At 42.9% G+C, this 288,358-nt stretch overlaps 1 protein-coding gene, 1 non-coding gene and 2 pseudogenes across 5 annotated transcripts; all 4 read left to right on the top strand.

The window, feature by feature from the left end:
• Window positions 1-48,564: 48,564 nt before the first annotated feature.
• On the top strand, window positions 48,565-50,136 carry LOC132437428 (large ribosomal subunit protein eL33-like; annotated as a pseudogene).
• Window positions 50,137-94,003: 43,867 nt separating this feature from the next.
• TRNAE-UUC (transfer RNA glutamic acid (anticodon UUC)) lies at window positions 94,004-94,076 on the top strand. Its single transcript has one exon. It is a non-coding gene; the product is annotated as a tRNA-Glu (tRNA).
• Window positions 94,077-102,107: 8,031 nt separating this feature from the next.
• On the top strand, window positions 102,108-288,074 carry SASH1 (SAM and SH3 domain containing 1). 4 transcript variants are annotated; one of them, XM_060029820.1, is made up of 20 exons: window positions 102,108-102,824; window positions 142,458-142,586; window positions 189,341-189,391; window positions 189,523-189,572; window positions 214,909-214,949; window positions 216,690-216,776; window positions 219,564-219,676; window positions 226,822-226,923; window positions 251,997-252,129; window positions 257,371-257,717; window positions 263,223-263,297; window positions 265,259-265,402; window positions 268,644-268,779; window positions 270,406-270,575; window positions 271,352-271,561; window positions 272,259-272,409; window positions 276,344-276,457; window positions 280,698-281,827; window positions 283,143-283,274; window positions 284,729-288,074. In XM_060029820.1, the coding sequence occupies exons 1-20, from the start codon at window positions 102,696-102,698 to the stop codon at window positions 284,990-284,992; spliced, it is 3,708 nt and encodes a 1,235-aa protein (XP_059885803.1). In that variant the 5' UTR covers window positions 102,108-102,695; the 3' UTR covers window positions 284,993-288,074. The 4 variants fall into 4 exon arrangements, with proteins under 4 accessions (XP_059885803.1, XP_059885802.1, XP_059885804.1 ...); XM_060029819.1 differs by having other exon boundaries at window positions 219,564-219,688; XM_060029821.1 differs by lacking the exons at window positions 102,108-102,824; window positions 142,458-142,586; window positions 189,341-189,391; ... (3 more) ...; window positions 219,564-219,676; window positions 226,822-226,923 and adding an exon at window positions 247,211-247,262.
• LOC132436862 (lanosterol 14-alpha demethylase-like) lies at window positions 220,842-223,211 on the top strand (annotated as a pseudogene).
• Window positions 288,075-288,358: the final 284 nt, after the last annotated feature.

Here is a 288,358-nt window from a genome sequence, read left to right as displayed (position 1 = left end):
CAGTTAGCCAAGCATTGGACCAAGACTGACAGAAACAAAACAAAGAAAATACAAGTGCAAGAAAAATTAAATTTCAAGCTAGTATGGACCAGTTTGAAAACTCTAAGATGATGCATTCTTTAAACTTTAAACATAATGTGTGATGCCTTTGCAAATTATGTCATGAATAATTGAAGAAGACTGGGGAGAGGTACCTACTCTAGCAAGGTTTTTGATATGGACTATTTCAATTATTTTAAATATTTGACATAGTTTTTCAGATATCTAACCCCTGAAGGTATGGACATTTAATAGTAGTTCTAACAGCACTGAATATTTTATTTATCTGTTACTTATAAAACTTATTAAGCACACAAATTCTAAGAGGCAAAAGTATCAAAGATATCACCAATCCTCTTTTTAAGTTTCTTATGGTCTAGAACAGCTACTGAGACACGAGACACGTACATGAACAATTATAATTCAAGGTAGTATGAGGTCAGTCTCTCAACAGGAGTACAAACAAAATATTATAACAAATTAAATAGAAGGAGAGAGATATTCTGGCTGCAATGATCAGGGAATGGTCCATGAAAGAGACGGCACTGGATCTGAGCTTGTCAGATGGATTTAGGAAGGTGGGTGGAAAAACACTCGCAAGGAAGTTCTAGCCACTGGACTAGATTATAGTCAAGTTAGCTAGAGCCATTCACTAATCTATCTTCAGGTAGTTTTTGATGTTCCACCAGTCTTTGGCCTCAGCTCTCTGCTCTTCAATGTTTTCATCAACATCTTGGAGAAAGCCTTATAAGTCTTTAATAATAAACTTGTAAGTCTTTAATAATAAGTGTTTCAAATTTGTTTGCAATGCAGAGCAGGTAGAAATAGAGACTATACGAGAAACAGAGAAGTGATCCAAGAAAGTCTTAACTGGCTAGAATGACTGATGTTATCTAAGAAGAGAAAATTTACCAAATAAGTGTAAAGCTCTTCAGTTTGATTAAAAAATAATGTATTGCCCAAGCACAAGATGGAATTGCCCTGGCTTAACAGCAATCCACATGAAAAGAGACTAGAGCAGGATTAGTTGATTACCTGCAAGGTATTTACCCTAAAGCAAATGCAAACTACATTCATTTAGCCTAAAATTTATCCATTCAATAAACATGTTTTAATTAAACACTCTGCACAAAATATTATCCAAGGATATGGAACTATAACAATGAATAAAAATGATTCCTGTCCTTAGGGACATATAGCTTGTGACAATACAATTAAAATATAGTGCTGTAAATGTAAAAATAAAGTATAGGCCTCAAAAATAACAAAGAATCCCAGCGAAGAAATATTGGTCAGATCAAAGCAGAGTATAATGCTAAATTTGTACACACATTTTTTTAAAACAGCTTTATAATTCACTCATTTAAAGTGTATAATTCAGTGGTTATATACATATATTTTTTCACAAAGTTGTGCAACCGTCACCATAATCAATTTTAGGACATTTTTATCAGCCCTAAAAGAGACCCTCTAACCATTAGCAGTCATTCTCTGTTCCCCCTCAGCCACCAACACCATCCCCAGAGTCCTCAGCAAACACTAATCTACTTTCCATCGCTAGAGATTTCCCTATTCTGAACGTTTCATAAAAATGGAATTATAGACTATGTGGTCTTCTGTGACTAGATTCTTTCATTTAGAACAATGTTTGCAAGTTCATCCATTTTATACCACACATCAATATTTCATTCCTTTTACTGTTGAGTAATATCCTGTTGTATGGATGTGCCGTACGTATTTATCCATTTATCAGTTGATGGACATTTGGGTTGTTTTCAGCTTTTGGCTCTTCTGCATAATGAGCCATGTTCAAGTTTTTGTGCCAACATATGTTTCATTTCTTTTGGGTATATACCTAGGGAGTTGAATAGTTAGGTCATGTGGTAACTCTATGTTCAACATTTCGAGGAACTGTCAAACAGTTTTCCAAATTTGCTGCACCATTTTACATTCCCACCAGCAATGTATGAGGTTTTTGGTTTTCCCACATCCCGTTATTGTTGTCTTTTTGATTATAGCAATCCTAGTGGGTGGGAAGTAGTATCTCTCTTACTTGCATTTCCCTAAAGTAGTATCTCTCTTACTTGCATTTCCCTAATGACAAATGATGTTGTGCATCTTTCCATGTGCTCATTGTCTACTTGTATGTCTTCTTTATGTTTTAATATTTATTTATTCATTTGGTCGCGCCGGGTCTTAGTTGCGGCACATGGGCTCCATAGTTGTGCCATGCGAATTCTTAGTTGCAGCATGCATGTGGGATCTAGTTCCCTGACCGGGGATCGCACCCAGGCCCCCTGCATTGGGAGTGAGGAGTCTTAACCACTGCACCATCAAGGAAGTCCCCACTTGTATGTCTTCTTTAGAATAAGGTCCACTTGGATCCTTTACCCATTTTTAATTGGGTTATTTATCTTCTTCTTATTAAGTTTTGAGTCTTTTATATAATCTGAACACAAGTCATATCAGATATATGATTTGAAAATATTTTCTTCTATTCTGTGGGTTGTCTTCTCACTTTCTTGTTGGCATTGTTTGCAATACAAAAGTTTTTAATTTTGTAAAGTCTAACTTATTTTTGGTTGTTGTAGTTGTTGCTTTTGCTTTTGGTGTCCTATCTAAGAAACCATTGCCTAACCCAGGATCATAAAGATTCACTTTAATGTTTTCTTCTAGGAGTTTTATGATTTTGTTTATTGTGGCTTTGTCCTAAGTTTCAAAATTGGGAAGTGTGACTTCTCCAACTTTGTTCGTCTTTTTAGAGACTGTTTTGCCTATTCTGGGTCCATTGCATTTACACGATCAGCTTAGGACAAAATATTTTAAGAAAGATATTGATAAAGTCGAGTGGACCAGAGGACATTCAAGAAAAAACTTCCAACAATTTGTGGTGTTTAAATCTGCAAGGTGAAATAGAAAAGTGGAGCATAAGAGATTATTTCATAGACTCACAAGGCTGTTGTAATGTGGAAAATGATTCCATGAATACTTTATTACTCCAGAAGGTGAAAATGATGCAAGGGGAACCTCAGTTCAATATAAGGATGGACCTTATAACAACTAAGCTTAGTCATAAAGAGATCTCACACGCTGATCCACCCATCCCTGAAAAGATTCAAGCCAAAGCCAGATGACCTATCCATCAGTAATGTTGTAGACAGAGTTGCAGCATTGGATAGAGGATAATATAACTCTATGATATGTGGGTATGGATAGCAGTGAGAAACTAGGCATTGTCATTGGACGTTATCTCAATTAATCCCCCCAACCATATGAGGTGGCTACTATTATTATCCCTTTTGCTGGATGAAGAAAGAGGTTTAGGGGGGTTTAGTAAATGGTCCAGCAGCACACAGTTAAAAAGTGACAGAGTACGGGGAGTTCCTTGGTGGTCTAGTGTTTAGGATTCGGAGCTTTCACTGCTGTGGGCCGGGTTCAATCCCTGGTCCAGGAACTGAGATCCTGCAAGGCGTGCCATGCGGCCAGAAAATAAATAAATAAATAATTTAAAATATGAATAAGGGATTCAAAAAAGAAAAAACAAGTGACAGAGTGTTCACTCAGACCCAGTTCTGTTGGACACCAAAGTCCATGCTCTTAACCTGTATGACCTGGATTTGAGTTGTGGTGGCAGATGTAGGAAGATAAATGAGTATGAGAGATCATATGAAGGAAGAAGAATAGGAGCTATTGAATTTGTATGTTGCCAAGGATGAGTTTAAGGTTTCAAGCTTTAATAATTGGTGGGGAGAAGAGGCACTTATTAATAGGAAAGGAGAAATCAATAGGAAAAGCGAGTTTTGATGGATGTAAACCGCCAGCTCATCCATCCAACGGCACGTAAGTGTCCAGGTTCAGATTTCGGCTCAAGCCTGCTGACCCAAGAGGCCGTGGTTCGACCACTCTTCTAGACGTGTCAAGGATCGCTGACTCTGAGGCTTTGAGCCTGGAGTTTGAGAGAATGAAAGTAAAATTAACAGAGAGGAGACCGGAGAGGAGACACTAGTTTGAGATTCTTCACTTGGTGTTGTCGAATATGTTACACTTGAGCATAAAATAGTATTTTAAAAAGTATAAAGTAGAGCATCCAACTGTACAGAAGATAATTAAAATGTGGTGTTGAACCTTGATCAGTAGATAGGATTGTCCTTCAAGAGGTGGCTGAAGACAAGAAAATATTAAATCTCTGAGCCAGACTGTAGACAAGGAAAATTGGAGAACTTGGCATTTAGCTTCTCATCCTTCAGTCCTACTGCACATCATCCAGACCTTACAGGCTTGTGTGCCTCAAATTCCCTGAAGTCAGTGCCCCTTGGAAAACGAGCGTTTAGTTAGGGTCTCATTATTCAGGACTCTGAGCCTGGCACCAAGCTGAGAGCTTTTATGGAGAGTCTGTGATTTGGTATTTACAACAAAGCTCTGATGCAGGTGGTATTCTCTCCAGTTTATAGATGAGGAAACTGAGAGTCTGAGATGTTAAGTAATTAGCCACAGGCAGGGGCAGAGCAAAGATTGAAACCCAGTCTGTCTGACACCAAAGTCCAAGCTCTTCTAGGTGCTATAAGTCACCACGCTGCAGAGTCAACCTGCTGTTCTCTCTGGTCTGCCAGAGAAAGAGAGAGGAAGCTTTCATGCAGGCTCCCGCCCACCCTACTCCCACCTCTGTTCCTTCTCTTTCCTTCCTTTTATTCTTCCATCCGTCCAAATATCCATCCACATCTTTTACAAATATGTATCATGTGTGTACTGTGTACCAGCCATTGATGATACGAGGAGGAACAAGAATCAGTTCTTACCCACTTGGTGCTTACAGACAAGAGAGGGAGAATGAAATTAAGCAACTAATTACACACTGATTTAAATTATCTAAACGCCCCTCCATTTATCAGAGTCATACAAAAAGAAGAAAGAGTTGCTTAGTCATGTTTGCTGTAAAATGAGAACCACTTAAGGTAATTAAAAGGTCCTAAATTTAGTTTTAAAACAAAAGCAAATTCAGTAAGAATTACTTCCTTCTATGTGCATTCTGCATTGTAGTCCTTCTGAAACATCTTAACCAAAAAAAACTAGCAAACTTAGCAGAATTTTTAATTGATTCAAGAGGTTTGTAAGTTTGAATTTAATGGTGTGTCTGTGTGTGTATTTATACTGGAATATCCATATTTGACTTCTGCCAGTGAAGTTTCTGCACGGCAGGTAGGGTCTGGCATGACCCTTGACCTCACTCTGGGAATGTCTGGTGCTTGGCTGAGCTAAGTGGGGGCGGGGAGGTAAGGACAAGAAGAAAATGAGAGGTAGAGTCAGAGCTAAGGCCAAGTAAAAAAAATCCTTGCAGGACCTGAAAATCCTGGTTCTCAACAGTTTTGAAAATATCTGAAATATGCTCTAAAATTCACTCTTGATGGGGCCATGGGCTATTTTTTCCCCAAGATATAGTAGAATAGAATTAATTTTGGATTAACCGTCTCCTTTAACCGTCTCCTCCTTTAACCATCTCCTGACAATGCATGAACTCTCTATCTCACTCAGTCATCACCTCTACCATAAAATTTAGACTCAGATTTCTAATGAAAACAAAGGTCCACACCTCAGGGCCACTTGTGTCATAATGATATGTCAATTTTAATCACAGAACTAAACTCAATTCTGCACAGAACAAAAATTTTAAGAGGCAGTTGGCATGTTCTTGGATTGGAAAAATCAATATTGTGAAAATGACTATACTACCCAGAGCAATCTACAGATTCAGTGCAATCCCTATCAAATTACCAATGGCATTTTTTACGGAACTAGAACAAAAAAAGCTTAAAATTTGTATGGAGACACAAAAGACCCCGAATAGCCAAAGCAGTCTTAAGGGAAAAAAACAGAGCTGGAGGAATCAGACTCCCTGACTTCGGACTATACTACAGAGCTACAGTAATCAAGACAATGTGGTACTGGCACAAAAACAGAAACATAGATCAATGGAACAAGATAGAAAGCCCAGAGGTAAACCCACGCACCTGTGGTCAACTAATCTATGACAAAGGAGGCAAGGATATACAATGGAGAAAAGACAGTCTCTTCAACAAGTGGTTCTGGGAAAACTGGACAGCTACATGTAAAAGAATGAAATCAGAACAATCCCTAACACCATACACACAGATAAACTCCAAATGGATTAGAGACCTAAATGTAAGACCGGACACTATAAAACTCTTAGAGGAAAACATAGGAAGAACACTCTTTGACATAAATCACAGCAAGATCTTTTTTGATCCACCTCCTAGAGTAATGGAAATAAAAACAAAAATAAACAAATGGGACCTAATGAAACTTAGAAGCTTTTGCACAGCAAAGGAAACCATAAACAAGACGAAAAGACAACCCTCAGAATGGGAGAAAATATTTGCAAACGAATCAATGGACAAAGGATTAATCTCCAAAATATATAAACAGCTCATGGAGCTCAATATTAAAAAAACAAACAACCCAATCCAAAAATGGGCAGAAGACCTAAATAGACTTTTCTCTAAAGAAGACATACAGATGGCCAAGAAGCACATGAAAAGCTGCTCAACATCACTAATTATTAGAGAAATGCAAATCAAAAGTACAATGAGGTATCGCCTCACACCAGTTAGAATGGGCATCATCCGAAAATCTACAAACAACAAATGCTGGAGAGGGTGTGGAGAAAAGGGAACCCTCTTGCACTGTTGGTGGGAATGTAAACTGATACAGCCAGTATGGAGAACAGTATGGAGGTGCCTTAAAAAACTAAACATAGAATTACCATATGATCCAGCAATCCCACTACTGGGCATATACCCAGAGAAAACCACAATTCAAAAAGACACATGCACCCCAATGTTCATTGCAGCACTGTTTACAATAGCCAGGTCATGGAAGCAACCTAAATGCCCATCGACAGACGAATGGATAAAGAAGGTGTGGTACATATATACAATGGAATATTACTCAGCCATAGAAAGGGATGAAGCTGGTCATTTGTAGAGACGTGGATGGACCTAGAGTGTGCCATGCAGAGTGAAGTAAGTCAGAAAGAGAAAAACAAGTATCATATATTAACGCATATATGTGGAACCTAGAAAAATGGTACAGATGAACCGGTTTGCATGGCAGAAATTGAGACACAGATGTAGAGAACAAACGTACGGACCCCAAGGGGGGAAAGTGATGGGGGGGTGGGGATGGTGGTGTGCTGAATTGGGCGATTGGGATTGACATATATACACTGATGTGTATACAGTGGATGGCTAATAAGAACATGCCATATAAAAAATAAATTAAATAAATTTCAAAAATAAAAAGAACAGATGAAAAGCCAAAACTGATTATTTTATTCCTAGTGACATTTTATATGTTAACTAATTATTTTGTAAATTTTTCAGTTGATTATATTGGATTTGATAGGAATACAATAATATAAGCAGCAATTAATAATAATGTTTTTCTCATCCTTACCAATATTTACCCCTTAAATTATCATTTCTCATGTCAAATTTCATGGGCTATTTCTAGAACAATATTAATTGTGGAGATGGTAGGCATTACTATCGAATTCTTATTCTGGATATGAAAATAAAACTTTTAATGTTTTACCATTAAACTTGTTGCTAGATATTTGTTTGAGAAATATATATTCTTGGTAAATGGTATAATATTCTTTTAATGTACCACTATTCTATTTGCTAACGTTTAGAATTTCTGCCCCAACAATAATAAGACTGTATTGAGATTGTAGTAAGTAAGAATATTGTATTTTGGGCTTCCCTGGTGGCGCAGTGGTTGAGAGTCCGCCTGCCGATGCAGGGGACGCGGGTTCATGCCCCGGTCTGGGAAGATCCCACATGCTGCAGAGCGGCTGGGCCCGTGAGCCATGGCCGCTGAGCCTGCGCGTCCGGAGCCTGTGCTCCGGGACGGGGGAGGCCACAGCAGTGAGAGGCCTGCGTACCGCAAAAAAAAAAAAAAAAAAAAAAAAAAAAAATGGATATTGTATTTTGTCATCTGAATCGGATTTCTATTTAAATGCTGTGATGTCGTTGCACAAAGATTTTGAAAGCCGGCATTCTTCATGTTTGGAAGGCTTAAATAATTTTTAAATTTTCCAAAAAGAGCTGATTTACAAGAACTACTCTTTGAAGACCGTTTGACTCTGGAAATGTCTTTTTGCCCTAACTTTTTAATAATTTTCTAAATAATTTTAATAGTTACTCATCAACTAGAAGTTTCATCTCTTCTCTGGGGACATATTTGTTAATTTTTAGGTTCCTAAAACTTTGGGAATTTTTTTTTTTTTTTTTTTTTTTTGCTGTACGCGGGCCTCTCACTGCTGTGGCCTCTCCCGCTGCAGAGCACAGGCTCTGGACGCGCAGGCTCAGTGGCCATGGCTCACGGGCCCAGCCGCTCCGCAGCATGTGGGATCTTCCCGGACCGGGGCACGAACCCGCATCCCCTGCATCGGCAGGCGGACTCTCAACCACTGCGCCACCAGGGAAGCCCGAAATTTGGGAATTTTTAAAAGTACTTTATAGAGATTTCCAATGTAACATTTCCTTGATGTCATTTTTAAAAAAAAAAGGCAATTGGCAGGTGGTAAGGGGAAAGGCGAGGGGTTGTAAGTAAATGAACAGACCCTGATTGCTGACCTTATATAATCATATGCTTAATCTGGTCAGGTGTAATCACCTCATGGAAAGAAGAGACAAAATCAGAAAAATAAAATCTCTCTAATCAAAAAGATATTTTTTGTTACTATAACCTCTTATTGTCCTTTTTGACTTACTCAATTATGGAGAGATAGCTAATACTCTTGTTTCTTTGGAATGATTATTTGCCACAGAACATGTTAAACTGATTAGAAACTGCATAATTTTAAAAAGAGGTATTTGTGTCTCAGTTTTAGATGTCTAAGTTGTACACTAACTCAGCAGTTTCCGGGCTTTAATAACATGTCCAGGGGCCTTAGGGTTGACTCTTATACATTATGATGAGTCAAACCCACACTCCTTATTTCAGCCCACTTCGTCAAAGGGACCAGTACAAACATGTTTCTAGCAATTATAATCAGTAGATAATAGTACATGCAAATAGTAGGAGAAATCTCATGAGCCAAGACCTTGACTCTTAGAAGAGCTCTTTCTGGTTCCAAAATGGCCTTGAATTTTCCCCCTTGGCTAGTTACATGGTATTTCTAGACCCTCCAAGCTAATAGGTGGAGAAAGTTAGTCAAGCTTTGAAAAGTCTATACCACTAATGAAAATATAAAAGATACTTGCAGAAACACAGTAGGCTTATTTTTTTCTCTCTTTATATATATTTTTCTTTTCTTTTTTTTTTTTTTTTTTTTTGCGGTACGCGGGCCTCTCACTGTTGTGGCCTCTCCCATTGCAGAGCACAGGCTCCGGACGCGCAGGCTCAGCGGCCATGGCTCACGGGCCCAGCCGCTCCGCGGCATCTTCCCAGACCGGGGCACGAACCCGTGTCCCCTGCATCGTCAGGTGGACTCTCAACCACTGTGCCACCAGGGAAGCCCCTCTCTTTGTATTTTAAAATTGCTTCCTTCTGTACAAGGACTCTGAAGGACCTTGTTCACTCACTATGAATGTCAGGATTCAGGGAATAATAACCTAATACAGGGACTGTTAAGAACTTCATAGCACCTGGGCTTCACGCTTCAGTAGTAAGGGTGTGGGAAGAAAACGGTGAGGTGGTATGTGGGAAATTATCCCAAAGGTCACAGAACGGGAAGGTACAAGACTGAACTAAGATGCTGGAAGCACATAGCTTATGCAACTGCTTGAAAACACAGAGAGAAAAGCAAGGGGAAAGAGAAGGGGTGAGTTCGCCAGGACGAGGTGCAAGCAGGTGGCAGCACCCCCTATCCGAATCCTGGATTTTGAAGGTCCATATGTCCTGTCTCTTTCTCCACAGTGATGAGGTGGTATGGGACCAGAGGCGAGGTTTGAGCAAGGGAGCCCATAGCGGGATGGCCCCTGGACCAATGAGGCACATTTGCTCTACTGGAGAGATGCAAGGATGAGGACCCCTGGCCACAATCTGTAGCTTACCAATGATCATGTTTAACATGGTAGATGTTATCTGCATCTTTTGATCACAGCTCTTGTGGGGCCAGAATGGGACCGTATTGAGGGTCACTGATAAATGGCTAATAATATAGGGGTGATGTAGCTGTCAGCCCAGAGGTAGTATGATCAAGACTTACGGAAAAAAAAAAAAAAGAAAAGGGCTTCCCTGGTGGCGCAATGGTTGAGAGTCCGCCTGCCGATGCAGGGGACATGGGTTCATGCCTCCGTCCAGGAGGATCCCACATGCCACGGAGCGGCTGGGCCCGTGAGCCATGGCCACTGAGCCTGCGCGTCCGGAGCCTGTGCTCCGAAACGGGAGAGGCCACAACAGTGAGAGGCCCGTGTACCACAAAAAAAAAAAAAAAAAAAAAAAGACTTACGACCTGATATTTCCATCCATTTCTATCTATAGGTGACATTCTTTGTTGCATCACATAATTCTTTACTCTGTTTATCTTCAGTATGTCTTAGCATATTCTAAATTACTTTCTACCTATACTTAATACATGCTATGAGGTTTGCCTGTATTGCATAAGGAACGAGCTTACTTACTATCTTTGCCTAAGATTTCTTGTGGATTTCATCATCCCACTTGTTTTCCTGGCCTCTAGAGCAGAGCTGAATATTCCAAATGACACAGCAAGCACGTTATAACGGGTATCTGTTCTGATGGCAACTTTTATTCCCAAGTTCAGCAGGGGCTGGAGAATTGAAAAGCTACCATGCAAATAAAGGCATGCCCACTTTTATAGTTCCCTCATGGAACTCACTTATGAGCTACTAAACCCAAGTAGCCGAGGAACAGCCCGACTATTTTTAGAATTTGTGGTCTTGGTAGCCGCGAGCAATGAGGCTGTTTAAAAATTCCCTGTATAGTCATCTAGACTTCCCACATAGTTAGTCAAAAAGAGCCTGAAAATACCTGGCCTCCATTTTCCCTCTGACTGTCCCTCTCTCCCTGACCCCCTTGCTCTTTGCAGAATGCTCCCACCTCATGACAGGTCTGCCACATTTCCCACTGCCCCCTGTTCGTGATACAATTCCAGTGGACACCGTTGATCTAGAATACCAGGAGGATGCCACACCCCAAAAATGGGCATCATGGTGGCCCTACTCAGAGCCTCTACACTCAGAGCCAGAAATGCTCTTCCCCAGGTGGATTTAGGGATTGCTACTTTGTCTTGCAAATTTTTGCACAAAAGTTTCCTTCTCACCAGGCTTTCTTTTGTCACTTTATTTAAATTACATCTATCACTTCTCACCTCAAAACTTCCTATCCTCTTTTCCTAGTTTCACTTGATAACACTCATGACCTTCTAACATACAATATAAAATTTTCCACTTATGTTGGCCATTATGTCTTACCCACCCCCATCTCAATTACACACACATATACCCACATCAAATTATAAATTTAAAAAAATTTTTTTAATTATAAATTAAATGAGAGGAGGGAGTTTTATGAGTTTTACTCACTGCTGTATTTCCAGGACTAGAAAAATACCTGGCATATACTGACTTCTCAATCAATGTTTGTTGAATACATATACTTCACCCTTATCACCACTGTATACACTCCTCTCCTACTGGCTCAACTTGCATATCAGGTTAGTTGGGGAAAAATCAATGTGGGTCAGCTCAAAAATACCTCCAAAAAATTACTCTGGGAATTGTTGTCATTCACTAACCAAGTTAGCAGGCAGATTAGAGGAAGCTGGGCAGGGTCAAGGTCAGATGGAAGCAGAGACACAAACTGTGACCCTGCAAAGTACCAGGCGCTCTACTGGCCTGTGAGTTTGTCGAGCCAGATGTTTGGGTCAACCGGGGATATTAGAATTATTTAACTTCTATCACCGCATCCTACTTTGAGGGACTTCACAATTTACGTGAGAGAAGACATTTTTGCTCACTGATTCCAAGCATATTTGTTTGACTGAGAGAGATATTTCCTTAGTCTTAGGTGAAGGCTGTTATTCTGTAGGGGCTCATGGTGGCTAAATAATTTGGGGGTGTTGACATTTCCTGAAGGAAATGATACTATAACGTCATGTGGTCCTTCTGATAGGGAGATAATATTGACCCGTTCTCTTTGTGACCTGGCCTTGGGATGTTTCCCTGGAGGGAGTGCTGGCTTAGCAGTGACCCTCCCACACGCTCTCCCATGACCCAGGGCGTGGATCTGAAAGAAGTCTGACCAGCTGGACCACAGTGGAAGGGAAGCTGGCTTAGCATCCTCTTCCTTTCCAAATTTTGAACTTCATTTCATTGTCGGAGCTCAGGAGCAGGTATTGGCCAATTTGAGTGATTCTCCAGGTCCTGCTCTGATTTGCTAATTCATCTCAAGCAAGTCATTATGTCACTGTCTCTGTCCTTCTCCATTTTAGTTCTTTCTTCTGTAAAAGTGGCACCTTGCTAATCAATCTCCCGGGAATGACATAGAAATCAGCTCAAAAATGGTTAATAAACACGATGTTAGGACACGTTGTCATTCTGTCACAGTGCTTCTTTATTCTCTCTTCTCCTTTATTCAGTCTTCTGCCTCCCTCCTAAAATGGAATGCCTAGCTGTCCAGAAGACATCACGCAACCTCTCAGGTACGTGGGAGGCGACCGACGTCAGGGCATAATCAACCCTCAAGCTGCCTCTACGTAACCTGCATCAGTTCAGCCTCCCAGGATGTTGACATGTGACCGTGAGAGAGTAGGCTTGTCCCATGTGTCATTCTCTCCCATAGAAAACTGCAGAGTTAAATCAGAGAAATAACAGTCAAAGGTGCTAAACTAAGTAATTTAGAGGAGGAGCATTCTGGTGTCTTGTTTTCTTTTTCTCACCTGAATCAGCATCTCACTGAGGAAGAGGCACACTCATTTGCTTATAGCCTGGGACAAATATTCTCCTAACACAGCATCGATCACTTGACCCGAGGTTTGCACAGCAGTGTTAGTTGTCTGGGTTAAGTATAGGGTAAATTCAAATCCTCACTGTTTTCATGGAATTATCACTAATGAATATAATCATGTTCCGATATAATTTGTTTCATTTGCAAGTTGGCAGAAATGAAAAAGGCAGCTTTCTTTAGAAATGATTAGACCGTGGTTATTAGGGTGAGGTCACCGTTTTACAATTAAGTCATTTTTTTTCCCCCTACAGTTATAATAATAGTGATGGATACCAGAATCTTGTAGCTGGCTCTTTGGCAAAAGAAGGAGATCAAATTTGCAGAGTTTGGGCTGCCTTCCCTGAGTTGAAGGAATAGTTTCCCACACCCGAGGCTGCTGGTGGGTAACGGCCCCCTCATACCACAGGCATTACTCTGTGTGTCAGGCCTCCGCCTCCAACTCAGCTCTCAGCGCTCGCCAACTTGGGGCTGAAGCCTTTACAGCGCGATCAAGAGAAAGACATTTTTAATGTCAGTCCCAGATTGGATTTATTGTCACCTGATCTGTCCTATACTAATAGGGAGAAGACATATTCTTCAAAGGGAGAGAGAAAGCATAGCCAACGATTTTGTGCTCCCCGAGAAAGGAAGATATCTTCCCACTGGGGTCAGGAAAAGTTATCAGCTTCAGACCTCTAGGCGTGGGATTTAATTTCCCATACCATTATTTTTGCCTGCATAGTCATCTTTTTTTTTTTTTAAGTTACGTTTTTATCTCTTTCCCTCTCTCATACACAAAACATTTCATGGTCTCCACAGACCTATTTTTGGCAAACTCTAAAAAAAAGCCCATCATAGGGAAAAAATATCTACTAGAACTAAAACCCTCAGATTCTAAGTAATCATTGAAATTCTATTGCTCCAATTTGCTTCTCTCTGTTCTTGGGCTTAAGATGAGAAGCAACAGTTGGAAGAGTCCTGAAATGGGAGATGAGACTTGTGTTTTCATCCTGGCCACCTTCTTAACTAGTTGTCAGACCCTGAGCAAGTCCCTTAACCTAGCTGAAGAGGTGGATTAAATACACTTTACGACCTCTCACGGTCCAAATGTCTCTACATAAGGGCACACACACACAAGCGCTGAGTCAGACATTATGCCGTTGCACTGCTAGAATTTTCCTAAAAGATGTTCTCTGAGATGAAAACTACTAGGTAAATGGTATCTCCTCCTGCTTTTAAAACTTCAGATTTATGGACACCTTACATTGTGTCTAAGACATTCCCCAGAACATGCCCATTGTGAAGCCTCGGGGTACACGTTTATATCCCGTTATAAATGTTTCAACAGAGAATTTTGAACATCAGTTAAAGAAGGGGGAAGGCACAATATCGTACAGCTTCACAAGGCAGTAAAGCTTCATGGTGGAGAGTGTGGGCTCTAGGGTCACATGGTCAGGGTTCAGGGCCTGTTCTGCCACTTGTTAGCCTTGTGACCTTGGGAAGTTGGCGTAACTTCTTCATGCCTCCACCTTCTTGGCTGTACATGAGACTGCCTCCAGCATCTACCTTACATGACTGTGTAAGGATTCAAGGAGATAATACATTTATAGCACACAACTCCGTTATTGACAAAACAAGCATTCAATAGATGTTAGGTATTATTTTTATAAACTGAGAATTGGGTCAGAAATGACTGGTGTGAGCCCCACATCCATGGATTATTGCGGTAAGTTTTACTCACAACTGAAAATCTGATAGAAAGAGTGAAATAAAACAGTCAAGAGTGATCTTTGTTTGTTCCTTTGTGCCTTAGTTGTTTCTGAGTGTAGACGTTTTAAAAGAATGTAGGTCTATTCAGGATTAACTGTAGTCTTCTGGGCTCTTGCTATGTAGTTAGTCAGCAAGCAGATGGTGAGGACTTGACTACTAGTGACAAGTAGTACTTGGAAATGAAAATTTTTCTTCATGGATTTATTTTTTAAATAAGAGTGGGGAAGGGTACGTTTTATCCATTTATCCATGAAAGCACCTTCATTATAGAAAACATGCTTATTTAATTCCATTAGACAACAACCCTTAACTTTTTGTGTTATTTACTGCCAGTATTTTTTCTGTGCATAATTTTTATTCCATAGTGGTAATCTTGCAATATTATATACTTTTATTTTTATTAACCTTCTTTTTTAACCTGAAGACTGGTCTTCGGCCTGATTTTAAGGGACCATTTTCCTTTTGTAAATAACAAGCTAAAATAAAGTCATTGTGATTCAGAGAGACCAGAAAGGGTGGGAAAATATGTGAATGACTTCTCCATTCCAGTGGGAACCTGGATGGAAACCCTCTTTTTGGAAGCCAAGAAGGCAAAGTTCCATTTTTTTCTTGGCAAGACACTTTATGAGACTCTGAGTGTCTTTGGACCCTGCATTTTGGTAGCTTGGAATGAGCCTGAGAATGCTTTCATGTCCCAGTGATTTCAGAATCTCTCCCCTAACAACAAAGGCTCCAATCTCTAGTGTTCAATCTAATTTCTCAAGGCCAAGGAAAGTGCGTGTTTGCTTCCGTCCCAAGTCGTCTTTCACTTGTTCCTCACACACCAATGTTTATTATAACTTTCACATAAAGAGGGTTTATCATTCACAAGGCAATTTACTGGTTCAGGAATGACCTTAATATCTGGTTAGTACTTCTCTGAAAAAGGCAGCTGCCACAATAAAAAAATGCATATTATATTTTATTCTGCTCTCGTTTCTTTAGTGGAATATACTGTGGGTGCCTCAGGACCCCATATGCCATTGGTTCATCTACAGCTAGACACAGATCTTTTAAGAATTTTTTTCTATATGAACTAGCCCAGTCCCAGAGAGGGAAATAGTTTCTTCCTTAAGGACCATGGGCGGTGACTATATGCTGTACCAACGTGTGTACTCTCTCCTGTTGGCACCGAATATGTGCTGTTTTTACTCTTACTGATGGTATAAATCCCATATGTTGACCACCTATAAAAGCAGGAGATTTCAATTGGCACGTCAGGTGGGAGACTTGGATGTGATCGGGAAACTTGAAATCCTGCTTTAAAGCTGGATTTTTTTTTAAATATATTTATTTATTTGGCTGTGCCAGTCTTAGTTGTGGCGTGCGGGATCTTTACTTGTGACGTGTGGGATATTGTTTCCTGACCAGGAACCAAAACTGGGCCCCCTGCATTTGGGAGCACGGAGTTTTAGCCACTGGACCACCAGGGAAGTCCCCTAAAGCTGGATTTGAACTCTTAACTCTCTAAACAGTCATGATAGCCATCGTTGAGCTTATGAACATGTTGGTTACTGGGAAGGCTATGGAAATGGATGACGAGAAGTGATGTGGGGAAGCCCACTGTTCAGCCATGTGGGAGGCCTGTGGACTGACTCAGCAAAGATTTGGAGTCTCTCCTGTGACCCCCAGCCCAGCCTCAGGGACACGGCCTCCCTCTAACTCTTCTCTCAACTGCTGGCCCGAGACCATTCTTTGAATTTTCCAAAACACTCTGAGAGTGAGCTGGAGCATTTAAAGAGGGTCTTCCTGCAAAAGAAATCAAGTAACACATGGCTGTATAACATGCCCTTGACATGGAGCTTGGTCATGGGCCTCCCTTCCCAGCTCTAGGCCTGCATCCATGTGGCAAGGTCAGGATCCCCTCCTACCCTGCAGGGAAGCGTGCTTAGACTCCTGGAAGCCCAGACCTAATCACCTACTAAGGTCCAGCTTCCTGTCCTCGAGTCCATGTTTTCCCTGCACATTTGACACTAGAAAATGTCTCCCTTTCCTGCAGGAGAGCCCAGCTGTATTCACAGGCCATGGCATTTCCCCTAACAAGACACACCGTGTAGAATATCGCAACTCGATATTGCTGGAGGAACGCACCCAGTGGCAGGAAGTTGTTTACTGTTAATGGTTATCATGATAATATAAGTGAAAACACACTCAGAGAGGGGGCCCGTGTTCCTGGGAGCTAATGGCAGCTCCACCAGGAGGAGACAAGCTATGGCAGGGAACAAGCAGGACAGCTAGAGGCCTCCAGTTTCTGTAACAGGGAGGACTCCTGATGCGTTCCCACAGCGTTTGCAGAAGGAGCCGCTACTGCGCTGTGGCTGTCCCTTCTTCTGGGGCTGTATTCCAGGTGGCCTGCTAGTTCAGAGGCAGCTGGATCGCAGCTGTGCTTCTGGCCGCAGGGTTCCTGTGAGCGGGGACCCCTCAGGCGGCCTGAGGAAGGTCACTCCACTTGACAGAGGAGAGGATGGATTCTTGCCTTGCGTGGCTATAAGGAAAAAGGATTTCAGTTGAGCTACTTATAGGTTCTGGTGACTCTGTGTGTGTGTGTGCGTGTGCGTGTGCGTGTGCGCGCGTGTGTGTGTGTGTGTGTGTGTGAGTAGAAGCTGGATCTCAGCATTCCTTCTTCAAGCCCACATTCCATTACCCCGTGTTCAGCTCGGTTGGCTTCCAGGAGCCCTCCCAAGAGAAACAGCTGCTTGATGCCTTAAAGAGGAAATGCTAAAAGCTCTTGAGGGTTAGAATTTTAGAATCCACAGGGTTGATAACTTCCTCTCTGCTTATGAAAACAAACAACATTAACTCTTCTGTTTCTCAAGACAAGCACAATTCCCAAATGATTGCTTCTCTCCCAAACTCAGCTCTATCAAGGAAGCTAAGGTGATCAGGTAGCCTGTAATTAAGTGGTGGGTACTGCTAATAAAATCAGTTCTTGATATTACAGCATGGGTACCATTGATGATCATGCTACAATTGAAAAGTGATACAAAGATGAAGGCCAGATGATGTCTGCTTGAGCCTAGAAAGTTCCCTGTCTCCCCTCCGAGAGGCACAAAGTGTCAATCTAACAGAAGCGACAACTGATTTGGAAATACTAATTGTTCACTTAGAGTAATTACTTTCCCCCTTGTAAATGCATTGTATGTTGTCTCTGCTGGGGTTCTTTTTTTTTTTTTTTATACAGCAGGTTCTTATTAGTCATCCATTTTATACACATCAGTGTATACATGTCAATCCCAATTGCCCAATTCAGCATACCACCATCCCCACCCCACCGCCACTTTACCCCCTTGGTGTCCATACGTTTGTTCTCTACATTTGTGTCTCTATTTCTGCCTTGCAAACCGGTTCACCTGTACCATTTTTCTAGGTTCCGCATATATGCGTTAGTATACGATATTTGTTTTTCTCTTTCTGATTTATTTCACAGTGTATGACAGTCTCTAGATCCATCCACGTCTCAACAAATGACCCAATTTCGTTCCTTTTATGGCTGAGTAATATTCCATTGTATATATGTACCGCATCCTCTTTATCCATTTGTCTGTCGATGGGCATTTAGGTTGCTTCCATGACCTGGCTATTGTAAACAGTGCTGCAGTGAACATTGGGGTGCATGTGTCTTTTTGAATTGTGGTTTTCTCTGGGTATATGCCCAGTAGTGGGATTGCTGGATCATATTGGTAATTCTATGTTTAGTTTTTTAAGGAACCTCCATACTGTTCTCTATAGTGGCTGTATCAGTTTACGTTCCCACCAACAGTGCAAGAGGGTTCCCTTTTCTCCACACCCTCTCCTCTGCTGGGGTTCTTTAATAAGGCAAGTTACAGAGCCAGCAATATAGTTCATAATAACTGAAGGATTGTTTTTTTTTTCAGAATACATGTTAGTGATAGAGGGATGGAGTTTCTATTTTGGTTTGGTTTTCAAGTTTGAGAAAAAAACAAGAATTAAGCTGTGAAGCATCTTCTTTTTCCTAATACACACACACACATACACACACACACACACTCATACTTTATTCTGACTTCTCTCTCTCTCTCTCTCTCCCTTTCTCTCCCTCTCTCCTCTTTCTTTCTTAGATTACTTATATCCTTTAGGGTTGACAAGAGAGTAGACTCAGAAATAAAATCTCACAGGAATGTATAGCTGTGGAGAAGTAGAAGTCTTTTCATTTTTATTTCTCTCATCAGCATTCAGTTCATTCATTTGCCTCTGAATGTTCTTTTTAAAAAGGCTATTTCCATTAGAATTGTTTTATTTCCCTCAACTTCTGCCTCAACATTTTCATGTAATGGGGTAACGTGTGTGTGTGTGCGTGTGTGTGTGCGCGTGCACTTTAAAACCAACAGTAGATTTTTCTGGGTGATGAAAATATTGTGTAATAACATCAATACCATTCATCTGGGTTATTTTGCACATTCTTCAATAAAGGAATTCATCCCAGAACTGGTTTATTCTTACTATACCTAGCTTCTCATCACTAGCTCTAAGTGCCAAGTAGAAAATGATTTCCAATTCCCCAAAATATTTGCAGATCTGGTAGACATAAAACAATAAAGGGACTATACTGTAGTGAAAAAAATTAAGGAAGAGATGACTTTATATCAACAGTGGCTGGGTTTATAATATATCTGATATGACTTGTCAACAAACAGGTGAAAGATCTTCAACCTCCAAAGCATGATGAATACTTTTGTAATGAAGAAATAAATTGGTGAGAAACAAAGTGATTTTGTAAATTTAGCTAAAAGTTTACACCACTACTAGTTTACTAGTATCCAAAGAATATCACACACTTTTTCTTACACCATTCACTCATTCACCAAATATTTATTGATTTCTTATTCTGTGCTATGTATTTATACTATTTGGAATACAGATGGCCCCTATTCCCGAGGAGTTTACAGTCTAGTGGGGGGAGACAAATAAACAGTTCTGCTGAAGTAAAAATACTGCTGACTGTAAAGGAAGAAGGCCAAGGGCAATGCAATGGAGTATCTGTCCCTAGAGACAGGATGTTTATTTTAGTCAATTAATCATGCTCTGAAGTCTAGCTTCACAGCCTCAGAAACCTTCGCATAGACTGTCTCTCAGAAGTGGACTCACTTTGGCCAAGTAATTAGAATAATAACTAATAAAATAGAATGCCACTTTATTAATTTCTTCTGAGAAACAGAACTGCCCAAGGGACTACACCCTTAAATCCAATGGCCAGCCTCTCAAAGGCAGCCACCGCAGGAGCTAGGTATAATCGCGAGGTTCCTTGGTAAGCATGAAATAGAAGAAATTCTATTAGTGTTTGATGAAAGATCATAAGAAATTATAATGACACCAGGATATAATTATAATGATAGTCTGATGAATCCACCTCCTAAAGTGGGTAAACCTGACATGATGATGGGACCATAAGCGTTGTGGACGAGAGCACCCAGTGCAGTGGCCAGTGAACACATACATGGGCATAGCCAGAGCTAGCCCCTCCCACACCCCTTCCGTAGTTGCCATCCAACCTTGTTGACTGGGCTTAAAGTCATCTGGTGTGCATCTGATTTTGTGGTGGCCTAAAGCTTGTACAAGTTTGTGAGACCTCTTAAAGAAACAATACCCCTTTATGAATAAAAATTAGGTATGAAAGTGAAGATTTATTTGGAAGATTCCCATGCAAGATTCCTATTCACTTAGAAAATCCACCTCTGCAAACCAGTTGTTAAATATGGAAATACTTAATTATGGAAATACTTAATTATCTGGAAATAATTATGGAAATGCTTCTGTACTAGTTGCTAAAGGGCTGCTTTCCTGACTCCTGTCACGCTGGTTATCCTGGGCCCTCCCTCCAGGGGAAAACCTAGACCTAGCCACATTCCAGCAACAAAAGGATGAAAGCTGGGACTGTAACATCTGTTCTGATCACGGTGATTGGCAAATATTTTTAACAAGCCTCTCTCTTTAAGGCACCTTGTATATCTCTCTAATGCATTGTATACTGATTTTGCCATTTAACTCTCAGTGTTATAGTGTTATTTCAAATTCTTGACAGAAACCTCATGGTAACCTCTAAATAGTGACAATTAACACAAGTCAGAAATATTTAAAATTCCTTTTACAACGCTCTCTATGTTTCCAAATAACGGAGCTGAACGGAAGTCTTTATCTCTTAAGCAATACTACCTTCTAGGGCATTCCCAAAAAGAAACCCTAAGGAAGAAGCCCAGTGAGGGTAGCAGTTAGCAATGGTCACAGCACATGTTACCAAAAGACTAGGGGAGGAGGCAATAAGGGAATTTTCTTGTTTGTTTTTGTCTTGTTTTGTTTTGTTTTGTTTTAAGAGCCAGTAGGAACCTTTCCCCAGGGGATAGTTGAAATATTATTAAAAGAATAAAGAATGGACGCTCAGTGAACAACACACAGCAAATGCATTCTCAAAACTTATAGCTCTTTGGGGGCATAACTCTGAGAATTCATGCCATATAGGTACAAATCCTCAAAATCTATTCCCTCCTGGGTCAGGTACTTTGGAGGGGAAAACTGGGCCTGTAATTTTTTTCTTTTTTCTTTTTTTTTTTTTGGCTGCATTGGGTCTTTGTTGCTGCGCACGGGCTTTCGCTAGTTGCGGCGAGCGGGAGCTACTCTTCCTTGCGGTGCGCAGACTTCTCACTGCCGTGGCTTCTCTTGTTGTGGAGCACGGGCTCTAGGCACACGGGCTTCAGTAGTTGCAACACGCAGGCTCAGTAGTTGTGGCGCATGGGCTTAGTTGCTCCATGGCACGTGGGATCTTCCCAGACCAGGGATCGAACCCGTGTCCCCTGCATTGGCAGGCGGATTCTTAACCACTGCACCACCACGGAAGTCCTGGGCCTGTAATTTTCTACAAAAGAAGCAGTTACTATATTTGACTATGGAACTTTGTTTTCCACAGATCCATCACCAGCTTGGTATAATGTGCTCTTCAGAACATTTGCAATATTTGCGACTTCATCAGGTTTAAAAGAATAGTTTATTAAAGCGGTCACATTCCCCCAGGATTCTCAGAGGGAGATTCAGTTAGCTCTAAAGCGTCTCCATATAATTTGTAGCTGTGTGTTTCCCAAGGGGAAGATATACAGAGGACACAGTGAGAAAATATGCTTCTTATTTAAGCTGTGAGTTGTTGATAGAACTGTCGTCTGCTGACAGTCAGTGACAACCACTGGCATGTGAAAAGCAAACAAACAAACATTGTCTTTTCCTGCATCCTCTCCTTTTAAACTAATCTGTACAAGGTCTACAATTAGGATCCAGTACTTTACGTACTGAGAAAACATAGAGTGTGGTTAATAAGAATTTACCCAGGACTGGGCTTGGCTAATAGTGAATTTTTGATGAATGAATGAATGCATGAGCAAGCCAGGAAGATAGCTTTCTTCCTGAGAAAGCTCACAGGTTGAAAAACTAAGTTTACGCTTTTTACTTATCACCTGGCAAAAAAGTATACAGGTTCTATAGCCGTGGATGGCAACTTTGCTAAAGGCATAACTGGTGGCATAGTTTCTGTGAGGAGAGGAGCCACTGCTCAGAATGAATGCAAAGTGCAAAGACTACGGATGCTAGTGTGTGTGCGTGTGCGTCTGTGTATCCGCCCACAGGTGCACTGATAGGAGAGACTTAGAGGGACGGGGCTTGAGCGGGGTAGCATTTCAGAGCTACAAGGAAGTTCATGTGTAAACGGTCTGTGTGATCGCAAGGAGGGTGCTCAATGCTTCTAGGAGGCACCAAGGTTCCTTGGGAAAAGCACAGACAGGCTTTGGATACAGGCAGATAAGACTATCAATCTGAGGCTTACCGACCATTTGACCTTGACCTCCCTGAGCCTCAGTAAACTCATCCTTAAAGTGATGATAATGACACTTACCTCTCCAGGTTGTTACTTAGAAACTGAGGTAGTGATAGCAAACAGTTATATAACATTTATTACGTGCCAGGCACTAAGTACTTAAAATACATCACCTCATTTAAACCTTACAAAAGCCATACGAGACAAGATTCCCCCCTTGCAAATGAGGAAAACTGAGGCAGAAAGAGGTTAAGTAATTGCCCAAAGTGTATGGCCTAGGGCCTGCGCACAGTAGATTCTCAATAGATAATAATAGCCATTATTTATTTTCACAGTGCTAAGTGCTTCGCCTTCATTCTCTCATTTGATCCTTAGAACGGTGCCTGGCATATAGCAGGCATTTGATAAATATTTGTTAAATGAATGAGTGAATCTTCACGGTACAGAAGAATTCACCGAGGCTTAGATAAGAAAGTCACTTGCCCAAAATTACACAACAGAATATACCACCAGCAAACTAACTCCAGGGTCTGTGCTCTTAACCGTGCCAGGCGCGTATGGCCTCTGTCTCCATCTCCCCGGGCCACGGGGAAGAAAGACCCAGGGAGTGGAAAGGGCACAACACCTGGATGCAGCAGGAGCATCTCGAGTAGCTAAGACAGAACACCTTCGGGGTTGCTCAGAGAACATGCAATCCAAGGTCTTTTCTTTCTCTTGCTCTTTTTCATTTCACTCTCAGTATCTGCCTCAGCCCCTGCAAGTCTTTGCTCTGCAACCTCCAATTTCTAATTCTGGCTACCAGAGGGAAAAATATGAGAAATCATACTCTGAACTGCCCATCATTTAGCTAAGACTTCTTAAGGTTCTTAAGTAATCAGCCGTTTGAGGCTCAGGATTGTATTTGAGGGGAAGAGGACTGTAATGAGCTGGGTGAAGAACTATGCGATCCATTTTAATATAATTCTCACATGCTGCAAGTAACAAGGTCCCAAAAACCTAAGTCTTAAAAGAAAACCAGCTTGAAAAAGGAATGAATTTTTCTCAAAGTATTATACATTGATTGACCTATAGTTGAACATTAATATTGAATGAATTAACTTTACATGCAATCATTTCTATAATATTGATAAGTGGACAGAGCTTCCAGAAACTATTTCTTTGATTTAGAATGAAAGAATAATGGGTCTTAGCTTCCAGCTTGGTGAACTAATTATTGAATGCTGTCATTCTTAGCGTTTCAGCACCTTGAGGCGATTAAGCATGGATCAAAGCTAAAATTAAAAAGAAAAGCCCGTTACCAAATATTAAACAGCTCCAGTAACTTCGTGCCAGTCTCTGAAGGACATTCGTGACTTGTTATGACAGGGAATTATTCATAACGTGTGCCTAGCATGTAGATTGCATCCTTTATTTGAAACCATAAAAGAGTCCTCCTTACTAGCTGATGGAAGTAAATAGGCAGGCAAAATTTAAAGGGAAGAAGAAAAAAGACCAACCAGTAGGCCTCTGTAATAATTGCTTGTCACTGTAACATCAAGTAGTTCATCCTTTTAGGAACTCGTTATGTGGCTAGGCCATTATGTTCTCTGGGTGGAAAAAAATACAGTAATTCATAGAGAAGCAATGACAGGATTCTGCTGGTTTACCTAATAGTATTGACTAGACAGGAGAATTATGGCTGGCAAACAAAGAGTGATTCTGTATTTGGAATTGTTTTGCTGTCTTTTTACCCAATCAGAATTTTTCTCATTTAAAAAATATCAATACCCTTGAAAAATATCAAAGGGACTGCTACCAGTGTTTGGATCTGACTATAAACGTGCACAGCTTCCATATTCATGCCCAATTACTTGCTTACTGAAACCTCTGCTGTTGTTGGGAGGGAACAAGGTAGAGATGCTAGGCTTTAGTGCCCCTTGCTGGTCATCCTGAAGAAAATATGAGCGTCCGGATTGTCGGAGCCCAGGTTTCAGTAGATGGTGCGGCACGTTTTATTCAGATGGCTTGGAAGCCGAATCGATTTAAACTGAACATCTGTAGCCAGTCTTAAGAATCGTTCTAGGGATGAGATGCTGCATTTGTAAATGCATGTATGCTTTTAGAGAGGAAAGAGTTCAATATAAAGACAAACTACATGTTAAGTCTTAGCCTAACCTCAAAATAAATCCAAGTAAATATATTTCTGTGAATGCACCCTTATAATGTAACAAAGGCCTTCCTAGGCCAAGAGTATGGTTTTTGCTTGATTATGCGTCCAAAAATGTGAATGGCCTCTCAAACCGTAAGGGAAACAATAGATACCCAAAAAATTCCTGGTGGAATTCTCAACTCAAGTTAATTTCCAAAAGTCATGCAAAAACTTCTTACTACAGAGGAAAAAAGAGCCTATCTACAGTCATACATTAGATCACTGAGAATTACACTATAATTTTAACAAATGGCTTATGATTTTTTCCCTGTTTGCTTTTTTTTAGGATATGACAATATTATTTTTATAATCTAAACACAACAGCCGTAACATGACTACACCTAACAAGCTGTCCATCAAAGCTAATTAATTCTTAGGATTCTGTAGTGAACCATGAGACCTAACATATCAATCTTCTTTAAAACACCACGAGAGCTGGCCTTGGAATGAGATCCCCTCCCCCACAAGGTACCCATCCAGAACTTGGATTAACAAGATCCAGCTCCAGGGGCTGGAAAAAGTCTATTCAGGCAGACGAAGTAATACTGAGGCATACAGAGACCAGCACATATGGTAAGCCTGGCAGATTTGCAGGCCAACCTCAGATGCCTCAGCCAGCAGATAAATCCTGGCAACAGGCACCAGAGAGAGACGATCCTTCAAAAGCATAGAGAACTTCAAGGGACTCACAATATCCAAAACAATCCTGAAAAATAAGAACAAAGTTGGAGGACTCACACTTCTCAATTTCAAAATTTACTACAAAGCTACAGTTATCAAGACAGTCAAGACAGTATGGTACTGGCATAAAGATAGACATATAGATCAATGGAATAGAATTGAGAGGCCAGAAATAAACTTTTAAATTTATGGTTAGTTGATTTTTTATCCAAATTCCTAAGACAATTCAATGGGGAAATGAATAGTCTTTTCCACAAATAATTCTGAAGTGACTGGCTATCCACATGCATAAGAATGAAGTTGAACCCTTACCTCACACCATATACAGAATTAAATCAAAAGTGATCAAAGATCTAAATGTAAGACCTAAAATGGTAAAACTGTTAGAAGAAAACATATGAGTAAATTTTCATGACCTTAGGTTTGGCAATGGTTTCTTAAATAAGACACCAAAAGTGCAAGCAACAAAAGAAAAATTAGATGAATTGGACGTCGTCAAAATTAAAACGTATGTGCTTTAAAGGGCACCTTCAAGAAAATGAAGAAATAACACACAGAATGGGACAAATTTTTTGCAAATCTTATGTCTGATAAGGAACTTGTATCCAGAACATATAAAGGATAATTGCAACTCAACAATAAAAAGTCAAATGGAAAATTAATTGCTAAAAAACTTAATTGCTAATTAAAAGTAGGCAAAAGATCTGAATAAACATTTCTCCAGCAAAGATATACAAATGGCCACTAAGCACATGAAAAGATGCTCAACATTATTAGTTATTACTGATGTGCAAACCAAAGCCACAATGAACTGCCACTTTATACCCACTAGCATGGCTACAGTCAAAAAGACAGTAACAAATGTTAACGAAGATATGGAGAAATTGGAGCCCTCATTCATTGCTAGTGAGAAAGTAAAAGGTATAGACACTTTGGAAAAGAGTTTGACAGTTCCTCAAATGTTATACATAGAGTTTCCAGATGACCCATAAATTTTACTCCTAGATATACGTACCCAAGAGAAATGAAAACATGTTCACACAAAAACTTGTACATGAATGTTCATAGCAGCATTATTCATAACAGCCAAAAGGTTGAAATAATCCAAATGTCCATCAAAATGAATAAAGAAAATATGGTTTATTCATACAATGGAATATTATTTGTCATCAAAAAAGGAATGAAGTACTGATACATCTTACAGCATGGATTAAACCTTGAAAACATTATGCTAAGTGAAAGAAGCCAGACACAAAGGCCACACATTGTATGAATCTACTACACTAATCTACTAAGGCTGCCATAATAAAATACCACAGACTGGGGGGCTTAAGCAGCAGCAGTTTATTTTCTCATGGTTCTGGAGGCTAGAAGTCCAAGATCAAGGTTTTGGCAGGTTTGGTTTCTCCCGAGGCCTCTCTCCTTGGCTAGCAGACTACTGTCTTCTCCCTGTGCCCTCACATGGTCTTTCCTCTTTGCACACACATCCCTGGTGTCTCTTCCTGTTCTTAAAAGGACACCAGTCCTGTTGGATCAGGTCCCCACCCTTATGATTTTATTTAACTTTAATTACCTCTTTCAAGTCTCGTCTCCAAATACGCAGTCACATTGGGGGGTTAGGACTTCACCATATGAATTTAGGGGGCTATAATTTGAGCCATAGCATGCACTTATGTGAAATGTCCAGAACGGGCAAATCTGTAATGACAGAAGGTAGATTAGTGGTTGCCAGAGGCTGGAGGGGTAGGAGGATTGGGGTGACAGCTAAGGGGTGCGAAGGATTTTGGGGGGTGATGAAATGTTCTGAAGGTGATTGTGGTGATGGTAGAGCTGTGAATAATGCTAAAAGTTACTGAATTGTACATTTTAAGTGAATGAATTATATGCTGTGTGAATTATATGTCAGTAAAGCTATTACCAAAAACAAACCAACCAACACAGACCCTAGGGAGCAGGAAAGGTCATTGGTAAAGTCTTTAAGAGGTAGCAGGATTCCACCCATAAGCATGGAGTTCACAGCCAATATTAGAGTTTTTAAAGATGTGCAAAGAAGAAAGAGCCCATTTCTGATTCTAAACATTCAGACCAGAAGAGAAGGTATCGGACAGGGGGCATATGGTCAAGGCTGCCCTGACTGCAAACTTGGCTTAAACCTGAGTTACAGAGGATTGGCCTTAAGCTCCTGTCCAAGGCCAGCATTTATCTTAAAGACCAAAGAATGACATCCCAGGCTGGGGAGAAGCCAGTTTCTAAGGCTGGGAGCTCGGCAGGGTGTGAGGCAGGGCCTGCAGTAATCTCTCCTGTGTTCCTGACTTCCCTCTTCCATTCCTTTAGAATGAGAATGTTAGACTGTAATCAGCATGTAATCCTTTTGGTATTACATGTTCTTCTCTCCTGAGCTCTGTGTTTTCAAAGCAAAGATCTGCCAAGCCACATGTATTAAGCACACATGCTATATTGTCATTGTCAGTTTATGTATTGATCTGCTCCACTGGACTTCAAGTTCCTAGCGAATGGGAACTGTTACTTTTATGTCTGCACCCTCAGTGGCTTGCCCATGGCTGAGCACATACAAAATGCTCCATAGATGCTTGTTAAATGAATTAATAAATGAATACTTTGTTTTCCCATGTTTAACTTGTTAGAATGCACATAACTTTTTGTTTGTGTTAGACTGGGCAATTTTTGGAACTATCACACTAAAGAATCCTAATTGAAGCAGTGATTTTTTTTTTTCCCATAGAGTTGACATAATTATAGATAATAATAGCTTAACATCTATAAACATTTCTGGACTGGGCCCTAGGCTAACCTACTTATATATTTGTTATCTCATTTAATCCTCACAATAACCCCCTGAGTAGATATTATTATTACCCCCATTTTACAGATGTGGACACTGAGGTTCACAGAGGTCGACTTGCCCAGAGTCGTAGAGTTAATCATAGTGAAGCCTTGGTTTAAACCTCAGAACTCCAAAGCCTGTTCATTTATCCTCTATATAATTATGACTTCTCAGTATTTTTTTCTTTTTGGCCACACCGCGCAACATGTGGGATCTTAGTTCCCCAACCAGGGATTGAACTCATGACCCCTGCAGTGGAAGCACGGAGTCCTAACCACTAGACAACCAGGCAGTTCCCGTGACTTCTCAATATTTTATTTTGTCAACATACCCTCATCAAAGGTAAATGGAAAAAAGAAGCAAGAGGTGAGGCCTGAGATTGTTGGCTTGCCTTTCTTCCAGGCCCTGTCTGAAGGCTTCCTGGCCTCAAAGGTTAGCAGATCTCTGCCTGGGTCCAAGATGACACACAGCTTCTTCACAAATTCAGGCTGCCATTTCTGAGATTACCTCACTCAGTGGGCAAAATTTACTGCCCAAGTAGCCCCTTGCATCGAGAAGGGGGCCATAAAAGTAAAGCACGCATGGAAAGTATGGGTGGGCTTCTCCCCCTTGATCATGAATGCAGTCTGAAATCAAGCAAAACCAGAAAGGCTTTTCAGATTGTTTTCACTGTCTCCTGACTCACAGCTTCCAGTTTTCATTGTATCCTCTTTCGTCCCCCTTATGCATTTCAGCCACACTTCACAGCGTTGTGCACAAAGGGAGAACTCAATACGAGCTGACTGCTTACCAGGATGGAACATTCTGACATTTCAGAACAACAAGCTCAGCTTGAGGTGTTTCAAAAAGGCATGCATCAAATGTCACAAAGTTGTTATAAGAGATTCAACAGCTTTCATGTTGACCTCAATAAACAAAATTAAATGTTTGCTCATTTCACGGTTACCATGTCCCAATGCAAACAGCCTGGTATTTTTCCTATTTCTATTCACCTCTGTTACGTTGGCTGCCTGTGTGTTATAACTGGACGGCACTCAAAGATTGTTGTCTGCAAGGATGGGGGGGAAGCTTATACCCAAAGGGGGGCGACCCGTGTTCCAGGGGAGCTTGGAGTCATTCAAGACCAATGTTTTTGGTTAGGAAAATTAAACAGAACCAAAGTTAATCCAACACACTCAGGGTGTTCCTTGTGTCTAGGGCTAAGCCAAAATCCTAGGAACAGATGGGGTTGCCGATGCCAATTGTGTAAACTGTCCTCAAATTTCAAATGAACTGTATGAGCAGAGAGAAAATCCAGATCTCTCTCGGATTCTTCTTTCAGAGCAAGGGCCCAATGTCCTGAACCCCCTACATTCTCACCAGTACTCAGGGCTGTGGGATCTGCTCCTGGTGAAGGCTCCATAGATAACCCTCCTTCTCCTCCCATCCCAGCCCTGGTTCCTTTGCTGTTGCTTCTCTCACTGCCTGTCACTCTTCACTCCATGCGGCAGCGCTAAGACTGTTCTTACTCATCATTGTCCCTCCAGAACACACCTGGCTTAATACATTTTTATCAACTGCTTAAATGAATTATAAGGTCGATGGAGAAAAAGAAATGCCCGGCAGAAATATGGCTGAGAACTGACTCCCTGTCATGGAGAAGACCTTGCATCTCACCGCTGGGGCCCCTTACAGTAAGAGTGAGCCAAACCTTATCTGTGGGAGGAGGACTTTGGTTGGGATATGATGAGGTCTTTTAAAGACTAAGGCACTTTTCATCATTTTAACATCCTTTCAATGCACTGTAAAACTTGTCTTTTTTTTTTCAATTTCTGATTTTTTTTGTTTTGATGTGGACCATTTTTAAAGTCGTTATTGAATTTGTTACAATATCGCTTCCATTTTATGTTTTGGCTTTTTGGCCGCGAGGCATGTGGGATCCTAGCTCCCTGACCAGGGATCGAACCCACACCCCCAGCATTGGAAGGCGAAGTCGTAACCACTGGACCGCCAGGGAAGTCTCAAGCTTGGCTTTTAAAATTATTATTTCCCTCGTTTTTAATTTCTGAACAAAACAGCATATTTAAGAACCAGATTTTTTTATCTATTTGAAATATATGATCTTTTGAAAATATTGAAAGAATAGAGATCGGAGGATACCACTTTCATAATGTTCCTTTCAATTTTCATGAAATTTGAAGAAGCTTAATTTTTCAATTATGAAATATGCATTGGAAAAGATTTCTATTTTGAATATAAATTATTTTAAAATAGCACTTAACTTACATTAGTCATATTATAGTTGCCTGCCTCCCCCTGCTCCCCAAAAAATCTTACGATACAGTTTATACATTTGATATATTAATACAATAACATTAATCAGCTTCTTATGTAACTTGTTTGAATTTGCATAATAGTTGGTACAGCTCCTAAAAAGCACTTTGTAAATATTAATGTGCTGTCCAAATCTTCTAGCCCTGAGGTAATCATCAGGAAGATTTCCACCTGATATTTGACAAGAGCGAGTCCGCGGTAAATCCCTAGACAGAAAGTCAACCCTTCCACCTCTGCATTTCATCCAGACTCAGATTCTCCTGCAGGGGCTTGCAGCACCACCCAAGTCTTCCTGAGTCAGAAGCACGTCTGACATTTACTTCCTACTGTCACCTGTTGGGTCCCTTATGTCCTTGCCTTCCTACCACTTATAAAACATGTGCCTATCTGCCTAGGAGAAAGGAGAGGTGATCAGAATATTTCAGGTACCAACTGGAAATGCAAACAGGACAATGTACATTCAGTAGAAGCAGAACATGTGAAAACTAAACCTGGGAGCAGAGAGGGGGGTCTCATGCATTTCACAGTCTTAGCAAAGGATTTCTTGATACAGGTGGCAGCAGCAAATTGCCCGTCAAGAGATTCACTTTCTAGCGAGGCCAGCCATGCAGAACAGCCGTTGCACCACGAGGGCACCGCTGCTGGCCCAGAGCTTTGGGGCTCTGAGGCAGATGGCAGGAACGACAGTCCTGAGCTCCCCAGCAACGGCCACATCCCTGAGGGATGAGGGGCCAGGAGACAGGGTTAATGCCACCAGCCACCCCTTCATGATATCACTGCCAAACCATTACTCAAATGAGGAGTGGGGATTAGTCGGGGGTGGGGAAGCGGGAACCTGAAGTAAGGCATGGGGATGGGGGTGGAAAGGAAACGGCGAAGAAGAGCGCCTATTTATCTTCAGGGGCCTCTGTCATCTTTGGTTATCAGTCGAGGGGTGTACAACAAGCTGACGGACAGAGGATTGGGTAATGCTGGGTCCTGACCTTGCTGGTCTCACGTTTTCCTCAGCTGGATGCTCTCAGAGGCCCAGGAAAATACTGCACGCTTCTCCAAGTACACACACGCACACGCACACACACACACTTCCCAGTGTCTTCCTTGTGTCTTGTGTCCATCTCTGTGCTTAAAACAGAAATGACAGTAAGGAGACTGCATGGTAGCCAGCGCACTGATCTCCTTTCTCACCATTTAGCTTCTGTGTAAGAGAACAGTTTTCCTGGACAGCAAGGAAGGCAATGTCACTTTCAAAGTCAGGATTGAGTCAAAACTCCCTCCTGTGTGGAGGAGGTACCCTTTTTCTCCCTGAGCCACCATTCCATCCCTGACAGGTGACTTCACATTGAGAACAGAGGCAGGTGCAGTGCCCTGTCGGTGGTGGCCCCTGGGTGCCCTTCAAAGCCAGTTCTCAGCATCCAGGTATCCACACTGGTTTGGCAGAGCCAAGGTAAGAAGCTAGGCTAACTGCAGGAGCTGCCAGCTTTAAGAAAAACCTGGCTTCAAGTCAGATAGATCCTAGGGACCAAATTGAATAACAAAAAGTTCAGTGAACGGGGGTTTCAAGCTTAGGAAAAAGGAGACACCGCTGGAGATGTAAAATTAAGTTAAACATTGAACTCTGTAGAAAAACACCATAATGTTAGAACTAGAGTCTCAGGGAGTGGCAGTGCAGACCCAGATCTTGAGAGTCAATTCTAAAGAAGTTGGCAGGGAAAATCAGAAATGGCAGAAGTATTTGCAGAGTGCCTGGGGGCAAGGTCCTTGACAGAATCATCTTCAACTTCTTCAGGGTATCTGCGCAGGGTGGGTGCCCAAGAAAATCCCGAGGAGTCAATGAATGAACATGCAGTGGCTGAAGTTTTCACTGAAAAAGCAGAAGGTGTTGGGCTGAGTTTCATGTTCTTAAGAAATCCTGTACCTGCCTTTTGAGAACCTAGCCTTGTTGCACTCTTAACTTAAGCATGTTTTCTAAACTCCTGTCCTGGAGAAGCAGAATGCACTTCTCAGGTTCACTGAGCTAGAACAGCATTTTGATACAAACGGACCCGGGCCTGCTGAAAGACTTAAACACTCGGCAGGAACACCACCTTGAGTTCAGACAGAAAGCGCATCTGTGCCTCATTGATAACGTAATGACGTACATTACATTTTTGGCCGAGAGCACCTGTGCACAGCCCAGAACGTCAGCCCAGGGCAACCATTCTGATGGAGGCGATATTAACAGCTCTCATTAAAACTGATGACTATAGCGGCGCCCAGGAACGTGGCTGCAGTGAGGCGTCTGTCTGCATTTCCATGACAAGCCTCTATTTTTGGAGTTCATAACTCAACCATAGAAATACGCTTTGCGTTGAACTGAAACCTGAAAAGAAAACTATCATGGGGTAAAGGGAGTTTGACTTTTATTGTTTTCCTGCCCCTGTCTGGTCAATGGAAAGAGAAGGGTATGTGACAATGGAGGATGTATTTCTGAGCTGGCCCAGGAAGAATTTGAGTGTCTTAACTTTTTTTTTTTTTTTTGCGGTACGCGGGCCTCTCACTGCTGTGGCCTCTCCCGTTGCGGAGCACAGGCTCCGGACGCGCAGGCTCAGCGGCCATGGCTCACGGGCCCAGCCACTCCGCGGCATGTGGGATCTTCCCGGACCGGGGCACGAACCCGTGTCCCCTGCATCGGCAGGCGGACTCTCAACCACTGCAGCATGGCCGCTGAGCTTGCGCGTACGGTGCCTGTGCTCTGCAACGGGAGAGGCCACAACAGAGAGAGGCCCGTGTACCGCAAAAAAAAAAAAAAAAAAAATAGAGAGAAATTACTTGATAATTTCTGCTTTTCTAACAAGCATTGGCTGGGAAGAGAAAGGTCATCATTATCTTCAGTGTCCTTTCTCCACACGCAATAGGAATTACATTGAGACACAAATCAGATCATTCTGCTTAACATTCTTCAGTGGCTTCCTACTGGACCTAAAATAAACCCATACTCCTTACCATGGCCCAGAGGGCTGGGTGACCCAGCCCCGATCACCTTGTGGCTTGGTGTCACACCTTCTCCCATGCTCTCTGCACTCCGATTATACTAGACTTTTTCCAATTTCTCGACTGCACCAAGCATTGTTTCCCACCTCAGAGACGTTGCATTCCTCTGCCTGCAATGATTTTCTTCCCACACGTAATAGCTGACTTCATATTGTTCCAGTTCGAACGTCACCTCTTCCTGACTACTCTATCTGAAGAGGATACCTCTGCCAACAGTCTCCATCTCAGCCCATTGATGGTTTCTTTTTAGAAATTTAGCACAGTTATTGTTCTACTAGCCTGTTTGTGTGCTTGTCCCTTGTCCGTGTGCCACCTAAAAAGGAACGCTTCGTGAGAGTAGGGACCTTTGTCATCCTTGTATTCCCAGTGTGCAGCACGGAGTAAGAGCTCAGTTAATATTTGTTGAATAAATCGAGATTTATATATGAGAGGATGCATAGTTTAAGCTTCCGTCAGTTGACCCAGTAGCCTTATTCTCTTTATAGTATACATAAAAGAATAATTTCTCCTGAATCTTTACATAAGTATAACTTTGCCGGAAGTTAGCTAGGACCCCCCCCCACCAGGTGACAGTCTTCAGAATTGGAGGGATAAAGAAACTCTGTTCTTTTACGTCTTTTTCCCTCTTCACAGCATCATGAAATAGTACCTAATTTCTGGGAAGAGTTTTTGTAGCTAAACAGAAGACACATCCTCTTGAACTTCTAGGAACCTGATCCTTGACTTCATTTACTTTGAGCTCTGCATACTTAAATAAGAAAAATAAGTTCTGTACATGTAAAGGGAGTAAATGTACAGTCACTGTCCCCTATTACTATTTCTATACGTTCTTCTATACTATCAGCAATTAATTATGATGGACAAATAATACATTTAATGACGCTGGCAACAGTGATGATGTCTCAGATATTTGCTTACTCTACCAAGCACTGTGCTAGGCACTTTATTTATTGGTAAAATGTACTATATATTTCATTTTATTGTGTAGTATCTAGTACAGTATATCTCATTTATATAGTAACAGTAAAAATGGTTACAAGGACAACAGTGACAACAGACAGAGCCGGGGAAAAAAATAAGTTCAGTACTTTGGAAACCTTAGAAAAAGAAAGATGAGAATATTGATTCATTTTCCAACTGGGCCTGATTCTCTCAGAGCATTAAGCCACATCCTGGATAGGACTGGCTCAAGATCCCACAGCAAATAACAAGCATTTGGGACTCAGGCTCGAGCCTTCAGACGCCAAGTCAGTGCATTATGGACTGTCTCTGGGAAGACACGGTTAACCCAGGCATAGACAAAGCAGGTAGTTAGGAATTAACGACCCATGATTCTCCAGATGAACTCTTCAAGTGCTGGATACTCACGTTTTTGAATGGCTGGCTCGAGAAGTTTCTTAAAAGATCTGATCTCCACGTTAGAAGTGGCAATATGATTCAGGAAAGCTGTAATTGTCCATAATAGCTTTCTCTGAATTACTTTATCAGAACCTTTTCTCTCTGCCACTTGCTGAAATTTGGTTAGCTGCAAGGAAAATAGGAAGAGATTTAGATGACATAAGAAGAGTGCTGCATAGGAACGTGACCGTTGGCAAGTTACTTACTCTCTAAGCCTCAGTTTCCTCACCCGTAAAATGGGAATGATAACCCACCTTACAGAGTCTTTGAGACAATTAGATAATGCATGCAGAGCACTTAGCACAATGTATAGAAAGGACCCAATGTTAGCTGCTGACGTGGTTGTTATTAGTATTATTATTAATAACAATTCTGATGTAAGTTTTTGGTCACTCTAGGCAACCAAAAGTGTTGTTTTGTTTTGTTTTTAAAGGAAGGCTGGGACAGCTGGTGAGCTAGTAAGGAGTAAAGAAACACAGGCAAGGTAGTAGAATCCATAAGACAGATGCCACCAATTCCATAATTCTACTTCTAGTGGTACCTCGATCACACCACTTCACCTCTCCGAGTTTTGGTTTGCTTATCTGTAAGAGAAAGAGAATGCCCACTCTTCCCACCTCAGCAGATTTTCAAGGATTCAAATGAGACACATGTATGTAAAAGGACATTGAATATCTTAATGGGAATGGTAGACATTGCTTTCACACCTGTTTCACTTAAATGACTATTGTTTCAATGAAGTCAGTGATTCTCACCCCTGTCTGCACAATAGGATCAACCAGAAGCTTCTAAAAATCCAGATACCCAGGCCACAGCCCAGACCAATAAAGTCAGAATCTCTAGGAGTGGACCCAGGCTCAGTACTCTTTTTTTCCTCCCTAAGTGATTCCAATGTCCACTCAAGTCAGGGAATAAAATATTTTTCAAGCTTGCCTGGTGATAAGGAGCCCCAGAGACCCACCATAACTACAGAATCAACCCTCCAGAGAAGGAACTGGGAATCTGTATTTTCAACAAGCACCTCTAGCTGCCTCTTCTCTGCAGACCATTATGAGAAATACTGTGTTGAATCATAGTCTGAGAATTAGAAGAGATATCATCTAACATCTTCACACTTTGGACTTCCCTGGCGGTCCAGTAGTTAAGACTCCATGCTTCCACTGCAGGGGTTCCATCCCTGGTCAAGAAACTGGGATCCCGCATGCCGCGTGACATGGCCAAAAAAATAAAAAATAAAATCTTCACCTTGATTCATCTCTAAACCACATGAAACTTTATGAATCATATGAATGGAAGGCAAAAGTGTGTTAACCAACTATGTGAACAATAAATAACACAACTGTTAGCTATTTCTCTTTGTGCAAGAATCATCACCATTCCCTTTCTAGTTCAGGAAATCTTGACCGATGGATAAGATTTTCAATGTTTTGAAACTTTTCTTGATCAAACAATTTGGAATGCCAAGAAATGCACCAAAAGAAGAATTCTTTCATTTAAGAAAGAAATATTTTATTCCCTGACTCGGATGGACATTGGAATCACTTGGGGAGGAAAAAGAAATAGTACTGAGCCTGGGTCCATGCCTAGAGATTTTGACTTTATTGGTCTGGGCTGTGGCCTAGGTATCTGGATTTTTAAAAGCTTCTGGTTGATTCTAATGTGCAGACAGGGGTGAGAATCACTGACTTCATTTGAATATTGTGAAATAAAATCATAAACTCAAGTTTTGGTGTGGACCATGGGAATGGGACAGTCGTAACTAAAACTTTTTCCCCTACAAAAGATATATATTGTACAGCTCTATAAAGCCTAAGTTATTACTTTTAGCTCTCGTGGGAAAGTGAAGCAGATCAGGTTTAATGTAAATAACATCCTGACAAGTTACTACGGCAAACCTGAAGGGAAAATGTTAACTGCTGATATTAAAGTTGCAAAACTCAGCTCAATGCTAATTGTGCATTGCAACAGATAATTCCACTCCTCACTGTTTTGAAAGCATCAAACTCTGCCAGAATCACTGGTCTGTCAGTTCCCACTGAACATTCTAACATTGACTTGAAAAGTTACATCTTGCAGAATCTTCCCACTTCCCCTGGGGCCACATCCACTTGCCTGGCCTAGGTAATTCCCTGTAAAACTTTCCTCCTTCCTCCTTGCTGCACTGTTGGAGTCCCGCCTTTGTCTCAGCTTTACTTGAGCCATAAGTACTGTCACTATTGAATAGAGACTATGTTTAATTCTGAGCTTGTTAAGACAAAAGATAATGGAGATTGATTTTAACTAATATATAGGTTCAGAGTATTTGCATTTCCTTCATAATGGTTTTATAAAACTTACCCTCCAAACTTTGCCAGATAAGGCATTTGAGAATAATGGTGCTGGATCTGGTCTGAATTTTATCTTTGGAAACTATTGTCAACTTGTTCTATGTAATAATGCTTGCTTTAATATGCATTCACTATGCCCATTTCTTGGCATTTCCCTTTATTTTTTTTCCCTTTATTTTTGATAATGTGCCTTAATAGAGAGAATCAGTGTAGCCTAACTTTTTGGAAATAATAGCACATTATTTCTTCATCTGTTCTGATTTGGGAAAAAGTTCTTAAGATTAATAAGAGGGTATATCGTAAATGCTTGGATTGGCACGCCCTGTGCAGGAGCTGGTAGAGTAACAGAGGTGACCCCAACTCCTGTGCTGAGTCAGCACACGGTACCTTGAATAAAAACAGAGCCATGGGTGTTCCCAAGTGTGCACCCTCCCCAACACTGGGCTTCTTTAGGTTTTTATATTTTTTTGTATTTTGTGTGCTTTGTTGAATCAGTCGTGTTACATTGTGTGTTGGAATGGAGGGGGCGAGAAGGCATCTTTAAAGCTACAAAAATAAGGGCTTCCCTGGTGGCGCGGTGGTTGAGAGTCCGCGTGCCGGTGCAGGGGACACGGGTTCGTGCCCCGGTCCGGGAAGATCCCACATGCCGCGGAGCGGCTGGGCCCGTGAGCCATGGCCGCTGAGCCTGCGCGTCCGAAGCCTGTGCTCCGCAACGGGAGAGGCCACAGCAGTGAGAGGCCCGCGTACCGCAAAAAAAAAAAAAAAAAACTACAAAAATAATGCTGCTGATGGCCTTTGTGCACTGTCAACCCAGTCTCAATGCTCGTTTCTTCCAGCTCTCACAGTCTTAAACCCTAGAGTAGCTTGATTTGTTTATGTGAGTGTTTGGCACATAGTAGGATGCAAGATAATGCAGCCATTGTTCAGAGGACGCCAGTTGTTAGTCTGCTTGGTCTGCTGTAACATAGTAGTACCACAGATTGGGTGGTTTAAACAACAGCAATTTATTGTCTCATAGTTCTGGAGGCCAGAAGTCCAGAAACAAGATGTTGGCAGGGTTGGTTCCTTCGGAGGGCTGTGAAGGAAGGCTCTGTTCCAGGCCTCTCTCCTTGGCTTGTAGATTGCTGTCTTCTTGTTCCCATGGCATTCTCCCTAAGCATGTCTCTGCGTCCAGGTTTCCCCATTTTATAAGGACACCAGTCACATTGAATTCATGCCCACCCCAATGATTTGATTAAGTTACCTCTGTAAAGACCCTATCTCCAAAGAAGGTCATATTCTGAGGTACCGGGGTTAGGCCTCGCCTTATGAATTTGGGAGGTGGCACACACAGTTCAACCCACAATGCCAGTGTTACACATGGTTTTTTAAATATTCATATATTATCAAATTATAGCTGAGAATGTAAATAAGTTTGTGGAAAGAAAATGTTTATTATGATGATGTTATGTAACAGGACTTTACTGGTATATCTGAGCTCTTTTCTGCAGGTGAGTGAGGATCTCCCACAGTTGCAAAAAAGATTGTATCACAGGTTAACTGCAGATCTGCCTGATCTCCAGTTGTTATCAGATGTACACTGAGTTTATAGTCTTGGCTTCAGTGCTTCTGAGAGTCAAACTCTAAAATAAAAGCTACATCCTATGGGGTAGAATTTCTTTTTTGATTATTGGGTGACTAAGAGGATGGAGAGACCAATGCCTTCCTTGTAGGGATGAGGAAATGGACACCTAGAAAACAGAAGTCAGGTGGCCAAGGCCTCAAAGCTAAGTAGTAGCAGTAGTAGCCCTGGAACTAGACTCATAATTCCATGCTTTTTTCACCGCATCACACTCTCCATCCTCCATACCAGGTATCCCCCGCCTTAACCCTACCTATCAAAATTACCCACTGCTCACTGGCAACGTCTGACTTTCCTTACCTCATTTAATTAAAAAAAAAATTAACTAGTCCTAATAAATTTGCTAAGTGAGTACATTACTGATGCCCATAAACAGGATGACAATTCTGGGGTATGCCTTAGCTAACTGTTTCCCCAGAAGCCCATAAAGCCAAAAAAATAAAAAAATAAAAAATCTAGGTGTCTGATTTGGATAAGGTAGTAGCTTTCTTTACCCTTCAGATCCAACTTTTCAGCTAAAACCTGCCTTGTGGCCATACTTATAAATAGATGCTTCAAGGTGGAAAAAAATTTTGTCTGAGATGTCCACCTAGTGGCATTTAGTGATTATTCTTGAAAACAAAAGAAAGAAAAGTCCTTCACCCTCTGTTCTCTACCAAGTCTTGATGAATGCATCATAACTGATACGTGAGGTTTGGGTTTTAGAGACCACCTAATTCAGCCACTTGACCAATGGAACTGTGGCCTGGGCAGTGGCTTGTCCACAGCCACTGAGTTAAAGAAACCTGGGGGCAGGTCCCTTTATGTCCCATCCAGAATTCTTAACACCCTCGTGTAATGCTGCTTCATGGTTATTCAGCACATGTGTAAGCTAGTGGAAGTTTAATCTCTTGTCTCCCCATGAAGGTAAGAGAAACTGTAGCTATAGTGTTCATCGGTGGGTGACTTAATGCTTTGCCACATAGCTTCATTATGTCACACTCATTAATTTTAAAGAACAGACTGTGTTTTCTAAATATGTAATGTACTGTGACTATTTTCTGACTCTTCACTAGTGTTACTTATACCTAAACTTATCTGTGGGTGCTTTATGGGGAAAGTTTGGTTTAAAAGTCTTAAAATTTTTCCTTCAGACTTTTGGCAAGTTAATAGTTTTTTTTAAACCTCTTTTCAGGTTTATTAAATGGGGTTACACTATACTAAGCACCCGCTATGGGGTTTTTTTGAGTCTTAAATCCTGGCGAATGAGCCACCCCTACAGCGTGGTCTCCAAACAGAGGGTGCTCTGAGTTGTAGGCAGTTCATGCCACGGGAACACGAATTCTAGAACATTAAACTTATCATGTTAAATTGATTTCTGGATGTTTCTCTGTGGAAGTCTTGGAATAATCCTCCCCTTCCTTCCTTTGAGCCAAGAAAACTCTGAACCAGAACAATTCAATTTCAATTTGTGGAAAAGCTCTACTCCGTGGACTAAACATAGTGCTAGGACAGATTGGTGGGGGACGGGGGGCAGGAACATTCTGATCACTTCGGCATGTTACTAAAATATCTGAATTCGCCCTGAGATGTATTTACAAGCTCTGTTTCTGAGGAGTATTTGCAAGCCTTGTTCTCAAGCCTGGGAACCTCAGGAGCAAAACCTGCTTTTGAGCCATAGTTCTTGTGTTATATGTTAAGCATTTGGAAGGAACCCCAAGGAGGCCTCAGGAAGCAGTTACTGCCTCTTGACTTATCATCCTGAAGGCGATTTGTTTTAAAGTTGATAATCCCTAGAGCTACAAGAGTGTCCCACATCTGCCCTGAATTGAAAACAGATTGCCATTAAGAGCCTTACATCAGCGCTGCGAATTCATTCGATCTGAGTCAGAAAGGAAGTTGGAGAACATTCGAACGTATGGCCTGATAGCAACACGGCAGCTCCCTTCATGGAGGACCTAGACGGCAGGGTATGTAGGCTGTGTGTTTTCAAACTTTAAGACTGCTTTTCTGTAAGGAAATGTCCTTCTGACCTTTGGGCAGGAATATTCGGGAGGGGACTGTTACAGCTAACAGGTATAAAGTAACCGTCAGTCTGTGGGCTTTTCAGTGCCACCAATGAATCGATCAGAATTCCAAGAGGCTAAGAAGCCTCCACTGTCCAGAAATTTCTCTGCCAGGTTTTGCGTTTTTGTGACTTATCGTTTATATAAGATATATTCAAAAATTATGTAGATATTTATATAAAATTCTCCCCCCCAGACTCTAAAACGATTCTGGAAGCCAAGAAAAGTTTTTACTGTTAAAAAGCGAGAGCTTTTCCACCCTCAGCTTATCTATGAAATTATTTTAAAATATTTCCACATATGCCAAGAATGAAGGATGGAACTCTGAACTTCATATTCCAAGCCTCAGGGGACCGGGACCATCTGATTAACTATTTAGCATTTAATATCCTACTGAAGTCTTCTTAGCCAGCTGAACAACTTTTTTCCTTCTTTTTCTGTTGAAAAATTTCTGTTACAGAATGTGAGGTTCTTTTTCTTCTAAATTAAAAAGGAGATTAGATTTGTTCATCAAAAATGATTAAAGGAAAAAGAAGGCAACAGTGGTTATGAACAAGGGTCTGAGTACCCCATAGCTTGAGGCGTGGACGCTGAGTTCCCCTCCGCCACTCCACCCCCATAATCCCCCGCCCCAGCCAGGCTCCGGAGGCCCTGCTGGCTCCTTCTCCGGGTCTGGACTGGGCTTTGGTGAGTGGAGGCCTCTCGGGTTACTTCCAGAAGCCTATTCTGCTCACCCTTTTCTCTGAGAAGCTGAGGACAGTGCCTGGTACAGCTGATACCCAATAAATACTTGTTGAATGAAAATAGCATTGTGGAAGGGAACCCTGGAAGCAGTATCAGTCTGAACATACGAAGCTAGTGAAACTCTCTTTGGGTCAATTTCCACTCACCTTCTTGGCAAGATTGACACCAGAACTAAAGCATAGAAGGTGACAAGTAATTGAGAGAAACGGGCTAGAGTGGCAGTCAGAGCAACTACGTATAAAATGTGTGATTCCGCGGTTGTGGTATTAATAAAGTAAAGAAATGAAATACGAGTCTTGAGAGGTAACAGTTGCCCTGCGAGAGTGTTCAGGAGTCCGAGGAAAGCTGGTACAGGAGAAAGTGAACAAACACAGCTGGCCGGCTTCCCCTTCAACTCAGTGCAGATGTGCTCATCAAAACTGTTCCGATAGCACAAAGCCTGTCCCTGTTACATGTGCTTCCCCCAGTTTCAGAAAAAATACATTAAGAGCAGCCCAGTTGGCAGGTAAGATTTTCAGTCCAAATGCCAATGTACTGTTCCCTCTTGACTGGTTGCCCACAGTTCTTGAAAGGGGGAAGGTTTTTCAGATGCCAAAAATTGAGTGCAGACTGTGTCATGGGACTATGCTCTCTTAATCCCAGTGAGACAGAGGCTCCCTTTTAGAAAAGGAAGCACATTTGGGTTTTTGTGCCGGAGGATGCAAAAAGATGTATTGATGAACTCAGACAGAAGGGGGAATTCTCAGGCTTAGAAACATTGCTTCTGTCCTAGCTAAGAAGGCTGGCAAATGAGCCTTGAAATCTATAGAAACAGTTCCAGTTCAGACCAGCTTCCTCTCTGGCAGATGAGTATACAGATAGAGATATTTATAGAGAGCTATAGCTATATTTATATGTATCTTAATTTCACTAACTTACTTAATCTCAACCCCAGAAGTTCGGGAAGAAAATAAAAGTAGTGTTGCAGAGACTTCAGGGTGAAACCCATGTCAGAAATTTAACTTCTAGGGAGTTCCCTGGTGGTTCAGTGATGAGGACTCCATGCTTTCGCTACCGAGGGCTCGGCTTTAATCCCTGGTCGGGGACCTAAGATCTAAGATCCAAAAAGCCTCACAGCACAGCCAAAAAAAAGAAAAGAAATTTAACCTCTATTACCTCAAGTAAAATTCACCTCCAGAAAGCTCCCTTGCCCCTTTTAGAGTAACAAGCAAGTCTTCATTCGGGGCCATATCCTCTTTCCCTGCCCTGTGTTTGAACGTCAGGCCTGTCTCTAAGGCTGTGCCACTACATGCCAAGTCACAGCCTCATGGCTCTCCAGAGTTTTGTAAACCGTTGTTTGGAATTCAGAACACATTATCCCCCAGAAACAAGGTTAGGCTCCCAGCTCAACTCCTGAATGCACATTTATCCCAAAATATAGAGAATTTGTTGCAACTTTCTGGAAATGGACAGAAAGAACTTCTCTCATTTTGTTTAATGGCATTGAAGAATCAATTTTACAATGAACTGTAATAATGCTTTTGAGAGCATTTTTAGTATCCTTGAGAATTAATTATTGGCCTTGCATACCATTCCTTTCTTTATCCAAACCCTAACCACCTATCCTAGGTGCTTAGTCTCCTGTTACTCCTTTGAATGGTACTCTAGGTAGGAGTCCTAGCAAATTATTTGCATGTACTTTTCCATTTGTGGTTGCTTTTGCCTGGAATATCCTCTTCCTCTTCTGGTTCCTGGCAAACTCTTGATCAGCTCAAACACTAACACAGTTAAAACTCTTCTGTGATGCCCCAGTCAAACTCTCACTTCTCTCCTCCCTTGGACATAAACCCTTCTGAGAAAACTTTGCACAGGTTCAAGTGGTTCCTTCCCTGACCTTGTAAAGTACCAGAGATCCTAGTTTTAAAAGTTGCCCCTAGGAAAAGTTAGAAATTCCCCTCCCCACCTCTCCTGCATTTCTCTAAAACCTTATAAGTACCACTATGTATTAACATTCACCACATTATATTGTAAATTTTTATTTACACGTGGTCCCCTTCCCTAGACTGAGAACCCCTTAAAGATAGGGATTTCTTCAGGACTTATTACAACGCTGGAATATATTAATAGTAAATAATTAATAAAAGGATAGATGGATGAATGGATGGATGGATGCAGTGAGCACTGTGTAAAAAGTTCATTTATTTAGAGGAGGATGAAGAGCTATATAGAAACTTCTGTGGAATTCTGAATGGAACTTTTAGTTTCAAGGGCATGATATTGATGAAATTTGACCATTATTATTTTACTTCTACGGTTATGTAAGGGAGGCATTATGAATAGTGGGAAGAGAATGGAGCTTGGAATAAGAATGTGTGGGTTCTAACTCTAGTTCTCTACTTTCCAGTTATGTGGTCTTGGGTAAGTTATTTACCTCTAGTTTTGCTTTTCTTCATCTGTAAGCTGGGGGTAATACCTAACTTCAGGGAGTTACCATGAGCATCAAATGATAATCCGTCTAAAAGCTCTAGTCTAGTGCTTAACCCATATGAGGTAGAAGGTAAGTGGTCATAAAATATGGATCTAAATCTGAGACGGCAGACGTAGAACTTTGAAACCAGGAGGACTCTGGGCCCCTTCCCTCCAGCCTTGGACACTCTCCTTTTGCAGCTTCCCCCCTTCATTTCGATGCAGCCAGTCAATAGCCTGATTCTAGCTTTTACCAGCCACTTCCCAGGTCGCTTGGGTGATTAAAACTAAAATAAACTTGAAAGTGTGAGAGAAAAGAAGAAGAGGGTTCAGGGGATTTGTGAGTTAAGTATTGGGAAAAAAATTTCCCAAAGCAGAGTTAAGTAGGCTCTGATGGAGGAAGAAGGAAAATTGTATGTACGTGCAAAGAAACAAGCAAGGGGCTGAGGAGAAAGCTGTTTGGTAGAGGTGGCTGCAAAGTGAAAGGAAGAGATGAGCACTTGCATTGCTGGGAAATTGCATTCTGGGATTCTAAAAGGGGCAATTGTGGGTGTCTTTGTTTTTATTTTTTTATACAGCAGGTTCTTATTAGTTATCCACTTTATACATATTAGTGTATATATATCAATCCCAATAAAAGGAGCAACTGTTCATTTACCATACCTACGAATGCACTCCTGTGCATCGGTAACTAAAAAGCACCTTGTGTAATTTCAAATAGTTCACGTAAATAAAAATGATAGAAATACGTTCCTAACTAACATTTAATGTACCACTTACCAGGTGCCAGGCGCTGTTCTTAGCTCTTGACCCATATTAGCTCATTTTATCCTCACAACAACCCTGTGAGGTGGGTACCTACAATCCTTATTTTACTGTTAAGGAAATACAACACACTGGGATGTATGGGAGCCACTGCTCGAGCCCAGGCAGTCTGGTCCCAGAGCCTGCACACTTCATGCAAGAATGTACCTGCAGGGGCTTCCCTGGTGGCGCAGTGGTTAAGAATCCGCCTGCCAATGCAGGGGACACGGGTTCAAACCCTGGTCCAGGAAGATCCCACGTGCTGCAGAGCAACTAAGCCCATGCACCACAACTACTGAGCCTGCGCTCTAGAGCCCGTGTGCCACAACTGCTGAGCCTTCGTGCCACAACTACTGAAGCCCGCGTGCCTACAGCCCGTGCTCCACAACAAGAGAAGCCACCACAACGTGAAGCCCGCGCACTGCAACACAGAGTAGACCCCACTCGCCGCAACTAGAGAAAGCCCGCATGCAGCAACAGAGACTCAACAACAAAGACCCAAAGCAGCCAAAAATAAATAAATAAATTTTTTTAAAAAAGAATGTACCTGCAGCTGATGTGGCTTCTCGCACAATCAGGTGGCCGATTCAGCCGTCACGGTCAGCAATGTCGTGAAGTCCACTTTGGTGATGACCATCCCTATGGGTATGCTTTTCAAAATATAATTTTAATGCCTGAAAAGTTAGCATGGTAGAATTTTATAGCATGGAAGGACATTTAGTTCATCATGCCCAGACCAGTAAGTCAGCCTCAGGGACACTCATCAGAATCTCTGGGGACCCACAGGGGTTGAGGGTCAGATGAGCTTAGCCACCCACCTAGCACTGCAGTGTCAGAAGGACATCATCTTTATTCCAGATGATGTCCAGGGAATTCTAAAAAAAATTCTTTCTGAAATTAGGTTGACACCTCAGTAGTTTTCCAAATATGAAAATAGATACAGTTGTGCTGTCTTTTTTTTTTTTAAAGAATCATCTATTTTTGACCTATTAAAAAAGTAACAAAGTATACAGTTTGTGAGCATTGAGTTTGACAGGTCCATGTTCTAAAGTCATTCCATTACTCATACGCCTAACGCTGAGCTCTTACGTCTCCCTCAAATTGCTCTGAGCAATTTGATTCCATTTTCTCCTATCAAAAATAGGGACAAAAAAAAAATAGGGACACATTCAACTAGTTAACAAATTTCACAAATTCTGATCCAAGGATGTGTTAGGCAGGCAGAAAGAATGTAATTCTCCCTTTTGCTACCTGTTTGGATTATTATAAGCATTTCTACAATTAATAAAGTAACTGCAAATGCTACAAAGTTATCTACCTCTCTAGCTGTTTTAGTCGTTCCTATTTTAAGCCTTTCACATGCCCCACTGATGTTTAAGGGCATAGTTTTTGGATGAATAGGGAGGTAAGCTTGCTGGAGAAGTTACCAGAAGTTTTACCTGCCTCCAATGCATCCACTCAGTGACCCACCTGAGTTCTTTCCTTTGACTCAAGAGATCAGGAAACATAGCATTTGGCAAAAATAGGGAGCCAGGAGGAGCCCCACCTCCTCCTTGGACAGCAGTGGTGGGAGAGGAAGGAGGAAAAGAGGAATGGGGTAGTAAGTGGGTTGCCTAGGTGTCTGTCTTCATTTTTTACTCATTACAGCCTGGCAGGAGAATATCTTATGTAACATCAGTCCCCTATGGAGCACTTTTACAACCATTCAGGTGTCCTGGAAATAAACATCATTAAATTAAATGAAGTTTTAATTTAATTTAAATTCTGAATAAAAGGCTTTTTACATAAACTGACTTAAAAGAGCTTAACTATTCAAAAATAGGTCAAAAGGCACTTTCAAGTGTCCAAAACAATCCCATCTTTTTTAAAAAACCATGCAAGTTCAAGCAATACCTAACAGAAATACAAAATTAAGTTAGATGTGCCCTTCAAGGAACTAATTTTCTTTTTTTTTTCTGGTACGCGGGCCTCTCACAGTTGTGGCCTCTCCCGTTGCGGAGCACAGGCTCCGGACGCGCAGGCTCAGCGGCCATGGCTCACGGGCCCAGCCGCTCCGCGGCGTGTGGGATCTTCCCGGACCGGGGCAGAACCCGTGTCCCCTGCATCGGCAGGCGGACTCTCAACCACTGCGCCACCAGGGAAGACCCGGAACTAATTTTTTTAAATCATCAAACTGCTCCAAAATGCCAAGAAAACACAGGACACTAAAATGAAGTCCAGATTCTCAAAAAGAGTTTGAATTTTAAGCGAACTCTTCATTGGCAATGGATATTTAAGAGTCTGGTTTTAGAACGACTAGCTACCTAGCAGGATTATTGTGAAGCTAGGATGAGATTGAATGAATTTCGGTCTCCCAGTCCAGCACATAGTGAACAGTCACTAGTATTTTGTTGAATGAATGCTGAATAATTCTGTTTTTTTAATTTATTTTATTCAAGTATAGTTGATTTAGAATGTTGTGTTAATTTCTGCTATATAGCAAGCAGTTCAGTTATACACATATTTACATTCTTTTTCATATTCTTTTCCATAATGGTTTATCACAGGATATTGAATATAGTTCCCTGTGCTACTCAGTAGGACCTTGTTGTTTATCCATTCTATATATAATAGTTTGCATCTGCTAATCCCAACCTCCCAGTCCATCCCTCCCCCACCCACCCCCTCTTGGCAACCACAAGTCTGTTCTCTATGTCTGTGAATCTGTTTCTGTTTTGTAGGTAAGTTCATTTGTGTCATACTTTAGATTTCGTATATAAGTGATATCATATGGTATTTGTCTTTCTCTTTTTGACTTACTTCACTCAGTATGATAATCTCCAGGTCCATCCATGTTGCTGCCAATGGCATTCTTTCATTCTTTTTTAATGGCTGAGTAGTATTCCGTTCTATATATGTACCACATCTTCTTTATCCATTCATCTGTCGATGGGCACTTAGGTTGCTTCCATGTCTTGGCTATTGTGAATAGTGCTGCTATGAACATAGGGGTGCATGTATCTTTTGAATTATATTTTTGTCTGGATATATGCCCAGGAGTGGGATTGATGGATCATATGGTAATTCTATTTTTAGTTTTTTGAGGAACCTCCATACTGTTTTCCATAGTGGCTGCACCAGTTTACATTCCCACCAACAGTGTAGAAGGGTTCCCTTTCCTCTGCACCTTCTCCAATGATGAATAATTCTGAACTCGTGAAGCCAAGCCAACTCAGCTATCCTCTCAGGTCCTAGCTGACACCTTAGCACGGGTTATTCCTCAGATTACATAAAAACAGCACTTCCTAGAAAGGGCAGAGCCCTAGGAAACAGAAATCCCAAGTTTCTGAAACTTGTTTTCTAACCTTTTGTGAAAGGGTAATGTAAGAGTTATGACTGCGTTGCTCTGAGAATTAAAGGATACCATGTTCATCCATTCATTCATTGGTTTGTTTAAAAAATATTGATGGTGTGTTTTCAAGGCATCAAGTATTATTCTTGTGCTTGGGAGATGGATGTAGACAAGGCAGGTGAGGGCTCTACCTGCATGGAAATTATATTCTATCAAAGAGCTCCTGGTGTGTTACTCCTGCTGTCACAGCTGTCACCAAGCACTGAACAACCCCTGGGGATGGGTAGCAAAGTGCCCTGGAAAGAGCAGTCAGCTTGGAAGTTAGACTGATGCCTCCTTGAATCCAGGCTCCACATCTTGTCAGCTGAGTTTCCTGGGAAAAGTTTCTGAGCCACAGTCCTTGTCTGTAAAATGGGTATAATAATGCCTACCTTGCAGGGATTCTGTGAAGATGAAATGAGACATATTGAGTGTAAAGTACACACAGTAGGTCCTCAGTAAATGGTAACCTTGTATTACCTTAATGAAGAAATAGATCAAAAGAGTGTCACAGAAGAAGGATATCTTGGGATAAGAAAATTTGATGGGCAGTTGTTTCCTCTGAGCACATTCTACAAAAGAGATACATTTTCAACCATTTTTGAGATAGACTGTTGATATGGAGCGTGTTGAAAGTGTGATAATAAGACATGGGAGAAGCATGATGTCTCGTTATACATACTACATTGCATTAACATACGTTCTTTGTCGCCACTCCCTCCTCAAATCGCAGTAAAATTGAAATAAGGAGGGAAATAAAATAAAACCACAAGAACAGCAATGATGGGGGGGTGGATAACAGAAATGAGAAATGCCAACAAAAGTTGGGAAGATTGAACACAGATTGAGGGAAACAGTAGCAACTGATGTGGAATATAACGGAGGCAACTGAAAATTAATTACATGGGGTGTGGGGTGTGGAGAACACCCACAGGAACAAGCGTATTGGAACCGAGAACCCTAAGAAGGTTCTGGGAAAGGAAGCTCCACAGTGCAGGGCTTCCAATCTGATTTCTGGTGCCTCAGTCTTAAGTATAAACAAAGAATCATCAGGTAACAGGAGAAAGCTGTGGATGTGAACGACAGCTAAACAGATGGGTGGGGAAAATGAACTCAAAGGTAGCAGAGACAATCTGAGGGACAGAATTGCATTGAAAATACACACTGAGGCTCTCTCAGCCATCTTGGAGCCTGTGGAGGCCTGCTGGGAACAGGACTTCTAAAACGACATATATCTGGAAGGCTATGGTCCAAGGCCTTTTTTGCTGGCTAGAAGCGGGGTCCCTGGAACCAGAGGGAGCACACAGCTTTTCTGAAAATTGAAGGTGTATATGCTCAAGATGAAACTAAATTCTGTCTAGCCAAGAGATGTGCTTTTGTGTACAAAGCAAAGAACATAGTAACTTCTTTTTCGGCCGTGCCCCATGGGTTGCAAGATCTTAGTTCCCAGACCAGTGACTGAACCTGGGCCCTCAGCAGTGAAAGACAGAGTCCTAACCACTGGACCACCAAGGAATTCCCAGAACACAGTAACTCCTGGTGGGAAAACCCAACAAAACCAGAGTAGTCTGGGGAAAGATAACTCAAGCTCATGGAACCAGCGGCACCGTTGGTGCCAAATTCCAAAGCAACCTTCCTCCTAAGGCCATTGGACACAGAATCCGTGTGATGCTGTACCCTTCGAAGATTTAAACTTACTGAAAAGTGAATAAATAAAAGTATGGATTTGTTCTCTTGTATTTTTGTTTATGTGTATACATACATGCATATACACACTGAGTATGCTCAGTGAGGCAAGAGGAAGAAAAACTAATACAATTAAAAAAAAAGAATATTCTGAAAACAGAAAGAATTTTTAAGAGGCTTCGAAGATAAAGTTTAGGAAATCTGCCAGAACTAGATAGGAAATGGGACAGAGTCTAAGGAAATTAGATGATCAGTCCAATAGGTCAAATATCCAAATAATAAGTTCTGGAAAGAGAGAGTTGAAAAAACAAAATGGAAGAAATCAATGAAATAATAAACAAAAATTTCCCAGAAGTGAAAGAAGTTTCCTGATTAGAAAGACCCGCCTAACACCCAACATAGAGAATAAAGCACATCATTGTGAAATCTCAGAACACTAGGGATAAAGAGAAGACCCTAAAGGCTGCCAGAAAGCAAAAAGAAGGTCACATAAACCATCTGGAATCTGAATGGCATTGACTGCTCAACAGTAACCCTAAAAGCCAAGAACAGTCATTTCCAAATTCTGAGGTACAAATGACTTCTAACCTAGAAATGATCAAGTATGGGGTGGACTTATAGCATATAAGGGGTCAAAATAGTTACATCGGGACTTCCCTGGTGCTGCAGTGGATAAGATCTTGTGCTCTCAATGCAGAGTACCCGAGTTCAATCCCTGGTCAGGGAACTAGATCCCACATGCATGCCGCAACTAAGAGTTCACATGCCACAACTAAGGAACCGGCGAGCCACAACTAAGGAGCCCTGGAGCTGCAACTAAGGAGCCCCCCTGCCACAGCTAAGACTGGGCACAACCAAATAAATAAATAAAAATAGTTACATCACTTACATCCCTTCTCAACAAGCTCTTAGAAGACTTGCTCCACTGAAATGAGGGAATAAGCAAAGCACAACCAACCCAGAATGGGGCTCCAGACAGAAAGATCAAAAAAATAAAGAAATGGAACTGACTGATATACCAATGGGTTCCATCATATTGCAGGGTGTTTTATATTCTGTCAGAAGATTTGGAGCAGAATAATGGACATATAGATAGAAAAGTAATAAAGAAGAAAACTCCAAGAAAGGAAAAATAATGAAAAGAAATATGGTTATAGTACACAATATGACACAGCTATGAACAATATTCATTCGGTCACAATAGTAGAAGCACTGAACATTAACAAAACCATAAATTAGAATATAAATGAGGTGGCCATGGCTGTGGACCACTCAGACTTCCTATCAAAGGACAACCTGCTTCGGGGGTATATCCCCCCCTTGGGAATCCACTGTTGTCTTCAGGGAAGGCTTGATCTCCTGGGTTCCCAGCCAGTGACTGAGCACAGCAGGGAGACAAGGGCCAGCCATTGCTGCCCAGTGCAAGACTTCTTCACTGGGCGGTCTTTAGTCTGGGTCTCAGCATCAGCCTGGCCTTGAATTTCTCAGAACTACCCTGCAGTCTAAGTATCTTCCTACCCAAACTTCCTTCCTTGCCCCTCTCCTCCATGGTGTCAGATCTGCCCGGGAACCACCGCTTTATCTCGTTCATTTCTAATTCTGCCTCGTTTTCTGCTTCTCAGAGGACCCGAGGTAACACAATCATTACATTGGGAGGATAAAAAAAGGGAAAATAAGGAGGGGTAGGGGAAGGAGGCAGGATGGAATGTTAAATCATCATCTTTCATATTAGGAAGTCAATTGATAATATCTGTATGTCTGTAGCGGGGGGAAAAGAATCTAAGAAATAGCAGGATAGGCACATAATTTAGAAAGATGACAATGCCAGCAACAAACAAATAAAATAACCAAAAGAGCTAAGAGTGGTCATGTCAGGGAAGGAGCAGGTGAAGAAGGGAACTCTGTGGGGGGGGAAGAAGGGGAGTAAGGCCTTGAGTACTACTTGACTTAATAAATTTTGCTTATTAACCTCAGCCTGATATTATGATGATTAAAAAGCATGTATCTATACACATATCAAACAGATACATATATAAAACATCTTTAAATATATTTTAAAAATATGTAAATATATATCAAACATCTTTAAAGCATTTATAGTTTAAATAAATGTAAATATGTATTTAAAGTATGTTGAGGAATTCCCTGGCGGTCCAGTGGTTAGGACTCTGCGCTTCCACTGCAAGGGGCACGGGTTCGATCCCTGGTCAGGGAACTAAGATTCCACATGGCCAAAAATAAAATAAGATAAATAAAGTATATAAATATATAGATAATAAATATACATAATATATATATTTTTAACATCTGATCAATATTGTGGTAAGGAGTCCCAGGTGGTGCCTTTTGCATTTTTGCCCTCTCCTCCATCTATAATATGTCCAGCCCTCTCCCCAGCTGCAGCCTCTGCTTCTAAGCATAGCTCATTTCTCTGCGGTGAGGACACACCTAGAGATGTATCCAGGGGGCAGGGAAGGACACTCACGTATCCCTGGAAGGAAACCTGAAGAGACTCAACCAGCTGCTTCGCAGCTCTCTCTGGGGACCCCACTCCACAAGGCTTATCGTTTGACTGCAGCTCAGCCCAGGTTTATTTCTTCCTTATTCTGAGCCGTCCGCAGCTGTTTAAACTAGCCAGACACTTTCCTCTGGGGTGAATGACTGAACTGAAGAAGGAGGAGGGGGCCATGAAGAAGAGAGGATCCCAGAGCAGCTCGCACTCCCTCCCGCGCCCACTCTCCACCTGCCAGCTGTGACTGCTGCCCTGCGGCCACCTGGGCCCTGAGACAGCTGCCTCAGAGGCCCTGGACTCCTGCCACATACCTTCCTCCCGTGGCACGCAGGCCAGGTGGAATGTGGGCAGGGACACTGTGGGGAGGCGAGGGTGTGTGTGTGTGTATGTGTGTGTGTGTGTACACGCCAGAGAAACCTCACACCCTTACCTCACATGACCATAGTTCTTCCCTACTTGGTCAGAAGCATGTGCCTCTACCTGGGTCTCCTACTGGGCTTTCCTCATCTCCATCTAGTCTTGGAATAGATGACACAAAACAGGAGACACTGAATTGTTTGGGGACCAGGAGCTCCAGAAGGCCCGTCCATAACCCTGTGAGTTATTCTGTCGGCAGGAACACATTATCTAGGCTAAGGAACAAAAGTCATCCCAATTGCCAATACAGGAACATATCAGAAGATTTTTGATGACAAGAACCAATAAGCAGATAATTTTTTAGTTTTATTTTTTCCATTTTATAAAAGTAATACATACTGGGAGTTCCCTGGTGGCCTAGTGGTTAGGACTCTGTGCTTTCACTGCTGTGGCCCATGTTCAGTCCCTGGTCGGGGAACTGAGATCCCACAGGCTGTGCAGCGTGGCCAAAAAAAAAAAAATGAAATAAAAGTAATTTATACTCAGTTGCATAAAATTAGAACTTAGAAACAAGTCCAAAGGGCCACAGTTGTACAACACAAAGGTGCCCACTATTTGCCTTGTCCTTTCAAGTCTTTTTCTTTCAGTCTCTTCCAGAGCTCTGAAATCTTATTTTATGCGTGATTTCATATTCTGATTTTCCACTTAAAATTTCATCAAATGTGTTTCCTTATACCGTTAAAAACACTTCGTAAGCATCTTTTTTTTGAAGTATATATAATATTCCAGCTCACAGATGCAGCATAATTTGCCCAATCATTCTTCTTTGTTAGGCTTTTAAAATTATTTCAAGATTTTTAAATTAGAAATAACGTTGTGATGAACCTTTGGCATATAAATCTTTGCCCTCATTTCAGATTATTTCCTCACAATAGATTCCCAGAAATGGAGCTGCTCAGTCAAGTGGTACGAACATTTTTAAGGCCAAGTAAATCTTTTTTCAGGCTGACTGTGAAAAAGATTGTTTAATATTTAATAATATTCACATTTTTCAGATGAAAACATACAAACCATTAAGTCCATACCCATGGTCCAGCTTAAGAAGGCATAAAACTTATACATCTAAAGGCACTCTGTACTTCTCACCTCTCACATGCCCTCCCTCACCTACAAACGTAGCCATTATTCTGAATTTGTATTCTCACAGACTTTTTTTTTAAATAAAGTTATTTATTTTTGGCTGCGTTGGGTCTTCGTTGCTGCACACCAGCTTTCTCTAGTTGCGGCGAGCGGGGGCTACTCCAAATTGCAACGCGCGGGCTTCTCATTGTGGTGGCTTCTCTTGTTGCAGAGTATGGGCTCTAGGTGCGCGGGCTTCAGCAGCTGTGGCACACGGGCTCAGTAGTTGTGGCTCACAGTCTCTAGAGTGCAGGCTCAGTAGTTGTGGTGCACGGGCTTAGTTGCTCCGCGGCATGTGGGATCTTCCCGGACCAGGGCTCGAACCCATGTCCCCTGCATTGGCAGGCAGATTCTTAACCATTGCGCCACCAGGGAAGTCCCTCACAGACTTTTTAAGCAACAGAACTTCAAGAATATAGGGTCAGGAATTCCCTGGCAGTCCAGCAGTTAGGTCTCCGCGCTGCCACTGCAGGGGGCATGGGTTCGATCCCTGGTCAGGGAACTAAGATGCTGCAAGCCGTATGGTGAGGCCAAAGAAACAAAAAGAACTCAGGTCACTTAGCATCTTTTACAGATATAGAAATAAAAGGTGGTTTTTTTTTAAAAAAAAAAGAATATAGGGTCTTTTGGTTAGAGAATAAGAAAGGATAAGAGAGAGGGGTAAGGACACAGGGAGGGAGAGGGAGAGATTGACTTGTTTGGCCTTGAAACATAATATGCTGGAGTCATTGTCTAAGGAAGTAGTTAGGAGGTAAAATTCAAGCAGCTCTGTACCCAATCCACACTGTACTTATGGGGTGCCCACAGGAGCAGGAACGCACGCGCACCGGAACATACGTGATGCCACCTCCTTCTCGCGCTCCGGCCCTTCTCCCCTCTCCCCTCACGCCCTCATGGGAATCCCACACAGTTGTTGAACCAGTAGGTAAGGTCTGAAGTGGGACTGCCTGCATTTGAATCCAGCCTCCAACACCTGCCATCTGTGGCCTTAGAAAAGTTGCCTCCCCATTTCCAAAGTCCCCCTTTTTACCTGGAAAATGAGGATGAAGCTAACACTATCCACCTGCTACAGTTGTGACATGGGCTAAAGGAGATAAGCACCTAGCACCCTACCATGTTTGTATTACTTTACATTGTGGCCTCTGGGTGTTTGCGGGGCCAAGAAAAGCCATTTCACAGGGTGGGAGCCAGAGGACCCTTGACAAGGTTTGGCTGAGGACGTGGTATGACATTACATTTGTTTTTCAAAAAGCCACGAGACGCTATATATTTTTCTCTTTTCCACTATTTTCCTTAAGTTCCAAGATGCCTGAGTAGGGCTTCCTATGGTAATTCTGGTAGAAGTATTTCCCCCTTTCTCTACTTTTCAAGTGAAGAAACGGTGTAAGCATGAATCACACCTGCAACCCTGAACTTACTTTTCCTACGTTCTAACCAATTGAGCCAAGAGGCTCCAGTGGTTTTCAGTCCAAACACACCTAAGATGTCTGGATTATAGGTTTGGTGACCTATGATAGGCAGGTGCCTCAGATGCTTGCTCTGTTACCTGAACCTCTGGTTGTTTATATGGGTTAGAGGTGGAAGGGATTGTATGGGGTAAGGATTGAAGTTTAGCGCCAGCTAAATTTAGGAATAATCCAGTGATAGTCAGTGGTTGTTAACTTTCTTACATCATGAACATCTTTTAAAATATGATTCTTTCCTAAAGGATGTGTTCTTTCTCTTTAAAAAAGCACATATGCACATTCACATAAAATGTTTACAAACAAGGGAGTTGAGATCTCCCTGAAGCTAATTCATGGATTCTCCAGTAAGAAAATCTGATCTTATTAGGAAACTAAGACCCAGAGAGAGAGGTCCAGAGACTTGCCCCCAGTCACACAAATATTTAGCAGCAGAAGCAGAACTGCAGCCCAGGTGTCCCATCGGCCAGTCTGCTGACCCACCCTGCCTTCCCTCCACGTGCTGCCCCAGGAGTCAGCAGGGGAAGCCTAGAGGGTCAGATTTCAGGGCTGGGGCGCGAGTAGAGGTGCTGTTCTCACGCTGAGTCTCTGATGCCATCAGGATGCGGCTGAAGATCTAGAATGCACTTTTTTTTCCTCAAGATGCCTCTGCAACACTCAAAACAATACCCTAAGAAGTCTGTTCCTAATGGCTTCTTAAGCATCTGTAGGGTGATGGTGGGGTGCCAGTGTGATCCACTGTGGCCCTTCCTCCACCACCAAGACCCACAGTGTGGCCTGGGTCAATGGCTCCTGAAGCCCTAGTAAATTAGGGATTTCAGGAACAAATATTTAGAAGCTGGTGGCCTGTTACCATCAAGCATTCTACTCCGCCTCCGTTGGTGTCCAGTGGCCCCTGCTTTCCTTCTGAGTGTGTTTCAGGTCTTTTCCAGGCTCCTCTGGGGATGTGCACGCCCCCTGCCACCATGGGCACGGTCTCCCCTCCTACCCTCTGCAGTGGCCCAATAACCTTCACCAGAGACAGCAGCTTACTATTGACAAGTTGTTCCCTTAATCCTGTATGAAATCTATGTTAATGCTTTCTTTGAATGTCTATATTTAAAACTATTTTATCTTGGATTTATTTTCCAAGCAGAATGCTCCTTCATTTCCTGCTTTGTATGCACGTGTGCATGTAATTAGTGTGTGTGTGTGTGTGTGTGTGTGTGTGTGTGTGTTTATTCCTCTGTTGTTTGCAACACCCCCCAGTTGGGGATCATTTGTAAATTCAGTTAATGAGCATTTAACACATTCCCTTTGACGAAGCTGTTAAATCTGGTCCCCACACTGGCATCACACCAGACACCCCCCCTCTCCCAAGCCATTTGTGTCTCCCTATTCTCAGCTACTTAGTTGTGGTTCCTTGTTTGTTGGCACAATATCAAACTAACCTTTGGTCCTGTCTGGAACACGGAGAGCTTCAGTTTTGTGAGAAAATGATTAAGTCTGTATTCAAAGCAAATTTACTTTACTAGTGGGCTTTCATTTTCACCAAGCAAAATAGACTGTAGGCAGAACAAACATTCCAGGGTCACCCACACCGGGCATGTGGCAGCGACACATCAGCTATAGCTGTGGGCTTTTGCAAGAACACATACCAAACTCAAAACCTGGGCTCCAGCTGTCAGAGAGTTTTCCTGGATTTAATTATAACTTGATCTCTGAAGAGGGCACGTGTGTCAAGTGTGCTTTTTAATCACTTTGAGAAAGCTGAATAAGTGACAGGGCAGCCCTGGGATGTGCCTGTGAGATGAGCATCCCTGCAGCAGAGGATCATGGGAGTCATGCTCGAGCCTGTCCCAATCCCAGAAACACAGTCTCCTAGGTTAGAGATGTAAAAAGAAACAACACACAGGTGTCTTCAAATTGACTATTTAAAACTCAGTATAATTAAAAATACAAAAACCATGGGAAGGGATTGAACTACATATTCATCTTCACATGAAACAAGAACAACCTCCCAGCTTAGAAAAATCCCCCCTCCGCTTTATTTCTTACCTGCCACGGGTGTGTGCCTCAAGAATGATAGTTTAGTTCTGTAATTTCCTACCTCTCGGCAAATTCCACGCCAATCCTAGAGCTGACACAGACATACACAGGATAAACACACACACACACACACACACACACACACACACACACACACACCCTGGTCGAACCATCAGAAAAATGTCCTGCTAGCAATCAGATTATGATTTCTCACCTGGTTCTCAGCACCTGGCCCCAGAGTCTATGCTTCTAAATGCCAACATACATGTTGCCCAAATCATTTACATCCAAGCCTGGCTACCTAACAAAGACCAGAGAAATTTCTCAGAGATTTCACCTTCCAGCCTTTAGGGTAGCAGAGAGACAGTTAGCTGGACATGGCCAAATCTCCCACAGTGTGCACCTTTTCCATTTTACTGTGCAAAACAAACAGATACTAGGTCAGTTTCAATGGATTATTTGGGTTAATTATGTCAGGTCACCTGATATAATCCATAATTTGAGAAGCATTTTATACTTTGAGCTAGTAGCAGGCAGGGAAGGAGGAGGGAGGGAACCGCTGGTGTTGACCCAGGGAGAAGGTGGAGTAAGTGGCAGGGCAGCCCTATGATGGATGACTAACGTTGGGCAAACACAGCCATCTGGCCATCCGTGTGTAAAGGTGTGATCCTACCCAATCCTACCTGATTTCAAATGCCTCACAGTCTCAAGCTTAGAGCCCTTAACCTGATTTTTGTTGCTGTTTTCCTTTCCTGTTGATTTGAGGGTAAAAGGCAGTGAAATGGTTAGAGGGAGGGGCCCCCCTCCACAGGAGTCTCCAGGCCTGTCTGATGCATCTGTCTGGATGGGGCCCCCATGGAGGTCCTCACAGTAGCTAGTGGTAGCCTTTGCCATTGTCCAGAGTAAACTTAAAGAGAAGGCTTTCAGGCGAATGTTTCTTTTTAAGCTGATTAGCCTCAGAGACATAGATAATTGTTACTGATAAAGCCATTGGATTCGGAGAACAACTGAAAATAGGAACCTAGAAACAAGCGTAATGAGTATTGCACATGGGGAAATAGGAGTTGGAGATGCTACTTCCTTTAATATATAACCAGAGGGTGATTTGATTTCTGTCCTGCCTGCATACATGTGTTGTGTAGCAACTGTGAATGCAAATAATAATCATGAATTCTGTGAGCAAAGTCTAAGTTTCAGTGCATGTTCATTTTTATCTATGATTACAGCCAACACCCTTAGCTTTTTGTCTTTGATGCCCAGATATATGGTAAGAATTTCCCTTCTCTCTCCAAGTTAAGAATTGGGAATTAAATTTAAAATTACTATTATAGATTTCAATATGTTGTACCAAAGAGATGAAAAGGCATCTTGTCCTCCAGACTGCCTTTTTCTTTACACAATCCTACCCCCTACCATTCCTGACATTTTCCTGTCATTATACTTGACCAGAATATTAGTATTTTTGATAAGAGCCCAGGATAATTAGGACAACATTTTGTAGTGTTGATTCTCTTTATTGGTGCTTTTAGAATATCATTGGGCCCATGCTGAAGTTCTTTGAAATATTTCTCACGTGCAAGAGTGAATATCATAAAAACGCTTGGACTGTGGTGTCACATTACTGTGGACTGTGGTCCTCACATTACTAACCCCTACTGGGAAATCTTCAGAATATCTTCAAGTGATGGTCTAACCCATGTGGTCAGTTCTGGGAGCCAGGTCACTGGGAGGATCAGCCTCCCAGACACTCATTCGTTCACTGAAAGTACAATTAAGATGGTGTCACACTGAGGGGAACACAGTGTACCAGTTTTCAGTGTCTTTTAAATATTGAATAAACCTGAATTTCTGAAATGTAAGGGCCTTCAAGGGTATCAAAGCTTTCTCTTTACTTTTCTGGAATAAAGTTCAAGTTTGTTTAAGTCCTGTTTAGCAAAACGCAGATTATATCAGAGAAGGGGGAGAAAAGCTGAACTTTACTAAGGCATGCCAAGGCTCTGGATGTGGCTGAGCGCCAGTGAATTTCTCCTGTGACATGTTTTATCTTGCATTCTTCTCACTAGTTTGAATTATGACCTAACTGGGCCAAGATTGTCCAGGCTATAGAGACTTCCCAACTAAGAGCAAATACTAAATTTGGAAAGTTCCATTCTCATTCAATAAAGTAAGAAGCTTTAAAAGCAAAGAGATCAATAGTAAAAACATGCTATTATAGAATTTCCACTAAGGTCAGTCTTGTGGCCACTACTTGTGTTGGATCAACTGAGTTGACATTGACAAATTTGGGAAGTGAGTTTTGACTGTCTTCTCTCTTTAATCATCTACAGTTCTTCTTTCTTTTCTCTTCTAATGGCATTTCTTTCCCTGTTCTTTTCTTTTCCCTGTTCTCTTTCCTTATCAAAACAAGACATGATAAGATATTTTCATTTCTACCTTGGCTGCAACACATTCATACCTCTGTATTGCCTTTCCCAGGACATTTGCGCTTAAATCTGTTTTCCCTGTTTTTAGAATAAAGGGTTGTCCGTGATTAAAGACATTTCAGATAACAGCATGCAGTGTAGGGAGATGTTTTCAAGGACAGAAAAGTAAAACTTTTGTTCATTTTAAGGTCTTGAAAGACCTACTTAATAGGTAGAATAGGTCACTGAGATCATATCTACTCCCATTTCTTCTACTTACCTTAATCCTCATACTTCCTCTTCTCTGAGCCAACTCTCTGAGATACGGGGGCTCAGAGGCCACTTTACCTGTGCTCTCTCTGCCCTCTGTTTCACCAGCTAGAGTGGACCTCTGTAATTTCTATAATCTGCCCAACTCTGTAATCCCTTTTCTGATAACAGCATCCAATTTTCCTTTGCAGCCCACTATTGCCCACTATCTGTCTATGTGGTCTAGTGGGATTGAATCCACCTCCAGATCTAGAGTTTCTCCTGTGATGGAGGCCTAGCCATTCACGAGAGCATCACATGCCCATGGCCACTCTGTTTAGTTCAGGTAAGGGCCAGGCAAATCACAGTTGATCTCAGGAATTTTGCTGGAACTACTGAAAAAAGAGGTGCTTTTTTCCTCCTGTTTCTGAGATGGTTGATTTAAGCCTGGAGCTGCTGGTGGCCATCTTCCCACCATGAAGATATGCCTGCCTAAGATTAAATCAACACAGAGAAAAGCAAAGCTTAGGGAAAGAGAAACACAGATCCCTAAAGATATTCCTCAGCCCTGGAATCTACCCCTGATATTTCAGTTATGGGATCCAGTAAGTTCCCCTTGGTTTCAACCAATAGGAATAGGGTCACTGGCAGCATGGAAATCCCACACTCAGTCAGCAGCCCAGGCCTAAAACTTTCTTTCGCCTTCCTGCGTCTGTCCCATCCTCTTTCACGTTAAACCCAGCCTCACTCTCATCCACAACAGTGAAGCCCAGAGATTAGTCACTTCAAGCCTTCAGCATCCAGGACACCCAAGGAGACAGAAAAGTACAGCTCTAGCAGCTGCTGAAGGAACGTGAGTCTGGGAGAAGCACAGCAGGAGGAGAGGTACAAGGGGCATTCCTACAACCCAAGAAGCAATTATCCTAGGCTAGGGTTGGGGAAGGAGGGGACAAGGAAATCCTAACTATTGAGGGAAGGGGAGCAAGACCCACACCTCTGCTGGTCAGTGCACCTGCTGCTGATGGTGGTGGTGGTGGTGATGACACATGGAATCTGGGAACACAGGTCCACACTGACACCCTTTATAGATCTTACAAAACTAAATGTGATCAGAAAATAAAAGCCTAAAAATCTATGCACAGTCAGACCAATTACAATTATTTACGTGGAACGCATCCCATTTGTGCCTAATTACCATGGAACATAATAATGATTATGTACTTCATTAAGTATGTGTCAGATTAATTTAATTTCTTAGATTTTATTTGATGGCATCTATAAACATGATACATTCATGCTTTGGGTTCCCAGTCTGTTTGCAACACGTACAAATCGGTCATCTGCCTACAACTTCAAAAACGTATAATGCCGAAGTATTTCTATCAATACTTGAGGAAATGAGGGACCAGAGATTGGTAAATAAGTGGCACTGTTCCTACAGTTTCCCTATCGACAGGGAGGCATCACCATCATATCTTGGACAATTACAGCCCAATGAAGATCAGGTGGTGGAAAAGTTGCCCATATTTGTTTTAGGCAAAATCACTTCAAAAGGAATAATATCAGGAAGAGCTTTAAAAAGGTGAGAGGTTGGGGAATTCTGATGGTCCTGTGGTTAGGACTCGGTGCTTTCACTGCCGGGCCTGGGTTCAATCCCTGGTCAGGGAAGTGAAATCCCGCAAACTGTGAGGCACGGCCAAAAAAAGAAGAGAGGTTAATGCAAAGATGAGGCTGTGTGGTAGAGGGAAAAGTGCATGGGGGTAGAGTGAGGCAGACCTGCCTTCACGCAGCCTCTCTGAGCCTCAGTGTTCAGATCTGTAAAATGGGAGTCATATATCCTACCTCACTGAATTGATGTAAGGATCACATGAGAAGATGCAGGACTGTCCAATAAATGCTAGCTATTATCACCTTCAGAAAAACGTGGAATTCAGCATGAAGGGAGCCTTCAGTGAGCAAGACCATCTGATTCTCTCTGGCTGAATAGAATTTATAGGAAAACTGATTCACTGCATAAATATGAGCCCGAAACTCCTATATTAGTTTAAACTTATGAAGTTATGTTTATACGTCAAAAAATGGTCCAGTATTGGCAGTTTCACGTGTTCAATCTAATGTGAGTAACGGAAATTACTTCCTCCCATCTGTCCGTCCTCAGTGCCTCCAAATTGTGAGAGCCATTCACCCATCTGATGAGGCACACCAAGCTTTCTCCAAGAATGCTAAGCAAAGCCAGCTCTCAGGAGAAAACCAAGAGAGATGGAGGGACAGGCAAGATGTGACTGATCTATTAAGTAGTGAAACGCTCTTTGAAATCAAATGAAAGCCAGAAATAAGGGCTGAGGTTAAGAAAGCCACAGCTTGGGGCATAAGATAGTTATTGTTATCTTTGCTATTGCTGGTCTCCTGGAGGCATTTGAACACTCGGTATAAGGAAAAGAACTGAAAAATCCAGACATGGCAAAGAAGAAGAGTTTAGAACCAAGAAAAATAGATACTAAGATTTAAAAGAATTTAGTTAAGTTCCTCCTGAAAAAGAGCAGCTGGCATCTTTAACACTGGTAGCAAGATCAGGCAGAAAAAAGAAAGAAAGAAACAATATGGAAGAGGAAGGAAATACCTTTGTAAAATGTACTTAATGAAGTGTTTTTAAGTGTTACTTGAGATTAGAAAGTAGACAGAACTGTCTTCTGTGTTGATCTTTTCATAGAATCATGCAGCTGGAAGACATAGTTTAGTCTTATTTCCTGCCTTGGGAAGCTATATAACTAAGCCATCCAATGTGAATGCTTATCCAATTCATTTTTTTTCAAGGTTTTAAACCACACCCTGCCTTGAGTTCTGAGCTTGCCTGTCACCCACCACTGGCAGAGGGTGACACCCATCTCCCCCAGGCCCCAACCCTGCTTCATCCTGGGATATGGACTAATACAACCTTCCACAGAAACTGGATTTTCTTTGGTGCATGGATATTATTACAGATATTAGCAATACTCGGCCTTCCATCACTCCTGAGTGTGTTGGCCTATGGGCTGTACGACTCAGACACAGCCTGTAGAAGGCTCCGCACCTGGAAGAGAGCCATGAAGGACATTCTGCTCAAATGTTGAGTCTCACGGGAGCTCAGTCACTGAGGACGTGGCTCCATCGGGGCAGAGCAACAAAGGCAAATGATATGTGAATTCCATCAATCATAGGCTCTATGCCAGGCTCTAAAAGGTCTACTTAAATCAACAGGAGCCCAGAGAGGGGAATCACATCTACCATGATCTATAATGGTCTGGAAGGGCTCACTAAACCTGGATGTAGGTCCCTACAGAGTGGCCACAGAGCACCTTGCAAACCCGAGATGATCCAAACTTTATAGGTGGTCAGTGGTGCTGACAATGACCCTCCAGATGTGCTCAGAACCAGATCACCCCTGGACTAGCGGGAAGCAAAGAAACTGCCCTTTGTCTCCTCAGGTGTGGCTCCTTGCCTGCAACAAGTCAGCAGCCTAGGACACATCCCCAGTGGGGTTACAATTCTGTCGATAAATGCCTGGTTCGAGGAAGTGGCCTTGAACTGTTTGCTTTTCTTCCCTTCGGAATGCAGGTGCACAGATTGTCTTGCAAGGGCTTCAGGGAAGTCTTGGTATTCCACTTGCTGCACCTGGACCCTGGGCAGCACTGTGAATGGGTGCTTTCCCCTGTACCTGGCACCCTTGCCCTTCTCCGCAGCTGCTCCCTCCCAGGCGGCGAGGGCAGGTAGATGCTGGAGACCCAGAGCCAGCGAGTCCTGGACGGGGAGGGGGTTTGAGAAATGTCATTTATGCCACTAGTGCTAGGCTCTAAATTTTCTATAATGTGCGTGTAGCCTGTAGCCTGTCCAAAAGGCAAAGTGAGTTAGAATCCTGGGGGAAGCCATCAGCTAGAGGCTTCCCGCAGGTCACAAAACACTGTGTTTTGCCATCTGGGCTGTCACATGGCCCCTACCTTAGTTCAACCGTGCCAGTTATCCTGAGAGAAGGAAAAGGAAAGGTTCTATTCCTTTATCAGAACTTAGGGAGTGTTTGCTCTTCTGATACCCTCGGAGAGCATTAAGATTCATCTGGGAGCAAGAGAAACCTGAGAAAGAGTCATTGGCCTCGTTTGGGCGGCTGAATGTTTCACGGGAAATCTTGGAATTGCAGTTGGACCCTTGCCACAATTCTGGGGAGACCAAGGGGAATGTGTTCTCTGAATAGCATGACGTGTGTATGCCTGCCACACCTGGGCTGGCCCCATCAAAGAAGGATGCTTGCGAAGCGCTGGGCACTCCCATGTTTCTGGAGTGGCCCACTTAGGTTCTGCACAGAGAAATTCAGTTCTGTGGCCAATGAATTCCTTTGCAGATGTGTTTTTGGCCACAAGAGAAGGCAGACAAGAATACAAATGAGGCCACAGAGCCAGGAAACTGTCACACGGTTGGCGACCAAATGGAGACCAGTGGCAGAATCCAGGAATAGTTGAGAATACGTTCTTCACGGTCAGAATTGTACAAATCCTGGGTTCTTCCCTTACTACTAAGGCCCTGGACAAACTACCCAACTGCTCTGTAGGGATGGGTGATAGATCCTTTCTCACTGGGATGAAGTTCGAATAGGGATGATGGTAATAGGTCCTTTCTCACCAACATGTAGGAAGATTAAATAACATTTGGTAAAACATTTACCTAGAATCCAGCCTAGAACATAACTAAGTACTTGACGCATGGTGGCTGCTGTTAGTTTTATTCTTACACAGAAAGGACTGCACACACTAATGCCCCAGGTTTTAAATAATACTTCATAAATGTCAGTGCGGCGCTGTGAACCTCAGCTTGTCTGATCAAATCCCAAGGCCTCACTCATAATGGAGGAAGAGCGTGGGGCAAAAAAAAACATGGCTTGAAAATTTCCACTGCGCTTCTGTCTTATTGGGTGGAAAATCACCTGGGAAAGCGCCAGGCTTTTTCTGAAGTGGTTCAGCACCTCAGCAGTTTCTAGCCTCAACTCTCTGTGCCGCACATTGACATCTACCTTTTCCACAGAATGGGAGGTAAAACCCACTACCGCAGCCATTGTACTGAAACGCATCGAATCCGGTTCCCACTTGTGAAAGAGGCAAAGGAAAATTTCATGAATGCTTAGTAAGTCCTTTGTGTTAATAAGACATTTACACACGCGTGCGTGCACATGCGCACGCACACACACACACACAGTGTTGACTTTGCTTTGCTTGTGAGTAAATTCTAATCTACTGTCCCTGTTTCAGTAACATCACAAGAGAGCATTTTGGATCTGGAAAGGTCTGAGACTGTGTCTAATCCAGTGTCTTCACTTTATAGATGAGCAAAGAAAGGCCCAGGATAATGAACTAAATGAGCCCCAGGTGTCCTGCTATCCACTTTAAAGGTGGCTTAAATGTAGCTTTGGGGGAAAGTAATGAGTTTTGATGCCTCAGTGGGGTGGGCAGGCTCATTACAGGGGCATCTTGAACCCTTAGAGAAAGGAGCTCTCTGCACACGTGTGCACACTTACACACACACACACACACACACACACACACACACACACACACACAGACTCCTTGCTCCCAATTTTGCTTTGTCCTCAAATTTCAGAGAAGGAGCTGAAGTAAACACATCAACAATCAAGGCATTTTTTGAGCAGAATAGATCCATTATTCTTTGGGTGAGCAGATTCCAGATTCTGATTTCTGTTCTTAACTCAGCTTCTTCTCTCTTGGAGAGAGAGAGAGAGAAATGGAGAAAAACCGCAACAAACAATATTATTCCTAACAAGAACTCTTTCACCTTCTTTCTGAGTACCGATGAAAGGCAGCCACCCCACAGGGTAGAGAGGCATTTCCTCAGTGGCCTGTGGTACATTCAGATTAAGCTGGTGGTCAGCACCACGGTGGAGGCACGCAGAAGTGCACTCTCCCCCATCTGAAGAAGTGCAGGTGCTTGAAGAAGAGTATGAAATTGTTCCCAGCATGCCTTTCTCCCTCAGACTCCAGCCCAGGTGAGGGCTGCGTGATGACAGCAGTGCTTCACCTGCTGGGCAGAGCCAACTCTGGATTGCCCACACCTTGCCCTGCGGTGCAATTTCTCACATCCGACATTCTGACAGGCTATGTTCCATCCTCGGCACTAGAGCAATGGAGACTAGGACACCGTACAGTTCTGGTAATTTCCCTGTAAGTGCTGGGAAGCCAACTGCTTAGTGTTCTTCCAAACAATGAAATTTAAAGTTCCATATTATTCTAATACCACTTATATGTATTGACTTTATTAAGCCATTTCTAGTTACCATTAAAACTTATTGAAAAAAAAAAAACTTATTGAAAATTCTTGTTACATTAAAGGAGAGAATACTTGTTAAAAAGCAAATTTCTATGGATATTTGCATATTCTTAAATACATTCTTCTTATATGAGTAATAGTGATGTTTACTTAGCATTTACTATGTTCCTTGGCCCAGTATTTCATGTGATTCTATGAGCCACATGATATTCATAGCCCCATTTTATAGATGAGAAAACTGAGGCTCAGGGGGCTTGAATTATTGACCCAAGGATGATCAGCTTAGAATACTGCTCTGTTGGAAATACCCTGGCAGTCCAGATGTTGGGACTGCACACTCTCACTGCTGAGGGCCCGGGTCAATCCCTGGTCAGGGAACTAAGATCCCACAAGCCGCGTGCCTCGGCCAAAAAAAAAAGAAAAAAAAGAAAAGCGTGCTGCTCTGTCAAGCTGTAAAGGTAGCACACTGGGACCTACAGAGCCCGGGTCTCCAGAGTTCTGTACGTACAGTGTTCAATGCTCGTTTAGTGGCAGTTTGGAGGAAGGAGGCCAGGGCAAGGGAAAGAAGTGTGCTGAGGACAGGAGTCACCGCGTGGAGGCTCTGACTGCCTCTTGTTTAAAGGATTTGGAAAATTTAGCAAAATATTGAAGGCACATTTTTATACTTGTGAAGGCAAAGGTCAAGAGTCAAAGGTGTGCAGCTGTAGAGGGTTAACCTCTGTGTGAGGTTAAGCTAAGGGAAGAAAGGTCTTTAGAGAAGAGAATTTCTTTGTTGCTGAATTCTAGCATTTTCATGTGGCCAGCGCTGCTCCTCCAAAAGCAGGAAGAAACTTCTGTTGGTTTTTTGTCTTTTTTTTTTGAATTTTATTTGATTTATTTATTTTTACACAGCAGGTTCTTATTAGTTATCTATGTGATACGTATTAGTGTATATATGTCAGTCTCCCAATTCATCCCACTACCCACTCCCACTGTCCCCCGTTGGTGTCCGTACATTTGTTCTCTACATCTGTGTCTATTTCTGCCCTGCAAACCAGTTCATCTGTACCATTTTTCTAGATTCCACATATATGCGTTAATATATGCTATTTGTTTTTCTCTTTCTGACTTACTTCACTCTGTATGACAGTCTCTAGGTCCATCCGGAAAAGCATACCGATAAGGGCCTGTAACGTGTAATAGGATTCATTCATCATAGAGGGTAGGACTCTGGGTCCGGGTGTAGCACTGCCCCACGGAGCCGCTGCTGACCTCAGGGAACTACAAAGGAGAGGCCCTGTGGAGAGTCACACCACTGCCGTCACTCGGGAAGCCATTTTCTTCCTTAGTTTGTTTATTTTCCTGAGAAAAGATAATGATAAGACAGTCAGTTATGGATTTATTTATTAAGCAACTTGTATTTGATTGTGACAACAGTTTAAGATGAGAGCACTGATATTTACTTTGAGCTAGGGGTGTCAAATTTAGCAGGAAAAAAATACAGGATGTCCAGTTAAATTTGAACTTCAGATAGACAATAATTTTTTCATACACATATGCCCCATGCGATATTTATATTTTTGTACCAATTATTGTGCAATTATTTGTATTTTATCTGGTAACCCTATTGAAACATCAATGTAACACAGCAGCACTACCTTCGGTAAAAATTAGTGCATGGCTATAACTTACAAGTTTTAAGGGAAATAGCATTCATTAAAAGAAAATACAATGAATTGCTGACTTGAAAAAGGTTTTACCATAATTTCTTATTTGGCAATTTCCCACTTTAAGTCTATAAATTTGCTCTCAGAGAACCAACAGATAATCATATTTTCTCTCAAGTCAAGATATCATTACGTTATTCATAAATACAGCATACAGGACATTTTGCAAGCATTTAAAGTACTTTGTAGATAAATGTTTGTGTGTTAAAGGAGGGAATTCAGTCAATCCATACAACAGATATCCATTGAGCACTCACTCTATCCTAGACATCGTTGAAGGTTTGGGGAGAAATAAGGAAAGAAAAAAAAACAAAACTTCCCTGTCCTCTTGGGTCTTCATTTTAGAGAATGGTTTTATGAGGCTGTGTGAATTTTAGACTATAACCAATCCCAGGAAGCTTAATGATATTTTGTGGGGCAATATGGTGTTATAAAGATTTCTTTTTCATAATTTAGACTTTAGATATTTATTTTTCAGCATTTATTGGTGCTACAAAAATTATACATCCTGATACCGTTTAAATCCTTTAAGAAGTTCTCAGGATTTTATGCCTGAGAATTATATAAATTTAAGAAGCCTTTGGGGTGAAAGGTCAAACTGAATTGGGGGGGCACAAGAAGCAAGACATTAATTCAGGACGTTATCTTTAGTTACAAATTCTCAACTCTTAAGTAAGAGTAAATTTACAGGGTGCCTGTCCCATCCTCTCCCCATATTTGAATGAGGGTTCTAGGAGCAGGGAATGTTGTCAAGATGTTGGGGAGGAAATGAAACTTTCAGTTCCTAGGGCCTGTTTCCATTGATGCATGGATATCAGTTTAGCAACATATTGTAGTCCTTATTCTACACTTGAGAGGTAGTAAATTGCTTTCGGGTAGAAATGAATTAACTCTTTCCTATGACTACCTTACCATAACACACTGTCAGAAGTGATTTAGTAAACTGAATATGGAAGGCTAAAAACCTTAATATAGTTCCAAGAAATAAATTGATTAGTGTGTCCTTTTTTCATTAGTATGATCAGATTCACAAGATGACTTCACGCTAATACTCATTTTCATAACCTATTCACGCTAATACTCATTTTCATAACTCATTTCATAACCTCTCTTGTCTGTCTCAGCAGACTCAAGATTGGAAGGATGTAAACTGTTATCTAGTCTGACATGCCCGTGTCCATCAGATGCTTATTTTCTCTATAACATCCTCACCAAGTGGTCCAATGCTTTTAGGTACCCTAGAATAAATTTCATAGAATTGTTTAAAAAAAAAACTCTTTGCCACCCAGAAATAAGACATTCTGTTCCCTTCATGTAGAGCAAGGAAACAAGCTCAGGCCAGAGTTTCAAAAACCTTAAAGCAGTACAAAGTGTTCCCTGTACGTTTTACTTGAGGAAGAAAAATAACGGATAAACCATTCTTTATTGGTGGCAATAGCAGTTCTATATCTAAAACCTAACTAACGTTCTGTATCTAAATAGCATCTGTATCTAAAAACAACTAACATAATGGTTATTATGTACCAAACACGCTACTAAGTCATTTTCATGTCATTTCTTGTTTAATGAAAAAAGCCATCATTTAATTTTCACAAGAACCTTAAGATAACATCTTATGTTCTTGGTTAATAATGATGATCAGAGTGAGAGTTGGAGAAGTTAAGTATCTGCCTACCATTTTAACATGAGAGGGGACCTTTGGAATCGTAGAATCCAGTCTTCTAATTTTCTAGGATTTGCTATGATATTCATATCATAAAGTGAGAGTGGGAAACCTTAGATCCATGGTGCTCAGATTTCATACAGCCTTATTCTCAAAGTCACATGATATGTCCCCATGCTGCAAAAATAGTCTATGTATATCTATATATCTATATCTTTCTATATATCTATATAACAAATGATTGAAATTATTCTTCTCCCGGTTTGACCATGGATAAGGTAAAGGAGATGAAAATGTGTTTGATTCCAGGCACCTCTGTACTTTAAACTTGATTAAAAAATAAAAACATGACTCATCCAACAGCAGCAGAGCACACATTCATCTCAGCACAAGTGGAACGTTCTCTAGGATGGGCCATATGCTAATCCATAAAACAAGACTCAATATAAAAGGATTGAAATCATACGAAGTATGTTTCCTGACGTTATGGAAATATATTAACAGAAGGAAATGTAAATTCACAAAGATAGGAAAATTAAACAATACACTCTTAAATAATGAATGGATCAAAGAAGAAATTGCAAGGAAAATTAGAAGATGGGGGCTTCCCTGGTGGCACGGTGGTTGAGAGTCCGCCTGCCGATGCAGGGGACGCGGGTTCGTGCCCCGGTCCGGGAAGATCCCACGTGCCGCGGAGCGGCTGGGCCCGTGAGCCATGGCCGCTGAGCCTGCGCGTCCGGAGCCTGTGCTCCGCAACGGGAGAGGCCACAACAGTGAGAGGCCCGCGTACCACAAAAAAAAAAAAAGAAGAAGAAGAAGAAGAAAAGCTCTCTGGGCTCAGTTTGCAGCAACATGGCTAAACCCACCAAGAAGGACAGAATCATCAGTAAACAGAAGACCCTTATGGTTCCTACCTTGGGAAATTGGTGAAAAAAAAATGAAATCAGCCTGCATTCTAAGTTCACTTGCTTTTCTATGGCAAAAGCAAGATAAAGAGATGAACTGTGAGGATTTGGCACTCTAATTCCTGCGTGAAAGTAGTAGCTGGTGGTGCCTGGACCTACAACACCACTTCTACCATCACAGTAAAGTTCATCATCAGAAGACTGAAGGAATTAAAAAAACACTAGAAGCTCTACCATTTGAAACATTGCTAACCCGTAATAAATGGGTTAATTTATGTAACAAAAGGAAGAGGAAGAAACAGAAGGGGGGGGGGGGAGAAGAAGAAGGAGGAGGAGAAAAAGGAGAAGAAGGAAAAGACAAAGATGGAGAAGAAGGAGAAGAAGCGTCAGAGGGGGAGGAAGAGGAGGGATCTCAAATCAATAACCAAATCTTCCATCTTAAGAAACTAGAAAAAGAAGAGCGAACTAAACTCAAAGCAATCAGAGAGATGAAATTTAAAGACTAGAGCAGAAATCAATGAAACAGACTCTGAAAAACAATAGAGAAAATCAATGAAACTAAAAGTTGGTTCTTTGATAAGATCAACAAAACTAACAAACTTTTAGCTAGCCTGACCAAGGGAAAAAGAGAGAAGACTCAATTTTTTTTTTTTGACATCTTTATTGGAGTATAATTGCTTCACAATGGTGTGTTAGTTTCTGCTTTATAACAAAGTGAATCAGCTATATGTATACATATATCCCCATATCTCCTCCCTCTTGAGTCTCCCTCCCACCCTCCCTATCCCACCCCTCTAGGTGGTCACAAAGCACCGAGCTGATCTCCCTGTGCTATGTGGCTGCTTCCCACTAGCTATCTATTTTACATTTGGTAGTGTATATATGTCCGTGCCACTCTCTCACTTTGCCTCAGCTTACCCTTCCCCCTCCCCATATCCTCAAGTCCATTCTCTAGTAGATCTGTGTCTTTATTCCCGTCTTGCCCCTAGGTTCTTCATGACCTTTTTTTTCCCTTAGATTCCATATATCTGTGTTAGCATATGGTATTTGTTTTTCTCTTTCTGACTTACTTCACTCTGTATGACAGACTCTAGGTCCATCCACCGCACTATGAATAACTCAATTTCGTTTCTTTTTATGACTGAGTAATATTCCATTGTATATATGTGCCACATCTTCTTTATCCATTCATCTGTCGATGGGCACTTAGGTTGCTTCCATGTCCTGGCTATTGTAAGTAGTGCAGCAATGAACATTGTGGTACATAACTCTTTTAGAATTATGGTTGAGAAGACTCAATTTTATTTTCTTGGACCATCACTTTTTTCCTTTTCTTTTTTAAATTTATTTATTTATTTATTTATGGCTGCATTGGGTCTTCCTTACTGTGCGTGGGCTTTCTCTAGTTGCGGTGAGCAGGGGCTACTCTTCGTTGCAGCGTGCGGGCTTCTTATTGCGGTGACTTCTCTTGTTGCAGAGCACGGGCTCTAGGTGCGCGAGCTTCAGTAGTTGTGGCACACAGGCTCAGTAGTTGTGGCTCGCAGGCTCTAGAGTGCAGGCTCAGTAGTTGGGGCACATGGGCTCAGTAGCTGTGGTTCGCCGGCTCTAGAGCACAGGCTCAGTAGTTGTGGTACATGGACTTAGTTGCTCCGCAGCATGTGGGATCTTCCCGGACCGGGGCACGAGCCCGTGTCCCCTGCGTCGGCAGGTGGACTCTCAACCAATGCACCACCAGGGAAGCCCTTAGGTATAGATTTAACAAAAGGAGTGAAAGATTTATACACTGAACACCACAGAACATTGTTGAAAGAAATTCAAGATCTAATTAAAAGCAAAAACACCCCATGTTCATGAATCAGAACACTTAATATTTGTAAGATGGCAGTACTCCCCAAATTGATCTACAGTTTCAACACAGCCCCTATAATGGGACCCAGAATAGCCCAAACAATTCTGAGAAAAGAAGAACAAAGTCGAAAGACTCACAATACCCAATTTCAAAAGTTACTACAAATCAAGCCAGTGTGGTGCTGGTATGAAGAAAGACATATAGATCAATGGAATAGAATTGAAAGTCCAGAAATAAACCCTAACATATATGATCAACTGATTTTTGATGAGGATGCCAAGACAATTCAATGGGATAAAGAATAGTCATTTCAACAAATGGTGCTGGGACAACTGGATATCCACATGCAAAAGAATAAAGTTGGACTCCTTCCTCACATCATGCACAAAAATTAAATGGCTCACAGTCCTAAATGTAAGAGCTAACTATAAAACTCTGAGGAGAAAACATAGACATAAATCTTTGTGACCTTAGGTTAGGTAATACTTAGATATGATGCCAAAGTACAAGTGACAAAAGAAAATATTGGGGTGGCCAAAAAGTTCATTCAGGTTTTTCCGTACAGCTTAACAACCCAAACGAACTTTTTGGCCAACCCATATAAATTGGATTACGTCAAAAATAAAAACTTTTGTGGTGCAAGAAATAACATCAGGAAAGTGAAAAGACAACCTCAGAATAGGAGAAACTATTTGCAAACTATATATGTGACAAGGGACTTGTATCCCGATTATGAACTAATGAAATTCAGTAATAAGAAGACAACTCAATTTTAAAATGGCAAAGGATTTGAATAAATAATTCTCCAAAGAAGGTATTTAAATGACCAATAAGCACACAAAAAGATGCTCAACGTCTTTTGTCATTAAGGAAATAGAAATCAAAACCACGTTGAGATACCACGTCACACCCACTAGGATGGTTATAAACAAAAAGAGACACTATAACAAGAGTTGATGAAGATGTAGAAAAATTGGAACCCTTGTTCATTACTGGTAAGAATTTAAGCTGGTATAGCTGCTTTAGAAAAACAGTTTGGGAGTTCCTCAAAGTTAAACAGAATTATCATATGACTCAGCAATATCACTCTTAGGGATATACCCAGGAGAAATGAAAACACATGTGCACACAAAAACTTGTATACGAATGTTCAGAGCAACATTATTTATTTGGAAAAAATGGAAACAGCGCAAGTATACATCAACTGATGAATGAAGAAATAATATGACTCTTGAAAACACTTTGCTAAGTGGAAGAATTCAGTCACAATACACCACATGTTGTATGATTCCATTTATATAAAATATTCTCAATTTGCATATTTATAGAGATATAAAATAGATAAGTGGTGCTTCGAGCTCGGAGTGAGGCTTGGAGGGAGGGAATGAGAATTGCCTACTAATAGGTACGAAGTTTCTTTTCAAGGGCATGAAAATGTTCCAAAATCAGGCTGTGGTGGTGGTTTTACAACCCTGGGAATGTGCTCACATGCAATAAATTGTCCACTTTAAATGGGTGAATTATATTTTAATGTGAATTATATCTCAAAAAAGCTGTTTTAAAAAATAGGACATAGCATCCTGCTTTGTTCCCTCCTAAACCTACCAGTACTCGTACTATCCCTCAAATCTTTTCAATAATTTTATTATTGGGAATTCCCTGGCGGTCCAGTGGTTAGGACTTTGTGTTTTCACTGCCTTGGGCCCAGGTTCAATCCCTGGTCGGGGAACTAAGATGCCACGGGCTGCACAGCGTGGCCAAAAATATATATATATATATTATTGCTCTTTCAAGACCTAGCTTTAAAAATTCACAACTTCTAGAAAACGTTCTTAAAGTAACTCCTATGTTCTATACTAATCAGCTTCTTCAGAATGTATTCAGCTGTTTAACCCCTGCTCATATGCTTTTGGTAATTGTTTTAGAGTCATATTCTCATTGACATTCCTGAGCTGAGACTAATTTCCCCAAGTCCTCTACCTTCATTACCTTCTGCTACAGGGTTACCTGGGAAAGCTGATGATTCTATTTGTTCCCGACTTCACAGTCGGGAGCTCACCAAAGCTCACTCTCAATCCGAGGAAGCTTTGACCTTGATCTCTATTTCAGAGGGCCCAGGCAGTAGACAGCAGGCTGACTCAAAGGGTTTGATGAGAGTTGAATGAAGTGCTATTTCACAGAAGTGTGGCCAGGATTAAAGAACAAGGGATAGTATGGGACTTTCCTGGTGATCCAGTGGGTAAGACTCTGCGCTCCCAATGCAGGGGGCCCGGGTTCCATCCCTGGTCGGGGAACTAGATCCCACATGCCACAACTAAGAGTCTGCATGCCACAACTAAAGATCCCGCGTGCCGCAGTGAAGATCCCACGAGCTGCAACTAAGACCTGGTGCAGCCCAAATAACTAATTAATAATAAATAAATTTTAAAAAAAAAGAACCAGGGATGGTGAAGCACCAGACACTAGCAACTGCAGGAAGCCTGTACCACCTTGAAGCCTGAAGGGAAAATTGGGAAAACAGTTGTTAAATCAAGAACCATAACCCTGGAAATGGGCTCACCTCTGCTGAGTTCCAAGCTTAGAGGAAGGTAGCAACTGTTAAAACCCTGGCAGGAGTTGGTACTGTTAGACATTGATAGACACCCTACCCTACCTCTCTCTCCCTACACTCTCCTATCCTACACCATTGACCCAACCCAAAGGAAGCCAGAGGACCAGGACTCAGACCACCATCAATAGACATCAGCCTCCCAGGAGAAAGATGGCAAAGGAGGCAGAGATGGATTTAGAGGAGCTGATGGTCACTAGTCTCTAAGCACCAAGGTTCCAGCCTCTAACTGGGTTCTAGGAAGCCTCTCCTTGGTTGTCAAGGAACATCACAGCTTCCACTTCTCTGTTGCTTGTGCTGCACTCTGCTTTGTACTTTGCGGCCCTTTCAAAATCAGCTGTTATTTCAGCCCCCAATAGGTATCTCCAGGAGAGGGGGATTCTTTGATCTTGTTGACACAGGAGGGCTGTCTCTTCACAATAGTATTTACAGCCCTTCCTTGGGTTTACAGAGTAATCTTTTCCTTCAGTTTTCACAGCCTCTTTCCCTTACCTGGGAACACAGACAGGTCCCCTCAGGGCTGAGCCGGGGCAGATTTCCTTCCCCACCCCTCCATTCCCCCTGAGAGCAAGACCATGGAACGCATCACCCAGCAGCCCCCTCAGGACCACTTCTTCCAGCTGACAATCATTGTGTGTCCCAAGCTGAGCTATAAGTCTTTTTGCACTCTCACATCCAGGGAGAATTCCTTATTGGCCGTTTTATATTTTCTTTAATTGACACTGGGGCAACAGTGGGAGGGAGTTGCTACAAGAGGAGCCTTAATATTTTAGGAAAATAGATTATTGTGTTTTACTTGTAATATAGTGGTGACCACAGGGGCTGATACCAAGTCACATAGGACATTTTGCCCCTACAGATAATACAGCCTGATGGTAGTGCCTTCGTAGTTCTTTTGTTATTATCTTGCAATATGTATTGGCTTAATTTACACTCAGACCTAAGGGGTTCTCTTGTATTGTCACCCCCTACAGAGTACCATAACTTTTTTACAGGCTTATTTTAACAATTTAAGGACTTATCTTACTTCTGAGTTTGCAACTATGTTCCAAATCCTTGAGGTTGCCAAAACTCTGACCTCTGTAAAAGTAAAACATTGTTGGCTTCACTGTTTTTTCTTTTTCTTTTACTATGGAATCATTCAGTAGTTAGTGAATTCTGAAGCTTCCATCATGTGTCAAGTTTAGAGGAGCAGAGGTAGGAAATGTTATCCAAGCCAATGTGAATGCAGTGGTTCTCAAACTGTAGTTCCTGGGGCTTCCCTGGTGGCGCAGTGGTTGAGAGTCCGCCTGCCGATGCAGGGGACGCGGGTTGGTGCCCTGGTCTGGGAAGATCCCACGTGCCGCGGAGCGGCTGGGCCCGTGAGCCATGGCCGCTGGGGCTGTGCGTCCAGAGCCTGTGCTCCACAACGGGAGAGGCCACAACAGAGAGAGGCCCGCGTACCACAAAAAAAAAAAAAAAAAATGTAGTTCCTGAACCTGAAGCATCAGCGCCAGCTGGGAACTTGCTAGAAATGCAAGTTCTCAGGCCCAGCCCTAGCCCTCTGGGAACCCTCCAGAAGGTTCTGATGCAGGGTAAAGTTTAAGACCCACTGGTCTAGTGTACCAAGGGAGGACAGGATTATGTGTTAGTCTGGGTTCTCTTCACTGTCTACATAATGGACTTCACCATTGAAAGGAGCCTTTGAATGAGCATCACCATACCCCTGCCTCGTTGCTTTTGTTTTGCTGTCCGAAAAGAAGGCCATGTGAGGCTGGTCTGAGTTCAGTCAGTGGCATCACAAGTAGTTAGCCCACTGAGTCTCAGAAGCCGGCTGTGCCCAAGGATTGGGAGAACTTCATCCTGGCCACAGGACTTGGTCAGTACCTCTGGGAATCAACTTCGTGCAATGTACTCAGTAGATATGTGCACGATGACCCGACCTCGGTGTTTTTAAGCATATGTGGTGACAGTGCCTCTTAGTTATCCTTGGGTGCGCCGGAGAACTGGCCACTTGCCACATTCTGAGCACAACCCTCAAAGGCAACTGGAGAGGAAGCTGAGAGCCCTGTCCTAAAAGATCTTACAGTATACCAAGCTGTCAAACCCATTAAAAAATGACATCTTCCTGGAAGAGGATATGTATAAACCAGGTTCCACGGCTGCCCCAGTATTTTCATGCATCCTATTGTATTTACTGCCCGTCCACCCCCTGCTGATTCTCAGGCTCCAGAGGAGGGTGTATGCTTTGTCTTGAGAATCCAGCCCTACCAGAATGGCCTCTCATCTTCCTCATGTTGCTAATGGACAGCTGCTTTTTTTTTTTTTTTTTTTTTTGCGGTACGCGGGCCTCTCACTGTTGTGGCCTCTCCCGTTGCGGAGCACAGGCTCCGGATGCGCAGGCTCAGCGGCCATGGCTCACGGGCCTAGCCGCTCTGCGGCATGTGGGATCCTCCCGGACTGGGGCACGAACCCGTGTCCCCTGCATCGGCAGGCGGACTCTCAACCACTGCGCCACCAGGGAAGCCCCCACCTGCTTTTTTAATTAGGTTATTAATTTTTTTGCTCAGCCTCTTAGTCAGCTTAACTTGGCTTTATCTTGTTTTGGTGGAAAGCAAATTACTTGGCTGGTAGAATTTGATTTAACTGGTCACTTCGCTCAGGGTTTGACGACTTTTCCATTAACGTTTATTCAGCGAATATATTTTATGTAATTTTCCCTGAAATAACCCAGCTGACTCTGAATGTTCAAGATGTGCAGAGCCCTGAAAAGGAGCTGTGATCCCGGAATCTCTATGATAATACGAGGATGGAGATCATGGAAGAGACACAGCCTGAAGCCTTGGAGATTTAGCCTGGGGAAGCAAGATGTGCAGCCGACCACACACAATGCCCTGTCTTTTTCTCTCGGTTCCTAATCTCTAAGTCTCTCTATATTTCTCTCTCTCTCTCTAGTGTCTCATGTGTGTTTGTGTGTGTGCACATATGCACATACGCATGTGTATTGCATTGCACCTTGTATAAGATATAATGGCATCTTACCACAGTTTTTTAAAAAATGGTAAAAAAAAAAAAAGCAAAAATGCATAATAATGGCTAACAATATTGCATGTCTGAAAACTTACTCTGTAATGGGCCCTAGGGAAAAATCCTTGCTTGTGTTATATCAGTGTTTACCAGAAACTTGAGAGCTTTTTTTTAGATAGTTTCTGCTTTTCTTTCTTGCTCTCCAGTTTTTCATATCAGAAAATGGGGACTTCCCTGGTGGTCCGGTGGTTAAGACTCTGCTCTTCCACTGCAGGGGGCACGGGTTCAATCCCTGGTCGGGGAACTAATTTTCCACATGCCATGTGGCACAGCCTAAAAAAATGAAAAAAAAAAAAGAAAAAGAAAATGGAATCGTTCCTTTTCAGCCTGTGAGCATCTCTTCCTCTATGTGGCCCCACCAGAAATGATTTGGTGTTTGTAATTATGCTGTCTTGGGAAAGGTGGACTATTGAATGAGAACTGAAGGTTATTATAATAAAAAATGGGGTAAAATGATGGGGTAAAAATGCAAAATCTTCTCAGGTGGACTGGGCAAGACCCTCTTGCCTTTTTGGTGGCAAAGGCCAAGCAATGGTCTGTTGGTCTTGCCCTCTGTGAGTTACAGAATGGCCTTTGCTTATAAATCCATGGAGCTGAAGATCATGCAGAGGACTTGCCACACTCGCTTATTTACTCTAGGATCAGACACAAGATGTCAGTTAATCTCTGTTATACTAGGGTTGCATATTTCCTTCCTCCACCCACTAGTTCTGGCCCGCAAATTGCTTCTGAACTAGCCCTGCCTGTTGGCCAGAAGAGACTGGCAAATGACCATTCCTCAGGACAGCCAGAGCTTGTATATCAGGCTGGAATGCTGTCAGAAGAAATGTAATTATCGTCCTGCCACGGGTAGACTGAGACCCATGTTAATATGAGGAAAAGACTAGTTCCTCCATCCTTGTATTAAAAGGCTTAGGGTATGGAGGTCAGTTGTAAATATTGGACAGGTGACCTTTGCCTGCCTGCTGGGTGGGTCAGAGCTCTAAACACGCAGGCAACATGTATGAGGATACTGTTTCTTTCTTGGGCAAGAGGGAACAAGGACTGGCCCGTTTTGAGTGATTATTATTCTAGCCTCCATCTAAAGAGTCAGTCCAGGGGTAATTAGTGAGGGTTTGCTATGTTCAAGGCACTCTGCTATGAGGGTTATAGTGAATTCTGTCAAAGAGCTTATGATCCAGCAGAAGATTAAAGAAATACATAAACATAGAGCAAGGATTTACATAGAACTTGACCTCTAGAAGCAGAGAAACTACAGTTCAAATTTCTGCTCGTTCTCATAAATGGTGCTATAACAGCTGGAAATCCATAAGTGAAAGAAACAGAGAACCTAGAGCCATGCATCATGTATTATGTAAAGGTTAACTCAAAATAGATCGTAGATCAAACTGTAAAAGTTTAAACCTAGGAAATTTTCCAAAGGAAAGCATAGGAGAAATGTTTTGTGGCTCTTCTAGGCAAAGATTCCTTAGATGAAACAATAAGATCCATAAAAGAAAAAATGGATAAGTTGGACTTAATCAAATGTAAAAATTCTTTTTGAAAGACATTATAACATAAAAAGACAACCACAGACTGAGAAAATATTTGCAAAGCACATATCGGATAAAGGCCTTGTATCCAGAATATATATTCAGATATCTTAAAAGTCAGTAATAGGATAACAGCCCAATTTTTCAATGGGCAAAATATTGAACAGAGCACATGAAAAGGTATTCAACACCACTCATCATTAGAGAAATGCAAATGAAAACCACAGTGAGATACCCCTAGATACCTATTAGAATGACTTTAAAAAATAAACCAAAAGCAAAAAAAAAACTGTTGACACCAAGTGCTGGCAAGGCTGTGGAGCAAAGGAAACTCTCACACATTACTTATTGGCATGCAAGATGGTACAGTTACTTCTGAAAAATGTTTTGGCAATTTCTTATAAAATTAAATGCACACTTAACCCCATGGCCGAACAGTCCCACCCCTGGGTATTCACCCAAGTGAAATGAAAACCTATGTTCACACAACACCTGTCCACGAATGTTTATAAATGGTTTTGTTCATAATCAACAAAAACTGGGACATACCCAAGCATGCTTCAGCTGGTTAATGAGTAAACTGGGGTACATCCATACAATAGAATACCACTCAGCAATAAAAAGGAACAAACTACTGATACTCACAGTAACATGGATGAATCACAAATGCTTCACAGACTTCAAATGCTAAGTGAAAGGAGCCAGCCTCAGTAGGCTACATGCTGTATAACTCCACTTATGTGACTTTCTGAAAAAGGCAAGCTGGAAGGGACAGAGATCACATCAGTGTTTCCCAGAGCCGGGGAGTGGGGAAAGGAGTTCATGGCTTCAGTCCATGAGGGGATTCTTTGGGGTGGTGTAACTGTCCCCTATCTTGATTGTGGTGGTAGTTACATGACTGTAACACAGCACCGTGCAGTAAAAGGTATGAAATTTATCGTATATAAATTATGCCTCGATAAACCTGACTTGGAAGAAAAAGAAGAAATACTAACAACAGTACTTAGTTGTCAAAAACTATGAAGGTGATGTTAAAATAAAACAAAACTCCACTGTGGCACTTAAGCTGAGTAAGTGACCTTCGGCAAGTTTCTTAACCTTTGTAAGTATCCATTTCTTCATCTTTAAAATGAGAAGAAATAGTAGCACTGCAAACAAAATATGTTCTGAGAACTGAATAACTCATGAAATAAAATTTGCTAGTTTATTCACCATTTAGTCTGTACCAGGTTTTGGAAATGGCTTATCTAAGTCAGTTCTAAAAACCTCAGGGAATAGATTCTATCATTAATATGCTGAGAACAGTGCCTGGCGTATAGGAAGTACTCCACAGGCGCTGACTTTGTTTTACTCTTCACTGAGAATCTCTTATGTCCAGGTACTGTGCTGGGCACTAAGAATAACAAAAGGAAAAGACCGTGGAGTCCCTGCCCTTAGGCAGCTCACAGTGAAGAGACAAGGAAGCAAATTAACAATTAAAATGCTGTTTACTGGACTTGCCGTGGTGATCATTTCATAATGTATTTTTAGGATCACTATGTTGTACACCTAAAACTAACATTATATTATATATATCAACTATACTTCAATTTTTTAAAAAAGAAGATAAGGGCTTCCCTGGTGTTGCAGTGGTTGAGAGTCCACCTGCCAATGCAGGGTACACGGGTTCGTGCCCCGGTCTGGGAAGATCCCACATGTCGCAGAGCGGCTGGGCCCGTGAGCCATGGCCGCTGAGCCTGCGTGTCCGGAGCCTGTGCTCCGCAACGGGAGAGGCCACAACAGTGAGAGGCCCGCGTACTGCAAAAAAAAAAGTAGAGAATCTTTAAAAAGTAGTAAGATAAAAGTAAATGCAGTGTGTGAAGTGCTGTGAGAGTGGGATTTGCAGGATACTTCTCTGGGATCATGGAGGAGGAGGAAGAGACTCTTGCTGGGGAGATGGTGGTACTGCAGAAATCCTTCTCAGGGGAGGTGGCATCTGATTATGTCTTGAAGGACAGGTTGAGTGTCAGCAGACAGAGATCCAGGGCGTGTGGAGTGACTGAGGAGAGACACACTCCAAATGATAACCAGACCTCCCCCTCGCCCCCGAAAAAAAAAAACAGATCATGGGAATTAGTGGCAGAGAAAGGGGATACCATCTGAGCCAAACCCCAAAGTTGGACTTAGATACTGTAGGGAAACTATGTGAGCAGAGGCTGGATGGAAGCTCACGTAAGCTGACATGACATCCTGATTCTGACATACTCTCCTACTGTCCAGATCTTTGGAAAAGAGCTTTGATAATCTCTCTACTCATTCCAGTGTCTTAGATTCACCCTGACTGAGAAAATTCACCTTTAGCTCCAATTTAAGACCACTTGGCTTCAGTTTTTCTTCGTGCTTATTTGTGAATGCGTGTGGAGGATGGTTCGAGGGTAACTTAGCCTCTGCTGATTTTTTCTACTATTTGAGGTATGGCACACGTTTCACAATGTCCTGTGATTCTCGAGCCTTGGTATTTAAATACAACTAACACTCTTCTGTGTGCAAAATACCACTGCAAAACTATTCAAAAGATTTCTGGCAAAACAGTGGAGTAGAAGGTGGAAGTGGAGGGAGAACATTGAATGAAGTGGCTCTTTGTCAATATAAATATACAAACCTGGGCTTCCCTGGTGGCGCAGTGGTTAAGAATCCGCCTGCCAGTGCAGGGGACACGGGTTCGAGCCCTGGTCCAGGAAGATCCCACATGCCACGGAGCAGCTAAGCCCGTGCACCACAACTACTGAGCCTGCGCTCTAGAGCCTGCGAGCCACAACTACTGAGCCCGCAAGCCACAACTGCTGAGCCCGTGCGCCTAGAGCCCGTGCTCCTCAACAAGAGAAGCCACTGCAATGAGAAGCCCACGTGCAGCAACGAAAACCCAATGCTGCCAAAAATAAAAAAAAAATAATAATAATTCAAAAAATTTTTTTAAATATATACAAACTTGTGTCAAGTCTCTTTACCCTTTTACTGTCCCACAGCCCCTCAACAGGTGGCATGAGCTCATCAACATTTGTGAGTAGATGCGATGTCATTTTAATGTTGCTTCTAATTGACAAGGACCTTGGTGGTTGTGTGCGTGAGGCTGCATGCCTGGTGTAGGGTGGGCAGTGGAATTAGAAACTGCTACCTGCTCCTTCTGGCAGAAGAGCAAGAGCTGTAATTGTGGTAACTGGCTAGAACACATTGTGTTAACTCATAATCAAAGGCCTTATTTTGCTGGTTTTATTTCCCTTAACTTGCCAGTCCTTCCCTCCCCCTTGCAGAGCTCTGAATTTTGGGCAACTCGAACAAGGAAACCTTGTTTCTCTGAAAATTACCTTTAGCATAAGCTCAGTGTTTTCCTGTCCAGATTTTCATAAGCAGTTTGGGTTGCATTAAATTTACACCAGTAATGAGCTTGTGCTTCTCAGAAAAGGTCCAAAGAGGAAGTGAAAAGAGCTGGGAAGTAGCTCAAGCAGTCCTTGGACTCTACCAGGTATTCTAATCAGAGGATAAACAACACGGAGTCGGAAGTTCTGTCCCCGAGCAGCCAGAATTTTTGCAATTCTCATTTCATAAGCTGTATGGTGAGTAGACGCAGCCCCACTTCCTATAGTGAACACAGACAACGCCAAGACTGCAGCCACATACACTGCCTCACTCAGTGGCACCCCTGAGGACTCTGCCTACTAATGAGAATACTTTTGTTTATACAAAGCAAAGCAGAAAACACTCACTTGATCAGTTTAGGAACCGTCTTTTAAATTGTATGGGCTCCCTTCAATCATTCAGCTTCTTGGAAGAAAACAAATCCCAATTATTAATCATATCCTATTAGATCAGCCTTGAAAACAATTTGTATGATAATGAGGAGTTTACTGAGCCTGATGAGTGTATTCTTTTGTGCCTGAGTCTAGGGGTTATTTCTAAGACATTCATGGTCATTTCCCTCTAATCAATGGCATACGTTTTCATTTTAGGCCCTTGAACCAATTTTGGAAATAGATGTCTATTTTCCTCTCTCCTCTCCACCCAACATCATTACTGTGTCTGAGCTCAGAAGGAGGGAAAGAAAGAGAGGATGGAGTTAGAATAACTTATTCTCTCCTAAGCCCCAAGTCTACTCATGAAAAATAGTGTACATGGTTTTCGGGGGTTTTTTTTAACATCTTTATTGGAGTATAATTGCTTTACAATGGTGTGTTAGTTTCTGCTGTATAACAAAGTGAATCAGCTATACATATACATATATCTCCACATCTCCTCCCTCTTGCGTCTCCCTCCCACCCTCCTGTACACATGTTTTTTAAAAGCAGCTATTTATCATTAGTACTAAACAGAATTGAAATAAAATTTTAATAGCCACTATTCTCATTTATTCAGTGCTCCCTTTAAGCCAGGTAGATATTGTATTAACTGCTTTTCCACATAATAATAATAAAAGTAGCTAATATATTTTTATTGATCATCTACTATGTGCCACTCATAGCATCAGATTCTTTGCAAACTATCTCATTTATTCTTCTTATCAACACTATGTCATAGACACTTTCATTAACCCCATTTTGTAATTGAAGAAATTGAGGCTGGTTTAAGGTTGAACTTAAATAGTCAAAGTCTGTGTGCTCAATCACCACCTTAGATCCTTTGATGAATCCTTAAATAGACGGATTTTGTTTGTTTGTTTCTGATGCAAGTTATCCCAGTGATTGGTCAGTTTTATATAAATTCAAAATATTTTAAGTTGAAAGGATTTTCTTACCTTGGTGGTAGGAGCTTTCTTAGCCTGTCAAAAATCTCAGAGAAAGAATCGCCTGCCACACCCCTGAACACTTCTGCCTTTGAGAATCCTTGCGCTGTAGCCCCACAGACTCTTCCCCCGCTCACAACTCTGAGGATACAGTAATGCTTTTGTTCACCAATTTCCTGGCACATCAGTGTTTTCAAACTAGAATCAAAACAGAGTCCGAACTTTACTGCTGCCTAGCTTGGTTTAAACCTCATTATTTTTCCAAGACATTTACTTAAAATATAATATTACTGGAGTCGGATCACTGTGTTTACTATTTAACGTCAAGTTTTGCTCTTACCTAGGTTTTTCCAGTTGGAAGCAGCTTCCCTGGTCTTCCCTCTGTTTCTCCCCTTTTAGATGGGAGAGGCTGAGTGGAAACCCACCAGCTTTCCCAGCGGAGGCAGTGGGGGGAGAGACCAGCTTCTTTATTTTTAATTCACTGAATATGAAGGGAGCCGCTCTGTAGCTGTTTTCAGTCTAGACAGGATATGATGATAATAACACAAATAAAAGTTCATGTATTCCAGCCAGGGACAAATTAAGTGGGTGCAGGGCATAGATATATGTCATGCTGTTAGTGACATGGAGCAGTACACAGCCCACTTCGGGGCATGGTGCCCAGATTAATTGGCTTGCCCAGAATGCATCTGTGATTAGAAGAAAGCTCGCAGGAAATGCTGGGCAGTGTGCATTTGGACTCTCAATTTTTCATCTCATAGGCACTGAAAGTTAGACATTTTATTTTACAGACCACGAAAGTGAGTGGTGTTTGACACCATGGGTTTATGAAATGTTTTGCTGGTTTTCCTTCATAAGTCATAGACACTTCTGGGAGAAACTGGTGACCATATGTTGAGATGACGCAGGGAGTATTGATTATTGCTTTGCCGAGGTGGCTAAGCTCTGGGACAGTCAGGGTTTAAAGAATTATGGAAAGGGGGGTGTATCTTGAGTATATGTATGCGTGAAAGAGCCTCAAAGTGAGGCTCTTTATGTCACATGAGCTACTGAAATAGAACCCCTGAGATTGCTGTGCTTAAAAATACTGTCGTTTGTGCCTTGGGGAGTATAACGGTGATCAGATATAGCACGTGGCGGCATGCTCTCCACTCTGAATCAGCTGGAAAGGGAAGGAATCAGGAGAAATAGGCAAGGGCACAGAGCAACTTCAAAAATAGTGTTTCTCCTTGGGAAATGTCGAGATGAATAGTAAAGAAGGTAGACTCTGTATCCAAGAAAAACCAAGGGTGAAATTGCTTGTGTTGCTGACCAAAGGCTAAATACTTCTTTTGGATACAGATGAGCCATTCCAGTGGCCTCCACGGAATCTGGGCGTGCATGAGCCAGTGATAAAATTCAGTCCAATAAAGAGCTCTTGTTAATCCGTGACACCATATTTATCATCAGACCTGCAAAACCAGGAAAGTTAAACACTCTGGGTGGATCAAAAAAAGGTGGTTCCTGAATATTTGTTATTATTAAGGAGGTTTGAGGAAATACTGAGAAAAATCTTTTAAAATGTGACTCCCAACATCTCCTGCTTGCTTTTTCTTGGATGCTGTGTCCCTTCAGGTTCCATTCCTTAAAAATTTGCCATAGTGCATTCCTGTTCCTTTTTGGAAATGCTACAACGTGTAAAAGTTTTGCACTACATTCCATTGTTTAAATAAACCTACCTAAGGAGTCAAAAGACCTGTACTCAGAAAACTATAAGACACTGATGAAAGTAATCAAAGATGACACAAACAGGTGGAGAGATATACCATGTTCTTGGATTGGAAGGGTCAATATTGTGAAAATGACTCTACTACCCAAAGCAATCTACAGATTCAGTGCAATCCCTATCAGATTACCAATGGCATTTTTCATAGAATTAGAACAAAAAAGTGTACAATTTGTATGGAAACACAAAAGACCCCGAATAGCCAAAGCAGTCTTGAGAAAGAAAAAACGGAGCTGAAGAAATCAGGCTCCCTGACTTCAGACTATACTACAAAGCTACAGTAATCAAAATAATATGGTACTGGCACAAAAACAGGAATATAGATCAATGGTACAGGATGGAAAGCCCAGAGGTAAACCCACGCACCTATGGACACCTAATCTATGACAAAGGAGGCAAGAATATACAATGGAAAAGAGGCAGTCTCTTCAATAAGTGGTGCTGGGAAAACTGGACAGCTACATGTAAAAGAATGAAACTAGAATGCTCCCTAACACCACACACAAAAAAGACCTAAATGTAAAAGACAGGACACTATAAAACTCTTAGAGGAAAACATAGGAAAAACACTCTTTGACATAAATCACAGCAAGATCTTTTTTGACCCACCTCCTAGAGTAATGAAACTGAAAACAAAAGTAAACAAATTGGACCTAATTAAACTTAAAAGCTTTTGCACTGCAAAGAAAACCATAAACAAGACGAAAAGACAACCCTCAGAATGGGAGAAGATATTTGCAAACAAAGCAACGGACAAGGGATTAATGTCTAAAATATACAAACAGCTCATGCAGCTCAATATCAAAAAAACAAACAACCCAATCCAAAGATGGGCAGATGACCTAAATAGACATTTCTCCAAAAAAGACATACAGATGGCCAAGAGACACATGAAAAGATGCTCAACTTCACTAATTATTAGAGAAATGCAAATCAAAACTACAGTGAGGTATCACCTCACACTGGTCAGAATGGCCATCATCAAAAAATGTACAAACAATAAATGCTGGAGTGGGTGTGGAGAAAAGGGAACCCTCTTGCACTGTTGGTGGGAATGTAAATTGATACAGCCACTGTGGAGAATAGTATGGAGGTTCCTTAAAAAACTAAAAATAGAACTACTATATGACCCAGCAGTCCCACTACTGGGCATATACCCTGAGAAAACCATAATTCAAAAAGACACATGTACCCCAATGCTCATTGCAGCACTATTTACAACAGCCAGGACATGGAAGCAACCTAAATGTCCATCAATAGAGAAATGGATAAAGAAGATGTGGTACATATATACAATGGAATATTACTCAGCCATAAAAAGAATGAAATTGGGTCATTTGCAGAGATGTGGATGGACCTAGAATCTGTCATACAGAGTGAAGAAGGTCAGAAAGAGAAAAACAAGTATCATATATTAACTCATATATGTGGAATCTAGAAAAATGGTACAGATGAACCAATCAGCAGTGCAGGAATAGAGACACAGACATAGGAAATGGACGTGTGGACAGAGTGGGGGAAGGGGGGGGCGGGATGAATTGGGAGATTAGGTTTGACACATATATTCTACCATGTGTGAAATAGATAGCTAGTGGGAACCTGCTGTATAGCACACGGAGCTCAGCTCAGTGCTATGTGGTGACCTAGGTGGGTGGGATGGGGGTGGGAGGGGGATCCAAGAGGGAGGGGATATAGGTGTACATATAGATGATTCACTTCATTGTACAGCAGAAACTGACACAGCATTGTAAAGCAACTATACCCCAATTAAAAAAACAAAAAACAAAAAATCAGTGACGCATTCAAGAATGATCAGAAGGGGCTTCCCTGGTGGCGCAGTGGTTAAGAATCCGCCTGCCAATGCAGGGGACACGGGTTCAATCCCTGGTCTGGGAAGATCCACATGCTGTGGAGCAACTAAGCCTGTGCGCCACAACTACTGAGCCTGTGCTCTAGAGCCTGCGAGCCACAACTACTGAGCCCACATGTCACAACTACTGAAACCCGCGTGCCTAGAGCCTGTGCTCCGCAAGAGAAACCACTGTGATGAGAAACTCACGCACCTTAACAAAGAGTAGCCCCCGCTCTCCACAACTACAGAAAGCCCGCGTGCAGCAATGAAGACCCAATGCAGCCACAAATAAATTAATTAGTTAAAAAAAAAAAGAATGATCAGAAGTAATTGAAAAGGTTATGCTTTCTTTTTTTTAATTTTATTTTTGGCTGCATACGGTATTTGTTTTTTTCTTTTTGGCTGCATTTGGTCTTCGTTGCTGCGCTCAGGCTGAGCGGGGGCCACTCTTGGTTGCAGTGCATGGGCTTCTCATTGTGGTGGCCTCTCTTGTTGCGGAGCACGGGCTCCAGGCATGCAGTCTCAGCAGTTGTGGCTCGCAAGCTCCGGAGTCCAGGCTCAGCAGCCGTGGTGCACGGGCTTCGTTGCTCCACGGCATGTGGGACCTTCCCGGACCAGGGCTCGAACCCGTGTCTCCTGCATTGGCAGGCGGATTCTTAACCACTGAAGTTTATGCTTTCTAAGACAGGGTTTTGAGAAGAACTCTCTCTTTGTCTCTCAGCTTCGGGAACTCAAACCTTCCAATTCTTGCAGTTATTTACATAGAGAGTCTCGAAGCCTAGGACTTTGAGTGAGTACTGAGAATTCCTGACCATACAGCACACCAGAGACCGTGTGGTTTAAGGTACCAGTATCTTGTGCTTCAATCTCTGCCACTCATTTGTTGAGGTATTCATTCATTCATTCAAATGTCTGGCCGGCATTGAAATTGGCTCCATGAAGGCTTGAATCTGGAGGTGGAAAAGTAGCAGGCATGTTTCGGAAGGTGATGAATAAGTAGCATTGCAAAATATATTATCTGTAGGACCAGATCTGTACACAATAAACATTTAATAAATGTTTAACCTTCATTAACTTTGTGCTTATCATTAAACAACAGAGTAACAAAAATAGAAAAATTCTCAAAGATAATTTAATTCAAGATCCCACCATCCTAATGCATCTCCAGTTTTCATTTTACTTCATTTACTTACTTGTTCAAAAAATATTTATTGAGCTCCTACTCAGTTACAAACAGTGGCATATAATATTTGTAGATTCTCGTCTCACCTTTGCACACATGCACTCCAGATTTCTCAGAGTTCAGTGTTTCATACAGAGGATATTTTTTCGTGCTGTTACATGTTCTTTATATTGACATTTTAATCAATAGATATTATTCCTTCAGTATCATCATTTATTTGACCATTGTTCTCTTGTGGAATATGAAGCTTCTTTCTAAATTTTAAATGTTGTAAGAAGTGCAGTAATAAGCCTCTGAGCACAGAGCTTCTGATTCCTTTCCAATAATTTACCAGGATAAATTCCCAGGAGTCTAAATACCGGATCAGAGGATATGAACATTTTTATGGATTTTGATGCATCCTGCCAAATTTCTGAATCTTGTACCAATTTACATTTGTAATTTTGTTTATGTCAGTCACGTTCCATTGCCACCTTCCTGAAGATACTGCTTGATTTCTAGATGGAGAACTGAGGAACACTTGGCCTCATCAAGAATGCATGCATAGGGCTTCCCTGGTGGCGCAGTGGTTGAGAGTCCACCTGCCGATGCAGGGCACACGGGTTCGTGCCCTGGTCCGGGAAGATCCCACATGCCGCGGAGCGGCTGGGCCCGTGAGCCATGGCCGCTGAGCCTGCGCGTCCGGAGCCTGTGCTCCGCAACGGGAGAGGCCACAACAGTGAGAGGCCCGCGTACCGCAAAAAAAAAAAAAAAAAAAAAAAAGAATGCATGCATAAGCCATTTCTTATAAGGGGTATCTTCCAGATGGCTTAACCCATCTGTTATATAAATACCTTCCACTAACCAGGAAAGCCATTTTCCTCCTCCCCAGACTTTTGGTATCTCCTTACTTCCTTATTCCCTAAGACAATTCCTATACCAAAATACTCACTCACAGTATTATAGAACATTAGAAATGGAGAAGACCTCAAATATCTCCCCCCTCCTCATTTGAGAGTTAAGGACCCCGAGAACCAGGAAGATTGAAAATTACTTCATATCACAGTGTTGGTGGGGAGATCTAGGACGAGATTCTCTGCATGAAGCTGTTTGGTACTGCTGCTAGGAAATATCAAGGGAGGTGGCCCATTTACTAATATTGGAAAGAAAAAGAATCAGCATGGCCTTTGGGCAGGTATGACCTGCACATTAGTGAAGTGTTCCAAATTTAACTCCCTCCCTAATGTGCCCGTGGCTCTTCATGTGTACTCTGTTATTGCAGGCGTTGGCATTGCCTGTTCAGCCCAGGGACCCTCAGCAGTACATGGTGCACTTGGGAAGTAAAATGAAGGTCACCATTTCAGAAAGGAAATCAGGAAGCATTAAAATACAAAGAATGAGCTCTCCCAGAGCCTTAAGACAAACCTCTTTAGTTGACAGCAGGCTAGGTGCAGCGTGACTGACCATCTCATTCTCTGAGCTTTGGACTAGCTATTCATTCCCTCTCTAGCATTTTTTAAAACAGAGAACTTCAAGTTCCTCCAACACATAATATTGTTTTATGTCTTTGTGCCTTTTTTCCTGTTGTTCTCATAGTCTGAAACCAGCTTAGCTCCCATGTGACTGGCTAATTTCAACCTTTCCTTTGAGACTGCTTTAACTCAGATGAAGCCTCTTATAGGAAGGCTGCCATGATGCCTCTAGACCGCCATGACCATCCAGTCTCTCAGTTCATAAAGGGCCTATGGATTCTTTTATCACACTGGGTTGAGAGTATTTATGTGACTCCCTCACAAGACTAAGCTCATCAAGATCAGAATCTGTGACTTTTCATACTCCCCAATGCTTAAATACCTTCCACTAAGTACAGAATAGACATTCAGTAAATGCTTATTGAACTGAAATATCTGAAATGTATGAATGAGGATTTGTAAAAATCTTAAAATCCAGTGAAGATCTGGGTCTAGCATCAGCAAAATGTGACTAGAATGTAATTCTTTCTTAAAATGCTTAAATCTGATCAATTTTGTTGTATTATTGAGTAGGAAACCTGTGTTAACAGGAAAGGGGTAGTCTGTTTGGACTCTGTACAAGAGAATCCCGCCAACAATAATTTCTCAAAAATGTAAATTATTATTATCATCACCATCATCTCCTCTGGAATCTTATTCTAGTACCACCCTCTCTTAAATTTCCAATCTCTCCTCCTCTACTATTCCTTTTCTGCTTGCCTTATAAATTCGCTCAAATCTTTCACATGCTTAAAAATATTTCTTCAAACCTTGTGACCCCTTCTGTTATCTTTCTTCACTACTTTTCTCCCATCATTTCCTCAGTCTCCTGCAATCTTGTTTCTACTCCTTCCTCTACAATGAAATTGCACTGGCTAAGCAGAGTTACTAGTGACCGCTAAAATGAACATTCAGTTGATACTCTTCCTATCGATGTTTCCATAATGTTGGACACTGCTGATCCTTCCCGTCTTCCTGTTACCCTCAAATTCCTTGACATCATGCCACCATGATTCTCTACCGCTGGGACTACTCTCACTCAGACACTGTGTCGTTACCCCATGTTGTTCTCTTGAATGGTAGTGTTCCGCAAGTTCTGTCTTTCTCAGTTTTACATTCGCACTTACACCTGTGGATTTCATCCCTTACTACCCATCATAATCACCTGTGGCTCTTTCAAAAAAATAAAGATACCTGAGAAAAAGGAACATTTGTGAACTGTAGGTGGGAATGTAAATTGGTATAGCCACTATGGAAAACAGTATGGAGGTTCCTCAAAAAATTAAAAACAGGACTGCCACATGATCCAGCATTTCTACTTCTGGGTATATATGCAAAGGGAATGAAAAAGCTTCTCAAAGAAATATCTGAACTCCCATGATCATTGAAGCATTATGCACAATAGGCAAGCTATGGAAACAACCTAAGTGTTTGTCAATAGATGAATGGATAAAGAAGATGTGAGATATCTATATCGATATTGATATCGATATAGATAGATAGATGATAGATTCACAGAATATTATTTAGCCATGAGAAGGAAGGAAATCCTGCCCTTTGTGACAACATGGAAGAACCTGAAAGCATCACGCTAAGTGAAAGAAGACAAATACTGTATGATATCACTTATATGTGGAATCTAAAAGAGCCGAACTCGTAGAAATAGAGGTTAGAATGGTGGTTTCCAGGGGCTGGGGGTGGAGGAACTGGGGAGGTATTGACCAAAGGGTACAAACTTCCAGTTATAAGACAAATAAGTTCTGGGGATCCAATGTATAGCATAGTGATTATAGTCAATAGTACTGTATTATATACTTGAAAGCTGCTAAGAGAGTAGATCTTAAATGTTCTCACCACAAAAAAGAAATGGTAATTACGTGATACGATGGTGATGAAGGTGTTAGCTAAGAGTATGGTGGTAACCATTGTGCAGTATATATAAGTGTAAGAAATGAACAAGTTGTTCACCTTAAACTTACACAATGTTAGAGGTCAATTATGTCTCAACAAAGCTGGAGGGAGAAAGCAGGAGTATTTCAGGGAAAATGAACAGACTGAACAAAACAGAGAAGCAGAAAATAGGAAATACAGAGAATGTGGGGGAAAGTAGATAAGAGCCTTCCAAAATAACTCTATGTTTGATCATAACAGAAAGTCAAGCTGAAAAAGCAGTGTGCGATCAGGCAGGAACCGATGTACGTGTGCTAAGTGCCCCTATTGTTAATCCTTGTAGCTCTTGCCTAGATTAGTAGTATGACTGAAAATTTGCCTTTTCTCAATTTTCGCGCTCTTCTAGACTCCACATCACCACTAATTATAAAGTGAACCTAAATCGGACAATTTAACAATTTCAAAAAATTAAGGATTTTACACTCCTGATTAAATACTCCTGAGAACCAGGGCTGTCTTTTGTGAATACCTAACGTGACGTCAGACATAACTAGAGCTCAATTGTTTGTTGCCTGATGAATGAATGAATGAATGATGGACCAGATCTCTCTAATTTGAACCAGTAGGAGAAGACTAGTCAAAACTATGGAATATTCTGAAAGGGTACAAAAAGTAGTATAAACTGAGTGGCTTATTTAGAAGAATTACACATGAAATATCTTATGGCACTCTTAACCAGCTTGAGAAGATTTTTTTCTTGTGTTGGTTAAATATCCTCCCTTTACTTCTCTTTTTTAAGTTTTATCCTGTTAATTTAGTTAGTATATTTCCTCCCCTCCCCCTCCTCATAGTAGAATACAAAAGCAAATCTGGCCCAGCTTGGGATGAATCATCATGAATCATGATTAGTCATTCTAAATTAAAGTATATTTATTTATGAATGTACTAGTGAATGATTGATTTGTTCCTTTGCTGTCATTAATCTCTAGCCTCTTAATTTTACCTTTCAGGAGTTATTACAGAAAGAAAATTTTCATACAGGTATTTTACAGTTTTTGTTTATTTGTTTTGATCACTAAAGAGTAATTCTTTTTTTGGAGAATTTTGGGAGTTCCCTGGTGGCCCAGTGGTTAGGGCTCGGTGCTTTCACTGCCGGGGCCCCAGGTTCAATCCCTGGTCAGGAAACTAAGATCCTGCAAGCCGTGAAGCTTGGCCAAAAAAAAAAAAAAATTGTATTTTTTATCTTTTTTCCTTTCATGTGTGTTCCATTTAGACCAGGAAATTGACATTTCAGCCCAGAAGACTTAGGCCAGATGTTAGTGCACTGGCTGAAAGATGGATTTCCTGCCCCAATAGGTGACCTCTTAAAGCAAAATAGGCTTTTTCTTAATGGATAGACTGTCCAAATGACCTCATTTCTAGAACAAGGGGCCTTTGTTGTGTCTCTTTGCAATTGGAATCAACATCATCTGATTTTTGAGGACATTCATTAGATAAAGAGGAGCTAGCACCTAGTTGTTTCATTTATAAGGCATAGGAAAAATGTATGCCTAGACAACCTACTTTTTTGCTCCTTTAAAAACATTTGTGTTCCTTGAGAGGGAAATGGTGCAGAAAATCTGGGGCCTGCTTATCCATATTAATATTTCTCTTACATTTCAATCCCCATTCCAGCCAGCACTCACCACAGGAGCAGAGCATGTTACGTGCTTCCTAAAACAGGGAATTGTTTCACTTAGCTTGACCAAGGCACTATTTAAAGAAGTAGCCATGACCCCAATGTCCTGTCACTCAAACTTCTCTCTCTATATGTGAGAAGCTCATTGAGACATTCTCATGGTGCCACCTCTTTTGATGAGTTCTTCACCAAGTTCATTTATTTATATCTTCAATTGTATAAGGCGGCTCAGAAAAACTGAGATAACTGAGCCTTTGTGTGTGTGTGCGCGCACATGCGCGTGTGCCTCTGTGTGTCACAGGAAATGCAGTTTGAAAGAAAGTACCCAGAAGAGGAAAATGGCCTTGAATGACTAAGGGGAGACTGAAAAACTTACTATACATGGAAAGGAAGGGAGTTAGATTGCGTAAGAAGGAAGATATGTTTCTGAGATTCTAAAAGGATAGAACTTTATAGCTAAAGGGAAAGTTAGGAGATTTCTCTTTCTCTCTCTCTCTCTGCCTTTCTTCCTCCCTTCCTTCCTTCCTTCCTTTCTTTATTCCTTTAGAAACAAGAATGGGAGTGTCTCTTTTCAATAGCCATCAGGTACATTTTAGGAGTATAAAAATCTTGCTGCTTGTGACCCAAAATATTGGCTCCCTCATGAAAGACACAGAACAGAGTAAAGCAAGGCTGTGTACAGAGCTACCATCAGGCTGGGCAGTGCATCTAAGACTCGTGGTTCTTCCTCAAGTAATTTATATAGTAAATATGTGACTCTTTAAAAAAATGAGTAGTGAAAAGGATATCACACTTTCCTTTGCTTTAATAAGTCAACACATATTTTTTCCAGAATGTTATACTCAGCTCAATGCCTCCCTCCTTTTTTAATAGTCATATAAAAATGTCATTAATTATAAATTATTTTTTCTCGTTGTTCAACCAAAGTATTCTGGATAATACTTCAGTTCTGGGTAAGATTTGTAATAGTTTTCTGTGGTTTCTGGGATTCATTTTGTGAGTGAGAATCTTTTGTTCTATGTCTATAACATTGCACTTCAAAGAAGTAGAGCAGGGGCTTCCCTGGTAGTGCAGTGGTTGAGAATCTGCCTGCCAATTCAGGGGACACGGGTTCGAGCCCTGGTCTGGGAAGATCCCGCATGCCGCGGAGCAACTGGGCCCATGAGCCACACCTAGTGAGCCTGGGTGTCTGGAGCCTGTGCTCCGCAACAATAGAGGCCGCGACAGGAAGAGGCCTGCGCACTGCGATGAAGAGTGGCCCCCGCTTGCCGCAACTAGAGAAAGCCCTCGCACAGAAACGAAGACCCAACACAGCAAAAATAAATAAATTAATTAATTAATAAAATTTTTAAAAAAAGAAGCAGCGCAATAGTGTTAACTGGAGCTTTTACATTTAATAGGAAAAAAAATATTTTTCACAAGTATGTGTAAGCAATAGAGACAGCCAAGTAGGCATTCTCGTTGGGTAAAGTTTATAAAATAGACAAGATGGATGAAGCAGTTTGGTTGGTGGATGATACTTCCCAGCTGTGCTTTTTAGACTGTCCTTGCATAATTTGGAAATATTTAACATAATCTTTCGTCTCTTATTAACACATCCCTTTTTTTTTTTCTTACACTCTCCTACGCTAAAAAGATAAATAGCGGGGAGTATGATTCTAAAGACCATTCCCTCTCCATGCTTCCTTTTTTTCTCCTTTTCAGTGTCAGGTGGCTCTCAGAGAATCTCACAGCTCTCCACAGGAGACACTGCTCCTATGTTAATTCAGAAGTTATTTCATGGTGGGCTGAAGTCTTTGGGTCCTTTGCCTTAAACATTGTGAATTCAATGTTGGTACCCCACTCAGAGTCTTTTGCTTCTTGTCTATAATGTGTATTACTGAATAGTTCAGAATCCTTGTATTTCAGAATTACAAATGGCTTTAGAAATTACCTAGTCTGACCCAACTATGCAAGATGAAATATCAGTCACGTCGTTTTATGCCTGATGGAATGATTCCCAGGCAGAACCATGGTGTTTACATAGCATCAGCACAGAGGAAAACCTAACTGGCTAGGCTAGTAACCTTGCTTATCAGAGTGGAAGAAGAGATTTCAGAGAAAAGTATTTATAGCCCTGAATCATCATTTTGTTTATTTACCTTCTCTCCCTAGCCTGTTTGGGCTGTCTTCACTTGGTTTTAATTTTTCTTTAGTTTGCTCTTAGCTCTTTTCTCAGTCTCTCTTACCAAATACTCCATGATGAAAAGGCTTTTAAACAGGTAATGCTTTAGCAGGTGTTTGGCTCACTTTTAAGGCAGTTGTGGAAAAAATGTGTTTGGGATTGTCAAGGGGGAAAATGTTTTGGCGTTTCAGTCTTTCCTTGAAGTTACTTCCCCCCGCCCCACCCCAGGCGTTATGGAATGCCCCGCGTTAGAGTGCCAGAGAGGATTGCTGACCGTAGGCAAAAATTAAATGAGTTTATCTGTTTTCATTGCTCAATTTCAGAATGCAGTATGGTAAAAAAAAAAAAAAATTGGACTATTTATAATCTTTTGGATTTAGTCTCTGCTTTTTTTTTCACATCATTATTGGAGTATAATTGCTTTACAATGTTGTGTTAGTTTCTGCTGTACAACAAAGTGAATCAGCTCTATGTATCCATATATCCCCCTATTCCCTCCCTCTTGCGTCTCCCTCCCTCCCACCCTCCCTATCCCAACGCTCTAGGTGGTCACAAAGCACCGAGCTGATCTCCCTGTGCTATGCGGTTGCTTCCCACTAGCTAGCTATTTTACATTTGGTAGTGTATATATGTCCATGCTACTCTCTTCCTTCGTCCCAGTTTACCCTTCCCCCACTGTGTCCTCAAGTCTATTCTCTATTAATCTCTGCTTAATCTCACATTTTTTTCTGTAGAAAATGTGTTGTCTTTAAAACATAACAAGTGTTAGAATGAAGCTGTGTTCCTAAAATATGTACTATTCTTATGGATAATACACTTTATTACAATAAATACATTTAATATTTTATCGTCTGCCCTTGAAAGCCAAATGTCTCTGAACATCTGATTTGGGGATCTCCATTCACATATCTCATGATGGTTTCTTTTACCAGTTAATTTTAAAAAGCAATCCGCTGGTTTAGTTTTTCAACATATTGTATTTTACAACTTCACCTTCCCTTGGCAATGCGTTCCTTTTCCTTATTCTGACATTCCCATAGTTTCAAGTGGCTCTCAAATTTGAGCAGATTTCACAATTGCCTGGGGAGCTTGTTAAAATACAGGTCACTGGTCCCATCCTCAGAGTGTCTGACTCTGCAGGCTTGGAGGCTGGGGCCGGAAATTTGCATTTCCAACAAATTAGGTAATGCTAATGCTTCTGTTCTTGAGTCCACACTTTGAGAAGCACTGATCTAGATAAAATATTGTAAAAGATGGGGCTTCCCTGGTGGCGCAGTGGTTGAGAGTCCGCCTGTCAATGCAGGGCACACGGGTTCGTGCCCCGGTCCGGGAGGATCCCACATGCCGCGGAGCGACTGGGCCCGTGAGCCATGGCCGCTGAGCCTGCGCGTCCGGAGCCTGTGCTCCGCAACGGGAGAGGCCACAACAGTGAGAGGCCCGTGTACCGCAAAAAAAAAATATTGTAAAAGATGGAGCTGGTATGGACTAAGGTGGTGTGTGGTAGTGGAGACAGAGAGAAGTGGATGAACTTGACACATATTTAGGAAGTAGGATCCATGGGGCTTGTCCATGGTTAGATGGGAGTGATGGTGAGGTGTGGGAAGGATTCAAGCACGTCTCTGAGGTTGGTAGCTTGAACCAATGGATGGATGTAACAGTGTACTGAAATGGGAAGTGAGCGGGTGGGAGGGTTGGATCATAGTGAGAAGTCATAAATTCTATTTAAAGTTTAAATAAAATATAAAACATGAAACACAGTGCCTGACATAGAGTTGATTTTCAATAAATAACATCGGTATTACTGTTATTACTACTTTTACTTCCAAACTGAATAGCCCTTATGACTCCACCTTGCCAGAGATAACCTCCCAGCCCTTCCACTCAGCGGCCACATTCCAGGGCTAGGAATTACTCCTTTATGTGACCCAAGAGACAGGTATGAACAGGGAAATTTTATAGATATCACCTCGTGGTATGAGTGAATAGGGGGAGGGAAAGGGGGGAAAAATTTCTAATTCATAGAGAATTACTGCCTGCATTTTCACACACAACCTCATAGCAACTGTATTTTTTATTTATTTTTTAATTTTTAAAATTTTTAATTTTTTTTTATTTTTGCGGTACGCGGGACTCTCACTGCTGTGGCCTCTCCCGTTGCGCAGCACAGGCTCTGGACGCGCAGGCTCAGCGGCCATGGCTCACGGGCCCAGCCGCTCCGCGGCATGTGGGATCCTCCCGGACCGGGGCACAAACCCGTGTGCCCTGCATTGGCAGGCGGACTCCCAACCACTGCGCCACCAGGGAAGCCCATAGCAACTGTATTAAGTAGATGAACTATCCCACTTTACAGATGAGATAAATAACTTGCCCAATGTCTTATAGAAACCTGAGTGAAAATTCAAACTGGGCTCTGTCCTGAACCCATTATATTTGTGTTACTGCCAAACTCTACCTTTACTGCCAGGTAATAGATTTTTTTACTTATGTCAAAATGATGTCCTAAGTAGACTGCAGGCAACACCCTGCAGCTTCTAGACTAGTGGCTTTTAAACTTGTAATCCTGCCACATAGTAAGGAACAATTTTTTACAAAGCAATCCAGTATTTGCATTTATATGCATATGTGTGTATGTATGTACTTCCGTGTTGCACGCATCTATGTGCAGCTGTATGACTAATTTTCCAAGAAGGAACACTTACTGAGACAGGTGCATTTCCAATATTTACTTTCATTGACTGCATTCTGATAGTTCACTGCAATAAATGTTTATCAGAACCCACAGAATTGATTTCAGTCAACTTTTGGGTCTCTACTAGGTGTCTAGAAAATTCTCTTCTAGATCCCTTTCTGTCCTTGGAGTTCACTTACCAACATCATAACAATTCCACAGAGCTGGATGAGGGAGAGCCCTGATGGAAAGAGGAAAGGAGAAAGAGCAGGATTCCTATGTGCATACTTTCCCTGTACATGTCTTTAATGGCACTTGCCCACCTTACAGAGCTTTGTGGGAATCAAATAAATTACAGCATAGATGAAAGAACTTTTAAAAGTAATCAAGTCATCTGACTTTGATTCTGCTCAATGTAGTTGTGTTCACTTGGAGTGATCTCAAGATCACCTTCAAGGCTCTGTCCCACCCTCGTGGGATATAATTCTATTATAAAAAGCTCTTTGTAAACAGTACCCTATGGGACTCTGAAATAGTTTGATGATGATTGTGATGTTGCTAATTATTCTTTATATTTTGTTAAAAAGCCCCTGAAGGAATTTTTGGAAGATTGACATTAACCAAAGGAGAAAAGACTCAATTTGGGAGAAGTAATCAGACTCATTTTGAGTAGAAGCATCATGAAGCTTGATAAGCGAAAAGGTTCAGCTTCATTTTTCAGGTGGTCAAAAAAATTATTACGTACAAGTAGAAAAATGCCCAAAATTTCATATTTATGTACAGACAGCAAAATTGTAGGTAGCAACCTTCCCCCTCAAAGGTATTACTTATTTTCTTATCCATTTATTCGGGAATGCCAGGACAAGGAGCTTAAATATCTAGGGTAGCTTGATTCTCTAAGTACCAGAATGCTGGCTAAGATTTAGTTATATTGATATGTGTGTTTGTATTGTTGCCAAATGGTACCTATCTTTAGATGACCCTGAAATATAACATCTCCTCTGAGGAGGTACATGGCAATTCATGCGGCCTTGCCTCCTCTAGGATGGGAAAACTGCAGCACAGAAGAGTTAAATGCTTTGCCCTCAGGTGATCTGATGAGTCTAGAAGAAAGACTCACGACTGGTGCTGGAGAGTCCTGCCCCCACCATCCTGCTCATTTGGCTTCATGCTCAGTCACTTGCCAGAAGGTGTTGATGCAGAAAACTAGCCGCCCCCTGTAGAAGCAGCACTGTCCTTTGTATTTTCTTCTTCCTTTTTTTTTTTAAATACTTATTTATTTATTTAGGTTGCACTGGGTCTTAGTTGTGGCAGCATGCAGACTTCTTAGTTGCAGCATGCATGTGGGATCTAGTTCCCCCACCAGGGATCGAACCCTGGCCCCCTGCATTAGGAGCGCAGAGTCTTACCCACTGGACCACTTAGGAAGTCCCTCCTTTGTATTTTCTTGAATTGAGTAAGGTACCACATGGCTAATACATTGAAATTCTTAAGTATACATAAAATCAACTCAATGGTTATTTTACCTTTTCCTATCGTTTACTTATTTTCATGTCTTTATAGATGTAATAATAATAGTAATGATAATAAAGCCCACCAATGCTTTAATGAATCTATTTGGATTCCCAGCATCTTAGAACACGCACCTGATCTAACTCCAGCCTCAGCCCAGGGAAAAGCAGCAGGCCTGGTCATACTGACTCTGCACCCAGCACTCCACTTCAACACAATGCCTCCTTCCTATCAAGGGGAAACTTTTGCATTTTGTTTCTTTGTCATCGGGGATTATGCGTATAAATTTAATTACCTTTGAAAAAGTTTTTTTTTTCAGTTTTTTTCAATTTTGAACTTTCTTCTAAGGGCTATTCATCCTTTGGATCCCGTAATTAATGCTTTAGGAGGGGAATTTCAAGGGACGTGATCTTGTACCCCTCCTTTCATGTGGGTTCAGAAGGAAAAAACAAAGACAGCCAGAGCCCTCCAAAACGAGCAAGGGCTCTCTCCCTGGGGCACCTCACCTGGGTTTTTGTACCACTCAGTCCTTTAACATAGGGGCGAGTCATTGTAGTTTCTGGACTGTTTCACAAAGCGATCAATCACCAGATCCGATGTGACGTGGACTGTCATCTCCCAGCGAGAATTCTTGAGTGGCTTTTAAAGAAACAATCACAAAAGGAGAAATGCATCTACAGGGCTATTTCCCTCATAAAATAATCCGTCATGGATCTTGTCCTTAGAAAAACACACACGGGGCCCCAGGTGTGTAGGCTTAATGGCTACAACCATAACATTTCCTTTTGAAAAAGGCCCTTCCCTATGCCCTTACTGTAAAGGGACCATTAAAACCCAAAGCGCGTGCCCCCTAAATAGCTGCCACCCCAAGCAATGCATGGCATTGTGGCCGCCCAGGAACCAAAATGTCCCCCCTTGTAATACACACGATACAAACAATGGCTCGTGCCCAAGCTTTCACACTTGTTTTTCCAAGTCTTGGCTGCCAGAGTCAGAGCTGTAATTCCTGAGGTCGCTTGACCTCAGGAGGGGCGAGGTGTGCGGGGTAACTACACTACTTGGGAACTCCTTCGGCAGGAGCAGCTTAAAGATTAACTTTCTCGAGTTTCTGTGACCCAAACTGTGCCAGTGAATAGCGTGATTGGAAACTTGTGCAGGCGGGAGACAGCAGCGCGGCCGCTCTTTCAACAGGCGATTTGTTCTCCTGTCTGCGGCTCATTTCCATGCAAAGAGCCTGACATCAGAGCACCTTTTGTTGCTAAACGCTTTCTTTAGCATCAAGGGGAGAGAGTCATGTGGAGCTGGAAGAGCTCATTTTGAAGAGAGGGGGCCCGGGAAGTACCCGTCAAGTCCCAGAGGCGCCGCGGTCACCCCGCGGGGCCCTGCCCAGACTTGCTGGAAGAAATAAGTCTCGTGCCTAGTTAGTCGGTCCCCGTCACAGGAAGAGACGCCTTTGCAGCGGGTTGCATTGCTTCTGGGCTGCCAGAATTCCCCGCCGGAAAACTCGGTGGTGCGAACTTTGCCTCCTGCTACCGGGTTGCCGAGCTGAGCCGAGCCGAGCCGAGCCGGGCTGGGAAAGTTTCTGGACCTGTCAGCCGCGCGGCCCGTCGCCACCGAGAGCCGAGGTGCGGGCGCCTGCCGGGGGCCCCCGCCGGGTCGGAGGCCGGGGCCGCTTGGGATGCGGCGCGGAGGCGCGACTCGGTGGTGACGCGGCGGGCGGGGACCGGCGCCGGGGACCGGGCGCGCACGGCTGCGGGGCCAGGGCGCCCCGGGGACCCGGCCATGGAGGAGGACGCGGGAGCCGCCGGCGCGGCGCCCGAGCCCGAAGCCGAGCCCGCGCCGGAGCCTGAGGCGGGCGCTGGTCTGTCCGAGGCGTTCTCCCGGCTCTGGACCGACGTGATGGGCATCCTGGTGAGTTACCTGGAGAAGCGGAGGCGCGGGGAGGGCGGGTCGCGGGACCCGGGAGCAGGCAGCACCCCGGCGCCGCGGCGCTCCCTTCGCGCTCGCAGACTCGACAAGCCCACCCCTCGGGGTCGTCCTTCTCCGGCTGTAGCTCTTAGGGGGTTAAATACACACGGTTTAGGATTTCAAACCCTAATTAAAAAGATAACCAGCCACAGATCACATCAAAGATATATTTTTTAAACAAACGGGTATGATGTTCCACAGTTTAATCTGGGACACCTGCTGAGAAGTTGGTGTGGAAAAGACAGAGTCCTTCAAAGAATAGATGTAAATAAATACTGTTCGGCTGATGTGCTCTCACAGTCGGATTTGGGAAGAGGCTGATGTTACTGATGTTTATCTCTTCACCATGTGTTGTCTGACCAGGAGAGGAAAACAATTATCTCCTTACTCAGAACCACAGAAAGTTTACTTTGTTTGCAGTTTTTCAACATGTAGAATTACAGGATACTTGTTATGTGTTTGGGACTAAAAACAGTAAGACTTATTTTTCTAAATCCGTATTGTCATGCATTTTGAAATGTCCAGTAACTAAACCCGCCCGTGGATTTGGCATAATTTCTGAAAAATAGTTCTTAGGCATGGCGGATGAAGCTTTTACTTGTTCAGGGTTCAGCGCCTTGAGGAATTAGTGGATTTGCTATGGTGGAGCTGTAGGTAGGCAGGTAGACTGCAATCAGATGGGTGGGGTTCTTACAGTCAGACATCTTACTCCACACATTAAAAAGTCCATTTCAATGGAAAGGTTCGGAATTGGGAGTTGTGTAGATCATTGGAAGAGGCTCTAGATTTACTTGGAGTTGTTTGTTTTTTTGTTTTTTTTTTAAATAGGAGGAGGTGTAGTTTATAGAAAACTCCTCTTTGGTAATGATGAAACCATTTTTAGCACAGTAATTAAGCTTTTGGACTTTGGAGTGAGTTAGCCTGGATTCAAATCCCAGCCCTCCCATTGACTGACTGCCTGATCTTGGCCAAGGTACCCAACTCCACTGACCTTCTATTTCATTACCTGAAAAGTGAAGCAAAGATTTGCTTCTTAGGTTTTCTGAGATTTAGCTAAGCTGATATATAGCTAGTGCTCTATACTGATATATGGTAGGTGTTTAATAAAGAATAGCTGTCTTTCTGTTTTTTTTTCTTGCAAATGATCTTGTGTCTCAACTTTCCAGACATCCTAAAGTCCCAGTTATTCCATTTTCAGGTGTCCTTTGGTATTTATGATTATTCCTGTACAGAGAGCCAGGGAAGGTTGGTCAAAGATTTCTATCTGCTCGTCTCACTCTCCGATATTTTATTTTAATTAATGTATTTTTTGAAAGCAGATTTATTCAGGGAGATACCCACTCCATAGACAGAGTGTGGGCCATCTCAGAATGACTCTCCAATGTTTAAAAAATATATATTAAAAAAAATTTAAGTTAACGCTTTTTGCATTTTCTGAACATTACTGATGAATATGGGCCTTCAGTGAAATTTCAGGAAACCCAATGAACGTATATATAAAAGTTGTGGTGATAGATTGTTTTTTAAGTTTATCAAGCAGGAAGCTTATCTTGTTATTTCTTGCTTAGGTCTCACTCTAAATTTTCAGGCACTGAGAAAATTGGCTTGATGACATCACATTGCATCCCTTACTAGGGTGTGGGCTGGGGAGGGAAGGGTTAGAGATGCTCACCTGAACTGACGTGTGGGCTCAGGGTCGTTTGGGGGCCGGGGTGGCATGGACCACTTTCTGAAGATTTGCTTTCCCTTCCCTGGCAGATTCCAGCGCTGCTGGGTCAGTTGTAGCAGAGTGTTCTTTGGCTGAGTTAGAAGATGGGGTGGGGCTCAAGAAGCCCAAACCTGTTATTCAAAAGGCAGATGCAGGAGAAAAGAAAATATGTGCTTCTTACAGAGCTGATAGTTCCGTGTGAGGCTGAAAGACGGTAAAGATTGTCCCAAACAGGTAGTGTTCACCCGTGTTTTCCCATCTTTTATAAGGTCTTATTTTGCTTTAAGTCTTGGGCATCAAGATTGTTCCTTAGTGAAAAAGCAGGCAAAGAAGACGTAGATTACCTGCTGTCCTTTGTACGTGCCTGTAAGAAGTCACCAGGGGAAAAGGATCTTTATTCTGCTTTTAGAAAGCTGCCATCCAAGTGTTTATAAGAAACTATATCTTCGGAAGAATGTATCAAGACGCGAAACTGACAGCTGACTTTCTCTGTTCTTACGGAGATAAAAAGACACCATTTCCTTCATTTTGTATTTAAAATATGGCATTTTGCAATCATCTATCAGCCTAGACAGGTTGAAGTGACTTGATCTCTGGCACATATTCATTGTTGGTGGAAACGTCAGACTGCACCCCAGTTCTCTGACCTCCACCAGTCAGGAGCCTGATGCCATGGTGCTCCATAGTTAACTATCCCAGATCAACTTGGTAGAAATGTAATGGCATCCAGTCATTTTAGGCAAATGCTGTTTGGAAGATTAGGAGAGTAGAGGTAGTAGGGGAATTATACATCCAGACATCATACTTAGCAGATTTCAGGCACAGTTGCTACTTTATTTTTTAGATTCTTCTTAGTGTAAAAATGTAAACTTCAAAGCTTATTAGGTTAAAACTTTTTTAAAAATGAATGAGCACAGCTCCTCTTTCCCGAAGGTGCCGGACAGCGAGAAGCCCTTGGCATCCCTACCCCCTTGGATTTTGTTGGTTCAAACCCAGGGAAGGGGGAGAGTGTTGCCCCAGAGTCATTGATCTCGGTAAATACAAGATGGTTGTTTGAGTTCATTGGGACACATTTTACATTTAAATTAATTCAGTCCTGCCCAGTTCAGCACCAATCAGTTGCTTTTATATAATTGCTAACAAAGCGCTTATTTAGAGAAGTAATAGTATAATTTATGGCACGAAAATGTTTGAGTGTATTGGAATGAATAAAATGCTGACAAGTGAATATGTAAATAGAGAGTTAAGAGAAAATGAGTTTACAAAACCACTATGGATGTGAGGGCCTGGAGGCCATGGTCTGTATTTCAGTCATTCTTCTACCTGCAGGGCTTGGGCCTTACTGGGTGCTGAGAATATGCTTTTATTGAGTGAGAAAGGAAAAAAGTATGTACTTTTAAATGCAGGAGCCACTCCAAAATACAGTTCTGTAAAGACTCATGCCCTGGCTATAATGGGGCGCATTTATGAAGACGTTAATAAATTCTGCTTATGCCAAAGCTACCACTTGGACAGTTGTATCATGCGTACTTAAATCCTGGCACTTCCACTGAAAATGTAATGGCAAATTGCGAAATGTTTGTAAACCCTGAGCAATTAAACCGAGGCCTTCTTGCAAAACACGCTATTCTGTTCTCTAACTCGGCAGCGTGTGGTCTGCCTGGGTTTTCAAAGCCTGTCACCTTTCACGATGACATGCTTAGACTTCTGTTGAGAATTGCAGAACAAGTGAGAATCCTATGGGATTCTACTCTTTTTTCTTTACTCCCTGATTGCAGACAAAGCATTCCTTTTTCTTTTTTGGGGTGGGGGAGAGTAGTTTTTTTTTTTTAAGAGTAGGAATTGCTGAGGTTATCAGATGAGGTAGATCATGTTTTCAGCCCCAGGTATCCATTTGGTAACTTGTGATGGTTCATAAATTTTTCCTCCAGAATTCGAGGACTCCTTAAATGCAGAATCAGGCCTTTGAAGCTACTTGGTCTCACTGGGAAGGGAGAGGAAGGGAGTTAGTGACTATTGTTTGCAGGATCCTGCAAGATGCACCTCCCCCAAACCTTACATTTCCCTGCAATGTTCCTACAATTTACACCCATTTCCTAGCAATGCTTGGAAAATATCCATTGTGTAGACAAACTGTACATGGAGGACCTTCCCCTACTCTTAATTCCTATTCAAGCTACAGAAAAGAATGTAGTAGGTTTATCTGTTAAGTTTATCTTTAGGTTAAGTTATCGGCTAGGTTCATTCTGTTTAAGTTTATCGGCTAGGCTCATTCTGTCTTGCTGTTTACTGAAGTCCTCTTCCTTAAAAGACTTTCCTTTTGCTCTGTATTTTTGGGCAAAGTGTAGGGGAGGGGAGGTGTCAGTGAGATCCCTAGAGGGCTTTTAAAATGCAAACTCCTTTGTACAGACCAGTGTGTAATTTACATATTCTCTGGGTGGTGTCTTCCGTTAAGCCCTTGAACTGATGACTTAATTTTTTAGGTCTTGGAATCTGAGAGTCAGCCCCAGTTTCCAATATTCTGACTTCATCTTGATGCTTTGTCCCTGGTAGCCGGCTGAAAGCCTATGGCTTTTATATAAGTAGAGAGATTGCAGGGTGATGTAGTGGAAGACACTGACTGAAGAGACCTTGGAAGTGAGTCCTCAACTCCCTCATTTAGAGAGGAGGGATGGAAGGGCTTGGGGCAGCAGCGTAGGGACCAGAACTTAGACCTACCGATTTTCATTTCTTTGCCAAAGTTAAGTCTCACAGTTCTGGCAGGGGTCCTTAATTTGCTGTCAAAAGAGGCTCTGGGACTTCCCTGGCTGTCCAGTGGTTAAGACTCGGTGCTCACAATGCAGGGGGCAGGGTCGTGAGGGAAGTAAGATACCGCATGCCCTAAGGCGCAGCCCAAAAAAAAAAGCTAAAAAGAGGCCTCTGCATTAAAGCGACTGTTCATGCTCTCCGTCTTCCCACATCCTGCTTTCATGTGCCACTCTCTACCTTGTAACCCTTCCCTGTTCCACCTGGCTTGTTCTGCATCCTTGTTCACCATCGTTGACTCTCAGCTTCCAATGATAGAATGCAGCAACGTGGGGAGGGGAAGGCAGTGCTCACAAGGGCTGAGTCCTGGTGCTGTGCGGGGGCCCTTCCCAAACTTAACCTTCATTGGTCCTCTCACTGTGACCAGTGAGCATCTTTGTCCCTGTTTTACAGTGGAGAGGTAAAGGTGCATGTCCTGAATCACCCAGACAGTAAACAGGAGCTGGGATTTGGATCATGTGTTATTTCCTGGAAAGTAACTCCTAGTTGCAGTTTTGTAGTTCGTCCTCTCACATCTCTATCGAGACATCTATTGACTGTCAATCTTTTTTGCTTAAGCTATTGAGCTAAGTACTAGCCCCTGACTTCCAGAAAGACAGTAGTTCTGTAGGAAAAACAGCGTCCACTGCCCCTCCCCTAAATACCCAGTCCTGCAGTGTAGTGTGCAGATTGCCCCAAAGAGCACGGAGTTGGGGAGGGCTGACGGAGGTGCTGGTGCAGGAAGTCCAGTCCCAGAAATGCCTTTCAGTTTGGGCCCTGGCAGTGAGTAGGCTTTACCTGAGAGGTGTTTCCCAGTGAGGGCTAAGGAGGAAAGAAGAGAGGAAGGGCCTTCTGGACAGAGCCAAGGGAAAGAAAGATGGGAGAGCAGAGAGCACTGAGGTGGGTGCCAGGTCCTGAGTGCTGAAGTAGCTGCAGTCATTCTGTAGGCTTCAGTGAGAAGCCATTGCAGAATTTTAAATTGACATGTGTCATGATCACTTTTTAGAAAAGTGACTTTTGGGGGTGATGAGTTGGTGATGAATTTGGAAGAAGACTACTTCAGTGATCCAGGCAAGAGAAGATGAGAGCTTGGATTAAATGTTTATGAAACATACCAGTTTATCTATCACCTGGCTTCTGTTGGTCCCCATATTTTACTCTATAAGGAGTCAAGGATTGCTCATGGTAATTTACTTCTGATAAATTCTTTTACGCTCAAGAGTAGGCTGGGTTAATGCAAGAGATTTTTAGGCATGTTGTAGTGTTGTAATTTTTTTTTTTTCATTCTAAAGAAGTATCTATCTTGACACATCTATGTGTACACATATCTACTTACCTGTCTTTCTGTACTGGAGTAAATGATTTGGTTCCTTAAAGAGGGGAATTATTATTTATAACAATATACACACAATGCTATAGCTAAATGATGTTTAATACCATCTTTTAAAAGCTAATTCTAGGGACTTCCCTGGTGGTGCAGTGGTTAAGAATCTGCTTTCCAATGCAGGGGACGTGGGTTTGATCCTTGGTTGAGGAACTGAGATCCCACATGCCACGCCGGACAACTAAGCCCACAAGCCGCGATGAAAGATACCACGTGCCACAACTAAGACCCGTTGCAGACAAAAATTAAAAAAAAAAAAAAAATCTAGAGAACAGTAAAATAGAGGGAAATATTCAGTTGGGCACATTGATCCATAAGCAAATCTGTAGCTCAGTTCTACAAAGAACATAAGAGGAAAACCTGTAACTAGCAGTTTACTTAATGTATTCTTTTTAAGAGTACTTTATGCTTCAGACTTAACCATCATAATCCCACTGTGATATATGATGTACCTACCCATGGTTTACACACATTCTTTTCTTAGGGTAGAAATAAAATTGATCTCAAAATAATGAATTTAAATAGATAGAGGCTAAGACTAAGAATTAACTGTACCATTTAATACCAGTGAGTATAGACTAAGACGAAAAGAATTAACCAAACCTTCCGACTCATTTTGAGATAAAATGTATTTTTGTGATGACCTGGATTTGTCATTTCTCAGATGGTATGCTCATTTATTTACTAATTTAATTTGGGAATGAGACCTGAAATTTGTGGGTCTGTTCCTCATTAGCTTTGCTCCTAGGCAGCTGTCTAGTGTCCCACCCTTTGTTCCATAAGATGTTTCACTGGGTAGCGTTAATTCTTTATGAGTTGAGATGCCTCATAGAGATAACCTAGTTTGTATTTTTTCTTGCTTGTCAAGCCCTGTAATAGAGACGACTCCGGCACGGAGATTGGAGACCCAGGCCTTAGAGTATCTTAGAGACTTGGAAGACAAAAGCTTGATAATAAGATAGTTTTTCCTCTCTGTAATCCCTAATTTTTTCTTTTCGGAAGAGATCTCCTATTGTCTTTCACCTTTCTAAGCTGATTGGTAAAAACGTGAATACGTTTGAGTTTATAATGACCGCTCTGTAGACTTTTGTTCCATGTGTCCATAGAGATACTTTGCGGCTCTCCTTGGTGTCTATGACGTAGATTTGATTCATGGTTTATTTTGTTGCTTCACCCATTGTTTGTCTGGTTTTACAGCAAGTAGTGAGTGAGGAAGGTCCAGTGTGTCTACACATCACTGTCTGCCCAGTTGTGGCTGTGGCTTCATCTTCTGTCCTGGCATGCAGAATTAAAAGTGGAATGACAAGGGAAAGAAAAAGAAATGCATATAATTGTAATTCTAACTAAAAGTGTCATTGAAGGGCAGAATAAAAAAAATTTAGTATGTATCCTGAGCCCTAGTTACTTTAAAAATTTATCCTAGTTAATTTTGGGGACTTGAGTACTTTTGCCTAAGACTTGCTGTCAACCGATACATTTTTCACACTAGAGCTAAAAAATGTTTTTATGCTTTTTTGGGCGCTCTTAAAAATAGTGTTTCAATATAGAAGAAAGGAATATTCTAGTTTAAGAATAAGTATCTTCGCTATAGGCTTACATCCATCTTCAGAGGATTTTAAAGGCCACATTTAAAGATAAACCATTAACAATTTTACAGATGTCTTTGTTTTGGATATGCACAGGGTTAAAAAAAAATTTTTTTTTTAACAAAGCAATGAGATACCCCTACACACCTGTAACAATGGCCAAAATCTGGAACACTGACAACACCAAATGCTGAAGAGGATGTGGAGCAACAGGAACTCTTGTTTGTTGCTGGTGAGAATGAAAGATGGTACAGCCACTTTGGAAGACAGTTTGGCATTTTCTTACAAAACTAAGCCATATTTTTACCATCCAGTCCAGATGTTGCACTCCTTGGTATTTGCCCGCAGAAGGTGAAAACTTATGTCCACACAAAAACCTGCAGACGGCTGTTTATAGCAGCTTTATTCATAATTGCCAAAACGTGGAAGCAACCAAGAGGTCCTTCAGGAGATGAATGGGCAAATAAAGTGTGGTGGAATATTATTTAGTGCTAAAAAGAAATGAACCATCAAGCCATCAAAAGATGTGGAAGAACCCTAAATGTCTATTACGAAGTGAAAGAAGCCCACCTGAAAAGTTTTTTATTCTGACTATATGACGTTTTGGAAAAGGCAAAACTGTGGATACAGTGAAAAGATCAGGGGTTGGAGGGAGGGAGGGATGAACCGGTGGAGCACAGAGGACTTTTATAATGATGGATAGATAGATGTGCAACACCAGGAGTGAACCGTAATGCAGACTTTGGATTTGGGGTGATTATGATGTGACACTGTATGTTCATCAGCTGTAACAAAGGTTCCACTCTAATGAGTACGATGGGTTTATTTCAACACCACCAAGCCATTCTTAAATTCTCAGTGGACACTGATGGAGTTTCCTACAAATTTAATTCATGTCTGACACTATCTACTAGTGTCAGATCCCACAGGTTAGGGGCTCAGTCCCAAAGACTGTCCCTATTTCAGTTGCCAATCCAAGTCCAGATTGTTATTTGTGCTTCTGAACGACTGGCTATTAATTGGAGGTTCCTGCATCCCCCCTGGGGTTCCATTAATTTGCTAGATCAGCGCACGGAACTCAGGAAACCAATTTACTTGTTAGATTAACCAGTTTACTTACTAGATTACTGGTTTGTTATGAAGGGATATAACTCAGGAACAGCCAGATGGAAGAGTTGCTTAGGGTGAGGTAGGTGGGAAGGGGCGAGGAGCTTCCATCCTCTCTGGGGCACCACTCTCCCCGAATCTTCATGTGGTCACCAATCCAGAAGCTCTCTGAACTCTGTCCTTTTAGGTTTTTATGGAGGCTTCATTATGTAGGCATGCTTGATTACATCATTGGCCTTTGATAACTGAACTCAACCTCCAGCCCTTCTTCCCTTCAAGGAGGTTGCGGGGTAAGGGTGGGGTGAAACTGAAAGTTCTTACCCTCTAATTACTTGGTCTTCCTGGTGACCAGCTCCATCCTGAGGCTATCTAGGAGCCCCAGCCTAGGTGCCTCATTAGCATAAACTCAGATGTGCTCTGAAGGGATTCCTAGTGAGTGACAAAAGATGCTCCTATCACTCCAAATTCTAAGGGTTGGGACCCCTGTACCAGGGCTGGGAAGAAGACCAAGTACCTGTCTCCTATAAGTCACAATATGACAGTGGGGGATATTGATAATGAGGGAGGCTATGCCTGTTTGAGGGTAGGAGATATATTGAAAATCTCTGTACCTTCCCTTCAACTTTGCTGTCAGTCTTAAGCTGCTAAAAAAATGAAGTCTTAATAAGAAAATATAATTAAATTTTTTTGTTGTTTTAATCAAGAGAAGGGTAACAGAATGAGAACATTTAAAAACAAAAAACTTGATTAAACACCTCTTAGAAAACTGAAAGGTTATTTTGTGAGGAAGTTAAGAGCAAAGGAAGCAGTTCAGAGTGGCTTCAAATCCTGGCTTCAGCATTTAGTGGACCTGTGACCTGGGTGAGTTCCTTAACCCTTCTATGTCTTGGTTTCCTCATCAGTAAAATGAGGGTGATAGCCACTCACATCATTGGGTCTGGTAAGATTAATTAAATCAGTGGAACTGTGCATGGCATATGGTAAGCAGATCATAAATGTTCGTTATTATTAGCTGTTAACGGTTAAATCTCCTTTAGCTGGAATATGAATTAATTTCCCTTCATTCTCATCTTCAGATGGAGTGCTGATCTGATTCCACATGTTCAATTTAGGATTGATATTAACTATTGATTTAATGTATGTCACATGTCCTTTTTAGAATACACAATTTAAAAACAAATGCATAAATTGCTTCAAAGTATTAACCTTCAGGTTTCATGTTAGGAAACGGGTGTTAAAGATGATGTGTATACTCCAGAGAGAAAATGTATGAAACTTGTGAATAGGCAGGGTTTTCTGGAGGCAAGAAGGTATTTGTAAGGAAAACATATTTTCTGTTTAAATGGTATCCAGATTGCTATTTGCAGTTCTCTTGTGACTAAGTAGCACAATAATATGAGATCATTTTAATAGTTGACTTCTTAGAAACATGTAAAATATTGAAAGCATCCACTTAACTAGTGATTTTATTTTTTGAATGCTGGGCTCATGCAGATGTACTAAATCTACTTTCATTATCTTGAACTTTTTTGTGAAATATTCTCCCAGGGTTTTATTGAATTAACCAATGTTTTTGTCAGGGTTGCTAAACATTCATTCTGTATTTTTGCATCTTAATTAGGAATCTTCCGTCTCCAATCAAGAAGTTATAAAAGCGTCATACGGCACTGTCCCCACCAGAGCCCAAAGCAACCTGCAAACACATGTCAGTGTGAACATGATAGAAAATGGGATTGCTTGTGGTTTGAGAAAGATTATTATTCATTATTATTCTGCAGTATGCCACTTATATACATTTTAATTGGGGGGTAATTTCACTATGCATCTATAGAAAACATGAAGGAATTTGAAACTTTGGGAAAGTCTGTAAAGACGAACATTGGATGCTGGAGAGATAAGACATTTCATTTTTAAAGCATATTTTATCATGCAATACAGTTTTATTGAAAACGTTCCACAAAAGTGTAGCCTTCGGACATAGCCTACTGGGGAAAGGTCATTAATGCCTCTGTAGCATTTTGCTTCTAGTTATGTAACATGTGGTGCCCAGGTGGTGACGTAATGAAAGGCCCCTCATAACACTGGTGCATGGTAGTGATTTGCCCTGATTAGGATATTATGAAACTGAGGCTATGCGATGAGCATTAAAGTAAATAGGTGTCAAATGATTCCTAAAAGGTACATGGAAGGTACACTGAAATGCACATGATGTGACTTTAGCCCTAGCAGAGAACTATGTACTGTTTCAACAGACCAGACTGTCAGCCGGTAACCTCCACATTCTGTATCAAAGCACTATTCCGCTTGTCACATCACTGAAAGACTGCACATTCCAGAGCTTGTGTCTTTAGAAAGCAGGGTATCTTCCATGGTGGAAGAGTTTCCATAGAAACCGGAGGGGAGGCAAGTATAGCTAATACACTCCTTAGACATCAAGAGATTTTCAGCAGGTCACATCCCTTACTCTTAAGAAGTGCTACTCTAGACATTAGATGATAATACTTACATTGGCATATAATGCCTTACATTTCATGGTGTGTCCTTTACATGCATCGACTGGTTTAATGCCCTTATAGCTACCAGAAACCCGGCCTGTTGGCAGCCACAGTTCTCTAGCCTGGTGAGTAATCTAGGGTTCCTGGTTTCCTTTTCAAACACACTGACATTTCATTGCCCATATTTTAATACCCGTAATTCAACAATTTCTGGTTGATTCTGGTTTCTGTAAATTCTAGGCTTCTAAGTTTTCATCTATTTTATCTGTGAAATAGAGGTGAAACATTGAAGTTATATCTTTGCAAATATTTTCAAATGCTCCTCCGAAGTAGACCAGACCCAGCTGGATGTGGGCTCTGCTATCTTTTGAGCAGAGTTTGGGGGTGAAGCCAGAAAGTGATCCCTAGTCTGGATTTTCCCATTTTCTACCCAAGCTGCCTGGTCCCTGGGGTCTTGGATGCTCTAGGGTGGGTCAGTGTGGCAAACACTCAAGACTTTGCAGGCTCACCTCTTCCGAGGAGGCAGAGGGCAGCACAAACGTCTGGTGTCTCATTGTTACGGCTTGCCACAAATTCTAGAAAAGCCAGACTTTTGTTCTCACGGCTTCCAGTTCTTCTACTGTGGAAAACAGGAAGGCCCACTTTCACAACACTGGGAAAAGCAGACTCTCCTATTGTCAGCCAAAAAGTTTTGCAAGCTGCGAAAGAGTTTGGTTTTATGACACTAGGTTTACATATTTTTTTTTAAAAATCAAGATTTTTAAAAAGACACGCAAACCTTTCATTTGTATACCTGTGGACTTACTTGCAGACAAGTTTAAGGGTGTTCTGTTTCAAGTCCTTACATATAAAGAAAATCTGGGACAAGAGTTGCTCAAGGGCGCTAGGTTACAGATGGTTTCAAAGGATCAGTCGAAGACCAAGTGAACAAGCCAAAGCAAGACTGGTTTAAATTCCTGCATTTGCTCGTTAGGTCAAGATAAGTAAGTACTGAATTATGCAGCGTCGTTGGCAGCAGGGACTGATGAAGCTCCAAAGCTTGTTTTGGTAGAAAAATGACTTAAAATGAATGAGGGCTGAGGGGAGTGACACACTACCTTCTGGTGTCCCCTGAAGATTTAAATCAAAACAAGTTTTATTAGTGCAGAGAAAAGCATGCTGGTGTTGTTGCAGTGCCTTGGATGTGACGATAGCCACAGCTGTACAACTAGGGATAGAGCCAACATTCTGAAGTATCTGTTAAAACTAAAGGCGATCACCTTTTTTTCTTAATTTTTAAGTCACTACTTCTTAGACGATTAGCAGTCAATTAACTGGTTCTTTGGCTTACGGTTTTCTAATGCTTTGTGTATCTATTGTCCTTGATGGGACTTTTATTTAAAAAATATAAACATATATTCTTTGTGGCAATGTAGGGAGAGTGTGCAGGATCGAATCAAAAATTTTTTTCTGCAAACTAAAGGAACTTAGAAATTCAGCTGTCAGCGGATTCTTTGGAGGACTTCTTTATTGATTCCTGTGCAGCTCTACATTCCATGCTTCCTTGAAGCTTCAGAACTCGGTGGATAGAACAAGGAACATTCTACGGTTTGCTACCCAGTCACCGATTGTAATTATTGTTTTTCCTCAAGGAATTTGGAGGTTATATTTTTGTGCAGTAGCTGGAATATTCTTTGAAACGTGACTGCTGTCAAGACTTGTTTATAAAGCCATTTTAGCAAAGATGCTATGGGGCAGAAAGAGAAGAGTAATAATAAAAATAGTATTGCTGGCAGCCGATACCGACTGATGGATCATAACAATCAGCGTGCCAAACACTGTGTGCCAAACACTGTACTAAGCTCTTTCCATGCGTTATCTCACTTCATTGTCCCTATAACCCTGTGAGGTAGTGGTATGGGTTGAACTGTAACCCCCCAAAGAAGATGTGTTAAAGCCTTTTTTAAAAATTAACTAATTAATTAATTAGGTTGCGCTGGGTCTTACTTAGTTGCCTCAGGCGGGCTCCTTGGTTGTGGCTCGTCGGCTCCTTAGTTGCTGTACGCGGGCTCCCCAGTGGTGGCATGTGAACTCTTAGTTGTGGCATGCATGCGGGATCTAGTTCCCTGACCAGGGATCGAACCTGGGCCCCCTGCATTGGGAGCTTGGAGTCTTATCCACTGAGCCACCAGGGAAGTCCCTTAAAGTCTTAACCCTCAGTCTTAATCTCAGAATGCAGCCGTATTTGGAAATAGGGTCTTTGTAGATTTAATCAAGTTAAGATGAGGTTGTTAGAGTGGCCCCTAATCCAGAGTGGAAATTTGGACACAGACACCGGCATACACAGAGGGAAGATGAAGTGAAGACACATATAGCCAGAGAGAACTATATGAAAATGGAGATTAGAGTGATGCATCTATTAAGCCATGGAATGCCGAAGATTGCTGGCAAACCACCGCAAGCTAGGAATAGGCGCGGAAGGATTCCCCTACAGGATGCAGAGGAAGCATGGCCCTGCTGAAACCTTGAGTTTGGACTTGTAGCCTCTAGAACGGTGAGACAATGCATTTCTGTTTCAAGTCACCCCAGTTTTCGGTACTTTGGAATACAGCAGTCCCAGAAAACTGATACAGATGGGCGCTTTGTTATCTTCTTTCTACAGGGGAGCAGCTGTTGGGAAAAGGAGCAAGGGATAAAGAAAGCAGAACTTTTTCCAGGAAAGTTTTAGTACTTTGCACAGACCAATACCTTGACCAGGAGGAGAAAGAAAATTGACAAGATAGGTAAACAGTGAGCCTCAGTAAGAACGTGACCAGGGCAGCACAGACACGTGTGCAACAAACGCTTACTGGCTTTGGGTGGTTCCGCCAGGCACGAGGAAGACAGACTCCTCTATTCCTCTCCCAAGTGCTAGGGGGTAACAAGAGGGGCAAAGGTAGAGGGACGTGTTTCCTTCGTGATGGTCCAGCATTTCTCATCTGATGAGCTGAGGAATGAAGTGGACTTGGGAAATTGCATTGTATCCCATCTTCTCACCCAAATAAGCCCTCAGGCAAGGGCCTACAGCTTTTCCCTCTTCTGCTCACCATTATTATTACTGCTTCTCTCTCTGTATTATATCTATCGATAAAGAGAGAGAGAGAGAGAAAGAGATGCAAGTGAGGGGAGGGTGGGCGGGGGTGGTAAGGAACTGGAGACTTAACAGTGCCTTACATCTTTGTTGTGAAATGATAGAATTGAACTAGTCCTCCAAAGGCTGCTGCCCCCACCCCCATCTCAACCACTACCCAGAAGAGAAGTTGGGAGAGCCTGCGGAGACAAAACAGATGTCCCATTGCTGCTAGATTTCTTTTTTTTTTTTTTTTTTTTTTGGCCTACATGGACCTCTCACTGTTGTTCTGCTAGATTTCTTGAACTGATTTCTAGGGTGGGGCAAATAAGCTGGGGGAGGGAGGAGGGTCAGAGAATCTGGCAAAGGGCTTTGGGGGGTGGGGCTACATGGCCCCCAAGGAATGTTGGTGGTGATGCCTGTAAATATCGGGCTGTACTCTTTCACCCTTGGGCCACCCTTTGAATTTTCTGCCCTCAGTCCTTCAAATCCAGTAAGAGGGAGATGAATCATGGCATTCCATAAGGCCTGTATTAGGAAAGGAGTGATGGGGGTTTCTAGATGAAAACATTAACCTCTGCTTGAGGCTTCTCCTGGTACCATTTTATTCCCGTGGTCTTTGAGACTGTATAGAATGCCACAGGTGTCTTACCTATGATGGAAGATTTGAGGAGTCTGAAACCACTCCTTGTGGGATTGCTGAGGGTTAGGAATGAAAGTAAGAGAGGGTATGGAGAAAATGGAAATAATTTTGTAATGTGTTTTATTTTATTCTCTGTGGATTCTTTACTGGACATTTTAATTAAAATCTTATGGGATATTCATCCTAAAAGGTTCAGACCCCTGAACAAATTAATTTGAATCCCCACCATTCGTTCAGAATAAATGCTTTCAGAGAACTGTTTTTGTAAAGTACAATAAAAATGAAGAGTTAGGAAAATTAAATTTCCTACATCATCTGTAGCCCGTCCTGCTGGTAATGGACTGCTCCCTGTGGTGCATTACCATAGATTACTCTTCCAACTCTAGTTCAATGATTCAAGCCAAAACCTTCATCACTTCCCTTTGGAGACTATTACACAGCCCAGCAGACATCCTATTAAGAAACTTCTGATTTGCAGAGGAAAAGGAAAATTTTAAAGTTGAGACTGAGAAGGAAGATGATTCATGGTCCCAAAGGAAGAAGGCGCCTTAAGTTTTCAGAGATGGCCCCCAGCTGCCACACCTTCCTTTGGAAACATACTCACCAAGGGCCCTCGGGAAGTCAATGGAGTGAGCGCCTGGACCAGAGTGTAGTCCCTTAAAGGAGTGACAGAAGAATGAGCAGTTTGGAATCCAGCCCAGCAAGGGGTAAAAAAGGGTGTAGGACACCTCCTTAATGTAATGTGGGAGTTAAAAATGCAAAAGTTGGCTGCCCTGAGCACATTTAGAGTTTGTGATTCAATATTCAAGAAGAATATAAACCAGAAATTGCTGTAGTTGGGGCAGGAAATGACTCAAGGCCAAAAGGAAGATTTCTGTTGGTGCCTGGTCAAGGTGAGGGTCAGTTCTGGCTGGTGGCTCTATAAGTGACAGGCTTGCTGGCACAGGGATAGAGTGATAGCACTGTTCCCAAGAGTTTTGACAGCAGCAAACACTGCAAAATGGTAACAATGAAACACGAAGTCAATACAGTATCAGTAGAGGTCTCCCCCCAGCTCTCCATCCCCCACCCCCACGCGCCATCACCCACCCTCCCATCCGGAAGTAGAGTGTTCCTGAGACTGCATAAGCTGAAATGGCGTAAAGTGAAGAAGCAGTTGCCTTAGGATACATCTTGCTAACAGATGCACAAAGTACATCTGTTGACCTTTCAACAACACGGTGGTAGGGGGGTCTGATGCCTGCCCACCCCCATCAAAAATTCACAAAAATCTGCATACTGCTATCTCTGCCTCAAAAACAAAAGAATTGATAAATGACTCACCCAAGGGCAGGAAAAGCTGAAACGGGATAGTATCAGGACCCAGACCCTAGTTCTTTTGATTCCATGTAGTGTGATCTCTTGTCGAACACAAACTTTTCCCTACACTTAGTTAATTTAAAGAACTGTAAAGTAAAAATACAGGTACTATATTAATTGAGAAGAATCCACATGTAAGTGGATGTATGCAGTTCAGTTGTGTGTTGTTCAAGGGTCAACTGTAAATCGAGGTAAAGCACAGATCAGACCCAGTTCAAAGCTATGGCGTCTTGAGGCTGGGAGACTGAGTGTGGTTCCCGGGGAAGGAGGTGTGCACTGCAAAACATACACCGATCTCAAATTACCCTTTTCCCGTTTTTCATAAAAATGGAAATCCTCTTTGGGTTTCCTTGGGTTAGCAAGAACAGGGCCTAATGCAGGTCTTTCATAAGCGTGAAGTGGTGTAAAGCGAACTTTTGAAAAGCGAGGGATACTTGTATCATAAAAGGCAGCACATTCTACGATTTACAAAACTCTTCTCTCCAAGTATTTAACTGTGTCCCCTTTTGACCAGGCAAGTTCCTGACTGTCATGCTTCACTGTTATATAATTTACAATTCTGGACGGTTTTTTTATAGTAGATCTCATGATGTGGCAAAAACAGTATTTTTCTTCTCTGAACATGCGTTAGCACCCACTATTTGTATCACTCATTTGACATTTACAGTCTTTCGGAGGCCTATTAGCCATTTTATTTGTTGGATCGAACTCTGACTACGTTTTTAAATTTTTTACTGAGACCTGCTGGGGGGGCCCAGGCGCTCCCTACCAAGATGCTGAGGAGGGTGGTCACAGTGTAGATGTCGCCCCCCACCCCCCACCCCATGCCTGCACTTCTCATTAGGAATTCAAACGCTGTATCCTCACTTTCCTTAAGCACCTTCTCCATCTTGCTGCCCCTCGGTGACGTGGCTCTGTTAAAGGGAGCTTCATTGGAAGGAGAGATGGGGCTAGAAAGAGATCATTTTTTTTTTTTAATCTTTTGTGGGATCTTAGTTCCCCAACCAGGGATCAAACCTGCGCCCCTGCAGTGGAAGCGTGGAGTCTCAACTGCTGGACCACCAGGGAAGTCCCAAGATAATTTTTGAGGAGGGGATGTTTACCAGAGAAGAGGCTGTGCCCCGGAAGTGAGTTATAAGGTGTAAGCACGAGAAAGTATTGGATACTGGGGAGGAACAAAGCTTCAGAAGACACAAGAAGAATTTCATTTACTTGGAGGTTTTGTCCGGACTTGGGGAGGTGACGGCAGGCCTCTAAGTGTCTGACTTAAAATGTCTGGACCCTTTGTAAAAGCGTGACTGGTGTGTAGGTTTGGGCCAAGGATGGCTCTTTCCTTACTTGTGTAAGTATTCATCACTTATTTTGAATTGCCACCTGAAATTCACTGTGAAACAAGGCAGGATATAAACACATGTTATATCATTTGTTTCTCTGCAGTCTCTTCTATACAAAACTCTCAGCTCTTTGAAGATGGAATGAGTAATCCAGTTTACCGAGGGGCTAGATTGGAATAGGGTGGTCAAGGAAGGAGCTGGAAATGAGTATCGTGGGGGAGAGCACTTCTCGAGGCAGGGAGAACATCAGCTGCAAAGGTCCCAAGATGAGAATGAACTTGGTGAACTTTAGGAACATAGACAAGGCCCATATAAGGTTATTGCTTCGTGACTGCTGGAGATCTGAGTGGGTCAAAGAGACAGTCGGGCCAGAATACATCAGTCATAGTCCAGATTTTATTTTAAGCATGATTGGAAGCCATTGGAGCATTTAAATGAACTTATGTTTTTAAAAGACCACTGGCAGTGTTGTGGAAAACGGATTATAATGAGGTGGCAGTGGCTTGGACCAGGCTGTAGTGCTGGTGTTGGAGAGAAGTAGACAGATGTGGAATAGGTCTTAGAGGTAGAGCTTCTGAATTTGGGCTGGTTGTTAGGGTCACAGAGAACTGAGGATGACACTTAGGTGTTTTGTCTGATCATCTAAGGAGATTGTTTGGGGTTGTGAGGGTGGGGATGGGAAATCAAGATAAACCCAGTGCCACTAAACTGATTTACAGGGAGAGTTTAAAGCTAACCAGCAGACTGGACTACCATGACATGCTCTTTCCAGTGAGAAAGTCCACTTGGGAAATTTAATTAGGACCAGAGGCAGCCAGTTGGGCAGCCTTGATCATGTGCCCTTGTCCTCTTGAGTAGACCAGAATCCTCACTTCCCCTAGAAGGCAGCGTGGCCTGTGCCGCAGAGCAGAGGTGCTGGACTCAGCCATCACCATGACAGTGACGCAGCCTTGATCCAGCAAGGGCTAGGGTGACGGGAAGGGAGCTAAGGTCGTGGAGGGAATGGATTTGAGAGATGTGTTTGGGAGGAACGATGGAATCAGCCTGGGCTGCTGATTCTTGGTGGCAGGGGGTATGGCGGATGAGAGAACTGGGGAGGCTAGCATCATGCCTGAGGCTCACAGGTGAAAGGGATGGGGGGTATGTGGTAGGGGAGCTAAAGAAGGTGAGTGGCCTTCGTGTGGCTACACTCTTCAGCTAACTTTTATTTTAATAAATTTTTTACCATTGTGTTCTGAATTCACAGCATTTTAAATTTTATTTATTTTTTAGTTTATTTTTGGCTGCGTCGGGTCTTCGTTGCTGCGCGCGGACTTTCTCTAGTTGCGGCAAAGGGGCGCTACTCTTCGTTGCGGTGCACGGGCTTCTCATTGCAGTGGCTCCTCTTGTTGCGGAGCACGGGCTCTAGGCACGCAGGCTTCAGTAGTTGTGGCGCATGGGCTCAGTAGCTGTGGCTCGCGGGCTCTAGAGCGCAGGCTCGGTAGTTGTGGCGCACGGGCTTAGTCGCTCCACGGCATGTGGGATCTTCCGGGACCAGGGCTCGAACCCGTGTCCCCTACATTGGCAGGTGGATTCTTAACCACTGCGCCACCATGGACCTCCCTTCAGCTAACCTTTTAAACTTATGGCCCAAATCAGTCTGCTCAGTTTTCTTGAAATTTCCAAATTTCTAATTTGATCGATTAAGAAAAGAACTTCAGTGTTCCCTCTACCCCTTCCCATGCTGACATATTTTTCACGTTGACCTCATTGCTCCTCTCAAGAAGCACAGTGACGAAAAGCTGCACAGTCACTATTGTAGGATATCATTCGGCTGGAGTTCCCAGTGCTCAGTGACCCACGTGAGCAGACAGGACTGTTCTCAGCTGCTTGAGAAAACCAGGCGCCCACGTTGGACCCTGTGGTGGTGGTAGAATCCACACATGGAAGGGGCAGATCCCACTGTGCAAATGATTGTTGATGACAAGGGGAAGAGCTTTTTTCCTGGGCTGATATCTCTAGTTGGTATAAACTACAAAATCACACGTGCAGTCTCTGGTACTTAAAAATCTGATTCCAAATAATATTTACATGAAACTTGGGTTTAAAAAGCTCAGTAGAGGAATAATTGCCAGACTTAATTAAATGGCTCAAAAAAATCTCAAATACCTCTGTGTTACTGTTTCTAAAAAGAAAATATTTTACAGATAGGTGCATCCTAGGGCTTTGTTTAGACAATTAATTCTCGATTTTTAGTACTTGTAATACTAGCTAAGATTTATTGAGTGCTTATTACGTGACAGGCACTGTGCTAAATGCTATTGGGGGGTTATTTCTTTTAAACTTTGCACAGTCCAGTGAGATGAGATGAGATGTAGGTGCTCTCATTATCACCCCATTTTACAGATGGGGTTGAGCGAGGTTAAGTACTTGTCCAGGGTCACACAGAGCTGTGTAACTGTGTAGCTGTGTAACTTTATTGTGTAGCCAGAATAAACCCAAGAATTCTGGCTTCACAGCCCATATTGGTTTCCACTGCACGCTGGTGCTTACATGAATCTCTTTACTAAAAGGAGTTCTGAGCCACTGCTACACTGAGATGTCTGTGATGGCCAGGTGCTGGCTTGCCGTTCAGTCTGGCGGCATCAGGATCTGACAGCACCCCTCTTTTTGTGTGTCTGTGCCTGGTAAGATGGGCAGACAGGAAAGATGGGCCGGGTGGAGAAAGGGAGACAGCTCTATACCGGAGTATAATGAACAACAATTCCATAATTATTAAGACACCGTAGGAGAAAATGTATATCAGTCTTATGTTTAACATTTTGCGTTACCAGAAGCCAGGTACCGTTTCATCTTGAGAAGAGGTTGGGCCCCCACTGGCCATGAGACTCTCCTGGGCCCAAGGAGAATTCCGAAGGATGAGCACAAACATGAGATACGGTGGATGGGGTTGATGTGAGCAAAGGGGCTGGGTATGGGGTAGGACAGCATCCTTTCTACTCAGTCGTTTTATTTCCCTTTGTTTTTCTTTTCCAGTTTTTAGTGCAGTGCTCTTGGTGTGCATATATACTCTTATGTGCCAGTGTATAGCCAACTGGGAGGGAGTTTCTCACTTCACAGAGAAAACTCTTCCTTCAATCAACCTTACTGAGTGTCTGCCACGTGCCAGGCACCTTGATAAGTTCAGGGGAGTTACCGGGAGCTTGGTCCTGACTATGGAATTTAATCTCTATCCAGGAGGGTATGAACCTGAGTAGACTAGTTCCAGGCTGGAAAGCATTTTGACCTTTGGTTAGGGAACATGCCTAAGACTGCATGTCTTTTTGTTATTTATTGTGATTATTCTTTCTTAAGCTAAAAGCTTAGGAGAGACCGCCTCAGTCTTAAGCGGTCCTCCGTTGAGTGAAGCCATGCACATTCTTGACTTGTATTAATAAATGCTAGTCATCCAAGCCATTGCTCAGCCCTGCTGCTGCCAGAGAAGCTGTGGAGTGCAGACCTCACTTAGGTGTGCAGGGACAGAGAACAAAACATGCTGCTCCTGTTTACATACTTGGGCTGGGCCACCCATTTCTCTGAAGCCATCGGGATTTCCTCAGGAAGCTGTCCTGGTGGAGGGCAGGCCGGGGTGACCAGGATGTGATGACACACAGCCCCCTCTGCCCTCCGGGCGCTGCGCTGAGGTCAAGCCTAGATCTGTATCTGGACCCACCCTTTCCAGCCTGTAAGTTTCAAGGCCAGTTCTCCTGCCCAGACTGGGGAGGGGGGCAATTGGTGGGGAGACACTGAGTTTCTGCTCCCTGGCACCCAGCGCCTGTTTGCCATTTCATGCTCCTGCACGCAGTGCTGGGGTCGAGAGCTCGGGAGGGGGCGCCCCTCAGAGGCCTCCAGAGCAGCTGTGTCAGCATTTCCGAGCCTTAGCTTTTCCCACTGGGCCACGAGCCGGTCCCTCGAGGGCTGCTGGATGAGCCGTGATCCCGGCCTCAGGAAGAAGCGATGGATTGGATGAAGTGTCAATTTGTTTGGCCCGGCCAAGCACCCAGGCATATATTTCCTCATTTGTGGTTGAATGCATGATTCAGCTGTACACTTGTGCAGCTTGGGAGTGTCACTAACTAACCCTCACTTTTATTTAAAAATATAATGGAGGTGTACCTTCTGTGGAAGGCCTTAATAGATGGCTTGATCATTTAAATAAGCAGTAAGGTTAGCTAAGGTTTGTTATATGCCCAACTGCTCTAAGTCCATACTACTGGGATGGTGAAGTCAGGTTCTGGAGTAGACAGGGGTGGGTTTGAAGCCTGGGTCTGCTCTTCATGAGCTGTGTGACAGTGGACACATTTGTTACCTCCCTGAGTATCTGTTCTCATTGGTATGGTACAGTTAGCGAAACCTATATTGTCTTGTATGTTTTAAGTTAAATAACTTGCAAGAGTACCTGAGATATAATATAGGTATATCTATCCATCTATCTATATATATAGGTATTTATACACTCAATAAACGTTAAATTGTCTTCTACCTCTCATCTTTCAACCTCCCCAACACACACGCATGCACGTGCGTGCACACATACCCTGCCCCCATTCTATTACCAGTTTATTCTGCAAACTTGATCACATGGAACAAAAGCAAATCATTTTAAAGCCATCCCTATGATGTCTGAAGCTGTATGCTGTACCATATTCCCCAAGATAAGGATCCATTCGTTGCGCTTTTGTTAAACACCTACCTGTGCTACCTTGTGGCAGGCACTGCAAAGGGTTATAGATGGGTTGCCTTGCAAGAAGACGCATGCATTGGCCCAGCAGAGCTAATATGTATTGGAGAGAGTACTTGAATGTGCAGATGTGAAAGAACTAGGAATAAACCCATGCAAGGTAGAGTGACTGCATAAACGTTAAGGGAACACAGAGCATAGGAGGGACCTCCCTTTAGGTATATCCCCCTGCCATGGAAGAGGAATAGGCCATTTTGGAAGCTGGACTTTATCATGCGTCTCTTGGCTTTCTACACGTTGCTCTTTGTTTGTAGCTGTATCTGCTTCACACACGAAACTGTTTCTACCTGGACAAAGGCAATGTCTTTATGATGCAGTAAAAATTTTGAAGCTAGATAATCCAGAGTTGGTCACGATATCTTACAACATCGTGAGCACCAATGGCAATTTGATAAGACCTAGTTCCCCGACCACGGGTCGAACCCAGGCCCCCTGCAGTGGAAGCATGGAGTCCTAACCACTGGACCACCAGGGAATTCCCCGGACATCTTTTATTAAAAAACAAATTGTGGAATATGGATACAATCCAGTGCAACTTTAAGAAGCTGGTAGGTGATGAGCTCTCATTGTCTATTTAAAGATAGTTGGCAAGATTTGGCCTCGGGAAGAAATTCACACAGAAGTAGCCTGTGGCAAGCTGTGTTTTGTTTTGTTTTTTCGCTGCGCCTCGTGGCTTGCAGGAACCCACGCACCCTGCAGTGGAAGCATGGAGTCCTAGCCACTGGACCACCAGGGAATTCCTGGGAAGTTTGGAAATATTGGTCCCAGCCGCTAATCCTTGAGTTCTGCTCTTTGAGTGTAGTGGGCTGAGATGTTCTCATCTCAGACTTTTCCTTTCCATGTCTTTGAACAGTGCCATCTTGGTGTTCTCCTATTAAATCCTCTCTCTGGTTTGGTGTTATTTAGGGTCTCTTGCCTTGTCAAAAATGTGTTCCAACCTAATACGGTAGTCTCAAATGAGGACTGAAATATATTTGTGTAATAAATAAAATTTTATAATGAAAAAAAAATCTGGTGAAGTATATTGCCAAGTACCTCAGGCTTGGTATCTTCCCATTGGTTATCTCTTTGAATGTTGCTGTCTGAGTACCAGCCTCATGGGACTATAGTTTTCGGGAATGGCTAATGCTCTTTCTTCCTCCATGTTTCGTACCTTTTAGTGGTTTTGTTGCCACCGAAGGGGGGATGGGAGAGAAGAGGCTAAAGTCCCTGGGCTCATCTTTAGGAAAAAATGAAATGAGGTTGAAATTAATTGACTGATACCTTTTTAGATGTTTTCTGAATGATTTCTATGGAAATTCAAATTGACTTTTCTGCATTGTCACCGGTGACTCATGTCAAGCCTCTGTGGCCACGCTTGTCTATAGGGAGGTGGGGACAACATCTGACCTCAGTCTGGGCATGGAGCCAGGAGGCCCTGTGGGTTCACGGTGCTGGCAAAGTAAGGAAAGAGAGTAATAGGGCGGGAAGCCTTTCACTCACCAGGTTTCCAGGAGGGTGGTGAAGTAGCTGCAGTTGGGGAAGAGTTAACTTTAACGGCCTTTTGAGAATCTTTATTTCCTGCATTTATGGCCTAGTTCGCCCTTGCGGGTCAGAAGGTCTTGTTCTGGTATATTCATTAACAGAGCTAATTTTCCTCAGTAGCAGTTGTTCACAGAACTTTCTCTCTAAATCTAATATAAAAAAATGATTTGGCATTATTAAGCTAGATCATTTATAATCTGGATATACAGAATGTCTTGAAACAGTCCTCACTCATTTTCACAGTATGGAACACTGTGAATACGTCTCTTCTGATTATGTGAAATTGTTTAAATTGCATATTACATAAGGAAGCAGAACATCACCCTACCACGAATTCAGAAACGCTGTCATGTAAAAACCTGCTTCCACTGCCATGTCCTTTAATCATTTTCAAATTTGCACACTGGAGCCAGTTCTTTAAAAGTCCTGTCTGTGTAAGCGAAAGAATTTTCCTTTGGTACTGGCTGTTTTGCAATCTTACTATGTTTGACTTTCTCACATTTACAAAACGAATAAACTACATAAACATAAAAGTGCTAAGTGATAGAACCGACACGTCTTGGGAGTTTGTTTTTAATAAGCTGATGTAATTAACACCTTGAACTATATATTCCATTTGTTTCTTTAGAAACCGTACAAAGAGAACAGGATGATACACATACAAAAGGCACCAGCGGAGTTAATATTGGCCTTTTAAATTATGATGAAGCCATGGGCGTTTAGAAGCTAAAACTTGCCAGTTACTTTAAGTCTGAGGACTGAGGAGTAGATCTGTTATGTAGAAAAAATAAATTAAAACGTAGAGCAGTATATGAATTGTTTATGTCCATCTTCCCCAGGGCCTGAGCATATAGTGTCTGGCACAGTGCTTGTGGATTGAACATTTTATTTCATTCATTCATTCTTTCACTCATCATTCAGCAAATTTATATCGAGAGTCTCCTAGGCACTGTCCTCAACACTGAACAGTAAACAAAACTTAGAGAAAAATCTCTGCCCTTGTGGACCTTACACTTTAGTCGGGAGACAGAGACTGGAAAAGTTAGGAGTCATGCAAACTAGTTTAGATGCTGAAAAGTGGTAAAGAGAAAGATAAGGCGGAGAGTGGGGTTAGAGGTTGTGCGTACAGGAGAGGGAGGTTGCAGTGTTAGCTAGGACGACCCTTGAGAAGAGGGTATTGGAGTCACCTTTGCAGGAGGTGAGGGGAGGGCAGGTAACTGTGGGAAGAGCACAACAGGCCGAGGGAGGAGCAGGTTCAAAGTCCTGGCTGGGGCTGGTGGGTTTGGACTGTTAGAGAAGTAAAGAGGTGGCCAGTGTGTCCCTGGGGGCAGTGAGCCTGGGAGAGTCATAAGATGAGGCAGGAGGGCTTCCCTGGTGGCGCAGTGGTTGAGAGTCCGCCTGCCGATGCAGGGGACGCAGGTTCGTGCCCCGGTCCGGGAAGATCCCACACGCCGCGGAGCGGCTGGTCCCGTGAGCCATGGCCGCTGAGCCTGCGCGTCCGGAGCCTGTGCTCCGCAACGGGAGAGGCCACAACAGTGAGAGGCCCACGTACCGCAAAGGAAAAAAAAAAAAAAAAAAAGATGAGGCAGGAGACAGGTGCTGGTTGGAGGTGCAGATGGGGAGGGTCTTTCAGGTCATGGGGGGATGGAGGCCTTTACTCTGAGTAAGAGGGGAGCCTGAATAGGGCTTTTGAGCAGAGGGACAGGATCCGAATAGGTTCTAACAGGGTCTCTCCAGCTGCTGTGTTTTGAGGGTGCGCAGGGTTGAAAGGAGGCAGCCCAGTCTTTGATCTCCCAGAATAAAACAGCTGTTAAATTGCTGTGCTTTGTGAACGGAAAAGCAGAGCCCATCCTGACAAAATCAGCATTTTAAAACTGGGCAACCCTTTAAGAGGCCTGATAGGGTTACCAACCAGGGTTCTTGGCCTCTTTAATCGCTAGAAATTGATCAGAGGCCAGACAAGAAATTCACCCTGGCAAGGCTTTATTAGGGCCCCTTACTGAGAACAAACAACAGGTTCCCTTGCAGGCTTGCTCCCCGAAGGGGGGCCTGATGAGCTGGTTTCTTCCATGGGGTGAGGGTAGGGGTGTGTCCAGGGGGTCCAGCCGGAGGGGGGCTTTGGTGGATTGCCCACCCCTTTGGTGGTGGTGTGTGCAGGGGGCATGCCCAGTACTCTGCTTTTGCTCCGGACCCCCTGCCTTTGCTCCTGGCTCTTCAGAAGTGGCAGTTGGGCTTTTTCATCTTTTTGTATCTTTTTGTCCATAATTTGCCCCAACTGCACATGCATGCAGTTATTTTTAGTGCCTTATAGTTTATTTGTATTTTGTTGCTGGAGGAGACATTTGTCTAGGTGCAGGCACTGCAGCAAAGGGTCCCAGGTCCCAGCCTGTCTGAGTAGTGCATATAATTTTCCTTGTAGGCTCCCCCCCCCCCCGCCCCCACAATGTGGCAAACAATTAAAATAAAAATGTCCCATGCACATCACAGAGAAGAAAGTGAAATTGCCCTTTTTTAATGCAGCAATTAAGAAGAATAAAAAGGTTCAGGTAGGCAGGCAGGCTGGCAGGCGGTAGATGTGTTTTAACTCGTTCATTTCCTTTAGTGAGAGTGTTTCTTTGTGAATCCAAGATCATGGATAGGAAGGAGGGGCTCTGTCAGAGCAAACATTGACCTGTAAAGCTATTGGAAGAAACAAGATTTGGCTGATGAGTAGGTAAAAATGTTAATCCTTTCTTTTAAATTGAAGTATAGTTGATGTACAATATTACTTAAGTTATGGGTATACAAATAGTGATTCACAGTTTTTAAAGGTTACACTCAATTTATAGTTATTTTAAAATATTGGCTCTGTTCCCCATATTGTACAATATAGCCTTGTAGCTTATTTTACACCTAATAGTTTGTACCTCTTAATCCCCTACCCCTCTATTGCCCCTCCTCCCTTCCCTCTCCTCACTGGTAACCACAGGTTTGTTCTGTATATCTGTGAGTCTGCTTCTTTTTTCTTATATTCACTAGTTTGTTTTATTTGTTTAGATTCCACATATAAGTGATATCATATGGTATTTGTCTTTCTGTTTCTGACTTACTTCACTTAGTATGGTAATGTCTTAATCCCATCCATGTAGCTGCAAATGGCATTATTTCATTCTTTTTTACGGCTGATTAGTATTCCATTGTACATATGTACCACATCTTTTTTATCCATTCATCTGTTGATGGACACTTAGGTTGCTTCCATATCTTGGCTATTGTAAATAATGCTATGAACATTGGGGTGCATGTATCTTTTCGAATTTGTGTTTTCGTTTCTTGCAGATATATACCCAGGAGTGGAATTGCTAGATCGTTGGGTAGTTCTACTTTTAATTTTTTAAGGAACCTCTGTACCGTTTTCCACAGCGGCTGCACCAGTTTACCTTCCCACCAGCAGTGTATGAGGCTTCCTTTTTCTCCACATCCTCGCCAGCATTTGTTATTTGTGTTCTTTTTGATGATGGCCATTCTGACAGGTGTGAGGAAAAATGTTAATTCTTTGATGAAGGGAATTACTCTTTTAAAAAAGTATACATCAGGGCTTCCCTGGTGGCGCAGTGGTTGAGAATCCGCCTGCCAATGCAGGGGACACGGGTTCAAGCCCTGTTCCAGGAGGATCCCTCAAGCCCTGTTCCAGGAGGATCCCACATGCCGCGGAACAACTAAGCCTGTGCGCCACAACTACTGAGCCTGAGCTCTAGAGCCCATGAGCTGCAACTACTGAAGCCCGTGCGCCTAGAGCCCGTGCTCCGCAACGAAGAGGAGCCCCCGCTCGCCGCAACTAGAGGTAGCCCGGGCGCAGCCACGAAGACCCAATGCAGCCAAAAAAAAGAAAACTATATGTTAGACATTTAAACTGCGGGTGTCATGAAAAAGCCAGTGGTGATGTTAGTAAGTTCTCAGCTTGTGAGCAAATTGAATATTTTCATTCTTGTGATAATTGGCTTAGTTAGAATGGTGTCAATTCGTCTTAGATTTTTGTTGTTGTTTCACTTAGTTCCTAAGAAGCCCGTCAAGTTTTCATTGTAACCATGTATAGAATGCGGTAGAAAGCAAATCGTCTTCACTGTCAACTTTCAAGATGTTTTTAATCTAAGAGTAAGAACAGATCCATGTGCTTAAGATGCTTTTTCAGAGCATTTTCACATTATATTCTTGGCGAACAGGAAAGTCTTTTATGATGGAAATTGAAATCATCTTGAGGGGAAATGATGTAGTTAAGAAAGAACTTGTCTTCCCCCCAAATTGAAGTAAAAGTATGGCTGTCATGTCATGTAATATTTTATGTGGTTACATTCGTAGATGGACAGATACGTAGATACAGTGATACTCACGCATGTGCCCGGAACGAGAGCAGTAATTTTGTCTTTAAATCTGATTATTCCTATACGTGAAAGGTCAGAATGTGGTACAGAATGAAGCCAGATTTTCTGTGTTCACCCTACATTCACATTCACAAGCAGGCCTTTGAGTCCTCAATGAAGTCCTTAGTGCCCTGATTGCTATTGTGTGTGTCCTGGAGATCAAGGAGCTGGTCAGAAGAGCAAGTGTCAGAAGCTAAGTCAGGAAGTGTTCTGGGAGGGGGCTAGGTGTGTGGTGAAGAGTTGTTTGGGGACCACTGGGAGTTTTTCCAGGGCAGTGGGTGAACTGGTTTCTCCCTGACTTTGGAAAGAAACCACTCAGTTGGTGTCACATGAGTGAAAGACCCTAAAATCATCTCCAGTAAATAGGAACAAACAGGTATCTCTTCAGCTCACGATAGCTCAGTCCCATAATGGGATATGCAGGGCTTATTCCCTAGGCAACTAGAGTAAGCCTGTGCGCAGCAACGAAGACCCAGTGCAGCCAAGAATAAAAATAAAATAAATACATTTATTTAAAAGAAAAAAAAAGGGAATATGCATGTTTCAGAGGCCACAGCATTGCTCTGGTATTTGCTTTCTTACAGCACCCGAGCCAGTTGCATTCCAGGTGTGTTTTTCCTACTGGTTTCCCTGACGGGAGCTTAATGCAGAGGATTCAACCAGAAAAGTTCCGGGTGTGTTCAGTGCCTTTTTAAGGAAGGCACTCTCTTTGTTTCCAAACACCTCTTTTAAAAAAAATTTATTGTTGTACAGTTGACTTACCATGTTGTGTTAGTTTCAGGTATACAGCAAAGTGAATCAGTTATACATATACATATATTCACTCTTTTTTTAGAGTCTTTTCCATACAGGTCATTACAGAGCATTGAGTAGAGTTCCCTATACTACACTAATTCTAAACACTTTAATTGCTTTTTCTGTCAGGATAGAGAAGAATGTGAGACTTTAATCTTGAACCTTTAGACCTTGAAGCCCATTGCACCAAGAAATTTTGTCCTAAATCTTCTAGGGATAAAAAATTTCCATGGGATTCTTCCAAGATCTATGACCCTTAACATATTGAGAATTATCAACATTAAGTGGAGATTATTAGGAATCATTAATTCCTATACATGAAGAATCTTCAAACCTAGGTTCTCTTCTGTCTCTTGGCCCCTGTCCTGCCACACCTCTGCACTGGTCCGTCAGCCAACCCCAGGAGCTTTTCCTCTGGGAACAGGTTAGGCCATCCCCTGAGTCAGAGGAGTTACCTTTATTGTTCCCACACCCTCAGTCAGTTCATTTGTCATTGTTTCTAATGACATATTCCGTGTTTGAATGTTTTACCCATTAGAGCGAATTGCTGTTGTAAGGTTGGTGGGGGCAGGGAGACTGAGCCTGTGAAGGGTCACCATTGTATGTGACATGCTGGTTTGGTGGATGGAATGTCATCGCATAGTTACAGAATGAATGTTATCGTTATCCGGCACCCTCAGGAAGGGGAGAGATCATTCTACTAACTTTTGTTTATTCCTTCCTTCCCTCTTTCATTCATTCGTATATTCGATAGATATTTCTCAAGTCATTGCCAAGTGTCAGGTGTTGTCATGGTGTTAGGGACTGAGGTTGCAAAAATAAGACCCAGATTCAACTTTCAAGGACTTTAAAGTGTGCTGGGGACAACCACCATGTAAATGAGCGAGAGTCACTTTTTAAAAATGTCTTAAAATGGAAAAGTTCAACTACATACCGAAGTAGAGAGTATATTTTAAAGAACACCCATATGCCAGCACTACAGTTATCAATCATGGCTAATCTTATTTCTATACTCCTCTCCCCTCCCCCCATGACTTTGAAGCAAATCGCAGACCTCATGGGGAATGTGTGATTTATGCTTATGCAGTGGGAAGGTCAGGTGCAGTTGCGAAGGATGGGCTGCTCTCTGCAGGGTCAGTGGCATGAAAGAAGGGTGTTCCAGGCAGAAGAAATAGGATGGGGGGGAGCAGGGATGATGTAGTGGTGCTTGTAGTTTGATCTGGCCAAAACTGGTACATGGATGGGGGAGGTGGAGCCACAGGTGGGGGTCTAGAAAGGCAGACAGAGTACAAATGGAAAGGCTTTTGTATTGTCAGCAGCAGACTGACTTTGTCACACCTTCACTAGGAGACGTTTATAGTTTTCAAGATTTATATTTTGAAAGTTACAGTGGGCATGGGGTATAGAGTGGGTCGTAAATGAGATGGGATTGGGGAGGGGGTGAATAGCTGGGAACCTTGGTTGATGTCTTGAAACACTGCTAGGATTAGGATGGAGAAATATTTTGAGACATTTGAGACATTGAGAGATATTGGAGAAGAAATATTATATTAGCACTTATTTATGACACATTATAAGACCTAGTGACCTCTTAACTCTGGGGATAAGTGAATGACCCTGAGAATGTTGGCACGGATCAAATGGGTTGATGCTGATCTCTGGACTACTGGAATCCAGAATGAAAGTTTGGTGGGGATGGAGAGTTTGGAATATGAATATGTAGGAAGAATAGGCATAGGCATTTGTCTACAGCTAAGGAGATGAAGAAAGTTTTAAGAGTTATCAAAATACAAGTTAAGGGCTACAAAGTTTTTCGGTAATGGGCCACGTGTTCAGTATCCTCAGGTTTGTAAGTCATGTGAATTTTTATTGATAACACTCTTTAGGTATTACCTGCCAGTTCTTCTTTTTCTTTTATTTTTTAATATTTATTTATTTAGGCTGCTCCAGGTCTTAGTTGTGGCACATGGGATCTTTAGTTGCGGCATGTGGGCTTCTTAGTTGCAGCTCGCATGCGGGATCTAGTTCCCCGTCCAGGGATTGAACCCAGGCTGCCTTCATTGGGAGCATGGAGTCTTACCCACTGGACCACCAAGGACGTCCCTACCTGCCAGTTCTTAAAAATGTGGAATTTTGGCAGCATCACCAAGAAGGAACTTAATCGACACTAGCACTTATAACACTGAATGGTGGGTGATAAGCATGATGCCTTCAGTTTGATCAGGTCACCAGAACGTCCAAATATCACTTAACAGTCGCACTGGGCTTCCTTGGTGGCGCAGTGGTTGAGAGTCCACCTGCCAGTGCAGGGGACACGGGTTCGAGCCCTGGTCCGGGAAGATCCCACATGCTGTGGAGCAACTAAGCCTGTGCACCACAACTACTGAGCCTGTGCTCTAGAGCCCGCGAGCCACAGCTACTGAGCCCGCGTGCCTAGAGCCCATGCTCTGCAACAAGAGAAGCCACCGCGATGAGAAGCCCGCGCACCGCAACGAAGAGTAGCCCCCGCTCGCCGCAACTAGAGAAAGCCCACACGCAGCAACGAAGACCCAATGCAACCAAAAATTTAAAAATTAAAACAAAAACAACACAGTCGCACTGCCCTCAGGAGCAGTCCTCGGAAATGAACTGGATTCACGTGCACGTCGGACTCTATGTACACCACACCTCCTGACTCTCTGCTAAAGCCAGGGTAGAATATAATTTTCATAAAATGTAGCAAACTCAAACATTATGCAAAATTTAATTAACATCCTAACCAGAAATTTCAGGATCGTTCTAAGATCAATCTATTCTTTTCCAGGTTTCTAAGAGTATCATAGATCACGTTTTCCCCCCAGTCAGATTTTGATTGGCGCAGTGCCTGCGAATGCCCATATCCTCATGAGTGTGGGCCAGAGGCAGCACGGGAAAGTGCACAGTGTGATTCATGCTCATCAAAATCTGTGAATCTGGTCTGAAATTCTGACTTCATTCCCACCCAACTAGCTCACTCTGCCGTTCTTCCCAAATCTGTGATTCGATTAAGCTCAGGCAGTTTGGAAAGGAGAAATGAGTTGAGTCTAAAATTGTCATCTGCTAAACCCTCATGTCCATTTTAAGTGTGAATCTGCACTTGAAGTTTTTAGAACCAACTGGCAACATTCTCGTCTTTTCCCTGCGCTTTTCAAGTTCTGAAGGTTCCTGTGAAATGTTCTTTTTAAGCCACCGATAGCCCAGCGAATGGGATCTTTCAAAGCCTTTAATTCCAAAAAGACCTTATAGTAAGCACACGGTTTAGTAAATCCCTTCAACAAATTTCCATGACTTAATTATATGACTGCCTTAAAATACAGCCATACTTGGCTTTTCTGTCCAGTAATAATAAGCATTCATGTTTCTTGATTTTATATTGTATACTTAGCACCCGGCACAGCACCTGGAATGCCACAGGTGTTCAGTAAGTATTATTTGAATTAATGAAGTATCCCATTAGGTGCTGATGATTGAAGAACATAATTTTATAGCTCTGATCACTTTGTTCATCACACCTGACAATCATCGTGACGTGAAAGATGCCAGCACACACTCTCCCCACGAGGAGGCCTTTTCATTCCATTTTGTTGTAGCTACTCCTCTCCATGGCTTGTAAACTGAGTTTGTTCGTATTTAAACCACGCTGTTCACATCCCTTCCCAGCAGATAATTAGAGATAACTAGTTCATGCATAAGATTTTGGTAATAACATTTTTGCTAAAGATCTCAGGCTTTTCGTATCCTGGGGTCAAGCAGGCTGCCCTGAGCCTGAGGGTGGAAGAGGAGAAGGAAAAAATGCTTCTGTTGTGGCTTTAAATCAGTTCAACCACAGATGCGATTTCCCCCAGGAGAGCAGGGACCACAAGAAGAGAACACAGGGAGAGACTTTGGGGAGCATCTGCATTTAGGGGTAAGCTGAGGAGGAGGGAGAGAGTCCCGAGGAGACCCATGTGCACGGAGCTCTAGAACGGACTCGAAAGTGGGAGGACCCCTAGGGTGCAGCCCGAGAGACAGACTCCACCAATGACTTTCAAACTTTTGGCCACAGATTCACTGGAAGATGTATTTTACATTGTGATTCGGTACAGTTATACACACACATAACTGAAAAAAATGTTGCAGGAAACAGTCCTGTTTCTCCATGGGATGTATGCCAGCATTTCCTGTTCTATTCTGTACTCTTCTGTGCTATGCAATGTTGTCTAAACAAATGCTGGTCTCAAATGTCACAGAATGTCTTAGGACTGTGTGGTGACTTAGGACAATGTGGTGACTTACGACTGTGTCAACCCAGAAGTCAGAAGTGAATCAGCGGTAGCCATACTTTTCAGACTCTGAAGGTTAGTGGAGGGCATGGGCACTGTGGTGGCTCCCCTGTGGTGTCACTGATCTGCCTTTTGCTAGTGTGAAGTGGTGCCCGGACCCCCAGCGAGTCCAGGTCCTGCCAGGTCTCCGTCATCTTCTGGGCGTCCTGAGCCATCTGAAGAACTCCAGCTTCTCTTGTAGGTCACCGATGGCGTCAAGGTTGGAGTTGATGAGAAGCAGATGTGGATTTGCCTGGGCTCTGTAATTTGCGGCCAGCGGGCTCTCTCATTGAGGTGCGTGAGTTCAGTAGTTGTGGCGCGCGGGCTTAGTTGCCCCGTGGCATGTGGGAAGGGATCCCAGTTCCCTGATCAGGGATTGAACCCACGTCCCCTGCATTGGAAGGCGGATTCTTTACCACTGGACCACCAGGGAAGTCCCGCCTTTATTATTTTTTTAATTTTTAATTTTATTTATTTATTTTTTGACCACACCTTGCAGCATGTGGAACTTCCCCAACCAGGGATGGAACCTTCGCCCCCTGCAGTGGAAGTGCGGACTCTTAACCGCTGGACGTCAGGGACTTCTAATTCAGGGAAGTCCCTGAAGACCACTGCCTTTGGAAGCAGCTGCTGAGAGAGTGCTGGGAAGGAGGGGATCGCCAATACTGGCAGCTTGTGAGGCTGTTCTTCATGCTTCAGGAAGGGATTTATGTTAACTGGAGACCACTGATGCATGATAGTGGGGGCCACGGGCACCAAGATCGTATTTGCCAAAGCAAGAGTTAGACGTGGGCTCCGGCAGGTTCTCGGTGTTTTGGAGGGAGGAGAGTGGAAGATGTGCAATCAGCCCTCCTCCAGCCTCCTGCCATGTGGGTGTGCCCCCAGAGCCCTCTCTCACCACCAGTATGACTTGATTTGTCCCTCCGGTGTATGTTTTTGGTTGTTATGTGTAAAAAACTTTCCTGAGACAGACTGTATTTCAGCTCAAACCATCTGCAGAAATGCTGAGAGAGATACCTCAGGGAAATATATTTGAGATCAGTTATTACATATTCAATGAATTTCTCCAGAATGATATGGCAGGATGGGATGACAGAGCAGGTGCAAACATTGACATCTCACGGGTTCGGTGAGGCTGAACGAGGAAACCGGAATTAAAGTCTTGTTTATGGTAGTAGCAACTTCACCTGAAAGGTTGCTGGAAGTGTTTATCACCTCAAAATCTTTACACAAGCTAATTAAGAGTGAGAACGCATTGTGAAGTCATTCAAGAAATCAGTTAGGCTTTATTTTATTGTAGTGATTTCTTTTAGTGGATTTATCTGGTAGGGGGCTGATGCAAGTATTTATATATATGAATATATCTTCATCCCCCTCCCAAACAATAGTGAGCAGTGGAAATAAAACATATAATTTATATTTCATAAAATATATCATGTACGTACTTACCATTATAGACAGAAAAGGTAGAGATGTGTGAAATAAATGAGCCAGGAGTCTTGTTCCCTTTCTTCCGCTCAACTTTGGGGATTCAGAGCAACACACTGAGTTTTCCCTTAGGGCTCTGTCTTTATAGATAGATAAAATCGCAGGACCAAGAGTTCATTTCCATTCATTTGCATGTAATCTGCATACAGCAGTACAGATTACATTGTGTCTCCTGGTGTTTTCAGAGAAGTTTGTTTCTTTTTTTCCCCTTAAACTTTGTCAAGATATTCTAAAGCATAAATGACATCTGGGGAAAGAAGAGAGCAAAAACAAAAAAGTAATGATACAAACGCCTCTGTTTTCATAGTACTTTTAGTTTTCACATTTTCCAGAGACAGAAGTCCATTGGGATAAAAATTCAGAAATGCTATTAAATCAATTGTTGAGAGAACAATGCTCTGTTTCTTTTCTCCTTAATTGTAACAGCAGTTCACCCGATCTGAATTGTTGGTACAATGCCCCTTATCTCTATATTTTTATGTTGGTTGTATAAAAAAGATGGGTGTTTGGTATAAATGTGTGCTGTGGCTTCATGGGAAAATTATACAAGTTAGTCTTCCATTGAGCTGACACTGGTAGTGGGACCCAGATTTAAATTAAGTTCATATTAAGTGAAATGGATGGTCATATGGAAAAATGCTGTGACCTGGTTTTGTAATAAGAAACGGGAAGAGAGCTTGAATTTGCATGTATCTTTTTTTTTGGTAAACAGTGATGGGAAAATTCTTGTAAAAAAGTTTATGCGTCACACAATTTCACAATTTACTTTAAAAAGGCTATTCTGAGGAAATAAGATTTTTCTGAGTTCCTAAACACAGAGCTAATGTTGCTTCAGCCTAATGCATGCGAACCAAAGGGGGAAAATAAGAAACGAAACAGATTAGACAAGTAATACACTCTACAGCAGAAACTTTTAACACCTTAAAAGAAAAAAAAGTTTAAAAAGGAATCTGTTTACGTATTTTAATGTATTTATTATAATAAATATCAAAATTTATAAAGTCATACTACATATTTCGAAGTTTATTTTGTAACATCAATGCCTCTTGGCATTAGCATTGTGGGGTGTTCAGTCAGACATGAACGTCACATCCCCCAAAAAAGATGTACGAGGTGTGGTGCTATTAAAACATCAGCTGCATTATTAAATTCCCTAGAGACTAATGTTGCAAATATTTTAATAGAAGTGAATATTTTTACTGAAGAGGTTTATACTATATCAAGTAAGAACAGGTTGGACAGAAAGGACGCAGGGGTCTCCAGACAGTCCTGGAAAAGCATGGATTTGGAGCGGGTGAAGAGAAAATCATCATGAGGTTCCTCGGTTCCATGTGATTGAGATGGAAAAGAATTCCTTTCTGTGCATAGCAGACAAGACCTACTTAAAAAACACACACACACACGCTTTAAAAAATTATTTTGTCTTTCTTGGCATTTAAATGATCAAGACTGATGAAAGTGGTAATGATGGGGACTCACTGAACATCTGGAAAGTGATTTGAAAAAACATAGAGGCAGCCGTGCCACCCTGTTCTAAATTACTATTTGCTGAGCATCAAGTGAGGAGTGGTTATTGCAGGGTGTGAAATGTTGGCTGCCTTTGGCTGCTTTCTTCCTCATGAGCAACAGATATTTCCCGGGCCCTCAAATATTTGGGGAGTTCCGAGTGATTGGGAGTGAGGGGTAGGGAATGAAACTGTTTCACTGTTAGGAAAAAAAGTTTGATCAGAAGCCTAGAATCTTTAGAAGTGAAGTGAACAGTTGGCTCTGAAGGTGTCCTAGGATGTATGAGAGAGGAGAGAGGAAGGAAAGAAAGCAATTTGAACGAAGCTATATAAATGATCATTTTTATAATTTTTTCAGGTGGCCTTGATTAGTCCAAGAAAGTAGTAGTTGGTGGCGGAGGCAGCGGTGGTCTGGAGCCCTTGCCTCGCTGGGCACTTTGCTGTCATAGTCCTGGTCGTTGGCTGGAACAGATGCTCCCATGGGAGCAGCCCTTCCACCCTCGCTCTTTCCTAAAGTTTCTTCCAGTACTTTCTCTTGGTGTTGGGGGTGGCATGGGGGCTGGCGGAGCGGCCACCGTAGGGGCTGCCTGTCTTCTCTCGCTCCTCTGGTCTTCCCCGTCGGCAGGCCTCAGCCCCTTTCTCCACCGGGCTGGTAAGTTTGGGGTTTATTTGTAGAATGTGTGATGTGTGTGGCACGGATCATTCTTAGGGGAGAGAGACCCGGTCTGATCTCTGTTTCGCAAGGTCACTTTGGTGACTGGATCCAAGGCAGATGAGGCCAAATGGGGAAGGAGACAAGGAGACCGGTCAGGAGGTTGTAGATTTTCATGTTGTGGCCCATGGGGCATGTGCTGTTGAGTTGAGACGAGTCAGGGCAGCCCTCAGGACCGTAATCCGACTTATGATGCAATTTGTCAGGAGCCTCACCTCTACTACAGGCAGTAAAGCAAAGACTGGTAGGCTGATCCCCTCTGCGTTTCCTCGGAGGCTGGCAGCAGACTTCCATTGGACTCCTTCTTATTTTCCCTACTGGAAACGTGACAAACCTTTTTTGGGGGGAGGGTAAGCTCCTGCCACCTCCACTGTGGCCATCCAGCCTGTTGTCTCAGAGGGGAGGGACTGACTTTTGCCCAGACACGTTCAAACATCTTACTGTTCTTGTAAAGAGCTTCCCATCCCTAGCTCTGTACTGGGGACTTTGAGGCAATTACCTCAAGCATAGAACATTTTATTGGTAACAAAGGAAGAATCTTTTCTAAAAAAAATCATTTCTTTCAAGTCTGTTTCCCCACTTGGTCAGTTTTGTGAAATTGGTGAATGCAGAAGTGGGATAGAGATGGTCACTTGCTCTGACCCACGTATCCTGACCAGGGCCTTAAGATCTTTAGCAGAAAGCCTTTTTTATAATTAATTAATTAATTAATTAATTAGGCTGCATTGGGTCTTCACTGCTGCGTGTGGGCTTTCTGTACTTGTGGTGAGCGGGCGCTACTCTTCATTGCGGTGCAGGGGCTTCTCATTGCGGTGACTTCTCTTATTGTGGAGCACGGGCTCTAGGCGTGCGGGCTTCAGTAGTTGCGGCGCGTGGGCTTAGTTGCTCTGCGGCAGGTGGGATCTTCCTGGACCAGGGCTCGAACTCGTGTCGCCTGCATTGGCAGGCAGATTCTTAACCACTGTGCCACCAGGGAAGTCCCAGCAGAAAGGCTTTCGAAGAACTCTTTTTTTGTTGTTGTATATACTGTAATTTTATTTCAATAGCGCAAAGGAAGTTAGCGTGAAGGAAATTTAAATGAAACAGTACGGTATAAATAGCAGAGAAGCAAAAACTCTAAAAAGGAAGTACATCTAAAGCATGAGAATTCAACATTCATTGGTGTTTCATCTTCAGTTTTGATTGACACTTGATGTTTGCAAACTTTGAAACAAACTTTGAGATCATGATGGCTATTCTGAAGAGATTTCAGCAGCAGCACTGAAGATCTCTTAATTCCCAAAGCCTGTCTGTGTCTAAGTGTGCTTTGCAGTCTTAGACATGTGCGCCAAGGGTGGTGTGCTGGCATAACTGAGACAGGGCTGACCAGTGGTCTGTCACAGGGAAAATGTGTGTGCACTTTTTCGGTTGTCTAAGAGTTGTGTTTTCCTTGGTTATCTTGGTAAAATCATTTTCCTTGGTTGTCTTGGTAGGGTCTTTTATTCATACCAAAGAAAGACCTTGTTGGGAGGTGAAAAGGGGCAGGGGAGATGCTTCTCTGAAGGAATGAATGAATGAATGAATAGACAAAATGGCATAACCTACAAATGTATACAGCATTGCTGTCATCCTCTGTGTATGTGTTCAAACGTGAATTTAAGAATCCGTTCCCCTAAAGGAAGACTACAATCTGAAACATTATTTGTAGTGACTATTACTAGCTAAGTAAATTGAGCACTTAACTATGTGCCAGGAGGACTGTGAAGGACCAAGCTCTGAGTGTGTCACGTTACTTCATCACTCCTCACGGGGAGGTATCCCAGCGTTGCCAGAGATTAGGAAACATGCTTAAGGCTGCCGAACCAGAAACGGCCGCAGAGCTGGATGTGAACTCGGGGGTGTGGGCTCCAGAGCAGCTTCCGGGCCCGTCCCTCAGTGGAGACAGATATGTTTCCTTATTTATTTAGCTGAATTTGTTCTCTTGCTTCTGTACTTGAATGATGTAGGGAATAAGAGTCCCCACTTTTCTGAGGGTCTCATGGGAGGCATGGTTCAGGTGTGTCCCAGATGCAGCATCCCCTGTTGGCTTCTGAATTCTCAGCTTCCCATCAGAATTCCCAGGAGTGGTGTCCTGGCATCTGGGTTTCTCAGACGCTTCCGCAGAGGTTCTGATACAGCCACCGACTGGGCTTTAGGGTGCCTCGCACTGACACAGTGGCTTTCCCAGGGGTTTCTTGGCCCTGCAAGGCATGCAGGGATGTGGGTTAAAACCGTGGCTTTGGCATCAGACAGTCCTGAGTTGGAGGCCTGGCTTCTTTGCTTCGTAGCCGTGCAGTCCTTGGGCTGTCACTCAGCTTTTTTGAGTGTGTAGATGTTTGTCCATCTATACACACTGAGGAAAATAGGTCCTGTGTCCCAGGGCTGTCCTCAGCGTTAGGTGATGTCGCATGTAAAATTTAGCCTGGCACACGTCCACCACTGAACAAATGCCAGCTGTTATTAGTATAAGTGCTGCATAGAGGAAGACTAGATGGTGTGGGGCGTTTGCAGGTGGACTGATCGCCTTTGTTCTCTTCCCGTTTCGTCCCCCGCCCTCCTCACCCTCAGGACGGCTCCCTGGGAAACATCGATGACCTGGCGCAACAGTATGCAGATTATTACAATACGTGTTTCTCCGACGTGTGCGAGAGGATGGAGGAGCTGCGGAAACGGCGGGTTTCCCAGGACCTGGATGTGGTGAGTGGGGCACTGGGAATGTGTTCCTGCCCAGCCGGGCTGCTTCTGGTCAAGCATCCCCTCCTTCATCCCTCTCACGGTTGTGCGTGCGTTATTACTCTGCAGGCTGCTGCACTCGTTTGAGATAAAAAATTCAGCTCCCGAAAGGATTAACCCAGGTCTGTGGCTGTCAGACTGCATGAGTATTAGTTGGGGCAATAATGATCAAATTTTTGTATTCATTAAAAGATTGCATTTGAATTTTAATTTTTTTTAGCGTAAGGGGAAAGGATGTTTTTGCTGTTGGCCGGTATGCGCTACATTTTTAATGACTCAGCCCAAAGGAGGAGGTCTCGGCTAGTTCTTTCCTTGTCTTCTTCCTTCTTTGTTTTCTTCTTTTTGTTTTCAACAAAATAAAATTTAGGGGAACAAGAAACCACCCTAATTTCTCACCTAGCAATAACCATATTGGTGTTTTAGCAAGTCTCCGTTCCGTGTTTTTCTGGGCATTTTTACATCAGCAATGTAATTCTTGCTTTTTTACTTAACATTTTATTATAGTTCTTCCATGTTGCTAAGACCTCTTTGAAATCACCATTTTTCATGATTTTACCAAGATAACCAAGGAAGACACAACTCTTCTCGCAGGTGCATTGAAATTCATTTGGCTGTTTTATAAAGACTTCTATGTGTATGATTAGTGGAGCATTTGAAGTTCCATGTGATAAACAGTAAATACAGAGTTTAGGTCTATATAATCTATATGTGTGCTGGTATTTCCGTGTTGTACATTTACTAGAAAGTATCTTACCGAAACTTCTGCATGTATTAATTTAAATTTGCTATATAGGTCTTGGGTTCATTTTGGTTCAGTGCTTCTCAAGTTCTGTTTCATTGTGGTGACCTTAAGACCATTTTAGGAATGAGAGGCAGAAGAAAAGGCTCAACACTCCGTGTTTCCTTATCTGGATCAGCTCCTTTTTTTTTTTTTTTTTTTTTTTTTTTGCGGTACGCGGGCCTCTCACTGTTGTGGCCTCTCCCGTTGCGGAGCACAGGCTCCGGACGCGCAGGCTCAGCAGCCATGGCTCACGGGCCCAGCCGCTCCGCGGCATGTGGGATCTTCCCGGACCGGGGCACGAACCCGTGTCCCCTGCATCGGCATGTGGACTCTCAACCACAGCACCACCAGGGAAGCCCTGGACCAGCTCCTTTTTAAGCATCTTTTATGTATTAGGGGACTACGTGGATCTTTTCTGAGTAACAGTACCTCTGCCTTTAAAAAAATGTTTGAAAACTACTGATTCAATTGAATCCTTATTTATTTTGTGATTTTCCATAAATCTACTTCGAGTAGAGATGAAAAAATTAGTAACTCGGAACAGATAATTCTTTTATTAATAATTCCTTTTGGGGCTTCCCTGGTGGTGCAGTGGTTGAGAATCCGCCAGCTAATGCAGGGGACACAGGTTCGAGCCCTGGTCCAGGAAGATCCCACGTGCCGCGGAGCAACTAAGCCCGTGCGCCACAACTACTGAGCCTGCGCATCTGGAGCCTGTGCTCCGCAACGAGAGAGAGGCCGCGATAGTGAGAGGCCCACGCACTGCGATGAAGAGTGGCCCCCGCTTGCCACAACTAGAGAAAGCCTTCGCACAGAAATGAAGACCCAACACAGCAAAAGTATAGATAAAATAAATAAATAAATTAAAAAAAAAACCAGTATGAAGATTCCTCAAAAAAAATTAAAAAAAACATTCCTTTTATGTTTGAAAAAACCGATTGGATAAGGGACCCACCAAATAGTTTAGGCACCGCTGCTATATATTCCATAAGTAGACATCATTCACTTCCACTCTAAGTAAGATGCTGGTGCTCTTACGCAGTTTCATTTCTTTCCTTAACTCAGTCCACGTGAAGATTTCTTATGTCATAACTGTCAAATAACTATTGATCCTTTTTCCTTTTTGTTCACTGATTTAGTGTTCAACATGGGTAGGAGTTAGTATAATGGAATCGATTAAGGCTGAGAAGCATCTGTTGGGGGCAGAAAGCCATCACTCCAGGAGCCTGATGCCCTGGCCCAGGCAGGCACATGGGCGTCATTGTTGCCAAGGGCTTCTTTCCTGTAACTTTGTCCCCTGGCATATGTGAAGGGCGGTGGGGAGGGGCATTATTCCTTTCTTTTAAGAAAGTATTCTCATGTGGCAAAAGACTGTTAAAATTAATTAGGCTCTCCTGTGGGGGCACAGTTAGTGCCTTTTGTTTTTTGGCAAGGTTGCAGCCAAACAACAACTTCATTATTGCACTGAGTTCTTGAATGTTGCAATTTTGACCTTGAATAATAGGATGCTCTGTGGCTTCCTTGGACATTTCACCATGCAAGGAAATGATGGCTGTGAATTGACAGATGATCCTTGATACGATGCTCAACTGCTCTTCCCCACATTCTAGCTGGTTAAGAGTTGGGGTTACCATGGTCATTCCACAGTGTTTGGGTACGTTGGAAAGCAGCTTCTTGGTAGAAAAGGAAGCCTGCCTGGAAGTGGAATAAATAACTTCTTCCCATTTAGACAGAGAGGCCTAATTTGGTGTGCTCTGTTCCAGAGCTTTGGCAAAAGACATTGTGGGGAGAAAACACTGCATGAGCTAAATTACTTCTCATCAAAGGTGCAGGAATGTGGTGGTGGATACAATTGATGGGAGCTAGCTGGAAACTCTCTTCATCCTTTAAAGTGTAGTTAGTGAGACAAGTAAGATCCCAAGTCAGCGTATTCAGTTCCCTTTCTATGAGATTCCAGGCAAGTATTGAAGACCAAGTTAGATGGTCTTGGTCCTTCACACGGCTCAGGAGTCCAGAAGTTAGAGGTTGTTTAAGGTCATCATTGAGGCCATGCTTGCAACACTGGCAACTTAGGGAAAGTTCCCTCTCACGGTGGTTAGCTCATCACAGATTGAGTCCTGATGGGAACTTATTTTCTTGCAAAGCTGCAACTTTCAGTCCGTAATGCTACTTTTTTTTTTTTTTCGTAACGCCACTTTTTATTGCATCAGAATTTACCTGTATTTCTAGATTGTGAATTCTGCCTTCAGACAAGTAGGCAAACTTCTTGCATGCTAGGCTTTTGGGGCAGCTTGGGGTCTGAGGACCTGCAGCTTAATACTTGTTTTCTGTGCTAGTGGGCAGCCCTGTCAAAAGCAGAAGTGAGGGACTTCCCTGGCGGTTCAGTGGTTAGGACTCTGTGCTTCCCCTGCAGGGGGCACGGGTTTGATCCCTGGCCAGGGAACTAAGATCCTGCATGTGGTGCAGCTCAGCCAAAAAGGAAAAAAGAAAAAAAAAAAAAAAAGCAGAAAGGAAAAAAAAAAAAAGCAGAAATGAGATGACTTGGAGAGGAAATAATCCACCGAAAGCACTAAGAGGAAATAGTAACATGTTAGGAACATAAAACAATTTATAGGGAAAACAATAGCATTAAGTTTGTTGTATCTGCTGTAGAAAAAGTCATTAGAGACAGCTTTGAGGGCAGAGAGTTTGGGGTGATGGTTTAAATTGGTTTTATGGGTTTGTTTCATTTCACATCCTATGGGTGAATTTGGGAGATTGAGGAAATGTTCTATAGACAGAATAGATATTTGGATATTGATGTTTGGCTTTAAAAAGTCCAAAAATGCAGTGTCCTTAAGAGCTAATTACATGTCAACTGGAGAACAGACAAGCCAAAAAGTCACCCTGCCCACAGAGATGCTTGACTTAACCCTGAAAAATAAAAGGTTTTGATTTGGGACTGGATATCAAACTACTTCTCCAGGACCTAATCACCTGGCCCCTGACTGGAATAAAGCCCTTACTTGATGAAGTGTTTTGGGGGCCAGTTAGTTTAGATGAAGGTAACAGAGAGAGTACAGATGGGTGAAAATTCAACAGCATAAGCATGGATTATGATTGAGATTTATAACTGTCATGAGAGTTTCTATTTAGCACCAAGTGGGCCCTAAAGAAACCGTGTGTTTGGACCACAGCCCTTGCCTCTGCTGGGGATTAGGACATTAGTGGTTGGGAACAGCAGGGAAGTTGCCCATATTTCCATACATTTGGGCACATCCCTGAGCACTGTGTGTTTTTTTGGCTGTGAGAAGCTGCGCTTGGAAATGACAGCAGCTTTCCAAGTCCATAATGGGCCCATGTCTAGTGATGCTAAGTCTGACATCTGTCAGAGTGACACCGTGGCCAGGAGAGGGACACACGCAAGGCAGCCTCTTATTACCGGCCATGTCCGCTTCCTCGGCATCTTTGCGGCTGAGTCTGCTTGGATGTCGGCAGAAACAAGTTTGTACAGTGGTTGGTGTATCACAGTCTTGACAGAGAAGTCACCACTTACAGGATCTCTGTGCCACTTACAGGTTACTTACAGTTTGTGCCAAACTGTTAACACACCTGTGTGGGCCTCAAGAGCCAGGAGCCCAGGCAGGACTCACCCAGGTCTTCGAGGACTGAGACTGTTACATATTATCACAGAGAAATGTGATATCAGAACCATTGCCGAGGGTGTAGGAATGATTCTGGGGCATAATTATTGTTCCTAGCAATTTTCGTAATTTAATCTTTTGAGGTATAATTCTGGACAAAGACAGGAGGCAGTAAGAGTGGTGTCTGGTGTGACTAGGGGTGATTCTTGGGGCTTCTTCAGACCCTACCACTCCCACCCCACGTCCAAGCTGGAGTCCTGGCCTCGGCGATTGTTGCAGTGGCAAAAGGGTGTGAGAAACATGATGGAAGGAGACTGGGGGAGTCAGGAAGACTTGGGTTCAAATTCTGGCTGTTGTACGTAACTGGCAAGTTGTGTAACCTTTCTAAGCTTCAGTTCCCCCATCTATAAAATGGGGTAAAAATATAAAGTTGTTACAAGGATTAAATGAGAAAACTGCTATAAGTATGCCTGGTCCCTCATTGTAAGTGACCTATAACTGTTCATTTCTCTTCCTTCCCTTCTATTCCTGGTTCAAAAACTCCTGTCATGATGCAGGAGTATCTGTTATTTGTACTTCATTAATATTTACTCACCTGAGTGCAGAGGCTTCTTTTAGCTTTTATTTTGGGAAATATCAAACATATATAAACAGCATACTATAACAAACTTCCTGTGCCTCTTACCCAGCTTCAACAGTTACCAGCATCCTGCCATTCTCACTTCATCTTTAGTCTTCACGCCTGCTTTTTTATTTATTTTTATTTATTTATTTCTGGCTGCACTGGGTATTCGTTGCTGTGCGCGGGCTTCTCATTGTGGTGGCTTCTCTTGTTGCGGAACACGGGCTCTAGAGCGCAGGCTCAGTAGTTGTGGCTCTTGGGTTCTAGAGCGCAGGCTCAGTAGTTGTGGCACATGGGCTTAGTTGCTCCGCAGCACGTGGGACCTTCCGGGACCAGGGCTCGAACCCGTGTCCCCTGCATTGGCAGGCGGATTCTTAACCACTGCACCACCAGGGAAGCCCCTTCACGCCTGCTTAATTATTATTTTTTTAAAGTTCTTTGTGAGGTAAAATTTACATATTGAAATGCTTGCATCTTAGCTATCCAGTTTTGTCAAGTGGATACAGGCATGTTATCCACACCCCAGCATGATGCAGGACACCCCACAAAGTTCCCTCATATCCCTTCCCAGGAAATCCTAGTTTGAGGACAGGCATTTTTGTCAGTCTGTTTTGGTCCTTTCTGTATTCCAGCATGGAGAACAGTGCATGGCACATAATAGGTGCTCAGTAAGTATTTGTTGAATTCATTTGTGTATGTAATTATTTAAAAATATTAAATGAGCGTCAAGCATCTGAGATGTTGTCATTCCAGAAATACAGGTAAAGATGTGTTCCCCATCCACAAAGATGTCACAGTTTAGTGGGGGCTTTAGACAAGTAAGCAGACTTTTTTTTTTTTTTTTTTTTGGCCACACTGCGCAGCTTGTGAAATCTTAGTTCCCTGATCAGGGATCAAACCCCAGCTCACAGCAGTGAAAGTGCCAACTCCTAACCACTGGACTGGCAGGGAATTCCCTAATCAGACTATTAAAATGCCCTGCAGGAGTACACAAGAGAGCCCCTGACCCAGTTTAGGAAAATCAAAGAAGGCTTCCTGGAGGAGGTGATATCCAAGCTCACTGTAAGGAAACACAGAAGATTAATCTGGTTGGGGAGCGAGGTGTAGACAGTGCAGAGTAATTTAAAGCAGAGGTCACAGTTAGTGAAAAGGTCAGAAATGAGAGAAAATGTGGCTTTTATGGGCCACTGAGAGAAGTTTACTAGGGCTGGAACCTAAGGCATAAACAGGTGTGCAGAGAAAAGATACATGCTGTCCTTTCACAGGCCCTTGGATCATTAATGATATAAAAAGATAGAACGTTGCTCTGATTCATCACCATTCACAAGACAAAACAAAAATAATTACCATTTCACAATAGTTGACCGGCTGGGCCAAGGTGACCTTGTGGCTTTCCCCAGTCATGCAGACTAGTCCAGTCTCCGTGGGGAGTTCTGTTTTGTTTTATTGACTGCTCTTCTTTTGTTATTTGCTAGAGACTGCAAAGCCTTTGGAAAACAGGTTTCCTGTACCTTTGAGCTACCTGAATATTCAAGAAAAGATACTCAAGAAAAGATAAGGGTTGCCTCCACCTCAGTGCTTAGGGAACACTGGCTGCCCCAGGAGGCTACCTGAATTCTTATTCTCACCCCCAGGATAAATATGTGAGCTGTGTTGCAAATTGTCCTGACTTTGAATATTCAACTGCTAAATGCTAAAGCCCAACTGTTGCACCAGGGCATTTGCTTTTGTTTTGTTTCGTTTTGTCTTAATGGACATTATTTGCTAGCTTTGGGCTACTGTTGATTTGCAGATTGCAGTCAGAAACATGGGCCTTAGACAGTTGAGTCTGAACCACATTCTGCTGTGGGATTTACACACTTGATGTCAAAATACACTGAGGCTTTATGTCTTAAGCCAGATGGTAATACAGTTCTCTGCTTGGGCTCCTCAGACAAAGTCCCATTTGTAGTCAAATGCCCAGTCCCAACTTAGCATTGTTTTGTTCGTTGCACCACGTTAACATGGACATAAATATGAATCGGTCTCTGGGCTGCCAGATTTGACCTTGGCATCCCGTACCTCTCATAATTAAGAAGATTTTTATTATACTTAGGATCCATTTAGGTATGCTTCCATCCTCTTAAACTTAGAGACCTTTGTAGAAGGCTCATACCATTATGGAGACGGACAGATGAGATGTGCTATGTGTGATAGAATAGTTGAGCCGTCTTCATCAGACTTTTCGAATAGGAATCAACAACATCAGCTTCTTTTTCTGGTTTTGCCCCTGAGCATTCAGAAATGACTGATTTTTGTTTGTTTGCATTTATAAACACAGTGTGCCCAGGGGATTAAACACCAAAATAGCATTCTGCTCAAAGTATAAATGCTTGCCAGAAAGGGAAGAAAGTCTGAGCTTTGTAGTTGTTTCCATTTACATACAACAGAGAGCATTCCTAGATGTTAATCAAATTGACAATAATTGGGGAAAAAAGCCAAGAAATTAAAGAGGCCACTTTTTGATGGCAGAATCTGGGCTTGGAGGGGAAAGGGGTGTCCCTGTTTTTGGAATCGGGACCTTTCAAAGTTAAGTGAGGCCCAGGCCAGGCGCATTTTGGAGCCCTGGAATATTAAAACCAGGTTACCAAAAGTATAGTGTGATCTCCATGTCTACATTTAACAATTGAACACTTTTAACGTGGAAGATTACAGTGTAATTTATTTATGCTAATCACAAGCTAATTATAGGCTACTTAAACATGCTAATTTGTGGCACACTAGAGGCAGTATGGTCTTGAGACAAAAGGTAAAGGAGTGTGATGAATGTTTCCTTATTTTCAGGCCCTAAGAATGGGTTTCTGTAGCTGTATCTACAGTGGTTTTTGTTATCGTCAAAGGTCTAAGTTTGAGATCCTCGGCGGAGGCCGAGTGGCCCAGGCTAAGTGGTCGATCCACCTGTCCTCCAAGGCCCAGCTTGGTTGAAATGGCAAGGGTTGGGTCTGGAATGGGATTACGCAGATGTGAGCAGGCCCCGGACAGGAGGTCACCTGGAGCAGAGTTTTGAGCCTTCTCTGGTGTCAGAACACACACCTCACGTTGGCCTTCTGACCTTATAGGTCCACATTTTATCAGATAAGATGGGGCGTGATCAGGGTGGTATGGCCGTAGACTAGGTCCATATTTTATTTTATTTTATTTGTTTTTAGCCACTGCGGGATCTTAGTTCTCCAACCTGGGACTGAACCTGGGCCCCGGAAGTGAAAGTGCCAAGCCCTAATCACTGGACCGCCAGGGAATTCCCTAGACTAGGTCCATATATTAGGGGGATCTCTCACCACAGCTCCTGTGAACCAACTGAAATGACTAAGGACAGAAAGAACTGGGCTCCGGAACACCAAGTATATTGACTGGACCTTTCTCTGGCCACCTGTTTTGAGAAGATTATTACACCGGTTTCAGCAGTAGTTTTTGATTTGGAGCTGCCTTTTTTTTTTTTTCCATTTGGAAGTTTCGAGAATTTTATTTCAAATAGAAGAAAGCAAGATGGTAAAATGTTGAGCTCCTTTGTTCTATGCAGTTGGTTCAGTTGGTCTTTCTGGCTTTTCAACCATTTGGTGTTTGGAAGGACACAGAGTAACTTGGTGACTGGAAAATACATGTTAGTAACTTCAGAGCATGTCTGTTGCCTTTCATTTCAAGTCTCACTGTATTACTTGAAAAAGGACATCAGATTCTAGTTTTTTGCCCTCCCCCCCATCCCCCATGTCAACCTTTGTTTTAGAAGTGGAGGCTTAATTGATCAACTGTAGAAGTGGTCTTAGAATTTGGGTTCAGGAGTAAACCAATTTCTCTGTCTTTGGTTATTCTGAGGTTTGTGCATAAATCATTTATTTCTAAGGAATAGTTTGAGAGACCTTCTGCAATTATTTAGAATATGAAGATGTTCAAAATTTGTGCTACAGCAATGTCATCCATCTCATGGACCCCAGCAGAAGCTGATGGAACTTAATCAAAAATAAATCAAGGGCATGTCCAAACCAGATTGGAAGCACATCATGAATATTCGTGAACATCTGGATGTGTTTGTGGGAGTGTATGTTATTTTTTAATGTGTGCGATAACAGAGACATGGCTTCTTAACAAAGATGCCAAGAGGAAGACAGATTTCCAGCTGTGATTTCAAAGGGTATTTTTGTTTGTGTGTGGATATCCTTTCTCCTTGGGGTGTGGGTTTCACTTCTCCCAGATACTCCTTTAATCTCTTTCATCTTTTGGAATCTGTTTTGATATTTTATCTGAATTCTTCATTGGAGTCAGTTACTTGACTCATGAAGATTAAAACTTTCTTTCTAAAGGAGAATTTTAGCTTAAGTAAAAACTCACCATTTAGTGTTTCTAATGAATCTTTTAAATGCTGGTGATTTTCTGATAATTATCAATGAAGCTATTTTGTATCGTTGATCACCAGTATAGCCTAACATGTGTAAAACTCAGTACCTAAAATACTGCCAGTGACTAGAAAGGAAGGGTAAAGTGTGAGGAGGCCATAACAACGATGCTGATAATTATTGTAATAATGACATTTTAAAAGTACGTTGGGGGCTTCCCTGGTGGCACAGTGGTTAAGAATCCACCTGCCAGTGCAGGGCACACGGGTTCGAGCCCTGGTCCGGGAAGATCCCACATGCCACGGAGCAACTAAGCCTGTGCACCACAACTACTGTGCCTGCATTCTAGAACCCACGAGCCACAACTACTGAGCCCATGTGCCACAACTACTGAAGCCCATGCGTCTAGAGCCCGTGCTCTGCAACAAGAGAAGCCACCACAATGAGAAGCCCGCGCACCGCAACAAAGAGTAGCCCCCACTCGCTGCAACTACAGAAAGCCCATGCACAGCAATGAAAACCCAATGCAGCCAAAAATAAATTAATTAAATAAATAAAATTTAAAAATAGTAAAATAAAATAAAAAAATAAAAAGTACATTGGAGTTTATGAGACATCCACATGTACTACCTTATTTAGTTTTAATATCCATATGAGATGGGTATTAGTAATCTTATGATTTCAGTTGGGCAGAGGCAGAAAATAATGCTCCCAAAGAGAGACCAAATAACTTGGTAGGGAAGCTGCGTCGCCCACCTGTCTGGACATTTACTGCTTGGGACCTGCCTGGAACCTCGGTTTGGGCACTGCCAGATGGGGGTGACAGGGCTGCTTCATCAGATGTTGTAAAGGTTAAATAAGATAATGTTTGTAAAGCACCAGGAAGAGTTCCTGGGTACATGCTAGGGCTCAGTGAATAAAGTATTATTTATAATAGGAATACTAAGTAAGTAGGACTTATTAAAAATCTAATAGCTGGTAGGTATCAGAGATGGAATTTGAAACCAGGAGGTCAGTGCAAAATCTCTGAACCCCACCCCCCCAGGCCACCCACTAACCTTGCATTTTTATTCTCAGGAGATTCCTCCCAAAGCAGCCCTCCCCCCTCTTCCCCCTCTCCCTGCCTCCCCCCGCACCCCCCCCCCCCCCCCCGCCTCCCTCCGCCTCCTCCCCCACCTCCTCCTCCCTACTCCCTGCCTCCTTCTCCTTCCCGCCTCCTCCTCCCCCCACCTCCTCCTCCCCCCCACCTCCTCCCCCCCCCCCCCCCCCCCGCCTCCTCCTCCCCCGAACCCCTGCCTCCTCCTCCCCCATTCCTCCCCAGGGAGTAAATCTTGATTTACAGATTACTTTAAGTGTTTGGGTAATATAATTTAAATGTGTGATATTATAAACAATAATATAATATAAAGTAATTTTTATTATACAAATTACAATAATACACTCATTATAAATTTTTTTTAAAGAAAACCTCACAAAAATTCCTTAAAGTAGAAGTTTAAAGTCTCCTAATACTTACCAAGGATAACAATTCTAAACAGTTGGGTTTTAAGTAGCTTCCTGGCATTTCCAATTTTCTGTTTGTTCATTCTTTACTTCTTCATCTCTTTTTTCTCTCCTTACATACACACAAATACACACTCACAAATGAACGTACGTGATGTTTTACCTACGACAGATTAGAAGCAGTAAATTAAAAGAGGGTTGACTCATTGCTAGGGACGGTCATCTGATAGTGGTAGGAAATGTTCACAAATGGAGACACAGAACATTTAAAAAGTAAACAGAACTCAAGAATCTGGACAGTCTGGACTATTTAGAAGAGGGGCCAAAAGCCTTGTAAATTAAAAAGTATCTGTTAAATTCTATTCCCTACATTGTTACAGAACTCAAGGGGTAATAAACGTTTCAAGAATTCCATTAAAGAAGGTAAAATAACGTGAAAGGTAAAATAATAAAGAAAGTAAATAAAGTAAAATAAAACATTTTGCTGTTTTACCTGTATCCTTTTCTTGAAAATGTAGTTTAACAGAATATTAGAGGGTTCTAAATATTGTAATTTTAGCGTATTATGTGATAACTATTCTAGAGACAGCTAAATGATGGCACGTATTATTCTTCCTGAACGTGAATACAGGGAACTGGTAAAAACAGCCAAGTAAAAACAATATTTAGTGCTTTTCTGGCGTGTCTCAGTAACGTAGGTGGTGTCATGGAGGAGTTTTTAGTCACAGAAAATATAAGCCTCATTTCAGGAAGTTCATGTTGCAATAGAACAAGACATCCAAGGATAAGATTCTGTTAGTCATATTCAAAAGTGGGTGATACATAGAGATCTGCTTACAGCAAATTCTAGTATCCATCCGTTCACCTGGAGATGCGTTAAGCATTAGGACAATAGAAAAGGTAAAGGTGGTGATGCTTGTTGGTTGGAAAGCTTAGCTGAACTGGTCTGGAGGAGCAGGTGCCTCACGCTAGGGTCGGGACTCTACAACCTCAAATCAAGCACGAGGCTGGTTTCTGAGGAATTGGACAAGAACTTGTACAATTGCTCAGCTTATTCTGTGCCATAACCTGGATCAACACAAGGAAACAGCTAAGGTTTGGATGAATTTAACGGGGCTGGACTTATAAGGGCACTTATAGTTAGAATGATAATGCTGACTACAGTAATAACCAGATTATATATATATATTTTTTTCAAGTAGGAATCTTCTTTTAATTAAATACCACAGCTGATTGTGTTCTTTGTAAAGCGTTTATTGAATACCTAACATGTGAAAGCACATAGTACATATCATCTCCCTTCAGAACACTCCCATAGGGCTTTGTAAAATGATTTTTTTTTAGAGGTAATTCACATACCATAAAATTCACTCTTTTAAGTGTACAGTTCCCTGGTTTTAGTGTATTCCCACGGTTGTGCAGTCTGTACCACAGTCTGCTTCAGAATCCCACAGTACTTCGTGTTCTGTCTTTCACCTTTCTATAGTGAGTGTATAATAAATACATTCTTCACTACTGCATTTCTGTGGCTAGAAGAGTTCCCAGCACGTACTAGATGATCAATAAATAGCTGTGAAATGAATGACAATGACAATGGCATTTTGAACATCTTTGAATTTCTATCCTCAAAAAGTGAGGCTTTCTTATTACTCTTAGTGTTTAAAATAAGCATAAATAAGAAAGTTTTTAAAGCAGTAAATTTTGGAAAGTATAATTCTGGGAAAAAGTGCCTTCATTACAAGAATGAATCCATTGACTAATAAAAACATAAAATATGTTAAGAGGTTCAAACTTCTGATTAGAGGAGAAAAGGCTCCCAATGAAAGTATATTTGATAACAAAAAAAAGTCTTTTCCTGCTTTAAAATTTGCTTATGTAAACCTCTATTTTAGTATGGTTCTAAGGGATAGGCTGCTGTCTTAAAATGGATATCTAAATGTGAAAACCCAGGATCCAATGTAAAAACTGGAGTACAATAGAAAAGTGCATTTGGTACCGGCATCTTTTCCAAACCGACTTCCTAGCGCCCTCACCTCCCCCACTGTGTATTGCTTGTGAGGTCCGTACCTCTCCAAGGCAGCAGCTTGCCCTTTCTTCCTCCCTCCCTCCCTCCGCGAGTGAGAGCCTGTTGTATGGTCACATGGAACTGCAGAATAGTGGACAGGGAACCAGTAATAAGGCAAGTGTTGGAAGCTTGGGTGAGGACCCAGGAATGAACCAACACTAGCTCTTCATAGACTTGGAGCAGACGGTTGATTCTGTCCATAGCACAGCTGGACCAAAAGCCCCTACTTTACAGGCCTTCCTGCCAATGAGCAGATGCTCAAATGCGGGTTCACTCCTGCTTCTTGTCTCTCCTCCCCCTCTCTTTTCCTCTTTGTGCTGCATACCCTGAAAATGGGGCACAGGGAGGCCCCTCTCATAGGCCTGCCTGTCCCTTCGGCCCTGGCATTGTAGTCCTCACCTCCTGCCTGAGATCACCCTGGGGTCATGTGTGGGTGAGTGTTTACGTGTGTGTGTGTATGTGTGTGTGTGTGTGAGAGTGGGGTGGGGGAGGGAGAGAGAGAGAGAACATCAGCAGATAATGGTGACCACGGTTGTAGAAAACATCTTGTCCCTAGAGAGGGACAAGCAGGGACGAAGAAGACCAGAGAAGATGCCCCTTCTGCCCGCACCTCTTCATGCCCCCACCCCTACGTTGGTAGTACTTGGTTCAGGGGCACGAGGAGAACAGGAGATTCGGCCCCTATTCCCCCCCACCCCGCCCCGCCCGCCGTTCTACTTAAGGGCTGGTTTGCAGCAGGGCTGAGAGTGCAAGATGCCAAGGAACTCTCGCGCCCACCCGCTACCTTTCCTCCGCATCTGCTCCTCAGCGTTCCCACCCCCTCCTCACTTACCTGCTCCTGCCTTTATCCCTTCCTCTCACCACCTGGTCCGCCATCCACCTGCAGCCCATCGTCACCCCTGGGCCTTCACTGCCCGGGTGAAAATGGCCACCAGTGACACCTTGAGGCTGTGCACCCTCCCTCACTCCCCTGGGGGTGAATTCATCTTGGACTCCATTTTCCCATAGAAACTTGTTACGCTGGCGAGTACGCTCTGAATCTGTATCCCAGCACATCCTGAGAAAAACTGGACTGGGTGGCCTGACCTTGGGATGTGTCCAGTGTTGTTAAGATTAAAGCTCAGTTTTGTTACCTCAAAAAAAAAAAGAACCCTCAAAAGAGAAACTGACAAGATAATCCTTGGAACCCAACCCATCTTGTGCTGGGCGGTGGCTGCCAAAGCAATGGAGAATCTAGAGCCGTTTTCTCCAGGTGGAGATGTGTTTACGCCCATGTCACACTGACTTGAGGATGGGAATGAAGAAGGGGCAGGGCTGTAGAACAGGCCAGATGGGCATGTTTCTCATTACTGGGTGCCAGTCACCTGGTCTGACCTAAGGAAAAGCAAACTTTGAACACAAGCCAGCATTTTAGTCAGATAAGAATTTGTTCAGCAATGCTTGTGTTTGTTTGCCTGTTTCTTTTGGTCGGAATTCTCACCACATGCACCTCAAAGAATACCTCTGAAGGACATCGTTAGGAGCTCCAGTGCAGCCCTCACTGATGGGAGTGAAATCTGTTTCTGAACTGCAAGAGTTGAAAAAGAAGTTATAAATAAATGCAATTGGTATGTGTTATTTTAGTTTGTTGTTATGTATGTTACTGTTTGTATACAGATTTCTAAATTCAGTGCTCAAGCTTAGAGAGAATGCTGTCTTGTCCATCAGCACCTAGCAGAGAGACAGCCAACATATGTACGTCTTCTTCTAGGACAACTTACGGGTGACCTGTGGAGCTTGAGTGCCAAGAGGTTGGAATAGGAATCCAGGTAGTCCAGGAAGGATCTGGCCCTAGGGAATTGGCCGGAAGGCAAAGAGGAGCAGGGAGAATCTGAGGCCGGGGGTGGGGGGGGGGCAGGCCCTTCTCAGGTCAAGGAAGGCGTTGTTCATTGCAAGGGGGTCAGTAAGGAGGGTTGAACTTGTTTTAGTTTGATTTAGCTTTTTTGTTTTTTTCAGTTCAAAAAATTATTTCTTTAAAGACTCTAGTAAAATACGCATAACATAAAATTTGCCATCCTGGGCTTCCCTGGTGGTGCAGTGGTTGAGAGCCCGCCTGCGGATGCAGGGGATACGGGTTCTTGCCCCGGTCCGGGAGGATCCCACATGCCGCGGAGTGGCTGGTCCCGTGAGCCATGGCCGCCGAGCCTGCGTGTCCGGAGCCCGTGCTCCGCAACGGGAGGGGCCACAACAGTGAGAGGCCCGTGTACCGCAAAAAAAAAAAAGAAAAAAATTGCCATCCTAACCATTTTTAAGTGTACATTTCAGTGGTTTTAAATATATTCTCACTGTGCTCTCACCACCGTCCATCGACAGAACTCTTCATCCTGCAAAACTGAAACCCGAGGCCTGCTAAACAATAGCTCCCCACTCCCTGCTCCCCCCAGCTCCTGGCAACCATTCTACTTTCTGTCTTTATGGATTTGGCCTCTCTTAACCATCTCACGTTAGTGGAATTATATAGTACTTGTTCTTTTGGGACTGGCTTATTTCACTTAGTATAGTTTCCTCAAGGTTTTCCCGTGTAGCAGCATGTGTCAGAATTTCCTTCCTTTTTTTGTTTTTTTCTTAAAGATTTATTTATTATGCTTTTATTTATTTTACTTATTTTTGGCTGCGTCAGGTCTTAGTTGTGGCACATGAGATCTTTCGTTGTGGCACGTGGGATCTTCGTTGCGTTGTGAGGGCTTCTCTCTAGTTGAGGCGTGTGGGTTTTTTCTTCTCTAGCTGTGATGCGTGGGCTCCAGAGCGTGTGGGCTCTGTAGTTTGTGGCACAGGGGCTTTCTAGTTGAGACGCGCGAGCTCAGTAGTTGTGGCGCGCCGGCTTAGTTGCCCTAGGCATGTGGGATCTTAGTTCCTTGACGAGGGATTGAACCCGCATCCCCTGCATTGTAAGGCGGATTCTTTACCGCTGGACCACCAGGGAAGTCTCCCTTTCTTTTTAAGACTGAATAATATTCCATTGTATGTATTTACCACATTTTGTTTATCCATTTATCCATCCATCCATCAATAGACAGTTGAGTTGCTTCCACCATTTGGCTATTGAGAATAGTGCTGCTGTGAGCATGGGTGTACAATTAACTCTGAGTCTCTGCTTTCAATTCTTTGGGGGTATATACCCAGAAGTGGAATTCCTGGAACATATGGTAATTCTATTTTTAATTTTGGGGGGAATCTCCATACTGTTTACATTCCCACCAACAGTGTACAAAGGTTCCAGTTTCTTCATATCCTTGCCGATGCTCATTCTTTTGTTTCTTTCTTTCCTTTTTTAAAAAACAGTAACCATTCTAATGGCTGTGAAGTGATGCCTTACTGTGGTTTTGATTTGTATCTCCCTAATGATTAGTGGTGCTGAGCATCTTTTCATATGCTTTTTGGCCATCTGTATATTTTCTTAAGAGAAATGTCTGTTCAAGTTTTTTTGTTTTTTCATTTTTTTCCCCCATTTTCAAATTGGGTAGCTTTTGTTGTTGTGTTGTAGGAGTTCTTTATGTATTCTGGATATTAATCCCTTATCAAATAAATATATGATTTTCTCCCATTCCCTGGGTTGCCTTTTTACACTGTTAATAGTGTCCTTTGATGGACAAAAGTTTTGTGTTTTTTTTTTTTTTTTTACATCTTTATTGGAGTATAATTGCTTTACAATGGTGTGTTAGTTTCTGCTTTATAACAAAGTGAATCATTCATTATCGCATAATTTCAAGAGATTTGTTGTGAAGAAAAACAGTCTCTGCCTCCCTTCTACCCAGTTTTTTGTGCCTAGACAGTCATTTTCCCTCTACACGTGTCACTGCATCCTGCTCCAATGCCATCTCTGCAGTGTCTTCACTGGTTCCCTAAGGCAAGTGACACTTGTCTTTCTGAATTCCTGTTGCAGTTTTATGATACTTTTCATATGATATCTGTTCTTTCCTACCTTTTATTATTATTCATGTACTTGTCTCATCCCTTCTACCAGATTATAAGCACCAAGATGGCTGGCTTTAATTGCATCCCTGTATCCTTCAGAGCATTTGCCACAATACCTGGTGCCTCATGGTGACTTGTACCTTGTAGAGGCCAACGATTATTAACTGTATACCCAATTAGTAAGAGTTGTTAGAAGATAGTATTGTGTGAATAGCAATATTGAATTTAAACATTCTCCAGTTTTAATTTTTGCTTAAATGAACTCTCAAGTTTGCTTTTGTTTTCTTTAAAATGTCAGAAAATGCTATGAAAATTGCCATCAATGTTCTAATAAGAGAATTAAGAGAAGAATAAGAGCATAAGAGAAGGGAGGAATTTTTATACCAACGTCGCCTTGGGGCTAGCTAAGAAATTTCCTACCTAAGTGACTTCAAGATTGTCCTTAAAAACTACTATCTGTATTTAAAGCCAGACGGCAGAAGGTGATTCCCTGTGCTTTCAATAAAGTTGAACTCCTGGAGGCAGGCCGTGAAGCACGTATCAAATGACTAAGTCTGGTCCCTTGCAGAGTCACTTTCACCACAGACCGTAACAGAACACACCCTTAGCCTGAAACCAGTACTGCTACTTCTCCCATCAGGAAGATGTCTTTGGAAAACCTCCTGGTGTATGTCATTTGGAGGTCGTGAACACATCTCTGGTAGAGAGTGTTTTGTAGAGTGATCCCAATGAGTACTCACCATGAGAAACGGACAAAATAACGAGGTGAGGGTGCTTTTGTTATAAGAAAAAGGCAGTGTTGTGGAAAGCAGTGCTCATGGTTATATTTTTAATGCTTGCATGTTCAAATCACAAAAGAGATCACTTGTGTTCTAGAATAGTTGTTGTTGTTGTTTAATCTCAGAAAGTTCTTTAAGTTCTCAGTCGGTTCTCTTGAGACAAGACGCATACCTTCCTGTAAACCAAGGAACCATATTACTACCATTACATTTTCTCTCTAGGACAATCTAAATTAGAAGTTGCACAAAAATTCACATTCCATAGTAAATGGAACTCTTATGAGGTAATAAACAACTACGTCACATTAGAGGTAACAGGTATTCTAAGAAGGATCTCATTGTAACCTATATTGTAACACTCTGTAGTGTCACAAGCTACCCAGTGGTATAAAATAAAGCTTTTGCCCATGAATCTGAGGCACAGACATAAAAATTGCCTCCCGGATCTGTATTTTTTTTTTTTTAGTGCTTTCTTTGTTTTGTTTTTAAATTTTATTTATTTTCGACTGTGTTGGGTCTTCGTTGCTGCGCGTGGGCTTCTCATTGCGGTGGCTTCTCTTTTAGCAGAGCACGGGCTCTAGTCACGTGGGCTCAGTAGTTGTGGCTCGCAGGCTCTAGAGCACAGGCTCAGTAGTTGTGGCACACGGGCTTAGTTGCTCCGCGGCATGTGGGATCCTCCTGGACCAGGGCTCAAACCCGTGTCCCAAGCATTGGCAGGCGGATTCGTAACCACTGCGCCACCAGGGAAGTCCCAGATCTGTATTTTTATTTAAGCAATGTCATGAATTTATATTTATATGATTAAATATGTAATCCTGTCATTCAACCCGATGCTAAATACTGATTGAGCACTTTACTAGGTGTCCTGGCGTCCAAGAGAAATGCAATATAAAAATTTTTTTCCATTATACAAACACACATGAATAAAATTAGTTTTGTGTAATTCACCATTATGTAATTCAGCATTATGCAATTACAGTTAGTCAACACGTATTGAGTCTTCACCATGTGCAAGGCTGTGTATAAAACTATAGGAAATAAAAAGAAATGTCATTTGAGTTTTTAGTAATTTTCTATGTAAAATTTGATGAAATTAATAGGAAGCATGAAATCCCCAGTTGTTTGGAACATTATTCTCAGAGACCATAATGGGAATATTGGCCAAAGCTTCTATGCAGGCTATACTCATGATGGATTTTCCATTCGTTTTTCAAATCCTTAATCTCCATTTTGGTAAAATTCATGTTGTTACATATCCTTCATGGCCTGAAGCTAGACTCAACGTTGATACTTACGACGCGTTATGACTTGTAGTTAAGGTGTTAAAAAAGCATGTATATGTCTGACAAACCGTATTTCAAGATGTTTAAGAGGCTTACAGTTTATAAGTATGAGGGATCGTTTTGGCTAGATTTTGATTTAAGGACTGAGAAAATCAGAGTTCACTTAAAAAATGCTTAAGAAGTACCAAGTGTCTTTCACATAAATTTTAATTTGCACCTCACTCTCCCCTGGCAATAGTGGTAATTTACTTAGACCCTGGCACTTGGAGATAAGTATTCTTTAATAGACTCCAGTTACCCCTAAAACATCCATGAATGGAAGGGAAAATAAGTTGCTTACAAAATGATGTAAACTGATACAATGAAGATTTATTGTTTGGTTTTTAAACTTATAATTTGTGCCATCGTTTCTGCAGTTTGCAACAAGTCCCGCAGAGTTGGAACACTAGATCATGGAGTATACAGGGAAAGAGTCACAGGAAAATCATTATTGTTGGAAAAAAGAAAGAGGCATTTCTTAAAGAAAGCAACTCAGTGATTCTGAATAATACTAAGGTTTTAATGATGAGACTCTAGGGGAATGTTTACCATTTTAAAAACTGTGAACCTTGGTGTGTGTGTGTGTTGATTTCTTAACAAATGCGTGAAACTTAATTATAATTTTAGTAGTTTGAGCTACTTTAGTATTTAGTTAGTTTGAATCATGTTTGGACGTTCAAGGGAGCTTAGTGCATTTCAGTTTCAATTAAATTAGTGAGATTAAGTAATTTGTAGAGTAGGTTATACCTGTATCATGGAAGCCTTGAACACCAGTTTAATAATTGACATTGTTCTGTTTTGAAGAGGGAGCGTATGAAGAATTCTTTTTCTTTTCCCTTGTGGTTTACCACAGGATATTGACGTTCCCTGTGCTACACAATAGGACCCTGTTACTTATTCATAGATAGTTTGCATCTGCTAGTCCTAAACCCCCAATCCATCCCTCCCCGAGCCCCCTCTCCCTTGGCAACCACATTTCTGTTCTCTCTGTCTGTGGGTCTGTTTTCTGTTTTGTAGATAAGTTCATTTGTGTCATATTTTAGGTCCCACATATAAGTAATATCATAACGGTATTTGTCTTTCTCTTTCTGACTTACTTCACTTAGTATGATAATCTCTAGGTCCATCCATGTGACTGCAAATGGCACTATTTCATTCTTTTTTATGAATGAGCAATATTCCCTTGTATATATATACCACATGTTCTTTATCCATTCATCTGTCGACGGACATTTAGGTTGCTTCTATGTCTTGGCTATTGTAAACGGTGCTGCTATGAACATAGGGGTGCATGTATCTTTCCGAATTATAGTTTTGTCCAGATATATGCCCAGGAGTGGGATTGCTGGATCACATGGCAACTCAATTTTTAGTTTTTTGAGGAACCTCTGTTCCACTATGTTCTGCATAGTGGCTACACCAATTTACATTCCCACCAACAGTGTAGGAGGGTTCAACCTGTGAAAATTTTTGATTAGGAGAATGACACGAGCATTATGTTCTTGGAAAGTCTGATTTATCAGTAGTACATTCAGTTATCTGGGAGGAGAGAGCAGTGAGAAGGCTGTGGCTCCAGTCCAGATGAAAGGGAAGGGAAACCTGAGTAAAGACACCAGGTGTGGAAACAGAAATGATGAAACGGAGGCAAGAAACATTCTGCTGGAAGAACTTAGAACTTCATTGAGTCTCTGGAAGGGACAGGGATAAGTGAAGACGCTGGGAGGCTGGTGTGGCTTTTTTTTTTTTCTGGCCGCACCACAAGGCATGTGGGATGTTAGTTCCCCGACCAGGGATCTAACCCATGCCCCCTGCAGTGGAAGCACTGAGTCCTAATCACTGGACCGCCAGGGAAGTCCCTGGTGTGGCTTTTTGCAGGTAAGAGAAAGACGAAGGCGGGGTGTGCGGAAGATCGGGGGCTCACTTTATACTATCTGGAGGTTGAGGTCCTGTCCAGGTGTTCTCGTGGAGCGGTACAGCCAGCGACCTGCGAATGGTGGCAGTGTTGAGATGTAGAGGAGCAGCTGGCGTGAGAGAGACACATTCTGAGATTTGTTCATCATCATCTTCTTGGCACCTACTTGACGTCTGGCCTGAAATGAATGGGTTCATGGGAGGTGAATGGAGGCGGTGGGTATAGAAAATTCATTCAAGAAGTTGCTCTTTGGTGCTGAAGGAACGAGTGCGATGAGTAGAGTGTTACCCAACCAACCCCCCTCCCTCTCACTCTCCCTTCCTGCCTGCCTCCCTCCCTCCCTTTTCTCCTTTCCCCTCCGCTCTCCTCCATTTTTCTTTCTGTGGGGAGAGTTGAACAGGTTTGTGTGCCAAAATAAGGGAAGAAAAGAATGGTAATGAAGATTAAAAAATAAAAAGGAAGAATAAATATGTGGGGGAACTGCTCCTCCTTTTTATGAAGTCTGTGTAAAAACAGTGGAAGAAGCGTGACTTCCCCTGTTTGGAGAATGAAAAATATTTAAAGTTTGGGTGGCTTTCTGATCCTCCTTTTTTCCAAGGGCACATCATTCGTATTTACAGCAGGCGAAAGTCATCCCAAAAGGTTTGTGTTTCTACTTTTGTCTGTATAATATTTGCTAAAAAGAAAGGTAATTACATAAAGAAATAGAGGAAGCACCCAGATAATTAGCTTTGAGCCTCCAAACATGCTAAGTGTTATGTCATAAGGCACAGTCAGAAAGCATAGCTCGGGAAGAATTTCTGGAGTGTTGCTGCCTGTGCAGTTGACCCTTGAACAACAGGGATTTGAACTGCAAGGGTCCATTTATATGCAGATTTTTCTATGGTAAATACTACAGTACTTCATTGTCCGTGGCTTGTTGAATCCGTGCACGTGGAGGAGCCTCAGATACGGACTCTAAATTATATGCAGATTAATCTCCACGATGTTCAAGGGTCAGCTGTGTATCCATGTGGACATTTTGTTGGATGCAAATGGTTTTAGTAGGTAACTGACTTTAGGAGACTGTTAGGCAACAGAGCAGAGTGGTTCAGCTTGAGTGTAGGAGGGCAGGCAGAGGGGAGGGGAAGTCCTGGTTTTACCACTTACTAGCCGTGGGACTGGGAGCAAGTTACTTAATGTCTCGGAGCCTCAGTTTTTCCTTCTGTGAAAAAGAGATAAACATAATCTCAACCTTGGAAGGCTGCCGTGAGAACTATGGAGAATTTTTTTCTTTTAATTTATTCACCAAATATTTATTCAGCGCCTGTTACTTGCCAGGTACTGGGGCTGCAGCAATGAAGAAAATGCGTGACGTGTCTGCCCCTGTGGCACTTATTATGTTCTGTAGGGTCCAGGAAGAATGAATACATTTCTCACTCTTTGTAAGGTGCCAAGCATACAGCCTGGCCGTGCTCAGTGTGAGCCAACATCACTGACATCCGACACCACAGAATGTTTTCTTATTTTATTTTATTTTTTTGCGGTACGCAGGCCTCTCACTGTTGTGGCCTCTCCCATTGCGGAGCACAGGCTCCGGACGCGCAGACTCAGCGGCCACGGCTCACGGGCCCAGCCGCTCCGCGGCATGTGGGATCTTCCCAGACAGGGGCATGAACCCATGTCCCCTGCATCGGCAGGTGGACTCTCAACCACTGCGCCACCAGGGAAGCCCCAGAATGTTTTCATATTTTTTTCGTGACAAATGGGTAGGGGCTTCCATTAGCAAATGAATTTAGAAACTGGTGTTGAACATTTTTAATTTGGGGGAGGAAATCACTTAGTCCTGTTGGTGCCTGTGTGTCATCTGCACAATTTGCATGTTGCTATTAGTCTATGATGATCATGTGTATGCCTAGGAAATTCTGGTTACTGTGAAGGGGCCTGGGTACTGATCTTCATATATTGTGCTGCTTCCGTCTATTAAATAGGAAGCACCAGGGAAGAATATCACTTTTCTGACGTTTGATAGCTTTGACCCAGGGTTTTCTCTAAAAGGCGCCCTTCTTATGTCACACGTGTCGGGGAGAAAACAAGATTGATAAAGCAACACTTGAAGAAAACGATTAACTTTGCAGGAAATATACCACAGGGTCGTTTTCTTAAAAAAAAAAATCAAAGACGGATCACTGTTCAGGTTTGACTGTCACTTGGTGCGATCAGCATTGTTGCGTCAGAGCTTAGATTCCGGAAAGATAAGCGTGAGACGTGAATGGATTTTTGTTGTTGTTGTTGGGGGTGGCTGCACCACGAGGTTTGCGGGATCTTAGTTCTCCAACCAGGGATCGAACCCAGGCCCCCGGCAGTGAAAGCAGGGAGTCCTAACCACTGGACCGCCAGGAACTCCTGTGAATGGGTATGAGAACATGCCAGCCCCTGCCCCTGCAAACTTCAGCAACTTAAAAATTGGTGACAGTCGCCTGAGAGCCAGCAGGACACAGGTCACCAGAGAGCTGTCACTATGGTCAGTTAATCACAGAAAGGAGGACTTCCCTGGTGGCACAGTGGTTAGGAATCCGCCTGCCAATGCAGGGGACACGGGTTCCAGCCCTGGTCCGGGAAGATCCCACATACCGTGGAGCAGCTAAGCCCATACGCCACAACTACTGAGCCTGTGCTTTAGAGCCTGTGAGCCACAACTACTAAGCCCGCCTGCCACAACTACTGAAGCCCATGCGCCTAGAGCCCATGCTCCACAACAAGAGAAGCCACCGCAATGAGCAGCCCACGCACCACAATGAAGAGTAGCCCCAACTCACTGCAACTGGAGAAAGCCTGCGTGCAGCAACAAAGACCCAATGCAGCCAAAAATAAAATAGATAAATTTATTTAAAAAAAACATAGAAGGGAAAGCCCGGGGGAAAGTAAGCGAACCCTAGTGGCTGTCATTAGAGGACTACAACGATTTGGGGGAACTACCCACAAAACTGTTAGCCAAAGGCAATCCATTAAACCTACCCACTCAATCACAGGATTCTCATTGGCAGAAGGAGGCATTCTTAAAGAGGGGATGAGGGACCTGCCCTCATTCATTAAAAATAAACTTTTTAGTTTTCCTGAAGAGAAAGAGTGCTCTGGTGTATTTCAAGATGGTTCCTTTTCCCCTCTCCCTGCGGGAAGCACAAGAAGATTTCTCTCCAGTGTTTACTACAGGAATCTGGTCAAGCTCCTGGAGTTCCAGTTTTCCTCCCAGCGCTGGTTCCCACAGTGGTTTCTGCTTCTGAGTCTCTGCTGCATTGCAGCTAAAGAAAATGATAGGAGGAGGGCACCAGAATCACAACTAACTGCTGAACAGTCATTGACAGGAAGACACTGGAACTCACCAAAAAAGATACCCCACATCCAAAGACAAAGGAGAAGCCGCAGTGAGACAGTAGGAGGGGCACAATCACAATAAAATCAAATCCCATAACCACTGGTTGGGTGACTCATAAACTGGAGAAAAATGATACCGCAGAAGTCAACCCACTGGAGTGAAGGTTCTGAGCCACACGTCAGGCTTCCCAACCTGGGGGTCTGGCAATGGGAGGAGGAATTCCCAGAGAATCAGACATTGAAGTCTAGCGGGATTTGATTGCAGGACTTTGACAGGACTGGGGGAAACAGAGACTCCACTCTTGGAGGGCACACAAAAAGTAGTGTGCGCATCAGGACCCAGGGGAAGGAGCAGTGACCCCAGGGGAGACTGAACCAGACCTCCTGCAGAGGCGGGGTGTGGCTGTGGCTCACTGTGTGGACAAGGACACTGGCAGCAGAAGTTCTGGGAAGTACTCCTTGGCATGAACCCTCCGAGAGTCTGCCATTAGCCCTATCAAAGAGCCTGTAGGATCCAGTGCTGGGTCGCCTCAGGCCAAACAACCAACAGGGAGGAAACTCAGCCCCACCCATCAGCAGACAAGCAGATTAAAGTTTTACTGAGCTCTGCCCAACTGAGCAACACCCAGCTCTACCCACCACCAGTCCCTCCCATCAGGAAGCTTGCACAAGCCTCTTAGATAGCCTCATCCACCAGAGGGCAGACAGCAGAAGCAAGAGGAACTACAATCCCGCAGCCTGTGGAACAAAAACCACATTCACAGAAAGATAGACAAGATGAAAAGGCAGAGGACTATGTACCAGATGAAGGAACAAGATAAAACCCCAGAAAAACAACTAAGTGCAGTGGAGATAGGCAACCTTCCAGAAAAAGAATTCGGAATAATGATAGTGAAGATGATCCAGGACCTCAGAAAAAGATGGAGGCAAAGATCGAGAAGATGGAAGAAATGTTTAACAAAGCCCTAGAAGAATTAAAGAACAAACACCTAGAAGAATTAAAGAACAAACAAACAGAGATGAACAGTACAATAACTGAAATGAAAAATACACTAGAAGGAATCAATAGCAGAATAACTGAGGCAGAAGAATGGATAAGTGACCTGGAAGACAGAATGGTGGAGTCCACTGCTACAGAACAGAATAAAGAAAAAAGAATGAAAAGAAATGAAGACCGCCTAAGAGACCTCTGGGACAGCATTACACGAACCAACATTTGCATTATAGGGGTCCCAGAAGGAGACGAGAGAGAGAAAGGATCCAAGAAAATATTTGAAGAGATTATAGCCGAAAAATTCCCTAACATGGGAAAGGAAATAGGAAGCGTAGAGAGTCCCAGGCAGGATAAACCCAAGGAGAAACACACCGAGACACATAGCAATCAAATTGACAAAAATTAAAGACAAAGAAAAATTATTGAAAGCAACAAGGGAAAAACAACAAATAACATACAAGAGAACTCCCATAAGGTTAACAGCTGATTTCTCAGCAGAAACTCTACAAGCCAGAAGGGAGTGGCATGATATCTTTAAAGTGATGAAAGGGAAGAACCTACATCCAAGATTACTCTACCCGGCAAGGATCTCATTCAGATTCGACAGAGAAATCAAAAGCTTCACAGACAAGCAAAAGCTATGAGAATTCAGCACCACCAAACCAGCTCCACAACGATTGCTAAAGGAACTTCTCTAAGTGGGAAACACAAGAGAAGAAAAGGACCTACGAAAACAAACCCAAAACAATTAAGAAAATGGTAATAGGAACATACATATCGATAATTACCTTAAATGTGAATGGATTAAATGCTCCAACCAAAAGACACAGGCTCACTGAATGGATACAAAAACAAGACCCATATTTATGCTGTCTACAAGAGACCCACTTCAGACCTAGGGACACATACAGACTGAAAGTGAGGGGATGGAAAAAGTTTTTCTATGCAAATGGAAATCAAAAGAAAGCTGGAGTAGCAATTCTCATATCAGACAAAATAGACTTTAAAATAAAGACAATTATAAGAGACAAAGAAGGATACTACATAATGATCAAGGGATCAATCCAAGAAGAAGATATAACAATTGTAAATGTTTATGCACCCAACATAGGAGCACCTCAATACATAAGGCAAATGCTAACAGCTATAAAAGAGGGATTTGACAAAAACACAATAATAGTGGGGGACTTTAACACCTCACTTAAACCAATGGACATCATCTGGACAGAAAATTAATAAGGAAACACAAGCTTTAAATGACACAATAGACCAGATAGATTGAATTGATATTTATAGGACATTCAAAAACAGCAGATTACACTTTCAAGTGCACATGGAACATTCTCCAGGATAGATCACATCCTGGGTCACAAATCAAGCCTTGTTAAATTTAAGAAAATTGAAATCACATCAAGCATCTTTTCTGACTGCAACTCTATGAGATTAGAAACCAATTACAGGGAAAAAACATGTAAAAAACAGAAACACATGGAGGCTAAACAATTTGTTACTAAATAACCAAGAGATCACTGAAGAAATCAAACAGGAAATCAAAAAATACCTAGAGACAAATAACAATGAAAACACCGTGATCTAAAATCTGTGGGATGCAGCAAAAGCAGTTTTAAGAGGGAGGTTTATAGCGATACAATCCTACCTCAAGAAACAGGCAAAATCTCAAATAAACAATCTAACCTTACACCTAAAGGAACTAGAGAAAGAAGAACAAACAAAATCCAAAGTTAGTAGAAGGAAAAATCATAAAGATCAGAGCAGAAATAAATGAAATAGAAACAAAGAAAACAATAGCAAAGATCAAGAAAACTAAAAGCTCTTTCTTTGAGAAGATAAACAAAAGTGATAAACCTTTAGGCAGACTCACGAAGAAAAAGAGGGAGAGGACTCAAATTAATGAAAGTAGAAATGAAAAAGGAGAAGTTATAACAGATACCGCAGAAATACAAAGCATCGTAAGAGACTGCTACAAGCAGCTCTATGCCAATAAAATGGACAACCTGGAAGAAATGGATAAATTCTTAGAAAGGTACAACCTTCCAAGACTGAACCAGGAAGAAATAGAAACTATGAACAGGCCAATCACAAATAATGAAACTGATTAAAAATCTTCCAACAGGGGCTTCCCTGGTGGCGCAGTGGTTGAGAGTCCGCCTGCCGTTGCAGGGGACACGGGTTCGTGCCCCGGTCCGGGAAGATCCCACGTGCCGCGAGCGGCTGGGCCTGTGAGCCATGGCCGCTGAGCCTGCGCGTCCGGAGCCTGTGTTCCGCAATGGGAGAGGCCACAACAGTGAGAGGCCCACGTACTGCAACAAAAAAAAAAAAAAAAAAATCTTCCAGTAAACAAAAGTCCACAACCAAATGGCTTCACTGGTGATTTCTTTCAAACATTTAGAGAAGAGCTAACACCCATCCTTCTCAAACTCTTCCAAAAAATTGCAGAGGAAGGAACCCTCCCAATCTCATTCTGCGAGGCCACCATCACCCTGATACCAAAAGCAGACAAAGATACTACAAGAAAATAGTTTTCCTGAAGCCAGAGAAGCTTTCTGTAATTACAGTCTGACGAGGTAGAGGTGATCCCTCACTTAAACCTCCAGCCGTCAAGGCGCTTGGCTTACCTGACCAAGTAAGTCTAGCCAGAGCCTCAGAGATGCTGGCCTTAGTGTTTACAGGTTCCAGGCCATCCCGGAAGCCTTCTCAGTCCCCTCAGCTGGCCCCCGCCGTGACTCACCCTCCTACCTGGAAATGACATCTAGACAGACATAATGCAATAGGTTCCCTCTTTCCCCATTGGAATTGCTTGTTTTCAAAGGACTGGATGAAACAAAGCAAGCTCTTTGAGGTTTCTCTGAAAACTAGACATTGCTTGTAAATAGTTTTTTTTAAGTGTCCTTTGTATCCTGTTCAATAATCCCCACCAGCTGTGCGCTCTTCTCGAGGTATTCCAGTGAAAGAGTGTTGGGTTAACAACAGTCTGCAAAGGACATACTCTAGGTTCTGTTCAACTGGTAGAGAGACTTTAAAAATAGCTCTTGAATTTTGCGATGTGGAATGCCATGTGTGAGCTCCCGGGACAGCATGTGTGCTGCACATTGCAAAACCCTTCACAAGTGTTACCTAATTAAACTGCACACTCTCTGACAGGTGGCAGGCTCCACAGTGTCTTGCAGGAGAAGGGAACTGCTGCACGTCCAGCACCAGCTCGGAACACTGTCTTTGTGTCTTGAGGTTGTGCTGCCTCAAGAGCGAATGAGTCTTCGTTGGAGTACAATTGAAATGGTTAGAGAACCCAAGATCTTCCCTGGGACGTAGTTAATTATTATGTGAGATTCATTACCACCCTTAGCAACTTCAGAGTTTTGCCAACAAGGCCAATGATTGTTGGCAGGATCAGAAACAAGCCAAAGAGACCAGATCTTGGGTATAGACCTACCCACTGTGGTGGCCTTGTGTCAGGGATCTACTTACTGGAGGGCTCAGGTCTCCAGCAGGAGGTTCAGGTCTGAGTAAGCAGCAGGTGATGGGGTCCTATGGACAGAGGAGTCGGGGAGGGGCAGCACCAGGAAACTGAGAGCAGCTCCTAATGGATGCCTGTCCGTCATTAAGCCTATGAGAAGGTGGCAGGGACTGAGTCATCAGGCTGACCAAGGATGGGGCAGAACCCCTGTCTTGGGAGAAGACCAAGGTTATTGGCAGTTATCAGAACAAAGCCTTAACAGGAAAAAAACAACAAAACAAAACACTTGGGTACAGGCTAAAGAGCAGGGGAGGAGAACAGGGACGGCAGACTTCTAGCACGTGGTCTGTAATCTCTCTGGGCCTCAGTCTCCTAGTTGGTAAAACGGAAATAGTCAAATTCGCTACCTCATAAGGTATTCCAGACGATTAAATGAAATAATGTATGTAAAGTGCCTAGAATGGTGTGTGGCACCGAGTGAGTGCTTAATCAGCATTGGTGATGATGGCAGTGAAGTGAAGAAGATGAGGGTGATGATGATGGCGACAATGGTGATGTTGGTAATTATGTTGGTGGTGACTACACTGATGATGATGATGAATCAGAAAGTGCCGTGGGAGTACCTGCTCCTCAAGACAGAACTGGCCCTGGGACAGGCATGCAACTTATAGGTGGAGATCCAGTGACAGCCAGCAGGTGGGGAAGCGGGATGCAGTGCAGAACAAGCCTTGATGAGCACTTGGTAATTATTTGGTGTTGAGAGGTATACCAGGTAACCCCAAGGAGTTTGTTGCTGCTGTTTCTTTGGTTACTTGCTAGTACCTTTGTGTGGATAACTGAATCCATCAGTTCAATTTTTACAATGGGTACCATTTGAATATTTAAGAGAGGATTTTCAAGAAAATAATTATTTGTTTTTATGTGTCCCTAAACGTCTCCAGTTTTCCCCCTGGTTGCCTACTCACGTTAAGCAAGGACAAATGGCAGTCTGTGTGGTCCCTAACAACACCGTTGACACATGTCGTGGATGATATAGAGAGCTTAACAAGGTTTCTGTCCTTCCTTGAACGTGTTTCTGTCATTGTCTTGTCTTTATTTCTCAGCATACTGTCTGTCTCATGCTTGTGGATCAAATTATACAATGTCAATACCTAGGGATTAAAAACATAATAGAAATTTTAATTCAGTTGATAGTGTAAAAGGCACTAGGCTTTCTGTGCTGTGGTCTCTCGGGATGGTTAATGGTGAGCAGCCTCAGCCCAGAAACCTTCCGTGACATCCTTGTAGACGAATAGAGACAGTTGCAGTGTTAATGTGGTTAAACGGTGTGATGGGAGCACCTGACAGTCATAGGGGATAGGGGAAGGCCCACGGAGAGGGTAACGTCTTTAATTTTCCTAAAAGTCTGTCCAAAATATTCATTAACTTCCAGACTTCAAATCACGACTTTAAAGGCCTCGACAGTTTTGATGCCACCAGTCTTTTCCCCAGCGTTGAATCTTGCCTGACAGTTATCCCCGCCTTTCCATCTCTTGCCTGTTTAGTCATTCTCCTGTGCTGCATTGCTCATCCCAACATTAAAATGTCTTTGGTAAGATTTGAGGGGGTTACTTATTGCTCTGTGAATACTATATGGCAAAGAACTGAAGAATCCTCCATTTCCAAAGATCATTTTCTCTTTAGTGTGATTAGCATTTTCATGAGTTGTTAAGGTAACGTGTCTGGCGATTAAAATTTGGAATATTTCAAAGAGACTCTTCATAGCAACTTTCAAGATCTATATGTTTTACATTTAAAATTTATACTAGGATGCTGTCCATTTCTCCTAGCTTAGGGTTTTGTGGTAAAGGTGAGCACTCTGATCCGTGGGTTCCCTTCATGTTGAAGTTTATGGAATGAATGAAAAAGTCATGTTAGTGCTTTGAGTTTGTGTACATTGGCTTGATAGAAAGGAAAAATTTGGGTGATTTCAAAGTGATACTCTATCGCTACATGGATTACATCTTTTTTTTTTTGACAGACCTGACTGTACCATGCAAGACTCTTTTATTCTCTTGATTCTCCAAGTCACAATCATATCTCTAGGTTCATTTCAGCCTTTGGGAGGGACATGTCGTATTCAGGGACACAGCCAGATCTCCTAGCCGGTGTCCCAGGCACACTGGTCATTGGGTTTGCACTTTTGTCTGTCCTGCTACAGAGGCTAGGGAAGGGCTGTCCATCTGTTTTCTGCCCTTGGAGATCAGGTCCAAATGTGTTTCCTGTTTGTTCTCTTCTGTGGCTTTTGTTTGTTTGCTTTCGTAAGGAAAAACTGCTACTTGCCAGGGGCAAATTGGCTCACTGTTTGTATACATGCAAATTCTCTGTGCATATTGTATGCATAATCTTATATGAAATAACCGTTTTCTCATTAACACCCCGGTGATATTTATGGTGATTGAGGTTAGTTTAGAGACAATAAGGAAATACTTCTAATTTTATCTTTCCATGCTGTGGGAAAAAGGAGAATTTGACAAGGCAGTTTAAGAGAAAGGGAAGGTAGAGCAAACTTTCTGTGAGGAAAATTCCAAATTATTGATGTTTCAGAATCTTCAATATTATAATGCGGTTTAAAAACATAAGGTACTATGAAGTGTGTGTTTGTATGTCGAATAATGTATCTTTAACTGACAAGTGTTCCACACAAAGATCTATTTGTAGAAAAGGAACCAGTCATCATGTGAGATTTTAAAAAATTAACGTACATCTTCTATGCCTTGGGTATTCTAAGTCCCAGTTATGGTATGGAATCTTGATAGTGTACCATGGATATGTGTAAATTTTGAACCAGATCTGACTCTAGGTCTAGAAGGAATAATATAAGGAAAAATACATTTTAAATAGAAACATTTTTGTCTTGCTTTCTGGTTTTCTATACTGTATATACACAGTATAGAAAAATAAGAAAATACAGAAAAGCCTAAAAAACAAACTAATTATGTTTAAACCTCTAATCCCTACCCCCATCTCAGATTTAACCACATGTTGGCTTATTTCCTCCCAGACTGTTGTCTGTGTATGTATATATATATTTGTTCAACAAATAGTGAGTACCTACTTTTTGAATTGCCAGACACTGCTGGGTTCTGGGGATACAACAGTGAACAAAACATACAGAATTGCCTGCCCCAGTGGACTTTACATTCTGTATATATCCACCCATTTACCCGAATACACATTGGGATCAAGCTGTCATACTGTGCGCTTGCTTACATTCCTTAACCTTCTATAAGGAACACTTTTCCCTTGTTAAATATTCTCCGGTGTTGTGATTCTTAATGGTTATATACCTTTTTATCTTGTGAATGGACCATAGTTTATTTAAGTATCCCTCAATTCAAGCTATTTAAGTGCTTTCTGTTATTATAAAAATAAGTAACCATGAATATCTTTTTCTTCTTTTTTTTTTAATTGGCCACGCAGCTTGTGGGATCTTAGTTCCCTGACCAGGGATCGAACCCCTTCCCCCTGCAGTGGAAGCACGGAGCCCTAACCACTGGACTGCCAGGGAATTCCCAATGAATAAATGTACATCTTCACTTTCATAATTTATCATCCTTAGGGTAGATTATTAGATATGAGTTTAGCAGGTTGAAAAGTAGGAACATTTTAAAGACTCCACAAACACTGTTAAATTACCATCTTGGGGCTTCCCTGCTGGCGCAGTGGTTGCGAGTCCGATGCAGGGGACACGGGTTTGTGCCCCGGTCCGGGAAGATCCCACATGCTGCGGAGCGGCTGGGCCCGTGAGCCATGGCCACTGAGCCTGTGCGTCCGGAGCCTGTGCTCCGCAATGGGAGAGGCCACAGCAGTGAGAGGCCCGCGTACCGCAAAAAAAAAAAAAAAAAAAAATTACCATCTTGAAATATTGTATAGTTTGCACTTTTATTAACAACGTATCTGTGCTCCTTTTTAAAATGTCATACTTCCCAGTATTTAACATTATCAGGATAAAGAAAACTTTACCAGTTTGACTGGTGCAAAGTATTCTCAGAGTTTTCAATCATAATTCTTTGATTATTTCTAAGAACACACGTTTTTTAATATCTTTATTTCTGTGGCCCATGTTTTAAAGTCGTTTGCCTCTTTTTCTGTCTAAAGTATTGTTTTTCTTATTTATCAGCACCCTTTATATATTGAGCCATTTAGTCTATTATCATGTATGTAGCAAAATTTTCCCGAGGTGGAGCATACACGGTTTTCCCAACTTTTCCAGCAACCAAATCACGTGACGGGAAATGAGGAGGAGGCCCTCCTCTTGGTGTGGATTTTAAACCAGAATCTCTGTCCATAACCACAGCAGCAACAGCTAAGTTGCTGTGATTGTAGTACCTGCAAGCGGTGATGTCCAAGAAATATAATAGTTCTACAGACAGGGCTGCGTTTAGTGCCTGAGCTGCCGGTCATGCAGGTACGAGTAAGCATGTGAGCACAGGGATCGAACTCAGTACTGGGCAAATGGTACTCTACCTTGCCCCTCCCCCAATGTAGTCGTCGTGGTGCACGCGAATTTAATTGGTTTCCAAAAAATGCGTGCCATCTCTATGTACCTCAGTGTACGTGTAGATACACTTTCGGGTTATAAAAAGTTGAGCCTCGTGGTTGTGGATGAGTGAACCAGGAATGAGATCTTGACAAACAGCTGCTGTTCTGAACGGGGGGATTGATTTATGCTTAAACCAGAGTAAACTGTGCCACCAGGTAATAATTTTGAGCAATGAAGTACGTTTGCTACAGTAACCGTTAAAGAAACAGATAAATCACAGTAATTTCAACATGGCACTTTAGCCATTCAGTAAATGGGTGTTTTAGATTTCATTTGCTTTTGAACTAAGTTCAATAATATATAGAGTGAGGCATTCAAAGATTAATGCTTAGAAAGGAGGAAAATCACTGGACAAGAACAGAAACATATCATTTATGTATATTACATTGGGGCTTGGTCTGCCTGTGTTTCCATTATAAATCTGATTTTTCAAGCATTCATAATACAGCAATAAAAAGTTTGCCCTGGGCTGAAAATTGGCAGTTGTCTCAACTTTCTGAGATTCCAATTTTTATTTTATTCTTACTCTTCTTAATCAAATACTATGACATCTATGCATGTGTTTTTTTAATTTAATTTAATTTATTTTTTATACAGCAGGTTCTTATTAGGAACCTGTTTTATACATAGTAGTGTATATATGTCAATCCCAATGTGTTTTTAAATGTTTTACATCATTGCTATTAATTCAAAAGTCCATTTCTTTTAGAAGTAAAACTTCGTGGCTGATGATTTCAGAATACACTGTATTGTCATTGATTGTCATTGATTCTGAGGCTTTTTAAGATGTTTAAAAAAACTTTTGGGACTTCCCTGGTGGTTCAGTGGCTAAGACTCCACGCTCCCAATGCAGGGGACCCGGGTTCGATCCCTGGTCAGGGAACTAGGTCCCACATGCCACAACTAAAAAAAAGATCTCGCATACCACAACTAAAGATCCCGCATTATGCGACTAAAGGATCCGGCATGTCGCAGCTGAAGATCCTGCACATGGCAACTAAGATCCTGCATGCCGCAACTAAGACACCGGCACAGCCAAATAAATTTAAAAAAAGAATAAATAAATGAATTTTTAAAAGATGGTTAAAAAACTTTTAAAGATGGTTTGAAAATATGATTCAAAGTCTGAGAAAGAACAATGGTTAAATGTTATGATAGTGTTTGATTTTTTTTTTAATAGCAATCTTTTATTTATTTATTTATTTTTATATTTATTTTTGGCTGTGTTGGGTCTTCGTTTCTGTGCGAGGGCTTTCTCTAGTTGCTGCAAGTGGGGGCCACTCTTCATCGCGGTGCACGGGCCTCTTCACTATCACGGCCTCTCTTGTTGCGGAGCACAGGCTCCAGACGCGCAGGCTCAGTAGTTGTGGCTCACGGGCCTAGTTGCTCCGCGGCATGTGAGTTCTTCCCAGACCAGGGCTCGAACCCGTGTCCCCTGCATCGGCAGGCGGACTCTCAACCACTGCGCCACCAGGGAAGCCCAATAACTATTTTTTAAATTAAGGAGTGGTTAGATGAAAGAACAAATGAAGAGACACAGACACGGAGAGAAATTAAAAATAAGTGGGCCCCGTTTAGTTGCTTTCTGTGACTTTTGTCTCAGGTTTGTCGATCCCAGTCAGCAGCTAGACGTACCCAGAGTATCTCTTGGTGAGTGTGGATCACTGCACATTGTTCTCACAACAGTGAGATTGGATGGGCCATCCAGAGGGCCTGGATGTTGTGCGTATCCACCACTGGGAAATGCAGGGGCCATTTGTATGTTGGTCTTCATAAGCCAAGTCCTGCTAGTAAAATGAAAAATTGAATTACACAACTTTTTTTTTTTTTTTGACTGCACCGCACGGCTTGCGGGATCTTAGTTCCCCAACCAGGGGTCGAATCGACCCCAGGCCCCGGCAGTGAAAGCACCAAGTCCTAACCACTGGACCGCCAGGGAATTCTCTCACAACTTTTTTCAAAGGGTGATTAAAATGTCTTCATGACACTGTGTCTTTAATATTTACATTTATATGACATGACATACTTGTGTTAACTTTGTTCCTAGTAAAAGGTGCATTCTTCTACCGTGATGCATTTTATTGAAATGATCTATCATCAGGCAACGGTTTAGGTGTCATTCCTGCCTGTCTTCAAGATGCTTGGTGCGTGCTGTGTACTCAACACTGTTAAAGTTGTAGCCTGAAAGATCTAGTGTATCATTTCCTAAGACAGTTTAGAAATTAAAGAATCGTACTGCCTTGTTGTTTGAAATGAGGCATGAGAGTACCAAGCTTGACACTCTTAGATTAAAATTATCCCTGATTTTAACCAGTTCGTCTAACATTCACTGACTCTCCCCTGTGTTTTAGCATAGTCATGCTTCAAGATGGCAGAACTCACGCTGCTTTCTCCTCAGACTGAGTTCTGCCCCTGTCCTGGGTACTTCCAGTAGATAGGAGGATGTGCATTTCATGAATGTCCCCTTGGGAGGTCCCTTGGTTTTCACTAGGGGATCTCAGGCCTACCTCCAGCTTTGCTGAAGTTAAAGCACTTGTGGGACAGTTCTGCAGGGGCGTGGCTTGTGACGTTGGTCAGTGTGATATAGTGTCCTCTCTGCCAGAAGCCAGAGGAGAAATTCTCATTCTCATGATGGATAATGTCAACCTAACTGATCATGTCTCCTTTGCATTAAACATTAGAAGCTTAGCCCCAAACGTGTGGTCTATCTTTAGTGTAGAATCCATAACCTGAATTTTGTGAACTAACCTAATTCATGGACCAGTTTTACTACACAATCTTGATTTTTCTCCCCCTTTGTATCATTTACATTAGTTTTTTAACATTATCAGGCAACATTGCACTTAAGGTTTATCAGGCATTTTAAGTCATTTTTTGGAATGTGGAGAGGTCTAATAAATATGGAACAGTTGCTTAGAGAACATGGACTAATGCGGCAAGGAGACTTAATTACCACAGAGCAGTAACGGCTACGTGGAAATTGCCACTTTTGGTTTCTTATCGATGCTTATAGAAATTCACTGATCTGTTCATTATAGTTGGGTTTTAAGGCTGCAGTTAGTATAATAGCATTCAACTGTGAAAAAAAAAAAAGCTTTTTCCTTGGAACATTTCTTCTTTGAAGTGGTGGGATGAGAGTAGTTTTCCATTCACTTTCACTCATTAGAAAAAATTTGATATGCTGGGCAGTGAGCTTATTTACAGGAGCCTGAAAATGACTCACGTTTCCTGTTTCACCTATGAACAATTTAGGTAAAATAAGATATGACAACCTGTGGGACCGAATTTAGAACACACAGACTACTACAGATTTTACCCTAAAAGTGATTCAATACCTTAACATGGTCTTTTTAAGTTCTTATAGGTCTGAGTTGTAGATCTTTTTGAGAATATTTGTTGAATTGCTTTTACTTACCGATCTAACTCTGCAACCCGAAAGAAATCTTAAAGCATGAAAATACATGTCCCAATCAGTAGGACTGGAATGAAAAATTAATGGAAGAGTCAGAATTACTGGCAAAGTAATCCAGTTTAAACAAATCAAACCAATAGATAGCCATCAAGCTCCTCTCTTGTTCAGAAAGTAACAGCCATGAGGCGAGGGACCCTTGTCTTGTTCACTGCTGCCTCCTTAACACTTCACATGGGGCTTGGTCCATAATAAGTGCTGAATAGTTTTTGTTCGACTGTGAGACTCTGTGTGTGTGTGTGTGTGCGCGCCTGTCTGTATGTGGGTACAATGAATCCCCGTTAAGAAGGCATTTACAGGGCTTCCCTGGTGGCACTGTGGTTGAGAGTCCGCCTGCCGATGCAGGAGACACGGGTTCGTGCCCCGGTTCGGGAAGATCCCACATGCCGCGGAGCGGCTGGGCCCGTGAGCCATGGCCGCTGAGCCTGCGCATCCGGAGCCTGTGCTCCGCAACGGGAGAGGCCACAACAATGAGAGGCCCGTGTACCGCAAAAAAAAAAAAAAAAAAAAAGGCATTTACAGTCTAGTTGAGGGAATACGATGCAAATAAGTGAGCAGAAGAGTAGCTACACGTAGGGAGACCCTCAGGAATGGTATTTAAGGCACAGTTGGGCAGCGAAGGCTTAATGGGAGGTGGGTTTGTAGATGAAGGATAACTAGGGTTTGGGTGGAAAGGAAACAGAAGTGAAACTACTAGGACAGCAAGCACTTAGGGGACATTGGACCCAGCACCTGGTCTCTAAGACATTGGACCCAGCACCCAGTTTATGATCCGGCCTGTCGGTCAAATGGCCTCTCCTTCAGAAATGTGGACTTTATCCTGTTGGTATTGTGGTTCCACATTTTGGGGAAATTTTGGAACGGAGAAATGACACAGAGTACAAAGCAGTGTGCTTCTCAAAGTGACACGAGCAAACGGATGACCTGGGGATCGTGGTAAAATGCAGATTTTGATTCAGGAGGTCTGGGGTGGGGCCCAAGACTGCCGTTCTAACAAGCTTCCAGGTGATTCTAATGCTCATGTTACATGAAGCACTTGAAATAGCAAGGACATAGCATTAGGATTTCAAGAAGATTTAATGGACAGTAGTGCTTGAATGGGCATGACACTGCTCCATCCTGGGGTTTTAGAGTCCAAAAGGAACTTAAAGATAATCAAATGGTCCATTTCTCTTTCATTGCCATTGGAAAAAACAAATAAAATAAAATGGAGGTCTAAAGTGGGAGCCGGACTGGAACTCAATTCTCCTGGCTTGATGTCATCACCTCCCACTCTCCTGTGCAGCGCGGTCCAGGTCTGTGAGGGGAGGACTGCAAAGAAGCTGGTGTTTGTGGGAATGGAATGGGTTGGCTGGATGCAAGAAGCCACATGAAGGGAGAAGCAGCAGCTCCTAGTAGCTGATGTGATGGGGAGTGAGAAAACGCCCAAGAAAACATTGAGGTTTAAATCCTGAGAAAATGAACACATGCCACACTGATGGGCTGGAATGGAGGAGTCAGACAAGAGGGGAGGAGACTCGGCCAACGGGAGGTACCACCACTTAAGTCTTCTTGTCAAGTGAGAGATGCCACATGCGTCTTAAAATCGACCACCAGCAGCAACTTTGCCCAGCAGTTCAGAGCTTGGTTCCCTCCATTAATTGAACACATTAATAAGAGCATGTGGCGTTTCACTTGTAGCTGAAAGTTGTCAGCGCTCAGTCCTTTCACTTTTTTCGAGGCGTCCTTCCTGTACCCAGGATGGAGGAGGAGAACTTGATGCCAAGCAGAGCTGGTGGGCGCCTGAGGTTCTTCCTCTCCGCTTTTGGAATAGGAGAGGGGTTTAGCCTTCCTGCTTTTCCAGCTGTAAAGTTCATTTGGCTTCCAGCTCTGCCAGCGTGAAGGGAGGGAGAGGTGTGGATTTCCACAAGAACGTGGAAACAAAGTTGGGGTGAGGATGAGGGCAGGATACTTGCTTTCCTGGTCCTACTCTGCCCTGAGTGGGTTTTTGACGCTGGTGTATTGCACAGTGGGTTGTAGCACTTCAGAGTGAAAATGTAGCCTATCAGGGTCAGAACCTTAGTTTTCTATTTGACCCATGCCCTACTGGTGTGACCTTATAGTGTGTTTGTGTGTGTGTGTGTGTGTGTGTGTGTGTGTTGCCTGTGTTTGGGCACGCGTGCACATGCCCAGGCTGGTGAAAGCACACACGTGCTCTCATGTTTTGGTTCTGGTTTTGGCAAACCACTGATTTCATCTTGAAACATTTGTTCTTTTTTTTGCTTCTATGTTAGCCGTAATAAACATTTAGGGAAGTATTTCCAGAAATTGTCCAAGTTGATAAGAAATGGATTTGAGGTTTTCTCCCCTAATAATTTTGTCATCTGATTCCTTTCTAAAAAAACTGTATGATACTATGGTTTAGTCTTTTTCATTCAAATTATGAATATGAGATTATCTCTAAAATCATCATGGACCTTTATTGTTAAACATAAAATTCATGCCTAGCTTTATGACACTAGTTATTAAAACTTTTAACACTTGAAGAATTTTAAACAGGGCATGGCCTAATTTGAGAAATTAAGTTTTGATATTTCTTAAGTTTTAATTTTAATTGTTGAGATAAAACTAAAATTATCAGATTTAATTTTTTAGAATGGTTATTATGTTTAAAAAATACAAAATTAATATGTGCTGGAAAATATGTTAAAAATTCAGAAATACAGTGGCCTTTGCAGGAACTATCATTGGTGTTTAGGAATCCTTTCAGATGTTTTCTCATACATTTATAAACATATACATGTAGATAATTTAAAAACATATATAGGATCTGGAGATTGCAGTTTAAAATTTTTAATTTTTATAACTAACTTTATAATTTTTATTTTTGTTTAAATCGAAGTATAGTTGATTTACAATGTTTCAGGTGTACAACAAAGTGATTCAATATGTTATATATATATGTATGTATATATATTCTTTTTCAGATTCTTTTCCATTATAGGTTATTATAAGATACTGAATATAGTTCCCTGTGCTATACTGTAGGACCTTGTTGTTTATCCTTTTTTTTTTTTAAACATTTATTTATTTTTGGCTGCTTTGGGTCTGTTGCTGCCTGCGGGCTTTCACTAGTTGCGGTGAGCGGAGGCTACTCTTCGTTGCGGTTCTTGGGCTTCTCATTGTGGTGGCTTCTCTTGTTGCGGAGCACGGGTTCTAGACACGCAGGCTTCAGTAGTCGTGGCGCACGGGCTCTGTAGCTGTGGTACACGGGCTTAGTTGCTCCGCAACAAGTGGGATCTTCCTGGACCAGGGATTGAACCAGTGTCCCCTGCATTGGCAGGCAGATTCTTAACCACTGGCGCCACCAGGTCCCTATCCGTTTTATATATAGTATTGTGTAGCTGTATCCCAAACTCCAAATTTACCACCTCCATCTTTCCTGTTTGGTAACCATAAGTTTGTTTTCTATGTCCGTGAGTCTCTTTCTGTTTTCTAAATAAGTTCATTTGTATCTTTTTTTAGATTCCACATATAAGTGATATCATATGATATCATATTATAAGTAATCATGTTTTTAAATTTAAATTTGTTTAATTTTAAAACCTTTTTTCTTCATTTCTGACTATTTATAATACTATTATTACAACTTAAAAAAACAATTGAAGTATAACTGACATACCCTCTGCCACATCTGTCCCTCCCTCAATGCTGCCAGTGCTCAAAGCCAAACGAACTTTACAGTTGGAAAAGCAGGAGGGGTAAACATCGTGTTAGTTTCAGGAGTACAACATAATATTTGATATTTGTATGTGATATTTGTATGTATGATAATTGCAAAATTATCACCACTGTACGTCTGGTTTGGAGATTGTATTTTTAAGCTGATTTTCCATTGTTAAAAGAAATAGTAAAGGTAATGCAAGATTACATGCTTGTAAAAAGCGGCAAAGAGAATAGAAGTGTAGATCCTCTCAGACCTTTTCCTATGCACATACTTACATGCACCCATGTTGGGCAATATTTATATTTTGCTTTGGCTTTCTCTGTTAATACTTCATTAAGTTAGGGAGGTTTCCTTAAGCGTTTGTAATTTACAAACTCACTAAGAATTTGTAATGTTAATGATATTTGTCATTCTTAACTAAGGCATACCCATGTTGCTTAATGATAAGCAGTTTAATTCATAGGTCAAGTTCCATACCTCCACTTTCTTTTTAAATTTTTTAAACTTTAACTAAGTTATGATACCCTAACCTACAGTTACAGGTTCAGGCTCAGCTTCCAGTGCTGTGTGGCTCCCTAGATGCCCATATTGAACATGGACCAACGTTTGGAGTTATTTCTCATAAAATACTGCTCAGAATACTCTGTCCAGAGCAAAGTCAATGAGCATGTCATACTCAAAAAGTATTAGGATGATAGATTTATACCTGGGAAACAGTAGTGAGTCCTTCTCTAATGAACTCTGTGGTGGTGTTCAAGTTGGAGTGTGTTTCTTCATGTTCTTTTGCAACATTTAGATGTAATGTCTAAGTTTGTTGAAAGTGATTTTTTTTTTTTTTTTGCGGTAACCAAAGAAAGTTTTCCAGTGCTAGGAAAGAGTGGAATTCTTGATAATTGAGCCATTTGCCCAAGACTGAGCCACAGTTAGGATGTAAGAAACCCTGATAGCTAAACCTTAACATTGAAAATTGTGAGGGAATTCCCTGGCAGTCCAGTAGTTAAGACTCCATGCTTTCACTGCAGGGGGCCCGGGATTGATCCCTGGTGGGGGAACTAAGATCCTGCCAAAGAAAAAATTGTGATATTTCACGATACGGTGTGTGGGATTTTCTTCAAAGTAAAAGGGTGGAGCTGAATTATGGGTGAAGGTATAGATGAAACAAAGTTGATCCTGATGAGTAGAAAATTGTTGCCGCTAGGTAAGAAGCATTTGGGAGGTTGTTATATATACTGTTCTCCTTCCTTTTGTATATTTGAGATTTTCTATAATAAGTTTGAAATAAGAGACAAATAATAACTGTAGCCTAAAACACTGTGATACTTCAACTTTTAAAAAAATTCAATAATGCTTTACACTTTTCAAAAGTTTCACACACATGATGTCATACAATGCCATTAATAACTCTTTTTCCCTCCTACCCCTCTATTGCCCCTCCTCCCTTCCCTCTCTCCACTGGTAACCACTAGTTTGTTCTGTGTATCTGTGTCTGCTTCTTTTTTGTTTTATGTGATAAGTTCAGGATGAAATATATTGCCATGATATGCTGCTTGAGTAAACTCTATAAAAATCACAAAAAAATGTTTCAGGACATTGTCAAGAATAAATAGTCTCATCTCATTCCTGGTTTCAAAAACTTACCTGAACTCCCATCTCCTTGGCAGTCAGTATGGTGGACTGTAGTTTCCAAACAGCCTTACTGATACCTCCCATCCCAGTGCCCTTCTTACCATGTGACTTTGACCCTCCCCCAAGTGAGAGGTGGGGCTCGGACTCTTGCCTCCGGAAGGGCTTGTGGGTCCAGCAGAAGTGACACTGTATGAGGCTATGTTATAATAGGTAATACATATACATATATCTATTCTTTTTCAAATTCTTTTCCCATTTAGGTTATTACAAAATGTTGAGGAGAGTTCCCTGTGCTATACATAGGCCCTTTTGGTTATATATTTTATCTTAATTTTTATTTTATATTGGAGTATAGTTGATTAACAATGTTGTGTTAGTTTCAGGTATACAGCAAAGTGATTCTGTTATAGATAGTGTATTTGTATATGTGTATGGATAATGGAATCACTTTCCTGTACACCTGAAACTAACACAACATTGTTAATCTGTACTCCAATATAAAATAAAAATTAAAGAAAATAAATTGTAACTTATCTTAAAAAAAGGTAATACACTTCTGCCTGGTTCTCTTGGTATTCTCTCTCTGGAAGCACCCATCTATAGGTGTTCAGCTGATACCTCCTGCTTCAGTCCCAGCTGTTAGCCAGCATCAGCCTTCAGACATGGGAGTAAGTGAGCTTTCTGATGATTATGGCTCCAACCATCAAGTCACCCCCCGCCCCCTTTGAATCTTCCCAGCTGAGGAAGACATCATAGAGCAGAGATAAGCCTTTTCTTCCATGCCCTTCCTGAATTCTTACCTGCAGAATCTGTGAGCAAAACAAAATTCTTGTTGGTTTATATAACGAAGTTTGGGATGATTTGTTACACAGCAGTAGCAGCTGGAACAGTCAGAATATGTTAATGAGAGACAGAAGAATCTTATTTCTCAGGGATCATCACTTATCATAACATGCCCAAAAGATACATACATACTCAGTGATTTTGATGGTATTCACAATTTTTATGATTTCCATCAACGTGATGACTTCGAAATCAGGAATTGTATCGTAGACCATCCATTAGTCCCAGAATAAAGTAGTTAGTGCCTGGGCAATCAGGTGTATCTCTTTAATTCTTCTTACTCTACCTCCCCCCTTCGTCAGGACTTCCTTCTGCTGGAGCTCCAGAACCATGACTTCCTGCCCCTTCCCCTCATTACACTGGTTGAATTGGGAGCAGAGAAGGGGCTGGCCTAATCTGGGGACTGGACAGGGAAGAGGGATGTCAAGGAGCCTTTCTCTGCCCATTCTTTTTTTTTTTTCCCCAATAGTTCTTTTAATTTTTTAAACTTGAAGTATAGTTGATTTACAATGTGTTCATTTTGGGTGTACGGCAAAGTGATTCAGTTATTTATATATATATATATATTCTTTTTCAGAATCTTTTCCATTATGGTTTATCACAGGATATTGAATATAGTTCCCTGTACTATACAGTAGGACTTTCTTTATCCACTTTATTTATAGTAGTGTGTATCTGTCAATCCCAAACTCCTAATTTATTCCTCTTCCCCTACCCCCTTTCATAACCATAAGTTTGCTTTGTGTGAGTCTGTTACTGTTTTGTAAATAGGTTCATTTGTATCGTTTTTTTTTTTAGATTTCACATATAAGTGATATCATAGGATGTTTGACTTTCTCTGTCTGACTTACTTCACTTAGTATGATAATCTCTAGATCGATCCATGTTGCTGCAAATTCTCTGCCCATTCTGACCTGACTCTGTCCTTCTGAATTACATAAGCAATACCCTTTATTGCTGCACACATGACTGGTGTTCCTCTGCCTGACTCTATCACACTTTTTCATTTCACACTGTGCTGTGAAAAAAAATCTAATTTTTTTTTAGAGGTAAACAGAATAAAAAGTTATCCAGTACTTTTTCCTTAAGTGTGTATGACATATTTTCAAGATTTGTTTCATGCTCTGTACATAAGGTGTTTTATCCAAACGTACGTCAGAACACCTGCTAGCTTTAACTCTTATTTGTAACGTTCCATTTCTTAGGCTAGATGGTAGGTCCACATGGGTTTCATCACATTCGCAAGAACATGATAGAATGATAGTCTTTTGTATGTTTGTCATTAATATCATGTGACATCCATCAATGTCATAATGATGGAATTTTGCCCATAGTCCATTCTGTTTTCTCACCAAACATCATATGGGTCCTTAACTTAGTGGATAATTTTACAAGCTTCTCCTCAATTGTGTAATATTTTTACTTTAGGATACGTTTACTCTAAGAAATGCCTCTTAACAATGATGGTCATCTCTCCTTGAGAGAGGAAATTAATAATGTTTGCTCTGAACAACATTATTTTGTGGCATGTTCTGGGGGAAAAAAAAAAGCACTAGAAACATCATTGTGCAAGATCTCCTGTTAAACATATCCTGTTCCTGGTAAAACAGATGTTCTGCATGGAAACAATAACTGGGTCCGTTATTTTAATGGGGTGAATTTTAATACATTGTATATCAAACTACACACCCAACCAATTTCCTAAGTAGCTACAGCACAGTCAAATGTCTATTATAAGTGACAAACTAACATGTGAAAATGAATTGTTTAGAATATTAGTTCCAGATCATCGAACATTTAATATGATTGTTAACAAGCATCAGTTTTGTATGCAGGAACGGGTACATTTTGCATAATATACCGTAAACATTGTGTTTATGGTGTGGAGTAACAAGTGATACACTCAATAAATAAGATTTATTAGAAAAGTGCAGATAAAAATGTACAATAAAAGCAGGTAATTTCCTATCATGGTCTACGTTACCGAGTAATGTAGAGACTCAGAGTATGAAGAAAGTTAAGAACAGAGGAGGGGAAGAGAGTCGAATCAGTTACTTTGTGTTGATGGTTATGGAGTTGGGGGTTAGAGGGACCATTTCAGAGGAACTAATAGAGTGTGTCAGAATGCCGAGGCTTCCATACCGACTCCTGAACAGGAAGACTTAAGATGAAAAAATTGCAAGCTGTACCTTTGCTTACCTCCTGCTGTTTAAGTTTGTAAATTTCTCTATGCCATAATGCTAAGAGGTTAGGTATCAGGGCATCGTGATTGTTTTCTAAGCACCAAGAACCTCTGAAATACATATCCCCTTTGTTGATTGCAGTTGAGTCTGACATCATACCAATTGGACTTGGAATGTAACTCAAACATTTCCATACATTGTTTTGCGACAGAATATAAATTTGATCATTATAAACAAAGGTGGCAATAAAAACCAGGAGGATGTTAACCAAAGAGAAGTTCATTGGGGCTTCACACCCACTCTGATATTTTTTCATAACAAATAAGGTCCTGGGACTGGAGGTGAGTGGGTTGCCAGTCCATTAAACACTTTTTCAGTGTTGAAGAATCATCCTGTTCTCAGATTTAATCACCCCAACACATTCATTTTAATTTCTTTATTTGTACTGGAAATTTGTATTCCTGTTACCTTGTTTACATTTATACTTTCACTCCGAGTTACACTTACGTTACTGTTTCATTGCTAAGTTTTAAACTATTGATCTAGATTTGCAGTTGTGCTAATGATGAATTAAGCAACCTGAAAAAAAATGAACAATTAGATGCAAGTGAGAATTCGTAATTTGGATGATCTGCCCCCATTTCCTGAATGTTAGCTGAGACCAACAAAACAGTCTTCATATAGTGCACATACAGTCGTGAAGAAGATAGCAATCATTAAGAACCCAATAGGATTATTGAAACACTCACAATTAATCTGATAGTTCAAACTTGTACAACATTAGTGATATTACTCCTTCCTCTAAAACTGCCCATCATCCTGCTTAGGACTTGCTGGTCAGCCGGGGACCACCCTGGACTTGGATGACACTTTGATGCGAACCTCCGCTTTAGCAGCTGTTTAGATTTAAAATTTTTCTCTACTTAAGAAAAGTTATCAGTGCGGTGCTCTGTGCTCTATTTACTAGTATAACTCTCATTTTCTTACGGCATATTCTAACACTTCTAATAGTGTAATTATCCTGTTTTGTTGTCAAAGCTTATTTCAATATATTATTTTTTATCACAGGTAACAGGTTTATCTCTCTTTTTTTTTCTTTCAAAGGAGATACAGTTTTTTTAAAAAACCATAAAATGCGTGTTATACTCTACGACTTTGTCTCTAAAATTGTCTGAGTCCTCTGCCTCTTCTTCATGACTGTATGGCACAAATGGATCATAGTAAATTCTGTGTCCTGATGATGGTCTAATCACATACAGAGCATCATTTCACCATTAACTGTTAGTACCCTTCAGTTAGATTGTGCTTTTTTCTTCTGCAGTAAAATTATCAACAGTGTCAAGTGATGAAGTTTGGAAAACAGTTCAATTTTAAAAGGGTATGGCTCTTATTTTAAAAATAGTTTTTCCAGAAAATCTGTTTATCTCCTCCATCTATTCCCACCGTACCCTAGCATTTTCCAAATCCCCCCATCTCTTCTTACACAACTATTTGTCTTCTGGTGTGTGCCACGTTTGGAAGTCTCATTAAACCAGCATCTGTTCTGTTTTAGGAGAAACCCGAAGCCAGCCCAACGTCACTTCAGCTGCGGTCCCAGATCGAAGTAAGCACAGTGACTTTAATCATCTATTTTTGCTTCTGTCCTTTTTTTTTTTTTTTTTAAGTGGTATTATGTACAAATCAGATGAAGCCTGCTGTTCTGCCTGCACTGACACTGTGAATCTTCTCTCCTAGGAGTCACTGGGCTTCAGTAGCACCGTGTCAACACCAGAAGTGGAAAGAAAGTAAGTTTTCTTCCTTCTGTCCAGGAGCAGAATTTCTAAGGTGTCTTTTAGGTCCATCCTGAGGGACATGAAATGGGTGATCATAATATTGTGTATGTACTACAGAGCTTGGTGTCATTTTCCTTACATGGTGGGGGTGTGTGTGTGTGTGTGTGTGTGTGTGTGTGTGTGTGTAGATGGATGAGTGTGTTTCGTAATTCAATTGGTGATGCAGAGGGTTCTGCAAAGCATTAATTGATTTTATACTCCTTATGGTAAGTGAGCTTAACTATCTGAAAGTGAGCGTGGAGAAAAGGAAAGGACAGCTAAGTCAACCAGAATGGGTTTCTTCTTTTACACTGGTTTTTGATATAGGATGAAAGTCATAAAGAAGCAAGGTACAAAAATAGAAAACATTCCAGAATAAAACAGTGATTACAGTACCCTCTATGAACCTTGCTTTGGTGGGTGACCTTAAAACAGATATAAACAGATATAAATGCTTGCGACAGAGATTACAAAGGCTCACTACCCTTTCCTGTTAAAGGTAGTATGTTTGCCTCCTTGCCCTAACTTGGACCCTGTAATTTTTACTCTCATGGAAGATAATTCTATGTTACATCTTATATTTCCAGTATTTCTTTTTGGCCAGTTAAAAACAAAACAAAGCAAATTTTTTTTCCCCTATAACCTTTCCCTCTTCTACTTTATTCTATCATAATTATGGTAGAATGTTCTATTTATGATTTTCTGAGGTAAAGAACTTTTGAGAAAGTCCACATCTTTAAACAGACACTTCCTCTGGCACAGAGCCACTCATACTGTTTCAGGCCAAGAGAGGCGTAGAAGTGGTTTAGGCATCAAGTATTTCTGGAATGAAAAGCACACGTTAGGCGAGCGTGTGTGTGCTTTACAGCACAGCTCTGCGTAATCCATCCACGTGTGTGCGCTGCTGGTACAGACGCGGCTTCCAGGAGGGAAGGCTGCTGTGTGCCAAAGCTTCAGTTCTCACTAAGCAGCTTTGGATCAGGCCTGAGGAACGTTAGGGGTGATGAGCAAAAGAAAACCAAGGCCATTGCCCACTCAAGGTTGGAAGGTAAATGTGCAGTAAATAGGAATTTCCTTTGTCTTAGTTGCATGTATTCTCCCAGGAACTTAGTAGCAGGGAGGCTGAAATAGCCAAGAGAGCTGAGTTGACATTGATTTTGAAATTGGAGGTACGACGGTGGTGTTGAACCGAGTGTGGGCAGAAACACTGAGTGAAGGGGCTGTGGGCTTTTCTGACGTGGTTTGCTACGTAAATGGCAGGATTCAGGCTGAGAACTCAGGTGATCTCTCAGACTCTCTGAGTATTTCAATGGGCAAGAGATGTTTGCCTTTCCTCCTAAGAGGAAGTGACTCACCAGGTCACCAAATTTGTACTAATCTTATTTAGGCTGGGTATTTCTCCTTCCCCTCAATTGTGGGTAGTCATTCTTTCTGTGTTTATAACCTCCACTTAGTAAAATGTGGCATGACGCTTGTGGCCCAGAGAAAGACTGACAGCCTCCTGAGGTTAACAATTTTGAGACACACACACACACACACAAAGACACACACACACACACACACACACACACACACACAGCTGCTGACAAGCCCCAACCTCCCATCTGTAATACTACCGCTCTGCTTCTGTTAAATTAAAGTTTATTTAAATTTAGTTGTTTCTAAAGAATTTGAAAATTTCAGTCCATTTCATCCTCCACTTCCCTTTAAATGGTTTTCGAAAACAATGACACTTTTTTTTTTAATTAAAATAAAAAACTTTTTGAAAAGTTTTTTAACTTACAGAAAGGTTACAAGAATTGTGTGATGAACTCCCATATAACTTTTACTTAGACTCACCAATCTGCATGCTTGGTCTCTCTCTTCTACACACGTACACACACTTATGTAATATCATTAATTTTTACGGTTACTTCACTAAGTTGCAGACCTCATGACCCTCACTCCTAAATACTTTAGCATGTATCTCTTAAGACAAGGACAATCTTACAGAGAACCACAATATAATTACCAAATTAAAAAATTTAATAGTGATCTTCCTAATATACAGTTAATATTCAAGTTTCTCTAGTTGTTGCAATAATAATTCTTACAGCATTTTTTTTTCAATCCAGCACTTGAAAAAAAATTACTCATGGCATTTACATGTCATGTCTCTTGCACATTTAATCTGAAAGGTTTTCTTGGCTTTTCTTCGTGATATTTTTTGAGAGTGTAGGCTAGGTGTCTCGTGAAATGTTTCTTGATCTGGGTTTTTTTTTGTTTCTTGTTTTTTTTAAGATTCAGGTAATGCATTTCTGGTGCTGTGGCCTCCACAGTGCATTACATCATGATGTCAGTTTGTCCCATCGTTGGTGATATTAATTCTGATCTTTTGGTTAGAGTGATGTCTGTCAGGTTTCTTCTAAGAAGTTACACTTTTCTCTTGTAATTAACAAATATTCTGTGGGGAGGTAATCTGAGACTATGTAAATGTCTTGTTCCTCATTAAATTTTTACCTAATGGTTTTAGATTCTTTTAATGATTCTTGCCTGAATCAGTTTTTACTGTGATGGCTGCAAAATGGTGATACTTATTCTGAAATTGATGATTATTTTAGATTTAAATCTTCCAAAGTTTTTTTTTTTTTTTTTTTTTTTTTGTCTTTTTAAACATGAGGTATCACCCTGGACGCTCAAGGTCAGATTATAATCTGAGTAGGTTTGATGTAGTATTTATATTGAATTATTTGTATTTTTCTACTTGAAAATGCAAGTACTTTGAAATGCAAAATCCTGCTATTCTTCAAGTGAAAATCCTTGCTGGTAACTTTGCAAGCCCTGGAGGACGACCTAGCAAACGAGTTGGTTGTGTCTGGTGAGTGTCTGCAGAGTATCTGCCAACCAGAATATCCTTCTGAGTCTGCAGTGTTGTTTTATTGGCAGATGGTTTCTTCTCCTTTTTATTCAAAAGGCAGGAAAACTCAGTAAACAAAAGTGGACAAATCCAAGAGCAGCACCGCCTTAGAAGCAGAGGCATAGATGATGGCAGCAGGTAACAGGGGAGCTGAGAGGTTGATGGGCCCTTCCGGATCCAGTCCCCCCTCTCCCCACAGTGGTCTCAGGGACCTCAGCACCCCTGCCCTCCCTTCTCCCCCAGTTAAACCTGTTGTAAGAAAAGTATTAGGCATTAATTATGATGCAAATGTCTGTTTTCTAAAAAATACATCACCTCTCCCAGTAGTACTTTGCATTTCACAAGGTTTAAAGTTTTAAGTTACAGGAATATAACTCTGGCAAGAAAACACGCAGGAGGTGGGTTTTGTTGGGGGACCAGCAGTGAGAATTCTAATACACCTGACCTGACAGCACCTGGGTAGCCTGACAAGTAGGGGGCTGCTTGGGCTCTATTTGGCTTGGCCCATCTGGCGTCTAGATGTGCAGAGCCTGCATGGTGAAAGCAGGGATGGACGGAGGGATGGATGGAGAGAGAGAGGGAGGGAGGGAGGGAATGGACCTGCCAGCCGCCCCCCTCCCAGCCCCCTTCCCAGTGTGACAGAGTCCCCATTCATCCTGATTTTCTTACAGTCCGTGGGCCCTCCATATGCTTTCACTGAAAATATAATAAAGGAGGCCAAAGGAGCTTTAATTTGAACCTCTTCTATTTATATCTATTTGCATTGCCTATTGATGAGACTATCCACCTTATTACACCAATCTTGGATTTGTGTGACTGGTTGAAAAGGTGAATGTTAGTTAAAATTTTTGTTACTCAGGAGTAACTGAGAGCAAGCCGTTTTTGTTGGAAAACATCTTTGTAACTGTACCTATTCAGAGTGGGTGTGGGCAGGGAATGTGGTACCTCCATCCCAGTTCTGTAAGGATGGAGCCGTCAGCCACGGCAGTGCCTCCCACCCCAGGGAACTCTGTATGGAGAAAAACCAGGAGACATTCTGTGCTTTGGATCCTGGCCCTATTAGTTAAGATGCATACCTAAGGAATAGTTTCAGTGAGCCCAGATTCTTGCATCTTCTCATACATAGAAAGCCACTAAAATAATTAACTTGAAATGTCTGGGGTTTTTTTGGTGATTAGTAGTAATCTTTTGATGTTCAACTATGTGTTTTTTTCTCAGCCAAAAAAAAAAAAAAAAATCCTATATATCCTGGTTCCTCCCTTGTCTCTTAGGATCCGTTCCTCAGAGCTCTCTGAGAGGCTGTCCCCTGGGCTATAGTCTTCAGTAAGATCTCCAAATAAAACTTAACTTGCAACTTTTATGTTGTATGTTTTTCTTCAGTCAACAAAGTTTAGTTACAGGTAACAGAAAACCCGACAAATAGCGGCATAAACTAATACAAGTTTCACTAGATACATTCTTGTTCATGGGTAGGTCCAGGGCTGGCACTGTGGCTCAAGCAAGCCTTCAGGAACTCAGACTGCCCTTGCCCTTGCCCTTGCCCTTTCCCTTCTTTCCCTTTCCCTCCTTCTGGTTTTAAAATGCTGCTGCATCTTCCAGCAGGGAAGGAGAAGCAGGGTAAAGGGAAGAAGGTGAAAGGGCGGAAAGCCAAAGGCACTTCCCATACAGAGCTGTCCTAGAAACCCTGTGTGACACACTCCACTTTACCCTGCTTATTTCTTCATGCAGCATCTGTTCCCAGAGCACCAGCTGTGAGCACAGGGCACTGTTCTGGGTGCTCTTATTCCCATTGACAAATGCAGAAACTGAGGCACAGAGAGGTTGATAAATTGCCCAAGTCGACACAGCTAATATGTGACAGATCCCAGAGTGGCTCCCACTTAAGAATTCATGCTCCTAACCACTAAGGTCTAATTCCAAAGTACCTGTAGTTGTATTGCTTATGCAGATAGAGAGGTGAGAGGTGAGCTGAGTTCATGAACACTATGTAAATAGCAGCCGTTAAAACCTCCACTTTGGTTTCCCTCGGAAGTAGGAACAAGTTTTATTCTTATATAAGCCTGGTCTCTCATTTATCTATAGAGGCAGGAAGGTCCAAAATAAATCTCAAAACTTCACCTTAGCCAATATTTATAAACTCTTTTCTACTAAGTCTTTCACTAGAGTTGAAAATTCTGATTTAGTTTCCCTTTCTTTCATTACCTGTGGTGAAAAAGCCCCAAAAATATAGTAGCACGATGGAAGAGGAAGATATAATAAAAGGGAGGGAGCTGTGTTCTGTGGTCGGATAAAATGAATAGAGTTTATAAATATTCTGTGCAAGCCTTTATTCCCTTTGGCTTTGCCTCACTCGCGGAACTGTTTCATCTGGCAAGCTGGTGACTCTTTCTGTGGCCGTGCCACATGGCACGTGGGATCTTAGTTCACCGACCACGGATCAAACCCGCGCTCCCTGCATTGGAAGTGTGGAGTCCCAACCATTGGACCGCCAGCGAAGTCCTGGTGACTCTTTGGAAGGTGTCAGCTTTCCTTTTTTCCCCCTCAAAAATCTGTCTTCCCCTCTTCTTTCCTCTAGACTCCAGGGAACAAGCCCCAGCAGGAATTCATGTGTCCCCTTTGGTCCATTCCCCCCACTCCCCCCACCCCCACCCCCCCCCACCCCACCCCCCCCCGCCGTGTCACCTGCTGCCTACTCTCCGGATTGCTTGCGTCCCATCATCCACCCTCTTCCTGCCTGGATGCCTCCTCCCTCCACCTGCTCCAGGTGGGTGGAGCTCCTGCAATCTCTCAGACGGGCCATATTCTCCCGCGGACACTGAGCCTCTTGGTTGTAGCTCTTCTGGTGGGGTGCCCTGTCCCCTACTCTCACCGTCCTCCCCACCCCCCTTACCTGCGCAAGCTCTATTCAACCTTATTTTTATTATTTTTGGCTGTGTAGCATGTGGGACCCCTGCATTGGAAGCGCCGAGTCTTAACCACTGGACCGCCAGGGAAATGCTTCCATTCAACCTTAAAAGCTCAGCTCTGGTCTTGCCTCTCCCAGAATTCTTCCCTGATTTGCAGATGGAGGTGAAGCGTCCCGCTGCTGGACTCTGTAACCCCTGAGCTCTCCTGCTGCTGTTGCAGTGGACTGCATTTGTGGGTGCTCTTCTGTGGTGACTGTGTGTGTGTGTGTGTGTGTGTGAGTGTGTCAACTCCCACGCTAAGGCCAGGGTCTTTTACATAAAAGGCTTTCAGTAATGTTGGATACATGCGTGACTGGGTGGGTGAGTGCACACTGGTACATGCCACTTCTTCTCCACCCCATGAGAATCTCTCCATCATCCCAAAGCATAATTCCATTTCTCTCCCCTCCTAGTTGCTAAACTTTTCCCTTAAAGCTGGACTCTCCTCTTCCTTCCCTGCTGAGATGCTCTTTCCAAGGTCCGAGGCCCCTCCCCCTCGCAGATGCTTGTTACATTTGGCACTGATTTTCCCTTTGGTCACGCTGCTCTCTCCGCCCTTAGTGTCCATGACTTTGTGGTTTCCAGTTTCTTCCCCCTCACTTTATGCCCACTCTTGGCAGCTCCCTTCTTCCCTGTCCACCCCTTACTCTGGTTGTTCTCCTGGACCTTTCATCCAGCCTGCAAGTTCTCCCAAGATACCTACCCCACCCGTGGCTTTGAACTACTGTCTTGGGCATCCACGTCAAATCTACGCCTCTCCCTCTGCACCATCCCCCCATCTGGTGACCTGCCTGTTTGCAGTCTTATTTTTTTATTTTTTGCAGTATGTGGGCCTCTCACTGTTGTGGCCTCTCCTATTGCAGAGCACAGGCTCCGGACGCGCAGGCTCAGCGGCCATGGCTCACGGGCCCAGCCGCTTCGTGGCATGTGGGATCTTCCCGGACCGGGGCACGAACCCGCGTCCCCTGCATCGGCAGGCGGACTCTCAACCACTGCGCCACCAGGGAAGGCCAAACCTTTACATCTTATTCCCGTTCTTCTTCCATGATTCCAGAACCTGACTGCCAAATCTTGTTGCTCCCTCTACTTCTATAACTTGCCCTTGCTCCCCTCCTTTTCATCTTCACTACTCCAGGTGAGACCCTTAACACTCTTCTCATGAACTGGAAAAGAGCATCCAGGAAGGTACCCCCTAAAGTACAGTTAGGCGATTAGGTCCCGTCACACTGAGAGGATGCTGAGATCCCCTCAGGGACACTTAGAACTTAGGATCTCTGCAGGTTTTCACCTTTGTGATCAAAACCCGCCCCCCGCCGCCTCCTCCTCCCCCCTCCCCCCCATAGAGCACCAGCTCATCTTTACTGCTGCATCTCCCAGTTTCCCAGCCACATGACCCAGTTCCAGACCCAGGGGATGCTCTTGTTTCCAAACGCCTCCTGGGTTGTCTGGAGTTCCTGCCTTGAAAGCATTTCCTTCTTTTAAGTCCTGTTTTAAGGACTGCTTCTCCTTGAATACTTTCTCAGTCCCGTCGCCGGCTGTGTTCTTTCCACCTCTTGGAATCCAATAGCAATGTTGTGTGGATTTGATGTCTCTTAATGTACTGTCACGTGTATCATCATCATCATGGTTGTCAACATTATAGCACTGCTTCTTGGGTTATTTATGTGTATTGGGCGCTGGTGCTAGTCACTTTTATTGTAGGTTATCATTTAATTTTTCATGAACTCATTGAGATACGTACTATTTTTGAGGATAAGTACCTTGCCTAAGGTCCCAGAGCAAGAGACAAAAATCCTAATCTGGTCGAAGTGCCGTTATAGCCTTGGGGTTAAGATGCCTGGCCTGAAAGCAAGATTCCCTGGGTTCATAGCCAGGTGCTTTCTTCCAACTCTTCAAGCTCTTGGCGGGTGACTTACCTTCATATCTACAGATTCCACAACTATAAAAAGGATAACCATTACAGTACTGGCCTCAGTCAGCTATCAAGCATCTAATAGGCGCTCAACAATCTTGTCTGTTGTCACTGTCTGTTCCGTCTGACCCAAGCTCATGCCCTTGCCCCTGGCTCTAGCCCCTTGTGCACTTTTCTAATCCCACCCAACCCAGCATGATCGTGGGCTCCTTGAGGCCATGAACTCATTCTCTTCCTCTCTTTGGATTTTCTTTAATATTCAGAACAGTGGTTTGCATAGAGCAAGTGCTCATGAAATACTTGCATCAAATGTATTAAATGCCCCCAGTACTTGGAAGTAAGATTAAAACTGGATTATCTCCAGGACCGGAATTACAGAAGACCTACTTTGGTCTCACCTGTTAGCTAGCATATGCCAGTGTCTCCCTAAAATGACAGCAGTGTCATATGAAGTCAGTGCTTTCTGCTCGTGAATATTAGGATTAAAAAGACACCTGTTAAAAGCGTTTTAATAAACATGTAGTGGAGAGAATGGTAGTTTCCACAGATCCCCAGCTCTCTTTCTAAGAGCTGCCCCTCCCCTTCGCACCCGATTCCATTCTGCAGTCTTGTTCAAGTTGGGCTCCACATACCATCTCCAGATAAAGGTATGGTGTGGAGAAGCACACAAAATATTCATTTTAAAAATCCTGAAAATGTTTTAAACCTGCAATTTTGTTGGGAAAGGACACTTGTTTTATTTTATTCTCAGTAACAGATTTATTGAGATATAGTTCACATACCGTACAACTCACCTGTTAAAAAGTATGCAAGTCAGTGGGTTTTAGAATGTATATTCGCAGGGGTTTTGCGACTGTCACCACAGTCAGTTTTGGAGTATTTTTGTCAATTCAAAAAGAATTCCTGAAATGTGTAAGAAATTTCAGAAGTTCTTTTTGAAGTGGGACCTCTTCCTCAGTCAGCTCGTCCCCAGCGCCTGGGCTTGAGGAGAGGGGCTCGGGCTTCATCCGTCTGTGGAAGCCCCCTGAGGGCAGGGGCTGAGGCCTGTGGTCACGTGGACTCCTGTGTGACGGGCGGGGCTCTCCTTCTCATTGGTAAACGTGAGCTCTAGAAGCCCGGTGATTGGTTATCAGTCGTCCTTGGGAACAGACCAGAGTCAGTGAGAATTGCTGAGGAGGCCTGCGAGTTTGCTGGGAAATCCAGGTCAAGCCATGTCCCCCGGAGCGGAGACTAATGCATCCCGTTTCCACATCCTGTTTGTGGCAGAGCTGTGGGGTGTGGAGGGGAACACCACTACTTTCCCGTGGGGAAAGAGCACGTGTGGGGAGTGCAGCAGCCTTGTGGAGGCACGTTCTTCAGAATGGCTCACAAGTCGGTTCTGCCCGGTTCAGGTGGGTGTGTCCCCACTGTCCCCCCCAGGAAAGGGAGATGAGCACTCGTGGCCCATTAGAGCAGCACCAAAGGCGACTCGGGCCCCCAGTGTCTGGTCCTTGGAGCTCACAGGGAGGAGGGGGCGAGGTGAGACAGGCAGACAGCAAACTTAAGTTTCAGAAGATAAGTAGGCTGCGCGAAGAGCCAGGCATCAGCACGTGTATTCTGTGTTCCTTTGCTTTAAGCATTTAGAGCCAGGCGTCAGCACATGTATTCTGTATTCCTCTGCTTTCATCAGTTGAGCAGTAGCCATCTGCCAGGGCTGTGGACATGAGGGCAAGGTCACTGACCAGGGGCTGGGCTTCCAGTCTGTCTGTGATTGTCACCCCTCCAGGCTTCAGCTCCCAGTGACACGGCAGTGAGTCTGAGTCAGGGGGTCTCCGGGTTCCTTCTAGCCTGGACCATCGCTCATTTTCTGACCCATTCCGAAGCACGCCGGGCACCGGCCAGCGTTGCGCGGACTCTCCGCGTTCGCTGTCGCTCATGTCAGCTTTGGTGTTGGACAGAACCTGAGCCTGAATGTAAGCTCTGCTAGTTGTGGGATTTAAATGCTCCAAGCCTCGGGTTCCTAATCGATAAAACGTGCAGGATAAAAGCTCCTTCCGAGGGTGGTTGTGTGACATACCCAGTGCCGTGCCTGCCTAGGTAGGTGCCGTTCTCTCCCCAGCTGCAGAAGGTAGGGTGCTTGCACCTGTGGTTTCCGTCCTGCGTCTCAGTAGACGGTGCCAGACACGCAGCTCGTAGTGGCCACGGTCACTTACAGTGCGCCTCTCCCCCATGAGCTTTCCTGTCCTTTCAACGCCCCGAAGATAGGAGGGTGGGGGAGGGCTGGGAGACAACCACCGCTTTCACAGAGCCCGTGCGGTCGCAGCGTGCTGAAATATGTGTTTGTGTGGGCCGCACACGTGTGTGTTCCATCGCGCAGCATACTTGAGGGGCTCAACATTCCAGGACGCAGGGGCTCCAAGTAAGAGCAGCTGTGCCAGAATCCTCCACCTCAGCTGTTTCCCTCTGAAAACTCTGTGGCCCCGAGCTCCGTCTGGTGAGGGAGCCTCCAGCTGACCCAGCCCAGCTTGAGTCCACGTGCCTGGGCTGCATCGAGCGACTGCAGGAGGTATTGAGCACGCAGAGGTGGCCACTGATGATTGTCTGTCCTGCAGGAGAGGTGACCAGGACACGGGGCCGGGGAGAAGGGGGCTATCAGTAAATAAATAGCATTCCTTTCCTAGCAGGAATAAGGGAGGACCCATACCTACAACTTGTGTGTGGGAATCCTCCTAACAAAACTATCATGTAGATGGTAGCTGGCAGTTAAGGAAACGGAGGTTTAGAAAGACTAAGTGACACACCAAGATCACGAGTCCAAACCCTGGTTGAGGCAGTGGTGGAATTCCAATCCAGATCTGTTTATCTGCCAGCGCCAGGCCTTTATCATAGACTCCACCACCAGGACCACACAAGGATGGATGCACTTAGGGAAGACGAGGGATGGGCTAGGCCTCTAGTGAAGTTTCATTGAATAAGCACGTTTCATGTTTCGGCTGTATGGACGAATATGCTAGGCCCTGGAACGATGGACAGGATAGGAAAGGTCGCCGTCCTCTGACACCCCGAAGAAGACAAGACACAGTGATAGGATACCCTGTGTGCACAGTGCCGAGGGACTGGAGGAGGAGGGACCGCCCACCCCTGCAGGGAGGGGCGGGGCCGAGAGCCACATAAATTCCCCGTCAGTCAGGGTTCTGTTGGAGAAGCAGACCTTAGGATCACGTCGTGATAGCATTTTGACCTCACGTGTCTGTGGAGGCTGCTCCCTCTTTGTCCGGTGATGTGGCCTGAAGTCCGCAGGACTGGCACTTGGGGCAGAAATGATGTGGGAAAGTGAGGAAAGAGGACAGATTGCCGCCTGCAAGGGTGGACTGAAACCCAGTCATCTTCACTACCGCCCAGCAAGCTCCAATGTCAGGAACCTGCAGGAGGGGCTGGCGTCCTTCCCCGGGAGGGAAACAAGCCACAGGCCCAGGATCGGAGACCCCGAGGAGGAGACTGGGCAGGAATGCGAGCACTGCAGCCCAGCTGCTGCCCTGCCACTCGGTGACCCAGGGGACACGTGACGACATGTGTTGGCCTCAGCAGGGCCTCGTGCCCTGCACTGACCCTGAAGCCCAGAAAGAAAACAGCTACCACGCCGCTTCTGCTTTGCGCACCTCACGTGAAACATCTCACGTGGCCCACGCTGACCCAGTTGGGGGAGGGGATCAGGGAAACGTAGTCCAGCTGAGCTAAGGTGATGGACTGCAGACCCACCACAGCTCCCCGAGTCAAGGCTCAACCCCGCCCCGACCTTCTCTAAAAGCTTTGTCCAAATAAAACCTCACAGTCAGGATAACGCTTGAAGCATATCGGCTGCTTGTTTTAGCTTAGTGTATTCTGTATTCTCTTCTGAAAACCTCGCGGGCAGTACTGCTTTCCATATTTTGGAGGTGGTGGAGTAGAAGGATACAAGGAGGGGGTGGAGAAGGAAGGATGGGGAACGCGTTTCTCATTTTCTACCGGGTTACAGCAGTGGTTCCAAGCACATCCGCGAGGCACAGTCAGCTGGAGAGCTTGTTGAAGACAGACCCTCGGGCCCCGCCCAGGCCCAATGAATTGGATTCTCCAAACGTGGAACTCTGGAGCCTGTAACAAGTTTCTCAGGAGGTTCTCAAGCAGCAGCTTGGCTTTACAAACTCTGCCAAAACCTGTTTCTCGTCAGTTGGATTGAAGCTTTGTGCTTCTTCTCCACACCTCAGTCACCAGTGGATCCCGGGGCCGCTCAGATGACACTGGTGGACGTCAGTTATCATCATGGTGTCCCTGGCAGTGCTGCCTGGTGTCCGAATCATCTCTAGCAGGTGCTCGTGCGTCACTTCAGATAAAGCCACAGAATCAGAAGGAGGAAGGATGTGAAGCAATCTGAGAGCAAAGTGAGACCAGCCAGCAGAACTACAAAGTTCAGGGAGGAGTCGGCAGCCCCTTAATGGCTTTGAATGTGGAGGGCACGAGGATGTGACAAAGGAGATGTGTGGGGATCTAAAAATGAGATCTGAATGGTGGCGGGTGTTAACTAGACTTACTGTGGTGATGATTGCACAATATATACAAATATATCACTGTGTCGTACGCCTGAAACTAATATAAGGTTATACGTCAATTGTACCTCAATTAAAAAAATGAGATCTGAGAAGATAGGAAAGCTTGAGTTCCCATTTTCATAGTATTTATAACATCCAAAAGTTTTTCATCAGCTGTGTCTTGAAGGAATTAAAAGTGAAAAAAAAACAAAAGAGGGCTTCCCTGGTGGCGCAGTGGTTGAGAGTCCGCCTGCCGATGCAGGGCACACGGGTTCGTGCCGCGGAGCGGCTGGGCCCGTGAGCCATGGCCGCGGAGCCTGCGCGTCCGGAGCCTGTGCTCTGCAACGGGAGAGGCCACAACAGTGAGAGGCCCGCGTACTGCAAAAAAAAAAAAAAAAGAAAGAAAGACTGTGTCAGTGGTTACTGTGGAAAGGACCTGATCCTTTGTGCTGCCAGCCAGGAGACATAGGGCTGGCAGGTGGCTCCCACACCCCTGTCCTAGAAGGTGGTTGGTCCCTGTTCCTCCAGCACGTGATCAGGCGGCCAGGAAGGGCCCGGCATGCCCGCGGCTCTTCCAGCTTTGGCCTTCGGAGGCAGCTTCACTGACTCCCCTGCTCCCTTCCCAACAGCTGACAGAAGAAAGGCTGGCAGCAGCCCTGGACGCCGCATCCCTCCCCAGGTTCCTCTGTGTCCAGATGGCACAGCGGCCAGTGTGGCCGGCGTGGCTTGGGTGATGGTGAATGGGAGCCACTGTTTGTTTCCACTGAGAAAGTTCTGACCCGCTTCCGGAGCCATCGCCATGGAAACAGACTGAAGAGGTCATTGAAAGGAGCCTCTTTTCCTCCTGTCTCCGCATCCTGAGGCTCTGGCGCATAGGGGCCAGCTCTTTGCAGCCTGGCGTTCCCTGCTGGTCCATGCAAATTTGAGAAGAATACCAAAGGGCAGTTTTCCTTACTGTGCCAGCGTCTGCTGGGATAAATTACCCCATATGCACCCTGTACCAGGCAGAGTGGTACAGGGGCCATTGCCACACCCGTTCCTGAGCTGGGGCCTGCGTCACGCATACTGATAACCAAACGGCCTCCCAGAGGAGCAGGCAGGTGCTTCCATGTTGATCCAGCCAGCCTCAAATCTCAGCCACGTTTCCTTGCAGAAAAGCCTTTCTTGGACCACATATTTATTACACATATGCAGTAAATTTTAAAGGGGAAATAACTAGAAGGAAGGAATAATTGTGCTCTATTTACGGAATAAACAGCAGCCATTAAACATGTAAACAAAGCTACTTACAGGTTTTTTTGTTCTCATTTTATAAAAACTAGCTTTTGTGGTGAAAATAATGTGATAAAATCCTGTTTTGTTTTATTTTGGTTTTGACAGTAATTTAGTAATTCTGAAGATAATAAAAACCTAAATAAAATATAAAATTTGGGACTTCCCTGGTGGCACAGTGGTTAAGAATCCGCCTGCCAATGCAGGGGACACGGGTTCGAGCCCTGGTCCGGGAAGATCCCACATGCCACGGAGCAACTAAGCCCGTGCGCCACAACTACTGAGCCTGTGCTCTAGAGCCTGTGAGCCACAACTACGGAAGCCCATGTGCCACAACTGCTGAAGCCTGCTAGAGCCCGTGCTCCGCAGCAAGAGAAGCCACTGCCATGAGAAGCCCGCTCACCTCAATGAAGAGTGGCCCCTGCCCGCCACAATTAGAGAAAAGCCTGCGCCCAGCAATGAAGACCCAACGCAACCAAAAAAAAAAAAATTAAAGTTCGCATCGAGGTCGTTAAAGGAAGGCATTGGTTTTTACTGTTTACACCAAAACGAGAATGAACAGAAGTTCAAGACCTCTTTTTTTTTTTTAATGCTTTAATTTGTATGCCTGTTGAGGAAACATTGCAAGTCAGAGCTTGACCTGGGGCTACAGCCTCCTGCGGCCAAGTCACTAGCTTAAATTGCACTGTCAGTGTCAGTAAATGCACATCGTTTTGGCTTCGGGCTCACAGTATCGTGAATCTGGTTTTTAGAGGGAAGGACATTGCATTGGATGTCAGAAGAGCTGAGTTTAAGCCCCAGCTCCGTGACTTAGGGACAAGTCACTTCCATGAGTACTCCAGGCCTCAGTCTCTCCAGCTATGTAATGGGGCTAGTTCTTTTCAGGGTCTCTGTGAGCCTGAAATCTGATGCGATATATATGAATGTGCTTGATGAACCCAGACCAATGCTTTATAGAAGTTTGTCATTTTTACTTCTTAACAACCGAATCTGCAGTGTTGGGGCACAGGGGGGCATATTTTTTCATATAGCAAGGAGTCTGGAGGTAGGTCTTCCAAGGAATTATTTCCTCTACTCCCGTTTCCTTAGTATGTGACTTTCTTCCTTATAATAAAATGACAACTGCTGGGGCATTCTGCCCATGTTTCAGGCAGGACCAAGGGAGAGGGCAAAGGGCAAAAGATGTGTGAAGACTGAGTCGTTTCTTCTCACCGTGAAAACACTAGCTTTCCCAGAAACACCCTGCTGTAAAGTTCCAGTTATGTCTTCTTGGGCAACCCAGACACCTGGCCTCCACATGCTGCAAGGGAGTGTGGGTGGGTGAGTAATTTAACAGGGCACACTGCCACCCAAGCAAAATCAACGTTCTCCCAGTAAGAATGAAGACGAGAATGGATATTGAACGGAAGTCAACTGGCCTTGCCAGTGATGAGCACTCACTCAACCGTTCGTATCTCGCAGTGCGTCAGTATAATCTACCGAATTATCTTGTATGCTCCTGAAGGTATGGACCGTGCTGTGTGCATCTCCTTCATCCAGCTGTGCAGGGCTTCATTATCTGTACCAAACATGAAACACTGAGCAAGAAATCATCCTTGGTTGTTTTTCTAAGAGACTGATTAGTTATTGATGCCTTTTTATATGAACTTTCATAAAAAGATAATATTACATACCCTCCACTGTGTCACGTGGATATTCTGAAGATAAGTTACTAAATCTGAAGGACTTGGGAAGGCATTTATAACTTCTCGGAGCTGAGATAGTTGCCGGTACTTTCCACAGTGCCATGAGCACCACAGCTGGCATCCACAGCCAGGTTTTAGACAGGTTAGACCCAGCAGGCCACAGATGAAGAATATGGCCCAGATGGAGAAGAGAAGACGCGCTGAGAGGCTTTGGAAACCTTGGAGGATGACCATCTGGGATCCCAGGTTGGACCTGCCCTGCCCCCAGCACCCATCTGTGGGCATGCTGAGCTCTGCACTTCTGCACTTCGTATAGTCTTAGCGGGAGTGAAGTAGTGGCAGTGACACCACTAGGCCATGGGCCCCCATTGTGGAGAGATGGCTTTCGGCTGCTTTTAAGACAAGAAACTCAAACTTCTGACAGTGTCCCGCATCGTTAACTTTTGGCACAAATTACCAATTGGTGAATGAAAGGACACACGTCTCCTTCAATGCACCTTTGTGAAGGATTTGCAGACTCAACAGGGGTGGAGCCCTGCTCTTGGCCTGGAGAGCTTGTTGGTCACCTCCGAGGTGCCAGAGAGCCAACCCCTTCCATGTTGAGAAACTCAGTGCATTCTAGAGAAGGACTATGAGAGACTTGACCCCATAAGGAGAGCTGGGTGAGAGCAGAGGCCGGCAGTCGTGATCGCTGGCTTCTTGGTGGTGGCGCTTATCACGTGCAGGCATGTTCTAAACACCATGCAAGTCACAGTTCACTGAAACCTCTAGAAAACCCATATGATCAGTAATAATATTGTCCCCATCTTGCACAGGCTGAAACTGGGATTCAGTGGGACCAAGTGGCTGGTCCAGAGTTGCTAGTTAGTAAATGGTAGAGCTGTCTTTGAACACTGGCAACTGGACTCCAGAACCCACCTCATGAGCCGTTGTGCTGGGCTGCTTCCTGGGTCGTGGCCTCAGAGAAACATTAGAGATAATGTCATTCATGTCTAGATGCCAGTGAGCTGCCCATGCATCTCTATGTTGACATCATGTCCAATCATTCGTGTATTTTTTTTCATTTTAAGAAAAACACGGACTGCTTTCGTAAAGTGCAGTTGAGAAGTGGAAGAGGAATCACTATGTCCATTCTAACTACGTGAGGACAGTTAGTGTTAAAAAAAAAAAAAAGGCATGCTTTGCAGCAGAAGAGATCTTGTTCAAATACCTAGAACTTCCACGTCCCTAATGTAATTAGCAGAGGATTGAGGGATAATAAAAGTGATTGTTGTTGGAAGGCAAGCTGCACACCCAGTCTTTCTATTTTTCTGGATAAGACGCTCCTCTTGAGACATCTTATATGGAAGGAATAGGCTCACCTAAACTGATTCTGATGGCACGTTTTTTTTGTTTTGTTTCTTCTGCGGTACGCGGGCCTCTCACTGTTGTGGCCTCTCCCATTGCGGAGCACAGGCTCCAGACGCGCAGGCTCAGCGGCCATGGCTCACGGGCGCAGCCGCTCCATGGCATGTGGGATCTTCCCGGACCGGGGCACGAACCCGTGTCCCCTGCATCGGCAGGCGGACTCCCAACCACTGCACCACCAGGGAAGCCCAGGATGGCAGTTTTAAAACCAAAGATATTATAAAGCAGAGGGTAGAATAAGAAAAATTTGAAGAGGCCAAAACTCATGGCTAGAAATTTCAAACTTTTCAAATGTTCTTTTAGCACTTTCCAAGTGTGAGAATTTGATTTGTGTGATAAGAGACCCTCATGAAATTGGAATTAAAGATTAGGTGGTATTCTCTTTTGGGGTGGGCGGGGCCTGTACTGCACAGCTTGTGGGATCTTGGTTCCCCAACCCGGGATCGAACCTGCGTCCCCTGCAGTGGAAGCGAGGCGCCCTAACCGCTGGATTGCCAGGGAATTCCCTGGTATTCTTGCTTTGGGACAATATCCACTCTTAAACCTGGAAACCCTGCCATTTCTTTTGGAAAGTTAATATTACATGATTGATGGGCCCCAATTATTTCCCATGATATGTATCCATATGGAAATCTACTCAACATAAATGAAGAATTATTTAGTATACACTGTGTTGAACACAGTCATCTAAATTGGTACAGTTCTTACTGCTTAAGGAAGTCAGTAGGATATAAGCAAATATTAATTATACTATGCTGAAAAAATGGATAAAGTGTGTTGGAATCTTGTTCAATTGTTGTGATTTCTTTTTATTTTTTGGAAAATATGAAATTAAAAAAATTTTTTTATTGGAGTATAGTTGATTTACAATGCTGTGTTAGATGGTTTTTGTGTCTTTTTTTTTTAAATTCCGAGAAAAACATGAATTGCTTGTATGAAGTGAGATTGAGAAGAGGACGAGAAATCACTACATCCGTCCAAATTTTTTGAGGCAAGTTAATGTAAGAAAAATAAGAAAGAGGAACCTTGGGGATTCAGAAACTGCTGGAGTCTAGGATAGGGGCTGAGTAGCGGCAGCGCTCAGTGGGATGAGGGTGGTGTAATCCTGCCCAAAGACCAAGCATGTTCGTGCGTTTGAGGCAGCTCTGGGGAGTAGTTACAAGAGGTCACATTTACTGGGACCTCACCAAGTGCCAGGCACTGCCCTAAGCCCTTTATATTCACTGTCTCCTGTAATTCTCCTAACAACCCACCAAGGGAGGTACAGTTTTTACACCACAGTTTTACTGCACATAAAAAGGGAAAATACGGCTTAGGTTTGCGGCAGTGCCGTCACGGGTGGGCCTGACTCCTGAGCGTGTGAGCACTGAGCCTGTGCAGTGTCGGCCACGGCCTTGGATTTGGTTTCTGTCTTGATCACTTAGGAAGGTGACCTTGCAACAAAAAGCCAGAAAGTACAGGCCAGGAATAGACTGTGAAACGAAAGAAAAAGCCCGTGTGGAGAGTGTGTTCACCAGGGTGACAGCATGTCGCCAGCGTTGTCATCGGTACTGAATATTCAGGGAGTTCTAACAATAAAACAGCCGCTTGGCAAGAGAGTTACCTTCCATCCCGGCCAGTAAATTGGCAAGCTAATTTCCATTGTGTGTATGAAATATAATGGTTATTGGCTGGGAAGGGCCCCATCAAGGGTAAAGCAAGAGATAACGGAGGGCACGGAATTTAAGGAGGCACTCGCTCCCTGCAACCCCCCAACCCCACGAGTGAGCGCCCAGCACTGGGGACCCTCCATGTCGGATGCCTTATCCCAGCCCTTACCCCATGGCTGGGGGAAGGGTGACCCTTAAATTTTCATGGCAGACAGTGGATAGTGTGAGCTGAATTTTGTTTCATGTTTATTCCTATTAAATAGAGAAGAAATGCTCCTATATGAAAAATATCTTTGCTACCCAAAGGATAATAAGAAATGTCAAATTAAGGAATTACCTATTTTACACAAAATGATTTGTCACTAAATATGAAAAATATAAATGTGAGTAGTTTGTTATATTTAGGTAAAGGTATAAAGCAAAAGAAGGGAATTCCCTGGCAGTCCAGTGGTTAGGACTTAGTGCTTTCACTGCTGGGGACCAGGTTCGATTCCCGGGTCAGGGAAGTAAGATCTCACAAACCACGTGGTACGGCCAAAACGAGAAAAAAAAAAAAAAAAGAATAAAGCAAAAGAGAATATTAACTACTAAAAAGACCCTCAACCCATTTACCTTCTTCTCCCTCCCCCGTGCACGTATAATTCAATAACACAGATGCCTCAGTCCTTTTTCTGCATCTTGAGGAAAATTGCTGCTGGCTTTGGGGACTGCCTTGGCAGGCCAGGGGATGATGCAGTCAAAGACCCAGACACAGCAAAAGCTCTGATTCAAAATCCAGCAGGAAATAAACTAATAATGTATGTTAGTGTATTTCCGGAGACTGACGATAAAGGAACCTTTAAAACCTCTTAAGTATACATTTTCCAGTAACATGTAACATATGGTCCTTTCTTAGAAATGAGGTTAGAACAGTTTTTCTTTTGTTTTTTGTTTGGTTATAATGAAGTTTCTGGACAGTCCATCGGAACAAAAACACAAAGTCTATTTTAGGAATTCCTTTATGCGTGGGCATTTGTTGTACCTTTCTGGTGTGTCAGCCTAAGTATGTAACAGCGAGATAGAGCTGTCTCTGCCTGGAGGTACCTTAGGCGATTTATCTGTAACTAGAAGAAGAAAAATGGGTTTGAGCCAAATGATGTGGCTTCCTTTCCTTCGACAAGCAGACAAGAGGACCATGCAGTAGTAACACAACCGAATCCTGAAAAGTGTTTTTGAAATACTTAGGTCTTATAAACCCATTGGCCATGTTCACATTTGGGGTTGAAAACATGCTCTCTCCTCACAAATCCTTCTGAGTGTCATGCCAGGAACTTACCCAAGAACCAGGGTAGTGTATCATGTGATGTGATTTTCTTTCATGTAAATGAGAAGCAATATGTCCAGTGAAGTGGGTGAAGCTTTGGCTTCAGACCCACAGTTAAGTCTCTGACCACCTCTGTGTCCTTAGGCAAGGTGGACTCCTATATACAAACGTGAAGAATTTCGTTTTGACCTTTGTTAGTTTCCTCTTTCATTCTGGTCTTATGTGGATCTCTGCTGTGAAGCAATAGATTCAATGGAAAAATAGAGCAACCTAGAATTTACCCTGTATGGCGTCTGAGGCAGCAGTATCATCTGTGTTAAATTGATTTTAGTATTATTCTAGCCAGAAAGGTAAAAGTGTACTTCCCTGGTTTTCCTTCACTCCACTGGCCCCTCCCCAGAAGTGCCATTGCCTGTTTCCCCTTCTTTTCCATAAAAATTGAATTGCCCTTGAGCTCAGCCTCAGCTTCTGTTCAGTTTCAGTTGGTCTCCTGGCTTTAAATATCCAAGTGACTTCCAAATTCTTAACTCCAGTCCTCAATGAGTCCCCTGAACTTAGACTCACATATCCAACTATCTCACTACTATCTCTGCAGGGATGTTCAACAAACACCTCAAACTGAACGTGGCCAAAGTAGACCTCTTACTTCCTCCTTTCTTTCCCTACCAGTCTTCCCCAGTGGAGGGAGTGGATGTCATGCCAGCTTATCATTGAGGTATCTGCTCACCTGTCACCTCTTCAGAGAGGGCTTCTCTGTCCATCCTTTCTAGAATTCTCCCTACTTCTTGATCTGCACCCCCATCCTAGCTGCAAGGGAACGGGGATCTTACCCATCTTTTATTTACTGCTATGATCTCAGTGCCGCAGGGATGCCAGACTCAGAGTGAGAGCTTGATAAATATTTATTGAATGAAAGAAGCAATGAATAAATGAATGAGTGAAAATGAAGGAAGGAAGCAATTTAACAAAGAATTTGCTAAAGACTGGAGTGTAGGATGAAAAGAATTGGTTCAGTTCTGGGGATGCTGTCCCTTAAATTGAATTTTTTTTTTTTTTTTTTTTTTTTTGCGGTACACGGGCCTCTCACTGTTGTGGCCTCTCCCGTTGTGGAGCACAGGCTCGGGACGCGCAGGCTCAGCAGCCATGGCTCACGGGCCCAGCCGCTCCGCGGCATGTGGGATCTTCCCAGACCAGGGCACGAACCCCTGTCCCCTGCATCAGCAGGTGGACTCTCAACCACTGTGCCACCAAGGAAGCCCTTAAATTGATTTTTTGATCTAATTCATGTATTCCTTATAATTTTCTGAAATGAATTTGACCTTCAGGGAGGACTAGAGTAGTTTTAGGGGTCTTGAGGAAAGTTTACACTTACGCAGTTTTGGGGTCTAATAGTAGTAGTTATTGATGAAAAGGTACTAAGATTGAGTTCAGAGACTTTAAATGCAAAACTATTAAATGCTTTAATAGATTCTCAAAGTGCAACTGAATATTGATTATTGCTTCCCAGTCGTTGAAATCTGCATGGAAATCCCCATCCTTTTTACCCTGTTAACAGTGAAAGTGATGGCTAGAAATAGGCTGCCATTTTCGTCTGCAGTATCTGGCTGGAAGGATGTATTACGAGGAGGCCTCTTTGTTTTGTTTTTATAAATTTATTTATTTTACTTATTTATTTTTGGCTGCATTGGGTCTTCAGTGCTGCGTGCGGGCTTTCTCTAGTTGCGGCGAACGGGGGCTACTCTTCGTTATGGTGCGTGGCCTCTAGACGTGCAGGCTTCAGTAGTTGTGGCTCGTGGGCTCTAGAGCACAGGCTCAGTAGTTGCGGCACACGGGCTTAGTGGCTCTGCGGCATGTGGGATCTTCCCGGACCAGGGCTTGAACCCAAGTCCCATGCATTGGCAGGCGGATTCTCAACCACGGCGCCACGAGGGAAGCCTGAGGAGGCCTCTTTAGAGCTGACTTCTGAGCATTAATTTCTTCCACCAGGAGTTAAGTAAATGACCCCTTCCACCTGCTGCCATCCGAATTTGGAATTTGGTGACACCATTGATTTTTGTTCCTGCTGGATGAATTTTATAATCAGTCTCAAGGAGAAAGGAGATGGCATTTTGTATTGTTGCTCTGCCAGCTGTTGGCAGGGAAAATTCACTGCATCCAAATTAAACTTGATATGGCATCATTTTACCCCCTTTGTAAATTGATGAGTTGGGCCTCGTGCTTCTGAAACATTGGCTTGCTATCTTTGACCAGTATCTAGATTGTGAACTGGTGAAATTTTAAATACAAAATCCCCACTGGCTACCATAAGCAAGTTGAATAACGAAGCTACAGTGCCATCTGCTGGCATTCTGGGGGAAATGCAAATGATGACTAGGAGAAGCACCTCTTACGTAACAAATAGATTAAAATATGCAAACCCAAGGGTAAATATTCAAAACACATGATAATTTGAAGAAGGTAGATAAAAATAATGAAAAAGTTGTAAGCCATCTTTTTATAGAGGAAAATACAATTATATTTTGTGGTAACTATGTAATAGTGAGAACATAACTTTTCTGTAGTATGAATTTTGGAGTGTTTTTACAGTATTAGATATTCCCATTGGGCGGAACAAGTGAAAAATGGGTTGAAAACTTAGAAATGAGCCTTTGGATTTTTGAAGAATCGTACTGAGACAGGCAATTTTATATACACTTCATGCAGATAGGGAGAGTCCGGTGTATTTTGGAAAGACAGCCGGTCTAGCGATCCCTCAGTACAGCTCCTTGCTGGTCTGTAACCAATCAGGGAAACGTGCACCACTTCTGTAATTTCTGGAGACCATGGTTTTCTGCAAAATTGGGATTGGATTAAACAATGGGCAGAATTCCTTACAACTCGATGAAGTTATTATTCTAAATCAACAAAGGACTGAAGAAAAGTACTATTTCTTTAGACCATTTTCCCTTGAAAATATTTCTTTTAGAAAAAGTGAAAGACATATACATATTTTTAGTTTATTACACAGGTAAGTAGTTTATCAAGAGCTAGGGATAGTTGATATAGTTGGTTGTAAGCGGTTAGGTCCTTAGTGTGAGTATAAAAATAAATGTGCCACTTCCTTTGCCATCAGAGGGCATCTACAGAAAGCTTGGTGGTGGCGCTGGTAGATCATGGCCAGTTGAAGTAGGGTGGGCTGAGGCGTATTACCATGACTTTGAGCTACAAATGCAACAGAGTAAAATTTAAAAAACAAAATTTAAGTATTCAAACCTTAGCATAAATATTATTTTCGAAGGATTTCCTGCCTTAATCCCCAGTCAACTAGCCAACTCTACTCAGCTGTCTGCTGGTATTTGCCTTGCTCCTACTTCTGTGGCCTTGAGCACCTTCCTGGCTTGTGTTTTGGTTCCTTCTCTCTCTTTTTTTTTTTTTTTTTTTTTGCGGTACGCGGGCCTCTCACCGTTGTGGCCTCTCCCAGCGGCCATGGCTCACGGACCCAGCCGCTCCGCGGCATGTGGGATATTCCCAGACCGGGGCGCGAACCGGCGTCCCCTGAATCAGCAGGCGGACTCTCAACCACTGCGCCACCAGGGAAGCCCTTTGTTCCTTCTCTTCATCCTCCTCCTCCTTCCTGGCCCTCTCCCCTCCCCCACCTCATGTCCCCTCCCCCCTCCCCCCTCCTCCCTCCCCCCTCCTCCTTCTGCTGTTACTTCTCCTTTGCCGGTACTTTGTTCATGTTTTGTCACCCTCCCTCCATTGTACATCCCACTTCTTCATGATTGTCCATGTACCTTACAATAGCATCAACACGTTTTTTCCGAACGAAGGAAACTGAAATAGCTATTTCATAGAAGCCTTTCAAGTAAGTATATGTTTAGGGATTTTCTTTTTTTGTGTGTGGATTGTAGGGAGGAGAGTATATCCTAGAAGCTAAATGTGGCAAAATGTGCCGACGAGGTAGACTTTCCCTACGTTTTCTGCGCGGGCAGCGTGGTAGAAAGGGCAAGAAACTAGGCCTCAAGTCTAGCTCTTCAGCATCCGAGTCCTTTCCCCAGTTTTCTGTTCTTTGCTCTTACTCTGTCCCCTCATGGACAGTAGAGGTCTGTCAGGCTTTGGTGCTAGTCAGAAACAATTCTCTTCTCGCAGACGTGGGGTCTGAAGGTGCTTACAGGGCTCAAGTCTTCAGACGGCAGCCGGCAGTCAGCCAGCGTCGATGCAGCTGTTCCAAAGAGAGATGGCTTATCATAGGTGACTCTGCATGAGAGGAAGCCCCCTGCCCCTCTCCTGTCACCTTAAGTTCTAGAGGTCCTTTTTATCCGCCAGGTAGGCAGAAAATCACTGCTAAGTGATGGGATGTTCTGCTTCTCTTTCTGATTGTTTCAGTGGAAACTCTGGCCTCCCATGCTTTCTCAAACTAAAGAGTGTCTCGCCAGATGCCACCTCCACCCTCCATCCGGGTGGATGTACGAGCAGTGAAGGTTCAGGTGTAAACCCCCTGAGCGTCCCTGCTTCTGTTCCGATGCAGGTTCCTTCTTCCTGGTTTTCCTGGTCAGCAAGCTCAGGGACGCTGAACTTGCTCTCTCGGCTCTGGACCCACCTAGAGGAAGATTAATGCTCCGCCTCTGCTCTTTCCCCACCTTTTTTTTTTTCTTCTTGCGGTACGCGGGTCTCTCACTATCGTGGCCTCTCCCGTTGCGGAGCACAGGCTCCGGACGCGCAGGCTCAGTGGCCATGGCTCACGGACCCAGCCGCTCCGCGGCACGTGGGATCTTCCCGGACCGGGGCACGAACCCGTGTCCCCTGCATCGGCAGGCGGACTCTCAACCACTGCGCCACCAGGGAAGCCCTGCTCTTCCCCTTTTGAGAGAACCAATTTTCACTTTCTTTGGTTTCCCTGCCTTCTTCCTTTACGTTGCTATCTATGTATATTCTGGAGAAAGGCTTGGTCGCCTGCGTTTGGGGCTGGGCTTACTTTTCAGGTTATTTGAGTTCATCTGTATCCACAGTCACCCACTGGCAGCTAGGGTCGGGGAGGGTGTGGGCCGAATCTGATGCCCAGACATGTGTTAATGAACTTGAACACATTTTTAGAAATACTGAATTATTTGCCATCCTTAAAAATGTGGAGCTCTTGTAAAAGAAATGCAGACTTCTGACTTCTCTTTGAAATTGGAAGATCTAGAGAAACACGTAGTGCACTTGCCAGGTGGCAGCAAGGGACCAGAGGAGCTGCATCCTAGCTGCCCCCCTCCTTGGGGGCATCCAATCTCCTGTTGCTCGATGTCCACAAACCCCTGCATCCCCCTTGTTCGTCCTCCAGGTGACCACTTGACTCATCTGCCAGGTCTATATTCTTATTTTTATTTACCTTCTCTTTCCCACTTACATGAGAGACTTCTCAGTGGCAGTAACTTGACATGTAAGTAATGATTCACAGAAATGGAAGGCGCTTCAGCCATCAGCCAGTGAAGTCCATTCCCTTCATTTCATACAGGTCTTGCCCTGGCGTGAGCCTTTAATTAGTGTTGACAAATGGCCCTCAGCCGCTTTCTAGAAAGGCAGCAGATGGCTGGGGAAGGCCATTGATAAACATTCTCTAGAAATTTCCCTGGCTCTCCTCAGTTGATGGATGCTGGGTACCACTAGTTAGGAGGGTTTTCAGTCCTCACATGAAGGTAAGCTCCCTGGTAATCACACTTGTTTTTCTTTTGTAGGAATCCTCTTCATAAGTCACACTCGGAAGACAGCTCTGTAGGTCAGTACCACTTTTCTTGGTTTAACCATTTTTAATTAATTATTTTCTTTTAATACTTGGCGGAACACATAAGTGTGTGAACATACAAAAACCACAAAGAATCCTTCCACCCAGAAATAAACATTGTTAAGATCTTGATGTGTAGCTTTCCTCTCTTTTTCTGAATTTGTGTGGGTTTCAAAAAAGCATAATATGACTCGTATTGTACAATTGAATGTATCCTGAGCATGTTCCTGCATGACTGAGTATTTTTTACAGTAAAATTCTTAAGTCTGCGTAATATTCTGTCTTATTGGATGTGCCATAATTGAATCAACCAGTCTCTGCTCTGCTGGGCATGGAAGTTGTTGGCAGTTGTTTCTCTATCACAGAGAAATGATGCTACCACTGAAAATCCTTGAGCCTATCCCTGATCATGTCCTTAGGATAAATCCTTCTGTTTGGAACTTTTGAATGAAAGATTATGCACAATTAAGGTGTTATAAAATCCACTCTTGATTTTGTAACATTTCTTCTGTTTGGGTCTAAGAAGGCCTGGCAGAGTCATCATGATTAGGTGCATAAGTGCTCAAATCAAGCTTTGATTTGGATTTGAATCATGACTACCAACTTTACTAGTTATGACCTTGGGCAAGTCACTTGCCTCTCTAAGCCTCGGTTTTCTCATCCACAAATGGAAACAAGGATACATCATACGTTCATTGTGAGTGACTATTAAATGAGATATGCCATTAGATACAAAGTGCCTGGATATGCTAAGTGTGGGATAAATGTTAGCTCTTAAGCTGCACCTCCATTTCAGAAACATTAAAATGGGAGAAGGGGAGAGTATAGCTTACAAGAAATACATTCTATTCCCAGATTGCTTGTGAAAAAGATTCAAGTAGTGATAATCCTACTTCACTTTGACCTTTTCATGGTAATATTTGCTGTTGTGTTTAACCCAGAGGCAGCAGGCACCTTCCACATTCTGGTACAGAGGCAGCCTCAGGCTAGTGGACTCCAGTTTCCTTCTCAGAGTCTTGGGGATTGTCAGAACGTAACGAGGGCATCCCACTTTGACAAATAACGCCCTTAGCCTGGGAGCCCCTTGCGCGGGCTTTCCACGGGTCTGTTTTGTGCCACACTGCCTGGCACCGCCCGTCTAGACTGCGGAAACCAACAGCGCATCACTCCGCTGGACCCTGTTTCCAGTGGCCGTGGAGCAACCAGACACCGAACGGTGACGAAGCCGCAGCTTTGGGTGTGCCCCGTCCACGAGAGCAGATAGGGCTGCTGCTTCTTCATTTTTTTTTTTTTTCGCGGTACGCGGGCCTCTCACTGTTGTGGCCTCTCCCGTTGTGGAGCACAGGCTCCGGCTGCGCAGGCTCAGCGGCCATGGCTCACGGGCCCAGCCGCTCCGCGGCATGTGGGATCTTCCCGGACTGGGGCACGAACCTGTGTCCCCTGCATCGGCAGGCGGACTCTCCACCACTGTGCCACCAGGGAAGCCCTTGCCTGCTCTTTTGATGTTTCTTTATTTCTCATCTTAACCCTACTGTACCATTTCTTGCTCTTAGGAAATTTGCATTTCTTTTAAACAACTTTATAGGCATTTCTAAGTCTTTTCACAAACTGAAAGAGAAAAATTGTCTTTTCGTGAAATCAAAGTATTCTTACAAGCTTTGAGTTGTAAGGAAGAGACTACTTTTGTTATTAATGAATTTATTGCTTGTGCCTTTTTTTTTTCTTTTTTTAAAGGAAAAGGAGATTGGAAGAAGAAAAATAAGTATTTCTGGCAGAACTTCCGAAAGAATCAGAAAGGAATAATGAGACAGACTTCAAAAGGTACTGTAACACAGCTAGCAGACAGTAGGTCCTTCTAGCTCTAAAATGTTAAGAAGCCTGGGCTGCTAATCTAAATGGATGCTGTAAGTTAGAATAAGTCATTGCATGTGCCCATACGCCGTGCAGCCTTTCTGACATTCCTATCATTACTTTCAGACTTCATCCCAGTGGGTTGTTTTTTTTTCTTTTTTTAAATCAAAGAAATCAAAATGGAAAGAGTTCGCAGTCCTTTCTTTTATAGATGTGACAGCAAAGACCAAATCTTTCCTTTTCTCAATCACATCAACCTCAGGGAGATCTTTACTGGCCAAGATGGACCCTAAAAAGGTCCAGAAAGTCTTAGCATTTGTGAGTTTTGGACCCTCCCCCCTGCCCTGCCGCTTGGGGCCTTTGCAATCATCTGAACTGCTGATGCTTTTCTGTGTCAGGGACAGTTATGGGGTTGTTACCCTTGGAAACTCTGTCTAATGGGCTGACATCATGGGAATTTGCCCGGGCTGCTTTGTGAAGGCAGTCCTGCCTCCTCTTAGCTGTGTCTTTTGTTGTTGTTTATATAGTAAGTAAATATGTCATCCCTTTGAGGCCCAGTTGTATAATTTATGTTTCTCCAGTATTCAGACAGGGAGGGGAAACAAAGCTACTTCCAGATTCCAGTCTGGCTGGATAAGGTTATCATTAGATGAACATTTTTAGTTGCTCACCACTGACACGACTTATTTTCTTTTACAAAATCTTGGTGTCCTAGCCTGTGCAGAATGCTTCTCCAGTTATTCCTACACACGGAAATGAGGAACATGGACACAGCGTGTGTCAGTGGCACACCTGGGTTCCTTGGCAGCCGTCAGTGGGCTTATTTAAGTTGTGCTGCTGTGAGAGAGTTATTCTTAAGCATTCCCAGTTTTTCATTTTGAGACACACCCAGCATCACTTACGATTCAAAGTAAACCTTGGATTCTAACAAAGTCTTATTTAGAAAGAAAGAAAAGGCGAAAGAGAGAGAAGGGGATGGAGGGAGGAAGCCAACAGTTTACCGGCTCAACGTTCATTTCTTTTTAAACCCAGGCAACTCTCTCCACCACTCGCCTCCACCACTGGAGGCGAGGCAGATAGTAAAATGCATCAAAGCTGCAGGCTCTCCCCTCCCCTGGCTCACACCATTACTCTTCCCGCACAAGGGGCTGAGTGGCAAAGGGCACTTGAGTGGTGTTCTGGGCTGATTGATTACAAAAAGGAAGTGAGATAAGGAAACACAGGGGAACATAAATTCCAAGGTAGGTCCTGAGAAATGGGTTCCCACAAGTCTGCAGCCAGACTCATTCAGTCCATCCGTCTGTACCACGGGCAAATGAAGCTAGAGCTGAGCATCCTGGTGGCACTGATTCCTGTAAGGTGTGGATGGGAACAACAGGGTGGAGAAGGATGGAGGGTGAGAACTCTGGCTGCTCATGACGGCCCACCTTCACCGACACACTCTCCCCACACGCTGATCAAAGGCACGTACGCTGACGTGGCTCACCTACGTGAGACGTGATGGCCGTTTCGCTTTTCAAGAAAACACTTTCAAAGGATCCTAACTGAGGGATTCTCTTTCCCTCTGCAGTTCTGCCTGCCTTCAGTTTTTTTGTGTTTTTTTTTTTTTTTGCGGTACGCGGGCCTCTCACTGTTGTGGCCTCTCCCGTTGCGGAGCACAGGCTCCGGACGCGCAGGCTCAGCGACCATGGCTCACGGACCCAGCCGCTCCGCAGCATGTGGGATCTTTCCGGACCGGGGCACGAACCCGTGTCCCCTGCATCGGCAGGCGGGCTCTCAACCACTGTGCCACCAGGGAAGACCCCTGCCTTCAGTTTTGAGCTAGAAGTTGAGTTCCCCTCACGGTTTGGAAACATTTATGAGAGTGATACTTTCAGATACATGCATAGATAGTACCTTCCTTCTAATGATCTCCAGATGTTTCACACCTGAGATTATATTTATTTACACGTGTCCCCTGAGGAACAGCAGTCAGATAGATTAGTAGGGATCTAGGCTTCCACCAGGATGAAGGTTTTGTCCTACAGCAGACGCTGTGACCTTCAAGTTCTCTGCTGTGAAAGAGGGTTTCCTCTCCCTCCTCTGCAAAAACATCTTGTTCGTGTTTGAAATGGAAGGACGCAGAGAACCTTCAGCCGAAGGAGCCTTGGAGTGCTCGTTCGCTCTAGCCGGGTCTTTTTTTTTTTTTTTTTTTTTTTTCCTGCAGTACGCGGGCCTCTCACTGTTGTGGCCTCTCTCGTTGCGGAGCACAGGCTCTGGACACGCAGGCTTAGCGGCCATGGCTCACGGGCCCAGCCGCTCCGCGGCATGTGGGATCCTCCCGGACCGGGGCACGAACCCGCGTCCCCTGCATCGGCAGGCAGACTCCCACCCACTGCGCCACCAGGGAAGCCCTCTAGCCGGGTCTTTAAATTAGTTCTCTGCCTCACCTGTCACTCCAGACGCCCTGTCAGCCTTTTTCCAAAACTCCTCCACTAGACCCTCCATCACAAAAGCTCTGATCATTTTGAAGGATTTGTTTCCATGGTAACATCCATTTGTTCTTGAAGCTTTTTTCCAAGCGAGATAGGCGCACTGGCTTCCTACAAAGCGGCCCATTCCTGGTCCTGTGGCTCCATCAGTAACAGCGCTAGACAGTGCGCCTGAGTTACGTCCTTCTCTAGTCCTAGATGACAAGCCTTCAAGACTGGCATCCTGTTTTATCTTTTTTATTTTCTTCTTCACCTGTTCCTATTGTTTTTCTTCTTCGATCTCCAGGAGAAGATGTGGGTTATGTTGCCAGCGAGATAACGATGAGCGACGAGGAACGGATTCAGCTGATGATGATGGTCAAGGAAAAGATGATCAGCATCGAAGAAGCGCTTGCTAGGGTAAGAGTGCAGGTGTGTGGTTTTCATTTGTGAGCACTTGACCTCCTGACATTGACATATGTTGGGGGATTGCTACAGACTGAATGCCTCCACCCCAACCCCCCGCCCCTCCCCGCCAATTCATATATTAAATCCTAATGCCCAAGTCATGTTATTTGGAGGTGAGGCCCTTGGGAAGTGATTAGGTCATGAGGGTGGAGCACTTATGAAGGGGGTGAGTGACCATGTACAAGAGGCCCCAGTGAGCTCCTTAACCCTCCTCCGCTGCGTGAGGACACATGCTGTCTGTGAACCAGGAAGTGGGTCCTCACCAGACACTAGATCTGCCAGCACCTTGATCTTGGACTTCCCAGCCTCCAGAACTGTGAGAAATTTCTGTTGTTCATAAGCCACCCGGTCTATAGTGGTTGGTTATAGCAGCTCAAACAGACTAGAACAGGGACATCAAAGGGTATGGGAATATACTGATAAGATTGATAATGATAAATTACTAAATAACCACCAAAGAAAAAGTAAATGCAACCATTATAAGCATTAGTTCTGTAAGACGCCTTCAACAAACTAAACTTTGACTAACCTAAAAGTCAGGCTTTATGTGTAAACCTTAAACTTTTGCTTACTTTCATTTCTGAGTAGATATTACAGTTTATTGTGTCATATTTTTTTGCTCTGAGTTAAATTAAGCACTGAAAGAAGCCTAATTAACCTTTAGGACACCGGAGTAGTGTTTGTGATAGCAAGATAGCAATTCTTAAGAGATCTCCTGCTTTGTTGTCGCCCAACCAACTGGCTGATTAATTCTTGGATTCTGACTTTGAATACTTGGTTCGGGATGGTGTAGACAAGTCATAAATTAGGCAGGTTTAGAACTTTCAAGTCACTAAGGAATCATTGAATGAGTTATGACTTTAACATTAAGCAGAATCTTGAAGGTCTGAAACCTTGAAACAGTGCCAGACATACTTTAGTTTAGTATACCTGACTCTAAACCTCAATAGTTAAAAAAAAAAGTTTGATTTGTTGCTGAGACAATGCTGGAAAAAAAAAAGTGCTTGAGGGGAGTGGGAGGTGGGACCTGTAGTAGGAGACCTGAGGACCAAGGCCTCCACCAGATGCCCATCTGCCAGCTTCTCTCGCTCTGTTGGTTCGGAGGAGCAGAGGTGATCTTGCCTCCAGCGTCTCTGGGGGACTGAAGCAGTGCCTGGTGACCACCTATGCCTGCCCTTCACCCTCAGTCTGGTCTCCCTGCTCCACCGTGCCTTCGGCCACCCCGTCCAGCTGCCAGCTAGGGCAAAAAATCCACCAGACGTCTCTCCAGTGCCATTCCTTGAGCATGCCATAGCGCTTGAAAAAAGTCCAGCTGAATTCCTAGAAAATGCATGTGAGAAACACGGACCTGTATTAATTTTACCATGGTAGGCAAGATGTTTACTGACGTTCTGGTGAGTCATGCTGCTGCATTGCTGTTTATAATTGTAAATTTGCAGATCTAAATGCAGAAGATGTCTGCAGGCATCTGACACCATCTGTGTTTGGAAAGGGAGTTGCATAGGATGTATCTAACCCAGTTTTCCTGGGGCAGAAGAAAATGTTAAAAATGTCCTTAACATAGTCAACTTCAGGTAGCACGTTTCTATAATCAAAAAAGAAACAAAGGAATACTTTCAAAGTTGGGGAGAAACCAATTTGTTTGATGCTCTTTCTGAGCTGATAATTTTAACAGCTAGCCATTGTTTACATGGAAAGGAAATCAGAAGTCAACTCTATGAAAAGGTGGCACAGCTGTATGCAGGTTGGATGGAGGTTTTAGCCATGGAGTCTGTCTGTTGCCAGGCTGGCTGCCTTTGCCTAATTTTAGGATGGAGCTCATCAAGACATCAATGATATTTCCTATAAGGCAATCCAGAAACACAGAAAGAAAAAATTGATGACGTTCTCCAAACTTTATTAGATTCTGCACACAAAGGTGGGCGTCCTTTGACAGATGATGAAGTAACAGGGAAGCTTGTTGGTCTGCTCTTGGCAGGGCAACATACATCCTTGGCTACCAGTGTCTGGATGGGCTTCCTTTTAGCCAGAGACAAAACACTTGAAGAAAAATGAAGGATCTCCCTCCTTTAACTTATGATCAGCTCAAGTATCTAAAATTTATTTGATTGCTATATAAAAGAAACATTAAGAGTTAGACCTTCTGTAATGACCATGATAAGAATGGTCCTTCAGGGCATCAGGCATGTGTTTCTCCCACTGTCAGTCAGAGTCTAAAAAGACCCATAGGTATTTAATGCTTTCATGTTACTAAAGAATTATTATAATGTTTCAGGTGGCTGTCTAATTCTGTTTTATAAGACATTCTACAAGAGGTTAAAACATTTGCATTTTGAAATTTCTATGTGTTTTTACATTCAGCGTAGCTAAGGAGGAACTTGGAAAATAATGTTAATTAGCTACTCCACTGCACTTTTTGTATTTGAATTTTCTAAAGTTATGCCCCTTCAACAGTTTATTTACATAAACTAGCTAGTAAATATTTGTGGTGTTCAGGGCACTGACTTGCACAGCCCTTGGGGCACATGGAACACAATTCAGAGTTCGTTAGACACTAGTGTACTTTGATATATATTTCAAAGATTCAAACATTTTTTTTTTTTTTACCATAAGTTCACATGCTGCCATTTAGACACAATTAACGTACTGTGATCATTTTACCGTTGTTCAGATGACGTTGCATAGCCTACTGCTCTTCTTTTACGGTGTGAGAAATTCAGTTCTGAAGACTGTGTGTGCAAGATGTTGATGTGGTCCCTGTAAGAAATACTAGGGTTGGTCTTGATTTACCAAGAAGATGTAATATTTTCTTTTTCTTTGACTTGTTAGGAATACAATAACTTCTGTCCTGATGTGTTCCACGTCGTATTTTTGCAACATTAATGAATTTAAATGAATTAATTAGAAAGTTTGGGGGGAAAAAAAAAGACCCATATAGAATGTCTAGACCTTAATCCTGATAGGACGACCAGCATCAGGAGAGAAGTTTGCCTATGTGTCATTTGGAGCTGAGTGTATCCCCCAGTGCGTCGTCGTATTTGGGAAAATCTTGCCTATGTTCAAATGAATACAGTTTGGTCCACTGTGCTTTGTTTATATGAATTTGATCTCACTGCTGAGTATTTTCCCCCTGTGAAGTATACAGCTATGATTCACATTCCTGAAAACCCAGTTGTCAATACAAAGATGAAAATGGCTGCAAAGAAGCAATATGGGAAACACCATTGTCAGCTGCAAAAGCATTTGAAGAGAATGAAGTTTACAAGATAACTCTGTGTACACACTGTGTAATTTAAAAAGACAGCAGCTTAACTTATGATTTTTATATTTTATTAACTGAATAGTTCCATCAAATCTAATGGCATTTCAAACATTTTCTAATGGTTTTGTGATGGTTACTTACTCTGTATGCTTTAAGGAGTCCAGCACATTGGTTAAAAAAATCGTTTAGGGGGATCTAGAGTATTAGCGTATTCTAGACAACACCATTTACAGGTGCTAATTTTAAGACTGTTCATAGCTCTTGGTGAGTAAGTTCAGGGTATTCAAGTGTTGGACTAGTTCTGCAAGGTATAGAAAGCCCATGAGACACTTGGAAGCTACAGGTTATTAACTTATCTGGGTAATTTATGTGGTGTATGTGAGATTGGGAGGGTAAGGAATAAAGTCACTTTTAAAGCTTTGCGTAAAGGAGAGCAGTATTGTTTTGGTATGATGGCGCTCAGCCATGATGGAGCTATGTTGTTGAAAAATATGTCCTTTGACGTTTTAACTGGAAGCAGTGTCTAAGGAAATTGAGAGAGATTTATGACCATGATTTAATAATCACGTTCCCTAAAAAATAATGTATCAATATTGATACTAAACACTTGCTCATGTAATTTGATCTAATTACTAAATATTGTGTATTTATCCACCTGATAAATATGTGTTAGGTTCCACAAGGTCATATCTGTGTGGAAGTCCGAAATAAAGTCCTTGTGGGATTTGATGTTTGTCACGGACTTGACCGATGTTTTGGGCATGGAGAACTTTTCTTAATGCCAGCTGTCTTACGTCAGGTTCCCTAGAAGCAGAGCCTGAGATGTGGATTCTTGTGCACATGATTTATTGAAGAAAAGCTTTCAGAAGAAACCTGTAAGTGAGAGAGGGAAGCAGGAGAGGCAGAGGAAGAAGCTGGATAGAGATGTGATTTCAGGAGAAGTCTAGTCTCCGCCTCAGCCTGATCCCACAGGGAGGGGTGGGGAGCTCTGGAAGGTGAATTGCACTGTAGAGTTTGTCCTGCCAGAGAAGAAGAGGCTGAAAGCTGATTGGGGAGGAGCGAACAGCCTTCTAGGCATCTGTGGGGAGACAACGCCTGTCAACCACGGGTAATTCTCCTGAGAAGGGTATATAGATGTGAGTCCATATCTACAGTAATTGGGAAATCAGAGAACAGTCTTTTAAAGGGAGTCTGGGCATCTGTTATACCAGAGCACAAGATTATGAGCTGAGAACCTATATAAATTATTTCCTCGTAGCAGGTATTGTGCATCAATCATAGGAATGTGGACAGCTAGAGAGGCTCATGGAGAGAGTCCATAGGGGAGCAACAAAGTGATTGAGGGTTTTTTTAAATAGGTCTCTTGGGCTGGAATCGGAAAGAATTTATCTCAGAAAAGAACTTATTCACTGTCTTCAAGTATGTGAAGGGTTATTAGACAGTACATCTTGAGGACGTACTGCACAGTGTTTTGTTTTCATCTCTACTGAGGAGAGCATGAAAGAAAATGAATGAAAATCGCAGCTGGAGGGGATTTAGATTAAATATAATAGAAATGTTCTCTATAATAAGTGCTCTTAGAAATGGAAACATTTTAGAATCTCTCTCCATAAAGGTCTTTAAGATAGAATAAGCATTAACCTACTACAGATGGTCATTCCTCTAAGAATCACGTCATAGACTTCCAGTGTGAGAAAACTATGAGACTAGGGAAAATAAGATATGAAGGTAGACAGATGGACAGGCAGACCGACACCCACACCCACACTTTAAAATGTCATTATTTTAAAACTTCCAGAATCAAACAAAAACTCTATAAATTTGCTTTAAAAATACACAAGTTTCTCAAATGAACATCGTCAGTTGTCTTTGGGAGCAGAGTGGAATACAAAAATGTGATTCTGTAAACAATAACCAGGTTCTTTTCATTGTAAAATGCACTTTAAAAAATTGTTAGAGATCCTGGTTTTCTTTTTTTTTAATTAGGAAATTAAAAAACAAGGTAAATTTGGGTAGAGCACAAATCTGAATCTTTATCAGAAGAAGCACATGGGGAATTCCCTGGCAGTCCAGTGGTTAGGACCCCGCGCTCTCCCTGCTGAGGGCCCGGGTTCAATCCCTGGTCGGGGAACTAAGATCCCACAAGCTGTGCAGCCAATAAATAAATAAATGAATTTTTTTTTAAAAAGAAGAAGAAACACGTATACTCTTAGGCACCAACGTCAATGATGGAAATGGACGGATAACAAAAGAAAAATATTAAGTCTGTTTATGATTAACTAGTGAGGAATTTGTTTTGTTTTCCTAAAGATGAAGATTTTATTTATTTAGAAAGTAGAGCAGAGACCCTGAGAAAACAAATGATAACACCCTTTTTCAGAGGCAGCTATTTCGATCATACAGGAAGAATAATGCACTTCAGAAACCAATATATCTGGAAAGGAAGAGCATTCTAATATGTCACTTAAATGTATTAGAGAGATTAGAACAATATTAATCCCCCTAATATACTAGAAAGATTAAAATAATATTAAGCACCTGCATAGCAAAAGTTCAAATACCTGGAGTTGATGTGAACTTTGGGCTCTCTTTTATCTGAAACCACAAGGGTGATAATAATACCGTCATAAAAAGTCTGTTGCATGGGTATAGTATACTAAGAGCTCTGCTGCATTATCTTACTTTATTCTGGTAATAGTCCTGTGATATAGTTTATTGTCATCCCGTTTTCCAGGTGAAGGAACTGAGGCACAGAGAGGTTAAGTAATTTGCCCAAGGGCTTCCAGCTATTTGGGAGCCCTTACCTGTTAATCAATACTGTCTGCCTCCCCCTCGTCCATTTCCTGTCACAAGTATGCACAGAAAAGAACTTCATAGTAGAACTAATGCTTTGGAAAGTTGCTTTTTCCTAGAGGACTGGCATTGCCACGTCCACACGGCTCCAGTGGAAAAGGACAGTCCTGGCACCATCTCCTGGGCTGTCAGGTCAGATTGTATCTGCTTTTTGGTGTCTTGATTCATGGAACATGATTTGATCGATGTCTTAACTTCATATCTAAAAAACTGTTTTATCACAGAATTTTAATGCTGGGACAACTTATTTGTATTACACACAGAGTTAAATTTTTACGTATTTTATGAAAACACACCTGGAAGTTCTCACATTGGCCATTCGGAAAGATCTTTCATCTAATTCTGCTAGGTTAAATTTGTTGATTTTCTATAATATTTCATTTTGTCCTTCTGTGTTTTTCAAAAAGTAGAAACCTAGTTTTTAAGCCCAAACTTTAAATGTCTCTGAACATATTCTAGGTATCTGCTATTTTCCTCTCATCCGTAGGATCCCCAATAAATCCCATAACACTTGTTAGGTGATAACATTGAACTGGTAACACGAGGCAGTCTAAGCAAAACAAGCAAGCGATTGTTAAGTCAGTTCCGGGCTTCCACCTCTGTTTTACTAAAGTGTCCTTAGTCTACATATTTTGTCTTCCACAAAGAGAGGTAACCCAAAGGTCAAGCTACAGACAGTTTCTGTTATTGAACTTATAATTGAACTGAGAAAGGTGTTTTGATGTTGGAGAAGGAAAATCAAGGTTCTTTTTGGAACACAGAACACAAAGAGTCTGTTGTGTCTCTTGGTTTGATTTAGATGAAAACCTGCGGGGGGGGGGGGGGGACGTGTTTCTCCTTTCATTTGGGTGACCCTTGTCTTTGGCTGGCACTTAGTCACCGACAGTGGTGCGAAGAAGGTGCCCAAAGGATTCATTCTGCTGCTTGGTAGGCAGCCTTGGCCATCATTTCCATTTCAATCTTCCATTTCCTCTTGTTGCAGCTCAAGGAGTATGAGGCCCAGCACCGGCAGTCAGCTGCCTTGGACCCTGCTGACTGGCCAGACGGTTCTTACCCACCATTCGAGGGCTCATCAAACTGCAATGTAAGTTTGCTGTCTCTTTGAGCATCTTAACCGCTCCTACTAAAAAGGGACAGCCTACACAATTTGAGCCTTTAGACTTCTTTTTGCAGGCACCAGCTCCCACCTGGATCCGGAAAGAGGTGTCTCTTCTGACGTGTTACTCTTTTCTTTACTTGGTAGCTGGGACAGCGCTATTCATGCTGTTTTGTTTTTTTTTTTTTAAATAGAAGTAAAGTAGACACAACTTAAATTTTACCATTATAAGCATTTTAAGTGTTCAATTCAGTGGCATTAAGTACATACACTTTGCTGTACAACCATCTTCACAACCCACTTGCTGAACTTCTCCATCATCTGAAACAGATATTCCATAACCATTAAACAATAACTCTCCATTCTCTCCTCACCTTCCCCAACTCCTGGCAACCACAGTTTGCTTCCTGTCTCTATGAATTTGACTAGTCCAGGTACTTTATATAAGTAAAATCATACAATATTTTTCCTTCTGTGTCTGGTTTATTTCCCTTAGCACCATGTTTTCAAGACTCGTCCCCATAACAGCTATACTAGAACTTCATTCCTTTTTGTGGATGAACAATATTCCACTGCACGTATATACCACATTTTGTTTAATTATTCATCTGTTGTTAGATACTCGGGTGTTTCTCTCTTTTGGCTATTGTGAATATTGCTGTTATGAACATTGGTATACAAGTGTCTGTTTGAATCCTTGCTGTCATATCCTTTCCGTATATACGTAGGAGTAGAATTTCTGGATTATACGGTAATTCTATGTTTAACTTTTTGAGGAGCTGCTATACGGTTTTCCACGGTGGCTGTACCATTTTACATTCCTGACAGCTGCGTGAAAGTTCCAGTTTCTCTGCTTCCTCACCGACACTTGTGATTTTCCCATTTTTGATATGTCATCCTAATGGGTATAAAATGATATCATTGTGGTTTAGATTTGATTTCTCTAGTGTCTAATGATGTTTAGCATCTTTTTATGTGCTTGGCCATTTTTATACATGCCTCAGAGAAGTGTTTATCCAAGTTATTTGCCCATTGTTGAATTGGGTTTTTTGTTTTGCTGCTGGTTGTTGAGTTGTAGGAGTTCTTTATAGAGTCTGGATATTAATCCTGTATCAGGTACATGACTTGTAAATATTTTCTCCCATTCTATGAGTTGCCTTTTTACTCTCTTGATAGCGTCCTTTGAGGCAGGAAAGTTTTTAATTTTGAAGTCCAATTTACATTCATTTTTGGTGTCATAACTAAGAAATCATTGCCATATCCATTGTCGTGAAGATTTTCTCCTATATTTTCTTTTAAGAGTTTATAGCTTTAGCTTTTAAGTCTAGATCTGTCACCCATTTTAAGTTAATGTTTGTATATAATATAACATATGGGTCCAACCTCATTCTTTTGTGGGTGGATACCTTGTTTTCCCAGAACCACTTGTTGAAAAGACTGTCCTTTCCCCCATTGAATGGTCTTAGCACCCTTTTTGAAAATTAATTGACCATATATGTGAGGGTTTATTTCTGGGCTCTCTTATTTTATTTCTTTGGTTTATATGTCTTTCCTTTGCAGGCATCATACTGTTTTGATTAAGATAGCTTTATAGTAAGGTTTGAAATTGGGAGGTGTGAGCCCTCCAACTTGGTTCTTCTTTTTCAGATTGTTTTAGCTATTAAGGTCCCTTGAGATTCCATTTGAATTTTAGGGTGGGTTTTTCTATTTCTGTGAAAAGTGCCATGAGATTTTGATAGGGATTTTATTGGACCTGTAGATTGATTTGGGTAGTATTGTCATCTTAACATGAAGTCTTCCGATCTGTGAACACAGCTATTCTTCCATTTATTTATGTCTTCTTGAATTTCTTTCAGCATTGTTTTGTAGTTTTCAGTGTACAAGTCTTGTCTCCTTGGTTAAGTTTAATTTTAAGTATTTTATTCTTTTTGATGCTATTAGAAAATGAAATTGTTTACTTAATTTCCTTTTTGAATTTTTTATTGTCAGTATATAAAGATGGAACTGATTTTCCTGTGTTGACTTTGTATCCTGCAACTTTGCTGAATTTCTTTATTATCTCTAACAGATGTGTGTGTTTGGGGTGTGGGTGTAAAATCTTTAGCGTTTTCTACATATAAGACCATGTCACCTGTGAATAGAGGCAATTTTTCTTCTTCTTTTCCAGTTTTGATGCCTTGTATTATTCATGCTATTTTAATGTGACCAAAACATTGCTTCTCAGGAGTTCCACCAAGATCATAGGAATTAGAATTCCAGAATTTCAGATAGACATTTCATGGTGCTATCATCAAACTGCATGGAGTGAGGATGGAGGGAGTTAACCTTTTTCATCTATTATTCAATTTTTTTTTTTTTTTTCGTTTTCAAGATTTTGTTTATTTGAGTAGTTTGTAGCTACTGTGCAGTTGTTTTGTTTGTTAGGTCCTCTCTTCCTTAAAGTCTGGAAGCAACTCTACCTCCATTTCCTTAGACTCTTGTTTCCTCTTGTCAGTGTTCCATACAGCCAGTCATCTTTCCAAAACATACCTCTCTTCTTACATTCGTGTGTTTCAGAAAAGCCTGATGGTTTTCCAGTTTTACAAGATAACTTCCAAACTTCTTGGCACACTCAAGACCCTCTGTGATCTGGCCTTAATCAATTTCTCTACTCGCATCTGTCACCCCTTGCTCCAGTAGGTCTCCACTCCATCTGCACTGGACCCTGAATGCCTTACTGATCATACCTTGTAATTTCACACTCTCTGCTTTAATTTCTGCATTTCCTCTACCTAAAATGTCTTACTGCAAATTTTTCCAGGTAAAAATCTATGCATCTTTCAAGGTGAAGTCCAACTGCCACCTCCTCTGAAACTTTAGCATCCTCAAGTGTATTTTTATAGCTTCCTGTTCTGTGCTTTGTTAAACTAGCTTGCTACATGAAACCTAACAGTTATCCTGGAGTATCAGAATTAATTGTATATATTTCAACCTGCATGGAAATTGTGAGCTCCTTGAGCAAGAAAGGCAGCTGTATTATCTTTGTCTCCAGTGAGTGCCTAACTCAGTGTTCAGCTCGTGTAGCCTGCTTGAGAAATATTCAGTCAACAAACTTGCATTTGAATGGTCATCCTTCCGGGCTGCTTTAAGAGCATGTTTTATGTCTTGAGACTATAGACTTAGTCTTTACACTTCTTTGCATCTAAGTAACAAATGATGGCATATCATTAGTAAACATAAACCTCCCACTCCCTCCTTGTCCCTGATTTCCTGAATCAAACAGCAGATTCCATTGCAGCTAAAATAAACAAACAAATAAACAAAAAACCCAAAGGATTATTAATTTGAAAGCTCTGCTTGGTTTGCTTTTGTGTGGAGGGGACTGAGACGTTACCATTTATAATAATAAATGTGTCATATGCTAGCCAGCAGCATGTCCTGGGACCATGAGGTAATCAAAGGAACCATGTCCATGGTTTTCACTGTGCCTTTTGGGGTCTCTTATCCCCTAGTTCTAACATAATATAAATGTAAATCATGAATCGAAAGAATCATGAAGAATAAATATCGTAACTCAGGACTGATGTGATTCAAACCCAGCTCGGGGGAGAACACATAGCCTCACTTGTCCATAGTGGGTCTTCTAGTGTCCGTCTCACTGGATACTGTCCTGATTAATAGCATCTGAGTCAAGGGAGAGGTTACAAGACTATCCATTCAGAGAAACAGGCCTGTAGTAGAACCTCACATTACTTAGATGGTAAGGAGAGAGGCTCATCTCATTTAGGAAAAAGTTACTATAAATAGAGTACTGTAGGCATTTTGAACAAGCTGCTAAGAAAGTATTGTACTAAGTATTGGTTTGTTGAACCCCTTTCAGAGGGTAAATCACAACCATCACCTTGATATCAGCTGACAGAATGAAATGGGTACTTCTTAAAAGTTGGGCATTCGTTCTCTTGAGCCTTTCTTCGTTCATTTAGGAGGCATCTGTGGAGCCTCTGCAGAGCGCTTGCTATGTGCTAGGCTTCACGCTAGGTATCCAGTTTACAGAGGTGAAGGAGAGAGAGAGGCCCTGCCCCAGTGGAGTTTACCCTGCAGTGCAGAGGTTAAAATTAGCCTCACACGTGCTCACACAGATTCACGTACATGATTACATGATTAACTCCTTACAAACTGTTTCTTCATAGACGGCTCAAAAATAAACTCAGCCTTTCCTAGTTGGAGGGAGGGCCGGGGGTACGATGTGCTCCTTCCACTTCCGGCACAATTTCCCAGAGGCTCTAGAATGACTTGTCTTTTTGCTGAACGATGTAGGTGAAGACAGTCTAGTCAGCAGTGGAGTTTTCTGAAGAAAGGCTGTTTACTCTGTAGTTTGCTCGCTGCCTTTGTGCAAACACCCCACACCCATGTTCAGTCACGCTGTTCGTTACTTCATGCTAATGAACCGTTGGCACCGAAGTTCACTTGTACTTGATTGGGATCCCGACGTACGTGACACTTGCCCTTCTCACCCTGACTTTAGTCTGTCCCATGTTTTCCTGGAGACTCAGCAAGAAACTCCATCCAAAATATTCCTTCTCACTGATGCTCCATTTGCCTACTAGCAGGGTAATTAATTTCAGATAATTCCCACTGTGTCCTACTCCAGCTGCCTTGGGTTCGGTGCTTTGATTATCTTTTGTGCGAGGGCCAGGGCTTTTCAGCTTTCTATCGATTCTTTTCTATACTGAGATGCAAATAGCCCACTGGCCATAGTGGGGAATGCCCAGGCCATGGAAGTTGCAGAGATCATAAGGCCTTTGTCACCGGACCTCAATGCCTATATTGATGGCTGTCGTGCTTTAGGGTTTCATTTGCATTGATTCATAGGCTTCCCCCACCCCCAGAACTGGCATTCGATAATTGCATGTTGCTTCACAATAAATCCATATTCACATTCTCAGTTTCCAAGAGTATAAAGTACTAAAGATAGTTACCAGGGGAAGTGAAATATAGCTTTCTCTTTGCCAGAGGGGAATCTGTTCTCTGCCGTTTTTCTGTTGTGAGTGTTAGAGTTTTTAAAAAGAATTTCTGGTTGAGTACTTAACTGGATTCCTTGTTAAACATCTGAACGTTTATTTTAATATTTTTCATTTTATTTTAGTAACTTTTGTTTTCCTTCGCCTCCTGCAGGGGAAAGGTTGTAAGGGTTCTCATTTTAAGCTTTCAGCTTTGTGCATTGAGGTTCAGTTTACCTTCTGATTAAGAAAATGTTTAAAGAAATTGTGCTCTCTGTCTTACTGGGGTTTAAAGTTTTTTTACTCAAGGCGTGCATTTTAGTAAATCATAGTTTTTGTTTTTACAAAAGTGGTAGGTAAGAGTTGGTGATCTGTACCTGAAATACTTGTATTGAACTCTCTTTCCGAAAAATGTCAAATTGTAAATTATTTGATTATGATGCTATTCAAATTATTTTTTTAAATATATAATATATAAAGAAATAGTAAAGCAACAACAAGGACAGTAAAGCACCAGAGTTCTTAGAGTCCATTGCAGACATCCAGTTTGGTCGCGTTCAATTGTTTCACTTCATACAAACTGTGTTCCAGAAAAAGTTGGAATTATGTTTCTGTATCTGGAGCTCCTTACCAGGGTGAAGCAACTATGGTGAAATGTTTTGTGAAGTGAATTATTTTGTAAATCAAGTCATCGTTTCATAATTGATCACTTTTACATTTGGGGAAATTTAGAGTTGGGAAATATTTGTGCAAAGAGTGCTATGTTATCACTGTGGTGTTATAATAATACCTTACATCTGTATGTGCATCTCTGCATAACCTTTCATTCCAATTCTGAATATAGCTTTGCCACTAACCTGGGGAGCCAGGTGGTTGAACTGTGTCCAGATTTGGGGTAACAAACATACAACATCAGGTGGTCATTTCTTCCACTTTTTACAAAATACTATTTTAAGTGTTTCCCTGATTGAGGACTTTCAAGGTTGCAACTAAAATATCCCCATATTGTTGGCATGATGCAAGACTGTTAAATCTTTTGGGGGCTTTCTAAAATTATAAACCATAAACTTGGCCCTCACCAGCAGATGGTTTTTACTGAGGCTTTTCAGAGTCATTTCACCTACCTCAATTACAGCCATTGTCTTCCAGCCAGAAGATTCAGGTCTGTTATTTTGGAAGAATAGGTTGCTATAGCCTTAGTCTAATCTAGAACTTTCTAAAAGATAGTGTGCTGAAGGCCCAGAGAGCATTCCACAGAGTTACTTTTTTTAGTGGTTCTTGGGGCGAATGGCCTAATTTCTATTACGGCCAAAGAAAAGGTGGACAATTTAATCATTTAATACAGAATGTGGTCAGAGAACAGAGCTCATGCTTACGGGGTGTTCCTTTCGGGGGCAGAACGATGCTTCTGCTTATCCAAGAGACGTCTGTAAATGCAAGGTGCTCTTTTTAGGGTCCAGGACTCTGGGTTGAACCAGATCTTTTAAAACTTGGCTATTCTTAAATATAATTAATAAAGTGAAAATAATTCTCATTTTGAATAGGTTTCTTTTACTAGGGTGAACTTCTAGACAATGCCTATAAGTTAAAATTTATCAGAAGTTTTATTTTTATATTGCAAAGGTTAAAGGAAGATAGAAACCAATATTATTAGCTTTGTTGTTTGGGGAAATCTGATTCCCAAACAACATTGTCATTTTTTTAATGACAATACATGATGAATTTACAGAATTGTCTTCTACCTATAGATAGTACCAGCGATTTTTTTAAAATAAGGTTTTCATATTTTTGCTGACTTTGAGTAAATATTTATTGGATGCATAAACTATGAGAAGATTCACATAGACCTTAGTATTAAAGTTGACATTATAAGTCCAGTAAAGGTATCTTTATGTAAACAGTTGGCCTTCTTTCTACTGTCTTTCTGCTCTTATATTATTGGTTTTATAAGGAAATATAAGAGAGAATAGATTCCAAGCATAAAAATAACTTACATTACTGAATGTAAGTTACTGTTTGCTTTTAATCTTGTTGATAAGTTTTCTTTGAATCTCTCTTCCTAAAGGATTTTTTTTCCTAACAACATACAGGTTTCAGCTGAAAAGGGTTCTCACTGGCAAGGTACGTTTTGATTTGTGGCTAGAAAATGGTTCTGCTTGTTGTAGCTTTAATTCTTATACTAGCTAGGCTTAAATACAGCATGGTTGGATGTGTGCTTTGACTCTATTTCTTGAACAGAGGAAGAGCTTTACTCAACTCATTTGACTTCTTTTTTTAAAAATTTATTTATTTATTTATTTATTTGGCTGCGTTGGGTCTTCGTTTCTGTGTGAGGGCTTTCTCTAGTTGCGGCAAGCGGGGGCCACTCTTCATCGCGGTGCACGGGGCTCTCACTGTCGCGGCTTCTCCTGTTGCGGAGCACAGGCTCCAGATGCGCAGGCTCAGTAGTTGTGGCTCACGGGCCCAGTTGCTCTGAGGTATGTGGGATCTTCCCAGACCAGGGCTCGAACCCGTATCCCCTGCATTGGCAGGCGGACTCTCAACCACTGCGCCACCAGGGAAGCCCAACTCATTTGACTTCTAATTTGACCAAGAGAAAGAACAGAAGTATGGCCTAGTGGTAATTTGCCAGAGAGCTTTTTTACCCTCTTTGCTTGGGCTAGCATGTTCATGCCATGCTATGTTACACTGTGTCAAAAAAGGAACACTTTTCTAAATCTTTCTAAATATAACTATGGCAAAGATAACTCTTATTGATTCAGGTCTTTTAATGTGTACTTGAAGCCTTGAGATGATTATTCAGAGTTTCATAGACACCTTCTACAAATTCCTTTTTTATTTGGCTGGGTGGGAACAGGAAGCAATATTCCTCTTAATTTTAACAAATGTAATTTTGAAATGAAAATGATAGTAAAATAGAGATATTAAAATTCTCTTTAGAAGAGTAGACGTAATGATTCTTTTTTTATAAATTTATTTATTTATTTTTGGCTGTGTTGGGTCTTCGTTTCTGTGCGAGGGCTTTCTCTAGTTGCGGCAAGCGGGGGCCACTCTTCATCGACATGCGCGGGCCTCTCACTGTCGCGGCCTCTCTTGTTGCGGAGCACAGGCTCCAGACGCGCAGGCTCAGTAGTTGTAGCTCACGGACCTAGTTGCTCCGAGGCATGTGGGATCTTCCCAGACCAGGACTCGAACCCGTGTCCCCTGCATTGGCAGGCAGATTCTCAACCACTGCACCACCAGGGAAGCCCCGTAATGATTCTTTAGACCTGTAGCTTATGGAGAGACTAGAGACAAAATCAGTCCATTGAAATAACGTGTCACAAAGTCTTGTGAGAAAGATGACTTTTGCTCTCACTGGATATAAGCTGACCAAGAACCACTGCTTAGATGACTTCTTGTCATTTATTCCACACCACCCTCTCTCCCCAGCCTTGTCCCTGGGAGAAGGGCCAAAGTTTGAGGCGTGTATTTGCTGTGAGTCCCTTGAGATCGTCATCTTTAAACAAAGTTAGACAGGAAGGAGGCTCTGGCCTCGGGAAAGCCAGGCGTTTGCCCGGTGAGGGGGCTGGTTTAAGCTCACAGATGTGAGTCAGACTTTGGGTCCAGATCCCAGCTCTGCCACCTATTAGCTCCGCATCTGAGGGCAAGTTGTTTCATCTCTTTGTGCCTCAAAACTTGGGCTGAGGGCTTCCCTGGTGGCGCAGTGGTTGAGAGGCCGCCTGCCGATGCAGGGGACACGGGTTCGTGCCCCGGTCTGGGAAGATCCCACATGCTGCTTAGCAGCTGGGCCCGTGAGCCATGGCCGCTGAGCCTGCGCGTCCGGAGCCTGTGCTGCACAACGGGAGAGGCCGCAACAGTGAGAGGCCCGCGTACCACAAAAAAAAAAAAACACCTTGGGCCGAGTGTATCTACCTCACACGGGTGTTGCAAGGATTAAGTGGCACCAAGTAAATACCCAATGAACGCCAGCCTCTATTGCTTTATGTGACGATCTTCTACCTCGCCATTAACTGTCATTCTTAAAATACTGGAGTTCCCGTCAAAAGTTTTATTTTTGTACATGCCATTAACGTGGCAGCAGCGCTTCTGCTTTTGCGTATTACGGCAGACAGACTGGAGTTGTCAGAACAAGCTTAATGTAAATAGCGTGTGTTTAATTGGTTATGTTTTTACCAAACACATAAGTTTATTTTCTGTTTCAGAACGTGTAAGTGTCTGTGGGCTTAGGAATGGGTCTGGTATGATTTCAGTTAACATATGTGGCCTTGGGATTACTGTTTGGGAAAAATAAACACTAATTGTATTGAAATTATCTAGGGCTATATAGTGACAATGAGGCCGTCTCATTGAGCATGTGGGTGTGCGCTTCCATGCCTGTTACGTTGGGGGGTACTCTTACAGCAGGCCCAGAAATAGTTGGAAATTTGGCTCTTTGCACCTGGCAAACCAGCCAGGTATCAGTACACGTCTATCTTCACTGGTTTGTATGGTCACAGGGAGTTGAGGATGCTGCCTGCACACCCTCCTCAACACATCAAGGGCCACGTGAACAAAAGTAAATAACGACGGAATACCCAGATACAATATAATCTGAGGGTTATGTAACCTATTGTTATCATTTTTAAATTTAAGTTAGTTTTCGGGCACATTCTGGTCTGTTCTTTCGGGTTTTTTTTGTTCTATTTTGTTTTTTTGTGTAAGCGGTCCTCTCACTGCTGTGGCCTCTCCCGCTGCGGAGCACAGGCTCCGGACGCGCAGGCCCAGTGGCCATGGCTCACGGGCCCAGCCGCTCCACGGCATGCAGGATCCTCCCGGACCGGAGCACAAACCCATGTCCCCTGCATCGGCAGGCGGACTCCCAACCACAGCGCCACCAGGGAAGCCCCTGTTCTTTCTTTTCTTTTTCTTTTTTTTTTTTTTTTAAGATTTTACTGTCACCCTCAGCTTCATCTTTCTTTCTTTATTTTTTAAATTTTTTTGGTCGCACTGTGTGGCTTGCGAGATCTTAGTTCCCTGACCAGGGAATGAACCTGGGCCCTCGGCAGAGAGAGTGTGGAGTCCTAACCACTGGACTGCCAGGGACTTCCCTGTTGTTTCTTTTATTAGGTCGAACCACGTGAACTGGAAATATTAGCTTTTGACCTTAAAAATAGCAATCTCATTTGTCCAACCTAATACGTAAATACCAAACAGGATCTACGACACGTACCCTAGCTAGCTGATCATATGTAAATACAGATATTTGTAATATAATATGGGTTAAGGATTGGCATTTAGATTTGCAATGCCAGTTTCTTACTTCACTTTTGGGATGAACCTTAGGGAGCTTGGGGTAAGTTAAGAGAGGATTTCCATTACTTGTTTAATGATAGTGATTCATCACATGTTAATTCCTCATTAAGTCATTTGCCCTGGTACCAAATCTTATATAATGGATGGGTTGGAGAGAGACCCAGGTCCTATCATGGTTCATGGGTCAGATCCAGACTGAGGGCCGCTTCCAGCCTAAGGCAACTTACTGAAGTCATGGACTGCCCTTCACTTGTTCAGAGTCCATGTGAACTGTAAGTCACTATATCAGAACTCAGAACTATACCCAGTCATCAAGGACATTCATCTAGAAAGCAATTTTTTTTTTTTTTTTTCTGTACGCGGGCCTCTCACTGTTGTGGCCTCTCCCGTTGCGGAGCACAGGCTCTGGACGCGCAGGCTCAGAGGCTATGGCTCACGGGCCCAGCCGCTCTGCGGCATGTGGGATCTTCCCAGACCGGGGCACGAACCCGTGTCCCCTGCATCGGCAGGCGGACTCTCAACCACTGCGCCACCAGGGAAGCCCTAGAAAGCACTATTTAAACACAACCAAATTCTAATTCAAATTCTAATTATTCACAGAATAATTTCTGTAGAAATATCCCTTTATTCTCTGCTCTGTCCCTTTTCGTTTCCCTCTTTGTATCACACCCTCTCTCATCCCTGGTTGGTTGTACTATTACTAGTATAATTCTAATAACGTTGCATAATTAGTTCCTACAAGGACACTTCTTGCACTGTGCTTTTGAGCCAGAGTGTAGGTGAAAGAATGAACATTCTTTTACTCATTCATTGTGCAGACATTACTGAGTACCGACTATATGTCAGTCCCTACACACAGGAGTTTATATTTGAGAAGAAGAGACAGACAAGTGGATAGCATGGTTGGGGCCTTAATTGGAATATTTCTACCGAGTGTGTGAAATACGCACAGAAAGTCCATGAAGCCCCAGTGAGGAGAGTGTGGAAAGGCCAGTGAAGGTGACTGAAACTGAGCAAGGGTTCCCCAGGAGGAGGAAGAGAAACCTGTTAGGTAGACGGAGCAGCAAGGCCAATGGCTTACGTGAATAGGTGGGTGAATCTTCACACTTGGGTCGTACGAGAAAATGGATTTAAATAATAAAGTTTTTCTCAGTATCAATATTTTGACTAATACGGTATTGCTTCTTTTCTTTGCTCATTCTTATTTATAAATTGGCTCTGTAATAGGTGGTTTGGTTCCTTATGACTGCAATTTGTTTTGTTTTTTGTTTTTAAATGAAGTATAGTTGATTTATAAAGTTATTTTCAGTTAGTTTCAGGTGTACAGCAAAGTAATTCAGTTACACACACACACACACATTTTCAGATTCTTTTCCCTTATAGCTTATTATAAGGTATTGAATATAGATCCCTGTGCTATACAGTAGGTCCTTGTTGGTTATCTGTTTTATACCTAGTAGTGTGTATCTGTTAATCCCAAACTCCTGATTTATCACCCCCACCCCTTTCCTCTTTGGTAACAATAAGTTTGTTTTCTGTGTCTGTGATTCGTTTCTGTTTTGTAAATAAGTTCATTTGTATCATTTTTTAAGATTCTACATATAAGTGATATCATATGATATTTGTCTTTTTCTGTCTGACTTACTTCACTTAATATGATAATTTCTAGGTCCATCCATGTTGCTGCAAATGGCATTATTTCATTCTTTTTTATGGCTGAGTAGTATTCCACAGTGTGCACATATATATATATGCGCCACATCTTCTTTAACTGTTCCTCTGTCAATGGACATTTACGTTGCTTCCATATATGATTGCAGTTTTAAAATTTATATCATTCGTGTTTTTCATCTTGTCTTTGAGGTCTCATTTAATTGAATTCATGTTCTTCTTTAATTATTTTATAGAGAGAAGCAACTGTTAGGAATTGCTTCCTGTTCCTTGAGTTATATTTTCTTCTGATAGAGAGATGGGATCAAAAGATAGAATCATTGTGTTTGTCCATGCCTTTTCTCTCTCTCTCTCTCTCTTTTTTTCCCCTTGTTATAGTTTGTTTGAGTAGTTCTCATGCATTTCTTTTCACTTTGATCATGCTTGGGTAACTCAGGTCACATTTTCTGTTTGTGCTGATATAATGAGGATTTCTTTTTGACCTGTTTGCCGTGCTGTCAGACAGTGGAGTGTTTTCCTTCCTTTGTCTTGTGACCCATTCATGTTTGCTGTTGCTGTAGCCTAATGTAATAGCTGGGGAGGTGGGAAAACCCAGCTGAGGTGGAATGTGGTCTTCGTTGGGATACCGGGGCTCGGCTTTCTCTCTCCTAAGTTTGTTAAATGTGCTGCGTCACTGTTCACGTTGCTTGCTTAAGGGTGGGGCAATGGGTACACCAGAGCCAGGCTGTCTTTAATTTATTCCTCCGACTCCTGGTGAATTTCTAGAGGCTTCATTTCAATCAGGATCAGCCTGACCATTGACTTTCCATCTTTTCACTCATTACTTTCCTGAAGCAATTTCCGCTGCTCTTAGATCCGAAAAAGATAAAGAAGGCCACACAGTTTGCTTCCTTTTCTGTGGGTCTTCAGGAATTTTTTTCTTAGCTTGATCAAGGAGTTCTAAAGTTTAATATATTAGGTTATATACTTTTGTTTGGATGCCCTTGGTGGAGTATTTTTGCCAGTTTTCAGTAATTGTGTTTTGTAGGACACTGTTGCTCATTTTGTTAGTTGTGGGAAGGATATGCTGTGGTTTAGTTTTCAGCAGTCATGATGACCTGATTGTTTTGCCAGTTAGATGACCACAAACAATTTTTCTAGCTCTAATTGATTCATTTTCTAAGCCAGTGAATCAATTGGGGCCTTCTGATCACAGCCATCAGGCTAATGTGTTATTCTTTGTGTTTATAGAGACACAAAAACAAGCTAAGCTGTCTTCTATTTGGAAGTAGATTTGCTTATTATTCATTCTACAAACATAAGGAGAAGTGTGTTAAGGCACACGTAGATCGTGACTCTGGGAGGTACCTTCGGCCCATCTGCCTCCGTCTTCAACAGATGCCCGTGCTGATCAGTAGCCTCAGTTTGGGTTGGAGGGAAGAACTCGGTGTCCGCACCTTCCCTCCGTTGCCTTGCAGGCTCCATCGGTTCTCTGTATTCCTCCATCGTCATGTGCCTAGGCAAGGTTGTTTGGCGGCCTTGTCCAAGAAGTCATCGGGCCTGATCCATGAATCAGTCAGTCTAACATGCCATAAAAGTAATGTGACTTTGCAAACACCACCCAGTCTCTTGGGAGACGTAGCGCTTCTGGGATGAAAACTTCCATCAGCTCCAGAAACTAGAGCCTCAAAAGCATATGTAATTGCCCTACTTGGCAGTCCTGTTCTGAATCATCCTTTTTCCATGGCACGGGCTATGTGAGAATCGAATACACTTGGGAATGAGGGGGGTTGGTTGGTGTTTTGCTTTAGTCGTCAGTGTGCCTGACACCATAGATTTGTTTTGGGTAACACTCCCGCACTCTTTACAGAGGCACCTGTAGAGTTAGTTGTTGACTACCTTCCCCTAACTTCTTTTTTATCTCAATTCACCTGTTTTATATGACCAGCGGGGTTCTCTGACCTATGGGCAGGGTGACATCATCTCAAGCAGTAAAGTCTGTAAAGAAGATTTTTACAGAGTGAAGGGGAAGGAAGTCGGTTCTTTTTCCTCCACTTAACCTCTCACCTCCCCCAACTCCTTTCAGGAGAAGGAAAGGCATTTTCTCTGCTTCGTGGAAACTTGCAGAATTGGGACGAGTGTGCTTACTTGTTATTCAAGTCTCCCTAGACGTGGCTGTAGGACTCCTGAGGTCTTATATTTTCTCGTTCCTTATAGGGAAAGTAGCAACATTATTTGGGCGTGATTAAAAGCAGTTCAGAGTTCATGAGTTTTAAGAAAAAGAATAGAGTTTCTTGTGGAATGTAGCATCCCTTTGCTGTTCCTTTGGTTTTGTAGTTAGTTTTTTAAACAGTTTCTTTAAGTGAATTAAGTGCTGACAAGCCTTTGCCTCTAGGGGATGGTAACATTACCTCAAATTCTCACATACTTTTTACAAGTATGAGTATCATGTAATTATCTTCTCCTCCTCCTTCTTCTTCAAATCTGGTGACAACTAGTTAATTTTGAAACTGCCAGAGAGATTATTTCAGTGTTACACTGTACCTCTGGGAGAAGAATGGAATTTCATCTTTTTTTCCATATGCTGACAAAAATCTCCTAATTTCAGAGGGCAATGATGTCACCAGCTAATGAGCAAAATATTTCTTACTAAATAGATGAGTCCTCCCCTGACTCCTTTGTGAAATAAGGGAAAAAAACCCACAGTGTGTTTCATGGTTGATATAGTTACTGCATTCATAAACACTTTTTAAAGTACTTCTAACTTCTTCAAAGAGTGAAACTAATTTTTCTCTAAACACAAAGAATCACACATTAACCTGATGGCTGTGATCGGAAGGCCCCGGCCACAGCCGGACAGTGATGCCTGGTAGCTGATCTTGAACGTACCCAGCTGGAGCCAATAAGCTGCCCCCAAGGTAGGGAGTGACCTTGAATGCATCACTTCTTGGACCAGTGGAGGGAGATCAGGCATGTTGGAGAGATTATGAAATCAAGCTTGGAGAAGAGGAGGGCCGTGAAGCTGTTGTTGATTGGTGTCACATGCTGTTTATAAGGGCGGCAGCAGCAGCTGAACTCTTCTCTGACCGTCCAGATAGGCAGGCATCTAAGGTCAGCAGGAGCCATGTAAACATGGGACTTCTGGGCTCACATAGGGACACGGAAATGCCCCCAAAGCCATGGCAAGTGCCCGTCCCCTCACTGAAGCATGTCTCAGTTTCCCCAGCCAGAGGTGATTTCACCCACTTCTGAATCCCTGTAGCTCTTTGTTCCTCTTACCCATTTATCACAGTTGACTTACATTAATCATATTTCTGAACTTCTCTTGGGGCATCTCTACCCCCAGACTTCTAGATTATAAGCTTTGTAAGTCCAGGTGAAGCCACCTTACTCACATTGCTATTCCTGCTTCTTCCTAATGCCTCGAATCAGTACATCCCTCCATTGATTTCAATCAGGAAGTATCTATTTATCGCAGATATAGATATGATCTTTAATTGTCTCATTGGGAAAGAATATTGTAATGTTCAGTGTTGGCAGTTGTGTGAAGAAATAGGTGCTCTTTTTGTACTACTTGTGAGATTTTAAAATAATACAGTGTTTCTTCTGAGCACACTGTTATTAATATGTGTCAAAAGACTTAACGATATGCCCATTCTTCACCCATCAGTTCAACAATCTAATCATTTATTCTAAAGAAAGAATGTATTAGATGCATTAGAAATTTTACCACAGTGTTCATCGGAGTATATTTTACAATATTGAAAAGTTGGAAACATGCGCGTGTCCAATGATTGAGGATAGTATTTAAGTAAAGTATGGTGTACTTCTGTGTCTGAATACTATTGAATCATTAATGTATTGTCATATTTTATTTTTTGAACATGTGTTGATGTGGGGAAATGTTCAAAACATATTAATTTTTAAAAGCAAGTTATAAAACAGTTTGAACAGTGTACATTGAGGGCCCCAGGGTTTCTCTAAAGGAAACATTAAGAGGCAGCAGTGTGGCTTAGAGGGTCACAATTATAAGTGGGCACTTTGTTTCTATTTACACCTGTGTTCATTTGAGGGAGGCTTTGGGGACCTTGATCGTAACTGTGGGGCGGGGGGTGGAACAGCTAAAGATCACAAGGCCATCCTTTTTTTGTTTAAAAAAAAGTAACATGAAAGTGTATTGTGTGTGTGTGCGTGCGTGTGTGTATGAAGATATAAACCAAAATATTACTAATTTTTCTGATTAGGAAGATATGAGTATTTCCTTTCTCTTTTTTTCTGTATCTGCATTTTCCAAAATTTCTAATTAAAAATATATCTTGTGTTAGTAGGAATAAACAATAAATGTTACTGAAACGCAGACAGAGGAATGGAAATGACAGTGCTCTTTGGCCTCTTGAAGTTCAGTGAAGGGCTAGTAATACTGCGATCATGTATTGAGCTAAGTCCTAAGAGAACGTTTGTTAGGTTGCTTTACAGCCACCTGGCCTAAGGAAGATGAGGAGGAAAGCCAGGAAGGCTTTCCAGAGGAGGTGACACACGAACTGAATCTTTTTTTTTTTTGGCTGTATTGGGTCTTCGTTGCTGCGCGCGGGCTTTCTCTAGTTGCGGGGCGGGGGGGCTACTCTTCGTTGCGTTGCGCGGGCTTCTCATTGCGGTGGCTTCTCTTTGTTGCAGGCTCTAGGTGCGCGGGCTCAGTAGTTGCGGCACATGGGCTTCGTTGCTCCGCAGCATGTGGGATCTTCCCGGACCAGGGCTCGAACCCGTGTCCCCTGCATTGGTAGGCGGATTCTTAACCACTGCGCCACCAAGGAAGTCCTGAACCGAATCTTGAAGGATGAGTAGGAGCTAGGGAAGTAGATGGGGGTGGACAGAGATCTTCCCCAAAGAGGAATCCTCAAGTGCAGAGGTGTGCAGACACGTGAGAGATGGGGTATCTGAGATGATGTGAGTCGCAGTATGAGAACCAGGTGCTGTGAGAGGCTGTTTCCACATAGTGTCTGCATAGCTGAGCGTAACGTGCACAGAAACTGGAAGTAAGGGCTCTGAGCACGCAGTCCTGCTTTTCACAATATGGCCCTTGGACTTTGCTCTGAGGACCTAATGAATAGTTGCTTAGAGTGGGAATGAGATGCTCAAATCTGTCCTCTGAAAATTTGCGTACTTACTATGTGGTGGGTAGTTCAAGTCCACTACCCAGTGAACAAGACCAGCGATGCTCTTCCTTTGTGAAGTTGATCTGCCCTGTTGCCACCTTCCCTCCACCAAGAAGCGTCGCAGGGTGGCCTGGACCAGGCTAGTCTTTTGAATATCCCGCAGTTTACTCAGATACACAGCAAGGGCTGGGAGCTGTGGGGCTGAAGAGTGTCAACTTCTTCATTCTACGTGCATGATTTGCTGCAGGCCCACTGGTGCACTGGGCACCCCACTTACAAGGAGGGGAGCGGACATGGTCCCTGTCCCTGTGGTGTCTCCTGTCTTCTGAAAGAGAAGCCCTTGTTGGGTGCCCATGTGGCTCCCTACATGGAGTGTCTCCATAAACACCTGGCTCCTCTGAGAGTGGCAGCAGCGACAGTTAAAAAGGGAGGTAAAGGGACTTCCCTGGCGGTCCAGTGGTCGAGACTGAGCTTCCACTGCAGGGGCTCAGGTTTGATCTCTGGTTGGGGAACTAACATCCTGCATGCCGCTTGGTGCAGCCAAAAATAAGGGGGGCTGGGCAGGAGGAGAGACCACCGGGAGGCCAAGCAGGTCCTTCCCTGCACCCGCCTCACAAAACCTGGCTCTTGACTTGAGGACACGGGGAGGGGGAAGGGTGAGCTGTGGCAAAGCGAGAGAGTGGCATGGTCACATATACACTACCAAACGTAAGGTAGATAGCTGGTGGGAAGCAGCCGCATAGCACAGGGAGATCAGCTCGGTGCTTTGTGACCACCTAGAGGGGTGGGATAGGGAGGGTGGGGGGGGGGAGACGCAAGACGGAAGAGATATGGGGACATATGTATAACTGATTCACTTTGTTATAAAGCAGAACTAACACACCATTGTAAAGCAATTATACTCCAATAAAGATGTAAAAACAACAACAACAACAGCCCGGCTCTTGAGGCCCAGCTCCCTCGATCTCACACTGTAGAGGTTTCAGGACCTTCCAGGCTCCAGGCCTCACAGTTAAGGTCTCCTTTCATTCTCTCAAAGGACCCTAAGAGGCTTGTCACTGCCTGTTTTATAAATGAGAGTTCACAAGTGGCATAAAGGAGACCTCAGCCTATGTCTGCAGGATTCCAGAGTTCTGGCTCCAAATCCTGCCCAGAATCTTCTGTGTATCTAAACAACCTGTTCAGACTCACCCTCAAATGTTGGCCATTATCACTTGCTTTCATGTGTTTTTGCTACTTACATGGCACCTAAAACAGCAGTTTGCAAGAATGAAAATCTCTCTTGTTTGAATTCCCATCAGTAATCGAGGGAATGCAGATGTAATCATCACTTACCAAGCTCCAAGCTCCAGTGGTCGATTATACACAATTATATACAAAATTTGTAAAACATCAACACTTTAACACAAATGTGATTAGACGAAGTTTACGTGGAGGAACACTAAGACCCATAGGAGTAGCGTGATTTGCTAGAGGACTTGGAAATTAATGCCCGGCTATTCTAGCTCCAGAGTCTGTGAGTATTTCCCCACTGTCTTTGGGGCATGCACGTTTTCTTAGTTTTCATGAAGTAACAAAGAAATTCAAGTGAGACTTCTACTGACAGTCTTAAGGAATTCTCAGCCCAATGATGCACGCAGTGTGGTTCTCAGTCTTGGGTGAAGGAAGCCCGGGTAGAGTTAGGGTGTTGCGGGAGCAGAACCATGAAGTGTCACAATCTTCCTCTGCCGTTTACTGTCTGTGAAATGAGATCACGTGTGCAGATACCCAGCAGAGTGCCTGGGCATCGTGAGCATTTGATAAATACGGGTGATTGAAGTCCCACATTGGGAAAGCACTGCCACCACTTGGGGCACATGTGGGTCCTCAGATGGCAGTGTGGAAGGGAGCGGATGCGAAACCAGAGAGGGCATCAGGGAATGGCTTTGCGAAATGGGAAACAGACAGTATAGGGAAGGTGGGGCGAACCATTGTGGGGAGAAATAATGGGAAATTCGATAAATGATGGGAGGAGACATTTTGGGGGCAGAAAAATTGAGGGAAAGGGAATTTCATGAGGAGTGAGAGATGCCAAAGGGATGAAGGAGAGCAGGACAGGTGCCCAGGAAAAGAGGGTGAGCTCTGGCCATCTGGGATACCCCAGGATCTCTGCTATGTGATATCCTACCAAGAGAGGGGCCCTCTTATAGCACATAAATAAAGACCCACACAGTGAGAGGCACCTAGGAGTGGGTAGCTTGGACTACACAATGGGAATACATGACTTACCCCACTGAATGAATTTAGCCCTGGAAATACAGACATACAACCTGTGTCACGGAAACTTCACATGGGTTTTCAGTCCTGCCTTTTTAGATGGTGTTCTGTTTAAGTAACAATGTGATGTCGCTCCCTAGACAGCCCTGAGAAAATTAAATGACCATCTAGTGACAGAGTCCCCGTGCTTACATTTTAGAATCCAAGAGAACTCAGCTGCTCTGAAGTGATCATTGAAACAATTCGGTTAAGACAGTTTTAGAAGCATCAGTGAAGGGGACCTACATTTACTCCAGTGGTTAAAATAGAAAAGAAAAAAAAAAATACGAAGCGGGAGAGAGACAGAAAGTGACAGCTTTAGGAGAAAACCACAATCATAAGTTTTAATTCAGGAATTTCAAAAATAGCCCTTGGAAGGTGTCTATTTTCAATTGCGACGACTCCCTTCAGGGGGTGTTGGGAAGACTATCTGCAAAAAAGATCTCTTTTCAGTTCAGTCACTCGTGAGGGTGAGTCCTTGTCCCGGATTTGCTGAGATTCTCGCGTTCTTTTTTTTCTTTCTCTGGAATTCCATAGACAGTAATTAAGGAACTGGAGGCCAGCGGGAGGTCAGGGAGCCTTCGTCAGTGAAAACGGGGATTGTTTGCCACGTACAACACTCTCTTTTTTCCTTGTGGTGAATAGGAGATTTGCTTAGAGCTGATGACTTCTGCCTTTCTTACAAGTTATGCAGTTAGCGAGGAACTGGGGGATCAGGCCACAAGCAGCTAATTGAAACCAGTGTCTTCACTTTCTTCTCCTCCGGATCGTAAGCTGTGCCGGCGGAGCCGCCCGATCATGTAACTTCCAGGGAGTATGTTCGAGGAGTGCCTCACCATCACTTTGAGATTCCAGAGGTGGCAAGCGGGAGTGAAGACGCGCTCGGAGTGGGGAGGGGGCGGGGGTCCCGGACGAGCTCAGAATCACCCCTGAGGCCTGCTCAATGCCGAAGCCGGTAAGTTCGCTGGACACGCTTCACGTGAAGGGGGAAATGTGCTTTCCGTCGCTTCAAGGAAAAGCTTTTTAATTGTTCCCGGCTATGATGCTTCCGTCTTTCCTATCCAAATTCCTCTAGATTCATCCTTCTTCCCTTGTTTACTTCCCTACCTTATAACCCAGAGCATTCTTTCCTAGCTTGCTCACCCGATACTAAGGCATAGCTTTTGGAGGAGAGGAGTGAATATTATTTTGAGAATAAAGCGGGCATGCGAGGGGTTCGGTGTACGTGGGGCTGGGAGCTTAGTTGCCACTTGTGGAGGCTTTTCGTGCGGAAGACTTGGTTTCGGGCAGCTTTGCACACGGCTTTTCATAAACCTGCGATTGGTTTCCTTCTCTTAACTTGAAGGTTAACGCCATCGACATCGTGTGAATTTCACAGGCGAATATCTCGCCAATTTCAGAATACTTTTCAGAAGTGCATAAATATAGTGTTCCCGAGCATAGTTCCGGGGCGAGATAAGTTAACTTAGTCGGGACAGCATGCTACGTGTTTGGAGCTGGGGAAGCAGGCTGAGTAACTGTGTTTCTGCAAAAGGCACAGCTGTAATCCTGTGCTCAGCAAGGTCTCCAGCAGTCCCCAAAAGGGTTCTAGTTGCTCCTTGCAAGTTCAGTTTAATCTGTATCACAGCACGTCACTCCTGTGCCTGCGCGACTGTGCCACGCAGCTTTTGGAAAGCATTTGTTCTGGCACATCATGATTTGCAAGAACTGTTTGTTACAAGGTCAGGGGCGAGTGAAGCATCTGTTCCCGACCTGCAGTGACAGGCTTCAGTTGGACAGTAAGGGGATGCTTTGCTCCCTCCAGCACACACATTTTTGTATCTACAGATGCTATTAATTGTGTTCCCTTTTTTCTGATTATCCTCAATGTAGCTGTGTTATAAAAAGTTCTCCACGCTGGCTCCGTGTCTTTCCCATTAGAACATTGCAGATGTGTCAGGGACGCACATGTTCCAAAAGAAGCCGAGAAGGAGGGAGGCTCCACCCTCCGTCACAAGCCAAAAGGGCCCCATAGGCTCCTCCTCATTCAGCAGCCTGGCAGGCGAATTGTGTACTCTCTCTTTAAAGCAGCTATAGTTTTGTGCCTTGGCTTGGTCAATTTGTTATGGTTTAAAACTGTGGAGCCAGCTGTCTGCAATCTGATGTAATGTTGCCATGGAAACCAGAAATGAAACACTTAAGCATTCACCACAGAATTACTACATATAGCATTAGCCAAAGTAATTAAAAGTTGAGCCATATGGGCTTTCTGGTGGAAAAATATGCAATAGAGAGGCTGGAAATTAAATGTTTCTATTTACAGTATTGTAAATCCACATCCTTTGGTGGGGTAAATCGGTTGCCTTTTCTACTACAGGTTTGGAGGTGGGGGGTTTTATACAGATGATTGAGTTTTCACCTTCTAATTTAGAAGCTGGTCAAACTAAAGTTTATCTTAGCACTCTGACCTGGGCTAGGACAGGGAGGGGAAGAGATGCCATCTTGTGTTTGAATGTATATAAACATACACTGTTATTTTTTTCACTGTAGTTTATTTAAAACCTGTTTTATAATAACTCTGAGTCTATTTCTTGGAATCAATCATTCATTTTATATACATTGCAGATTTCCCTCATCTTCTACAAAGTTCCCCTAGGTGTGAGGGTTTCCTTTATATACCCATATCTGTTTCTTAATTTTAAAAAATTCTCACACTCCCATCTCACACATGTATGGGGGGTGTATTTTCTGAATAAAAAGACAAGTCTTTTCTTCAGCATTTGGGAAGTGGCACATGCTTATTTAAAAGGAGAGACGTGAAATGAGGAATTTAAGCTTTACTCCCTAGTTTAAAAGAAAACTGCATGCCGTTTACGGAGTCTTTATGTTGAAACAGCTGGAGAGAATTTTTTAAAGGCAAATATTTCACAACTCTTTTTCCTCTGGACTCAGAAGGAAGTGAGAAGTCAACACCTCTCTCAATAAAAAGCATCCTTGGGATACACTGTTCAACTACCTCCAGTGACTTCCGGGCTCACTTCAGAGGAGATTTTCTATTTTTAAAATGATAATAAGATATATATATATATATATATATATCTTGAATGACTTTGGTTTTATCCTACATGTCTCTTCATATAAATTGTGCTGCATCTATCTCATCTAGTGTTCAGAAACATGCTAATGCAAAGAAAGTTACTGGTTGCTATGATTTGTGATTTGTCAGTGGCAAACACCTCCAGACTTTTAGTTTTTTTAAAGAAAAAGAAAAATAACACTAACTCAAAGTTCTAAAGAGTTCTTGTTCCTCAAAAATAGATGGAACATGTGAAAGCAATTAAATAAGTACCTGGAATATGTTCTTTTTCGCCCCAGTGAATCTGGGGCAGAGGAAGGTAGGATGGTGGGGCATGGGGTGGGGTAGGGGAGGGCATTGCCTTTAAATCTGCTGTCCTGGTTCAGCTGTTTCGATTTTTCCCTGAAAAGCTCTTTCCGGTGGTCTGCTTCCTACAAGTGATTTGTGTCTTCGGTGGACTCAAGATTTTTGTAGTACTCCTTTCCGGGTCCCATTTCTCTTTTTACTCCCCCCCAGCCCCCATGCACACCACCACCAGCAACCCCCAGGCTAGGTATGAGTGATCTTCATCCTGTGATGCAGCTTCCTGGAACTTATTTATGGACAACCTGTGCTTATTTCATTCTCACTTGACTTCAGAATTTTTTAACGTGAGGGTTATAGATGGTCTAGATTTGTAGGTACAGAAGCTTTCTGTAATCAAGTGTCGACTCTTCTATTAGAAGTACTTGACTCTCGAGATACATCAAGAAGGCAGAATGTTTTTCAGTGTTTATGTGTAATTCCATGCACTGTGGTTTTGTTCAGGTGCTGATTACCCAGAATGAGGGCTAACCAAGTTCTCATTCCTCTGGTTGACCACTCTGACCGTTCCATCGCAAACCAACAATTCATCCAAGAAAAAGTAAAATTCAAATCAGACAATTGCCATTATGTAGTAGAAGCTGTACTTATTATTTTAATTTGTTACATTTTAAGATTTAGACCAAATGCCTTAAGCCTGATTACCAGCATGCAATGTATCCTCCTTCCCCTGTTATCTGGGCGTCGATTTCTGCTCTTCATTACCAGGTAACCAGCAGTTAACCTTAATTCTGAAATGTGTATGCAATATTTTACCTAGGACCTTTAAAGAAATTGGACATTGACATACTTCACAGAAGGGAAGCCTGAGAAATACCCCTGTCCCGATGACTGGCCGTTCATGGGTTGTAATAATTATTCTTTAGCAAGTTAATGGTTTGCTTATAATTTTGCAGTGAGAAAGTGCAATGGCTCCAGTGCTGGGAACTCCAGGGCGAGGACAGAGGCCACAATATGGGTCGTATCTCCCTTACGCAGGGCCAGAGTGCTACAGAAATACTTGTGGACTCACAGCAGGCACTATTTTTTTCTGCCTAAGTAATTAATATAATCCCTACCTCATTTCCTCTTGAACTGTTCTCTGCTAACTCTTGCTTACCTATTTAGTTTCTATAAAATTGGGATTAATGAGAGTATTTCTTGGAGGGGGGAGTTCTCCTTATTAGGCTCGTGTTCGGAGATGTGGTTTGGTTTTGGTTGGAGGCATTTCTCTCCGGACTCTGTCAGTGAACTAGGTTGGAGGAGATGGAGAGAAGGCTGTTGGCAGGATGCGCAGGGTGAACTGGAGCCGCTCCGAGCGGCCTGGGCTCTGTGGACGCTGCGCACTTCCGCCGGGCTCTGCGCTCCTGGGGATACCTGCGCGCCAGGCCCGGGCAGCTCATCCACTGAGTTGGAGACTCTGTTTCACATTTTGAACAGATAAAACAGAGGAAGCTGCGTGTTGAATGTTGAAGCTAACTTGGAAACGAGACCCGCATTTTGTTCACAAGGAAAGGATTGTTTTTCGCTTGGGTCACTGCTGCAGAGAGACTTTTTTTTTCTCTCTCTCTCTCTGTAATGTTTGATACTTGAGGGAAAACAGCTGGACTGAGCATACTTGAATCACTGCAGAACGAAATGGGATGCTGGGGAATATGGACAGGACTGTATGGCTGAAAAGGTCAGCTTTTTCCCTTGTCCCTCGTGGAGGAATGCAGGGCCTGTCCCCATGCTCGCCTTGTGAGCTCTCGGAAGGAGCTGGGAGAGGCCGAAGGAGGGATGGCTGAGATGTGGCAGACGGTCCTCACAGATGGGACCGAAGATGGCTTTCTGCATCTCTTCCGTTTTCCTGCCCTGCTGTTTTTGATTTTCGGGGAGGACTGGAACAAGTCAACAGAATTTGGGTTTGGAGAAGTAGTCGATGACCACGTTAAACAGCGAGTCCTGATGGGCCAGACAGAGAGCCTGGCCCAAACCACAGCAGTGTAACTGGAATTACAGGGCCGGCCTAGGAGAGCATCCTGCCCGAGTTCTCTGAAGGAGACCCGGAATTCATTGAGACAAATGCACCACATGCCGGGCCAGGGCATCGGTGTGTGTTGTGGTGCCTAGGACCTAATTCTCCACCAAGTTAGACCTTAAGATGATGATACGTGTTGCTCCAAGAACCTGTTGGGCAGCTTTGTCGGTGCCCCAAGTTCAGCTGCAGAGCTGCCCAGAGTTCAGACTGGCAGTGAGGCGGAGCTGCACCGGGCAATTATCTGATTAACTTTTCCTTTGTTTCTTTGACAGTCAAGAGAACAGTCGGATGATGAGACGGAAGAGTCGGTGAAGTTTAAGAGGTTACACAAGCTGGTAAACTCCACTCGCAGAGTGAGAAAGAAACTAATCAGGGTGGAAGAAATGAAGAAGCCCAGCCCTGAAGGTAAAAAAGCAAACTCTACCCCGCTTATTCCAAAGTCAATCATTTGGGGTCCGTCTGTCGGTAGAAAATATGAAAGTAGAAAATGGCTTGAGTTCCGGCTGAGGCTGGCGGAGGGAGAATTCGGGTCTGCAGGTGAGCAGGGCGACGCTCAGTACCTTCCGGGACGAAGGATCCTGGCGTCCAGCATTCCAGGGGCTTAGTTATTTCAGCATTACAAAGAGGGGAAATGGCTAGCGTATGACAATGAAATCTTCTCAAGATGTGGTACGGCTTTCATTTTGACCTTACACCATTTTATATAAACTTTATTTTATATCACCTTCTGAGCATAAGCCTCTGCTCCCAAAAGGATGGTGGTTCTAACCCTGTGAATTTAGTCCAAAGTTAATATACCTCCATCTCAAACATCTAACAGACGAGGCACTTAATGTCCTTTCAGATCTCTGAGGGATGATTTGTTCTTCCTGTAAACAGTCTCAAGTCTCGGTTCCAATGAGGCTTTAAGGACCTCGCATTCTACGTGGATTCTTAAGAGCTAGATCCCTGGCTAAGCCACTTGTCAGAGGAAGCAATAATATCGAAAGGGGCATGAGCTTGGATTTATTGCAATGAATAGTTAACCTTTGAAGTGCAATTATGACAGTTTGAATCTCAACCGTGTCCATCTTTCTTATTGTTAGTAAAGTGTGTTTGCAGCATCTTGTAAAATTCTTGCAAAAAGTTACAATAAAAGAGTAAGATTTCCTGTTTGGAAAACAATTAGTGAATTGAAGGAAGTACTGGAAAGAATTTTTTTTTTTTTAAAGCACATTACTTGTTGAAGTGTCACATCTACATTGCGAGGAAGTTCAAAATTTTAACATGTAGGTTTAAAAAATATCATTATAGAGGCTTTTTTGTTGTACATAAATCAAACCTTGGAAGGAACTGAATTCCCCTTTATTTAAATAGATGAGGGTTTCTTGTTGTTATTACTGCTGTTCTTAAAATTTTTGTTTGATGTAATTATCAGTTTAAATCCCCTGGAGGAATACTGAAGGTGAGGGGGTAACTGTGGGAAAGTGGAGCTAAAAAGGGAAAAGAAAAGAGGAGAGAGACAGAGAAACAGAGGGAGAGACAGAGGGAGAGAGACTCTATCTGCTTCACGGCCAGTTTCATAAACTTAGAGCTGTGTTTAGTTCCAGGGTTTCATCTGGGTGTCTTTTGCATGGTAATTCCGGGTGCAATGCTGATTTACATTTGGCTGTTTTAATACCTGCCTGTCTGTCATGATTTCACAGGACAGAATATAGCCTGACTTCCTCTCCCCGTGGCAGCTCTTACTGAAATCACACACAGTGTCGTTTGGTAATATTAAGTAGAACCATATGGAAGAGCCATCATTCAACCTTGGGAGTGTTGCATTTTTAAAACAAACCTCATGCATGCTTGCCAAAGTTAAATCTCACATATCATGCATAGATTGGTGGGTCTTGTCCATAAATGAGATAAATGGGAGCAGTACCTGGTCCTGGGCCTACCACCCAGGAGCCCCTTCGTATGCGATAGTCATATGTGTTGGGGCAGCCTTTCCACTAGAATAACACTCATAAAAATGCAGAAATGTTCTCATTTGTATATTTATGTCAGAGTAAATCAATTCAACTGTCTCTGAGAGACATAGTTGAAAAAATGGGGAAATATACCCAAAGAGGTAGCTGTAGGGTGAAAAGTAATAACTATACGGACTTTTAGCTCTGAACTTTGATTCATCTTGATATGAATTAGGTGTCCTAGACGGAAGATGGATTTAGTGAGTTTGAATCCCCAGTGACACGTCTGGGGAGCTGGGGTGCTATTGACCAGGCTTGCCATTGGCACCAGGAGAGGCCCCGGGTGTGTGTGCAGCTGAGGTCATCCACTGCAGGCTGCCCCCAGCACCATGCTAGATGAGAACGCCTCCATCCTGTGCATGGTAGAACGTTCTGCGGTTCCTCAGCAGCAACAGAACCGATGCTGATACAGAGAGGCCACCCTGGCACCTGCTTTGCAAAGCTGGAGAGATTCATACGCCCAACAACCCCTCCTCCTGCCCCTGGGCCTTCAAAGAGCTGATCCTTTTGACTTCCCTCATGCCTGTGCCAATACTAAGTTGTCTGAATAATAATGAGCGTTTACGGAGAGCCTTCTGTGCGCCAGCCACTTTCCTGAACACTTTAGATTTTATGTTCCTGTTAATATGTCATCTTCAGAACAGCCACCAGAGGCAGGCACTGATACTACCCCCATTTCACAAATAAAGAAACTCCGACAGACACAAAGAGGGGAAGTAATTTACTCATGGTCACCGAGCCAGCTGGCCGGAGACCCGGAGTTAACGTCTGAGCAGCCTGACTCCTCTACCTCCTGGGTCTGTACTCTGCTCCCACCCCATCTCTCACCCCCCAGCTCTGGAGTCTTGGAAAAGCCAGGAGAGTTACAATCCATCACCCAGTCTTACCCTTGTAACTTGAGTTGCAAGTCCTTATCTGGGGCGTGCATGACCTTAGACAATATGAACTTGTAGGCCAGGGCGGCGCCCTTCATCCAGCCATTTCTGTGTCTTCTACCCAAAGCTGATAGCCACCCACTCTCTTCCCTCATTTCTCCAGTTCATCTGTAAGCTGCTAATGAATCATTAGCTTTTGTACAGTGCTTTTCGGCTTATGAAGTACCTTCACATCTCTTTTCATTTAATTTTATCCTCTCAATAACCTTATAATAGATACTAATAAAATAGGTAGGCAGTGGGAATTCCCTGACTGTCCAGTTTGAGTTCAATACCTGGTCGGGGAACTAAGATCCCACAAGCCTCATGGCACAGCCGAAAAAATAAATAAAATAAAATAAAATAAAATAAAATAAAATAGGTAGGCATTATTCCAGGTGAGGAAACAGACTCGGAGAGATGAAATAATTGCCCACACTCATGGAGGTGGTGAGTAGCAGAGCCAGGGCTGGAATCTAGGGCATCAATCTGCATCCTTGGCATTCAGCCATCCTATCTCCTGACTCCTTCCTCTGGTCAGAATCACCTTCCCTTCCGTATTCTGATCTCAGCTGAGCAAGAAGCAAATCACACGCCAAATGATGATGGAATGAGAGCATCTTGATTGTCGTACTTTTGACTTGATACTTGTACTTTCAAGTCAGAGGTGAATGGGAGAAGTAATGCTCTAAACCCAAGGAATCCAGTCTGGGCTGGGATTTCAGGCCTGGGTCAGGCACAGGCAGAAGAACCTCATGTACCACATGAGGACTGCCCTCAGCACGGGCTGAGGTGGCCTCTTTGGAAGCATTTGCCATGTTTCCCTCCAAACTCTTTACCAGATGCCGACGTGCCAGAACCAGGAAGTAGAGCTACATACATCACAGGCATGTGTGAACCAGCTGGTCCCAAACTCAAATGTGACACCGAAGTATTGGAATCTCTGATGACAACACCAAATATAGAATCCAGAAAATTTCCAGACCACTGCTGAGTGACAGGTCCTTAACTTCCCCAAGGCCCCTTAAGACTGTGCGTAAATGAGGGCCTTTGCACACCTCTCTGGACACCTGGGCTAAATATGAAGTCATGATCTGTGATTGGACTACTTTTAGAGAAAAGTCCTCTGTTGGGCTGCCCCTGCCACCAGGCTATGCCTCTCAGCCCCATCACTTCATCCCTGGAAGTGGAGGGTAGACTGTATCCGGAAGAGGTTGCCATTTTTACTTCCAGTAACGTAAGGACCCGTGGTCTTCAGTCCATATTAGGTGTCCTGAGGAAGGAGTGGGAGACATTCACGACGTGTGCACACTGCTTCTGGTCCGGCCAGTATTCGTCAGAACCACAGACCCTGCTTTTAAACTCCCTTGAAAGATCCGGGAATAATTCTTGAGTGAATATATTTGTGCTGCAGATGATGGAGAACTTTGGACCAGATATAATTTTGAATCTCCCTCCCCACCACCATCTCCTTGACATCAAAGTCAACCTTGGGTTGTATTTAATAGCAGCAGGTCCTTTTTATATTTGTAACTGTAATTCCCATCATTTGGAAAACTAAGAAACTTCTGGAATTTTAAAGGCCTGCTACCAGTCGCTCATCTTTTGCTCCTCTGGAGCGAGCCACCCTCTCCCTTCGTCTTTGACATTTAACCACACACTGGGACCCTCATCCCAGGTGGTGTATTTAGTGCCATCCGTCTGTTCCAAGGAACTTGGTGCTTTTTCCCCTTCACAATTCAGCTGGCACAAAGCTGCAGTGCTCAGAAGTTTCCTTATAATTAAAGGGACACAGCCAGTTAGGATCACTACACCCAGAGTTTGACCTACTTCTTTTCTCACAGATGTTCACATAACACATGCAGAAAAGAACTCAATTTTCCTGCCAGCAAGTCCAAACCTTTCCACTGGTCTCTGGAAGTCTTGGCTGGATACCTGCCTCCAGTGATGGCTTGAAGAGCTGGAATCCTTGAGAAGAAATGGAACACTCCATGGGGCTGCTTGCGTGTCCAGGCCCTTAAATGCCCTTGCTGCTTTGTAGCAGGGCCTGCGTTGATGGGAATGTCTGTCTTGGTCCCCCAGCTCCGCAACTTTTTGTGTTTGGCTTATCAAGTGGGGACCGTTTGTCAGTTGCATTTGCAATCTACGACCCTTTATGGCGTTTCCTCACCCAGACTTCTCCCTTGGTGACTTAATTACTTAAATGGCATATGTATCAATAAAAAAAATTACTGTCAGCCACATGGCATTCATCACACTCTGACTATAAAAAGCCAGCCAGACTCAACAGGAGAGCCTTTCAGAAGGGAGAACGATTGATTCCTAGCTTCTGAGGATTGCACTTGCAAACTGGGAAGGATAATTATCGTTAAATGCCAAGGAATATTGTGTTATGGATGGGCTTCGAGTGTCCAAATGCCATTTTTAATAGGTCTGTTAAGGTGTTTGGTCTACAAAGATATTGAGAGGAGGAGGAGAAATCGCATCTGAAACCTTTTAACAGTAAGCCTGTGTGAAACCATTATTTGCTCAGTTTCTTTTCTTCTTTATGTGCATTTATTTAAGCAGGAGCTGGGTTTCTGGAGGGTAAGTGATTGTGGGGAGGGGCATCACTGCGGTCGCCGCATGGTTTAGCTCATTTTTTGCAGGGTTGGGGGTCTAAAGGCAAATCTGTGAGAGGACGCAAAGGTTTGTTGACAGGAACCCGTGACTGTGTCTGTGTTGATTCCCTCCAGGCGGGGAGGAGCAGGTGTTTGAGAGTTCCCCGGTCCCGGATGAAAGGTCTGCCCTGTACTCTGGAGTGCACAAGAAGCCATTTTTCTTCGATGCCTCTCCTGAGAAACCTCCAGAAGATGATTCAGACTCTCTCACCACTTCTCCATCATCCAGCAGCCTGGACACCTGGGGTGCCGGCCGGAAGCTGGTCAAAACCTTCAGCAAAGGAGAGAGCCGGGGCCTGATCAAGCCCCCCAAGAAGATGGGGACGTTCTTCTCCTACCCAGAAGACGACAAGGCCCAGAAGGTGTCCCGCTCCCTCACCGAGGGGGAGATGAAGAAGGGTCTCGGGTCCCTGAGCCACGGGGTAAGTACCGATGGTGTTTGCTTCTACGACAGCCACCGTCGCCGGCACCACCTCCTAGTGTCCCTAGAGGAGGTTCAGAGCGTCCGGAAGCAGATCCGCTTGAAGAAAACGGATACTAATTATTCCTGTTCTAGAGCTTTCCTCTGCCAGCGTCCCTCTAGAAAAGGCATCAACAGCACCACCTGCGACCTGCAGCTGCTCCGGCAGAAACCCAAAGGGGGCGGGGTCAGTGGCGGCCCCGGCAGGAGGGTGCGCGGGCGCCCCTCCGTCAGCGAGTTCAATGTCACGTACGTGGTGGAGCGCAGCCTGTACAGCCACCTGAACCTGACCCAGCTAGTGCGTCCTGCCTCAGACAGGACCCTGAGCAAGGCCGAGAAGCAGGACCTGAGACGGTGCTTGCTGGAGGAGGAGGAGACCAGGAGGAAGTGGGCCGCCACGGTGGACCGCTGTACCAAAAGGGTTCTCTTGAGAATCCGCCAGAAGTCCGTGAGTCACAAAGACAGTCATGGGGACGGCCTTGTCATTTCTGTGATGTGCAGTCAAGCATTATGGCCTTTCTTGCGTGCAGGCTGGCGTCCTCCCTGCTCTTCTCATGCTCTGTCCCTCCATCACCTCCATTCCTACCCCCACTTTCCTTGAGGAATGGCTTCTCCCTCTTTCCCATTTGTCCTCTTGCCAGTTGAAGCTGTTTGAGTTTTAATTTAAAACTAAACATTGAAGCTGATCCAGAGAAGGGCTCTCAGGGTACAGGGGTGGGGTCTGGCCTCCTTCTAGAAGTGGCTGTCTTGAGTCGCAGCCATCGTGTTACTTGGCCTCAAGGAAGCTGATTCAAAACAGAAGGAAGTTTTGCCCTTAAGAGAGATGTTTCTTCTCTCAGTGAGTTAAAACAGTAGGAACTAGCTCACGGTAGATTGCCACCATCATCATTGCCAATTTGGTGATTCGAAAAAACACTGTAAGGTGCTTTCTTTTATTACTAGGGGCAGACGGAAAGTTCTCAAATCTAAAAGGAAAGAAAAATTAGAGCTCTTTTGTTTTACTTAAGTATATTTGATGTGCTTATCTTTTTTAAACAAAAGGATCAACGTTTGGAAATGTCCTCCACTGCCCCATAGATTATTCTGTACATAGCAAGGAATAAAGTACTTACTTTCAAATAATGAAATGGTCTTCAATTTTATTACTGAATTATTAGAGACCTAGTAAAATTTATTTTCAGGGCAAGACTTATATTGAACTGGAGAACATAGGAATTTCCCCCCTGAAATTCCCACCCAACTTTTAGTTTGCACAAGAGCCCATATAAAATGGCACAGGGTGTGGAGGAACTGTGCACTTCCTGGCCCCTGGCGCCCTGCTTAATCCACTTGGGTCTGCTGGCCTGTCCCCTTTTATAGGTCTGAAGGAGTAGACTGTACTGCCACCTCCCATGATGGCTTCTCCCAGAGTTCCTTCACATTTGTAACATGTTCTTGCCCAGACGGTTGCTGTAATTTAAATTCATTCAATCAAGTTCTGCTTTTGGGGTCAATGCCCTCCTTAAAGGATGCTTAGGTCCGTACCAGCCCTTAGGTTTTCCAAATATTCCCATGTGTTGACTTTCTTGCTCGATCTCCACTTTTTTCACATTCTTATAAATCTTGCAGCACTTTTAATATTATCAGTTAACAGCTTTTCCTCTGGCTCTTTGTCATGGCAACAGCCTCGGTTGGTTTTGTTTTTGTTGTAAAATAACAGTTCTTTGTTATTATTTCTTGTTGTCACTCCTTCATTTCTGACCCACAGATCTTTTGGGAAATACCTGTGGCTACGTAGTCTTGGTATAATTTGTTTTTTACCTTCCGAGGTGTTCTGCCTAGTTCATCTGCCTCTCTACCTTTGGACATGACCTTGATAGAACAGATCCACCTCTTCTGTGTAAATTGATGACTCAGCCCCATGGGTTTAAATCATGCAATACTGAGAATTTTTCCGGTTGAGTGCCTTGAGCTGCTCATGTATCCCTTATATTATTTATTGCCAGGTTAATGATATAACTTCATCAGGACCTTCTCTCTAGAAGTTATATTTCTAAGATTTGTGCCATTGTGGGCCCTTGTGTGCACATTGTGAGCCAGTGATTAATTCTTCACTGACGTTTGAGTATGGACATTTGGACAAGCTTGTTTTCACGTACCAATTCCACCCCCTGTATAAGTGGCACTCTGTAACCTCTATCCCCAGTACCAGCCTGAGGCTGGGTATTTTTAAAGTACTGTGAATTTGAGGCAGTACTGGACAGTTTTAATACTTGCTGAAATACGTGTTCAGTGCTAAATCAGAAATTTGTACATACCGTTTCTTGTAAGTATAATTGTACAATCAAGAAAACAAAATTTAATTTTCTAGTTATTCAGAGAACATAGGGGAATGTAAGTTCTTTTTCTTTTGGCCGCCCTGTGCAACATGTTGGGATCTTAGTTACCCGACCAGGGATCGAACCTGTGCCCCCTGCAGTGGAAGCTCGGCGTGTTAACCACCGGACCACCAGGGAGGTCCCAGAATATAAGTGTTTTAACAACAGAAGAGGGTTTTTTGTTTTTCTGGTTTTTTTTAAGGGATTAAAATAATTTCTTTACTTGGTTTACTTAAAAATTGTTTTCCTTTCTTCTTGTCATATATCTCTTTCATTTTATTCAAAAGTATAGTTTCCTTTACTCTTCAACCTTGATCTTTTTGTCTTTCAAAAAATGCCATATTTGCTTGATGAAACCTCAGGGAAATGACAATGCTTTGTACTCACTGGAAACGGTCGCTTGTTTTGCTTTTTATTTGGTCATTCAATTTTTGTTTGGGGAAACAGACATGCATGACATTTTGGAATTTTGTCCATTAAAAAACAAAAATCCAAACCCCCCCAAAACGTGTTTTCAGCTGCATGACCATTCCATTGACTGGTACTTCTCATCCACAAGCATCTATCTAAAATGTTCTTGTAATTATCCGTACAGGAGATGTTTGAACTTGAAAAACCTCATTTAAGCGTTATTCATGTAGACCACCAAAGATTGGTTTACATTCTTTTACTATTCTCTCTTGTTTTCTCTGTTGAAAGAGTGCTGCTTCAAGAACTACCTGACATTACGGAAAAAGTTGGAGATTAGTTCAGGTGGTGCTGACGGTTATATTTTGTTCATCCTCCATTGATAAAGAAGAATCAGTTCCAAATATCTTAGCATGTCACTGGGAGAGGTTTTAGTTGGTAGTTAAGAAAACCAGTCCACTCTTTCCTCTAAACTTCTTATTTTAGGAGACGATGCATGCAGCAGTCATATGAAGACATAAATGAGCTTCTAATTTATTGCAGTTGTAGTTTCCACATAAATTCTTTGTCAGTTATTTCATATGCATCAGAAATAACATGCTGGGCTCCAGTGCTGCAGTCGGTGTTGGAATTCAAAGCAGGGAAGTACAAAAGCCGTAAAACGATGAGGCATCTGGACGCCATACTGTGTCTGTGGAGCCCTGAGTCACAGGAGAGGAACTAGAATAAAATGACTGCCTTTGCAAAAATGAGAAAATTTATTTGGCACTATAAGCTGCAAAGGGAAAGTTAAAGTTAAAAATTAGCCTTGAGAGATGGTCCTAACATTGCTTGCAGATTAGGGGATTTGGTGAGTGTTTTTGTTTGCAGAGGTCTTTCTCTTTTTATAGAGTAGATATAGGTCCAGTTAAGTTGACTGTAAGGGAAGTCAGATTGTCCATTGATATTTTTATATAAAATGAGAATGATGTCCATTGAAGGTTATGTCTGTGGTTGATTATTTAAAACAGCAGCAACAGCGTTGCTGAAGGAGAAGACCAGCTGTGTGCTATCCTGAATGTCGGTTATCCTGAAATATAACACTTCTGTATCTCCTGGCCTTTCCTTCTGCTACACCTGCTCTCTTTCACTTCTTGGCCCATTCCTGGGATTGCTCTGGTTTTACATTTGAAGCTCCCAGAATTATAAGGCCCAGAACTAAGCTCCAGTTCTTCATTTGCATATTTAGAATGTTGACTAAGCCTAAACTTCAATATAACAATTGTCAGGACAAGCTACCAAATTCTCAGTGCGGCCCTAATGAAAAGTAATGGAAGAAACCAACATTCCTAGAGTGTCTGCTTTGTGCCAGGCAGTGTGCTAGAAGTCTCAAATATAGGCTATAGATAGTATTTTACTAATGAAGAAACCAAAGCTCAGAGAGTTCAGTACTCCACCTGTGGTCACACAGCAAGTTAAGTGGTAGAACCAGGATTTGGGTCCCTATCTGTGTGATTCCAAAAACCTAGGCACTTTCCTTCCTGGATGTTTCTACTTTCTCAGTTCAGTTAATATGTATCTAAGGTGTATTTATTTTAAAAAAGCAATGTTTATAGTATATGTTGTGCTTTTCTGTTCATTTCTTCCTTTTAATAGCTGTTAACTAGAGTTCTCTGAGAAACGGGTAATACAAAATATTGGCACCCAAATCTGTGATTCACATTTTATTACCAATTGCTTAAGAAGATAATCGGTGATAACAAAAATTAATGTGCTTTGAATTTCTCCTTTTTCTTAAAGATGTGGGGGTTGGCGGGGAGAGGTGGTGCTTGAGTAGCTTTTGCTAGAAAAACAGCAGAGAATTCAAACCAAGTTCTGGAAATATAAAAGCACTGAAACATAAGCAGTCCATAAAGTTTGAAACGAACCGAAAGGACAGTGAAGTTTTCATTCTATCAGTGTTTTTCCTATTGAAATTAAAGTAGTGTGGTCAGAGATAGTCACGGAATCAATCTTTTTCTTTCTGGGCAAATGTGGTGTCTTTATTTCATACACTCTGAGGAAAGGGTCAAAAGTAATTAAGTTGGGCAGTTAGATGGGAGAGTTATCAGCATTTTTGGCTAGGTCAGGGAAGCAATGAGTGAGTAATCCTCTTGGCCTGATTGGACTCTACTATAAACATAACCTTTTTCCCTCCATCTCAGCGATTTAAAACTAAACAAAACAAGAGTCCCTCAGAAAAGCCTGCTGTCAGTGGCAGGGCTATAGGACTTCACATCTGGGTTTCCAAGACCACTCTGAGCACATGGGTTCCCTAATACATGTTCCCTCATTATCACTACTGTATGCAGCCGATATTAAGGGGTCTGGAAGGGAAATTTTGTTGCTAAGAGACAAGGAATCTTAGAGCACTTAACACATGTATGGTTTTTTGGTTGGTGTATTTTTTTTTTTTTTTTACCCGTTGGTTTTTGCCTGTGAAGGGGATTCTGAACCTCTGGTGTAGGCACAGTTCCAGTGGCCTGTGGAAGGGCAGAATGAGTGGCGTCTCCTTATAACATGAGTCATGTATTTTTTTTCGTCATCATTTCTCGTCTCTTACTCATCCTGTAACACGTCTGTGGGTCCGTGACATCCTACAAAGGGGACGTGTGTTGGGTTGGCGCTACTGGATGGTCTTAGCATAACTGGATTGTTAGTGCTCTGCCCTCTCCTTTCCACAGAGAACCTGCAGTTTTGGAGGATTTGACTTGACAAATCGTTCTCTGCACATTGGCAGTAATAATTCTGACCCGTTGGTGAGTATACATCAGAGGGGAAGCAAAAGATTTGGATTCAAGTGATGTGGTTGACACAGTTTCACATTGAGTATCTTTGAGAATCGGTACTGGGTGACCTTTTCCTCGGGATCCTAAATCGCATTTGGAGAGAAGCTCTATTTCCCCATCTTAAAGACTCTTCACAGTCCCACATGGACTGAATGATGACCACCTGTGGCCTCCATCTCTCTCTTTGCAGAAGCATCATTTCTTTAATACCCTGGTTTCCAGGTTTCTTCAAGTCACACGTCCAGATGAGTTTAGAAGGTCTCAGTCATTGGTGCACGTGTGCTTTTTGCTCATACTAGTTGCAAGTGCACGTGACTGTGACACGTAGGTAGGGCCACAGCGTGGAGCCCTGTGACTTGGGTTCCAAGAGTACGTGGCAGCATTTCTGAAAACCAGGCTTGTCATAGGCCGAGTGCATAGCCCTACACCAAGCGTAGGTCTTTCTGATCTGGGGTATCCCGAAATGAACCCAGTCCCCTTGGGGCCAGAGCAAGCCAGACTCCTCAGGGCCAAGGTGACCGCCTGCTCAGACCTGCCACTGGATCACAGTCCGGGGACAGGCCACCTTTACAGTGTACAGGTTCTCCCTAAGGTTTACTTTCTGAGGTCCCAGAGCTGTAGGTGAGTTTTCCACACAGTTTTGTTTTCCCCTTGTGCAGCTGGTCACGCAACTGTGAAATGAGGATTCTGTGCTGTATAGTTGTTACGGCCATGTGTTAGCGAAAGCACCCATCTATGCTTTTTTGAAGTGTTTGAGAATTTCCTGGAAGAACAAAACTATTTTATTTGGATATCAAATTTTATTGATTTATAAACCAATAATTTTATGTGGTCAGTCTTTTAAAAAGTATGATTTTTTTCCCCTCAGGGGAATGCTTTGTTTTGTTTTTTAATGCAAAATAGAATGAAAGGAGACCACAGTCTAACTTGTTCAGAAAAGAAAATTTACACAGTCTTAGGAGTTGGCCACACGAAGTGCTACAATGATATAAATCTGATCGGATGCTGGACTTTTTTTTTTTTTTTTTGGCTGCGTTGGGTCTTCATTGCTGCTCATGGGCTTTCTCTAGTTGCGGAGAGCGGGGCTACTCTTCATTGCAGTGGGTGGGCTTCTCATTGTAGTGCCTTCTCTTGTTGCGGAGCATGGGCTCTAGGCGCACAGGCTTCGGTAGCTGCAGCACACGGGCTCCATAGTTGCGGCACACGGGCCCTAGAGCGCGTGCAGGCTTCAGTAGGTGTGGTGCATGGACTCAATAGTTATGGCTTGCGGGCTCTAGGGTGCATGGGCTTCAGTAGTTGTGGCATGCGGGCTCAGTAGTTGTGGCTCATGGGCTCCAGAGCGCAGGCTCAGTAGTTATGGCTCATGAGCTTAGTTGCTCCCCAGCATGTGGGATCTTCCCAGACCAGGGATCGAACCTGTGTCCCCTGCGTTGGCAGGTGGATTCTTAACCTCTGCACCATCAGGGAAGTTCCCAGATGCTGGACTTCTAATCACTGAGATCTGCCATTTTGTTCTTACCACTTTCTTGGGTGATTCAGTAGTAGTACCCTTTACTTCTTCCCCACTGCTGGGATTAAGTGAACATTGGTTCATCTAAATCATTCTTTATTGATAAGATACAGTCCCCTTGGGTATTTAAAATGGTGGGAAAACATGTACCAGGAGAAGAATATACTAAGTTTAAATAAAACAAAGTGACTCACATCCCACTTTAAGCAAACAAATAAGCAAAAGTCACTTAGTCAATAGCTTTTAATTTTTAATCAAAAAGATAAGTAACATAGCACTGAGTTAACGTAAGAAAAATGTGGAGATCCTGGAGCATGCCAATGTTTTGCTGAGAGGTAGGACATTCATGGTTTGAATAATAAAACCTGTTTGTGGGCTTCATTTTCTGTGATTAAGATACTTATAACATTTTATTTTGCAGGGTAAAGAAGGAGATTTTGTGTATAAAGAAGTAATCAAATCACCTACCGCCTCCCGAATCTCTCTTGGAAAAAAGGTGAAATCAGTGAAAGAGACAATGAGGAAGAGAATGTCTAAAAAATACAGCAGCTCTGTCTCTGAGCAGGTATGTGACAGCTGAGCGAAAAGCCCCCTTGGTTCTTCCCAACAACAAGAAAAGCTGAGGATTGTTGGTCTGAGATTTTAAATGGTGCTAAATATATTCACAGGCATTAACCAGGCTCCAGGACCATGCTTGGTTTATGTAGACAAACATTGGATTCAGCAAATATTTGTTAAGCGCTTAGGGTCACCCGAGCACCAGGTTTGGTGCTGGGAATACAAAGCAGGCCCTGACTTCTATGTACAGATGAGAGAAAAAGACAGACCTGTAAAGAAATGATTATTCGTTAATGCAATAAGCACTAAAAATTAGAACACAAAGGAAGGATTTTATTTTCTAAAATATTCCTTGCTCCACAATGGCCATCACCAGAATCAAACCTTAAAAAGACAGTCAAGTTTTCTTAGCCGACTTTTCAAATAAATGTAGCATAAGTTGTTCTTAGGAGCGTGTAGCAAGTCTGAGAAGTAAAGTCAGAAAGTGCTTCCTGGCTGTAAGACTTACACAGTAATCGTGTTTCTGCAGGGGTGTGTTCACTAACCATCCCTATCTGCAGGCTTTAAGACATCACAGAATTGACACCACTCCCTTCCCCAATTCTATAAGTTCATCTCTAGGAACATAACCTTCTTTTTATGGGTCTTCTTTTTATGGGTGGAGGGAATAAAGACACTTGGAAGGCTGGGCCTGAGATAATTTTGACCATTCGATTTTCAAAACGCTCTCCTCTGGCACCTTAATAGTATGCATTCTGTAGTCTGTTGAAGTCTCCGTTTGTGAACTGTTTGTCTACTTAAGAAATATGTAGGTAATGCTGCTTTATCTACCAAATAGAACAGCAGGGAAAGCAGGCATTTTTGCTCAGCTGCTGCCCTCTGGTGGACATGGTGAGCTAAAAACCAAGCATCCCCCTGTTTGAACCAGCTAGCCAGCCTCCGGCGCTGTGCTTCAAACAAAACCTGCACATCTTCAGCTTATTACAGTGGTTCTCGTGGGGTATTGGGGGTGTGTTGGGGGGTGTTGATTTTTCTCCCTCACCAACCCCAGGGGCATTGGCTAGGGGCATTTTTAATAGTGGCAGTGGGTTAGAGTGGGGTGGTGTTGGGTGCTACTGGCATCTAGAGGATAGAGGTCAGGGATGCATCTTACGATGTGCAGGACAGTCCATGGAAACAAAGAATTAACCATGCAAAACGATGAGAGTGCTCAGATTGAGAAACTGGCCGGTCAGACCTGCAGGGGAAGTCTGGCTGCCTCCAGTATCTCTTCTCCACGAACATTTTCCTTAATCTTTTCGTCTCTTGTCCCTATGGGTATGGGAGTGATGGTGATTCTATATTTCTGCCCATCCATGAAGCGAGCTGTGCACGCTCGAGTGAGACAGACTTTATGCCAGTGAAAGCAGTGCCACGCGTTAAAGCGCTTTATTTAGTTGGCTTTTCCCCCAAATTGAAACATCGACTAAAAGCTCTTATACACTTACATTCCTAGGGGTCTCCTGCTTCGTGGGTCATGAGCATAGAACTTTCATGTCATTTTGAGCATTTTTCTATAATTTTACTACTATATTGATGTCTTGTAGTTTTAGTTCTGTTTTTTTTTTTAAAGCGGTCATTTCACATAATCAAAAAAAGAAGGAATCATTATAATGCTTTTTAGAGAGAGGAAATTAACATTGTAAGGCTTTTAAAAAAAAACTTTTGAGCAAAGACACCGACTGTTTTAATAAGGATTTTTATCTGCTCTGTTCCTGCTCTATGCCCAGCCTCTGAAATAGTACCTCTTCTTGTAATCAATAAATATGTGATGAATAAATTAATAATTTTTAAAAAGCACTTGTGAACATACAGTATCAGAGGTGTGTATTTGGTATTGCTGTTTTTCAGACTGGGAGGTTTTTTCCAGAAGCATTTTAAAAAGATTTTAATTGGAAAGGTGGCTTATTTTATGATTCAGAAAAGAGGAATGAAAACCTCAGGAATTCATCCTTTGCAGCTTCAGTAACCTCCTAACGATGCACCCTCTGTTTGTAGTTGTTGCGGTTGTTTGCTCGCTTTCCTTAAATGTAAAGCAGAAGTGTGTTTTGGATCAGAAGCTGCCCTTTCTATTGTCCTTAAATGTTTGCAGGGCCCCGCAGATCTCATCAAAGCCCTTCTGATGATTCGGCATTATGCAAATAACAGGTTGCCATTAGATGGTTCTGTGTTCACGTGGCTGTGTAATAATATGCCAGAAAGTGTTCTCTTTGGGCCAGTAAACCGTTCTGACTGCAGACTTTTTAAAGTGTGATACTGTCTTATCTATTAGCACCTCAAATCAAATGAGCGTGCTGTAGTTACATGTGCAGATGGGGGGCTGTCCACCCCAAAAGTGAGAAGTACTGCTGAGTCACTACTGTCAGCATCTGATCTAAAAGGGACTTCCCAGCTGTTTATTAACAACAGAAGAAGAAACGAAAGAAGCTAAAATCGTAGGGTGACTTAAGGAAATTGTATTATAGACAGAAAAATGGTATGTTTGCTGTACAGCTGACCCTTGAACAACACAGGTTTTGAACTGCATAGGTCCACTCATAGGTGGATTTTTTCAATAGTAAACGCTACAGTACTACACGATCTGTGGTTGTCTGAATCCACAGATGCAGAGCCACAGATAAGGAGGGCCAACTGCAAAGCTGGTCGGCACCCCTAACCCCTGTGTTGTTCAAGGGTCAACTGTATATCTGGGTCCTAAGTTGGTATTTTATTAGCCAATTTTAGTAATTTGTGTAAACAGAAATATAAGAATCTGTGCTTTGTGTGTGTGTGGGGTGTGTGTGTGTGTGTGTGTAAATGTTTCCCTTCAAATAGATTAAATATTCTATGATGATACTTCCGGATACTACATTACTAGGGGGTTGTATCTGATCTACATTTGAAGTCCAGCGTTATTACTGAACGAGGGAGTATACTAAGAGTCTCTAAGCCTTTAACAAAATGTTTTGTCTACAAGGTAGATAGATTCTTTTCAAAACTATCTATTTGAGTATGAAAAATACTTTTTGAGTGTTTAATTAATAGTTACATGAACCACAACTTTAAAATGAAGCAACGATTTAGATGAAAAAGGAAGGTACATTTTGGGTAAAGAATCAGACTTGGGTATAAAGATGGATTTGACTGATGTTGAGGGCTAAACTGCTGTGAATTACAAAAGGACGCCCATCCACTCTGGTGAAACATAATTTTGTCAAAACCCATTTCAGGATTCAGGCCTTGATGGAATGCCGGGCTCGCCTCCGTCCTCTCAGCCTGACAGCGAACACATGGACAAGCCCAAGCTCAAAGCCGGAGGTTCTGTGGAGAGTCTGCGGAGCTCTCTGAGCGGTCAAAGTTCAATGAGTAGGTCTAGTTTGCAAACGTAGATGATTTCCTTGGAGTCAAAATCAGACTTTTACTGAGTGTCAGGTTCAGGCAGTTTAAAGATAAATTAGACCAAGTTCTTACCCTTAAGGTGCTGTTACAGAGACAGACCTGCAAAATAGCTGGCCCTAGAGTTCTGTTTGTTTAGTAGTTGATGTCTAGCAGTGCCACAAAATTGAGGGTAATGATTTGGGTTGGAGGAGAGAGGGGAAGCACGCCAGCAGAAGATCTGGAGACTCGGGGGGAGTAGGTCAAGGGGAAGGGCTCATGAAGATGTGCAGCAAACTGAGAGGAGAGGACTAGGGCCCTCCTGCGCACACGTTGCTCTCCTGACCTCTGGGCACATCCTCCAGCTACAGTAGTAATTAGCGATCCTCTGACCACTTTTCTGTCTTACAGATTTTGGTAAAAATCTCTCATCTGTGCATTGCCCCCTGCCATTTTCCTTGTCATAGTGAATCCAATTCCTTTGTTAGCATTTTAGTGGGGATTTAATAAAAGAGAAGACAGATGCTTCTCTTCATTCTCCAATCCTTAATCAGAAACATTTTATGCAGAATTCAACACAATAATGTAATGTTATTTTTCCCTGATGCATTTCGGGTCGTGGGGAGTGCCAATAATGTTCTTCTGGCTTGACAAAGAAAGCTGATGTCTTCCTAACTTTCATGAATACAAAATGTCGATTAAAACATTACTATCAGGGCAATAAAACAATCAACTAAGAAACGGGGAAAAAAATAATAAGAGGAGAAGAGAATGACAGATGTCCCTGAAACAAATGCTGTGCAGCCACTCCCGGTCCAATGGTGGTGCCTGCCGAGTGCTGTGGGGGAAGAGACCAAGTTTAAACTCACTACTTTAAAAGCATTTGGCCTTGAGCAAGTTACGTTTCCTCATCTGTAAAATGGGGTAAAAATAGTATGCCTGACAAATGAGAGGTTATGAATGTTAAGGGTGGTGTCCTCTATCCGGGAGCCTCGGTGTCACCTGGATTCCCTGGTCATAAAGATAACCTGATGAAGGCCCCTGTCTGATTGGGGCTTGATTAGGGAGAACAGTCAGAAAACTCAGATCCTCCCCTGGACTCTGCTCTGGTCCTGACATTTGGCTGTGTCTCGTGACTCCCTCCTCTGGCTCTTACCTTCCTAGCCTGTGATGCCTTCAGTGCCTTCTTTTTTTTTTAAACAAATTTATTTATTTATTTATTTTTGGCTATGTTGGGTTTTCGTTGCTGCACGCGGGCTTTCTCTAGTTGCGGCGAGCGGGGGCTACTCTTCGTCGCGGTGCACGGGCTTCTCATTGCGGTGGCTTCTCTTGTTGCGGAGCACGGGCTCTAGGCACTCGGGCTTCAGTAGTTGTGGCACACGGGCACAGTAGTTAGGGCTCGCGGACTCTAAAACGCGGGCTCAGTAGTTGTGGCGCACGGGCTTAGTTGCTCCACAGCATGTGGTATCTTCCCAGACCAGGGCTCGAACCCGTGTCCCTTGCATTGGCAGGCGGATTCTTAACCACTGCGCCACCAGGGAAGCCCCCTTCAGTGCCTTCAGCTTTGCTGTGCAGGAAATCTGTATTGACCCGTGTTCTGCCTGTTTTCCTGTACAGGTGGTCAAACAGTGAGCACCACCGATTCCTCGACCAGCAACAGGGAGAGTGTTAAGTCGGAAGACGGTGATGACGAGGAGCCCCCGTACCGGGGCCCATTCTGTGGGCGTGCCAGGGTGCACACCGACTTCACGCCCAGCCCCTATGACACAGACTCACTGAAGCTCAAGGTGTGTGTCTGCCTGGCCTTGGAGCAGTAACACGGGGTGCCTTGTTGCCTTAGGAGATGTTCTCTTCTCCTTGCTGTTAAATGCTGGGCTGTTGTGGTGCAGACTGGCCAGTGTCTCTGCTACCTTGATAAGCCGGTCTCGACCTCTGTAGTGGAAAATGAAACAGAGAACCAGCCGGCATTTGGGGATGGAGGAGGGTCTCGTGTTAATCCTCTTTTGTCACCACCTCATCCCTCTGGCCCTGTCCTCTGACCTCAGCTTCCCTCCAGAATTCCTGTTGCCCTCCACCCTCCAGTCTCTGTGCTTTCACCAACTGAAGAGATGTAACTGGCTTCTCTCTGTCATCAGTGACATTCATATGGGACAGATGGGGTTCCACGAAATGTATGAAGCGATTACAGGACAGCGGTTGCCACTGACATCTGATTGGTGGGAATTCTTTTTCTAAGAAGTAGGTGCTCTCTGGGTAAGGGCAGGGCGTTTAGAGAGCCAGGTGCCCACCCAGCCCTGAGCCCTGGTGGACGGACACCTCGGGCCACTGTCCTGCGGTGCAGGAGGCCAGAGGGGATGGGCCTTTGGGCCTCCATGAGATCTGGCACGGTCAGGAGTGCCCTGTCCGGTATCTGCCGGACTCCCAATCGTAGCAGGTGACTCGTGGAGCCCTGATTCTGGTCTTCCTAGTGTCTTCACATGCGTGTGATTCACACTTCTGATTGACAGATGGTTCATGCTTGGAAGTGTACCTAACGGAAAGATCTTTGTTCCCTGGGCCACAGAAAGGAGACATCATTGATATAATCAGCAAACCCCCCATGGGCACCTGGATGGGCCTGCTGAACAACAAGGTGGGCACATTCAAATTCATCTACGTGGACGTGCTCAACGAGGAAGAGGAGAAGCCCAAGCGCCCCACCAGGAGGAGGAGGAAAGGCAGACCCCCCCAGCCCAAGTCGGTGGAGGATCTCCTGGATCGCATCAACCTCAAAGTTAGTTCCGTCCTGTCCTGGCCCCGCATCTGCTATGACGAGTACCCATTATCCTACAGAAATAGTTACCAGCACCATGACTCTGCCCTTGACCTCCGCTGGGGGTGATAGCATAAATCCAGGTCGCAATGAGCTCCTAGTCCAAAGAGCTGTGAGCTTCAAGCCGCTACCAGGAAGGGCTGTAAGCACAAACTCCTGGCGCCCTGGTTGGCTTCTCAGAGGCCGTAAGGATTCTCCCCTCCACCCTCTCTCCCGCCATTACTCCCGGCATCTAGCGGGGGTGGGGGGGGTCTACGTGGTAGATTCTGTTTCCTCCTTGCAAAACTGTCTTGCTACTGAGGAGGTCACAGGTCTCTGTGAGCTGGATTTCAGCAGCTCTAAATGAAAGAAGAATCTCCTCCGCTGCACACTGGGTGGCATTACAGGCTTCAGCTCACAGCAAGGGCACAATTAAAATGCAAGCCAGTGGAGTCATCTCAGCCTGCAGTGTAAATCTTCTTAACCCCTGATGGATGAAGTGCCCCGCCTGCCCCACTGTAGGACTGGGAGGTACAGACTGTGCTACAAAGGATACTTACTAATTTTTGAATTAGCATAAAAATGACTATAGAAAAAGAGTTTAGGGGTTTGAGGCCGGTCATCGGTCGTGGATCACATGGCTGGGCTGCTGACTCACTTCTGTCTTGTTTCCCTCCAGGAGCACATGCCCACTTTCCTGTTCAATGGATATGAAGACTTGGACACCTTTAAGCTCCTGGAGGAGGAAGATTTGGACGAGTTAAATATCCGGGACCCAGAGCACAGAGCTGTTCTCTTGACAGCCGTGGAGCTGTTACAGGAATATGACAGTAAGTCCTTCCCAGCACAGACGTGTTCACTGTTAGATCCGCCACATTCTCAGGTCACCAGCAGGCGTCCCATAAGCTGCGAGCATATGCTTGGGTCCTTGGAGTCACTCATTCGATCCTACTCTTTCCAAAGCCAAGGTCAATTTTGTATTCTGTCAAATAGCACAAAGACATAGATTCCCAAAGCAGACCTTCCTGCCAATGCAGGAGCAGAAGAAAACCTTACTAGCCTATACTTTCCTGACATGTTTCTAGGTAATCGTTGAGGAAAACGCTCCTCTGAGGGACTGAGAATTGAATTGCAGTATTTTTAAGACACACAGTTCATGCCACCTTGGGGGCTGGTGGGATGGGCAGCCTTCAGGAGGTCATTAGGATACCTGGGCACAAGAGTAACTGACAAACTGGGAGTATCTTGCCCCACCAAGGGTTAATTACTTCTCAAAGCACATGAGGAGTTGTTTTCTGAATGAATAGGTTAATTAATGAATAAATGAAATTCATCAGCTTGCGTTAAAGAAGCAGGAAATAATCTCAAGTGAATATGTATGGCAGAGAATTCCATGCTGCGATTTCTCAGCTAAAATGATAGCTCATTTTTACCACCAATGAAGAGAATTTAGTGAGCTCACAGCTTTCCTGTAGTTATTTGAATATACTGTGTCCTTTGCTCCATTAACCCGGTCTTATCTTGCTCTTTATTCTTCAATCTGACATCAGAAATATTCCTGAAATTATTCATCACAAAGTGGGGAGTATCCTTGCCGGTTACTGAATTCAAATGCATTTTCTTTCAAATGCTCTGCTTCAGGGATATCAGTAGCTAATAGCATTTCCATTGCTAAAAGACACACCAAAATCATGGTGAATGGTGGGGAAAAAAACTGTACATTACTGAATGTATCAGGCCCAAGAGACATGGAAGCAAGTGTCTCAGTGCAGTTCAATTCACTTCTGCTTAATAAGTCCTCCCTCTAAATTAACTGATGACACACCATCAAATAGATGCCTAAACCCTAGATAAACACAGTGCCTTCAGGGATAGATTTGGAGGGAATTGTGTTTCAGAGTTAATATCACTTTATAACCTGGTCTCTTTAGTATTGGAGTTCCCCAGGAGACACCTTGGGGATCTGTGGCCAGGTTGTGTCAGAGCCTGGCCCAGTGCCTGGAATGGCCGACCAGCTATATGAATATCAATTAACGTTCAATCATCTAGTCTCCTGGACCACATCTGCTCGGTAAGATAGCTCATTTGCTCTTCCTCAGCCACTGAGAACAGCTGGTTTATAAACTCCATCCGTTGTGTTTCCTTTAGCATTTAGACACAGGAGGAGCAAAGCTAAATTCTGAGCATAAGGTGCAGGGTCTGTCTCTGTCATGCCGCAAGGGCTAAGACTCCTTGTCCCTCCTGGGATCATGTCCTGAGGTGTGCACTTGGGCATATTTTATAGGAGGGAATCTTTGCCCCTCATCATGCTCACTCACAAGTCTAAGGAAGGCTCTTTGCCTCTTCATAAATCCTGTTTTGAATCTGTGCTGTGCCACTGTATAGAACATCCCGCATACATAAATTGGTACTTCTTTTTAGTGGTTCTAAAACAAAGGCTTCAAGTGCTCAGGGGTGCCAGTGAGCACCAAGTGCCTGGATGCAGGATTATCCTAGGATTAGAAGGTGCTACATTCGGCTCTTTTAAATTCATTGTGTTTAAGAAGTACTCTAAGTAACTGATACCTCAGAGGAACACAATACATTTCTGTGAGACTAGACAGATCCAGAGACCTGCTGAGACCTGAGAGATCTTGCACATCTTCCAGCTCAGCCCCCACAAGAGCAAGAGGCACATCTGCATCATGGCTTGGCACTCAGATGGGTGCAGCTTCTCTCGTTGCATCTGTGCGCGGGGAATGCCAGCCTTCCTGCGGGGTTCCATTTGGAAAAGACTCTCATTGTCCCGGGGCAGTTCCTTCTACTGATCCCAGACCCACTCTCCTAGGTCTGCCAGATGAAAGCTCTCGTTTAACAAAATCATTTTCATAAGAATAAGAATTTTAATCAGGAATTATTTCAAATATGCAGGAAAGTACAGAGAAAAATAAAACAAATCCACATACCATTTTGTCATATTTACTTCAGTGCTTATTTTTTAAAGACATAAGTGCTGCAAGCCCATTGGAAGGCCTGCTATCCAAGAATCCCATTCCTTTCCCTTCTTTTGCAAGGTAACTACACTCCAGAAAATGGCACATATCCTTGCGCATAAGCACCTTTTGATGTTGGGATGTCTCATCAGTGTCTTAGCATATATTCTTCTCCGTGTGTGTGTGTGTGTGTGTGTGTGTGTGTGTGTGTGTGTGTGTGTGTGTTGAGATGGGGTTGGGGAGACCTTCAGTCCAAATTCAGGTCATGTCCAAATGGAGTTTCAGCCCCACAACCCACTCCTTCGCTCTTACTTGACTCTGAGAATGTCCGTGATTCCAGCTCCCCTTCTTTCTCGTCCTTGGCGCCTTGGCGTTAATTCTAGTGAGTATGGGGTGCGGGGAGGATGTGGCCTTGAGTGTGCAGTACATCTAAGAGATGCCCCGCCTCTTCATTCTCCCTAATGAAGAAGGACAACCTACTGGGGAAACACTAGCTTTTAGTTTTAGGGAATTTTGCTCAATTTGTTGGGTTCCTGCAAGGAGCTGCTGATTGGATCCTTCAGGAAGAAAGTGGCTCTAGCCCCTTGAACAGGCCTCATGATCTTATGGATTGAACTGCGGTTTTCAGGCAATGCAAGGGACCCCTTCACTCCCCATAATAACTTCAGGTATCCTGCTGTGTGGTGAGGCTGGCATCCCGAAAGATGCAGGCACAGTCTGCATTTTCCTGCAGCGGCAGGGACAAGTCTTCTGTTTTATTCCCGTCGGTCGGTCAGCACTTTGGAGTCTGTTTGCCCGCTGCAATACACTGAACTATCTCGCCAAGGACGAACTGCATTGATTCCTCTTCCTGGGCTGTAATTGATAGCTCCAAGCCCTCATTTTATAAGTATCATTTTCCAAAATAACATGCTAGGCTAGAACAAAGGCCATTCCAAATCCACAGACTCCTCCACACAATGAGGACACCACTCTAGAATGTTCCACTTTCGGTGCGGGGGAGGGGAAAGGGTTTTGCTCTTTTGCTTCCAATTAGTTAATTTTTCATTAATCACTTTAAAAATAGCATTTCTTAATTTGGTGCTCTAATTTAAGGGCTTGTTCCGCCATGATTTCTGTTATAAAATGCTTTCCATGTGAGAAATACAAACAGGAAGTGGTCAGTGGACAGTAGGAATGGCAGCCCTCAGCCTTCCCGCAATTTTTTTTTAATGACCCAAGAAAAGGCATCAGATTTCTGGTTTATTGATTTAGAGTGTGTGGGGGCGGGGAGGCGAAGTGAAGAGAAAGAAAAGTAAATTAAAGCCATTCATCGTCAACTACTTATTTTAGGTAGAAAATGTTGTCTTGGTTTCCGTTTTTATCGACCAAGCATCTAGTCTGCATAATGATTGAAAGACAGTCTTCCTGTAACTTTGAACCTACATAAGGCCAGGCATGCCCTCTTTATAGAATGTGCAGACTGTGGTTGCTCTCCCCCCACTTTTGACATGATGCTCTGAATTTCTCCTCTCCCTGGTTGGCCTGAGGGTAACTTAAAAGGCATTGATGTATTTCAACTATGTCCTCTGTCTACAAACTTACCTTCCTGTGATACATGATTTGAAAAGAAAAGTGTTCTGATCTCACTCGTTCATTTTTATCTCACTTACTTTAAAATAATTTGTTCTCTTCCAAAGTCCAAGGCTTCAAAATGTATTGTGAGAACCGAGGATAGAACTGGGATGCCGTTGATTTGGAGCCTGCTTTTCAGTCGTCTTACGATCCCATGCTATGTGTTCACCTTCTTTAGGTAACAGCGACCAGTCCGGATCCCAGGAGAAGCTGCTTGTTGACAGCCAGGGCTTGAGTGGATGCTCTCCACGAGACTCGGGATGCTATGAAAGCAGCGAGAACTTGGAAAACGGTACTGTCAGCACGAATGATCGTGAATGCATCTTCATACGCAAGCCTACTGGGCTGTTTCTTGACGTCTGTGCTTTGGCTAATGACTGTCTTTCTTCCTCAGCCTGAGCCATTCATTGCTTTTGGGAAAACTGGCAATAGGGAGAGGAGTTTTCCCGGGGTGAATGGTGCTTAATTAAGATCCTTAGGAGGGAGGAACATCTCTCAGGAACCTAGGCAACTGATGACGTTGAGAAATGAGTAGAGAGGTCTTTCATCAGTTACTCTTCCGTCCCACATAGCACATAATTGGAAAGAGTTTAAACTTGTGTGTCAGAGAAAGGGACCCCAAACTTTCCATTGTTCTGCTGCTCTTAGAGGTTTAGGTCCCTCCCCCCATCTGGATCATGCAAAGAGCTGTGGGGCTTTAGAGTGGGGAGACCTGGTGTTTGAACGTGAATAGGGCATAGCTGAAGACTTTGGCCAAATTACATCTCCGACTCCTCCTTACCTCTTTTTTTGTTTTTTAAACAAATTGATTTACTTATTTGTTTTTGGCTGCGTTGGCCCTTCGTTGCTGCGCGCGGGCTTTCTCTGCTTGCTGGTGGGGGCTTCTCTTGTTGCGGAGCACGGGCTCTAGGCACACGGGCTTCAGTAGTTGTGGCACACGGGCCCAGTAGTTGTGGCTCGCAGGCTCTAGAGTGCAGGCTCAGTAGTTGTGGCACACGGGCTCAGTAGCTGTGGCTCGTGGGCTCTAGAGCGCAGGCTCAGTAGTTGTGGCGCACGGGCTTAGTTGCTCCGCGGCATGTGGGATCCTCCCGGACCAGGGATCGAACCCGTGTCCCCTGCATTGGCAGGCGGATTCTTAACTACTGTGCCACAAGGGAAGTCCTCCTCCTTACTTCTTAAATGGTAATGTGAGTTGTTGTTTTTTTTATAGATTATTCTAAGACAAGATAATAATATATTAAAAATACCTAGCACTTTGTAAACACTGATTATGAATGAGGCAGTGGGCTAGGTGCGCACGTATGCAATTGCTAATTATCACTCAGATCCTGCAGTGCATATTTTGTAGATGAGGATGCTAAAGAGAGATTAAATAATAACGGAAGCCCTTGTTCTTTTCCTCTTGGCACCACTCTGACTCATAATAATAGGCTCTCAGTCAATGGTAGACAGTATTTTAGACCTGACTTGCCAATGCCATAAGCATTTTCAAGTCCATACTCTTAACTACTTCATGTCATCATACATCAGCCAGGGGTATCGGGGCTTAGTTGAACTTCAAGCCAGAAGGGATTTAGTTTGTATGTTATAAGTACTTTCACAAACCATGGATTAGATGAAAATAGGTGGACCTATTTGGGGAACAAGGCAAAAGGCAACATGTACCATAAAAGGTCTCTTTGCCTATTTGATTTTGCTTATTTATTCTGAAGAGCAAGAAAATCCCAGTGCTAGGGACCGTCATCCGTGAGTCTCTCATTTCAGTGTGAGGATTTTGAGGAGCCCCGCTGAGAACACGATGCAAAGCCAGGGCAGGAAGGTTTGGTTCCTTCAGTATCATCATCATCCCTCACCTCAAGTTTCCTTCTTAAATAGACAGTAAAGCCTGAGCAGGGGCTGCCGTCGGTGCTCGGACACTGCCCTGGGAAAACAGGCGTGCTCGTTAGTTCAGGGATCGCAGTTGCACGATGACTCCTTCCATAAACAGATAGATTGGGATTGACATGTATACAGTAATATGTATACAGTGGATAACTAATAAGAACCTGCTGTATAAAAAAGAAATAAAATTCTAAAATTCAAAAAAAAACCCACAAAAAACAGATAGATCCTGGCAGCAGTATTATCATTACAGTATGAAAATATCTATATTCATATTAAAATAATGTGAAAAGTCTATTCAAACATTTCTTCATTTTTATGAAAGCCAGATCTCTGAATGAAGGGTATATAATTAAATCTTAAAGAGCACATTTTTGTTTTTAAAAAAAATCTCAAAACTTCAGACCAGCTAGACAGAAAGAATATAATTACCCACATCCAATATGGTACTTCCTTTGTCCCCGCAGACAGCATGACTGGGGGCTCAGAGTTATGACCCCCAAACTTCACATCACTGGGCCAGCCCTCCTCATGGTCTAGTTTTTGGAAGTTATTGGACAATGTGCAGTTTTGGCTCCCATACCCACGACACACGTGGACTCAGTTTGAATCAGTGGTTTACTTTACTTAAGTAAACTTGTATGTGCACAGAGAAGACATTTACTAAACGGGCTTTGGAACAACAGGATCAACCATACCTTTCACTTTGAAAAGGAGCATAAACATTATACACTGAAGATAGGAACTTGCCGGAAGTCCACAATTCAAACCAGCCGAAAGCACTTGAAAAGCAAGACGTTTTCAAAATAGATTCGACATTTCTGCCCCCACACACCCATCTTTTCTGCTTTGTCCACGTAACAGTTAAGGACATGGTACCTCCCCACCTTTGTTTTCTCAAACATTAAACCAAGCTGCACGATTTTGATCTAGTTTTACTAGGAGAGTAGTTTCACCGGGTGGAGAAATAAACGCAAGGTTTACAGAGGCAGTCCCTCTTATGCAGTCCGTAACTTCTGGTTCAGAAGCTCATGCTGCCTAAGGCCCTGGTTTTTAACTGTGGTCTGCGGGGTCCCGAGGATGGGGGCCTTGGTGGCGGTGTGTGGACCTGGGCCTTGAGAAACCTCCACACTTCAACTTTGATCTGTTTTGTAAATGAAGCTTCATTAAAAAGGATCCTCCTGGGCTTCCCTGGTGGCGCAGTGGTTGAGAGTCCGCCTGCCGATGCAGGGGACGCGGGTTCGTGCCCCGGTCCGGGAAGATCCCACTTGCCGCGGAGCGGCTGGGCCTGTGAGCCATGGCCGCTGAGCCTGCGTGTCCGGAGCCTGTGCTCCGCAACAGGAGAGGCCACAACAGTGAGAGGCCCGCGTACCGCAAAAAAAAAAAAAAAAAAAGTATCCTCTTGCTTTGAAAAGTACTGATTTTAAAAGTGCAGTGTTCTGAAAAGAGACCATTCTCTGACCGCCGTGAACGTGGTGCTAATCTTTTCCTTTCTGACTTCTTCACCGTTCTCGTTTCTAGTTAGCCTCTGCTGACTTCTGTGTGAGGTGAATAAATTCCATCTAAAATACCTGCAGCCATAAAACCTAAATTGTGTGTCTCCTATGTCCTCTTCTCTTCGCAATGAAAACCAACATTTGAGTGTTGGGAACTATTAGGTCCATAAGGAAAACAACTTACCAAGTAGACCATCCATCAGGGCCACACGAGCAGCAGCGGCACGGCCTGAGGACAGAGCAGTTTCGGGGGAAGAGGGCCGCATGCCTAGTTTGTTGCTTCGCTGTCCTAACAGTCGGGAAGCAGTCCATAGGAAATTCAGACAGCTTACGTGTCTCAGACAGAAGAGGAATCTTAAGTGGATTGGGGTGAGGTGCACTCAGGGTTACCATGGGTGGCTCTGTTCACCAGACAGCAGTAGCAATTAGTATCAGTCAACAGTTGTCAACTAAGTAGACTGTGACCGGTTGATAAGTTATCAGCCTGACAATCATTTTATTGTAATCAGGTCTATAGCTTCAGTGGCAATTAGAACCATATCTGTATCTAATAGATTGTCTGTGGCGACATCCTCACTTCAGCTTGTTCACTCATTTGTACCAAGGTCAGCTGACTGTTTCTAGGGTACCTTTATTTAACACACCTGAGCAAAACACAAAGCGGGGAGGGCTTGAAAGGTTTGAGAATTCAGCGGTCACCAGCGAACCTTGGGGAATACCATTTAAAGAACCTGTCCCAGAATTCAGTCCTACGTCCTCTTTGCAGCCATGGTCTTAGGAAACTACTCCCTAAACAGAAATCCCGTCAGTGTGGTTCCTAAATGGGGTGTGGGTGTGCCTTGTTTCACACTGACTGCAGCTACGAACAGACATTAGGCCTAGATTTATTTTATTGCCTGACACAGCATATTTTCTTTCCACATAACTCAATTAACTTTCATCTCCCTGAGTCCTTTAATAAGACTAAGAATTCTTTCTAAAAATAAACATGGGACCACAATAACTCTACATCACCAGGGGTGACTTTACGTCCTTAGTGTAATTCAACAGTGGGAGGTAAGAGTTGGAGGTTTCAGTTACGTTAGCACACCTTTACATCCGTTTGATGGATTCGCTTTTTAAAATGTGATTGTAAAATATTTCCTTGTCTCGTAGGCAAGTCTCGGAAAACCAGCCCCTCTGCCAGATCTTCAGCCGAGTCCAGCGTGAAGTCTTTCAACAGGAATCAGCTGGGCAGCTACCCAACCTTGCCTCTAACGAAGCCAGTAGACGCGCTGAAGCCGGGAGGGGAGGGGAGGCTGGGCAGTGGTCTCACCCCTCACACCTCCAAGCACTGTGATCCCCCATGTGTGACTGACTTGAATAAAAACCGAAGGAGCCTCCCCGTTTCCATCTGCCGGAGCTGTGAGACCCTAGAGGGCCCCCAGACCGTGGAGACTTGGCCCCGATCCCACTCCCTGGACGACCTTCAAGGAGAACCTGAAAAAGATGTGCCTGGTGAGGTGACAGAACCTTCCCCTCAGATTGTACCCAAAGTGCCACAAAAGACAGCGCCCTCCATCACAAAGGTTCAAAGCCCCAACCTAGATTCTGCTGTTGACAATGCACTGCTACTGACCCAAAGCAAGAGATTTTCTGAACCTCAGAAAACGACTACTAAGAAACTGGATGGCCCGATGGCTGCCTTTTCACAGGGCACGTCCCCTCCTCCGTGTTTACCCAAAACCTATGACGCCCAACCGCCCGCCGTTAAACACGGTTTAACAAGGACGCCTCTTGAGGGTCACAGGAAAGGACTCGATTTCGAAGGGACACATCACCCCCCGGGCACCAAAGAAGGTGTGGATGCTGAGCAGAGGGGCCCCGAGGCCAGATCGCAGGCCAGACCTCCCACCCAGCCTCCCCCCGTCCCCGCCAAGAAGAGCAGGGAGCGCCTCGCCAACGGGCTGCCTCCTGTCCCTCCCGGCCCGCCCAGCGCCCCTGGCCCCGATGCACCCAGCCTGCCCCTTAAAAAGGGCAGCCCCGGCGGCCCCAGCGACTGTCCCCCGCCGCCAGTGGCCAGGCCTCCCCCAGTGCCGGAGCCGGGCAGCCCGCCGAGCGCCAGGCCTCCACCCTGGCTGTCGGAGCTGCCTGAGAGTGCCAGCCTCCAGGAGCACGGCGTGCGGCTTGGCCCTGCCCTGGCCAGGAAGGTCTCCTGCACCCGCGGGGTGGACCTGGAGATGCTCACCGAGAAGAAGCTGCGGGCCGAAGGCATCGATCTCACCGAGGAGCCCTATTCCGATAAGGTATCCGAGGCCCTGACCCCACTGCACAGGCTCTTCTAGGTCGGGCGGGGCCAGGCGAGAGGAGCGGCATTGCCCCCCACCTCCCAGCCCCTGAAGGCCAGCTGGCAGCGAGGACCGAAGCACAGTGACTGTACGGGTGGCCCACGGCGGGGGCTCCTGCCGCCCCGCGCTTGGTGTTCAAATGAACCTGTAGCACAGTGCCCAGATTAAATGCAGACACGGCCTCAGGGGTCTCTTCTCTTTTCCCTTCTTTTCTCTTCTCTTCTTTCACTTGTTTGTATTTAATTTGGGGCAGCTATCCTTTGCAGGGAGAGCTATCAGTCAGTACTAGACCCAGTTCCTGAAAGGATAGACGTGAGTTCCAGTTTCCATGTCTTCTTCAACATCTTTGTTTTTAGACTTTAACAAATCCCCAATTTCATTTCCCTGTGCGTAAAATGGAATTAATAATGACCTGCATAACTGCCTCTTAGAGGTATTAATAGGAGCAAATAAAATAAACCTGAACCTACTTTGAAAATTGTAGAGCCTTATTCAGATGTAATAATTGTACTGTATAATTATCTGTAAGGGTAACAGGGGAAAAGATACCTCATTGTACTAAAAACATTGAGACCTATAATGAAAACTCATTTTTCATTTGAAGAAAAATAAAGGAGTAGATCTGCCAATACCAAAATGACTTTCAATACAAATACACGGTAATAGATGTAGCTGTATGTTACTCCTAGGAATGCATGAATTGTTATAATGCATTCCCAGGAGTCTTTGTTACAAACTTCTTATGACCAAGAGTGCCTTACGATAAAATACTCCTCTGCCTTCTGATACTTAGTGAATGAACCCCTTTGAATGGAAAGTTGTGAGAATTCTACTGTACAGTAAATGCTGGTCTAGTGATACAGCGGTGTAACTCTACTCTGTAGTTGAGGAACCAACAGTAGACTCTCTGTAGGGCACAAATTTGCCCTTCTCCCCTGCAGTTTAGAAGACTGTCTTCAATAACATTTTGCAAAATGATCAGATAAGAGTGAGGTGAGGGCGTTGGACCCCAATATAGAGAATGATTGTGTCCTGTTTTAACCATATTTCAAAACATTTTTCTAGAGCTCATAACTACTTAAAAGATAAAGACGTAAGAGTATTGTCTCTAAAACATCCATCCTGACACTAAATAAAATATATTCACTTCAAATTAAAACTTTTAGTCCTGTTTTCTAGTAGCGAAATGTCTTATCCTACCTTGTGTTTGCTGTTCTTGGAGAAGGAAAAAGATCCTCGCAACCCTCGATAAGAGATTTCTGTTCCCTCGCAGCACGGCCGCTGTGGGATTCCTGAGGCCCTGGTACAGAGATATGCGGAAGACTTAGATCAGCCCGAGAGGGACGTTGCCGCCAACATGGACCAGATCCGCGTGAAGCTGCTTCGGAAGCAGCACCGCATGGCGGTAAGCAGCCCACGCTTCGGGGCTCCCCTCACCCAGCTTTTTGAAGTCCATTCAGTTCTAGAGCTTAATGATGAGCTTGCTGGCAGCCGCTAAGTAGCCCAGGGTTCATTATAGCTATCGAAGGGAGACACCTGGGAGAGAGTAAGACCTATTCAGCCTACAAAGGTTTAAAAATACCGTTTTGGAGAGAAAAAGATGAAAATTATCCATAACCCCAGCACTGTGAAAAAGTCCATCTAGTCATTTCTCTGCACATATATGATAGTACATGAAGAGTTTGCAAACCTTATTGTTTTCAGTTATCAGGTGGTGAACCTCTTTCTTTGTTACTAAAATTTCTTTTATATTATCAGTTTTTCAAAGTGCTCTAGTAGCTATGTCCTAGTTTAGCCAGTTCCACATTGTTGAAACATTTAGATTTTTTCCAGCTGTTTATTTTAAACAATTGAGTGAAGAACCTCCTGGTTAATAAATTTTTGTAGACTTTTGGGGTTAATTTCTGAGGATATATTCCTTGAAGAGGATTTGCTTCAACAAGACTGCACAAAATCTTAAGGGTTTGCACGTTTGGTGGTAAATTGCCTTTCTGAGAGGTGTAGCATTTGGCCTTCTCAGGATTCAAGTATAGATGTCCGTTTCCCTGCCCTAGCCAACATTTATTATTGTATTTTTAATTCTTTATGACTATATTGATTAAATGCTTAATTTTCTGGATGTTAATGTAGATCCCAAATACAGAAGAAAATCTACTTTATAAAAACCTTACCCACTGAGTATCTTACTTTTCACACTATCACGTAGGTTTGCTTCTTCAAGCACCGTAAGGATCATTAGTTGAAGAGTGTGACCACCATGAGACAAAATAGCCAGAAATATAAATGATTACAGTTTGGAGACTTACACACATAATTGGGGTTAGGTCTAATTCCAAGTACCTTCTGGAACCTCCAACACTTCCTTGAAGATTTGTCTCACCTTTGAGAAGTCAGGAGATAATTTATCTATCTATCTATCTATCTATTTATTTATTTATGGCTGTGTCGGGTCTTTCGTTTCTGTGTGAGGGCTTTCTCTAGTTGCGGCGAGCGGGGGCCATTCTTCATCGCGGTGCGCGGGCCTCTCACTGTCGCGCGGCCTCTCTTGCTGCGGAGCACAGGCTCGGCAGTTGTGGCGCATGGGCCCAGTTGCTCCACGGCATGTGGGATCCTCCCAGACCAGGGCTCGAACCCGTGTCCCCTGCATTGGCAGGCAGATTCTCAACCACTGCGCCACCAGGGAAGCCCAGGAAAGAATTCTTGATGCTAGTCATGTTCTTGGACATCTCATAGCATTATCCCTTTCTGATAGTGTAGTAATAAACATAATATTTCATAGTGTTCCTTTTAGGCATAGAAGAAAGAGCTCTCCAGTGACACCTGTTGAATCTTGATAAGTTGCTTTCTTTGGTTACCCAGATCCCAAGCGGTGGACTCACAGAAATCTGTAGGAAGCCCCTATCTCCCGGATGCATTTCATCCGTGTCGGATTGGCTGGTTTCCATCGGTCTACCCATGTACGCCAGTGCCCTCACTGAAGCGGGCTTCAGCACGCTGGGCCAAGTGCCTTCTCTGTCCCACACTTGCCTTCAGGAGGCTGGCATCACAGAGGAGAGACACATAAGTAAGCTCGTGTCTGCAGCCAGACTCTTCAAACTGCCACCAGGCCCCGAGGCCATGTAGTCAGGCCCGAAATGGACCTCCCTGGACAAGAGCCACCCGTTCACTGTGTTTATGATGCTGATGCAATTCCTCCTTGGCTGGACATGCAGACCAGACCCAGAAGAAAGGCCCAGTGTGTGGCCAGCAGAACTCGGAATCTTGGCACGGGACTCTCTTCTCCAGAAAAGCCCCCTCCAGGAAATTGGTGTGGTTCTCTTTGACCCCCAAAGAAAAGACAAGCACTTATTTTTGTTTTCAGGACACAATAGAACAAAGATGCCAACTTGCCACAAATGCTCTGCCTGCAGTCTGTCTTGGTGCACTGGGTGAGGGCAGGGGGCAGAGGGAGGGGCAGCCTGTCCTGTTTCTAAGCGTGCTTCTAGCCCTTCTGTCTGTCACCCTGCAGGGTTCCCGAGGCCCAGATGGGCTTTAGCCAGGCCAAAGTAACAGACTTGGGAGTGATTGTACACTATTGACCGGGCTCATTTGTTCAAAAATAAGAAAATCTGGCTGCACTAGGAAAAAAAAAAGCCCTATTCTCCTTTAGATAAACAAGAGACATTTTAATAATTGCTTTCTAGCAATCAGCTTTTATTTGCCTTAATGTAAGCTTTTAAGCAGTTATCTAACTTAGTGTTCACTACCATGTAACCATAGCTCCAAATCTTCATCTTAGACTGCCATCTAACGGATCTGGGATGTTTCCAGCAGAAATGGGCTTTTCTAATTGTCTCACTCTAACATGGCTTATTTTATAGGGGTGTTTATCAGGCCAAATTTCATGTTGACTTTCAGTTTTTAAACTAACTACAAATCTGGTAAAAGGCGCTCTTAAATTCACAAAGATATCACGTGTGAGAGTATATGTGTGTGTTTGAGGTTACGATCTTTCATTTTAATCAGTTTAGTGTTGTTACCACGTTGGTCATAGTGCTGCAGTATTGACTTGGAATCTTGACTGTGTCCATTCCAAAATTCAGTCATTAGCTAACAGATCACCTTTGCAAAAGGTCATTGTAAGTTGAACATTTAAGGAGGTTGTTTTTTAAAAGGGAAGTAGTTTATAAGATATTTTAAAAGTTTTTTTTTTGGTTTTATAATTAAAATACTATTTCCATCTTTTCTTATTTAGATAATTCACTTAAATATAATAAAGGTTCATTTTGGAGCCAAGCTACATTGGCCATGTATTAAGTAGTTGCCTGTTTTCAGTTGTCTTCTGACTGATTTCAGCATTCTCTTTTAGTCTAGTGGCTGATTCTCTAGCAAACAGAAATTATTGTTTCCAATTGCTTACAAAGTGATTTTCCTTTACATTCTTATCGTGAACCCTATTTTAAGCACTGGGTGTGATCATTTACAATAGAAATGTTTGGAGCCTTGATTTAAAAGTTCTGTAATATTTCATCTACTCATTAAAACAAATGATATCCCTCAGGGGAGGGGGAAAAAAGGTGATTTCATTACTTACAAAACCATTTTACCATTTGCTTTATATATCTGGATCCGTTTCTGAGGAAAAGGACATTCTCAGGTGACATATTTTTTTTCATGCTTTTGGTATGCATTTGAAAGAATAATATATATTTCTTCAATAATAGTCACCTTCTATAAGATGCCATGTAAGAAGTTGTGGAAATGTAGGAAAAAAGCTAAAGTTGCCAAATTTCTGTTGAACTCTTCAAAACAGCCCATCTTTGTCATGTGGGGTATGACATTCCTGTGGGCTGTGACATTCCATTTAGAAGGTAATGAGGCTGCAGGGCTCTCCTATATCACTGGAAGGAATTTCAGGTGTGTGGTGAGGTGGGCACTGTAAAACGGGCTCCTCGCCCTGCGTTTTCAGTACCTCAGCATGACATCCGAGAGAGCCTGCTCATAGCTTAAGCTGAGCTAAAAGACCACACGTAAAGTCAGGTAATAGGTAACAAAGGAGAAGGGGAAAGTGTTAGTTCATTTTCACGGTAAGATTTTCACTTAATGTCAGAGTGGTACCAGAAAAGGGAGCCTTCTGAGTATGAGTTTCGGAGAATGCCAAACTGTATCCTTTTCATTCTTCTTTGGAAATCATTGCCTTTGCATAGAAGTGAAATTCAGGGACCATGAATCATTTTCAGTGGGAAGGGCTTCCTAGTCTGTGGGATCTGAGGTTATTTTTACTTTATTGTGCTTTTTAAAAAAAATTTTTTGTTTTTGTTTTTTTTTTACTTTTAGTATTTGTTTGGTCTTCTTTTGCTTTAAACTTTTAATTTGATCTTAGAAAAGCCTGAATGTGTGTGTGTGATGTTTGACCGAGGTGGTTTGGGGCCTCCTGTGGATACCAGAAGGCAGGTGGTCAGCTTCAGCAATATCCAGTTTTAATCCACTGCACTTGGTGCAGAACGTTGAGGAAGGGTGAAAATCGTCGTCTTTGGAAAGCACAAGAGAAACCTGGAGAGGCACTTTGGCTCAGGTAGCTACACATCTGTTGTGTGTCATTTTTTCCTTTGAAGCTGTCTACAAGGAAGTGCAGCCAGTCCCAGCCACTACTTACATTCCCGGATAAGCAAGAAGTAGATTTTCCTGGCCTTGCCTTAGTCAGAGGCCTTTTCTCTTTCCAGGTCTAGGTGAAATTGGAAATAACTAGTCGATTGAAAATCAGTTCCTCACAGAGCAAAGTTTGCTTTCATAATTGCAGCAAAAGGAGTCAGTTCACCAAGTCAGTGCTGCATGTGTGTACTGTATTATTTTCAGAAAAAAAATTCAATAGTCTGAGTCCAAGTTATCTCGATTTTAAATTGATAAACAAGAAACTGTCGAGCAAATTATATAACAACTAACAACATTGCACTTTCTGTATATGAAATCAATATTTAAATAACTTATTTTTCTCCATTGCTGTTCTTAAACATTGTAAGTAGCTGTAATATACCAGTACCAATATGTTCTTGCGATTGCTTCAGCCCAAGAAAGCTGTGTATTGTTTTAAAAATTGTAAAAATTATTGTGATGATTCATTTAGCAAAAAGGTGGACAGAAGGGTTTTCCTATGTATCAAAACTTGTCTATAATTATGTCATCTATGTACCTAGAAAAAAAAAGTAAATAAATTTCTTCAGTTGAATATGCCTCTTTTGTTGTTCCCTGGGTATTATAAAGGTACATAGGGTAGAAATGAAAGGGAATTTATGAAGTGTGGTTTAAGAATGAAATATATTGTAAAAATAGTAGTTGTACACAATTACTTCTGCCACATCACAAAAACTCACTATCATACTCACTCAGATTCTCTTTGCCAATTTATTTCAGGTTTTTTTCAAATATTGCGTAATAAGTCACATAATTGCAGCATCTTAGCCCAGAAAGAGATTTTTGGAAGCCACCTCTGGTCTAAACCCGTTGTTTTCA

Source organism: Delphinus delphis, chromosome 14 (assembly GCF_949987515.2).
Source record: "Delphinus delphis chromosome 14, mDelDel1.2, whole genome shotgun sequence".
Lineage (NCBI taxonomy): Eukaryota > Metazoa > Chordata > Mammalia > Artiodactyla > Delphinidae > Delphinus > Delphinus delphis.
This window is presented reverse-complemented; position numbering and strand designations above follow the sequence as displayed.

Bases quoted from the DNA above. Each gene is read 5' to 3' on its own strand.
- SASH1 (XM_060029819.1), top strand. From the start codon at position 102,696: ATGGAGGAGGACGCGGGAGCCGCCGGCGCGGCGCCCGAGCCCGAAGCC. The intron at 214,950-216,689 runs GTCAGTACCACT...CTTTTTTTAAAG, and splicing joins CTCGGAAGACAGCTCTGTAG to GAAAAGGAGATTGGAAGAAG. The intron at 270,576-271,351 runs GTGTGTGTCTGC...CCTGGGCCACAG, and splicing joins CAGACTCACTGAAGCTCAAG to AAAGGAGACATCATTGATAT.